Below are 288,358 nucleotides of genomic sequence, written 5' to 3' on the forward strand. Positions count from 1 at the left end.
GTCCTTGACCTATCTGTTCAAAAGTTTTGTTTCAGAGGGTTTGTGTTGTTCAGTTTGTGGTCTTTTATTTTAGTCTAGTTATGGAGACTGCAGGCTATTTCCATGGGTGTACCTGCCACCCTACCTGGTAATAGGTCATGGGGAAAGCTAGGAGCCAGGTTCTTTTCTGTTTCAGTCTGATGAGCCTGAAGGATAAGCAGGAGAAGAACCCCGGATACCACAGAGCCAACTTTGAAATGTCTACCAGGAAATTCCCACCTTTAAACACTATATATATATTTCTCCACATAGTCTTCCCTCTTTCAGAGGTAGACATTTCTTTCTGGCCACTCTCCAGCTGTGGCTCCATCTATCTCTCTTGTCTCCACCTGGCATAGTTTCCAAAAACCCTAAAAGACTCCTTTGCATTCCTTAAGACTATGCTAGTGGAGATGCCCACTATATGTAAATATATATGTTATATATTAAATATATCATATCATATTTATGTATATTTGTATTATTTATATATATATAAATATCATATATATGTATATATATATATATCATATTACTTAGAAAAACACTGTTCCCAGAAGGATATAATGAAAAGAATGTGACTCTGGAGGATTTAAACGTCTATGAGCCTTAATTGAAAAGAGACTTCAGACAAGATTGTAAGGATTAAAGAAAATGTGTCTAGGCTAGCACAATCTGGGCAGAGTACGTACTAATAAAGAGTTTCCTTCTACAAACTACCTCATAGTATTCTTACTTTTGACCTTCAGAATGGCTTTTAGACATCAAGATAAAAATTACTAAAGAATCAGTCCGATAGTAAAAGAAAGGGTGGGAACTCTGTCATTAGCAGTTCTACATTACAGAAAATTAGATGAAGAAAATCATACATCTCACATGTGATGTCTATCATTTTCATAGATGCATAATTCATAAGTTTACAATTAAAAAGTGATGGAAGTAGACTGAATCTCTCTATGGAGGTGCCATTCAAAGCTCTAGCTTTAAGAGTGCCAATTGGCTCTCAGGGGCCAAGGCCAAAAATGTGGTCAAATGCTTTCTACCAAAAGCAATTATAATTTGGGGGGCGGAGCAAGATGGCGGAGGAGTAGGAGACCTAGATTTCGTCTGGTCTCAGGAATTCAGCTGAATAGGGATCAAACCATTCTGAACACCTACGAACTCAACAGGAGATCAAAGAGGAGAGTAGCAACAACTCTCTGAACAGAGAAGCGACCACTTTCTGGAAGGTAGGACGTGCGGAGAAGTGAATCCGAGGCGATATTCGGGAGGACAGACGGCGGGGGAGGGGCCTCCGCCGGCCGCTTCTGGCAAGTGATAGAGCCGCGGAGCACAAAATCGGACCTTTTAGAAGTCGGCTCCACTGAGGGACGTCACTCCAGTGGCTAAGCGGGGGTGGAACCCTCGCGGGACAGTGTGGTCTCAGGACCCTCGGGGTCACAGAAGGACCGGGGGTGCCTGAGTGCGCCAGAGCTCCCAGGTATCAGAGCGGGAAAGCCGGCTGCAGAGACGGAGCTGAGGCGCGGGCTCTCAGCTTGGGGTTGCCATAAACTGTGATCCGCGGCCCAGTCGGGCCACTGCTCCTGCAGCAGGGACCCAACAGGTGGCAGATCCGGGGAGACTCCCCTTCCTTCCCGGGGAGGAGTGGCACGGGAACGCACCGCAGGGATCTGCTGGGTTTGGAGACTCCACACGGGGTCGGGTGCCAGAGATAGAAATGCTCGGTCACAGGCCGGGTGAGCACGGAGTGCGGCCGGAGACCAGGGACAAGGGAGTGACTGCTTTTCTCTGGGGGCGCACTGAGGAGCGGGGCCCCGAGTTCTCAGCTCCTCCAGGTGGAGATTGGGAGGCCACCATTTTTGCCCTGGTCCTCCAAGGCTGTACGGAGAGCTTGCAGGGAACAAAAGCTCCTGAGATCAAACCCGAGCAGCTTGCTTAGCCCGGACCGACAAGGGCGGGGCAATTCAGCCTCCAGCAAAGACATTTGGAAACCACGGCAACAGGCCCCTCCCCCAGAAGATCAGCACGAACAGCCAGCAAGCCAAGACCAAGTTTACCGATCAAGGAGAACGGGAGAACTCCAGCGCTAGGGGAATACTGCACATAGAATTCATGGCTTTTTTTTTACCATGATTCATTAGTTCATCAAAGTTAATTTTTGTTAACTGTTTTTTTTTCTCTTTTTCTTTTTCCTTTTTTCAACCAATATCTTATCAATCTCTTTTTTAAAAAAAAAAACATTTTTTCTTTTTCATTTTTAGAGTCATATTTTATCCCTTCATAGTAGTTACCCTTATTTTTGGCATATATATATAAGTTGTTCTCTCTTTAAAATTTTGAGATACAGTTTCTTCTAACAGATAAAAATGTACCCTAAATCACTAGTGTATGGTTCTGTTCTAGTCTCCTGCCTGATCACATTCTCTCCCTTTTTTCTTTTTTTTTTTTTAAATCTTCTTTCTTTTTTCAAACAACTTCTTATCAAGTCCTTTTATAAAATCTTTTATAATTTTCATCTTTACAGTCATCTTCTATCCCTTCATTGTATCAACCCTTATTTTGTACATATATGTCTTTCTTCCTTTAAAATTTTAGGAGGCACTTTTTTCTAACAGACCAAAATACGCCCAAAATCTAGTGTGTGTCACTGATCTATGCACTAGCCTGATCATATTTGATCACATTCTGCTTTTTTTGTATTGTTCTGTTTTTGTTTTTATCTTTTTTTTTCTTTTTTTTCTCTTTCTTTTTTCTTTCTTTCCCTTTCTTTTCCCCTGGTTTCAGGTCTTTTCTGATTTGTATACAGTATATTTGCTGGGGACGTTGTAAACCTGTTAGCATTTTGTTCTCTCATTCATCTATTCTCCTCTGGACAAAATGACAAAACGAAAAAAATCACCTCAGCAAAAAGAACAAGAGGTAGTACCGTCAGCCAGGTACCTACTCAATACGGACATTAGTACGATGTCGGACCTAGAGTTCAGAATCATGACTTTAAAGATACTAGCTGAGCTTGAAAAAAGCGTGGAAGTTATTAGAGAAACCCTTTCTGGAGAAATAAAAGAACTAAAGTCTAACCAAATCGAAATCAAAAAGGCTATTGATGAGGTGCAATCAAAAATGTGGGCACTAACTGCTAGGATAAATGAGGCAGAAGAGAGAATCAGTGATATAGAAGACCAAATGATGGAAAGTAAAGAGGCTGAGAAAAAGAGGGAGAAACAACTACAGGATCACGAGGGCAGAATTCGAGAGATAAGTGATTCGATAAGATGAAACAACATTAGAATAATTGGGATCCCAGAAGAAGAAGAAAGAGAGAGAGGGGCAGAAGGTATATTGGAGCAAATAATAGCAGAGAACTTCCCTAATGTGAGGAAGGAAACAGGCATCAAAATCCAGGAGGCACAGAGAACCCCTCTCAAAATCAATAAAAATAGGTCAACACCCCGACATCTAATAGTAAAACTTACGAGTCTCAGAGACAAAGAGAAAATCCTGAAAGCAGCTCGGGAGAAGAGATATGTAACCTACAATGGTAAAAATATTAGATTGGCAACAGACCTATCCACAGAGACCTGGCAGGCCAGAAAGAACTGGCAAGATATCTTCAGAGCACTAAACGAGAAAAATATGCAGCCAAGAATACTATATCCAGCTAGGCTGTCACTGAAAATAGAAGGAGAGATAAAAAGCTTCCAGAACAAACAAAAACTAAAGGAATTTGCAAACACGAAACCAGCCCTCCAAGAAATATTGAAAGGAGTCCTCTAAGCAAAGAGAGAGCCTAAAAGCAGCAAAGATCAGAAAGGAACACGGACAACATAAAATAACAGTCACCTTACAGGCAATACAATGGCACTAAATTCATACCTTTCAATAGTTACCCTGAATGTAAATGGGCTCAATGCCCCAATCAAATGACACAGGCTATCAGATTGGATTAAAAAATAAGACCCATCCATATGCTGTCTGCAAGAGACTCATTTTAGACCCAAAGACACCCCCAGATTGAAAGTGAGGGGGTGGAAAACCATTTACCATGCTAATGGACACCAAAAGAAAGCTGGGGCGGCAATCCTTATATAAGACAAACTAGATTTTAAAACAAAGACTGTAATAAGAGATGAGGAAGGACACTATATCCTACTTAAAGGGTCTATCCAACAAGAAGATCTAACAATTGTAAATATCTATGTCCCGAACATGGGAGCAGCCAATTATATAAGACAATTAATAACAAAAGCAAAGAAACACATTGACAACAATACAATAATAGTGGGGGACTTTAACACCCCTGACTGAAATGGACAGATCATCTAAGCAAAAGATCAACAAGGAAATAAAGACTTTAAATTACACACTGGACCAAATGGACTTCGCAGACATATTCAGAACATTCCATCCCAAAGCAACGGAATACACATTCTTCTCTAGTGCCCATGGAACATTCTCCAGAATTGATCACATCCTAGGTCACAAATCAGGTCTCAACCGGTACCAAAAGATTGGGATCATTCCCTGCATATTTTCAGACCACAATGCTTTGAAACTAGAACTCAATCACAAGAGGAAAGTCGGAAAGAACTCAAATACATGGAGGCTAAAGAGCATCCTACGAAAGAATGAATGGGTCAACCAGGAAATTAAAGAAGAATTTAAAAAATTCATGGAAACCAATGAAAATGAAAACACAACTGTCCAAAATCTTTGGGATACAGCAAAGGCAGTCCTGAGAGGAAAGTATATAGCAATACAAGCCTTTCTCAAGAAACAAGAAAGGTCTCAAATACACAATCTAACCCTACACCTAAAGGAGCTGCAGAAAGAACAGCAAATAAAGCCTAAACCCAGCAAGAGAAAAGAAATAATAAAGATCAGAGCAGAAATCAATGAACTAGAAACCAAAAGAACAGTAGAACAGATCAACGAAACTAGGAGCTGGTTCTTTGAAAGAATTAACAAGATTGATAAACCCCTGGCCAGACTGATCAAAAAGAAAAGAGAAATGACCCAAATCAACAAAATCATGAATGAAAGAGGAGAGATCACAACCAACACCAAAGAAATACAAACAATTCTAAGAACATATTATGAGCAACTCTATGCCAGCAAATTAGATAACCTGGAAGAACTGGGTGCATTCCTAGAGATGTATCAACTACCAAAACTGAACCAGGAAGAAATAGAAAACCTGAACAGACCTATAACCACTAAGGAAATTGAAGCAGGCATCAAAAATCTCCCAAGAAACAAAAGCCCAGGGCCAGATGGCTTCCCAGGGGAATTCTATCAGACATTTAAAGAAGAATTAATACCTATTCTCCTGAAACTCTTCCAAAAAATAGAAATGGAAGGAAAACTTCCAAATTCATTTTATGAGGCCACCATTACCTTGATCCCAAAACCAGACAAAGATCCCATCAAAAAGGAGAATTAGAGACCAATATCCTTGATGAACATGGATGCAAAAATTCTCACCAAAATACTAGCCAATAGGATCCAACAGTACATTAAAAGGATTATTCACCACGACCAAGTGGGATTTATCCCTGGGCTGCAAGGCTGGTTCAACATCCGCAAATCAATCAACGTGATACAATACATTAACAAAAGAAAGAACAAGAATCATATGATCCTCTCAATAGATGCAGAAAAAGCATTTGACAAAGTACAGCATCCTTTCTTGATCAAAACTCTTCAGATTATAGGGATAGAGGATACATACCTCAATATCATAAAAGCCATCTATGAAAAACCTACAGCGAATATCATTCTCAAGGGGGAAAAGCTGAGAGCTTTTCCCCTAAGGTCAGGAACGCGGCAGGGATGTCCACTATCACCACTGCTATTCAACATAATATTAGAAGTCCTAGCCACAGCAATCAGACAACAAAAAGAAATCAAAGGCATCCAAATCGGCAAAGAGGAAGTCAAACTCTCACTCTTTGCAGATGATATGATACTGTATGTGGAAAACCCAAAAGACTCCACCCCAAAACTGCTAGAACTCATACAGGAATTCAGTCAAGTAGCAGGCTATAAAATCAATGCACAGAAATCAGTGGCATTGCTATACACCAACAACAAGACAGAAGAGAGACAAATCAAGGAGTCGATCCCATTCACAATTGCACCCAAAACCATAAGATGCCTAGGAATAAATTTAACCAAAAAGGCAAAGGATCTGTACTCAGAAAACTATAAAATACTCAGGAAAGAAATTGAAGAAGACACAAAGAAATGGAAAAACTTTCCATGCTCATGGATTGGAAGAACCAACATTGTGAAGATGTCAATGCTACCTAGAGCAATCTACACATTCAATGCAATCCCCATCAAAATACCATCCACTTTTTTCAAAGAAATGGAACAAATAATCCTAAAATTTGTATGGAACCAGAAGAGACCCCAAATAGCCAGAGGAATATTGAAAAAGAAAAGCAAAGCTGGCGGCATCACAATTCCGGACTTCCAGTTCTATTACAAAGCTGTCATCATCAAGACAGTATGGTACTGGCACAAAAACAGACACATAGATCAATGGAACAGAATCGAGAGCCCAGAAATGGACCCTCAACTCTATGGTCAACTTATCTTTGACAAAGCAGGAAAGAATGTCCAGTGGAAAAAAGACAGTCTCTTCAACAAATGGTGTTGGGAAAATTGGACAGCCACATGCAGAAGAATGAAACTGGACCATTTCCTTACACCACACACAAAAATAGACTCCAAATGGTTGAAAGACCTAAACGTGAGACAGGAGTCCATCCAAATCCTAAAGGAGAACACAGGTAGCAACCTCTTCGACCTCAGCCACAGCAACTTCTTCCTAGAAACATCACCAAAGGCACAGGAAGCCAGGGCAAAAATGAACTATTGGGATTTCATCAAGATAAAAAGCTTTTGCACAGCAAAAGAAACAGTCCACAAAACCAAAAGACAACCAACAGAATGGGAGAAAATATTTGCAAATGACAGATCAGATAAAGGGCTAGTATCCAAAATCTATAAAGAACTTATCAAACTCAACACCCAAAGAACAAATAATCCAATCAAGAAATGGGCAGAAGACATGAACAGACATTTTTCCAAAGAAGACATCCAAATGGCCAACACACACATGAAAAAGTGCTCAACATCGCTCGGCATCAGGGAAATCCAAATCAAAACCTCAATGAGGTACCACCTCACACCCGTCAGAATGGCTAAAATTAACAAGTCAGGGAACGACAGATGTTGGCGGGGATGTGGAGAAAGGGGAACCCTCCTACACTGTTGGTGGGAATGCAAGCTGGTGCAGCCACTCTGGAAAACAGTATGGAGGTTCCTCAAACAGTTGAAATTAGAACTACCATTCGATCCAGCAATTGCACTCCTGGGTATTTACCACAAAGATACAAATGTAGGGACCCGAAGGGGTACGTGCACCCCAATGTTTATAGCAGCAATGTCCACAATAGCCAAACTGTGGAAAGAGCCAAGATGTCCAACAACAGATGAATGGATAAAGAAGAGGTGGTATATATACACAATGGAATATTATGCAGCCATCCAAAGGAATGAGATCTTGTCATTTGCAACGACGTGGATGGAACTGGAGGGTGTTATGCTGAGTGAAATAAGTCAATCAGAGAAAGACATGTATCATATGACCTCACTGATATGAGGAATTCTTAATCTCAGGAACAAACTGAGGGTTGCTGGAGTGGTCGGGGGTGGGAGGGATGGGGTGGCTGGGTGATAGACATTGGGTAAGATATGTACTACGGTGAGCTCTGTGAATTGTGTAAGACTGTTGAATCACAGATCTGTACTTCTGAAACAAATAACACGACATATTTTAAGAGAAAAGAAAAAGAAGAAGATAGCAGGAGAGGAAGAATGAAGGGGAATAAGTCAGAGGGGGAGACGAACCAGGAGAGATGATGGACTCTGAAAAACAAACTGAGGTTTCTAGAGGGGAGGAGGGTAGGGGGATGGGTTAGCCTGGTGATGGGTATTAAGGAGGGCACATTCTGCATGGAGCACTGGGTGTTATGAACAAACAATGAATCATGGAACACTACACCAAAACAAAATATGTAATATATGGTGATTAACATAACAATAAAAAAATTTTAAAAAAAAGCAATTATAATTTACTCCAAATGGAAGGGCAGACCAACTGGGTTCCTCCACTAACATAGTCTTAGGGAATGCAAAGGAGTTTTTTAGGGTTTTTGGAACCTATGCCAGGTGGAGACAAAAGAGATAGATGGAGCCACATCTGGAGAGTGCTTAGAAAGAAATGACTACCTCTGAAAGAGGAGACTATGTGGAGAAATAAACCATCCAGTTGGGCCCCTACCAGCTATATCTGTACAGGAACCATCTGACTGTTAAAGAGCATAAGAGTACACACACTAAGAATTGGAAATAAAAGCTAAAGAGGACTGTTCCCAGAGTCCAGGCTGGCAAACTTCTAAAAGGAAGGTGGGAAGTAGATAAGCTGGAACAGTTCGGTGAACCCACCATAGCTATCTGCCATAGGAAAGTGGATGAGGTGTGATAGACAATGTAGTCAGTATCAGGCCAGACCCCAATACCAATATCCCAATGGCACCCTACCATTAACTAGTTATGGAAAAATCTAATATCTGAGTTTTAATTGTAGAGTTGTAAGGGAAAAGTATTTTGTAATTTTATGAAAGAATAAGAGTGATAGGGTAGACTAGATTATCACTAAGCCCCTTTTAGCTCAACTTCTCAATGTCTCAAGCACTGGAAACTTAGGCATATTTTAGTTTCCTTTCAATCGAGATCACACATGGTCTACATATATTTGCTGTAGAACTCAGATTAGGGTCCTCTCACAAGCATACCTGGGATTTTCTGAAGACTTTCAAACGCCAGAGAACCTGCATTTCATTTTTAAATCAACACTTTGAGTAGCTATTTCACACTAGGCACTGAGTTAACCCAATGTGAGTAATGGGAATGTAGGAACTGTTCCCTACTGTCAGTGTGTTTGACCAGCTGAAAGGGGAGAAGTCGCAGTGAAGGAATTACCATAGCTTAAAAACTAGTAAAAAAAAAATAATTCCCTTTATCAAAAACCAAACTCAGCATTAGAAACTTTTGATCCATATCCCAAGCAGATTAGGGAAAAGCCAAGTTCTTTGGCTGCTTCATTCCACCCACCTTTCCTGGGTTGGGCACAGCCTTACAAGCCAACACAACACTGGGGAAGAAGGACAAGGACATCTCCAGGTTCAAAATTGATGGGCTTCTCTCATTAACTACTTTCTTCAGAGTAGCAGTGGCCTACCATGGAAATGAACGGGGAACAGCCAGTGAGGTCTTGATGTGTAGATGGGGCTATAAGTCCGGACTTAGACTAGACACAGTGCCATTCTAGTTTGGGTGATTTGGCAGGCTGTACTGGTGACCTAGGCTGGGTGGCCAAGGACAGAGGTGTTCCAGGCTAATAAAGGGAACTTAAAGCAAGGGCTAACAAACTAGAGCAAGTGCCCAAGGAAGCACTATTTTTTATTTAGTAATGCTCACATGTGGCAGGATTCAATCCCGGCTTGTCCCCAGATACATTACAGCCATGAAACAGAATCAAGACCCAACACCTGAACTGAGTTGAAAACAGAAGCCCAATAGCATCTATCTGGCCTCTTCATGGCCATGATCAAAATTAAAATAACTGGGTGGTGTTGCCATGGCAATTCAGTTGTTACCATTGCAGACTGGCCTCTCCCTTGGGTAGAGCAACAAAGTCCCTGTGAGCTTCACATGGTCCTGTACTTTACTCCTTTTTCTAATCATTACAATTCAATTTCAAACTTTTGTTTCTAACTAAAGCCTCAAGGTCCCATGAAATATACCAATAACACAACCTCCTCTCAAGTGCCATTGTCCTAGGCAGGCTACATGGCTTAAATAACCCAGGCCCTACATTCTTCTAGGGATGATCCTAATGTTAGAAATGGGATTTCTCTATAGGTAGAACTTAAAAACAAAGCTAAAATTCAACCTTTTAGTAATTTTAGAAAAGCCGTAAGGCCAAAATAAGAAAGAATAGCTTGGAACCAAAAGTTACTCCACTGAGGCAATTGCAAATTACCAGTCCCTAAGGTGGGGTTCCTCAGACACCTCACAAAAAAACCAACAGTTGGCTGAAGACCCCACTCTCCCCACCTCACAACTGCACAGAAAACTGGCTCTTCAGAGCAAAGTTTGAATGGATGGTGTGGTGGCTGGAGGCTGTATTCTCCAGAAGAGCAGATTAAATGCACAGAGTAGTTAATCTCTATGAAGATAAGGAGGCACATAGCTGACCTTGTCTCACCTCCACTCCTGGAAACTCAGCTTTTTCTACAAGCCAATTTGTTCAACCTGGGCTTACCTTTCAGATATCATAAAGCTCTCATCACAGTGACTCAAGCAATAGGTTTCAAAAAGGATATTAGGCCCAGGCTGGATTCCCCCACCACCCATGGATACAGAGGCTGTTGGGCTAGAGAGTTTTTATAGCTTATTCATGCTCTGGGAAACCTGAGAGAGAGGGGAGCCCATAATTCTACTCAGTTGCCTTGAATGAAGGATGCTTCACTTGAGCAACAACATGCAGTTTCTAAGCAGCAATCAATACTTCTTATGATTACAAAGAATATGTCAGGTGGGTTCTTAGGGAAACTTGGAGTGGCTATATTTTTGAGGGAAGTCCAAAGTCATTCCCCAGAGTCTAATGTGCCATTGGGAAAAACTACTGTCCAAACAGCACTTGGAAGCATGGGTTAAGTAGGTGGTTCTCAGACCTCGTTGAACGTGGGTGATATCTGGGGAGCTTATTAAGGTACAAGTTCCTGAGTCCCACCACAAGACTGTGGTCTGTGACTTTTCATTTGTATCAAACACCCAGATAATAACAATGTAATTGTTCCATGATTTACACACCTGAAGGAACAAACCTTCAGTGGGGCCAAAGTCTTACACAGCTCAGCTGGACCTTCCACTTTCAGGAGCACTTCCATATCATGGGTGGTCTGCTCCAAGATTTATTTAGGATACCACCGTATACTCCACAGCTGTGTCTGTGCTATGAATAGAAGTGGCTCCAGGACCTCTCCATAGGTCAGGGATTAGGGTTATTGGAGAGAGGGACTGGGAAATAATGCTTGAGCTTAGATAATGAGCTTATTTGGGGTAGCTTGGGAAGGGGTTGATGCTGATTGTTGGGCAAGGGATGCTGACTTTATTGTTGGAATGACAGTAGCCTACAAAGATGGCTAATTCAGACAGTGGTTGTAGGTGTCGAATTGTCCATCTTACACTGGACATCCTCATTGAGGATGAGGATTGTGTGGGACTCATTTTAGTGCCCCAGAAGAGCATTCCAAATAGTAGGTGCTCAATAACTAGTTGTTAAAGTCAATTGCCATAACTGCATATCCCCTAAACCTTGCCCTAATGCCTATAGACAAGTGTGTCACCTTGCACATTAAAAGGCACACCACAAGTATTTATAGATCTGATTTAATACTAGATTCTCCTAAGTCAGAACTGCCACACAGGGTGACACAGGATCTGCAAAAATCTGTCACATGGAAGAAGCCATTATTTACACTGCAGTCATCAAAGACCAAAGTGTAAGAGCTACAACCACGAAACTCAGAAGAAAACACAGGTGTAAATCTTCATGACCTGGGATTACATATGCCATGAAAAGCACAAGGAACAAATGAAAAAACACAGTAATTGGACTTCATAAAAATTAAAACTTTTGTGCTTCAATGGACACCATCAGAAAGTGAAAAGACAACCCATAGAATGGGAGAAAATTTATATAAATCACATATCTGATAAGAGAAATATCTAGAATATGTAAAGAATGCCTACACCTCAGTAGTAACATGACAAATAACTCAATTTTTAAAAAAGATTTTATTTATTTATTTATTTATTTATTTATTTATTTATTTATTTAGAAAGCACAAGTGGAGGGAGAAACAGAGGGAGAGGGATAGAGAGAAAATCTCAAGCAGACTCCACACTAAGCATGGAGCCCAATGTGGGGCTTGATCCCATGACCCTGAGGTCATGACCCGAGCCAAAATTAAAAGTCTGACACTCAACCAACTGAGCCACCCAGGTGCCTCCAAAATAACTCAGTTTTTTAAATGAGCAAAGTATCTGAATAGACATTTCTCCAAAAAAGATATGCAAATGGTCAATATGTACATGAAAAGATGTTCATCATGTTTAGTCATGAGGGAAGTGAAATAAAAATCACAATGAGATATCACTTCGTACCTACTAGTGTGGATAGAATCAGAAGAGAGATAAATGTTGGTGATGATGTAGAAATATTGAAACCTTCATACACTGCTGATGGAAATGCAAATAGCAGTCTGGCAGTTCCTTAAACGGTTTAATATAAAGTTGCCATATGACCCATCAATCTCACTCCTGGGTATATACCCAAGAGAAATAAAAACATATGTCCACACAAAAACATTTACACAAGTATTCAAAGCATTGTTGTTTATAATAGCCAAAAAGTGGACACAACCCAATTGTCCATCAACTAATGAATAGGTAAACAAATGTGTTATAACCACGCAGTGGAATATTATTTGGCAATAAAAAGGAACAAAGTATTAATACACATCACAACATGGATGAGTACAAACATGCAAAACGAAAGAAGCCAGACACAAAAGATCACATATGATTCCATTAATATGAAATTCCCAAAATAGGCAAATCCATACAGATAAAAATTATATTGGTGGTCACCAAGGGCTGGGATGGTTGGAAGGAGATGGGGAGTGACTGCTACTGAGGATGGGTTTCTTTTGGGCACATGAAATGTTCTAAAATTAATTGTAGGGATAGTTGCACAATCCTGAATATATTAAAAACCTTTGAGTTGTATACTTTTTAAAATTATTATTACCTTTTAAGTTTTTAATTCCAGTTAGTTAACATACAGTGTTATATTAGTCTCAGATGTACAATATAATAATTCAACAGATCCCTACATCACCTTGTGCTCATCACAAGTCCACTCCTTATTTTCCATCCCCTATTTAATCTATTCGCCCATCCCCATCCTCATCAGATTGTTCTCTATAATTAAAAATCTGTTTCTTGCTTTGACTTTCTCTCTGTCTCATTTTTTTCCCTTTGCTTTTATTGTTTTTTTTTCTTAAATTCCACATATGAGTGAAATTATATGGTATTTGTCTTTTTCTGTCTGAGTTATTTTGTTTAGCATAATACTCTCTAGCTCCATCTACATCATTGCAATGGATTAAACGTATGGTATATGAATTATATTTTAATAAAGTTATTTCATTTTTTTACAAAACCCATTGCAATAAAACTGACAAGAAAGGGTCTGGAGGAACAACGGTGTTCTATATTTTGAAAATCTTTTTTGGTGAATTTTTTAACATTAGATCTATATAATAAGAAATTCTTCCAAGCGCATTTCATACCAGGGGGACCACTGTCTATTGTTGGGCAAATTATACACTCAACAATGTACTCAGCAGTGTGTAGGAACCTTGTCCAAGTTAAACTCCATCTCAAACTGTAGGCTTTCTAGCCTAGGAGGTAGAGGTGACCCGTGCCCTGACCCTACATTGTGTCAACAATCAATAGCTGTTCTTCATTTTCACTCATTCCTCCCCACTTCAGATGGCTCAAAATCACCTAAGTTCCCTAAACAATTACCTTGAAATGCATAGCACATGAAAAAGGGCCAGAGTTGAGCAGAATGGGTGTGAAACCCCAGCCTTCCTCCTGGTTGGGTTTCAAGAATTTCTATTTACTTCCTGAGTCTGTACTGACCATCTGGGGACTCCATCTGGCTCCTTCCAGGCCCTGAAACCCTGGATTGTGATTCTTGCTAACAATTTATTGCCATGATTTCATTTCAACAAAATGATTTGGAGTTTTATCTTGAGTGCTGAAGAACTCTTAATTATTTCCTAATGGCCTAAAATGGAAAACATATTTTAACTGTTAAAGGAAATTGAACACTGACTAACTGAATAGTTTGGTACACTAATATTTTGGGAATAAAATGAGAGGATACATGTAAAAAAACTTGAATGCTTATAGAGAACAAACGGTTTGTAGCTAGAAATAGGAAGACATTAGTAAAGGACTTCAAGCCATGTGTCCTTAGGTTAATTATTTTGCCTCTCTGGGCCTCAGTTTGTCTATTAGTGAAGTGGGGAAATAGCAGTACCCTTTTCATAAGATTGTTATGAAGATTAAATGAATTAATATATATTAAGAACTTTAGAAAAATATCCATTTCATACTCTTCTATTATTATAGTGTTTGCTAGGCTATTTCATAGCACATTCCAGATTTTACTTTGAATGAATTTTGGAGGGATCTGCTCCAATGTGTTGACCACCAGCTTATGGGCTTCCTCTTATCTTGACTCTAATTTTTCTAAATAAATACTAATTGAACAGCATAGTTTAGTGGTTAAGAACCTGGTTCTGGAGCTGGTCATCTTGATATTAAACCTGGTTCTGTCATTTCCCTATAATCTCTTGGAGCCTCAGTTTCACCATCTGTTAAATACAGGGTTATTGTGTAATAAATGAATTACTATATGTAAACACTTAGAACATAGTAAGCCCTGCATGAGCATTTGCTATTATTATTAAGTTAGATTCAAAATAAGAAAATGTTATTGCTGGTTTTATGATCAGAATTACTTATTCTTCTGGGTTGCTGCTAAAAAAAAATCTCAAGGACATAATCAGGTACAAACTAAGTCTACTCTCGCTAGACCTCACTACTGGAGAAGAATCCTAGGGCAACCATTCTGAGTTTAAAGCCCAAAATTTATATCAGGTTAAACATTTAAACAAGTACAAAGAAAAACAACTAATAGGAACCATTCAAGGTGGTTCTTTCTTCATGCAAATTCAGATTTCAGGAGATATAAAAAAGTACAAGAAAGCAAGATTATTTATAAAAACCTTCACAGTATTATGCCAACAGTTCCTGGAAATAACTTCTGACTATAAAAATGAAAGACAACAAACATAAGACAGCTTATTGAAGCTTAAGCCAGTGTAGGAACCCAATCCTACCTGAATATGGTCATAAATCCTGGACTTCAGACCTTAAAAATATTCTATTGTAAATATTGATTAGTTTGGCTAGATTAGAAGGTGAAGGATCAGAAGGAATTTGACAGAATATGCACACTGAAAGGGTTACCTCTGAAGAGTTTCTTATAGATCTACATATAAATTATTGAACTATCTAAAAAATTCAATCACAAAACCAAATGATGAATGCTAATATCATCCAATGATGAAGAAAATGTACATAAACATAAGCATTAATCTTGATATGCTATTATGTGTCTATAGCATACATATGAGAATTTGGACCCCCAAGTTAAAATGCATGGGAAGATTCACTGCTGTCCTACTTAAGGGTCTCTCATTAGACATAAAACAGCTATCTCTTAGAAAGGAGGCCTTCTTCCTCAAGAGCTCTCTTCTCATAGAAGAAGGGTTTTTCTTTTTTTTTAAACCAGGTGTGGAGAGGAAGTCACTGACAGATTGAACACATGCAAATTCAAATCTTTTATTTAACAAAAGATATCAGAGACAGAATTTAAAGACAAGTTACCAATGGGAGAAAATACCAGTAATATGCATAATCAGGAAGGTATTAATATCTGTGATATAGACAGAGTATATGCAAATCCACAGGAAAAAAACTCACCAAAATTGGCAAAGGATATGAATACAAATTCACAGAAAAAACAATAACTGAAACTTCATGAAAATATGTTGAAACTCAGTAATATTCAAAGAGAGCAAATTAGAAATAGAAGATGCCATTTTTGTCAATCACATGGTAAAACATTAAAATATTAACGATAACACTAAGAATATATTTTATATTGTAATTTCCATCTTCATTAAAATAAAGAGAATTTGAAAATCTCTTCATGACTAACTTCATTTATTAAACCAGTATTTACTGAGTGCTACTAAAGCCAATCACAGTCCTAGACCATGTAGTAGTTACTAAGATGAATAAAAAGACACATGCGTGTAAGCTATAGTTTAGGGAGAAAGAGACAATATGAAGCAACCAACTGGATATAGTACAGAATGAAATAGGTACATAACAGATTTGGAAGATCGGAGGATTCCCAAGGGGAGACATTCTCAAGAATGGCTGGCATTTGAACAGACCCAGTAATATTGACCTGAAATAATACAGGCAGAAGAGAGAGGAAAAACATACAGCTACAGTTTCAAAAAAAAAAAAAGGGGGTGAAATCACAGAATTTAGAAAGGTCATGAAAAGAATTTGAACACTGAAGCTAGTGTGAACATGGTAGCCAGGGGTGAGACCGGCAAATACAAGATGACTTGGTGGTTTCCAGCCTAGAATCTATAAACTCCCAACCAATTACCCTCATGTCTTTGCAGGCATTTGTTTCCAAAACTTTTTACTAAATCATGATATAAATGGGCTTTATCCCCAGGGCAAGAATGACACAGCCATCACCTGGGTATGTGGCCCAGGTTCATATCATCTGGATTAAATGGACAAATTGCTAGAAAAAAAATTACTTCCCCAACAATAACTAGAAAACTTGAATAGTTGTAAGACCACTGAAGAAATTGACTCAATGATAAAAACAAACAAACACCTGCCTCTTTCCCCACAGAAAACTCCAGATTCAGAAATGTCCAGCAAGATATTTGTGGAGGTTATAACTATAATCTAGCCCTAACTATTCCAGAGTATAGAGAAAAGAAGAAAATGCCCAAATCATTTTACGAGACAAGCATAACTTTGACATCAAAACTTGGCAAGAACTATGTCGAAGAACAAGTACCTGGATGGCTTAGTCAGTTAAGCGTCTGCCTTCAGCTTGGGTCATGATCCCAGGGCCCTGGGATTGAGCCCCCTGTTGGGCTCCCTGCTCAGTGGGGAGCCCGCTTCTCCCTCTGCCCCTCCCCCCACTCATGCATGCTCTCTCTCAAATAAATAAAATCTTTCTTATTTTTTATTTTTTGTTTTTATTTTTTAATAAAATCTTCTTTTAAAAAAAGAACTATGTAAGAAAGAAAAAGTATAAGGCAAACTTATTCATGAACATAAATACAAAAATCTCAAAAAAATACAGGCAACAAAAATTAATGAATATATGAAAATGATATTACACCATGACCAAGTTGAGTTTATCCCAGGAATGCAAGTATGCTTTAATATTTGAAAATAAATTAATTTAACTCATCACATTAATAGATTAAAGGAGAAAAATGATGTGATCATTTCAAAAGAGAAAGCCTTTGATAAATGATCTTGCAAAATATATGAAAATGTAAAAGCCGAGAAGATCCAAAACCGTCTTAAACAGAAGCATATGATTGGAGGACTTGCTCCACCAGATACCAATTCTTTTTATAAAATTATAGTAATGAAGAAAGTTATATTGATATAGGACTAGACAAATGAGCCAATGGAAAAAAATAAAGAGCCTAGAAATAGAGTCTCAAATATGAGAACACTATATTTATAATGAAGGTACCTTGCATAATACTGGGGAAAGGATGTTTTTGCAATAAATGGTGTTAAAACAACTGAGTATTCATATGGGGAAAAATGATGTTGAAACCTGTATCTCATGAACCTAAATGTGAGAGGCAAACCCAAGCTTTCAGAAGACAATGTAGAATATTGTCCTGACCTGTGGGCAGGAAAATATTTTTTAAACAAAGAACAGTGACTTTAAAGAAAACTTTAATAAATTCACTACATTAAATTTAACAACTTCTGTTTATCAAAAGATACCATAAAGAAAGTGAAAAGATAAGCCAGATTCAGAATATGTAAAGAACTCCTACAAATAATTAAAATTAATAAGACTACGTGTCATTATAAATTTGTCCAAACCCATAGAATGCACAAAAGTAAACCCTAATGTAAACTATGAATTTGGGGGTAATGCTGATGTCAATGTAGGTTCATCAACTATAACAAATGTACCACTTTAAGGGGAGTGTTGATAATGGAGGAGGCTATGCATGTGTGGGGGCAAGGGGCGTATGGGAAATAGCTACCTTCTGCTCAATATTGCTATGAACCTACAAGTGCTCTATAAAATAAAAATTTGTTTTTAAAGAATAGTTATGAGCCAAGAGAACTTCTTTTAAAAACCAAAAGATTTGAATAAGCACAGCACAAAAGAGGATATCCAGATAGTCAATAATTAGGGGAGAATGGTGCATAAATTTATTAGCAATGAAGGAAACTAAAATCTCAATATGATACCATTGTAGACCCACCAGATTGGCAAAAAGTGGAAAGTCTTAAAAAATAAAAATAAAATATAAAATATAAAGTATGTGGAAAGTCTTATAAATGCTGTTGAACATTTGTTATGTTGGAAATTCTCATATTCTCCAGGTGTGAATGAAAACTGTAACAACCACTTCATATGTTCACAACTATTAGAATCCAGCTTTAATAATGTAGAAGAGAGATATACCCTATAAACCAGCAGTTACACTCTTGGATCCTAAAGAAATTTGTTGACATATGCATCAGGATATACATAAGAGAGTATTCATGGCAACATTTTTATGGTAGTCAAAACCTAGACGCAAACCAAATGCACATCAACAATTAAAATGGTTAAGTTGAGATACATTAATACAATGAAATATTATGCAGCAATGAGCATGACCAAACTGAAGCAATGGATGAATATTGGCAACATAAAATGGGAGGAAAGGAGGAAGACAAAAAAATTCACACAATATGACCCATTTAAATAAAGTTCAAAAAGAGCCAAAACTCTACTAGGTCATTTAAAAATACGTGTATGGGGGGCAAAACTATTAAGGAAACAACAAATGGTTGTCACAAGAGGCAAGAAAGGATAGAGGTGGCAAAACTTCTCATAATCAGGCAATGTTCCCTTTATTGGCCCCTGGTGGTAGTCATACAGGTGTTTGCTTTACAATTGTGGATTAAAATATTCATTCCATCTATCAATGCTACATTTTACAAGTAAAAGCATAATTTCATTATGTTTTTAAATTTTAAATTCATATTTGGTTCTCCTTTGTGTTCTAAAGTATTTGATAAGATTTGTTTTTAGGTGTTTACATGAAATAGTTTATAATTAGTAGAAATTAGTCCTTCTGCCTTTATGAGAATTTCAATATTAAACTATGGAACACAATTCAACTTTATAGATATCAATACTGAAGGAAGTAGAAGAGGGATGATTAACTCAGAATTCATCCAGCACCAAATTATTAACAAGCTCCACACTGCCACATATTCAGCTGACCTGACTCAGCTAATAGTCAGGAAGGTGGTATAAGCAGAAGGATGAGCCAGAACCTGCTAGTCTTGAGGTTGGTTAGTCATGGGGCGGGGGTGGGGGGGGCAGAGATGCCAAGAAAACAGGTTCTTTGAACAGGTTCACATAGAGAGGTCAGGCCTGGGGAGAGGGAACGCAAAGCTTGAATCCAGAAATGGGAAGACTCCTCAGTGACTGCACAGGAAGGGGCTACAGCCTTACAAAGGGCTTTGGGTGTGGTATATGAGGTGAAATATAGTGGCTCTACAGTGATTCTAGCTGACAAGGCTCTTTTTGTGCATGGGTAGGGGAAGATTGAGTACAGAACCCCCATCTCCCTTTTCTTTAGTCACTTCAATCAATGCTGCTTTCTTGAATGGGAAAGTATGGTATGGTCTTTTTTTCTTTGATGGACTTTGCTCTTTGGGAGGTATTTTGAGGCTTCTTTTATTCCTCAAAGAGTGGTCAGTGACCAAGAGGATATCTATCAAAAAGCCTGGAAAATGGTCAAAAATTTGGACCAAAACCAAAACACAGTTTTGATCTGGGAATTGGCAATATATCATGCTTAAGAACCTGTTATCTCTATGCTGAATTGTCTTGAATGTAGAGCTAACACTAGTGTGAAAACTTGCCTTTCAAACATCTCTAGTGTTCTATGCACTAAGGCAAATCACTTCTCTAGTCTACCTTCCGCCCAAATCTTCCCCTATTGATGGTGTGCTCTTGCTCTACATGCAGTGATTCTTCCTTTTGACTTAGGGATCTCCAGCTTTTTCGCCAAGGGGCACCTGGACAGTGATGGGTGTAGATGAGTAACATCTAAGTTACCCATTTATTTTTTTTGAAGCTAAGGAAGTTAATTTGCAATTTTAATTATTAAAAATTCTTTTTACGCTATGTTAATCACCATACATTACATCATTAGTTTTTGATGTACTGTTCCATGATTCATTATTTGCATATAACACACAGTGATCCATGCAGAACGTGCCCTCTTTAATACCCATCACCAGGCTAACCCATCCTCCCACCCCCTCCCCTCTAGAACCCTCAGTTTGTTTTTCAGAGTCCATCGTCTATCATGGTTCATCTCCCCCTCTGATTTCCCCCCCTTCATTCTTCCCCTCCTGCTATCTTCTTCTTCTTCTTCTTCTTTTAACATATAATGTATTATTTGTTTCCGAGGTACAGATCTGTGATTCAACAGTCTTACACAATTCAAAGTGCTCACCATAGCACATACCCTCCCCAGTGTCTATCACCCAGTCACCCCATCCCTCTGAACCCCCACCACAGCAGCAAACCTGTTTGATTCCTGAGATTAAGAATTCCTCATATCACTGAGGTCATATGTTACATGTCTTTCTCTGATTGACTTATTTCGCTCAGCATAATACTCTTCAGTCTATTTTTGTGTGTGGTGTAAGGAAATGAAATGAAACCATAAAATTAAACTAAAAAAAAATAAAAAAACAGAAACCAATGGAGAGTTGGAAGCAGAAGAATGACATGATCTAACTTATGCTGTATTGAGAATAAACTACAAAAGGGCAAAATTAGAAGTAGATCTGTTAGAAGGTGACTGTAATAATTCAGGCAAAAGATTCTATTAGCCTGGGCCTGTGTGGTGGTGGTGGGGGTGATGAAAAGTGGACAGTTTCTAGACATTATCTGAGGTAAAATGTGCAGGCTTTCCTTATAGTCTGGATGGACCAAGAGAAAAAGTAAGGAAATCCAAGGTTTTCAGTCTGAGTAATTATAAAAGGATGGAGTTTCCGTTAACAGAAAAAGAGAAGATTATTGGAAAAACTGGTTTTTAGTAGAACTGAACTCCTGTTCAGTTTTTTAAAAATGTTTTTAAAAAATTTTTACCAATTATTTAATTTTTTACTGAGGTATAACTGACATACAAGTATTACCTTAGTTTCAGGTATACATCATAGTGCTTTGACATTTGTATACATTACAAAATGATCACAATAGGTCTAATTACCATCTGTCACAAAGTGAATACAGTATTATTAACTATATTCCTTATGCTGTATATTTATTTTATAACTGGAAGTTTGTATTTTTTGACCCCCTTCACCCATTTTGCCCCGTCACAACCCCCCTCTCCGGCATCCACCAATCGGTTCTCTATATTTTTGAGTCCAGGTTTTGTTTTGATTCCAATTAAAAGTGAGATCAGGGGGCGGAGCAAGATGGCGGAGGAGTAGGAGACCTGGATTTTGTCTGGTCTCAGGAATTCAGCTGAATAGGGATCAAACCATTCTGAACACCTATGAACTCAACAGGAGATCGAAGAGGAGAGTAGCAACAACTCTGAACAGAGAAGCAACCACTTAATGGAAGGTAGGACGTGAGGAGAAGTGAATCCAAGGCAATATTCGGGAGGATAGACGGCGGGGGAGGGGGCCTCCGCTGGCCGCTTCTGGCAAGTGCTAGAGCCGCGGAGCACAAAATCAGAAATTTTAGAAGTCGGCTCCGCTGAGGGACGTTGCTCCAGTGGCTAAGCGGGGGGTGGAACCCTCACGGGACAGTGTGATCTCAGGACCCTCGGGGTCACAGAAAGACCGGGGGTGCCTGAGTGCGGCAGAGCTCCCAGGTATCGGAGCAGGGAAGCGGCTGCAGAGACGGAGCCGAGGCACGGGCTCTCAGCTCAGGGCTGCCATAAACTGTGATCCGCCGCCCAGTCGGGCCACTGCTCCTCCAGCAGGGACCCAACAAGCGGCAGAGCTGGGGAGACTCCCCTTCCTCCCCCCGGGAGGAGCGGCGCGGGAGCGCACTGCAGGGATCAGCTGGGTTTGGAGACTCCACACCGGGTCGGGTGCCAGAGATAGAAACGCTCGGTCACAGGCCGGGTGAGCACGGAGTGCAGCCGGAGACCGGGGAGACGGGAGTGAATGCTTTTCTCTGGGGGCGCACTGAGGAGCGGGGCCCCGAGTTCTCACCTTCTCCCAGCAGAGATTGGGAGGCCACCATTTTCACCCTGGTCCGCCAAAGCTGTGACGAGAGCTTGCAGGGAACAAAACTCCTGAGAGCAAACGCGAGCAGATTGCTTACCCTGGACTAACAAGGGTGGGGCAATTCTGCCTTCGGCAAAGACCTTTGGGAACATGGCAACAGGCCCCTCCCCCAGAAGATCAGCATGAATGGCCAGCAAGCCAAGACCAACTTTACCGAGCAAGTAGAACCGGAGAACTCCAGCGCTAGGGGAATACTGCACATAGAATTCATGGCTTTTTTACCATGATTCATTAGTTTTTCAAAGTTAATTTTTTTAATTTTTTTTTAAATTTTTCTTTTTCCCTTTTTCAAACAACATCTTATCAATCCCTTTTTAAAAAAAATTTTTTTTATTTTTCATTTTTAGAGTCATATTTTATCCCTTCATAGTAGTTACCCTCATTTTTGGCATATATATATATAAGTTGTACTCTCTTTAAAATTTTGAGATACAGTTTCTTCTAACAGATCAAAATATACCCTAAATCACTAGTGTATGGCTTTCTTCTAGTCTCCAGCCTGATCACATTCTCTCCCTTTTTTTTTCTTTTCTTTTCTTTCTTTTTTTAAATCTTCTTTTTTTTCAAACAACTTCTTAACAATTCCTTTTATAAAATCTTTTATAATTTTCATCTTTACAGTCATATTCCATCCCTTCATTGTATCAACCCTTATTTTGTATATGTATAAGTCTTTCTTCCTTTAAAATTTTAAGAGGCACTTTCTTCTAACAGACCAAAATACGCCCAAAATCTAGTGTGTGGCACTGATCTATGCACTAGCCTGATCATATTTGATCATATTCTGTTTTTTTTGTTTTGTTCTGTTTTTGTATGTTTTTATCTTTTTCTTTTTTTTCTCTCTCTTTCTTTTTTCTTTCTTTCCCTTTCTTGCCCCCTGGTTTCAGTTCTTTTCTAATTTGTATAGAGTATATTTGCTAGGGGCGTTGTTAACCTGTTAGCATTCTGTTCTCTCATTCATCTATTCTCCTCTGGACAAAATGACAAGACGAAAAAAATCACCTCAGCAAAAAGAACAAGAGGAAGTACTGTCTGCCAGGGACCTACTCAATACGGACATTAGTACTATGTCGGACCTAGAGTTCAGAATCATGACTTTAAAGATACTAGCTAGGCTTAAAAAAAGCATGGAAGTTATTAGAGAAACGTTTTCTGGAGAAATAAAAGAACTAAAATCTAACCAGGTCAAAATCAAAAAGGCTAATAATGAGGTGCAATCAAAAATGGGGGCACTAACTGCTAGGATAAATGAGGCAGAAGAGAGAATCAGCGATATAGAAGACCAAATGATGGAAAATAAAGAGGCTGAGAAAAAGAGAGATAAACGACAGGATCACGAGGGCAGAATTCGAGAGATAAGCGATACAATAAGACAAAACAACATTAGAATAATTGGGAACCCAGAAGAAGAAACAGAGAGGGCGGCAGAAGGTATATTGCAGCAAATAATACCAGAAAACTTCCTAATGTGGGGAAGGAAACAGGCATCAAAATCCGGGAGGCACAGAGAACCCCTCTCAAAATCAATAAAAATAGGTCAACACCCCGACATCCAATAGTAAAACTTACGAGTCTCAGAGACAAAGAGAAAATCTTGAAAGCAGCTCGGGAGAAGAGATCTGTAACCTACACTGGTGGAAACATTAGATTGGCAACAGATCTATCCACAGAGACCTGGCAGGCCAGAAAGGACTGGCATGATATCTCAGAACACAAACGAGAAAAATATGCAGCCAAGAATACTATATCCAGCTAGGCTGTCATTGAAAATAGAAGGAGAGATAAAAAGCTTCCAGGACAAACAAAAACTAAAGGAATTTGCAAACACGAAACCAGCCCTACAAGAAATATTGAAAGGGGTCCTCTAAGCAAAGAGGAGCCTAAAAGCAGCATAGATCAGAAAGGAACACAGACAATATACAGTAACAGTCCCTTACAGGCAATATGATGGCACTAAATTCATACCTTTCAATTGTTATCCTGAATGTAAATGGGCTAAATAGCCCAATAAAAAGACACAGGCTATCAGATTGGATTAAAAAACAAGACCCATCGATATGCTGTCTGCAAGAGACTCATTTTAGACCCAAGGCACCCCCAGATTGAAAGTGAGGGGGTGGAAAACCATTTACCATGCTAATGGACACCAAAAGAAAGCTGGAGTGGCAATCCTCATATCAGAGAAATTAGATTTTAAAACAAAAACTGTAATAAGAGATGAGGAAGGACACTATATCCTACTTAAAGGGTCTATCCAACAAGAAGATCTAAAAATTGTACATATCTATGCCCCGAACATGGGAGCAGCCAATTATATAAGGCAATTAATAACAAAAGCAAAGAAACACATTGACAACAATAAAATAATAGCGGGAAACTTTAACAGCCCCTGACTGAAACAGACAGATCATCGAAGCAAAAGATTAACAAGGAAATAAAGACTTAAAAGAAACACTGGACCAAATGGACTTCACAGACATATTCGACACATTCCATCTCAAAGCAATGCAATACACATTCTTCTCTAGTGCCCATGGAACATTCTCCAGAATAGATCACATCCTAGGTCGCAAATCAGGTCTCAGCCGGTACCAAAAGACTAGGATCATTCCCTGCATATTTTCAGACCACAATGCTTTGAAACCAGAACTCAATCACAAGAGGAAAGTCGGAAAGAACTCAAATACATGGAGACTAAAGAGCATCCTACTAAAGAATGAATGGGTCAACCAGGAAATTAAAGAAGAATTAAAAAAATTCATGGACACCAATGAAAATGAAAAAAAAACTGTTCAAAATCTTTGGGATACAGCAAAGGCAGTCCTAAGAGGAAAGTATACAGCAATACAAGCCTTTCTCAAGAAACAAGAAAGGTCTCAAATATACAACCTAATGCTATGCCAAAAGGAGCTAGAGAAAAAACAGCAAATAAAGCCTAAACCCAGCAGGAGAAGAGAAATAATAAAGATCAGAGCAGAAATCAATGAACTAGAAACCAAAAGAACAGTAGAACACATCAATGAAAGAAGGAGCTGGTTCTTTGTAAGAATTAACAAAATTGATAAACCCCTGTCCAGACTTATGAAAAAGAAAAGAGAAATGACCCAAATCAACAAAATCATGAATGAAAGAGGAGAGATCACAACCAACACCAAAGAAATACAAACAATTATAAGAATATATTATGAGCAACTCTATGCCAGCAAATTAGATAACCTGGAAGAAATGGGTGCATTCCTAGAGATGTATCAACTACCAAAATTGAACCAGGAAGAAATAGAAAACCTGAACAGACCTATAACCACTAAGGAAATTGAAGCAGTCATCAAAAATCTCCCAAGAAACAAAAGCCCAGGGCCAGATGGCTTCCCAGCGGAATTCTACCAAACATTTCAAGAAGAATTAATACCTATTCTCCTGTAACTGCTCCAAAAAATAGAAATGGAAGGAAAACTTCCAAACGCATTTTATGAGGCCACAATTACCTTGATCCCCAAACGAGACAAAGACCCATTCAAAAAGGAGAATTACAGACCAATATGCTTGTTGAACATGGATGCAAAAATTCTCACCAATATACTAGCCAACAGAATCCAACAGTACATTAAAAGGATTATTCACCATGACCAAGTAGGATTTATCCCTGGGCTGCAAGGTTGGTTCAACATGTGCAAATCAATCAAAGTGAAACAATACATTAACAAAGGAAAGAACAAGAAACATATGATTCTTTCAATAGATGCAGAAAAAGCATTTGACCAAGTACAGCATCCTTTCTTGATCAAAACTCTTCAGAGTATAGGGATAGAGGGTATATACCTCAATATCATAAAAGCCATCTATGAAAAACCTACAGCGAATATCATTCTCAATGGGGAAAAGCTGAGAGCTTTTCCCCTAAGGTCAGGAACGCGGCAGAGATGTCCACTATCACCACTGCTATTCAACATAGTATTAGAAGTCCTAGCCACAGCAATCAGACAACAAGGAGAAATCAAAGGCATCCAAATCGGCAAAGAGGAAGTCAAACTCTCAGTCTTTGCAGATGATATGATACTGTATGTGGAAAATCCAAAAGACTCCACTCTAAAAGTGCTAGAACTCATACAGGAATTCAGTCAAGTAGCAGGATATAAAATCAATGCACAGAAATCAGTGGCATACCTATACACCAATAACAAGACAGAAGAGAGACAAATCAAGGAGTTGATCCCATTTACAATTGCATCCAAAACCATAAGATGCCTAGGAATCAATTTAACTAAAGAGGCAAAGGATCTGTACTCAGAAAACTATAAAATACTCATGAAAGAAATTGAAGAAGACACAAAGAAATGGAAAAACGTTCCATGCTCATGGATTGGAAGAACAAACATTGTGAAGATGTCAGTGCTACCTAGAGCAATCCACACATTCAATGCAATCCCCATCAAAATACCATCCACCTTTTTCAAAGAAATGGAACAAATAATCCTAAAATTTGTATGGAACCAGAAGAGACCCCAAATAGCCAGAGGAATGTTGAAAAAGAAAAGCAAAGCTGGCGGCATCACAATTCCGGACTTCCAGCTCCATTACAAAGCTGTCATCATCAAGACAGTATGGTACTGGCACAAAAACAGACACATAGATTAATGGAACAGAATAGAGAGCACAGAAATGCACCCTCAACTCTATGGTCAACTCATCTTTGACAAAGCAGGAAAGAATGTCCAATGGAAAAAAGACAGTCTCTTCAACAAATGGTGTTGGGAAAATTGGACAGCCACATGCAGAAGAATGAAACTGGACCATTTCCTTACACCACACACAAAAATAGACTCCAAATGGTTGAGAGACCTAAACGTGGGACAGGAGTCCATCAAAATCCTAAAGGAGAACACAGGCAGCAACCTCTTCGACCTCAGCCGCAGCAACTTCTTCCTAGAAACATCGCCAAAGGCAAGGGAAGCAAGGGCAAAAATGAACTATTAGGATTTCATCGAGATAAAAAGCTTTTGCACAGCAAAAGAAACAGTCCACAAAACCAAAGACAACCGATAGAATGGGAGAAAATATTTGCAAATGACAGATCAGATAAAGGGCTAGTATCCAAAATCTATAAAGAACTTATCAAACTCAACACCCAAAGAACAATCAAGAAATGGGCAGAAGACATGAACAGACATTTTTCCAAAGAAGACATCCAAATGGCCAACAGACACATGAAAAAGTGCTCAACATCGCTCGGCATCAGGGAAATCCAAATCAAAACCTCAATGAGATACCACCTCACACCCATCAGAATGGCTAACATTAACAAGTCAGGAAACGACAGATGTTGGCGGGGATGTGGAGAAAGGGGAACCCTCCTACACTGTTGGTGGGAATGCAAGCTGGTGCAGCCACTCTGGAAAACAGTATGGAGGTTCCTCAAACAGTTGAAAATCGAGCTACCATACGATCCAGCAATTGCACTCCTGGGTATTTACCACAAAGATACAAATGTAGGGATCTGAAGGGGTACGTGCACCCCAATGTTTATAACAGCAATGTCCACAATAGCCAAACTGTGGAAAGAGCGAAGATGTCCATCGACAATGAATGGATAAAGAATATGTGGTATATATACATAATTGCTTTTCTTTTCAACATTCCTCTGGCTATTTGGGGTCTTTACTGGTTCCATAAAAATTGTAGGATTATTTGTTCCATTTTTTTGAAAAAAGTGGATGGTATTTTGATGGGGATTGCATTGAATGTGTACATTGCTCTAGGTAGCATTGACATCTTCACAATATTTTTTCTTCCAATCCATGAGCATGGAACTTTTTTCCATTTCTTTGTGTTTTCCTCAATTTCTTTCATGAGTATTTTGTAGCTTTCTGAGTACAGAGTCTTTGCCTCTTTGGTTAGATTTATTCCTAGCTATCTTATGGTTTTGGGTGCAATTGTAAATGGGATTGACTCCTTAATTTCTCTTTCTTCTGTCTTATTGTCGGTGTATAGGAATGCCACTGATTTCTGTGCATTGATTTTATATCCTGCTACTTTACTGAATTCCTGTATGAGCTCTAGCACTTTTAGAGTGGAGTCTTTTGGGTTTTCCCCATACAGTGTCATATCATCTGCCAAGAGTTAGAGTTTGACTTCTTCTTTGCCAATTCAGATGCCTTTTTGTTCTTTTTGTTGTCTGATTGCTGAGGCTAGGACTTCTAGTACTATGTTGAATAGCAGTGGTGATAGTGGACATCCCTGCCGTGTTCCTGACCTTAGGGGGAAAACTCTCAGTTTTTCCCCATTGAGAATGATATTTGCTGTGGGTTTTTCATAGAGGGCTTTTATGATATTGAGGTATGTACCGTCTATCCTTATACTCTGAAGAGTTTTGACCAAGAAAGGATGCTGTACTTTGTCAAATGCTTTTTCTGCATCTATTGAGAGGATCATATGGTTCTTGTTCTTTCTTTTATTAATGTATTGTATCACATTGTTTGATTTGTGGATGTTGAACCAACCTTGCAGCCCAGGGATAAATCCCACTAGGTCATGGTGAATAATCCTTTTAATCTACTGTTGGATCCTATTGGCTACTATTTTGGAGAGAATTTTTGCATTCATATTCATCAAGGATATTGGTCTGTAGTTCTTTTTATTGATGGGGTCTTTGTCTGGTTTGGGTATCAAGGTAATGGCGGCCACATAAAACGAGTTTGGAAGTTGTCCTTCCATTTCTATTTTTTGGAACAGTTTCAGAAGAAGAGGAATTAATTCTCTTTGAAATGTTTGGTAGAATTCCCCTGGGAAGCCATCTGGCCCTGGGCTTTTGTTTGTTGGGAGATTTTTGTTGACTGCTTCAATTTCCTTAGTGGTTATAGGTCAGTTCAGGTTTTCTATTTCTTCCTGGTTCAGTTTTTGTAGTTGATACATCTCTAGGAATGCGTCCATTTCTTCCAGATGATCTAATTTGTGGGCATATACTTGCTCATAATATGTTCTTATAATTGTTTGTATTTCTTTGGTGTTGGTTGTGATCTCTCCTCTTTCATTCATGATTTTGTTGATTTGGGTCATTTTTCTTTTTGATAAGTCTGGCCAGGGGTTTATCAATCTTGTTAATTCTTTCAAAGAACCAGCTCCTACTTTCGTTGATGTGTTCTATTGTTCTTTTGGTTTCTATTTCATTGATTTCTGCTCTGATCTTTATTATTTCTCTTCTCCTGCTGGGTTTAGGCTTTATTTGCTGTTTTTTGTCTAGCTTTTTCAGGTGTAGGGTTAGGTTGTGTATTTGAGACCTTTCTTGTTCCTTGAGAAGGCTTGTATTGCTGTATACTTTCCTCTTAGGACTGCCTTTGCTGTATTCCAAAGATTTTGCACAGTTGTGTTTTCATTTTCATTGGTGTCCATGAATTTTTTTAATTCTTCTTTAATTTCCTGGGTGACCCATTCATTCTTTAGTAGGATGCTCTTTAGCCTCCAAGTATTTGAGTTCTTTCTGACTTTCCTCTTGTGATTGAGTTCTGGTTTCAAAGCATTGTGGTCTGAAAATATGCAGGGAATGATCCTAGTCTTTTGGTACTGGCTGAGACCTGATTTGTGACCTAGGATGTGATGTATTCTGGAGAATGTTCCATGGGCACTAGAGAAGAGTGTGTATTCTGTTGCCTTGGGATGGAATGTTCTGAATATATCTATGGAGTAGTTGGTCCAGTGTTTCATTTAAAGTCTTTATTTCCTTGTTGATCTTTTGCTTAGATGATCTGTCCATTTCAGTCAGGGGGGTGTTAAAGTCCCCCACTATTATTGTATTGTTGTAAATGTGTTTCTTCTCTTTTGTTATTAATTGCCTTATATAATTGGCTGCTCCCATCTTAGGGGCATAGATATTTACAATTGTTAGATCTTCTTGTTGGATAGACCCTTTAAGTAGGATATAGTTTCCCTCCTCATCTCTTATTATTGTCTTTGGTCTAATATCTAATTTGTCTGATATAAGGATTGCCACCCTAGCTTTCTTTTTGTGTCCATTAGCATGTTAAATGGTTTTCCACCCCCTCACTTTCAATCTGGGTGTGTCTCTCTTGCAGACAGCATATCTATGGGTCTTTTTTTTTTTTTTAATCCAATCTGATAGCCTGTGTCTTTTGATTGGGGCTTTTAGCCCATTTATATTCAGGGTAACTATTGAAAGATATGAATTTAGTGCCATTGTATTGCCTATAAGGTGACTGTTACTGTATATTGTCTGTGTTCCTTTCTGATCTATGTTGCTTTTAGGCTCTCTCTTTGCTTAGAGGACCCCTTTCAATATTTCTTGTAGGGCTGGTTCCGTGTTTGCAAATTCCTTTAGTTTTTGTTTGTCCTGGAAGCTTTTTATCTCTTTCTATTTTCAGTGACAGCCTAGCTGTATATAGTATTCTTGGCTGCATATTTTTCTCATTTAGTGCTCCGAATATATCACGCCAGTCCTTTCTGGCCTTCCAGGTCTCTGTGGATAGGTCTGTTGCCAATCTAATGTTTCTACCATTGTAGGTTACAGATCTCTTCTCCCAAGCTGCTTTCAGGATTTTCTCTTTGTCTTTGAGAATTGTAAGTTTTACTATTGGATGTCGGGGTGTTGACTTATTTTTATTGATTTTGAGAGGGGTTCTCTGTGCCTCCCGGATTTTGATGCCTGTTTCCTTCCCCACATTAGGGAAGTTCTCTGCTATAATTTCCTCCAATAAACCTTTTGCCCCTCTCTCTCTTTCTTCTTCTTCTGGGATCCCAATTATTCTAATGATGTTTCATCTTATCGTATCGCTTATCTCTCGAATTCTGCCCTCGTGTTCCTGTAGTTGTTTATCTCTCTTTTTCTCGGCTTCTTTATTTTCCATCATTTGGTCTTCTATATCACTAATTCTCTCTTCTGCCTCATTTATCCTAGCAGTTAAAGCCTCCATTTTTGATTGCACCTCATTAATAGCCTTTTTGATTTCGACTTGGTTAGATTTTAGTTCTTTTATTTCTCCAGAAAGGGTTTCTCTAATAACTTCCATGCTTTTGTCAAGCCCAGCTAGTATCTTTAAAATCATCATTCTGAACTCTAGTTCCGACGTCGTACTAATGTCCGTATTGAATAGGTCCCTGGCAGTTTGTACTGCCTCTTGTTCTTTTTTGTGAGGTGATTTTTTCCATCTTGTCATTTTGTCCAAAGGAGACTAGATGAGTGAGAGAACAAAATGCTTACAGGGTAACAACGTCCCCAGAAAATAAACACTAAACAAATCAGAAATGACCTGAAACCAGGGGAAAAGAAAGGGAAAGAAAAAAAAAAAGAAAAAAAGATGAAAACAAACTAAAACAAAACAAAACAAAAAACAGAATATGATCAAATATGATCAGGCTGGTGCATAGATCAGTGCCACATACTAGATTTTGGCCATATTTTGTTCTGTTAGAAGAAAGTCCTCCAAAATTTTAAAGAAGGAAAAACTTATATATGTAGAAAAATAAGGTTTAATACAATGAAGGGATGGAATATGACTGTAAAGATGAAAATTATAAAAGATTTTATAAAAGGAATTGATAAGAAGTTGTTTGAAAAAAGAAAGATGAGTATTTTAAGAAAAAGGAAAAAAAGGGAGAGAATGTGATCAGGCAAGAGACTAGAACAAAGCCATACGTTAAAGATTTAGGGTATATTTTAATCCATTAGAAGAAACTGTATCTCAAACTTTAAAGAGAGAACAACTTATATATATATGCCAAAAATAAGGGTAACTACTATGAAGGGATAGAATATGACTTTAAAAATGAAAAGTAAAAATGTTTTTTAAAAAAGGGATTGATAAAATGTTGGTTGAAAAAGGGAAAAAGAAAAATTAAAAAAAAAAGACGGTTAAAAAATTAACTTTGAAAGACTAAAGAATCATGGTAAAAAAAGAAGACATGAATCCTATGTGCGGTATTCCCCTAGCGCTGGAGTTCTGCCATTCTCTTGATTGGTAAACTTGGTCTTGGCCAGCTGTTCTTGCTGATCTTCTGGGGGAGCGGCCTGTTGATGTGGTTCCCAAATGTCTTTGCCAGGGGCGAAATTGCCCCGCCCTTGCCGTCCAGGCTAAGTAATCTGTTCGGGTTTCCTCTTGGGAGCTTTGTTCCCTGCAAGCTTTCCGTACAGCTCTGGAGGACGAGACTTAAAATGGCAACCTCCTAACCTCCGCCCCAGAGGAGCTGAGAACTTGGGCCCCGCTCCTCAGTGAGCCCCCAGAGAAAAGCAGTCAATGACTTCCATCTCCCCGGTGTCTGGCTGCACTCTGTGCTCACCCGGCCTGTGACCGAGCGTTTCTATCTCTGAAACATGACCCTGTGTGGAGTCTCCAAACCCAGCAGATCCCTGTGGTGCACTCCCGTGCCACTCTTCCCGGGGGAGGAAGAGGAGTGTCCCCGGATCTGCTGCTTGTTAGGTCTCTGTTGGAAGAGTCTATGGCAACCCCGGGCTGAGAGCTCGCTCCTCTGCTCCATCTCTGCAGCCAGCTTCCCTGCTCCAATACCTGGGAGCTCTGCCGCACTCAGGCACCCCCAGGCTTTCTGTGTCCCTGAGGGTCCTGAGACCACACTGTCCCGTGAATGTTCCACCCTTCGCTTAGCCACTGGAGCGACATCCCTCAGGGGAGCAGACTTGCAAAAGTTCTGATTTTGAGCTCCGCTGCTCTATCATTTGCCAGAAGTGGCTGACGGAGGCCCCCTCCTCCACCGTCTAAGAAGATCTAGAAAACACTTTAAATTTTTTTTAAAGATTTTATTTATTTTATTTGAGAGAGGGAATGAGATAGAGAGAACATGGGGGGGGGTCAGAGGGAGAAGCAGACTCCCCACTGAGCAGGGAGCCCAATGCGGGACTTGATCCCAGAACTCCAGGATCATGACCCGAGCCGAAGGCAGTCGCCCAACCAACTGAGCCACCCAGGCGCCCTAGAAAACACTTGAAAAAGATAGTCAACATAATAGAAAAATGAGCAGAAGACTTGAAGAAGCACTTCACTGAGAAAGAAAATCTAAATACTCAATAGCAAGACAAGTGCTGAAGGAAATATAAATTAAAACTTCAATTAGATACGCTATATGCCCACCAGAATATGATTTACGTGTTGTCAAGGATGTGCAGGAACTCTGAAGTTGCTGGTGGGATATAAATTGGTACAACTACTTTGGAAGATAGTTTGGGATTATCAGAGAAACTTAAAGACACACATCCAGTGAGGGCTGCTGAATGTTTAACAACTGGCTCTCTAGGAGGAATGCCCTGATTTGCAGTATTTGCTGATTTCCATGGTGTAAAAACTAGCAAGTAATGATTCATTAAAAATATATATATAACTAACTGCAAGTTTATATAATTTAATTTTTAATAAGAGCTGTTTTAATTTATAAAATTCCTGAAGTTTTAAAAACTTTTTATTTATTTATTCATGAGAGACAGAGAGAGAGAGAGAGGCAGAGGGAGAAGCAGGCTCCCAAGGAGCAGGGAGCCTGATGCAGGACTCGATCCCAGGACCCTGGGATCATGACCTGAGCCGAAGGCAGACGCTTAACCATCTGAGCCACCCAGGCGCCCGAAAATTCCTGAAGTTTTTAATGTTTGGTTCTGAGGGACCAGCATAACCCAGGTCTAGCACATATATTTCCATGGCTACACCCAGAAATTCCATACACCCCTAGAGAAATGTGTTCATATGTGTACCTACAGAAGCATTCACAGTCTTGTCTGTAATAGTTCAAAACTGGAAATAAGGTATTATCCAATAATAAATAGATTAGATAACTTTGATATGTTCATAAAATGAAATTTATTATACAGCAATGAAAACAAACTGGAGCTGCATGTAGCAATATGGATGCACCTTTAAAACAATGTTGAGGGAAAAATAGACAAAAGAACACATCAATACAATTCAATTAATATAAAGTTTAAAAACAGACAATGCAATAGTGTTTAGAGACATGCACACAGGCAATGAAACTGTAAAGCGAACCAAGAAAATGTCATAAAATGCAGGATGTTGGCTATCTTTGGGTAGAAAAGCAGAGTTGTATTCAAGGGCACATGTGGTTTCAGGGGTGCCAAAATGTTGCTTCTTGAAGTTGTGGTAGTTTCCTAGACCTTCACTTTACCTAAACCTGTATTCTATTGCTTCTCAGCCTTTTGGCTAAGATCAAGTGTAGTACCCAAACCTGTATTCTAAATATTTTTCTGCATGTGTGTTGCATTTAATGATTTTTTAGAAGTTAAAGTTAATAGACATGTTTCTCTAAGCATAACTTTTAGGTGCAGTGAAGTTAGTATCTGAAAGGTATGGATGTTATGGTCAAACTCTGACTTTGTTTTTCAGTTGGCATGGCATTAAGTTATCTCCCCTCCCAGTTCATTCCTGCTCCCAGATGGAAGTCTTCAGTAGGAAAAAGGGGTCATCTTTCTCCTTGTCCCTCTTCCCCAGCTCACTGTTTTTCCTGGCCCCCTTTTCCTACTATGTTTCCACCTTCTTAATAGTCTCAGAAGTTAAGCCTGAGATAGGCTGGGCATGGTAAAGCCATCTCTCATGAGCTCTGCAGAGCCTCCTCTTGTCCCTCAACTTGAGCAGGTACATCTATATTCCAGGTGGTCCTGAAATTCTTTCCTTAGACCCTGGTCACCCAGCCTCCTCCTCTTAAGGTCATCCCATACTACCAGCTGGTCCCACTGGACAGGATCAAGACAACTTCATGTTAGCTCTCCCCTCCATGGTCCACATCTGGTGTGTGTGGTGGATGCTGTCAGGTCTCTTGCCCTGACTAGTTCAAGAAGTGCAGACCCTCTCAACCTGGCTAGCCTGCTGGCTCCACTACCAAGACAGAAAGTCAGCTCTTTCCCACTCTGGATTTCCTTTGGTAGAAAGGAGACAGGCCCCATCCATGGTTCATTTTAGCTTTGTGAAGAATGGGTCAGATCCCAGTTCTGGGTCTCCCAACTGAATGGTGTACTGATCAAATCTCCAACTGATTTCTTGGGAGCCACCCTTGTTGGACTTATGTCAGAAAATAGTGCCTTCTAACAGAGGGAAAGGGACAGGATTCAGCAGAAACAAGCTCTCACCAAAGGCATCCTCCTGCCAAGATTCACACTAATGTAATCACAAGAGTCCCTAAATCTGGATGAGAGAGTGTCAGAATGATTGATGTGAAAAGACTTGAGCAAACATTGCTGCTTTGAAGATTGGAGAGGCCACATGCAAGGAATGAAGGCAGCTTCTAAAATTTGGAAAAGGCAATAAAATGGATTCTCTTCTAGAGCCTTCAGATAGGAACACAGTCCTGTCGACACCTTGATTTTAGCCCAGTGAGACCCATTTCAGACTTCTGACCTCCAGAACAGCAAGACAAATTTATGTTGTTCTAAGCCACTAAGTTTGTGATAATTTGTTACAGCAGCAATAGAAAACTAGTACAAAGGAAGAATGGAGACAAAACCAGAAGATTCCAGCAGAACATCAGTGCCAAGGGCAAATAAGTATGTGGATTTTGGAAGTATGTTGCTTACTTACTTGCCTATGGGACTTGAGAAAAGTTACTAAAGTGCTATGTGCCTGAGTTTCCTCCCCCGTGAAATAAGATAAACAATACTGTTTAGAAGAATGCTTTTTATATAATAAGTTCTTAATATCTTTAACTATTAACATTATTAGTACAGGATGATATGGGAGCAGGTAGAATGATCCATTTACCTGGACTGTATCTGGACTTGAAAATCACCAAAGGAAGATTAAGACTCCCTAGTTATCCTCCAGACTCTGCATGTCACAACTCTGATCTCGTTCTCAATCCCCGATGCTTTTTGGTAGAGCACATGGTCCATTAAGAAGATCCTCCATATCATTATGAACATTCCCATCACCTTCTTGCTCTAACAGAAATCTGACCGAGCGTTTCTATCTCGTCCCCACTGCTGGACACCATTTTCCCTGGTGCCTCCTTAACTATGGGTAAGGAGAATTTGAGTTGGGGCTATATCTAGTTTGGGATTCATAGGATACAATGATGATGATCCCTGTACCCCAATGCATAGTTAAGTTCCTGCTTGCTCTGCTGAACTAGGAATGATTTCTTCTGCTGTACACTTTTACTCACCTAGCGTGGGGGCCTATGGATCAGATATCATATCATGATATGAAATTAGTCTGCAACTCCTGCCACAGAAGTAAATGGGCAGTGGAAGAAAAATAAGATTTAGAATAAACAGGACCCAAAGTTTTATGGAAAACTCTTTCAATTATTAGACATGTATCATGTCTAATATATCTTGTATATCAAACAGAGGATTGGGTTCTCATCAAAGCTCAGTTAAAATGAAAGATACCTCTTGCTTAATATTGCAGCATATGTAATTATAAATTCATTAGGCATTTATTTCTTTTTTTGATATGTAGAAATAAATGAAGACACAACCAAATGAAAATAGGCAAAGTCTATTTATTCAGAGCTTGCTATAACAATGAAGTCAGCCACCATCACTTGCATTTTAGCAGAGGCTCCAAGGCAAGCAGAGGCATGGAAAAGCTTTCTAGTGGAAAAAAAGGAAAGCTTCAAGTGTGCCCTGATTGGAGGTTGTTGGCATAAAAAAAAGCTGGAGGTGGGCTAACTAGGAGTGCTGTGTCCTATATGATTGGTTAGGGGTGATATTTGGGTTTTTCTCTGGTTGGTCCTACATTGGAAGCAAAAATTAAGGAAGCTGTCAGGTTTTACTCAAATTCTGGTCATTTGGGACCAATCAGTATAGGGAGTTATTGTTTGGCTTCCTGGACTAGTTGTTAGAGATAATGGTCTGACTTCCTACAAGTCTGACTGACAGATAGTGAGCTAGCTTCCTGGGCTACTTACTATAGATAATGTTTTGGTTTCCTGGTCTGGTTGCTGCAGATTGTAGATCAGAGTTCTGTTTTTATATATCATCTGATCATTATTTATTTGTATATTCATCCTCTCCGATGCTAATCATATGAAGTAAAATCTATCAGGATCCCTATGTGTGCTGGGCACAAACCTGTAGCCACACTACAAACAGCACATATGTCAATGTAAAGACAAATGTTTATAATTCCAAACTACCACTTATTAACAAATTTCAGTTGGCCACTTATGAACAATTTCAAAGACCAGATTATTTATCTCTGTAGAAAAATATTACAAAACTATTGTCAGATGAAGAAGTAATCAAGGATATGTACCCAAAAAAGTTAAGAGAAGAGTTATAATAATATAGACATATATAATATGTAACAATATATATAACATAGAAATTATAAGCATAATAATGATGTTATGTTACTTTTATGGATTTTGTGATGTTTGTGTTGTAAGTTTTTTTAAACTTGTAATCTCTTTTGAAAGTTCATTTGAGTATCTGAGAAGGAAAGTTTCCAAAGAGCTAAGGAGCAAGGGTGTAAAAGATTGGACCTAGAGGCATCTGGCAGGTAAAAAGAAGAATGGTATGGGAGGGCTTGGTAAGCAGGGCCATAAAATGTTGAGATCATCAGTGAAAGGGTTAGCCCTGACAAACAGAGGAAGGCTCTTTCTGTGTAGCAAGAGAAAAAAAATGAGAGACTAAATATACAAGGAGACAATGACCAGATGATATATAGAAATGGAACTTTGACCTCCCCTCCCCAATCTGCAGCAATCTGCCCAAGAAATTAATTCCCTTATCTGCAATAAATGGCCCAGGAAGCCAGTCTGCTGTTAAGTCAGACTTGTAAGAAGTCAGATTGCTACCACTAGTAACAATCCAGGAAGTTAAACAATAACTTCTGGAACAATCAGCTAAAAGTGGCCAGAACCTGATTAATAACTGACAACTTCCCTAATTTTTGTCCTTGTTTCCGACTTAGGACCACAAGAGAAAGCCAAATATGCATCCCTAACCAATCACATTGATAACCCACCTGTAGATTCCCCAGGCCAATAGCCTCCAAATAGGGCATGCCTGAAACCTTTCCTTTTTTTTTAACTAACAAGCTTTCCCACTGCTCTGCTTACCTTTGAGTTTCTGCCAAAATACAAGTGATGGTAGCTGACACCCTTGCTATCACAAACTCTGAACAAGTAGCCTTTGCTTTTCTCATTTGGCTATTCTTTGTTTATTTCCTTCAGGAGAGGGAACAGATAAAGACAGAGACTTAGTGATACAGAGGAAATGAGAATCTCAAGACGACCAAGAACACCCCAGAAAAGGAGATAGTTTCACCCATGGAGCCAAGAGTGTGGAGCTGGAGGCTTGAGAAGATAGAGAAGGTTCAGAGGGGATGATGTGGAGAACAGGGTAGGGAATCAACAATATGAAAGGGATATGGTAGGGTGATTTTTGAGCAGCCAGATGGTGGGGCTATATATATCCTGTCAACTGAAATGTATAAATTTAGAATCAAACTTGGAAGGTGACAGGGGTCAAGCAGGAAGCATAAGCAAGCAAACTTGGCTGAGGACAGCAGGGAATAGTGGAGACTGTGGCCAGCTGCAGAGCATGAAAGGGGGAGCAGCTACTCAACTCCCACTGATTGGGCCTGTGCTTCTTAAGGCAGTGATGTTGCCAGATGCTCAATTTTAAAGAGAAACTAGTAATCCAGAATTTCATAGAATTTTTTCACTTGTTTAAATTTTGGCAAATAATGTAATTTAGAAAATAAGATATAAAACATTCTATCAGTGTTGTTGTACATTTGTTTGCTTGAGGCTTCAGAGAAGCAACTGAAGGATACACTGATGTCTGATGATGTTAACTAATCCTCTAATATTCTGAACTTTTTTCTTATTGCTCTCCTCATTCCTCCAGTCACACTGGCCTTCTGATGCCCCTATGAATATGGCAAGAATACTCTGACCTCAAGTACTTGCTGTACATGCTATCCCTTCTGTCCAGAATATTCTTTCCCCAGGTATTTGCATGACTTGCTTCATCTTCTTTCAAGTTACTTTTGCAGTGAGGTTCTCTGACTACCCTATTTTAAATTGCAACATCTCCAATAGCATTCCCTGGCACATTTCCCTTACTCCCTATCCATCACTTTGTCACCTATCCCCACACCTTTTTATTACCATTTTAGGTACTATTTTGCTTACTGTCCTTGCCCACAGGAATGCAATACTTGAAAGCAGGTAATTTTTTCTGCTCAATTCCCAGGGCCTAAAACAGTGCCTGGAATATAGTTTGCACTTAAATATTTCAATTGTTGTTTAACTGTCTTTACACTTAGGCATTTTAGCTACAAATGCAGAATTATTTTTCCTTTTAAATGGTTTACATTTTCTCTTGCTCTGGGTGTTTCCACTCATAGAAAAGATTGCTTCTTGAGAATAAGTATCCAACAGTAATATAATCAAATTATTCTATTAATGTGAGAAATTGACTTTGATGTTTATCATATTTGCCTTAGCAGTGGATATTAGAAGTTGTGGAATGAGGGTGGACAGGAAGGGAAAAGACTGGAGATGGTGACTTACACAACCATTAATAGTGGACCAGATGGCTCAACATAACTCTCCCATGGAAGATAACTAGAAAAACCATGTTAAATATAAAAATTAACTTCCTAGAAGCATCATAGGTCTACCAACCTAGTGCAGAATTACAGAAGCCAAGGTCTACAAAAAAATGCTACTCTAAAAAGGTGAGCCCAGTAATTGGGGGACTCCAGCTGCTAATGCATTAGAGGTAGCATTATCAGATAAAACACAACCAAATTTGAATTTTAGATAAACAGCAAATGTTTTTGGGATAAGTATATCCATAATATTGCATGGGACATACTTTTACTAGAAAAAAGGATTAGTTATCTAAAAGTTAAATTTACTAGATGTTCTTCAACATAAGAATAGACAAAAACTCTTCCCAAATCCCCCTTGAATATCCATGGAGCCACCATAAATGTTAAATGACTGTTCTTTCTAAGGACTGACCAGCGCCAGGCATCACACTCAGTGCTGGGAGAAGAGAGATCAGTAAAACACTCTCTTGGCTCTCAAAGAGGAATTTTCCTTCTTTGGGGTCTCTTGAATCTGTCACTTGCTTTCCTACTGTTTTCCTATACTCTAGGGACTATGGAGAGGGCTCTCTAGTTGGCCTCCTCCTTCCTGCAGTCCTACACAGCCCTTCCAGATCAGCCTTCCTGAACCTCAACCCATCATCTGCTTTTCTACAACCCCTCAGAAAAAAAGAATCTCAGGCTCCCTGTATCCAACAAATGTGTACTCAGCACTTGCTCTGTGCCAGACACTCTTTTCAGTGGTAGAGCTCCAGCAAGGCCCTGCTGTAGCTGGAGGTTGGGAAAGATATAATGAACGAGTATACCATGTGGCACACGATGAAAGTGCCATGAGGAGGAATCTTCTATCTTTAAGTGGTGACAACTTTTGATTTTACCTGAGTCCTGTGATCCCAAAAAACAGGGAAGGTTAAGAAATCCCTCCACCCTTTGTATTCCAGAAAACCACTTACTGCAAAGGACCACCTTTTACCATATAACTGAGGTAAGACCCATAGATTCCTCTCTTATTTACCTATGAGAAGGCCAGAGCAGTATCCTCAAAATTCCCTTTCTTGCTTCATCAATGATTAACCAAACTGCTGTCTCCACTGATCAATTGGAACAGCATGCTTGTTAACCAAACTTTGGTTAAGCTTCTCTCCTTCCTCCATGTTCCTGAACTTTGGCCCATCCTCACTCTGAATCAGCATGGCACTTCCTTCCCCCCAACCCCAAGAATAGGCTGGCCTCAGGGTCAAACATTCTCTGTTCTACTATCCAATTACAATATCCTATCATCACACTATCCCATACCTGGTTCATTCTAGCTTTATTTTTAACTCCCTATGAAATAATTTTTTTCCCTTCCTCTGGAGATGGTTGTAGATCCCACAGTCACGGTGCTCTCCCTACTGCAATTGTCTCCTCCCCGCTCCCACCCTTGCCATAACCCTTTTGAACAGAATTCCCTCCTTACTAAGTCCAGATTTGCTTTTTGATATTGGTCAGTGAAGGTCTCTCTTTATAGCAACATTTGAGCAGAAGCCTGAAGGAAGTTAGGGAATGGAGCATATTGATTCTGGTGGGAAGAAACATTCCAGGTAGGGAAACAACAAATACAAAAGACACAAGGAGAGATCATGCTTCTCATGTTCAAGTGTCAAGTTAGAAGGCCAGTGGGCTGGAGCACCATAAGGAGGAAAATGATAGAATATTAGGACCAAGGGATCCTGGGGATATGATTATACTGTGCCTATGAACCATCAGTACCTGGATTTTATTTTATTTTTTTATATTTTATTTTATTTTAAAGATTTTATTTATTTATTTGACACAGAGAGAGAGATAGTGAGAGCAGGAACACAAGCAGGGGAAGTGGGAGAGGGAGAAGCAGGCTTCCAGCTGAGCAGGGAGCCCGATGTGGGACTCGATCCCAGGACCCTGGGATCATGACCTGAGCCGAAAGCAGACGCTTAATGACTGAGCCACCCAGGCACCCCCTGGATTTTATTTTAAATGGGATGGGTAGCCATTGGAGGGTTTCTGGACAGAAGCAACTTGATTTTAATGAAGTAACTTGACTATTGTCTGGTAAAGTTAGAAATAGGGAAATCTGGTTTCTACAATAGTCCAGGCAAAAAAGGATGGTGGCCTGACTAGGGGACAGAAGTGATGCATATGATGAGAAATGCTGAGATTTTGTATTAATTTTTGATGCAGAGCAGAGTTTGCTGATGGATTAGATGGGAGTTGGAGAGCAGGCCAGTGAGAAAGAGGATTCCAGAATGAATCTAAGGTTTTTGAGTTAAGTAACTGGAATTATGGAGTTACAGCAACTGACCTGAGAAAACTATGGGAGAAAAAACTATGGAAGGATCAAGAGTTATCTTTTGGGCATGTAAATTTAAAGTGTCAATTAGATATTGTCTTAGCTTGGGCAGAGCCCAAGGTCTATGTGTAAGTAGTTTATTTAGGAGGTACAGGGGTCAGCAATAAGAAAAGGGACCAGGAAGGAAGAAAGGTCAATAAAAAGGTGTGTTATTGATGTTGCTGCCATGTGCAATCAAAACTCAAATCCTCAAAAGTACCTGAGAGGATATACAAAATGCCTCCAGGATTGTCTATCTAAAGGGCAGTGGGCAGGAGCATTTATTCACTAGCTCCCCACCTCTGCTGGTTTACAGTTTCTCCAGGCTTGCTAACATCATTGAACCTTCTAGTTGTTCATGTCCCAAACAAACCCATCTGTCTGCTCTGGGGCACTGGGGGAAATCCTGGGGGCAGAAAAGGAAAATTCTTGATGAATGCTCTCTGCTAAGTGAGTCAAAGCCTGAAAGAAACTGCTTATCCCAGTCACTTGGATCAGAGCATGGGCAAGGGACTACAAAGCAGGATGTGGTACTGGAGATATAAATTTGGAAGTCATCAATGTATATATAATGTCCCTCTGAGTGGGAAATTGACTAAATAGAAGAAAATTTTCCCTGTCACAATTCAAATCAAACCATTTAAGCAGCCATCCACTCTACCTACTGGTAAGCTTGATTTTGACATAGTAGCCACTGGCATATACCCTTCCTGTCTCAGGTTATCCCATATTGGATAGTGAAGTGGGGATTTCCTCCTCCACAAACAAGATAATAGACTGCAATGATGACCCTAATTCAAATGGAAAATTTGAGAGGCATAAATATAAGATTGTTACAGAGATGCTAGAGTGTGTGCACCTGTAACTTAGTCATTCTTGCAACAGGTATGTGCTTGCTTCAGTCTCTCACTCAGACCAGAGGTTGTTGTCTCCTGAAGAATCATCACTTGGGAGTACAGGTGACTAAGCAGCAACCAGAAGAAACACTTAGGAAATGATTGATTCACAGCACTTTTAAATTACTTAGCTTCCTGTGCCTCTCAGTGGTAAAATGAAGAGCTTAGACTAGACAGTTTCTAAGGTCCTGTTCTCCCCAGAGATTTCTGTTGTTTTCCATTTTGGACTTATTACATTGAGTGAGTTCTTCTGACTCAGTGACACAATCAAAGGCTCTTATTATCAAACAGCATGGAGCAGGAGGAAAGAGTGATGACTCATCCTTGGTTGCTCTGGATCTGAAGCCCTCTAGTGGGTAGAGAGTTAGTTAATTGAGATTCCCAAGTCTGGACTTTAATATTTGAAATAAAATATTTGGCCTTTGATTTTTTTTTCTAGAGGTAAAATAGGATTATTGATTTAAGAAACATTTAAAACTTTCCAATATGTTATTCTTTGCTGAACACCAGATTGATTGTGTGATCTTCCTGGACAGAAGACTTACAATCTAAAACTGAATAAGAAGCTAACCCTGGAGAAAGTATTGGAAATACTTAGGAGAAAGAAAAATGACCATTTCTTGGGAGTGTACACCACAATGTTATTTAGACATTCATTTTAAGATGGTGAAAGACCATTTCTTGACACTGTGTCAGAACAATGTTTCCTTTCATCCCCTTTGCTCCTTCCACCCTAATCCTTAGTTACTGGGGAATTTGGGGGGGGGGTGGTTCTTACCAGAAAAAAGAAATTAAGTATTTTAAACAGAGGAATGTAATGCTGGAGATGGGCTGAATGAGCAAAGAAAATTAACAGGGTTTCATGGCTCCCAGAGGTTCATAACAATAAAAAAACTACTGCCACCCTTGAAGCAAAGAGATCTCCAGGTACCTGGTGGAAGCTGCACCACAGTGAGCCTGACCAGCAAGAGATGGAGTCTCAAAGGAGATGCAGCCCAATAGGTATGGGTAAATTTTTGGCTACATCTTCTGAACTCCCAAGTGTGTGAGCTCTGCCACTAGGAAGACTGAGTCTTTTTTGGTAAACAGCTGTGCCTGCCCTTTCCAGAAATTACCAAGCCCAATAGAAGGATTATGATAATCATGTCACAGAAGAGAACAGAAGATCCATGAAAACTTATATAAGTTTTCTGTGGAAGCAGTTTGGAAAGAAGAATTTGAAATCTGTAATAAAGATTAGAATTTTCTTATTCAGAACACTCAGTGTGCTTGATTTTGCAATTTCCTATGCTACTAAGCTCTTCTCATTCCTCTTTTTTGCGTTGCTCAACAGTTATGGGTCATAAAAGTTTTTAAATTCCTGGGTCTGTAGCTGTATTTAAGATCATCTGTTTTTATTCAGACCAAAGAGGCTGGACTCTCGAATTTTTATCTTTTATTTTACTAAGATCTTAGTACCAATGTTTATTTTGTAGGTAGTAAATTATATAGAGTCTCTCTTTTGATATGTTGAGGTTTTTATTTAACAAATCTACTTAATGTTTACAATCTGCTAGGCATTGTTCTACGGGCTACGTGCCTTACAAATATTTGCACACAAAACTCTACCCACCTTAAGTTCTCCATTTGTTAAAGCCCTTTGTTAAAGGGCTCTTTAACAAAAAGACAGATTAACAAGAGAAAAACAGTTTAATGTATACAGTGTACATCATGCAGGAGAAACCTCAACAAAGAGTAGCTCAAAGTGGTGGCTTAGAACTGTGGCCTATAAGGTGCTGTCATCTTCAACAACGAACAATAAATTTGTTTACAAGTGGCAGGACAAAGAAAAGCCATTTTAGGCTTCCTAGGGTGGCAAACTGCAAGAAGATCAATATATGGGTAGAAACTAATGGAGTAAGGTATATTTGCAAATTGCTGTAGTGCCGTCTCTATGCTGATAAAAGTCTAGAGTCATCTCCAGTAAAGCAGAATTCATATCCTGCCTTTAGGCAGGAAGGTGGAGAGTTTTTCCTGTATTTGCTGATTCCCAACTGTTGTCAGCTCAAAATAAGGTTTATGTCAAGAAGTCATATTTTGGGGTGATATATTTGGTTTCCTTCAGAGACACTATTATTATTTCATTTTGAGAAGAGAAAACTGAGGTACAAAGTGAATGAACATGTAGCCTGAAATCCCTAAAATAGCCTTTTCTATTCTGTAATTCTTTTTTTTTTTTAAGATTATTTATTTATTTATTTGACAGAAAGAGACACAGTGAGAGAGGGAACACAAGGAGGGGGAGTGGGAGAGGGCGAAGCAGGCTTCCCGCTGAGCAGGGAGCCCGATGAGGGGCTCGATCCCAGGACTCTGGGATCATGACCTGAGCTGAAGGCAGACGCTAACAACTAAGCCACTCAGGTGCCCCTATTCTATAATTCTTAAACTGATTTCCCTTTACTGAGGGTTTTTCACAAGCAGAAAGAAACAAGAGAAGTTTCTAGATCCTCTATACCTCCCTTACCTAAGTTCTATTTTATAGAATCATTTAAGAATACTTCTCTTAAACTGCTCATCCAAACTGCCACAGTACTCTGTGCATCATACCTACCATCCTTTAATGTCCACAAAAATTGTGTTAAAAAATCACCAAGTTTTTCTTAAAGCATACAAAATGCAAAGACTAACAAAAGGTATCTGCCCTGAAAGAGATACACAAGTAAAGAGCTGAAGGCAGTGTGTTAGCAGGCAGGCAGGAATACCTGACACTCCTTGCTCCCAACACACACACACACACACACACACACACACACACACACGTGTAAGGAGAAAGGTAGCAGGGAAGTTTCCTTGAGAGGTGATTCTCACACTGAATCTTGAAGGGGAATATGTAGTTCAATGGCAGAAAAGCAAAAAAGAATTTCCAGGACTAGCATGTAGAGGGGCACAGGCATGACACAGCATACAAAGTGCAGGAGATGTGTGGTGTTAGAAGTTTTCCCCCAAAAGATAAACTCATGACTTTCATAGAGATGTTAAAATGAACATGTGTTAATGACTTTCTCTCATCAGGCAGATTTTATAAATACCAGTTCAAAAGAGAAGTCCAAAGAACAGACACATTTATAGATCAGGAATATTGAAGAGAATGTGCAAATTGGGGCAAAACTGGCTTCTTCCACAAGTGAGAACAGAAGTCAACTGAACATCTATAAGACAGAATTTCCCTGTATAGAGACCATTCTTTTGTATTGCTACCACTTATTTAAATAAGTTAGAGTTGTAAGATAGCTCCCATAGAATCAGAAGAGTTTAAATAAACAACTTAGAGTTGTAAGATAGCTCCCATAGAATCAGAATCAGATAATGCAGAAGGGTGACTCCTTCACATAGTTTTCCACTGAAGCTCAACTTTTCCCCTATAGTGACAGTAAGAGACAAAATTTGTTAAATATTCAGTGGCCACATCAAAGAGAACCACAAATACCACATTGAAGAGTTTGGAGTTCTTTCTGGTAGTTTTAGTGTCTGGGTAAAGGAGATTCATGAAGGGCCATGCTGGGAAATGCCAGAATCTCCTTTCATGGGAGGGGCAGGGCAAGCCTGGGCAGGAGGTGGAAGCTTCACTGATACACTACAAATATCGCCAGCTAGACCCCAAGACCTGACATTTACTATCCACCTGCTTGTACTCACTGACCTTTGTCCCACATTTTTCCTTAACTCTTTTTTCCAGCTTATCTCTTAATTTAGGCAAATGAAAGTGAAAGCTCTCTGGAGCCATAGCGACTGCTCCAACCAGCCCAGACCACCCAGACCACTTTGAACTTAACCCCTGACTCACGCTTGCTCAGATGGACCATAGAGTGACCTGTAGAATGATCGATGACGACTTTTACCTCATAATACTAAAATCTCCACCCAAGGAAGAGCTTGAGCCTCTTTTACATAACATACCTTATGTATAGGCATGTTTTCTTAAGGCACATGCACGATCCTATGCTCTCCTCTACATACGATGACAAGGCTTCTCTAGCTAAATATTCATCCTAGCCCTAAATAAAAGGAATCCATCCACCCCTGCGAGGGAGTCATGGCTTTGGAAGCTATGCCCCCATGATCTCTTTTTTTTGCTGCAAATGAAGTTTTCTTTGTGCCACAACTCAGTCTGGTGCAATTTCTGACTCACCAAGGAGCCATCTCAAGGTTGGTGCGATTACACAAGGACAGAGGCATGAATATAATTTAAGAGGTTTATGCAGCAGATCAATCAAATTCTGAGAGCCAGAGTCAAAGTCATAGCAAAGGGGAGAGTGGCTGACAAACAGGGAGTAGAATCAAGCAGATGTAATGAATGTGGCTGAGGGGGATGACGTGGAAAGAAGTTGTCTCTGATGGTTTCTGGATTCCTGGCTTAGACAACTGAGTGGATGGTGGCACATCCACCAACACAGGAGGAGCGAGCTTGTCAGGAAAGATAAGCTCAGTTTTGCACCTCTAGAGCTTGAGGTGCCTATAGGATGTGGGTAAATACATCGAGAAGGCTGATGGAAACGGAGGCTTGGGATGGCAGTTGTCTCTGCGAGCGGTCAAGCGGGAAGGGTAGCAGGTAAGAGAAAGAGCCCTGAAAGGTTCCAGGAGGCTTTGGCCTAGAAAGGCGCCAAGGGCCACAGTCGCAAGCAGTGAAGCCTGCAACCTCAGGCTGCACCGGCTCGGGACCCTGCCGCCCGTTGGGCCCCGCCCAGCCTGCCCAGGCCGGCAGCGAACAGACCCCACTTCCGCTTCCGGCCCCGAGCCAGACGCCCGGCGGCGCGGAGGCGGGCGGAGGCCGGAGGGCGCTTGGCGGCGGCGGGAGCAGGTTTCGCGTGGTGGGTGGGCTCCCGTGAGCGGGGGCGGCGGGCCTCGGAGGGCCTCGGCTGGCAGGGCGGGCCGCCCGGGGCGGATGCAGCGGCCGCTGCCCTTGGGCCCAGCAGCGGCCCCCGGGCGTGAAGGCGACGCGCGAGGCCCGAGGAAGCGAGGCCGGCGGCCAGGGCCAAGCGAAGCGGTAGGCTGCGGCCCTGAGGCCGGGGGACGAGAGGAGAGCAGGCAAAAGAGGAAAATGGTGGCCCGGGCGTCTGGGAGAGAAGAGGTGGAAAGTGACAAGTCGGGTGAGGCGTCCGGGGCTGGGAAGGCTGCTGTGAGGCGGCGAGAGGAGGGCTTGGGGGGCCAGGCTGCCTTGGGACCCATCAGAGCCCTAGGGCTTAGAAGAAGAGAAGGAGGCGGAGCTCCCTTTGCAGTTGGGAAGACAGTAAGAAAGCACTCAGGGGTCGCTCCCATTTTAGCATTTGCACCTCAGCCTGTCTCATCGTTGTTTCACACTACTGTTTAACTTGAATTTGCGTGGGCTTCACTGATGCACGTGGTTGAACAGGAGAGGGGGAAGAACAGGAATTCTCTTAGAAGGTGTTTGCCCTATTAGGAGCCCTTGGTCAGAATTAGTTTAAGAGGAATTCCTACTAGTGATCCGTTTTGGCTAGTGTGAAGTGATATTGGTGCTAGAGGTTATTCAACTGCCTTGGAATTTATGCAGGTTTGTATGTAGTTCCTTAACAGAAATTAGGTCTTTCATTTAAAAGCAGTTGCATATTCCCATACAGCTATTCAGGGAAATAAAAGTGGATGGCTTCACAATTTTTAAATTTTAAGTTGTATTGCTTTTTCCTCCTCAATATAAAACCTTTTCTGGTATGTTTTGTTGTTTTGATCAGCCAAGGAAAAAAGAAAAGTTACTGAAGCCTCAAGTGATGATCCACAGCCAGGGATTGACCTGGTAAGAAAGGAATTATTAACCAGTTCGGAATCTTTCCAAACAGTGGAGTGCAGTGAATTTCAAAGTATGGCTTTCTTGCAGTCTTTGGGTAAGGAAGGTTTGGTAGAAGGTATTAAAAGAAGAATTCGAATTAAGAAACTTAAAAGCTTAGAAAGCCCACCTTTAAAAATAACTGAAAATAAGGCTACACAAAATATTAAGGTTGAATTCCAAGATGAACTGTACAAGAATACTCCAAAATATTCTTGTAACAGCTTGTCACCTGGAGTAGAAAGTAATTCCATTTTAAAATTACATGATTGCAATTGTTTCCCCCATTCCAAGGGTTGTAATGATGAGAATAACCTTTCATATAAGCCTGATGGTGAATGTATGCAGGTACCAGAAAATTCCTCAAAGTTAAAGAAAGAAAACTTTAGGAGTCTTGCAGATAAGAGTGACACAAATAATACTCCTCAGCTTTTACAAACTGGAGAAAACTTAATGGGAGTAAATAAGTTATTGCTTGAAGAAACTGATTTATACCAAAGTAAAAGTAATGGCTTGTTTTCCTGCCTTCAGAATGAAAAAAATAAATACTCAATAGTGGAGAGCAATGTTGGGAGAAAACCCAGGAAAAGGATGAAGGTGTCTGAAAAAGGAGATGAAATGATTATTGAGATGAACTTCTCTAATGTGTATAGCAAGTCTGAATTGGTGTTACAGGAAAACCAAACAGGTGCTGAGGGTAAAGGAGCAGAGACTTTAGAGGCTAAAAAAAGTCCTTTAAAAGTTTTGAGAAAAATAAACCACAATACATTCTCCCCAATGGATCATTTATTAAGTCTTCCAGAAACAGCAGGAAAAAAAACAAGTCCTGGACATCATGTAAATGCAATGTTTCAGAAAACCCTTGAGCCACTTTCAGAAGAAGAAACAAAAAATGCTTCAGAGTCCTTAGAATTTAAAAACACAGAGCCAGAAGAGTATCTTAAATTGATGCAAAGCTCAGTAGTGAAATTACCTAGTGATTGCCATCTTATTGAAAAGAGAGCTTCTTGGGAAGACTTGAGAAATGAAGCTGAAGAATTGAAGTTAGGCTGTCACAGAACAATACCGATGACTGGTAAAAGAATTTGGCCTTGTTATTCCTGTGCTAGAATATCTGCCCAGTGTTGGAAAAAGTCTTCCTTGCCAAATTCAAATAACTTTCTGCCTGGGTCTCAGGAAAGTTTTAGGCAAGGTGATTTTCTTAAACACCAAACAAATCAAACTCATGTAACTGATTCTAAATTATCATTACAAAGCACCATAACAGAAACAAACCATGAATCTTCAAGTAAAGAAAAACTGGATTCTAATTTAAATTGTTTGTCTTCAGTCTCTACAGTAGAACCTACTTTAATGATTATAAAGGAACCCATAATTGATGATAAAAAGATGAAGTCAGAGGAACCAAGCAGAAGTGGGTCAGAGGTAGTTTCTAATACTACTGAAGATACTCAGCTAACTAATGTGCCTCAAAACTTAACAGGAAGTAAAAAAAAAGATAGAGGGAATTTAACAAAATTTAATCTGACAGTGGCTTCCCAGGATGGCCAAGAAGCAAGTAACTCTATAGGCAAAACTATTCATCGAAAAGCGTGCATTGCTAAGCAAACCCTTGTGGTTCCAGACTTGGTTAAAATACTGAACACAGGACGGCTGACTAATTTTAAAATTCCGTTACTTAAGAATAAAACAGAAAAAAGAAAAGAAAGAAATGCCAGGTCATCAGAGAGAGAAGCATGTAGTCCCCTAGAACTTCTTGACAATTTATCTGGAGCAGAGGTAAGACAAAATAGGAATAAAGAAAATTTCTCTACAGTAACTTTAGGACCTCAATCTTTGAGAATACAAAATAGTGTAACTCCAGTGCGAGCTATTTCTGACTCACGCAGCTGCAAGAATTATTCCTGTATTATTTCTTCAAGCTTTTTAAAGCAAGGTAATGTTAATAAACCATCCAACCACATCTCTGAACCAGGCAATATTATTTCAAATAAGGAAGCTGTTTCTCTGACAGTTGAAAGAAATACTTTTTCTTGTGATCTTGCGTGTATAGAGCAAAGTCCTGCTTTCTCCTCTAATGAACAGGAAACATTCAAACCAGTTTCCTCTGAAGTTAGTGGTAGAGAAATGACTAAGAACTTTTCAGAAATTAAAATGGCATTTCCAGATATTCTTAAAGCATATGAAGATGATGTCCTCTTAATTGATGTCATTCAAGATGACCCAGACCTCTTTGGGGTCTCCAATGAAGGGGAGCTCTCATTTACTTCAGAGTTCCCTATGATAAACCAGGAACCCAATGTTGCTGAAGAGCACCAATCAACAGACTCTAAGCACATGGAACTTCCAGAAAAAAAAGAACCAAGCGATGACTTGAGGTATGCATGTTCAAGTATGCCTTTTGGTGCAGATTATTGTTGGGGGTTTCAAAAGCACTTTCTGCTCTTAAGTATCACTAATTTATTCAGTGATCATTGAAGCTCCATTATTTTTTAAAAACCCATTTATTTACTTAATGTAATACAGCATATTACTGCTGAGACCTGGACATGTCATTATTCTTAGTCAAAATAAAACAATTACATATATCTTGGAAATTATAATGGGGCAGATTAGCTGTTCAGAATTTAAAAAGATGGTTTGTAAAGTGGCTTTTAAAGTTACTAACATTGCTTCTTTCAAAAGTAAATTTGTTTTCCTATTTTCTTTATTACAAAAATGCAGATATACTTTTATTTCAGCCAAGTTATTTATTAAGAACTATATATTTTAACCCATCTTCTGTGGCTTCCTTCTTAGATAAAAAATTAGTTTTTTAAGGAACATAGAAGCCTTAGAAAAGTTTGACATATTTAGGACTTGAGAGTAGAATCAAAAGTTAAACCAGTTTTCACAGGAAAATAGCATTTTCTCATGGTTCTGCTTTTTAAGGTGATTGTTATAACTGATGATTTAGCCCCCAAAGAGGGCAAGTTTGCCTGAGGCAACTTTAAAATGGAACCAAGTAGTAACCTTCGTGCTCAGGAATTTGATCCATTCTGGTTGGTCCAAATTTTATATTATGTCATATTTTACTAAACTTTTATGATTCTTTAAGCTCTAATTTATATGTTACAATACTTGAATAAAGGAATGTTTTGTGAACAGACTCAAAAGGGAACATGAAAACATTTTCTGCTAACATTCACTGCTACATGACTTAAGTCTCTCTGGTATTTATAAATTTTATTTAGTTACTTTTGTGATACCATATATTGTTACTTACCACCAAACAGAATACTTTCTATCTGCTAAATGGAGGATTAAGAGCCTTATTATTTATTTTTAGTGATGTAATGAGATAGGACTGATAATCTGCCCATTTTGAAGATGGAAAAAATAAAGATGACAAGTTGTCACTTGTCCAGGGTCACACTGCTAATAACATAATCTGGATTTAATTTAGGCCTGTTTTACTTTAGAATTAGTGCTTAAGAAAAAAAAATTAGTGGTTAGGAACTTGACCTTTATAATCTTTATAGTTTTTTAATCTTCTCCTTGCCACCTATCAGCTATGAGACCTTTTACGCAAATTATTTTACCTTATCTGTAAAAAGGGAAGATACTTGCCTCCGGCTCATGTGGGTTAATTAATCAAAGAAAGGATTTTGGTTTTAGCATGGCACTGGGTGAAGAGTAAGGGGGTTCAATAGAAGGTAGTTATTGAACATGATTTTAACTCTTGTTATACCATGCTTCCTTTGAGGAATACAAAGGGAAATTAGAGCAAATTTTGTATTTAAGAGCGAACATCTCTGTTAGCTAATAAGATGTTGATAAAGAGCTACCACCAAAGGTAGAAAGAGAAAACTGTGAATTGGGCAGAAAGTTTGTTTTCTGTTCTTTTTTTTTTTTTAGTATAATGGCTGATTTTGAAAAAGTGATACATGTTCATTACATTAAAAGTATAAAAGGGGGAATCCTACCACCCCAAATAACAAATTAATTGCTGGGGTGCCTGGGTGGCTCAGTCGGTTAAGCGGCTGCCTTCAGCTCAGGTCATGATCCCAAGGTCCTGGGATCAAGCCCTGCGTCGGGCTCCCTGCTCAGCGGGGAGCATGCTTCTCCCTGTCCCTCTGCATGCCGCTCTGCCTATCTGTTCTCGCTCTCTGTGTCTCTGTCAAATAAATAAAATCTTTAAAAAAAACAAATTAATTGCTAACAATTTGTAATCATTTAGGCATATAGGTAAATATAATTTTATAAAAATTGTATCATGCCAGTTTTTAGTAAAAACACTTTTATTAACTCTTAATAGAGGGGAGGGGGACTAAAGCAAACCTAAAGGGATTGCTGAAACAATATACTTCTCTATCACAAGAAATTTAGTTTCTAAATGTCTCTCTTAATAAGAAAGATTATTTAAAAGTTTGAGTTTATCGTGACTTTTAAAAAAATTGTGTTCTAAGTTCAGACAGCAGCTTTGCTTTCCTGACATGAAAGATGAACATAACAGTACACTTTGGCTTTTTTGCCCAGTCTTGCCTCTCAACTTTTTTGTTTTAGAAAAAAAAAAAAGTTTTATATTGTTAAGCCTTGTGTCATTAATATTCTCATCAGTAGTCTGAATTCCCAAAGACTCTTACTCTTAGTTATGTATTTAAATTGATTCAGTCCCTACCACCAATCCTTTTACTTTCCTCTAATATTGACTAGTTGGCTAGATTTCAGAGCAGTTTATTTTTTCAAGAAGAGTTCATGATGGCTCTGTTCTTTAAGATCTTGGATACATAAGAATGTTTTCTAAGAGCAAATTGGGTATAAACTTTTCAATTTACGTTTTTCCTCTTTACAACTATATAATCATTCCTACCTGCTTTCTGGCTTTGAGTGTTGTATAAAAGTCTGAAGCCAAACTAATTGTCTGTCACCCCTCTAAACTGCTGCCACCACTTCCATCATTGTCATCTTCTTTTCCTTCTCCCTCTTCCTCCTCTGTTGTCAGTTGGTTCTCCTGAACAAGGTGAACCATTTTGATTTGCACTATCAAATTTATTTCAGATGATTTTTCTGATTGTCTTTGAACTTCATTTCTCTTTATTTCAAAAGCACCAATTATACTTTTATTGGCTCTTTTTTCTTTCATATCTGCTTCTGAAATTTTGGTTTTCAAGTAAACTTGAAAATTTTCTCAATAGTTATTTTAAGTTTTTTCTGCAATAGAAATACCAGTTTTATAATCATCCACAGTGCTAGGATATACTTAACAGGGAAAAATTGAGATATGACAACCAGAGGGTCTGCTAATAGTTGTGCAGAAAGTTGTTAATGGTTCTAGAACTAAATGAAGCTTAAAATATAATTTCAAATTTGAAATCTCTCCCTTTTGTCAACCAGTTGCTAGTTCATTTACTACTATTTCCTCATGCTAAGACAGTAAGGTTGAAGCCTTTTAGACTTGAATTTGCATTTTACAGGAACAGAAATTAAAGATGGGAGGGTTAGGCCCAGATACTGTCAGAAGCTCTGGACTGCCTCTTTTGTTAAAACAGGTAGACAAACCTAAGTTAATTCAATTATTGGGGGAAGTGTTCTCAGACCTGGTTAGGGAGAATTTGTAAGATGTTAAAGTTATGTTAGAATGCTTATTCATTGTTGATCTCTACAGTGGTTAAAACCCATATTAAAATCCAAATTATTAAAATCATATCAGAACTGACTAACACTTGAACTGATGAGCTTGGCAATGTATAATATGTGAAATTGGTAAAAGTTTTTGAAGTAGCCTGTAAATACAGTTGGAGATCTGAGAATGTCTGTAATAGTGCTGGACTTAGAACATAAGATTATCTTCAATCACAATTTTATTATATCCTAAAATTTCAGTTGGCTGATATTATACAGTGGATCATTGAGATTTTAAGAATCTGCCAGGTGTTCAAGGGACTTATTATGTAGCCTTGGAGGAAAAAATGTGTCTGAAACAAAAATATATAAACTGAAGTACTAAGAATACTAGTAGTTTAGAAAAAAGGGATGAAAAGCATCGTGGGAAAGTCAAAATTTCTGATTCTTGAAGTTTGGATTGATTTAGATTTAACAAAGGGGGAGAAACATAATGAAAAGGTGGGCAGAAGATAAAGGTAGATATGAATATGGTTGTGTAGGGCAGATTATGAAGCATTTCCTGACTCTTTCAGAGTTAGGAGCCCTTTCTGTTCCCATAGCACCTTTTCTACCTTGCCTACGGCACTGATTTTATGGTAGTATAATTTACATCTTTCTCATCTGTTAAATTCTTGGACTTCTTGAGGGTAGGAAATGTCCATGTTTCATTTACCTTTGCAAGCCCAATCCGTCATACTTTGAGGGAAGGGAGAGAATTAAACTTTTAATTTCTACTATAGTAGACTGTTCCTCAGGCATCTAGATTTGAACATATATAAGTGGAGACAGTGAATCCTTTCTTTCTAAAGCAAATAGATGTTGATGAATAGTGGGAAATAAGACTGGATAAGTAGGGTGTTGCCAGATTAAGAAGGTTGGAAAGTTGGGCATCAGAATTTGAACTCATCAGTACAGAACTGATGCTGGTGATCAGTGAGAGTTATACCACCTTTGTGAATTGGTTTTAAATCCATAAGGAACATTGTACATTCTGGATCTGGTAATAATAAACACAAACTTAGGGGAAAATGCCTGGCACCAAGGTCATTCAAATGACACAAAGGTCCTTCTTTCTCTCCCTTGTATATATGGACTCTAGCCTGTCTTTCAGGACCCTTACCTTGCTCCATTCTCCCTTTCCACTGAATATCTGAGACATTCTATAGTGCAAAATTTTACACTCAATTGTCAAAACTGATATTTAGTGTCTACCCTATGCTAGATACATCACATATTTTATTTAGTAAAATAATTCTGAGGTTGAAACTGACCCTATCTTTTTATTTTAACTGTTTTGAGTATAGTTGACATACAATGTTCCATTAGTTTCAGGTATACAGCAGAGTGACTCAACATCTCTATACCCTATGCTGTGCTCCCACAGGTGTAGCTCCCATCTCTCACCACACAACACTATTATAATATTATTGACTATTCCTATGCTGTGCCCTTTATTCCCATGACTTACTCATTCCATAACTAGAAGCCTCTATCTCTTCTCCTTCACCCACTTGTCCCATTCCCCTACCCACCTTCCTTCTGGCAACTATCAGTTTATTCTCTATAGGTTTGATTCTGCTTTTTGTTTATTCATTTGTTTTTTAGATTCCACATATGAATGAAATCATATAGTATTTGTTTTTCTCAGTCTGACTGACTTCACTTAGCATAATACCCTGTAGGTGCATCCGTGTTGTTGCAATAGCATGATCATCTTTTTTAGTGCTGTATAATTTGTGTGTGTGTGTGTGTGTGTGTATATACCATATCTTCCTTATTCATTCATCTGTCAGTGGATACTTAGGTTGCGTCCATATCTTGGCTAATGTAAACAATGCTGCAGTAAACAGAAGTGCATATATTAGTGTTTTCATTTTCTTTCAGTAGTAGCATTATTGGATCATATGGTAGTTCTATTTTTAATTTTTTGAGGAACCTCCATACTATTTTCCACAGAGGCTGTACCAATTTGTATTCTCACCAACAGTGAGTCTCAACAGTGAGTCTCACTGTTGGTGAGAATGCAGATTGGTACACATCCTCACCAACACTTGTTATTTCTTGTGTTTTTTTATTTTAACCATTCTAACAGGTGTAAAGTGATCTCTCATTGTGGTTTTGATTTGCATTTTTCTGATGATTAGTGATATTGAGCATCTTTTCATGTGTCCATTGGCCATCTGTGTGTCTTCTTTGGAAAAATGTCTGTTCATTTCCTCCAAAACTAGCTGTCTTTAAAATTGAATCAAAGTGTTTAACTTTCCAAAGGACACACAGCTAGTAAGTTAGTAAGGGCTGAGATCTGAACCCAGGGTAACCTGCTCTGAAGTTTGTCTCCCCAGCCCAAAACAATGCTGGGAGAGTGGCATTTTGGTTATATCTATGGCTTTAATTCGATTATTCTACATTTTGCCACAGGATGTTAATTTACTTTTGATCTCTTTTCTGTCTCATCTCTTTAAAGTGGCAGGTGGAATAGTATGCAGTGTCATTCTGATTTTTACTTTTGTCTCTTTTGGACCACATAAACCATTGTTTTTTGTCTTTGCCAGAATACATGGTATTGTACTTGATAGAGTAATCATTTGTACTATAAGGAGACCTAGCACCTCACACCATGGTATCAGGTTAGGCAACCTCTGGCCAATGAATTGGATAATATTTCTCTGTTTTTGGCGACTAGTATTTGCAGAATAATTGCCCTAGTAAATTTGTTCAGATTTCAAATCCTGTTCAGAAACAGAGTACGTGAATGTGTAAATAAATGAACACCGACCACAAGGCAGCTAGTTAACTCTAAAGAAAGCAGTACCATACTGAATTTTTCTTGGGCAATAGTTTTCAGACTTGTTCTGCTAGTAATTATTATAGAGCAGTTCTGTTCCATCTTTTTGTCAATTATCCTTAGTAAAGATACATAATTGCATTATAGTCCAGTACATACTTAGGAATATGTGAAACAATAGATGTATAAAAACAATATTTTCTTTACTACAAGGGATGTTGTATCATATTTTGTATTTTATTTTGTTTTATAAAAAATAGTCCTGGGTGGAACACATTAAACTTCATCGTCCCCTTGTAAAATGCTCTGGTTGGAGGATAAACTTGATGTAATCCATGTAGTTCTTCAGAAGCCTCTTTTACTCAACCCTCTCCTTTTTGCTCAGATCTTCTCTTTTGCTTCCCTGTACTTCTGTAGCCTCACCCAAGTCTGTTTCTTTCCTTTCTTCCTCCTACCCTTCATTTTAAAAAAAATTATTCTATTTAAATTCAGTTAACATATAGTGTATTATTAATTTCAGAGGTAGAGTTCAGTGATTCATCAGTTGTTTGTAACACCCAGTGCCATTACATCAAGTGCCCTCCTTCATGCCCGTGACCGTTACCCCCTCCCTCCACCCACTTCCCCTCCAGCAACCCTCAGTCTATTTCCTATGATTAAGAGTCTCTTATGGTTTGTCTCTCTCTCTGATTATATCTTATTTTTTTTCTTTCCTTCATTTTTGAACCTTCCCACTCCATCAAGGCAGAGCTGTATCTTTCTACTCCACCAGTGCAAAACTATAAAATAATTTGTGTGGATTATAATGTTGCTTTATTTTTTTTTAATTCAGATTAATTTAACCTCTTATGGCTCTCAAATTCAAAACTAAATTACTTGTGCTATTTTACCTTCTTTGTTAGTTATTCATAGTAAAAAGTTTCTCACGCTTATAAACTATGCTAGCAATATTAAAAAATACTGTTTTAATATAGTACTTTCAAGTTAAAGCAATACACTTGCTATACCTTCTTATTTTTTAATTTTATTTATTTTTTGCAGGAATAACCTATGTGTCTGGAGCTATACCTATTTGAGAATGTAACTTTCAGGATAATTAGCAACTGCAAAAACATCCCTCAATTCTTCTCTATTTGGGTCACTTAATTGTATTCATGTTATTACTTTAATATCTCTCTCAGTTTTTCCTTCCTCTCAATTGTCACTGCTATTGTTTCATTCGTCGTTCTCCTAGATTATTGTAATGAGCCCCTGGTTAATCTTCCTGAATTCTTTTAGTTTATCCTCCTTCATAGTGATATTCTGAAATAGAAATTGATCTGCCAGTGACTGCTACATTGCTTCAGTGGCTTTCAGCCACCTGAGGATAGAGTCTAAATTGCTTGGCATGTCTTTTTAAGGTTCTTTAGTGGATTGCATCCATTCTCTCTTCAACAACTATGATTTTAGTGGGGAGGATAGGGGAGTGAAAGGCTAATGAAAGATAAGCACAACAATCAGCTCACTGTTTTCACAGTATGTCATGTTGAATCCTTTTGCATAGGTTTCTTTTTTTTTTTAAGATTTTTATTTATTTGAGAGAGAGCATGAGTGGGTGGGGGGGGCGGGACAGAGGCAGAGGGAGAAGCAGACTCCTCACTGAGCAGGGAGCCAGATACAGGGCTCGATCCCAGGCCCCTGGGATCATGACCTGAGCCAAAGGCAGACGCTTAACCCACTGAGCCACCCAGGCGCCCCTGCATGACAGGCACCCCTGCATGTTTCTTTACCTGGAAGTCCCTTTCTTTTTATTCTGTTACCCTTCAAATCTCATCTGAGCTGTTATTCTAGGAATTTGTTCCAATAATTCTCTTGGTACATGTCTCAGTATATTATGTCTGTTTGTATGTGAGTTCCTAGACAGGAGAGGCATCTTCATTTGAGTCTCCCTAGTGTCGGGCCAGGAAGATGTTAGGTGCTGAGTATGCGGAGACAACTAGATACACATGGGCCTTGTGCTCACTGAGCTTTTGATCCACCAAGAGAGGCAGATAATTAAGCCAGTACAATCAAATGGGATAGGAGAAGTGCAAGATGTTACAGGCTTCCTGGTCAAAATGACATTTAAGATGAACACTAAAGGATTAGCAGGAATTAGCCAATTGGTGAAGAAAAATAAATAGAATTTTGTTATAGAAGAACTAGCCAATGTAAAGGCCCACAGGGAAAGGCATGTCATAACTGAGAAACAGAAATAACGTCCCAAGGCTTAGGGTTCATATGGCAAGAAATAAAGCTACAAAATGTGCAGAAAGCTCAGTCATTAAGGACCCTTCAAATAGGATGACCATAGAATTTATTTTCTGAACTGTAAAACTTTTGAAAGTGAAATGAGCTTTTAATAAGATATGCCTGGAAAACAGGCATAAACAGACCATCCTAGATAAACTAGAAGTCATGGTGAGTTTGAACTTATCCTAAGAGAATTATAGGGATTCACCAAAGGACTTTTAAATAGACCAGATTTCCATTTTAAAAATCATTATAGCTCTGGTGTGGAGAATAAATTGGTAGGGAGCTATTGTAATAATTAGGCCATAATTAGGACATGATGACTTCAAACAGAAATGGGAGTGTATTTGAGAGAGATTTAGGACATGAAGATTGATTAATCTGCCTGATTAATCAGAGGTAGGAGTTAAGAATGATACCTGGTTTCTCTCTTATTTCAAAGAAAGGCATTATAATTCTCTGATATGAAGGGGCGAGATTGGGAATGTGTTCTGGTCATGATGTCAAATTTAGACATGTTGAGTTGGAGAGACCTGAGAAATACTAAAATGTAGATATTTAGTAGAGGGAATCTAAAAGAGGGAAAGAATTAGGGAGGAGATTTGCATATTACAAGTCTTGTGTTTGTATTATTGTTTTCTCATTCTTTAAACTGTATATTTCTGATTGTTTCTAGGTTTTATGTCAGGGAGCAAATACTTCATGTTTTCCAAAGACTTTAGAAAGAATGATGTATATGAAATGTTTTATTTGGTTTTTCTCTTTCTTTTTTTTTTTTAAGATTTTATTTATTCATCTGAGAGAGAGAGAATGAGAGATAGAGAGCACGAGAGGGAAGAGGGTCAGAAGGAGAAGCAGACTCCCTGCTGAGCAGGGAGCCCGATGTGGGACTCGATCCCGGGACTCCAGGATCATGACCTGAGCCGAAGGCAGTCGCTTAACCAACTGAGCCACCCAGGCGCCCTGGTTTTTCTCTTTCATGGGTAGGAAGTAATCCTGAACCAATGAGCAGTTGTAGAGCTGTAGGATAGGTTTAATAAAACTAATTTATTAAATGAAAAACATGGTGGGATTATGGGTGTTTTTTGTATTCTGTGTACTTTTATTATTTCTGATTTTTAAAAAATGGAATAATGTTTGGCCATTTATTTTTAAGTGGCTCCTGGAGATGTAGTTTTCATTTGTTGAGCCTATGCTATTGTTTTTTTTTTTTTTTTGGCTTTCGTTTTGTTTTGTATTTAGATTTTATTTATTGTCAGAAGGAGAGAGAGAGAACAAGCAGGCTGGCAGAGGGAGAAGCAGGCTCCCTGCTGAGCAAGGAGCCCAATGTGGGACTTGATCCCAGGATCCTGGGATCATGACTCGAACTGAAGGCAGATGCTTAACCGACTGAACCACCCAGGTGTCCCTATACTATTGGCTTTAAAAACGTTTTATCTCATTTAATCCTCATAATAATTTCATGGATAGATGGTAATTCCCATTTTACAGATATGGTTAGATTCAAAGAAATTACATAATGTTGCTATAGTTGACATAGTTAAGTGGCAGAACAATATTTGAAGCCACCTTGGTTAAACTCTGATTTCTGTACCCTTGACCTTTAGACCGTATGTTGTCTTTAGAGACTACAAAAAAAAGATTCAAACTGTTCTCAAACTATCTTCCTTTTACATTGGCAGTAAAATATATATACACATACTTCAGAATAGAAGTTAAGTGTCAGCTTATATTGGTGTAATATTTTAAAATTGTTTTGAATGCTTGATACACATCATCAGGTTCTCTCTGAGTAACTGTTTGAATGGCAGCACTCCCTAACAATTGTGGCATATGTGTGTGATTAAAGAACCAGATGAGGAATCTACTTGGGTATGCTGGGTTCTGAGCTCCAGTGTAGTACTCCGTCCTTGGAGGACTTGAGCTGATATTCACCAGCTACTAGTGCTGGTAGTATATAATGTTTAGAGAAGTAGATAGTTCTGTGTAGAATCCTTTATAATGTTCAAGCTCTGTTTGCTTTATAATAGAAAACTTCCTATACTGGATCCTGGAATGATGAAGTCAGAGATCTGTGCTTCCTTATCAGCAGGTAAAATTTGACATTTTCAAAATATGCAGTATTGAAGTATCTTTTTATATCTCTATTTGGGCCTACTCAAAATTAATTCATTAAATAGGAAGCTCTTCATTTTAGAGTCTGTTAACTATATGTTTTACAGTTTGTCAGTTTTCCTCAGTTTTAATTGCTTGGTTGGCAGATAAGATTTTGAGAAATTTTCCATTTGATTAGTTAGTAAATAACTTTGTGAGCTTTATCTATGAAGGATGATAGATCATTGACCTTAGAAACTTTTGTGGCCTTATTTTGAAATGGAAATATATGTTTAAGCTTTATCACATTTTAAATCTGAATCCTTATTAGAATTTTTTATAATTAACAGTTAATCATAAGTTTAAATACTTGGATCCTTACTTCACAGGAAATATTTTGAAAGTTAATTGTATTTTGATTTTCAAGTTTTAAAAATATATTGAATGCAGCTGGACATAAACATTTTTACATTTATCTTGATATATCTCAATTATGTCTTAGTGCCAATTCTTTTTATATTGTATAGTGGAGTTATTTTAAAAGAGAGGGAGGAATAATTGTATAGTTTGCTGAAAACTACTTCACGTTGATCACATTGGACTTTAAAAGAGTCTCTGAATTCTAACTCATTTTTAGAACAATCTTTGAATGATTTAGTTATTTTGCTGTATGAAGCTTCTACAGTTGAATATTATTTCTTTTCAGCAAATGAGTTAAAATATGATTCCAAAGGTGAAAACATTTCCTTAGGGGAAGTTACTAATGAGACCTGTGAAAGTGAAAAGCTGGGAGACTTCAGTGAACATATAAAAAGTTCAGACTCGGATGAAGAGGTACTAGGGAATCTTGTATTATGTTATTTCCTGGTCTAAATCGTGGTAATGCAGAAATTCATCTTTAACAGTGCTGTCAGTAGTTCAGACCTGGATGAAAAGGTGCTGTGGAGAATCTTTTTTTTTTTTCCTTTAAATTCAGTTAGCCAACATACAGTACGTCATTAGTTTCAGATGTAGTGTTCAATAATTCATCAGTTGCATATAACACCCAGTGCTCATCACATCATGTGCCCTCCTTAATGCCCATCACCAATTACCCCATTCCACCACCCACCTCCCCTCCAGCTACCCTCAATTTGTTCCCTATATTTAAGAGTCTCTCATGGTTTTTCTCCCTCTTTGATGACTTCCCATTCTGTTTTTCCTCCCTTCCCCTATGGTCTTCTGCACTGTTTCTTATATTTTACCTATGAGTGAAACCATATGATAATTGTCTTTCTCTGATTGACTTATTTCACTTAGCATAATATCCTCCAATTCCATCCATGTCAGACTGAATGGTAAGTATTCATCCTTTCTGATGGCTCAGTAATAGTCCATTGTATATATACACCACATCTTCTTTATCCATTCATCTGTTGATAGACATCTAGGCTCTTTCCACAGTTTGGCTATTGTGAACATTGCTGCTATAACCATTGGGGTGCAGGTGCCCCTTCGGATCACTACATTTGTATCTTTGGAGTAAATACCCGGTAGTGTAATTGCTGGGTCGTAGGTTAGCTCTATTTTTAACTTCTCGAGGAACCTCCATACTGTTTTCCAGAGTGGCTGTACCAGCTTACATTACCACCAACACTGTAAGAGGGTTCCCCTTTCTCCACATCATCACCATGGCTGTTGTTTCCTGAGTTGTTAATTTTAGCATTCTGACTGGTGTGAGGTGGTATCTCTTTGGGGTTTTGATTTGTATTTCCCTGATGCCAAGTGATGTGGAGCATTTGTTCATGTGTCTTTTGGCCATTTGTATGTCTTATTTGGAGAAATGCCTGTTCGTGTTTTCTGCCCATTCCTCAATTGGATTGTTTTTTGGGTGTTGAGTTTGATAAGTTTTTTAGAGATCTTGGATACTAGCCCTTTATTTGATACGTCATTTGTAAATATCTTCTCCCATTTTGTAGGTTGCCTTTTAGGTTTGTTGACTGTTTCCTTTGCTGTGCAGAAGCTTTTGATCTTGATGAAGTCCCAGTTGTTCATGTTTGCTTTTGTTTCCCTTGCCATTGGAGACATGACTAGACAGATGTTGCTGTGGTCAGGTCAAAGAGGTTGCTGCCTGTGTTCTTCTCTAGGATTTTGATGGATTTCTGTCTTTTGTTGAGGTCTTTCATCCATTTTGAGTTTATCTTTGTGTATGGTGTAAGAGAATGGTCCAGTTTTGTTCTTCTGCACATGGCTGTTCAGTTTTCCCAGTGCCATTTATTGAAGAGAGATTATCTTTTTTCCATTGGATATTCTTTCCTGCTTTGTCAAAGATTAGTTGACCACAGAGTTGAGGGTCCATTTCTGGGTTCTCTCTTCTGTTCCATTGGTCTATGTGTCCGTTTTTATGTCAGTTCAATACTATCTTGATGACTATAACTTTGTAATAGAGCTTGAAATCAGGCATTGTGATGCCACTAGCTTTGCTTTTTTTTTTTTTTTTCTTTTCAACATTCCCCTGGCTATTCAGGGTCTTTTTTGGTTCCATACAAATTTTAGGATTATTTGTTCTAGCTCTGTGAAAAATGTTGATGGTATTTTGATAGGGATTTCATTGAATGTGTAGATTGCTCTGGGTAGCATAGACATTTTAATGATATTTGTTCTTCCAATCCATGAGCATGGAATGGTTTTCCATTTGTTTGTGTCTTCCTCAATTTCTTTCATAAGCGTTCTGTAGTTTCCAGAGTACAGATCCTTTACCTCTTTGGTTAGGTTTATTCCTAGGTATCTAATGGTTTTTGGTGCAATTATAAGTGGGATCTATTCCTTAATTTCTCTTTCTTACTGTCTCATTGTTAGTGTACGGAAATGCCACTGATTTCTGTGCATTGATTTTGTATCCTGCCATGTTGCTGAATTGCTGTATGAGTTCTAGCACTTTTGGGGTAGAGTCTTTTGGGTTTTCCACATAAAGTATCATGTCATCTGCGAAGAGTGAGAACTTGACTTCTTCTTTGCCAATTTGAATTCCTTTTATTTCTTTTTGTTGTCTGATTGCTGAGGAACCTCCATACTGTTTTCCAGAGTGGCTGTAACAGCTTGCATTAACAGTGGTCAGAATGGGCATCTAGTCATGTTCCTGATCTTAGGGGAAAACCTGTCAGTTTTTCCCCATTGAGAATGATATTCTCTGGGGGCTTTTTGTAAGTAGCTTTTATGATATTGAGGTATGTTCCCTCTATCCCTACACTGTGGAGAGTTTTAATCAAGAAAGGTTGCTGTATTTTGTCAACTGCTTTTTCTGGATCAGTTGAGAGGATCACGGTTCTTGTCCTTTCACATTGATGGATTTGTGAGTGTTGAACCATCCTTGCAGCCCAGGAATAAGTCTCACTTGGTCAGTGAATAATCCTTTTAATGTACTATTGGATCCTGTTGGGTAGTATCTTGGTGGGAATTTTGGCATCCATGTTCATCAGGGATATTGGTCGTTGTCTGGTTTTGGGATCAAGGTAATGCTGGCCTCATAGAACAAGTTTGGAAGTTTTCCTTCCATTTCTATATTTTGAAACTGTGGAGATTCTTTTGCATTTCCTTATTTCTTGGTCTGAATAGTTGTAATATAGATTCATCATAACAGTATGGTCAGGTGATAAGTGTAACTTACTTACTGAGTAAAAGAATCACATCATTCTACCCAGAGGATATATTGTTTGAATCTTTGTATAAGCACACTATCAACAGGTTTCCTTTGTCTGGGAAAGTGGGGTGTTTAATTATATATTTAGCCTTTTTTTTAGTATCCTGAAGTTGATCTCAAACTGACATAAATCTAAATTGTTACATATTTTCTTGCCTCATTAAACACAGAGTACTGAATATCATTTGATCTTTGAAATTTAAGAATATCATAGTACCTGAGGGCTATGAATGCACACATCAGCTATTTAACCACAGTTATAGAAGGCATAGGAATTGGAGCTAAACCTAACTTGATGGTGGAACATACCATTGGCATATGATAGGGGGAAAAATTTAGATACCAAGTGTATTCTTGTTTTCTGTCAGAAAAAGTGTGTGATTGTCTTAATCTTTTGCATAGTTTAATTGACTCTTAGGCAACTATTTCATATTTTCTTTTTTCTCATTATTCCTTCTTATTCATCCTCACAGCTGATAGTCTAGTTTTCTACTTCACCAAAAAATTTGAAGTAACTGGAAAAGAACTTCCTAATTCCCTACCGATAAGCCCCCTTAACCTGCATCTGCTCCCAAAACTCCATCTTCTCCTCAATTACAGTAGATGATCTAGCCAAGGTTATTCCTTCCACCTGTGTGTTAAAGTCCATCTCTTCTCTCTCTTAAAATACTACTCCAATAATTCTTTTATTATTGGATTATTCTCATCAATATATAAACATGCTGTTCTCTCATCTTCAAACAAAACAAAATAAAATGATTCTGTAGTCCCATTTTTCTTTTCAGCTGTTATCTTATTTCTCAAAGGCTTATCTTTACCCACCATTTCTAGTTTCTCTCCTCTGGTTCTCTTGAACCCATTGCAAAGTTATTTGCCTTCACTGCAACTAAAACTGCCCTTAAACTCTCCAGTGACCTCCTCGTTGCTGGATCTAATGGACATTATCTGTCTTAATCTTACTTGACCTATCATCTTTATTTGTCACAGTTGATGACACTTTCCTTAAAACCCTGACTTTCAGGGTAGACATACATGCCTGGTTTATTTTCTGCCTTTTTGTCTGCAGTTGATTTTGCTGGTCTCTTCTGATCTCCCTGATCTCTACATATTGGAGTTACTCAGAGCCTAGACCGTGATGTGTTCTTTCTTATCTAGATTTGCTCATTAGACGGTCGCATCCAGCCTCATTGCATTAAATGCCATCTTTGTGCTCCGACTCTCAAATTTATAACTGCATCCTGAACTACTCTGAACTGCAGACCTTTATGTCTAGTTGCCTACTGAATTTGTCCATTTACATGTCCAGTTAGACATCTCAAACTTAACATGTTCAAACTGAATTCCTGAAACATCTATATACAGCCTGTTAGAGACTCATTTCAGATGTGAGGACACACACAGACTGAAAGCAAAGGAATGGAAAAAGATGTTCCTTGAAAATGGAAACAAAGCTGGTGTAGCTATACAAATATCAAACAAAATAGACTTTAAAACAGAGAGTGTAATTAAAGACAAAGGCAGTATATAATGATATAGTCAATCCAGTAAGAAAATATAACATTTATAAATATATATGTGCCTAACATAGGAGCACCAGAATATATAAAGTAGATAATAACAGACCTAAAGGATAAATAGACAGCAATAAAATAATAGTAGAGGACTTTAACATCTCACTTACATCAGTCATCAAGATTGAAAATAAGGAAACATAAGCCTTAAGTGACATATTTAAGATGAGATGGACTTAATAGATATATATGGAACATTCCATCTAAAAACAGCAGAATATACATTCTTCTTAAGTGCACACAGAACATTCTCTAGGATAGATAATGTGTTAGGCCACAAAGCAAGTCTCAATAAATGCAGGAAAATTTAAATCATGCCAAGCATCCCTTCCTACCACAATTGTATGAAACTAGAATTCAGTTACAAGAAGAAAATTGGAAAAATCACAATCTGGAGATTTAACAACATGCTATTGAACAATTAACGGGTAGTAGAAGAAATCAAGAGAGAACTCAAACAGTAACTAGACACAATGAAAACAGAAATAGGGCATACAAAAATCTATGCAAAAGCAGTTCTAAGAGGGAATTTCATAGCATTCAGGTCTACCTCCAGAAACAAGAGAAATCTCAAACAATTTAACTGTACACCTAAAGGAACTAGAGAAAGAATAAACAAAGCCAAAAGTTAATAGAAGGAAGGAAATAATAAAAGTCAGAATGGAAATAAATGAAATAGAGAATAAAAAGGTAATAGAAAATATTAATGAATCATAAGAGATTGTTCTTTGAAAAGAGAAAATTGACAAACTTTTGGCTGGACTAACCAAAAAAAAAGTGGGGGGGGGCTCAAATAAGTAAAATCAGAAATGAAAGGGGAGGACTTATAACTGATACCAAAGAAATACTATGAACAATTAATTATGGGCCAACAAATTGGACAGTCTTGAAAAAAATAAATTCATAGGAACATGATCTTCCAAGAGTGAATTATGAAGAAATAGAAATTCTGATTACCACAATTACTAGTAAGGAGATTGAATCAGCAATCAAAAACCTCCCAACAAATAAAAGCAGGACCAGACAGCTTCATCAGTGAATTCTGTCAAACATTTAAAGAAAATTTAATACCTACTCTTCTCAAATTTTTCCCAAAAATTGAAGAGACGGGAACATTTCCAGACTCATTTTACAAGGTCAGCATTATTGTGATACAAAAATCAGACATGGATACCAAAGAAAATTACAGGCTAAAATCCCTAATGATCACAGATGCAGAAATCTTCAACAAAACATTAGCAAACTGAATTCAATAATATATTTAAAGGATCATACACTATGATTTAGTGGGATATATTCCACAAATGCAAGGATGATTCCACATCCACATATCAATCAGTGTGATATGCCACATTAACAAAATGAAAGATAAAAACATATCATCTCAATAGATGCAGAAAAGCATTTGACAAAATTCAACATCCATTTATGATAAGAATTGTCAACAAAGTGAGTCTAGAGATAACGTACCTCCACATATTCAAGACCATATATGACAAACCCACAGCTAAGTCATATGCAACAGTGAAAGGTCAAAAGCTTTCCTCTGAGATCAGGAACAAAACAAGGAATCCTACTGTCCCTTCTTTTATTCAACATAGTATTGGAATCCTAACAAGGACAGTTAGGCAAAAAAAAGAAATAAAAGATATCCAAATTGGAAAGGAAGAAGTAAAACTGTCACTATTTGCCAGTGTCATGATATTATTTATAGAAAACCCTCAAGACTCCACCAAAAAAAAAGAAAGAAAGAAAGAAAGAAAACCTGTTAGAACTAATGAATGGGATTCAGTAAAGTTTCAGGGTATAAAATTAATATACAAAAAATCTATTGTGTCTTTATATAGTAATGAGCTGTCAGAGAAATGCAAAAAAATCCTACTTATAATCACATCAAAAAGAGTAAAATGCCTATGAATAAATTTAACCAAGGAGGTGAAAGACCTGTACACTGAAAACTATAAGACACTGATGAAAGAATTTGAAGACACAAACAAATGGAAATATATTCCATTCCCGTGAATTAGAAGCATTAATATTGTTTAAATGACCGTACTACCCAAAGCAATGTACAGATTCAATGCAATCCCTATCAAAATTCAAATGGCATTTTTCACAGAACTAGAGCAAATAATTCTAAAATGTATATGGAACCACAAAAGACCTTGAATAACCAAAGCAGTTACTCAAAGAACAAGATCTGAGGTTTCACACTTCCTTGTTTCAAACTATACTGTAAAGCTATAGTAATCAAAACAGTATGGTTATTGGCATAAAAACAGACACATGGATCAATGGAACAGAACAGAGAGCTCAGAAGTAAACCACATGTATATGGTCAATTAATTTATGATAAAGGAGGCAAGGGGGGGAAAGGACAGTCTCTTCAATAAATGATGTTGGAAAAACTGGACAGCTACATGCAAAAGAATGAAAATGGATTACTATTTTATACCATATAAAAAAATTAACTCGAAATGGATTAGTGACTTGAATGTAAAACCTGAAACCGTAAAGCCTAGAAGAAAACATAGGCAGTAATCTCCTTGACATAAGTCTTAGCAGAGTTTTTTTGCATCTGACTCCAAAGGCAAGGGAAACAAAGCAAAACTAAACAAATGGGACCACATGAAACAAAAAAGCTTCTGCATAGAGAAGGACACTATCAACAAAATGCAAAGGCAACTTAATGGGAGAAGACATTTGCATGTCATATATCTGATAAGGGGTTAATGTCCAAAATATATGAAATCCTACAACTTAATAACGAAGAAAACCACAATCTAATTAAAAAATGGGCAGAGGACCTAAATTCCATTTTCCCAAAGAGGACATACATTTGGCCAACAGACACATTAAAAGTTGTTGAAAGTCACTCATTATCAGGGAAATGTAAATCAAAACCACAGTGAGATACCACCTTACACCTGTCTAAATGACTGTTATCCAAAAGACAAGGAATAACAAATGTTGGTAAGGATGTGGAGAAAAAGGAACTTTTGTTACTCTTGGTATGAGTGTAAATTGGTACAACTACTATAGAAAAAGTATGGAAGTTCCTCAAAATACTAAAAATAGAACTACCATACAATCTAGTAATTCCACTGCTGGGTATCCAAAGAAAACAAAAATATTAATTCAAAAAGATAAATGCACCCCTGTGTTCACTGCAGTATTATTTACAGTATTACACTAAGTATGTTGGACAAAGGAAAACAAATACTGCATGATCTCACTTTTAATTGGAATCAAAACAAAACCCGGACTCAAAGATATAGAGAACAGATTGGTGGTTGCCAGAGGGGGGGTTGTGATGGGGCAAAATGGGTGAAGGGGGTCAAAAAATACAAACTTCCAGTTATAAAATAAATATACAGCATAAGGAATATAGTTAATAATACTGTATTCACTTTGTGACAGATGGTAATTAGACCTATTGTGATCATTTTGTAATGTATACAAATGTCAAAGCACTATGATGTATACCTGAAACTAAGGTAATACTTGTATGTCAGTTATACCTCAGTAAAAAATTAAATAATTGGTAAAAATTAAAAAAAATTTTTTTAAAAAACTGAACAGGAGTTCAGTTCTACTAAAAACCAGTTTTTCCAATAATCTTCTCTTTTTCTGTTAACGGAAACTCCATCCTTTTATAATTACTCAGACTGAAAACCTTGGATTTCCTTACTTTTTCTCTTGGTCCATCCAGACTATAAGGAAAGCCTGCACATTTTACCTCAGATAATGTCTAGAAACTGTCCACTTTTCATCACCCCCACCACCACCACACAGGCCCAGGCTAATAGAATCTTTTGCCTGAATTATTACAGTCACCTTCTAACAGATCTACTTCTAATTTTGCCCTTTTGTAGTTTATTCTCAATACAGCATAAGTTAGATCATGTCATTCTTCTGCTTCCAACTCCCCATTGGTTTCTGGGTTTTTTTTATTTTTTTAATTTAATTTTATTTTATTATGTTAGTCACCATACAGTACATCATTAATTTTTTATGTAGTGTACCATGACTCATTGTTTTCATATAACACCCAGGGCTCCATGCAGTACGTGCCCTGCTTAATACCCATCACCGGGCTAACCCATCCCCCCACCCCCTCTCCTCTAAAACCCTCAGATTGTTTCTGAGTCCATAGTCTTTCATGGTTCGTCTCTCCCTCCTATTTCCCCTCACCCCCTTCATTTTTCCCTTCCTTCTCCTAATGTCCTCCGTGCTATTCCTTATGTTCCACAAATAAGTGAAACCATATGATAATTGACTTTCTCTGCTTGACTTATTTCCCTTAGCATAATCTCCTCCAGTCCCATCCATGTTGATGTAAAAGTTGGGTACTCATCCTTTCTGATGGCTGAGTAATATTCCATTGTATATATGGACCACATCTTCTTTATCCATTCATCTGTTGAAGGGCATCTCGGCTCCTTCCACAGTTTGGCTATTGCGGACATTGCTGCTATGAACATTGGGGTGCACATGGCCCTTCTTTTCACTACATCTGTGTCTTTGGGGTAAATGCCCCGTAGTGCAATTGCTGGGTCATAGGGTAGCTCTATTTTTAACTTTTTGAGGCACCTCCACACTGTTTCCCAAAGTGGCTGTACCAACTTGCATTCCCACCAACAGTGTAAGAGAGTTCCCCTTTCTCCACAACCTCTCCAACATTTGTTGTTTCTTGCCTTGTCAATTTTTGCCATTTTAACTGGTGTAAGGTGGTATCTCAGTGTGGTTTTGATTTGAATTTTCCCGATGGCTAATGCCGTTGAACATTTTTTCATGTGTCTATTAGCCATTTGTATGTCTTCTTTGGAGAAGTGTCTGTTCATGTCTTCTGCCCATTTTTCGACTTACTTGTTTTTTGGGTGTTGAGTTTGAGAGGTTCTTTATAGATCTTGGAAATCAGCACTTTGTCTGTAGTGTCATTTGCAAATATCTTCTCCCATTCTGTGGGTTGCTTCTTTGTTTTGTTGACTGTTTCCTTATTATGATGATAAGAGCCAGTATGTACTAAGCCTTTGTTATATGCCAGCCAGCCACTGTTAAACACCTAGCAATGGTTATCACATTTTATCCACATAATATAATGAGGTGCTATTCAGGATTTCCCAAGACCACCCTCAGATTTAGTGATTTGCTAGAATTTACAGAGAGGTCAGCAAAGCTGTTAGAATCAAGATTGCATTTTATTACAGTGAAGGGATGCACATTAAAATCCACAAAGAGTCACATAGGGCAGAATCCACGAGAAATCAGGTACAAGTTTCCAGTTGTCTTCTCCCTGTAGAGCCATATGGACACTGCTTGCTTCTCCCAGCAATGATGCAGTACTCTCTCTACACAGAGAGTATTGCTAGCTAAGGGAACTTACTTGAGCCCTGGTCAGTGTTCTTATTGGGGTCGGTCACATTGGTATGGCTGGCTGGCTGCCTGCGTGGCTGACCTTAGTCACTCAGTCTCTCCAAGACCCTCCAAAGGTCAAGCTGATGTTACATGACCCAAGGCCCCCACCATAAATTGTTAGTTTAGACTATCTGGAGTGGCCCGAAGCCCCTACCATTGTTGTATAGGCCCCGTACATTGTGAGTATAGACTGTCTGGTCCCAGACCCCCAGTTAAGCAAAGACACATTTATCAGGCAGTATATTCCAGAGGCTTAAAAGTTACCTCCAGGGAGTAGATCAAAGACCAAACCTTCAGTGTACAGTATAGACAACTCTGACTTGCTGAGGTAGTTCTTTACTGGACATGGGGCATGTACTGTTATTTTCTTTTATAGATGAAGAAACTGAGATAAAGAGTCAGTACCTTGTCGATGGTTGCACAGCAGAGTTCCTTGACTTTATAGCAAGGGTCAGCAGAGTTTTCTTTAAAGGGTTAAATGGTAAATACCTGTGTGACTTTGTGGGCCATATAGTTGCCGTTGCAACTGTTCAACTCTGCCATTGTAGCATGAATGAAGCCATAGACAATATATAAACAAATAGTGGTTGCTATGTTCAAGTAAATCTTTATTTACAAAAACAGGCAGCCTGCAGGCTGTAGCTTGCCAACCCTTGCTCTGAAGTATTAAAAAAAAAAAAAAAACCAACAAAGAACAGTTTGTACTCTATTCTACTTAAAGCTGAGGAAAAGACTTAATCCATTCACTCCTGCAAGGATAGATTTTAGGAGATGTTTGCCAGAATTCACTGAATTTTTAGCACTGTAAATATTTTAAAGATGTAGAGTATTTTTGGCATAACTTTTAAAAATAATCTACAAAATCGTTTAGTTGCTTCCTAGTATAGTAAGATTTCTTGGTTTTGTTTAGGAGAAGGGGATGATACATTTATTCTTGTAATACCATGGTAAGCCTCAAAGTACCAGCTCTTTAGAAAATACATGACCAGACAATAATATTTGTCTTTAAGATGTCTGGCCCCCAAATTTGGGAATTAAATTTTATCCATCTCTCTCACCTTACATTTTAGGAGTTTAAGGGGATAAATAGGTTAACTTTAGGACATATGTGTGACCTATCACTTTTCTGCATTTATATACAGTTTTCTGTGAATTTTTAGAAATGCTTCCTTATTTATCTTTTATATATATGTTAATTTATGTAATAATTATATATATATGTTCTGTTTTTCCATAGACCTTGTTTTTGTCTTGTCTTGTATATCAGTTATACCCAGAATCCATATGTAACAATTGTTAGGTTTACCATGGTTGTAGTAATTGCTTAATGAATCTAGTTTTGAACTCTAGATAGTTAAAATGCAAGTATACTTTTTTTAAAAGTTTTTATTTTGAAATAATTGTAGATTCACAGGAAATTGCAAAAGTAGTATAGAGAGGACCTAGGTACCCTTCAGCTAGCTTTCCCCAGTAATTACATCTTTAAGTATAATATCAGAAACAGGAATCAGATATTAAATGTGAGTATATGTACATCTCTGTATTTTATTAAGTGGGTGGATTTTTGTAGCCACCACTCAATCAAGATAAAGAATTATTCCATCACTACAAAGATCTCCGTTATCTTATTCCTTGGTTACACCTTTCTCCCTACCTCTAACATTCCTAACTTTAGCAAACATTAATCTGTTTTCCGTCTCTGTGATTTTGGTATTTTGAAATAGATGTAGATTTGCTGAATGTTGGCTAGAAGATTATTAATTTTGTTACTATTTTAAAAGAACCAGCTTTGGTTTTATTGATTGATTTTTTTCTCTATAGCTCTGTTTTCTATTTCACTGACTTCTGCTGATCATTATTTTCTCCTTTTTTCTGCTTACTCTGGATTTAATTTTCCCTTCTTTTTGTAGTTTCTTAAGGTTGCAGCTAAGGTCATTGATTTAAAACATTTTCTGAGACAATTTAGTGCTATAAATTTATCCATGAATACTGCCTTAGCAGCATCTCACATTCTTTTAACTTTGAAATGGTTATATATTCACGTGCAGTGGTAAGAAAGAGAGAGATCTCATGTACTCTTTACCCAGTTTCCCCCAATGGTAACATTGCAAAACTGTAGTACAATATCATAACCAGGATATTGACGTTAATACAGTCAGAGATACAGAACATTTCCATCACAGCAAGGATCCCTCTTGTTGCCCTTATAGCCATGCCTACTTTCTTCCTGGCTACCCCTAACTGCTCCTTAACCCTTGACAACCACTGGTCTGTTCTACATTTCTATAATTTTGTCATTTCAAGAATGTTACACAAATGGAATCATTCAGAATGTAATGTCTTCAGATTTTTTTTTTTTACCCAGTGTAATCCTCTAGATATTCATCAAGTTTGTTGCATATATCAATAGTTCATTCATTTTTATTGCTTAGCAATACTTCATGGGATGGGTTACCACAGTTTATTTGAAAGCTCTTCACTCATTGAAGGACATCTGCATTGTTTACAGTTTTTGGCTATTACAAATAAAGCTGCTATAAACATTTGTGTACCGGTTTTTGGTGAACCTAATTTTTAACTTATCTGGGATAAATGCCCATGTATGCAGTTGCTGGCTGTATGGTAATTGCATGCTAAGGTTTTAACGTAGCTGAACTCAGCCTCCAGATTACTCTTTTGCAGGAACAGACAGTTTAAATCTTTGTTTGGTTCTTTTAGCCTTAGCTGGGCTGTTTGGAGTCTACCTTACAAAATTGTCGTTCAATGGTCAGCAAGAAATTTGGGTGGAGTTTATAAGCAGATTTCAGGGTTTCCTCTCTTAGGCTCTCTCCTTTCCTGGATTCCCAGCCTTACTTCCAGTTTCTGACTTTGTCTTAAACTTGGGCTTCTGGTTCGTTGTTTCAGTAAGGGAAATTTTTGGCCTTCTCAAGTAGTTCCAACTAGGACCTGCCTTCAAGAATAAAGCTATGAAGGGGGTGCCTGGGTGGCTCAGTCATTAAGCGTCTGCCTTCAGCTCAGGTCAGGATCCCAGGGTCCTGGGATCGAGCCCCGCATCGGGCTCTCCGCTCCGCGGGAAGCCTGCTTCTCCCTCTCCCATTCTCCCTGCTTGTATTCCCTCTCTCGCTGTGTCTCTGTCTGTCAAATAAATAAATAAAAATCTTTAAAAAAAAAAAAAAAGAATAAAGCTATGAAAGCAGAAGAGTTAGCCAGTGCTATTCCTTCTTTCCAAGTGTAGACTTCCCTCCAGATTCTGCCAGCTTTTCATATATTTCTAGTGTTTTCAGGCAGATTTTTTTATATTTTATCTAGGGTTTATAGTTTTTACCTGCAGGAGGATTATAGCCCAATAAGACATACTCTGCTATTTCTCAAAGTGGACCTATTGTATATTCTTTTTAATTTTATACAAATGGTAGCATTTTATACAAATGGTAACATACCATTTTTTATCTTGCTTTTTAAACTTAATAAATAATGGAGTGTTTCTTTTCAATGTATGTAATTTTGCCTTGTTTTTATAATTGTATAATTATCCACTATGTGAATATACTCTATTCAACAAGTTCCACTGTTGGTGGACACTTGGTTTGTTCCCATTTTTTGCTATTTAAATATTGCTGCATTATGTATCTTTGAACATAAGGCATTTTGTATATGTGCAAGCATTTTTGGATTCTTAGAAGTAGAATTGTCAGATTGGCCTACATAAAGATGGCTGTGATTTATACTTTCAACAACATTGGGTAAGAATGCCAGTTTTCTCCCTACACACTAACCAACTCAGTATTAAAATTTTTGTCCCATCTGTCTATTTTTACAAATGACTTTTAGTTTTAATTTGCTTTTCTCTTATGAGACTCAGCATCTTTTAGGGTATGTTGAAAGGCCATTTATGTTTTTTTTATGAACATTCTTTTTACATTTTTTGCCCATTTTTCTTCTGAGATTTTGATCTTTTTTTACTGGTAGGAACTTTTCATATATTAAACATATTCTTACCTCATTGTCAGGGAAATACAAATCAAAACTACAATGAGATATCACCTCACACCTATCAGAATGACTAAAATTAACAACACAAGACCAACACATGTTGGCAAGGATGCAGAGAAAAGGGAACCCTCTTACACTGTTGGTGGGAATGCAGGCTGGTGCAGTCACTCTGGAAAACAGTGTGGAGGTTCCTCAAAAAGTTAAAAATAGAACTGCCCTTGATTTAGCAATTGCACTACTAGGTATTTACCAAAAGGATACAAAAATACTGGTTCGAAGGGATATGTCCACCCCAGTGTTTATAGTAACATTCTCAACAATAGCCAAATTATGGAAAGAGCCCAAATGTCCATCAACTAATGAATGGATAAAAAAGATGTGTTATATATATATATATATATACACACATATATATATAATGGAATAATACTTAGCCAAAAAAATTAATGAATTCTTGCTTTTTGCAATGACATGAATGGAGCCAGAGAATATTATGCTAAGTGAAGTAAGAGAAAGACAAATACCATATAATTTCACTCTTATGTAGGATTTAAGAAACAAAACAGATGAACATGAGGGGAAAAAGGCAAACCATAAAACAGGCTCTTAACTATAGAGAACAAACAGGGTTGATGGAGGGGAGATGGGCAGAGGTATGGATTAAATGGTGATGGGTATTAAGGAAGGCACTTGTGATGAGCTCTGGGTATTTATGTAAATGATGAATCACAAAATTCTACACCTGAAATTAATATTACACTGAATGTTAACTAATTGGAATTTAAATGAAAACTTGAAAGTACAAAAGCACACAAAGATACATTCTTTGTCATACATTCCTGCATTTTTTCTTATTTTTTTTGTCTGTGTTCTGACTTGATTTAGGAGTTTTATTTTACCTTGAAGGAGGGTTGTTTTTATGTTTTTTATAATTTTTTTATTACGTCACCATACAGTACATCATTAGTTTTCGATGTAACCCATTGCCCCACCCTCTCCCCTCTAAAACTCTCAATTTCTTGGAGTCCGTAGTCTCTCATGGTTCGTCTCCCATTCTGATCCCCCCCCTTCATTTTTCCCTTCTTTCTCCTAATGTCCTCCATACTATTCCTTATGTACCACAAATAAGTGAAACCATATGATAATTGTCTTTCTCTGTTTCACTTATTTCACTTAGAATAATCTCCTCCAGTTCCATCCATGTTGATGCAAATGTTGGGTATTCATCCTTTCTGATGGCTGAGTTACATTCGATTGTATATATGGACCACATCTTTATCCATTCATCTGTTGAAGGGCATCTCGGCTCCTTCCACAGTTTGGCCATTGCGGACATTGGTGCTATGAACATTGGGGTGCACATGGCCCTTCTTTTCACTACATCTGTATCTTTGGGGTAAATACCCAGTAGTGCAATTGTTGGGTCATAGGGTAGCTCTATTTTTAATTTTTTGAGGCACCTCCACACTGTTTTCCAAAGTGGCTGTACCAACTTGCATTCCCACCAACAGTGTAAGAGAGTTCCCCTTTCTCCACAACCTCTCCAACATTTGTTATTTCTTGCCTTGTCAATTTTTGCCATTCTAACTGGTGTAAGGTGGTATCTCAATGTGGTTTTGATTTGAATTTTCCCGATGGCTAATGCTGTTGAACATTTTTTCATGTGTCTATTAGCCATTTGTATGTCTTCTTTGGAGAAGTGTCTGTTCATGTCTTCTGCCCATTTTTTGACTTGATTATTTGTTTTTTGGGTGTTGAGTTTGAGAAGTTCTTTATAGATCTTGGATATCAGCCCTTTATCCATAGTGTCATTTGCAAATACCTTCTCCCATTCTGTGGGTTGCCTCTTTGTTTTGTTGACTATTTCCTTTGCTGTGCAGAAGCTTTATATCTTGATGAAGTCCCAGAAGTTCATTTTTGCTTTTGTTTCCTTTGCCTTTGGAGACGTGTTTTGAAAGAAGTTGCTGTGGCTGATGTCAAAGAGGTTACTACCTATGTTCTCCTCTAGGATTTTGATGGATTCCTGTCTCACATTGAGGTTTTTCATCCATTTAGAGTTTATTTTTGTGTATGGTGTTAGAGAATGGTCCAGTTTCATTCTTCTATATAGCTATCCAATTTTCCCAGCACCATTTATTGAAGAGACTTTTTTCCATTGCATATTTTTTCCTGCTTTGTTGAAGATTAGTTGACCATAGAGTGGAGGGTCCATATCTGGGCTCTCTATTCTATTCCATTGATCTATGTGTCTGTTTTGTGCCAGTACCATGCTATCTTGGTGATCATAGCTTTGTAACATAGCTTGAAATCAGGCATAGTGATGCCCCCAGATTTGTTTTTCTTTTTCAACATTTCCTTGGTAATTCGGGGTCTTTCCTGGTTCCATAAAAATTTTGTTTGTTCAAGCACTTTGAAAAATGCCATTGGTATTTTGATCGGGATGGCGTTCAAAGTATAGATTGCTCTGGGCAGCATTAGACATTTTAACAATATTTATTATTCTGATCCATGAGCATGGAATGTTTTTCCATCTTTCTGTGTCTTCCTCAATTTCTTTCATAAATGTTCTGTAGTTTCTAAAGTATAGATCCTTTACCTCTTTTGTTAAGTTTATTCCAAGGTATCTTAAGGTTTTTGGTGCTATTATAAATGGAATTGATTCCCTAATTTCTCTTTCTACAGTTACATTGTTAGTGTATAGGAAGGCAACTGATTTCTGTGCATTGATTTGGTATCCTGCCACATTACTGAATTGCTGTATGATTTCTAGTAATTTGGGGGTGGAGTCTTTTGGGTTTTCCACCTAAAGTATGTCATCAGTGAAGAGAGTTTGACTTCTTTGCTAATTTGAATACCTTTTATTTCTTTTTGTTGTCTGATTGCTGTTGCTAGGACTTCTAGTACTATGTTGAACAATAGTGGCAAGAGTGGGCATCCTTGTTGTGTTCCTGATCTTAAGGGAAAGGCTCTCAGCTTTTCCCCATTGAGAGTGATATTCGCTGTGGGATTTTCATAGATGGTTTTTATGAAATTAAGGAATGTTTCCTCTATCCCTACACTCTGAAGAGTTTTAATCAGGAAGGGATGCTGTATTTTGTCAAATGCTTTTTCTGGATCAATGGAGAGGACCATGTGGTTCTTTCTCTTATTTATGTGTTCTATTACATTGATTGATTTGTGATTGTTGAACCACCCTTTCATCCCAGGGATAAATCCGGCCTGGTTGTTTTGTATAATCCTTTTAATGTACTGTTGGATCCTATTTGCTAGGGTCTTGTTAAGAATTTTGGCATCCATATTCATCAGGGATATTGGTCTGTAATTCTCCTTTTTGATGGGGTCTTTGCCTGGTTTGGGGATCAAGATAATGCTGGCCTCACAGAATGAGTTTGGAAGTTTTCCTTCTGTTTCTATTTTTTGAAACAGCTTCAGGAGAATAGGTATTATTTCTTCTGTGAATGTTTGGTAGAGTTCTGCAGGGAATCCATCAGGCTCTGGACTCTTGTTTTTTGGGAGGTTTTTGATCACTGCTTCAATCTCATTACTGGTTATTGGTCTGTTCAGGTTGTCAGTTTCTTCTGTTTCAGTCTTCGTAGTTCATAGGTTTCCACGAATATATCCATTTATTCCAAGTTGCTTAATTTATTGGCATATAATTGTTGATAATAATTTCTGATAATTGTTTCTCTTTCCTTGGTGTTCGTTGTGATCTCTCCCCTTTCATTCATAATTTTATTAATTTGGGCCCTTTCTCTTTTCTTTCAGATAAGTCTGGCCAGTGGTTTATTGATCTTATTAATTCTTTCAAAGAACCAGCTTCTAGTTTATTTGATTTGCTTTACTGTACTTCTGGTTACAAATTCATTGATCTCTGCTCTAAACTTAATTATTTCTCTTCTGATGCATGGCTTAGGCTTTATTTGTTGTTCTTTCTCCAGTTCTTTAAATGGGAAACTTAATTTGGGTATTTGGGATTTTTCTGTTTTCTTGAGTGAGGCATGGATGGCTATGTATTGCCCCCTTGGGACTGACTTTGCAGTATCCCATAGGTTTTGGAACAATGTGTTTTCATTCTCATTGATTTCCATGAATTGTTTAAGTTCTTCTTTGATTTCCTGGTTGACCCAAACATTCTTTTTTTTTTAAATTTTTTTTTAATTTTATTATGTTATGTTAGACACCATACAATACATCATTAGTTTTTTGTGTTTTTTTAAAAATTTTTATTGTTATGTTAATCACCATACATTACATCATTAGTTTTTGATGTAGTGTTCCATGATTCATTGTTTGTGCATAACACCCAGTGCTCCACGCAGAATGTGCCCTCTTTAAAACCCATCACCAGGCTAGCCCATCCCCCCACCCCCTCCCCTCTAGAACCCTCAGTTTGTTTTTCAGAGTCCATCGTCTCTCATGGTTCGTCTCCCCCTCCGACTTACTCCCCTTCATTCTTCCCCTCCTGCTATCTTCTTCTTTTTCTTTTTTCTTAACATATGTTCCATTATTTGTTTCAGAAGTACAGATCTGTGATTCAACAGTCTTGCACAATTCACAGCGCTCACCATAGCACATACCCTACCCAATGTCTATCACCCAGCCACCCCATCCCTCCCACCCCCCACCACTCCAGCAACACTCAGTTTCCTGAGATGAAGAATTCCTCATATCAGTGAGGTCATATGATACATGTCTTTCTCTGATTGACTTACTTCACTCAGCATAACACCCTCCAGTTCCATCCACATGATTGCAAATGGCAAGATCTCATTCCTTTTGATGGCTGCATAATATTCCATTGTGTATATATACCACCTCTTCTTTATGCATTCATCTGTCGATGGACATCTTGGCTCTTTCCACAGTTTGGCTATTGTGGACATTGCTGCTATAAACATTGGGGTGCACGTACCCCTTCGGGTCCCTACATTTGTATCTTTGTGGTAAATACCCAGGAGTGCAATTGCTGTATCGTATGGTAGCTTGATTTTCAACTGTTTGAGGAACCTCCATACTGTTTTCCAGAGGGGTTGCACCAGCTTGCATTCCCACCAACAGTGTAGGAGGGTTCCCCTTTCTCCGCATCCCCACCAACATCTGTTGTTTCCTGACTTGTTAATTTTAGCCATTCTGACGGGTGTGAGGTGGTATCTCATTGAGGTTTTGATTTGGATTTCCCTGATGCCGAGCGATGCTGAGCACTTTTTCATGTGTCTGTTGGCCATTTGGATGTCTTCTTTGGAAAAATGTCTGTTCATGTCTTCTGCCCATTTCTTGATTGGATTATTTGTTCTTTGGGTGTTGGGTTTGAGAAGTTCTTTATGGATTTTGGATACTAGCCCTTTATCTGATATGTCATTTGCAAATATTTTCTCCCATTCTGTCGGTTGTCTTTTGGTTTTGTGGACTGTTTCTTTTGCTGTGCCAAAGCTTTTTATTTGGATGAAATCCCAATAGTTCATTTTTGCCCTGGCTTCCCTTGCCTTTGGCGATGTTTCTAGGAAGAAGTTGCTGCGGCTGAGGTCGAAGAGGTTGCTGCCTGTGTTCTCCTTTAGGATTTTGATGGACTCCTGTCTCACGTTTAGGTCTTTCAACCATTTGGAGTCTTTTTGTGTGTGTGGTGTAAGGAAATGGTCCAGTTTCATTCTTCTGCATGTGGCTGTCCAATTTTCCCAACACCATTTCTTGAAGAGACTGTCTTTTTTCCATTGGACATTTTTTCCTGCTTTGTCAAAGATTAGTTGACCGTAGAGTTGAGAGTCCATTTCTGGGGTCTCTATTCTGTTCCATTGATCTGTGTGTCTGTTTTTGTGCCAGTACCATACTGTCTTGATGATGACAGCTTTGTAATGGAGCTGGAAGTCCGGAATTGTGATGCCGCCAGCTTTGCTTTTCTTTTTCAACATTCCTCTGGTTATTCGGGGTCTCTTCTGGTTCCATACAAACTTTAGGATTATTTGTTCCATTTCTTTGAAAAAAGTGGATGGTATTTTGATGGGGATTGCATTGAATGTGTACATTGCTCTAGGTAGCATTGACATCTTCACAATGTTTGTTCTTCCAATCCATGAGCATGGAACGTTTTTCCATTTCTTTGTGTCTTCTTCCGTTTCTTTCATGAGTATTGTATAGTTTTCTGAGTACAGATCCTTTGCCTCTTTGGTTAGATTTATTCCTAGGTATCTTATGGTTTTGGGTGCAATTGTAAATGGGATCGACTCCTTGATTTGTCTCTCTTCTGTCTTGTTGTTGGTGTATAGGAATGCCACTGATTTCGGTGCATTGATTTTATATCCTGCTACTTGACTGAATTCCTGTATGAGTTCTAGCAGTTTTGGGGTGGAGTCTTTTGGGTTTTCCACGTACAGTATCATATCATCTGCAAAGACTGAGAGTTTGACTTCCTCTTTGCCGATTTGGATGCCTTTAATTTCTTTTTGTTGTCTGATTGCTGTGGCTAGGACTTCTAATACTATGTTGAATAGCAGAATATGGTGATAGTGGACATCCCTGCTGCGTTCCTGACCTGAGGGGAAAAGCTCTCAGCTTTTCCCCATTGAGAATGATATTCGCTGTAGGTTTTTCATAGATAGCTTTTATGATATTGAGGTATGTACCCTCCATCCCTATACTCTGAAAAGTTTTGATCAAGAAAGGATGCTGTACTTTGTCAGATGCTTTTTCTGCATCTATTGAGAGGATCATATGATTCTTGTTCTTTCTTTTGTTAATGTATTGTATCACGTTGATTGATTTATGGATGTTGAACCAACCTTGCAGCCCAGGGATAAATCCCACTTTGTCATGGTGAATAATCCTTTTAATATACTTTTGAATCCTATTGGCTAGTATTTTGGTGAGAATTTTTGCATCCATGTACATCAAGGATATTGGTCTGTAATTCTCCTTTTTAATGGGGTCTTTGTCTGGTTTGGGGATCGAGGTAATGGTGGCCTCATAAAATGAGTTTGGAAGTTTTCCTTCCAATCTATTTTTTGGAACAGTTTCAGGAGAATAGGTATTAAAATTCTTCTTTAAATGTTCGTTAGAATTCCCCTGGGAAGCCATCTGGCCCTGGGCTTTTGTTTGTTGGGAGATTTTTGTTGACTGCTTCAATTTCCTTAGTGGTTATAGGTCTGTTCAGATTTTCTATTTCTTCCTGGTTCAATTTTGGTAGTTGATACATCTCTAGGAATGCACCCATTTCTTCCAAGTTATCTAATTTGCTGGCATAGAGTTTCTCATAATATGTTCTTCTAATTGTTTGTATTTCTTTGGTGTTGGTTGTGATCTCTCCTCTTTCATTCATGATTTTGTTGATTTGGATCATTTCTCTTTCTTTTTGATAAGTCTGGCCAGGGGTTTATCAATCTTGTTAATTCTTTCCAAGAACCAGCTTCTAGTTTCGTTGATCTGTTCTACTGTTCTTTTGGTTTCCATTTCATTGATTTCTGCTCTCATCTTTATTATTTCTCTTCTTGTGCTGGGTTTAGGATTTATTTGCTGTTTTTTCTCTGGCTTTTTCAGGTGTAGGGTTAGGTTGCGTATTTGAGACCTTTCTTGTTCCTTGAGAAAGGCTTGTATTGCTGTATACTTTCCCCCTATAACTGCCTTTGCTGTATCCCAAAGATTTTGAACAGTTGTGTTTTCATTTTCATTGATTTCCATGAATTTTTTTTAATTCTTCTTTAATTTCCTGGTTGATCCATTCATTCTTTAGTAGGATGCTCTTTAGCCTCTATGTATTTGAGTTCTTTCTGACTCTCCTCTTGTGATTGAGTTCTAGTTTCAAAGCATTGTGGTGTGGAAATATGCAGGGAATAATCCCAGTCTTTTGGTACCGGTTGAGACCTGATTTTTCACCGAGAATGTGATCTATTCTGGAGAATGTTCCATGAGTACTAGAGAAGAATGTGTATTCTTTTGCTTTGGGATGGAACGTTCTGAATATATCTGTGAAGTCCATTTGGTCCCATGTGTAATTTAAAGTCTTTATTTTCTTGTTGATCTTTTGTGTAGATGATTGGTCCATTTCAGTGAGGGGGGTGTTAAAGTCCTCCACTATTACTGTATTGTTGTCAATGTGTTTCTTTGCTTTTGTTTATTAATTGCCTTATATAATTGGCTGCTCCCATGTTAGGGGCATAGATATGTACAATTGTTAGATCTTCTTGTTGGATAGACACTTTAAGTAGGATATAGTGTCCTTCCTCATCTCTTATTACAGTCTTTGTTTTAAAATCTAATTTGTCTGATATAAGGATTGCCACCCCAGCTTTCTTTTGGTGTCCATTAGCATGGTAAATGGTTTTCCACCCCCTCACTTTCAATCTGGGGGTGTCTTTGGCTCTAAAATGAATCTCTTGCAGACAGCATATGGATGGGTCTTGTTTTTTAATCCAATCTGATAGCCTGTGTCTTTTGATTGGGGCATTTAGCCCATTTACATTCAGGGTAACTATTGAAAGCTATGAATTTAGTGCCTGTAAGGTGACTGTTACTGTATATTGTCTGTGTTCCTTTCTGTTCTATGCTTTTAGGTTCTCTCTTTGCTTAGAGGACCCTTTCAATAGTTCTTGGAGGGCTGGTTTCGTGTTTGCAAATTCCTTTAGTTTTTGTTTGTCCTGGAAGCTTTTATCTCTCCTTCAATTTTCAATGAGAGCCTAGCTGGATATAGTATTCTTGGCTGCATATTTTTCTTGTTTAGTGCTCTGAAGATATCATGTCAGTCCTTTCTGGCCTGCCAGGTCTCTGTGGATAGGTCTGTTGCCAATCTAATGTTTCTACCAGTGTAGGTTACAGATCTCTTCTCCCTAGTGGCTTTCAGGATTTTCTCTTTGTCTCTGAGACTTGTAAGTTTTACTATTAGATGTCGGGGTGTTGACCTATATTTATTGATTTTGAGGGGGGTTCTCTGTGCCTCCTGGATTTTGATGCCTGTTTCCTTCCTCACATTAGGGAAGTTCTCTGCTATAATTTGCTCCAATATACCTTCTGCCCCTCTCTCTCTTTCTTCTTCTTCTGGGATCCCAATTATTCTAATGTTGTTTCATCTTATCGTATCACTTATCTCTCGAATTCTGCCCTCATGATCCTGTAGTTGTTTATCTCTCTTTTTCTCAGCCTCTTTATTTTCCATCATTTGGTGTTCTATATCGCTGATTCTCTCTTCTGCCTCATTTATCCTAGCAGTTAGTGCCCCCATTTTTGATTGCACCTCATCAATAGCCTTTTTGATTTCCACTTGGTTAGATTTTAGTTCTTTTATTTCTCCAGAAAACGTTTCTCTAATAACTTCCACGCTTTTTTCAAGCCCAGCTAGTATCTTTAAAGTCATGATTCTGAACTCTAGGTCCGACATAGTACTAATGTCCGTATTGAGTAGGTTCCTGGCAGATGGTACTACCTCTTGTTCTTTTTGCTGAGGTGATTTTTTTGTCTTGTCATTTTGTCCAGAGGAGAATAGATGAATGAGAGAACAGAATGCTAACAGGTTAACAATGTCCCCAACAAATATACTCTATACAAATCAGAAAAGACCTGAAACCAGGGGGCAAGAAAGGGAAAGAAGGAAAAAAGAAAGAAAGAAAAAGATAAAAACATACAAAAACAGAACAAAACAAAAAAAACAGAATATGATCAAATATGATCAGGCTAGTGCATAGATCAGTGCCACACAGTAGTTTTTGGGCGATTTTGGTCTGTTAGAAGAAAGTGCCTGCTAAAATTTTAAAGTAAGAAAGACTTATATATGTGCAAAATAAGGGTTGATACAATGAAGGATGGAATATGACTGTAAAGATTAAAATTATAAAAGATTTTATAAAAGGAATTGATAAGAAGTGTTTGAGAAAAGGAAGAGGAAGATTTAAAAAAAAAAACAGAGAATGTGATCAGGCAGGAGACTAGAACAAAGCCATACACTAGTGATTTAGGGTATATTTTTATCTGTTAGAAGAAACTGTATCTCAAAATTTTAAAGAGAGAACAACTTATATATGTATATGCCAAAAATAAGGGGTAACTACTATGAAGGGATAAAATATGACTCTAAGAATGAAAAATAAAAAATGTTTTTTTAAAAAAGGGATTGATACGATGTTGGTTAAAAAAGGGAAAAAGAAAAATTAAAAAAAAAAACAGTTAAAAAAATTAACTTTGAAAAACTAATGAATCATGATAAAAAAGCCAGGAATTCTATGTGCAGTATTCCCCTAGCGCTGGAGTTCTCCCGTTCTCCTTGATCGGTAAACTTGGTCTTGGCTTGCTGGTTGTTGTGCTGATCTTCTGGGGGAGGGGCTTGTTGCTGCGGTTCCCAAATGTCTTTGCCGGAGGCAGAATTGCCCTGCCCTTGTGAGTCCGGGCTAAGCAAGCTGCTCGGGTTTGCTCTCAGGAGCTTTTGTTCCCTGCAAGCTCTCGGTACAGCTTTGGGGGACCAGTGTGAAAATGGTGGCCTCCCAATCTCCGCCCAGAGGAGGTGAGAACTCGGGGCCTCAGTCCTCAGTGTGCCCCCAGAGAAAAGCAGTCACTCCCATCTCCCCGGTCTCCGGCCGCACTCCATGCTCACCTCGCCTGTGACCCAGCGTTTGTATCTCTGGCACCCGACCCCATGTGGCGTCTTCAAATCCAGCAGATCTCTGTGGTGCGCTCCCGCTCCGCTCCTCCCAGGGGATGAAGGGGAGTCTCCCCAGCTTTGCCGCTTGTTGGGTCCCTGCTGGAGGAGCTGTGGCCCGACTGGGCTGCAGATCACAGTTTATGGCAAACCCGAGCTGAGAGCCCGCGCCTTGGCTCCGTCTCTGCAGCCAGCTTCCCTGCTCCAATACCTGGGAGCTTTGCCGCACTCAGGCACCCCCGGTCTTTCTGTGACCCCGAGGGTCCTGAGACCACACTGTCCCGCAAGGGTTCCACCCCCTGCTTAGCCACTGGAGCAACGTCCCTCCACGGAGCTGACTTCTAAAAGTTCCGATTTTGTGCTCCACTGCTCTATCACTTTCCAGAAGCGGCCAATGGAGGCCCCCTCCCCCGCTGTCTATCCTCCCAAATATCGCCTCGGATTCACTTCTCCACAGGTCCTACCTTCCAGTAAGTGGTCGCTTCTCTGTTCAGAGAGTTGTTGCTACTCTCTTCTTTTATCTCCTGTTGAGTTCGTAGGTGTTCAGAATGGTTTGATCCCTATTCAGCTGAATTCCTGAGACCAGACGAAATCCAGGTCTCCTACTCCTCTGCCATCTTGCTCCGCCCCCTCCTGACCCAAACATTCTGAAGCAGGATGGCCTTTAGCTTCCAAGTGTTTGAATTTCTTCCAAATTTTTTCTTGTGATTGAGTTCCAGTTTCAAAGCATTATGCCCTGAGAATATGCAGGGAATAATCTCAGTCTTTTGGTATCGGTTGAGACCTGATTTGTGACCCAGTATGTGATCTTTTCTGGAGAAAGTTCCATGCGTGTTTGAGAAGAATGAGTATTCTGTTGTTTTGGGGTGGAATGTTCTGTATATATCTATGAGGTCCATCTGGTCCAGTGTATCATTCAAAGCTCTTGTTTCTTTGTTGATTTTCTGCTTGGATGATCTGTCTATTGCCAAGAGTGGAGTGTTGAAGTCTCCTACTACTAGCGTATTATTATCAATATGTCTCTTTATTTTGGCTAACAGTTGGCATATGTAGTTGGCTGCTCCTCTGTTGGGGGCACAGATATTTACAGTTGTTAGATCCTCTTGTTGGATAGACTCTTTTAGCATGATATAGTGTCCTTCTGTATCTCTAACTACAGTCTTTAGCTTACAATCTAATTTTCCTGGTATGAGAATTGCTACTCCAGCTTTCTTTTGAGGTCCGTTGGCATGAAAAATGGTTTTTCATCCTTCACTTTCAGTCTGGATGTATCTTTAGGTTCAAAACAAGTCTCTTGTAGACAGCATATGGATGGGTCCTGCCTTTTTATCCAATCTGCAACCCTGTTCCATTTCATAGGAGCATTTAGGCCATTCACGTTAAGAGTGATTATTGAAAGATGTGATTTTATTGTCATCATGTTGCCTGAGAAGTCCTTGTTTCTATAGATCGTCTTTGTAAATTTCTGATCTATATCACTCTTAGGGTCTTTCTCCTTTTATAGAACCCCCCTTAATATTTCTTGCAGGGCCATCTTGGTGGTCACATATTCTTTTAATTTCTTTTGGTCTTGGAAGCTCCTTGTCTCTCCATCCACTCTGAATGACAGCCTTGCTGGATAAAGTATTTTTGGCTGCATGTTCTTCTCATTTAGTACCCTGAATATGTCTTGCCAGCCCTTTCTGGCTTGCCAGGTCTCTGTGAACAGGTCTGACGTTATTCTGATGTTCCTCCCTCTGTACGTAAGAAATCTCTTCCTCCTCACTGTTTTCAAGATTGTTTCCTTGGATCTAAGATTTGCAGATTGTACCATTCTATGTCGTGGCGTCAGTCTGTTTTCATTGATCTTGGGAGGGGTCTTCTCTGTCTCTTGGTCACAAATGCTTGTTTCCTTCCCCAGATTAGGGAAGTTCTCAGCTACGATTTGCTCAAATATATCTTCTACACCTTTCTCTCTCTCCACCCACTCCGGGATCCCAATAATTCTGATATTGGAATGTTTCATTGAGTCACTCATTTCTCTCATTTTGATTCCTTGGATTTTAATTTGTTTTTCCCATGCCACCTCAATTTCCTTCTTTTCTATCATTTTATCCTCTATCTCACTAATTCTTTCTTTTGCCTTATTTACCCTGGCAGTCAGAGTATCCAGTTTGTACTGTATTTCATTCATAGCATTTTTAAGTTTGGACTGATTAGATCTCATTTTCATTGTTGTTAATATTTTTCTCAAGCCTAGATACCGCCTTGGTAACTGTTACTCTGAAGTCAATTTCTAACATCTTGGTTATATCCATATCCATTAGTTCTGTGGCAGAGGCCACAGTCTCTGAGTCTTTCCTTTGTTGTGGGTTCCTCCTATTAGTCATTCTGTTGAGGGATGGTTGGGGGAATGTATAGAGTCCAAATTATTGACCACAACCCAAGCAAGATGCACCTGTTTTATGGGGACCTTAGGGTTGTCAGCCTCTTGTTCTTCCAGGCTGTCTTCTAGGGAAAGGGCCTACAGTGCTGTTACTCAGGCAACCCTGTTTGGGCAGAGTTGCCCTGCCCCCTGTGAGGTGGGGGCTGGGTGGGCTCAGTAAAAACCGATTTTTGGAGGCTTTTGTTCTCTGGCGGCTTTCCCTGGTGGCTTTAAGTGTTTCTTCCAAGAGTCAGATCAGAAGTGACTGTATCCAAATCTCTGTCTCAGAACAGAGAGATTGCAGTCTGCTCTTCAGTTAGCTCTCCAGGTCACGCTGTCTCCATTTCTGTCTGTGCTGCTAAAAACCACAGTGTCCTGGGTTGTGTGTCCCATAGCAGTACTCTCAGCCCTAGCTTCCAGGTCTGGGCACATCTCTGCCCTTTGTGCTTCTAAAACCGCCAGCCACCCCCAGTTTTGCACCCGCACCCCCCAGATCCAGGCTTCAGTCTGGTGGGCTTCCCTAAATTCCTTTCCCCTCCACGACCAGTCTGCGAGTCTGTGCCTGGTCCCCAGCGCTGGAGGCTTTTGTGCTCCAGGGGTGCAGGATCCTGGAGGCTCCCCCTTCTGTTTATCTTCTGATATCTGCCCGCAGAATCACAGCTCCTCACTTCATACCTGGAGACCAACCACCAGAGATACTCTGTTTGTAGAGATCCAGATCTATCTTCTTACATCTCAGGCTGTTTTCCTGGGTGTTCAGAATGGCCTGGTAGATATCCAGCTCAATTCTGGGGACCGGTTGGAATAGGGTCCCCTACTCCTCCGCCATCTTTTCTCCTCCAAGGAGGTTTTTATTTTTGGTCAAATCTGTTAGTTTTCTGTTAGGATATTTGAGTTATGAGTCATATTTAGAGAAGCCCTTCCCCATTTCAGGATTTAAAATTTTCTCCTGTATTTTCTCCTGGTGTTTTTTAATGTTTTTTTTTATCATGTTTGAATTTTTATCTGTCTGAATCTAAAATTTATCTTGGGAGAAAGAATGTAGAGACAGTGTACCCTTAAAAATTTTTTTTGATAGATGGTTTTTGCATACTTTGTATTCTCCTTGTATAAAAATATCTAGGGCGCCTGGGTGGCTCAGTTGGTTAAGTGACTGCCTTCGGCTCAGGTCATGATCCTGGAGTCCCGGGATCGAGTCCCACATCGGGCTGGGCTCCCTGCTCAGCAGGGAGTCTGCTTCTCCCTCTGACTCTTCTCCCTCTCATGCTGTCTCTCATTCTCTCTCTCTCAAATAAATAAATAAAATCTTTAAAAAAAATAAAAATAAAATAAACAATAAATAAAAATATCTAAAATATTTATATTCAGACCTGTTGGATATCATAATTAATGGTTTCTGCTTTTGGTGTCATGCTTAGGCTTTCTCCACTCTCCAAATTATACAAATACCCACCTTTATTTTATTTTTGCTACTTTTGATATTTATTTTTTATATTTAAATCTTTAATGAACCTAAAAAGTATTTTGGTGTTTTTTTTAATTTTATTTTCTAAAAAGTATTTTGACATGGTGAGTTGGTACCAAACTTATTTTCTATCCTTTTAACCTGTATTCCTACTGCCATTTATTGAATCATTTCCTCACAAATTTCAAATGCTATTTTAATATTTTCAAATTTTTATGTATGGAACTATTCCTTCACTTTTCTTTTGTTTCATTAATTGCTCAGGTCCTTGTACTAATAACATACTGCCAATTATTTGAAAAATAAAAATAGCGAGCAAAATAAAAATAAAACAAGGAAGGCTTTCTTTAAAAGACATGAAGGCATATTATAAATTTAAAATATTTTTTGGCTGTTCTCCTAAGAGTGCTTTAAACTCAAAAGATAAAGTAGTTTTTAAAATGTATAAATTAATTTGGGGAGAATTAACATCTTTACTTTTAATAGTCTTATTCAGGAACATGGTATATTTTTATATTTGTGTATGTTTTATGTTTCTCAGTTGATTTTTATAATTTTCTTTGTAAAGGTTAATAGTATATGCAGTGTGTATCATTGTAATATGTGATTATGTACTTTATTTTTTTAAAAGATTTCATTTATTTATCTAACAGAGAGAGAGCACAAGCAGGGGGAGCTGCAGGCAGAGGGAGGAGCAGACTCCCCATTGAGCAGGGAGCCCGATGTAGGACTCGATCCCAGGACCCCAAGATCATGACCTGAGCTGAAGACAGACTCTTAACAGATGAGCCACCTAGGCACACTGTGATTATATACTTTAAAAAAGAACAGTTGTTGGGGTGCCTGGGTTGGTTAAGCATCCGACTCTTGATTTTAACTTAGGTCATGATCTCGGGGGGTTGTGAGATTGAGCCCAGAGTTGAGCTCCATGCCTGCTTAAAATTCTCTCTCTCCTTCTCCATCTGCCCATCCCTCCATGTCTGCTTTTGTTGTATCTCTGTTAGAAGATGGGTGTTAGCTGAATCTACTGTAATAATTTTACAATATATGTAAATCCAACCATCATGCTGAATGCCTTAAACTTATATATATCAATTTTCAATGAGACTGGAAAAATTTTTAATAATGAAAAAGTTTAATTTTTCAAAGTTAAAAAAACTAGAAAGATATAAAGTAAGATATTGAATGGTTATCTCTGCTCAAGTGATTTGGGGTTTAATTTTCTTGGTACCTGCCTGTTTTTTCAAAAGTTTAATATTTAAGCATGTATAACTTCCTTATATTTAGAAAGTCACAATTCCAGAACACTAATGTGAAATGTTTTAAGTATAGTGATATACGAAATACATATAAATACTTATAATGACAAAAATAAATTTTTGTTCATAAATGCCATATGAAAATAAAAATCACTTAAAGCTTTTTATCTGAATGAAAACAAATACAACTTTCACTGTTCATAATAATTTTAAATGTTGGCTTATATAACTAAAAGTGATGTCAAAAGCTGAGAAAATTTATGATTTCTACTAGCTTTTCTCTTAAGAGTGGAATTTTTAAGTCAATATTCAGTATTTCAAATATAGAGTTGTCAGTTGGCCATAAGCTAGTGGTTTAATTAACGTCCAATACATTCTAAATAATCTGGTAAGCCTCATAGCTTAATATGGAATACAGAAATATTCACTTGTACTTTTTAACCATAATCTCTTCACAGTGTAGATTTTCAGAAAAGGTGACTATTAAAGAAGAAAAAGAAAATATTTTTGAAGTTTGCAAAAGGTCTGTACCATTTTTAATTATGTAATTTTAAAATAGTCATATAATTTGTGTTTTTCATTCTCTGCCCTATGGACTTGGGCTACTATGCCTTCAGCCATACATGGATATTATTAATTGGTGTATCAGATATACCCAGATGTCAGGGATACTTTCAGGTACCTTAAAGCTGTGATAAAGTTTTTTGAGCCATTAAAATATTTTTCTGAGGAAGAAATAAGGAATAGTGATAAAAGAAAAAAGAATGTGTACATGACTTTTATGAAGGTAAAATGACATAAATCTGATGAATATTGCAGTTTGCAGGTATCTGATGTGGTTGTGGTAATTAGTACTAAGAGTTACAGTACACTCACTAGAACATATGCAAATAACAAACTTAGTGTTGGGGGACACATTGGAGATCACCTGATCCATCCTGCACCCCCATTTTGCTGTTGAGGCAAGGTATACTCAGATCAGGTGACAAATGTGTTCAAGTCCTTTTATATTAAGGCAGTAGTTTTCAAAGTGTGATTCTTGTAGCAACAGCATCAAGTGGGAACATGTCAGAAATACAAATTATTTGGTCGTGTCCCTGACCTGCTGAATCAAAAACTCTGGAGATGGGGCCCATCAGTCTGTGTTTCAGCAAGGCTACCATCTGATCCTAATACTTGCTCAAGTTTGAGAACCATTGTATGAAGGAAGAGCCTAGGTGAGAATTAGATTGGCACAGAAACCCAGTTTGATCCATGACCATCTGAAATTTTAAAAGGGAAAAAATGACAAAAGTTAACTTCTTTTTCTATTGAAAGCATTTTGCTTACAAACCAAATAGTGTCATTGCAGCCTGAAGAGTTTTATCATCAATTTGGCTCTACCACAATGACCAGGAGTGTGACATTGGACAAGTCACTACATTACCCCAAACTTCAGTCATCCAATCAGAAACAAAAGAATTTTACTAGATAATCTCTTCCATCTGTAAAATTCCATAATTCTTATTTGTTTGTTCTACATCATTGCTCTTGTTTTGAGAAAGGTTATGTTGATTGCACATATTAATGATATCCCAAGTTGGAAGGGGAAGTGAATATCTTTATTTTCTGTGTAATTTTTTTTAAGATTTTATTTATTTGAGAGAGAGAGAGAGAGAGAGAGAGAGTGAGCACACGCATGCGCATGAGTAGGGGGAGGGGCAGAAGGAGAAGCAGACTCCCCGCTGAGCAGGGAAGCCTGATGCAGGGCTTGATCCCAGGGTGCGATCAAGACCTGAGCCAAAGGGAGACACCTCACTGTTTAACCGACTGGACACCCAGGTGCCCCCTGTGTAATTTTTAAGCTCTGTCAATGCTACTAAGTTTGAACTGTTATAAGTGTGGGACCTCTTCTTTCTTACTATTTTTATTTTCCTCTGGCCCAGGAAACCCCAGCTGAAAAAGCTTATTAGAATTGTTTTTAAGGTAAAATATTATAGTATCTGAGTGATTTTTCTCCTAAAAACTAAATTCATTTATATCTGTCAGTCAGCTTTGAGATACTTCCCATTATCCCCCTTGCTTATTTTTTTTTCTGGGTAAGTGAAATTCCAGAAAACTCTTGTTTTTCCAAAATTGGTTATATAGAATCTCACATATTAAAATATAGTCGAAGCTGTTTAAATCTAAGCAACCAAGAACAGTACATTTTTTATACCTTCTTCCCAAAGGAAGTTCTTAAGTACATGTATAAATTTATTAAATATACTTGTCCTGAAGAATAATTTATAATTCATTCATTTCACTGCACTGTCAATAGAATAACTGGGTGATCTTTTCTGGATTAGAATGGCTAGCTCAGTTCCTCCTTAGAATTTTTGTCTTGCATGATCAAAAATATTCTGCTCTAGTTTTTAACCCAACCACCTTATTCCTACCTCTACCCCGGCCATTTAACAAGCATTGGTTTTCTATTTAAGAAGGCAAGAACACTTATTGAAAATACTGAAGAATAATAGGATGGTAATAGTACACAACATGGTCTATAGCGTATACATAGTGTGTTAGGTTGTGTTTCCACTTACTTGATTCTCATTACTTTAATGTTCTTAGAATAAATTTAAATTCTGCTTTTGGCTTTTCTGCTCACACAGTGAAGGTTCTAAAAATGCAGAGATTATGGTTGGTGAAAGTCAGTTGGCAGTACTGGCCCCAAAACCTCTGTGCTTATCAGTGCCACCTTTGAATCTAAGTGGTCATCAAGAAGATATATTACTGAAGCCCTGGATGAATGGTACTGTTTTCTTAATAAAATTCTGTTGGCTTTTGAAAATACAGAAAGTGTATAGGAGATTTTTTTCACCAAAAACCAAAAAGGTTAGAAAAATCAAGACAAGCCTAGAATATGTTAAAATTGGAAAGTTTGTATACCTTTACTTAGAACTTTTGATGGAACAATTTCTTAAATATCTGTATTTATGTGATAGTGGTAGTATAGATAAAATTACAGGTTATACCTAAAATATTCATATTTTAGTTGAATATCTTAGAATTTTATAATGTATTTTAGAATTTGTGTCAGTTTTTTTTGATAATCCATAATGCTTTGAACAAATAAGCTAGACTGAAGAATGAATTTAGAAACAATAAAATTTCTTTGTGTAGCCCAAACCTAATTCTTCTGTACTTTCCTGTTAACTGACTTTGTGCTGCCTGGTGTTGTGTACTACAGCAGCATGCCCAGATGATTGTGTGTTTTATCTTCAAAAACCTTAACAGTTTTTGTAATGAAAATTACAGCAAAGCTATGCAGCAGAAACTTAAGCTTGTTCCAAATTCATCTGAATGCTGCCAAGTGAAAACTGAAATTATTTAAAATATTTTTATTTTTTTATCTTTAGAGAAAAACATTTCTAAATGTCCTAATTCTCATTTTAAAATTTAGGCCAGCATTAAGGGATAGAATGCCTGGTGTATTAGTAGCTCAGGCAGCCATAACAAAGTACCACAGACTGGGTGGCCTAAATGACAGAAATTTATTTCACACAGTTATGGAGGCTAGAAGTCTAAGATCAGGGTTCTGGCAGGATTCAGTTTCTGGCTCTCTTCCTGGCGTACAGATGGCTGCCTTCTTGCTAAGTCCTCACGTGGCCTTTCCTTGATGCATGTGCATGGAAACAGCAATTCTCTGATGTCTCTTCTTATAAAGACACTAATTCCATCAAATCAGTGTCTCACCCTTATGACCCCATTTAACCTTAATTAGTTCTGTAAAAGGACCTATTTTCAAGATTTTATTTATTTATTTGACAGAGAGAGCGAGAGAGCGTGCACACACAAGCAGACAGCAGCAGGGAGAGGGAGAAGCAGGCTCCCCACTGAGCAGGGAACCTGATGCAGGGCTAAATCCCAGGACCATGGTATCATGACTTAAGCCAAAAGCAGATGCTCAACTGACTGAGCCACCCAGGCACCCCGAAAAGGCCGTATCTTCAAATAAAGTCACATTGGGGGTTAGGGCTTAAACACAGGAATTTGTTGGGGGTATCTAGTTCATTGCATAATACCTGGGTTTGTCAGTTTTCCTTTCCGAAGTGGTCACCAAATTACAATTTTAATTGTGTATCATATATGTATGTTTAATATGGAGACTGTCATTTGAATACAGTATTCAGTGCTGCTGTATAAGCTTTTTAAGAAAGTATCTTCAGCTTAAAATGAGTTTAAAATTTTACACTTAGGCCTAGAAATACCTAAGGAGCAGCTAAGATGTAAATCATTTTTTATTTCACAGGCACACGCTGTAGCATCATAGTCTGTGAACTGAGTATGAGTAGTCCAAAGTGAAACTTTAAAGCAGATAGTAGTGGTACTCTGTTCCATTGTTATGAAGGGAAGAAGCTGTAACATGTTGGTGTGTGATGTCATTCTTTTTTTTTGTTTGTTTTAATTTTTTATTGTTATGTTAATCACCATATATTACATAATTTGTTTTGGTGTACTGTTCCATGATTCATTGTTTGTTCATAACACCCAGTGCTCCATGCAGAATGTGCCCTCCTCAGTACCCAGGTGTGTGATGTCATTCTTAATCATTTCTAGATTTCAGATTTCCAGGAAAACATTCTCTCCTAAAGCTTCAGAATCCTGAAACTTGTGAAATATTTAAGAGGGAAAAAAATGTAGGGGTAAGTCTTCCATATAAAACAAATAATCTTATAAAGCACATATTTTGGTTGTATTTCCCTATCATTTTTTAAGCACTTCTGGCCATTTACAGATTTTGAATGGCAGTTGATGGTAAGAAGGAGAAAATGAGTAGTGATTCAGGAGATAGTCACAAATAATATAAGAGGTTGAAAGCAGAAGGCTGGGTGGGTAGGGTGGAGAGGGGATATCCAAAACAGAAAATATAGGATGAAAAGTTCCCTGTGATATAAGACAAAGCTAGTGATAGCAGTTTATAGGGAAAGTTTGTTGTAAATACTTTGATTCTGTCATTTCTTTCTGTTAATCAGAAAAGCTACGGAAAGTTTGGGTTCTAAATAAATGCATCTGAAATATGCATGTTATAATAGAATAATTTTTATAAAAGCAGAGGGGGCAGGTGTATGAGAAAGTGGAGGGAATGTATAAACTTATAAAAACATGTAAAGTAAAGCAGTAGTAACTTTGGAATATTTTATACTGAAGGAAATTGCAAAAATTTAGACAAATCATTTTAAATTTTTTTTTCATTATTTTTGAAAATATAAATTGGAGGTTTTTTTTTATCAAGTCAACAGACTATTTGTCTTGATAGATACTGTTTTGGGTATATAATATTTCTGGTTCCTTCAAATACTTTCTCACTTGATTATGGTGTTTTACAATTAACATAGAAAGAGAATTTATCTAATTTTCTAGGTGTTCCAGAAGCCCTTAGGGTTGATGCTACCCCATAGATATTGCAAATTTCATTTTAACACGTTACGTGGCTGTGAGCGATCACAATGCAAGTTTGCTCATGTGCCTGAGCAAGGGGATGAAAAGGTAAAATATGTAAAGTCTTTGAAGTAGAGATTGTTTTAATGATCGTCTCAATCATATGTTTTAATTCAGATTTTCTTTGACTCCTAGTAGCATAGATGAGCTTTGCCTGGTTTTGTGCTTTATATAAATGAAATCATACAGTCTGTATTCTTTAGTTTCTGGCTATTTTTTGCTCAATATTTTTGAGATTCATCTATATTTTTTACTTAATTATAAACATTTCTTTCTCATTGCTGTATAATATTGAATATTCCATTGTGTGAGTATATCAAAATTTATTGATAAATACTACTTTTGATTCATTTGGGTGGTTTCTAAATTTGGTAATTACAATAGTGATGCTATCAGTGTTCTTCTGCATGTCTTTTGGTGAATATATGTACACTTTCTGATGGGTTATACTTAAAACTGGAATTGCTGGGTCATAGGATCTGCATATGTTCAACTTTAGTCAACACTGCTAAACAGATTTCTGAAGTGATCTGCCAAATTATGCTCTCACCAGCAATGTCTGAGAGTTCTGGTTGCTTCACAGCCTTACCAGCTTTTGGTATTTATCAGCCTTTTAACTTTAGCCATTCTGGTGGGTGGGGAGTGATGCCTTCCCTGATGATGATTGATGAAGCTGAGCATCTTTCAAAATCATTGGACATTTGGATACCCTCTTTTGGGAAATACCTAAATATTTTGCCTATATTCTATGGAATTGTCTTTTTCTTATGTATCTTAAGAATTCTTTATATAGTCTAAGTTCTTTGTTGGATATATGGATAGCAGGTAACTTTTACTAGTGTACAGGTTACCTTTTCACCCTCTAAAAAGTGTCTTTTGGTAAACAGAATTTCTTAATTTTTATGTAGTCCAATTTTGTCAATTTTTTATGTTAACTTTTTGCATCCTGTTGAAATCTTTGCCAAGATCTTATGTTTTTTTCTTTAAAAGGTCTATTTTTTATCTTTGCATTTAGAACACTAAATCACCTGGTATTGATTTTTGTTTATGATGTGAGAAAAAGCTCAAGATAAATGTTTTTTCCCATGTGGATCCCTAAGTGACCCAACACAATTTACTAAAAAAAGACCATTCTTTCCCCCACTGTACTGCAGGGTCACCATGTCATATAAATCAGCTGATTATATATGAGTGGGTCTATTTGTAGGCTCTCTGTTCTAATCCATTGGTAAATGTATTTATCCTTGCACCAGTAAATGGTTATTTTTTAAATGACCTAAATAAGGTTTTTTTAAATTTCGAATGTTCAAGAATTTCCTCCCTTCCCCAATTGCTTGCTAATCTTGTCTATTTCCTTGACTATTTCTTTGTCAGCACATCTCTAAAATAAGGTTTCTGTAGTGAATTCAATATGCATTTCAAATCTGTGAGTTAACCTAACTTCAACTTTTTATGCCATTGCTTTAAGTTCACTTAAAAAAAATAGAATAAGCAGAAAGATAGGATGGAAATTTGTGCCTTTTTTATGAAATATAAAAGGGTAATGTTATGTTTTTCATTACTTGTAGGTTTGTATGGATGTGTTTAAGAAATATATAAGTATCAACGAGCTGTGTTTGCTACAACGTGCAGGTATGAGACAATGTGATTACTATAAATTCATGAATATGAGTGTTTCAAACAATATGCTATTGTGTCTTACAGTTTGAAAGTAAATTCAGTAGTTTTAGGAATGAAAACTGAATACCTTAGAGTGGCTCTGATGGTCTTAGAAAGGATTAAAAATAAGTGTGGCATTTTGGTTACTAAAAAAATTAGAATCCACCTAACAGTATAATTCTCTTATGTACTAATATTTGCATGATGTAGAAATTTTATGTATAGGTGTAAGATAGAAAAAATAATATTGTTAATTGGCTTAAAATCTTTCTGAACGGATATTTCAGAAACTGGATCTTCCCTACTTCTTTATCTTCCCTTTTAACACTTATCCCTTTGAGGCCAATGCAGCATCCATACTGAGTTCTGTGCAGTTCCCTAACCAGGCCAGGCTCTGTTATAATATCAGAGCCACTGTTCCTGTTCTCTGTCTATCTCTATCTCGCCTTTCTTCCATCCCCCTACCCTATAGCAGAGACCTATTCATATCTCAAGTCTTAGTCATAGGAAATAGCAGATTGTTGATTGTTACTTCTGATTACAGAGGTGCAAAGAGATGGGCAGCTATTACTGTTGAACTTTTCTCCATTGTTTTAAGCCCCTCTCCTTCCTGCTAAAGTGACTTCCAGAGGACTTAAAGGGCTAACACCCCCCCCTTTTTTTTTACCCTCTCTTTCATTTTTCTCTTTTTCTCCTTTTGGGAACCAGACCTTAGAGACTAGAATATTCAAAAACATCTGCATGCATATATGGGGAAAACTAAAAAGTGACTGTATGGGAAAGGCTCACAAAAGACCTGAGAAGACAGTTCAGGCTGGTCCTCCCCACAGAACATACTGCAATCAAAAAACAAAAACAGTAACAAAAACAATAAAAAACAGCAAAGCCTGGGGAAGGGAGAGAATCTGAGCTCTGTAATTACCACATTATTAGAGTCAAATGCCCACTTTTTGACAAAAAGTCACAAGGTATACAAAGAAATAGGAAAAAGAATAGCCCACTCGAAGGAAAAAATAAATCAATAGAAACTATCCCTGTAAAAGATCTAATGGCAGATAGTTGAGACAGTGACCTCAAAACAACTGTCTTAAAGATGCTTAATGTACTGACAAAGATAGAGAGAAGGTAAAGAAAATGATGTATGAACAAAATATAAGTATCAATAAAGACAGAAAGCCTAAAAAAACTCAAAAAAATCTGGAGCTGAAAAAGTACAATAACTGAAGTGAAAAATTCACTATGAGGAATCAAAGCAGGCAAAAAATTTAAGATTTAAGCAGGCAAAAATCAGCAAACTTGAAGATAGGACAATAGAAATTATCAAGTCTAAGGAACAGGAAGAAGAAAGATTGAAGAAAAGTGAACACAGCCTAGGGGACCTATAGGACTCTGTTAAATGGATCAATATACACATTGTGGGAGTTCCAGAAGAAGGAGAGAAAGAGAAAGTGGCAGAAAGAGTATGTGAATAAATAATGGCTGAAAACTTCCCAAATTTGATGAAAATCATGAATTTAAATGTCCAAAAATCTCAGCAAACTTCAAGTAAGATGAACTCAAAGAGACTACACCAAGACACATTATAATCAAAGTTTCAAAAAACAAAGACAAAGAATCTTGAACGCAGCTGGAGAGAAGCAAACCATCACATCCAGGGGCTCTTCAATAAAATTATAAGCAGATTTCTCATTAGAAACTGGAGGCTAGAAGGCAGAGGGCCAATATATTCAACATGCTTAAAGAAAATTTCTGTCAACCAGGAACCCTATATTCAGCAAAACTGCCCTTCAGAAATGAGAGGAAAATAAGACATTTTCAGATAAAAGCTAAGAGGGTTCATTTCCCCTGGACCTGCCCTGCCTGAAATGATCAGGGGAGTCCTGCATGGTGAAATGAAAAAACACAAGACAGTAACTCAAGGTCACATGGAAAAATAAAGATCTCAATAAAGGGAAATTCATGGGCAGTTGTAAAAGCTAGTATTATTGTAACAATAGTTTGTAACTGCTATTTTGTTTTCTACATGATTAAGGAGACATACATTTAAAGAAAAACGTAATTATTAGTGTAAAAACTAGTAGTATTGCAAATTTGGTAACTCCAAATACTCTTTTCTATATAATTTAAGAGACTTATGCATTTAAAAAAAAAACAGTTACTATTTTGGGACACACAGTATATAAAAAGTAATTTTGTGACATCAATAACTGAAAAGGGTAGGGATGGAGTGTAAAAATAGCAGAGTTTTTGTATGTTACTGAAGTTAAGTTGGTATAAGTTTATATTAGAATGTTATGACTTTAGGATATTAAATGTAATCCCCATGGTAATCATAAAATAGCTATAGAATATATACAAAAAGAAATGAAAAAGGAATTTAAGTGTTTAATTAAAAAGATCAACTAAATACAAAAAGACAACGGTAATGCAAGAAATAAAGAACAAAAAATCTACAAGTATGCAAATAGAAAACAAATAGCAAAATGACAGAAGTAAGTCCTTCCTTATCAGTAATTACTTTTAAAGTAAATCAGTTAAACTTTCTAATTAAAGGACAGATTAGCAGAGCAAATAAAAACACAACTATATGCTGTTTACAGGATATTCACCTTAGATCCAAAGACACAAATAGATTGAAAGTAAAAGAATGGGAAAAGATGTTCTATACAAATACTAACCAAAAGAGAGCAGGGGAGTGACTATACTAATATCAGACAAAATAGACTTTCGATCAAAAGAGGTTAAAAGAGACAAAGGACATTATATAGTAATAAAAGTTTCAACATAGTAAGAAGATACAGTAGTTATAAACATTTACACGTCTAATGACAGACCACCAAAATACATAAAGCAAAAACTGACAATTGAAGAGAGAAATAGTTTTCTAGTAATAGTTGGAGACTTCAGTATCCAATTCACAATAATGTATAGAACGAGATAAAAGAGAGAGTACTTTGTATGGTGACTAACATAATAAAAAAAAAAATGTCCCAGAAAATAAAAAAAAAACAGAGAGTACTTAACACAATATACCAACTAAATCTAACGGACATATACACAATATTCTACCCAATAACAGTAGCTTACATATTCTTTTCATGAACAAATGCGACATTTTCCAGGATAGACAATATGTTAGGCCACAAATTAAGTCTCAGCAGGTTTTAAAAGATAGATATTGCAGAGGCACCTAGGTGGCTCAGTTGCCTAAGCCTCCAACTGTTGATTTCAGCTCAGGTTTTGATTTAGGGTTGTGAGTTCAAGCCCTGAATTGGGCTCCATGCTGGACATGGAGCCTACTTTAAAAAAAAAAGATATTGCACAAAGTATCTTCTCTGACCACAACAGGATAAAATTAGATATCAATAACAGAAAGAAAACTGGAAAATTCACAAAACTGTGTAAGTTGAATGGGTGAATCAAAGAAGAAATCACAAGAGAAATTAGAAAAAAACAGACAAATGAAAATGAAACACAACATATCAAAACTTATGGGATTCAGTGAACGTGGTGCTAAGAGGGAAGCTTGTAGGTCTAAAGGCTTATATTAAAAAACAAGAAAGATCTCAAATCAACAACTTAACTTTACAACTTTAGAGAAAGAAAAACAAACTAAACTCAAAGCTAGCAGAAGGAAGGAAATGATAAAAATTAGAGCAGAGATAAATGGAATAGAGATCAGTGAAACAAAAAGCTGGTTCTTAAAAAAGACCAACAAGATGAACAAACCTTTAGCTAGATGGACTAAGAAAAAAGGAGTGTTACAATTACTAAAATAAAAAATGAAAGTCAGACATTAATACAGTTCTACAGGGGGAGACGAAGCATGAGAGACTATGGACTCTGAGAAAGAAACTGAGGGTTTTAGAGCGGAGGGGGGTAGGGGGATGGGTTAGCCTGGTGATGGGTATTAAGGAGGGCACGTACCGCATGGAGGACTGGGTGTTATACGAAAGCAATGAATCATGGATCACTACATCAAAAACTAATGATGTAATGTATGGTGATTAACATAACAATAAACAATTTAAAGAAAGAAAAAAAACTAATGATGTATGGTGACTAACATAATAAAATAAAATTTAAAAAGAATACTATGAATACAATGAATAATTGTACACAAAAGTAAATGAAATGGACAAATTCCTAAAAACACAAAACCTGCCAAGACTAAATGATGAATAGAGAATCTGAATAGAACTATAACTAGTAAGGAGAATAGGATATTTAGGATATCTGATAAAAGCCTCCTGACAAAAGCCCTGCACCCAATGGCTTCATTGTGAATTCTGCCAAACATTTAAAAAAGAATACCAGTTATTCTCAATCTTTCCCAAAAAGTTGAAGAGGAGGGAACACTTGATTACTCATTCTATGAGGCTGAGTTAGTCATTACTTTGATATCAAAGCCAGGCAAAGACGCTATGAGAAAAGAAAACTACAGATCAGTATCCCTTATGAATATTGATACAGAAATCCTCAACAAAATACTAGCAAACCAAAGTCAGCAGTGCACTGAGAGGATTATACATCATAACCAAGTGAGATATATTCTTGGACTTGCAAGGATAATTCAACATATAAAAATCAATCGGATTAATGCACCACATTAACAGAACGAAAGAGAAAAACCACGTGATCATCTCAATTGATGTAGAAAAAACATATGATAAAATTCAACATTCTTTCATGATAAGAACACTCAAAAAAACTAGGAATAAGAGGAAACTAAAAGCCATACAAGTTTCTCCCACTATTTGAAAGTAGAGTGCTCCTATGAAAACTTCCATAAGCCAAAATGGCATAAAGTGGAGAAACAGTTACCATTTTGTAAAAGTGAAAATCCCCTTCAGATTTTATTTCAGTAAGTGAAGATAGGTACAGTTCTACCTCAGAGATATTGTGAGTTCCGGTCCAGACCATTGCAGTAAAATATAGCACAAGAGTGAGTCGAGTGAATTTTTTGTTTCCTGGTGCATATACAAGTTATATTTATCATTCATCATCAGGGAGATACAAATCAAAACTATGATGAGATACCACTTCACACCTGTCAGAATGGCTAAAATTAACAACACAAGAAACAACAGGTGTTGGTGAGGATGCAGAGAAAGGGGAACCCTCTTGAACTGTTGGTGGGAATGCAAACTGGTGCAGCCACTCTGGAGAACAGTCTGGATGTTCCTCAAAAGGTTAAAAGTAGAACTACCCTATAACCCAGCAATTGCAGTACTCGATATTTACCCAAAGGATACAAAAATACAGATTCGAAGGGGTGCATGCACCTCGATGTTTGTAGCAGCATTATCAACAATAGCCAAACTATGGAGAGAGCCCAAATGTCCATTGGTTGATGAATGGATAAAGAAGATGTGGTATATGTAGGTGTGTGTGTGTGTGTGTTTGTGTGTGTACACAATGGAATATTATTCAGCCATCAAAAGGAATGAAATCTTGCCATTTGCAATGAGAAGAGGTGAACATATGGGAATTTAAGAAAGGGAACAGGTGAACATATGGGGAAGGGGAAAAGAAAAAAAGGAGAGAGGGAAACAAGTGACTCTTAATGATAGAAAACAGGAGGGAGGTGGGTGGGCGATGGGCTGGATGGGTGATGGGTGTTAAAGAGGGTACTTGTGATGAGCACTGGGTGTTGCATGTAAGTGATGAATCACTGAATTCTACTCCAGAAACCAATATTGCACTGTATGTTAACTAACAAAATTTAAATAAAAAAGTTATATTTATTTACACTATACTGTAGTCTGTTAAGTGTGTAATAATAAAAAAATGTATATACCTTCATTAAACTTAATTGCTAAAAATTCTAGCCATCATCCAAGCCCTCAGCAAGTCCCAATCACTGATCACAGATCACTACAACAGATGTAATAATGAAAAAGTTTGAAATATTTCAAGAATTACCAAAATGTGACACAGAGACATGAAGTGAACAAATCTGTTGGAAAAAATGGTGCCACTAGGCTTACTTGATGTAGGGTTCCTGCAAACCTTTAATTTCTAAAAAATGAAGTATCTGCAAAGTGCAATAAAGTGAAGTGCAATAAAACAAGGTAGGCCTGTACTAAGGTAGGTCTTTCATAAAAGTGAAGTGGCATAAAGCAAACTTCCAGAGAGTGAGGAAAACCTGTATATGAAAGACCTACTGTAGACCTCATACTTCATGGTGAAAGACTGAAGACTCTTCCCCTTAAGATCAGGAACAAAGGCAAGGATACCCATTTTCATCACTTCTCTTCAACAGAGAACTGGAAGTTCTAGCCAGAGTGATTAGGTAAGGCAAGGAAATAAAATACATCCATTTTGGAAAAGAAGAAGTAAAACTATCTCTGCACATTATCAACAATAGCCAAGTTATGGAAAGATCCCAAATATCCATTGACTGATGGATGGATAAAGAGGATGTGGGGTGTGTGTGTATATGCACATACATATATATAACGGAATATTATGCAGCCATAAAAAGAATGAAATCTTGCCATTTGCAATAACATGGATGGAGCTAGAATGTACATGCTAAGTGAAATAAGTCAGAGAAAGACAGATACCATATGGTTTCACTCATACGTGGAATTTAAGAAAGCAGATGAACACAGGGGAAGGGAGGAAAAAAGAGAGGGAAGCAAACCATAAGAGACTCAACTATAGAGAACAAACAGGGTTGATGAAGAGGATGGGGAATGGGCTCATGAGTGATGGATATCAAGGAGGGCAGTTGTTGGGATGAGCACTGGCTGTTCTGTGTAAGTGATGAATCACTAAATTCTATACCTGAAACCAATTTTACCATATATGTTAACTAAGTAGAATTTAAATAAAAACTTCAAAAAGAATTATCTGTTTGGAAGTCATATGATCTTATATGTAGAAACTCTAAAGATTCCACCAAAAAACCTGTTAGAACTAAAATATGAATTCAGCAAACTAGTGGTATACAGAGTCAACATGCAAAAATCACTTGCATTTCTATACACTCAGAGTGAACAATCCGAAAAAGAAAAAAAACATTTCAATTTACAATAGCATCAAAAATAATAAAATATTTAGGAATTAACTTAACCAAGGAAGTGAAAGGCATGTATAATGAAATCTACAAAGCATTGCTGAAGGAAATTAAGACATAAAGTAGTAGAAACACATCCCATGTTCATGGATTGGAAGACTTAATATTGTTAAAATGTCTGTACCACCCAAAGCGATCTACTGAAGATTCAATGCAATCCCTATCAAAATCCCAATGACATTTTTTTGCAGAAATAGAAAAACCTATCCTAAAATTCATATGGTATTTCAGGAATCCCAAAACAATTTTGAAAAGCAATCTTGAAAAAGAACAACCTGGAGGAATCATTCCTGACTTGAAAACTTCCTACAAAGCTAGTAATAAAAAACTGCAGTACTGGCATACAGACAGACATATAAACCAATGGATTAGAATAGAGAGCCATACAAAAACCCTCATATATATGATCAAATGATTTTAGACAGTGGTGCCAAGACCATCCAATGGGGGAAAGGATAGTTTCTTCAAAAAATGGTGCTGGGAATACTGGATTATCCACATGCTAAAGAATAAAACTAAACCCTTACCTAACACTACATACAAAAATTAATTCAAAATGGATCAAAGACCTTAATGTAAGACCTACAACAATAAAAGCCTTAGAAGAAGTCATGAGAACAAAAGATTCACAACACTGGTTTGGCAGTGATTTCTCGGATGTGACACTAAAAACACAGCAAAAGAAAAAGACAAATTGGACTTCATGAAAATTTAAAAATGTCCATTAAAAGACAGTATCAAAAGAATAAAACTTCAGCCCACAGAATGGGAGAAAATATTTGCAAATCATATATCTAATAATGGATTAATATCCAAAAGATATAGAGAACTCCTAAAACTCAACAGCAAAAAACCAACCTGATTCAAAAATAGCAAAGTACTTGAATAGGCTTTTTTTTGCAAGATGTACAAATGGCCAACAAGCACATAAAAAAAGATCCTCAACATCAGTAATCATTAGGGAAAGGCACATAAAACTACAATATGATACCACCTCACACCCATTAGGATGGTTAGTATCCAAAAAAAAAAGCATTAGCGTATGGAGAAATTGGAACCTTTGTGCACTGTTGGTGGGAATGTAAAATGTTACATTGTGGAAAACAGTATGGCAGTTCTTCAAAAAATTAAAAATAGAGTTACTGTATGATCTAGCAAATCTTCTAGGTATATACACAAAAGAATTGATAGCAGGGTCTTGAAAGATATGTGTACACCCATGTTCATAGCAGGATTATTTATAATAGCTAAAATCTGAAGAAACCCAAGTGTTCAGTGACATGAATGGGTTAGGAAAATTTGGTATATACATACAGTAGAATATTATTCAGCCTAAAAAAGAAAAGAAACTCTAACATATGTTACAACATGGATGAACCTTGAGGTCATTATGGTAAGTGAAGTCAGTCACAAGAAGACAAATACTGCATAATTCTACTTATGTGAGGTGTTTAGCGTAGTCAAAACAATAGAGACAGAAGGTAGAATGGTGGTTACTGGGAGCTGGGAGGAGGGGGGAAGGGAGAATTATTATTTAATGGGTATAGAATTTCAGTTTTATAAGATAAAAGGAATTATGGAGATGGATGAACATTATGAATATATTTAATACCACTGAACTGTACACCTAAAAATAATGAAGATGATAAATTTTACATTATGTGTACTTTAACACAATGAAAAATTTGCGGGGGAAAAAAGCAATCTAGCAGTTCATGTCAAAAACTGAAAATAGTCAAACCTTCTTCTCCCAACAGTTTAACCAAAGGAGATCATTTTAAAAGAAGCTATATTAATATTTTAAATTTTCAAAGTACTTCATTACAAAAGAAGCAGGGCTTCATGTCAACTAGTGTGGACTACTTAAACACTAACAATTTTTTTCCAACTGTGCTTTCTTTTTTTAAACATCTGCAATTCCAGTTTTATTAATAAGTTATAGTAGCAGACACTGAATTTCCCATGTTACCTGCTAAGATGGCAACTATGTAGATACTACAAAGTGAATAGCAGGAAGAATTCATCTGTATATGCCCAGGAAAAACAATTATAGTATATAAAGGAGCTTTAAAATAAAGCTGAATGTTACTATATTGTATGATTAAAGTTGTATAAGGTAATTATAACTTCAACATTAATTTTTCTTATTATACTATTGAACTTTATCAGTAGCTCTTGATTTTCCCAAGAAGCACTAAGTAATCCAGATACTAATAAGTATTTTGGGCAGGAATAATTACACAAAAATAAAACCCTAAGTAATTTTTATTAAGGCAGTTTCAGCTAAGGCAGTAGATATTTTGACCTGCAAAATTTTGGAATGGGGAAAAAATAATTGATCCTTTAAAGCTAAAATAATTTTACTAAAATTAATGGGGAAAATTAGAAGTGGTTTAAGTGTTGTATAGAAAATAGATTAAGGAATTGAATTGACATTAAGAAATTACTTTCTCAAAGGAAATTAGTCAGTGTACTTTGTAGTTGAATGTTCACAATCGTAAACTGGCATAAAAAAAAAAATCCCTAGGATCAACATGTTGGTGGGGTTAAAACAAGAAGGGGTGTGTGTCAGAATAGTCTACATCCATCCCCAAATTATACAGTTTCTCATACCTGACCAAGCCGGGCCTGAAGAATCCCTGAGAGCATGGCTCCCTCAGAGTTCCTATTGAGACCATGTTGTATGAGGCAACTTGGACCTATTTCTTGTGGTTAGCACATGAGTTAGCTCTCTGTCTAGTGCCTGTGCTTGGTTGACTTCAAATGTTATTGTTAACTTTTGCTTTAATTTACTTTCATCAAATATTGCTGATATGGAAATGTACTTTTCAAGAAGATGAATTTATATTACTTAATTTTTAAATATAGAAAATTTGTCTAATTTAGGAAAGATAAATATCTTAAACTCAGCAAATGACTTTTATATGTTTTTATTTTTAGTAAACACATTTATGGATTACTACCGAAAGTTTCCACCGGGTATACACTTTGATTTACAAGTGCTAAATGACCTTCTAAATTCTTTACTCAAACATTGTTTATTGAAAGAAGTATTTCAGGTAGTGAACCTCAGCATAATGGTTAAAATGCTGGTAAGTAACCTGAAAATACATGCTTTTTAATACTGTAAGTGAATTTCTCTGTTGTATTTCTTGTTTGTTTTTTAGCAGTTAAATTTCTGTGTTTATTGAATACTTCCTAGAGAACACTTGTGTTTTTCAGCATAAATTTGAGAAACTTAAGGTAGAATTAAATTTCTGTGTTTATTGAATACTTCCTATAGAGAACACTTGTGTTTTTCAGCATAAATAAATTTGAGAAACTTAAGGTAGAAAACATGAAAGTGAGTGTAATTTTTTTGTTTTATCCAGCCTGCTCTGAAAATCCTACTAAAAATATTTGAACATGTGGCAACTATGAAATTAAGGAATGCTGTGCCTGCTTTAATTGATATATTTTGCAAGGTATGCTTTACTTTATCTTTTATTCTCTGATTGCGAATAACCAAGAAAATAATTCTTTCCACTTATAGTCTTAAACTGCCTTTTACTCATATTCTTGATGCCAAAGAATTCTATTTTCAGAAATTTTTTTTTCTCTTGAAATAGGATTTATAAACATATTCCAGTGACTGTTGGGCCTTATCCTTAAATAAATCATTCCAAGCACTCCAGGTGACTTCTTTCTGATTTGTGAAGTCATATCTACACCTTAAAGATGGTCAAAGAAAACTGTCTTTATCAAAAAGATATGAGTTCATTTATTAACAAAAATAAATACACAGATAAATATATAAATAGAAAATCATGACCAAAACAAAGAAAGTAGGTAGGCAGAAACATGGAGGCTAGGAATTGATTTTATATTTGACACTAAACAAAAAGAAAAAAGAATTTTTATGGCTTTTTAAAAATATATTGAGATTTGTACTTTTGGGTACTTACTGGTATTTAACACTGCCCAGCCATCCATTTCAGAACAGGCTAATATCAAGAAAACCTCCCATTTTCTTTAAGGAGCAGCATTGGAACCACTCTAGCAGAATGTACAAATATTTCGGTGAATACCTCTAGGTCCACATTACAAAACTTGACAGAATTACCTGCCTGGAAATTTTTTTAACCAGAAATTACTGATCACCACTAGTAGTTTTAGAAAACCTCAGTTTGATACTTCTCAGGAAGTTTACAATCTGGAATGAGATATAAACACAAGTGTAGTAGGCTAAAGACGAAATGAGTACCAAACAGGAGGTATGGGTGATAAATCCGTTGAGATAACTTGGAAAACAGAATATTCAAGTTTTAAATTCAAACATTATTTTTATTTTCACTTTAAATTCTTGAGGTAGGGTGTCTTACTGTGGTTCTCAAATATTGGAAGAAAATATGCTTCAGGTTTTTTAAGTGAATTATAATTCTACTTGTCTCTTTGTTTCATTTTTTTCCACCATTCTCGTAGTTGTCACATACTGGTTTTCAACTCTTTCATATATGTGTAAGAATGACTCTTTTTTTTTTTTTCCCTCTACAGTTTGTTGAAGCTGGGATGGTATTTGACCCAGAACACTTTACTTATATCGTCCAGCTCTTATACCAACTACAGGCTTCCCAACAAGAAGTATCTGCAGTTCTGGAAATGAAATCCAGGTAAGAAGTCATTATAATTAAGGTTAAATTTTACATATATATATGTATATATATATGTAATATGTATTTTTTAGGGACTTACATAGGATGAAAGCAAAGCACTTATTTATCACTATTCATATTCCAAACATCTAGATAGTAGCCCACCATAAGCCTTTCTCCCATCTCTTGGCTCTGTCCTAGTCACAGTGTCATTAGTCAAGCTGCCTCTAGACAGCCTTCCTGGCCAGGCTCACCAAATCTTTCTCAGTACCTGATTCATCTCAGTGCCTGGCACATCAAGTATAAAAGGAATCTCTTATCCTGTGTTTCAGAACTTAATTAATTATACTTAATGCACTCTCTTTTATGTGTATAAATTACCTTAATGCTTTTCTTTGTTTCACTTCTTTTCACGTAAGCTAAATAAAATATTTTAATGCCTCTTCTTCATTCTTTCTCTCACTTGTTCACTTTCTCTTTGTGGCTTATGGGCCTCCCAAGGCCTTTTTATTTGAAAACCTATGATAATTATGAGTAGTACCATAATATACCTATATTGAGGAAAAGGAAAGCCATGACTTTTTTTTTTTTTAAAGATTTTATTTATTTATTTGACAGAGAGAGACATAGTGAGAGAGGGAACACAAGCGGGGAGTGGGAGAGGGAGAAGCAGGCTTCCCGCTGAGCAGGGAGCCCGATGCGGGCTCATGACTGGAGCCGAAGGCAGATGCTTAACGACTAAGCCACCCAGGCACCCCGAAAGCCATGACTTTTACAGAAATTTTAAAGTATTCATACATAGTTTTACTAATTCTAAGTATTTAAAGGAACCATAACTTTTTAATGAAATCATATTTGATAAAGTACAAATGATATTAACCGAGAAAGTCCTTGAGAATACCTAGAAAGCTCCTTCGTACAGCATCTACAGCTGTTGTCATCACATTTCTGATTATCTTCTAATAGAAAGGTTTTCAGACTTCCTTGGTTATAGTGCCCATAGGCCAAAAGAAGTAAATTAATGGTCTTATTTATGGTAGTTAGATCCAAACAAGTTGATAGTAGCAATTTGAGGGTATCTGACAGAAGGTGCTTTGAAAATTTAAAATAACCTGTGGTGCTCCTGTGAATTTGGTCTAGTGCCCTGGATGTCATGGTACACAGTTAAGGAGTTTCAGTGATTCTACTAAATGACACTGCTTCCCTTGAAGCACCAGCATTGAAGATATACTTGACTTTTTCAAGTTCTATGAGATTTTTCATTTCTTTAACTAATGATAATATTTAGGTTGTCTATAAAAACTATAATACTATTTAAGTTAAATAGATTTTTGGGACTACCTAGGAAATAAGTTTTTGTGAGAAAAATGCAGTTTGTCTAGCACAGAATTCTAGGGTATAATCCACTTATAACTAGAGTACATCGATATTTTCTTCCAAACATTGTCATTCTTCTCCTGATCCATATGCTAATAAGTTGGCGTTTTGGACAGTGGCAGCTATGACAGAGAGCTTAAATGGCTAGCCGATGTTTGTGTCCTCTCAGATTGATTAGTATCTGGCACAAGGGAAGTGTGTACCTCTAGGTGCAAGAGGAGCAGCACTACCCTTGTATCCAGGACAGCTGCACAACTCTACCCTTAAGGCAACGATTGGGAAAAGGATCTCTTGGTATAGGAAGACTCCAGAACAAACCAGCTTTAGTTTTCAAATTTTCAAATTGACACAATCACACAAATATTTTTGTAGCTTATTTTACAACCCCTGATTTTGAAAATAGTATCCTTATACACCTGCTCCTTCCTGTGCTCCCACTTCAAAAGAATTATCTAGTATTTTTAAGAGGAATTAACATTGGTGGCTATTTGATGGAGAAGGATGGACTAGGTTAATAACTGTGAGTAGTTAAGGGGTATGGATTGTGGTTAGGGATGTGGACCTGGCCTCAATGCAAAAGGAAAAAATTAGTATTTATCATTTTATGTTTGAATTTTCCTGACACCCTTTGAAATAATTACCTGGGCTAGGGAAATGAGTTTTAATGAACACTCATACTTTGATTTTGATTATAGTTTTTAATTAGGTAGTTTATAGTTCATTAGAAAGGCTTTCACATTCACAAAGAATTCCAACATATTCAGGATATCAGTGAGAATTTAGGTGTGTCTATAATCTAGGACATTTAACATACATTTAATGACTTCAAAATTTTTTTTATTTTGAAATAATTTTAGATTTACAGAATGTTACAAAATTTAGTATAGAGACTTTCCATGCATCCTTCATCTAACTTCCTTTCATGTTAACATCCTACATAGTAATAGTACAATTATCAAAACCAAGAAATCAGTAGTTGTAAAATCCAATTAACTGCACATCTCAGTGCATCCTAGGAAGAGGTACGTGGTGCCAACATATCTTATTACTGATTACGTTAACCTTGATAACTTAGTTAAAAATGTTATCTGCCTGTTTTCTACACTGTAAAGTTACTGTTTGTCCCTTTGTAATTAATATTTTGGGCAAGAGACTTTAACATTATACATTATCCTATTTCTCATCAAACCTTTATATATTAATTTTAGTATTCATCAGGGGATCTTTCCTGCAAGTTAAACTACTGTGGTATTTGCCCAATGGTGATTCTGTATTTTCTCTCTTTCTTCTACATTTATTAGTTGGCATTTTGAGTAAAGACAAGCTTTCCTTTCTCTATTTACTCATTTATATCAGTATGAACTCCTGGGTATTTATTTTATCTTATGGGTTATATATAATCTAATACTATTATTATTTATCTTGTTGCTCAAATTTTTCTAGATTTGACCTTTGGAAGTCCTTCAGGGTGGTTCCTATATCCTTTCATCATGTACTGTTGATTTTTCTACCATTTTCTTATTTTTTGGAGCCACAGGGTGAAGTTTCATCTTCTGTTTACCCTACCCCAACACTGGCAACAACCAAGGAGACTTAGCAATCCTAAATGTGTATGCAGCATACAGCAACAGAGCTTCAAAATATATGAAGCAAAACTGATAGAACTGAATGGATAAAATAGACAAATCTATAACTTTAGTTGGAGACTCTATAAAATCAAATTACCAAAGAAGATAGCAAGAAAGGAGCAAAGGAACTACAAAATAGAAAACAATTTAACAGAATACCAGTACTGAGTCCTTGCCTATCAATATTACTTTAATGTAACTAGATTAAATTCTCTAATTAGAAGAGTGTCTGAATGGATTAAAAAACAAGACCCAGCTATATGCTGTCTTCAAAAGACTTCAGCTATAAAGACACACTTATGCTGAAAGTGAAGGGATGAAAAAAGCTATTCCATGCAAATGGAAGCCAAAAGAGGGCAAGCTATACTTTTATCAGAAAAACTAAAAAAGAGACATGGCCAATATATAATGATAAAGGAATCAGTTCATCAAGAGGATATAACAGTTGTAAATATATATGTGTACCCGTTATCAGAGCAGCCTAATATATAAAGCAAATCTTAACAGATCTGATGGGAGAAATAGAAACCAGTGTCATAAAAGTAGGGGACATCAATACCCATTTTCAACAATGTGTATGTCATCCAGCAGAAAATCAGTAAAGAAACATGTGACTTGAACTACACTTTAGACTAAATGGACCTAACACACATATACAGAACTATTCCATCCAACAGCAGCATAATACATTTCTTCTCAAGCACACTCAGACCATTTCTAGGATAGATCATATGTTAGTTCACAAAACAAGTCAAAAAAATTTAAGAATATGGAATCAAGTATCTTTCCTGGTCAGTATGAAACTAGAAATCAATAATAGGAGGAAAACTGGAAAATCCACAAATATGTGGAAATTAAACAACATACTCCTGAACAACCAATGAGTCAAAAAAGAAGTCAAAAGAGAAGTAAAAAAAAATCTTGGACAAATGAAAATGGAAACGCAACATACCAAAATCTATGGGATACAGCAAAAGCAGTTCTAAGAGGGACATTTATAGTGATAAATACCTACATTAAGAAAAAAGGGGTATCTCAAACCTAACTGTATGTACACTTCAAGGAACTAGAAAAGAAGAACAAACTGAGGGTTAATGGAAGGAAGGAATACAGATCAGAGTAGAAATAATTAGAGACTAGAAAAACAATAGAAAAGAAAACAAAACTGGTTGGTTGGTTTTTGAAAAGTTAAACAAAATTGACAAACCTTTAACTACACTAAGGAAAAAAGAGGGCTCACATAAATCAGAAATGAAAGAGGAAACATTACAACTGATAGCACAGAAATAGAAAGGCTCTTAAAAGACTAATATGAACAATTACACACCAAATAATTGGACAATCTAAAAGAATTGAATAAATTCCTAGAAGTATACAACCTACCAAGTTTGAATCATGAAGAAATGGAAAAATTGAACAGATCAATTTTGAGTAAGGAGATTGAATCAGTAAAACAAAACAAAACAAAAAAGGAACTCCCCATGAAGAAAAGCCCAGGAATAGGTGCCTTCACTGATGAATTTTACCAAATAGTTAAGGAAGAATTAATACAAATCCTTCTCAAACCCTTCCAAAAAATTGAAGATGAGGGGACACCTCCAGACTCCTTTACAAATCCAGCATTACTCTGATACCAAAGTCAGGCAAGGATATTACAAAAATTGAAAATCATAAGATGGTATTCCTGATGAACATAGATACAAAAGTTCTCAACAAAATATTAGTAAACCAAATTCAACTACACAAGATAAAGTGGGATTTATCCCTGGGATATAGTAATGGTTCAACATGTGCAAATCAATAAATATGATATAGCACATTAACAGAATGAAGGATAGATCATATAGATTCAGTAGATGCAGATAAAGCATTTGACAAAATTTAACATCCTTTTGTGATTAAAAAACTTTCAACACATTAGGTATAGAAAGAATGTACCTCACTATAATAATGACCATATATGCCAAGTCCATAGCTCTCATCATACTAAACAGTAAAAAAGCTGAAATATTTTCCTCTGAGGTCAGGAACAAGGAAATGGTGCCTACTGTCACCACTTCTATTCAGCATGATGCTAAAAGTCCTAGCCAGAGCAATTAGGCAAGAAAAAGAAATAAGAGACATTCAAATTAGAAAGAAAGAATTAAAATAGTCTCTGCAAATAACATGATCCTACATACAGAAAACCTTAAAGACTCCACCAAAACCTGTTAGAACTAATAAGTGAAGTATTTTTAATAAAGTTGCAGGATACAATATTGACATATAAAAATCAGTTGCATCTTGAAAAAGCATTTGACGACATCCATTTGTGATAAAAACCCTCCACAGAGCAGGGTTACAAGAAATGTACCTCAGCATAATAAAGGCTGTATACAAAAACCCCACACCTAATATCCTCAATGGGGAAAAACAGAGCTATTCCTCTACTGTCAGGAAAAAGACAGGGATGTCCACTCTCACCACTATTATTTAACATAGTATTGGAAGCCCTAGCCAGAGTAATCAGAAAACAAAAAGAAATAAAAGACATCCAAATTGTCAAGGAAGAAGTCAAACTTTCACCATTAGCAGATGACATGATGCCTTCAGGAGACGTATCTGGTAAGTTGCTATGACTGATGTCAAAGAGGTTACTGCCTGTGTTCTCCTCTAAGATTTTAATGATTTCCTATCTCACTTTTATTTTATTTTAATTTTAGTTGAGAGAGAGCACAAGCAGAGGGAGAAGGCACAGAGGGAGAGGGAGAAAACCCAAAAGACTCTACCAAAAAGTTGCTAGAACTGATGCCCAAATTCAGTAAAGTCGCAGGATACAAAATCAATGTACAATAATCTGTCATATTTCTATACACCAATAATGAAGCAGCAGAAAGAGAAATCAAGGAATCGATCCCATTTACAGTTGCACCAAAAACCATTTATTTGCTTAGAAATAAACCTAAGCAAAGAGGTGAAAGACTTGTACTATAAAACTATAAAACACTGATGAAAGAAATTGAAGAGGACACAAGAAATGAAAAGACATTCCATGCTCAGGGATTGGAAGAACAAATACTGTTAAAATGTCTGTACTACACAAAGCAATCTACACATTTAATGCAATCCATATCAAAATACTAACAGCCTTTTTCACAGAGCTAGAACAATCCTAAAATTTGTATGGAACCACAAAATATCCCAAATAGGAAAAAGCAAAGCAAAGCAGGAGGCATCGTAATTCTAGCCTTCAAGTAATATTATAAAGCTGTAGTGATCAAAACAGTATGGTACTGGCACAAAAATAGACACATAGATCAATGGAACAGAACAGAAACCCCAGAAATGGACCCACAACTGTATGGTCAACTAATCTTTGACAAAGCAGGAAAGAATATCTAATGGAAAAAAGAGACTCTTCAACAAGCGGTGTTGGGAAGACAACAACAACATCCAAAAGAATGAAATTGTACCACTTTCTTAACACCATCATCAAAAATAAACTGAACATAATAAAAAAAATAAAAGGCAGAGTTGGGATCTCAGTTAAAAAAAAAAAAAGATGAAAGACCTGAATGTGAGACAGGAGGGACGCCTGGGTGGCTCAGTCTAAGTGCTTGCCTTCGGCTCAGGTCATGATTTCAGGATTCTGGGATTGAGCCCTGTGTTGAGCTCCCTGCACAGCAGGGAGTTTGCTGCTCCCTCTCCATCTGCGCCTTCACCCTCTGCTTGTGCTCTCTCTCTCAACTAAAATTAAAATGAAATAAAATAAAAGTGAGATAGGAAATCATTAAAATCTTAGAGGAGAACACAGGCAGTAACCTCTTTGACATCGGTCATAGCAACTTCTTACTAGATATGTCTCCTGAAGGAAGGGAAACAAAAGCAAACATGAACTATTGGGACTTCATTAAGATAAAAAACTTCTGTACAGTGAAAGAAACAGTCAACAAAACTGAAAGGCAACCTATGGAATGGGAGAAGATATTTGCAAATGACATCTTATAAAGAGTTACTATCCAAAAATCTATAAAGAACTTATCAAACTTAAGACCCCAAAACCAAATAATCCAGTTAAGAAATGGGCAGAAGGCACGAATAGACATTTTTCCAAAAGACATACAAAAGGACACCAGGCACATGAAAAAATGCTCAACATCACTTACCATCTGGGAAATGCAAATCAAAATTACAATGAGATACTACCTTACACCTGTTAGAATGGCTAAAATTAACAACACAGGAAACAATAAGTGTTGCCGAGGATGCAGAGAAAGGGGAACCCTCTTGCATTATTTGTGGGAAGGCCAACTGGTGCAGCCACTCTGAAAAACAGTTTGGAGTTTCCTCAAAAAGTTAAAAATAGAACTGCCCTAGGATCCAGCAATTCCCTCCTAGGTATTAACACAAAGGATACAAAAATATTATTTTCAAAAGGATACATGCACCCTGATGTGTATAGCAGCATTATCAACAATTGCCAAGTTATGGAAAGAACACAAATGTCCATTGACTGATGAATGAATAAAGAAGATGTGGTGTATGTGTGTACACACACACACACACACACACACACACACACACACAATGGAGTATTACTCAGCCATCAAAAAGAATGAAATCTCACCATTTATAACAATGTGGATGGAGCTAGAGTGTATTTTGCTAAGCGAAATAAGTCAATCAGAGAAAGACAAATACCATATGATTTCACTCATATAAAATTTAAGAAACAAAACAAATGAGCATAGGAAAAAAAGAGAGAGAGAAAACAAGAAACAGACTCTTAACTATAGAGAACAAACTGATGGCTACTAGAGGGGAGGTAGATGGGGGGATGGGTTAAATAGGTGATGGGGATTAAGGATCATTTGTTGTGATGAGCATCAGGTGTTTGTGGAAGTGTTGAATCACTAAATTGTACACCTGAAACTAATATTACAGTGTATGTTAACTGGAATTTAAATAAAAGCTTAAAATAAAATTAAAAAATAAAAAATAGATCCTGTTGCATCTCTATATTACTAACAATGAAGTATTAAAAAAAATCAAGAAAACAATCTCATTTACAATAACATCAAAAATCAAATACTTAATCGGAAAGAACTCAAATACATGGAGGCCAAAGAGAATCCTCCTAAAGAATGAATGGGTCAACCAGGAAATTAAAGAAGAATTTAAAAAATTCTGGAAACCAATGAAAATGAAAACACAACTGTTCAAAATCTTTGGGGTACAGCAAAGGGAGTCCTGAGAGGAAAGTATATAGCAATACAAGCCTTTCTCAAGAAACAAGAAAAGTCTCAAATACACAATCTAACCCTACACCTAAAGGAGCTGGAGAAAGAATAAATAAATAAAGCCTAAACCCAGCAGGAGAAGAGAAAGATCAGAGCAGAAATCAATGAAAGAGAAACCAAAAGAACAGTAGAACAGATCAACGAAAGTAGGAGCTGGTTCTTTGAAAGAATTAACAAGATTGATAAACCCCTGCCCAGACTTATCAAAAAGAAAAGAGAAACGACCCAAATCAACAAAATCATGAATGAAAAAGGAGAGATCACAACCAACACCAAAGAAATACAAACAATTAGAAGAACATATTATGAGCAACTCTATGCCAGCAAATTAGGTAACCTGGAAGAAATGGAAGCATTCCTAGAGATGTATCAACTATCAAAACTGAACCAGGAAGAAATAGAAAACCTGAACAGACCTATAACCACTAAGGAAATTGAAGCAGTCATCAAAAATCTCCCAAAAAACAAAAGCCCAGTGCCAGATGGCTTCCCAGGGGAATTCTATCAGACATTTAAAGAAGAATTAATACCTATTCTCCTGAAACTGTTCCAAAAAATAGAAATGGAAGGAAAACTTCCAAACTCATTTTATGAGGCCACCATTACCTTGACCCCAAAACCAAAGACCCCATCAAAAAGGAGAATTACAGACCAATATCCTTGATGAACATGGATGCAAAAATTCTCACCAAAATACTAGCCAATAGGATCCAACAGTACATTAAAAGGATTATTCACCATGACCAAGTGGGATTTATCCCTGGGCTGCAAGGCTGGTTCAACATCTGCAAATCAATCAAAGTGAAACAATACATTAACAAAAGAAAGAACAAGAATCATATGATCCTCTCCATAGATGCAGAAAAAGCATTTGACCAAGTACAGCATCCTTTCTTGATCAAAACTCTTCAGAGTATAGAGATAGAGGGTACATACCTCAATATCATAAAAGCCATCTATGAAAAACCTACAGCGAATATCATTCTCAATGGGGAAAAGCTGAGAGCTTTTCCCCTAAGGTCAGGAACACAGTAGGAATGTACACTATCACCACTGCTATTCAACATAGTATTAGAAGTCCTAGCCACAGCAATCAGACAACAAAAAGAAATTAAAGGCATCCAAATCGGCAAAGAGAAAGTCAAACTCTCAGTCCTTGCAGATGATATGATACTGTATGTGGAAAACCCAAAAGACTCCACCCCAAAACTGCTAGAACTCATACAGGAATTCAGTAAAGTAGCAGGGTATAAAATCAATGCACAGAAATCAGTGGCATTCCTACACACCAACAACAAGACAGAAGAGAGACAAATCAAGGAGTCGATCCCATTTACAATTGCACCCAAAACCATAAGATACCTAGGAATCAATTTAACCAAAGAGGCAAAGGATCTGTACTCAGAGAACTGTAAAATACTCATGAAAGAAATTGAGGAAGACACAAAGAAATGGAAAAACGTTCCATGCTCATGGATTGGAAGAACAAATATTGTGAAGATGTCAATGCTACCTAGAGCAATCCACACATTCAATGCAATCCCCATCAAAATACCATCCACTTTTTTCAAAGAAGTAGAACAAATAATCCTAAAATTTGTATGGTACCAGAAGAGACCCCGAATAGCCAGAGGAATGTTGAAAAAGTAAAGCAAAGGCTGGTGGCATCACAATTCTGGACTTCCAGCTCCATTACAAAGCTGTCATCATCAAGACAGTATGGTACTGGCACAAAAGCAGACACACAGATCAATGGAACAGAATCGAGAGCCCAGAAATGGACCCTCAACTCTATGGTCAACTCATCTTTGACAAAGCAGGAAAGAATGTCCAATGGAAAAAAGACAGTCTCTTCAACAAATGGTGTTGGGAAAATTGGACAGCCACATGCAGAAGAATGAAACTGGACCATTTCCTTACACCACACACAAAAAAAGACTCCAAATGGTTGAAAGACCTAACCGTGAGACAGGAGTCCATTAAAATCCTAAAGGAGAACACAGGTAGCAACCTCTTCGACCTCAGCCGCAGCAACTTCTTCCTAGAAACATCGCCAAAGGCAAGGGAAGCAAGGGCAAAAATGAACTATTGGGATTTCATCCACATAAAAAGCTTTGGCACAGCAAAAGAAACAGTCCACAAAACCAAAAGACAACCGATAGAATGGGAGAAAATATTTGCAAATGACGTATCAGATAAAGGGCTAGTATCCAAAATCTATAAAGAACTTATCAAACTCAACACCCAAAGAACAAATAATCCAATCAAGAAATGGGCAGAAGACATGAACAGACATTTTTCCAAGGAAGACATCCAAATGGCCAACAGACACATGAAAAAGTGCTCAACATCGCTCGGCATCAGGGAAATCCAAATCAAAACCTCAATGAGATACCACCTCACACCAGTCAGAATGGCTAAAATTAATAAGTCAGGAAATGACAGATGTTGGCGGGGATGTGGAGAAAGGGGAACCCTCCTACACTGTTGGTGGGAATGCAAGCTGGTGCAGCCACTCTGGAAAACAGTATGGAGGTTCCTCAAACAGTTGAAAATTGAGCTACCATACGATCCAGCAATTGCATTCCTGGGTATTTACCACAAAGATACAAATGTAGGGATCTGAAGGGGTACTTGCACCCCAATGTTTATAGCAGCAATGTCCACAATAGCCAAACTGTGGAAAAAGCCAAGATGTCCATCGACAGATGAATGGATAAAGAAGAGGTGGTATGGAAGGTTATCCTGCCATCTATGACAATGGAATATTATGCAGCCATCAAAAGGAATGAAATCTTGCCATTTGCAACGATGTGGATGGAACTGGAGGGTGTTATGCTGAGTGAAATAAGTCAATCAGAGAAAGACATGTATCATATGACCTCACTGATATGAGGAATTCTTAATCTCAGGAAACTGAGTGTTGCTGGAGTGGTGGGGGGTGGGAGGGACGGGGTGGCTGGGTGATAGACATTGGGTAGGGTATGTGCTCTGGTGAGCGCTGTGAATTGTGCAAGACTGTTGAATCACAGATCTGTACTTCTGAAACAATGGAACATATGTTAAGAAAAAAGAAAAAGAAGAAGATAGCAGGAGGGGAAGAATGAAGGGGAGTAAGTCGGAGGGGGAGATGAACCATGAGAGACGATGGACTCTGAAAAACAAACAGGGTTCTAGAGGGGAGGAGGGTCGGGGGATGGGTTAGCCTGGTGATGGGTTTTAAAGAGGGCACATTCTGCGTGGAGCACTGGGTGTTATGCACAAACAATGAATCATGGAACACTACATCAAGAACTAATGATGTAATGTATGGTGATTAACATAACAATAAAAAATTTTTAAAAAACCAAATACTTCAGAAATAAATTTACTGAGGAGCTAAAAGATCTGTACTTTGAAAACCATGGAACATTGGAAACCAAAAGAAATAAATGGAAGGCTATTCTGTGTCATGGATTGGAAGAATTAATATTGTGAAAATGTCCATGCTACCCAAAACCAAAGATTCAACTTAATTCCTATCAAAATTCTATTAACATTTTTACAGAAATAGAAAAAACAATTTTAAAATGCATATGAAACTACAACATAACCTGAGTGGCTAAAGCAATCTTGAATAAAAAGAACAAAGTAGGATGTGGTGTATTTATACAATGGAATATATATTATTCAGTCTTTAAAAAAAAGGTTATCCTGCCATCTATGACAACATGGATTAGCCTGGAGTATATTATGCTAAATGAAATAAGGCAGAGAGAGAAAGACAAGTCTGCATGATCTCACTTACATGTGGAACCTAAAAAAGTCTAACTCAGCAACAAATTAGAATAGTGGTTGTTACCAGGAGATGGGGAGTGGGGCAAAGGAGGAGATGTTAGCTAAACGGTACAAACTTGTAGTTATAAGATTATTAAGTTCTGGAGACCTATTTTACAGCATGATGACTGTAGTTGATAATAAGATATTGTGTACTTGAAATTTGCTGAGAGTAGATCTTGTGTTCTCTATACATACACACACAAACTAGGTGACATGATAGATACATTAATTATCTCAATAGTGACAATTATTTCACAATGTATACATCTAGTTAAATATGTATATCTTAAATATATACAATTTTTATTTGTCAACATGACTCAGTGTAACTGGAGAAAAAAAAAGTATCAATACCAATGCTAGCAAGGATGTGGAAAAAGTGTCATTAATTATCTCAGTAGTGACAATTATTTCACAGTATATACATCTAGTTAAATATGTATATCTTAAATATATACAATTTTTATTTGTCAGCATGCCTCAGTGTAACTGGAGAAAAAAAGTATCAATACCAATGCTAGCAAGGATGTGGAAAAAGTGTCTCATATGTTATTGGTGGGAATGTAAAATTGCATAGTCATTCTGGAAAATAACAGTTTCTTTAAAAACCAAACATGTAAAAATCAAGTACAGCAATTGAACTACTGGGCATTTATCCGAATTAAATGAAAACTTGTACTCACTTAAAAACTTGTGTACAAATGTTCATAGCAGCTTTAATTGTAATATCCAAAAACTGGGGGGAAATACAGATGTTCTTCAACAGGTGAATGAACAGTTCAATTGTATATCCATACCAAGGAAACTACTTAGCAGTAAAAATCAACAAACTATTGAAACGTGAAATGAATTGATCTCATTGTGTTGAATTTAAAAAGCCGATCTCAAAGGCCACATGCTACATGGTTTCATTTATATAACATTCTCAAAATGACAGAGCTATAGATATGGAGAACCAGTTATTCGTTGACAAGGGACACCAAGGGACAGGGCTTGGGGGATGAGTATAAATGGATAGTATGAGGAAGTTCCTTTGTGTGGTAATGGAACAGTTCTATATCTGTATTGTGGTGATGGTTACATAAATCTATACATAAGATAAAATTGCACAGAACTACGCACACACAGATGAATGCATGTAAAAAGTGGTGAAAACTGAATAATTAACAGTATTGTAACAATGTCAGTTTCCTAGTTTTTATGTTGCTCCACAATTATATAAGAAACCATCATTGGAAGAAGCTGGATGAAAGGTACCAGGACTGTGTACTATTTTGAAAATTCCTGTGAGTCTATAATTTATTTCAAAATAAATTTTTAAAGGTAAGTACATAGATATTGTCAAATTTCCCTCCAAGAAGGCTGTACCAATTTGTATATATGGTATGTATATATATGTTATGTTTGTATATATGGTATATGCGTATGTGTGTTAGTATATGCATTTTGGTATATGTACATGTATGTATGCACATAGGTATATGCACATCTATGTGGTATATATGCATATATAAATACACACATGTATATATATATATACAAGAATATATATATATATAACCAGAAACATAAGAGACTATTTAGCACAGCTTTGCTAATATAGTGTGTTGTCATACTTTTTAGTCTTCTTTAATCTGTTAGGTAACAAATGGTGTTTCAGTGTTCTAATTTGCTTTTCTTTTATTATAAATGAGTTTGAACATTTTCTTTTCACATATTTGAGGGTCATTTTTATACTTTTTGTTGTGAATTGTCTGCTCGTGTCTTTTCCCATTTTTCTATTGGATTCTGGTTCTTTGTTCCTTAAGTGTCAAGAGTTCTTAATATATTGTATTAGACCTTTATCTGTACTATATATTACAAATTTTTTTTCCACTTTGTCAGTTGTCTTTTGAATTTGTTTATGGTGGTTTTTGCATGGCAAAAAGTTTTATTTTTATTCAACCTAAATTAGCAATCTTTTTTTATTGCCTCAGTTTTGAGTCATAGTTTTTTATTGCATCTGAATTTTGAGTCATAATTTCCCAGCACCAAGATTTTTGGAGGAATTCACCCATGTTTTCTTCTATTACTTGTATGGTTTCATTTTTATAGTTAGGTTCATAATCTATTTGAAGTTTATTCTCATGTGTAGTGTAAGATAGAGATGTAATTTTTTCCCAATGCTTTTCCAGTTTTCCCAGAACCATTTATTTAGTTAGAGTGATTTGAGATGCTACCTTTATCATACTATAAATTTCATATGTGCTTGGGTCTGTGTCTGGACTTTGTATTCCCCTGCACCCGTTCCACATTATTTTAATTATAGAGTCTATAGTAGTATGCTTTAATGTTTTCGTGGGATAATCCCCTGCAAAATTTTTCTTTTCAGTGTCTTTCTTGCTCTTCTTGCATATGTGTTTTTACCACATGAACTTCAGTATCAACTTCCTAACCTCATATAGTAGCTTGTTAGTATTTTTATTGGAATTACATTAAATCTATGAATTAACTCAGTAAGAACTAACATCTTTATAATATTGAATTCTATTAAAAAACATGAAATGTTTTTCTGTTCAAATTTATCTGTCTTTCAGGAGTGTTTTAGAATTTTCCTCCTATAAGTATTTAATCTGTTGCTATTATAAATGAGTTTTTTATATGCTGTATTTCTTTATTTTTGTATATATAAAGGGCATTTTTGTTTGTAAATTTTATATTCTGTTAATTTACTCTAAAGTCTTTATTGTTTGACTTAGTTTCATCTTTGAATCTGTGGGCGTTTCCAGTTATACTATCATATCATTTGTGAGTAGAGATTGCTTTACTTCTTCTTTACCATTGTTATGCCTGTAAGTAATTTGTCTTATCTAATTGCCTTGGCTCATACCTCTAGTACAGTATTGAATAACAGTGGACATAGTGGACATCCTTTCATGTTCCTGATCTTAGTGGAAATATCTCCTAGAATTTTCTTATTAAATACAGTCATGGCTTTAGGACTACAGTATATATATTTAAACACTTTAAGGAAGTATCTCTCAGTTCCTATATTTGTAAGTGAATTGATGTTGAATTTTATCAAAGCCTTTTTAATATCTATGGAAATAATCATGATTTTTTTCTGTTAGATTTATTAATATGGTATATAATACTGATGGATTTTTTAATATTGAAGTTACCTTATATTTGTGAAGTGAATACCACTTTGTCATGGTGTGTCATTTCTTAAGGTGGTCTTGGATTCTGTTTGTCAATATTTTTTCAATTTTGTGGTATAGTACACTTAATATAAAACTTACCATCTTAACCATTTTTAAATGTACAGTTCAGTGGTATTAAATACATTCACATTGTTGTGCTACCATCACAACCATCATCCCCATAACTCTTCAATTTGAAAAACTGATTTGCTTGTTAATATTTTACCTTGCTTTTTGCATCACCATTATAAGTAATATTGTTTTACACTTTTCTTTCTCTGTTCTGCCTTTATCCAGTTTAAGTATCAATGTTATTTATACTTACTTCATGAAAGGAATTAGGAAGTTGTGCTTCCTTTTTAAGCTCTGGAATCATTTATAGAGCATTGGGACTAATTACCAAAATTGACGCCACAGTTGGCTGCTATATAGTACTCTTAGTTTGGTGGCATCCTCTTCTTTCTCCTTTTTTTCTTTTTCTCTTTCCAGTTGCCACAGGGTGCATCTTCTTTCATTTTTGTCTTTTTTTTTTCTTTCCCAGAAGCTATGCATTTTATAGATTGTGTTCTTTAAATCACACAAACTTTTAAGTTCCTTCTGTGTGCTTTGTGTTCTAATCTATTCAGATTCTTTTAAGCATTTTCAAGCTTAGTCTTTATGGTAGTACTTTTTTTATTCTTTTTTTTAATTTAGTTTAATTTTATTATGTTAGTCATCATACAATACATCATTACTTTTTGATGTAGGGACCCACGATTCAGTTTTCGTATGACACCCAGTGCTCCATGCAGTACATGCCCTCCTTAATACCCATCACTGGGCTAATCCATCCCCCACCCCCTCCCCTCTAAAACCCTCAGTTTGTTTCTCAGAGTCCATAGTCTCTCATGGTTCGTCTCTCCCTCCGATTCCCCCCACCTTCATTTTTCCCTTCCTTCTCCTAATGTCCTCCATGCTCTTCCTTATGTTCCACAAATAAGTGAAACCATATGATAATTGACTTTCTCTGCTTATTTCACTTAGCATAATCTCCTCCAGTCCCATCCATGTTGATGTAAAAGTTGGGTATTCATCCTTTCTGATGACTGAGACACATTCCATTGAATATATGAACCACATCTTTATCCATTCATCTGTTGAAGGGCATCTCAGCTCTTTCCACCGTTTGACTATTGCGGACATTGCTGCTATGAACATTGGCATGCATATGACCCTTCTTTTCACTACATCTGTGTCTTTGGGGTAGATACCTAGTAGTGCAATTCCTGGGTCATAGGGTAGCTCTGTTTTTAATTTTTTGAGGCACCTCCACACTGTTTTCCAAAGTGGCTGTACCAACTTGCATTCCCACAAACAGTGTAAGAGGGTTCCCCTTTCTCCACAACCTCTCCAACATTTGTTGTTTCTTGCCTTCTCAATTTTTGCCATTCTGACTGGTGTAAGGTGGTATCTCAATGTGGTTTTGATTTGGATTTGCCTGATGGCTAATGATGGTGAACATTTTTTCATGTATCTGTAGCCATTTGTATGTCTTCTTTGGAGAAGTGTCTGTTCATGTCTTGTGCCCATTTTTTGAAATGATTATTTGTTTTTTGGGTGTTGAGTTTGAGAAGCTCATTATTACATCTTGGTTACTAGCCCTTTATCTGTAGTGTCATTTGCAAATATATTCTCCCATTCTGTGGGTTGCCTCTTTGTTTTCTTGACAGTTTCCTTTGCTGTTCAGAAGGTTTTTATCTTGATGAAGTCCCAAAAGTTCATTTTTGCTTTTATTTCATTAGCCTCTGGAGATGTATCTTGAAAGAAGTTGCTGTGGCCAATGTCAAAGAGGTTACTGCCTATGCTCTCCTCTAGGATTTGGGTGGATTCCTGTCTCACATTGAGGTCTTTCATCCATTTTGAGTTTATCTTTGTGTATGGTGTTAGAGAATGGTCAAGTTTTATTCTTCTGTATATAGCTGTCCTGTTTTTCCAGCACAATTTATTGAAGAGACTGTCTTTTTTCCATTGCATATTTTTTTCTGCTTTGTCGAAGATTATTTGATCATAGAGTTGAGGGTGATATCTAGGCTCTCTATTCTGTTCCACTGGTCTGTATGTCTGTTTTGTGCCAGTACCATGCTGTCTTGATGCTCACTGCTTTGTAATATAGCTTGAAATCAGGCAGTGTGATGCTCCCAGCTTTGTTTTTCTTTTTCAACATTTCCTTGGCGATTTGGGGTCTTTTCTGAATCCATACAAAATTTAGGATTGTTTGTTCCAGCACTTTGAAAAATGTCATTGGAATTTTGATCGGGATGGTGTTGAAGGAATAGATTGCTCTGGGTAGCATAGACATTTTAACAATGTTTATTCTTCCAATCCATAAGCATGGAATATTTTTCCATCTTTTTGTGTCTTCTTCAATTTCTTTCATGAGTGTTTTGTAGTTCCTAGAGTATAGACTCAACCTTTTTGATTAGGTTTATTCCAGGGTTTCTTATGGTTTTTGGTGCTATTGTAAATGGAATCGTTTCTCTAATTTCTCTTTCTACAGTTGCATTGTTAGTGTATAAGGAAGCAACTGATTTCTGTGTTGATTTTGTATCCTGCCACATTACTGAATTGCTGTATGGGGTCTGGTAATTTGAGGGTGGAGTCTTTTGGATTTTCCCCATAAAGTATTATGTCATCTGCAAAGAGAGAGAGTTGGCTTCTTCTTTGCCAATTTGAATACCTCTTATTTCCTTTTGTCTTCTGATTGTTGTTGCTAGGACTTCTAGTACTATGTTGAACAATAGTAGTGGTGAGAGTGGGCGTGCTTGATGTGTTCCTGATGAGAATAAAAACACATCGGTCCAAAACCTATGGGATACTGCAAAGGTGGTCCTAAGGGGGAAATACATAGCCATCCAAGCCTCACTCAAAAAAATAGAAAAATCCCGAATTCACCAACTAACTTTACACCTTAAAGAACTAGAGAAAAAGCAACAAACAATGCCTAAGCCACGCATTAGAAGAGAAATAATTAAGATCAGAGCACAGATCAATGAATTAGAAACCAGAAACAGAGATCAGATCAACAAAACTAGAAGCTGGTTCTTTGAAAGAATTGATAAGGTCAATAAACCACTGACCAGACTTATCCAAAAGAAAAGAGAAAGGACCCAAATTAATAAAATTATGAATGAAAGGGGAGAGATCACGACTAACATCAAGGAAATGGAAACAATTAGAAATTATTATCAAGAACTATATGCCAATAAATTGAGCAACCTGGAAGAAATGGATGCCTTCCTGGAAACCTGTAAACTCCCAAGACTGAAACAGGAAGAAATTGACAACCTGAATAGGCCAATAACCAGCAGTGAGATTGAAGCAGTGATCAAAAACCTCCCAAAAAACAAGAGTCCAGGGCCTGATGGATTCCCTGGGGAATTCTACCACACATTCAAAGAAGAAATAATATCTGTCCTCCTGAAGCTGTTTCAAAAAACAAACAGAAGGAAAGCTTCCAGACTCATTCTATGAGGCCAGCATTACTTTGATCCCCAAACCAGGCAAAGACCCCATCAAAAAGGAGAATTTCAGACCGATATCCCTGATGAATATGGATTCTAAAATTCTCAACAAAATCCTAGCTAATAGACTCCAACAATACGTTAAAAGGATCACCCACCACGACCAAGTGGGTTTTATCCCCGGGATGCGAGAGTCTTTCAACATTCGCAAATCAACTAATGTGATAGAACACATTAATAAGAGGAGGGAGAAGAACCATATGGTCTCTCAATTGATGCAGAAAAAGCATTTAACAAATACAGCATCCTTTCCTGATTAAAACTCTTCAGAGTATAGGGATAGAGGGAACATTCCTCAAGTTCATAAAATCCATCTATCAAAAAGCCACAGTGAATCTCATCCTCAATGGGGAAAATCTGAAAGTCTTTCCCTTAGGATCAGGAACATGTGGTAGTATATTTTTAATCAATGTTAGGTCCTGCCTGTTCAGTTTTCCATGGGTTTTTTTTTTTTGCATTGTTTTTGTTTTGGTCTGTTTCTGCTTATCACAAATACTTGTTGGATCAGCAAGGGTAGAGTGGGAGCAGGAAAGATCAAGTGCTGGCTTTAATATTTTTTTCTCTTTTTATTCACAATCATTTTGAAGCTTTGGCACTCTCTGTCTTAAAGTTACCTTAAAGGCTTAAGGTACGGTTTCATGTGGAATTTGCTTTTTCCTTCTTGTTGCCTCTGGTTTGGGAAGGAAGTAGTGTGAAGTAGATATCTATGCATTTTCTATTTTCTTTAGCTCTTAGGAATTTTTTTTTTTTTTGCTCTTAGGAATTTTTATAGTATATTACTACATTCCTTTTTTTTTATAGTCTCTTAGGTATAAACTATAGAACAAATGAATTAGGGGCAATAGTGACTTTTGGAGGGTAAACATAATTAACCCTTTTTTATTGTTAAAGGTTACAGATGAGGCAATTTAAAAAGAACTGGAAATATGATTTAGATTCAGCCTTGAATGAAATAGAGGTATGACACTTATTTTTTTAAATGAATTGCTGGGATCTCTGAAAACCAGTAATAACAAACTTTGAATAGTGGGAAAAGTTTTTTAAATGCTGTTGTTATACAGAGAAAATGCTCAAGGAAAAGAAGTCTAGTATTTTTTAATACTTTGAAATGCAAACAATTTCTAGAGTTATGGACTCTTCTAGGAATAATTGTTCAGTTTCAAAATTAACATATTAAGGTATAATAATCTAAGGCTTATTAGCCTTTAATTTTTGTCGCTGGACAGACTCCGTGCACAAGAAGGTTGGCTTTCTTGTCATAATGCACAGATGGCTGCAGTATGTGAAATGATAGTGGAAAGCCACGGTCAGGGTGCCCTCTCCAGGCATTTGGAATATAAAAAATAGAGAACTTTCAGGATGATTTTGCTGTTTAGTTTAAGATCATTTTTGTACTCATCTAGTAATTGCTGGTCTAAATTAGCATTTATATCCTGAAATAATCTTTTTTTGGTGTGGAAAACTATTTCTTTGTTTACAGTAGAAAATAATAAGATGGTAAGTTTACTGAAATTATAGTCCCTTTCATATAAGAAATGTAATGTCCAAAATGATATTTGGGCCCCAAATTATAAACGGGGCCAAATAATAGCAAAATGCAATCTCTAAAAGTAGTAAAATAATGCATTTCTGTAGAGACGGCTCAAATCATATAGCTAATCATCTGTTTTCCATAAAATCTGTCTCCGCTGTCTAGTTCAGATTCGGGGGTGACATCATTAAGTACATTAGGAAAAGATTATTAAAACAAACGTACATTGCCATCCAGAAATTACAGAGACTATGCTATAGTCAGAAACACAAATTGTACAATAGTAAGTTATTGATGGTGTAACAATGTTAGTAAGTTTATAAGATCTACAGAGATTGTGTTATTAATTTCTATATATCTAATGCCTACATGTGCCTATTCCATAATGTTTTTATAAATGACATCTTTCTTTCTTTTTTCTTGTTTTGTCTCTAATAATTCTGATAGCATTGTAAAGAAAAAGGTGACTGGACCAAACTGGGAAATTTATACATTAACATAAAAATGGGCTGTGAAAACTTTGCAGATTTCCAGAGATTTTGTGCATGTATTGCTGAAACACTAACAAAAGACTGTAAAGAAGAGAGACCAGGTGTTCCATTTTGTCAGTTTGCTGAAACAGGTAAAATGTCACTGTTTAGGTCTATGTATTGTGTGTATTAGGGTGGTGCAGTGTTTTACCTGGAATGTAAAGCTCTTAGTATTTTCCATGTTGGGGATAAGTTAATATCGCAGATTTCAGATACTTCTCCTTCTCTTTATAAGTCTTTCATCTTTTTATTATCAAGTTAGATTATAATGATATAAGGTCAAGAATTGTTTTAATACCTCATGTTTCATGTTATTTGTATTTTCATTTAGATTGGTAAAACTATTGCTAGCAAATTATACTGGAGCTCTTGAATTATTGAATCATTAAAGTTGTTACTACCTTCACTACTACAAGTCAACAAAATTCATATGTTTTTGAGACTTTTTTTTTTTTTTTTGCATGAGCTCTTCACTGCTATATTTTTTATCAGAGGTCAGCAAACCTTTTCTGCAAAGGGCCAGGAGTAAATATTTTCGGCTTCACATAATCACATATGATCACACAATCATATAGTTTTCTTTTCCTTTCAAACAACCCTTTAAAAATAGGGGAACCATTCTTAGCTCACAAGCTATACAAAAACAGGCCACAGGCCAGGTTTGTCCTGTAGGCTGTGGTTTGTTTGCCAACACCTGGTCTATGTTCTAGTATCAATAATTTCATATTAATTTGCCTTTGCTGCCATTTTAAATGACTTTTTCACTTTTTTCCATATTCCTACTTTGTGTTTCAGTTAGCAAAGATCCACAAAATAGTGAAGTAGATAAAACTTTGCTGGGAAGAATCGGAATCAGTGCTATGTACTTCTATCACAAGCTGTTGCAGTGGTCCAAGGTATGTCATTAAATTTTTGTTTGGGCTTGGTACAGAGAGTGTTAATTTAAAAATTTTTTTAACAGAATATAGTTAACCCTGCAAATTAGAAATTTGCTAATAATTGTTATAAGTGGCAAAATGAGTCCCAGACTAGGAAGGTAGTGTATTCGGCAAGTGTGGAAAGGCAGTAGCATGAGACTGGCTATCCTGAAGAAGTATCGGAAGTATGCTAAGTATCATATTTATTTGAAGCAACTTTCAATACAGACTTTTGCTACCTCTTAAGTATTGATAACATCATAATTTTGCAGAAGTTCCAGACACTTTTTTAAGATTAACCCAGGGAACTCACAATTAACAGAACTCCTTAAAAATCACCTCCTAGAATGCTCTGGAACACTATATACCATATATCTTGATATCTGCCTTTGAGGTTTAGCTCACCATAGAAGTGGTCTAGTTCTTCTGGACCATACTGAACTACCATTCTTTAGATTTCCCTGCAGTATAGATTCAATAAAGTGAAATAAAATAGAGGACAGGAAAATCTAAAATAGGAAGGACATGCTGAGGGATGAATGGAGCAGTTGAGAGTGTGGTCAGTACTGAATCAGCTATTACAATGTATCTTTTGTTATTTCCTTCTTATAAAAAGGTTATTTCATAACTGAATATGTTCAATAACATTTAAGTACATGGTCACTCATACATATATAAATTCATGGATTTTTTTTTTTACTAAAAAAAAAAAAAAACAACAGCAATGGAATCCTTGTACATAAGGTCTCCAGTCTCCAAGGTCTTCAAGAGGTTAGCATTCACTGTGCAGTAGGCCTGGGATGGGCAGAATATGCCTTGTCCCTGATCTCACAGTCTAGCTTAAGGTTCATCATAGCATTAATTTCTTGGATATTTAATGCTTGAGAAATTGAGGACTACATAAACTATTTTTGACAAAGATTGATTTTGCTGAAATTTTAGGGTATATTTTAATTTTATTTGTTGTGATTATTTCTTAAGAGGCTGGTGAGTTTGTGCCTATATTGTAATTTAAAATTTTTGCTATCTTATTTGGAATGAATATTTTATTTTACTTAGTATGATTTTTTTTAGTGAAACCTATTCCTTTTGAACACAAAAGTAAAACCACTGAAATTAAGCTAGAGCTATCTCCTTAAAAATGCATTCATTTCTGTAATCAACTTAAAAGTACCTTGACATCACAATATGCATCTGACTCAAATAGTATAGAATATAATATAAAACCACAAACTAAGGGCCCAGTCTGACCCACAGCCTGTTTTTGTACATCTCAAGAGCTGAGAATGTTTTTTACATTTTTAAAGAGCTAGAAAATAAAAACAGCAACAACCAAAAAGAATGTGCAGCTGACCAAATGTGGCCTGTAGAGCCTAAGTGTTTACTATCTGGCTAATCTTAGAAAAGGTTTGCTGACCCCTTATATAAAATAATACTATATATGTCTAATTTCTGATGTCCAAACTGGAGAGAATCTTTATGTAGACTATGTGAAATAATTAGTCTGTTGAATCAAAAAAACAATTTTCAGCCAGCAGTTTATTCTTTTCTTTTCCCCACTATCATTATGGAAATTTGACAAAACATTATCTTGATTTTCACTGTCTCTCCCTCTTGGCTCCTAGGGTAATCAACAGAAGTACCAAAATGTATAGTTAGTAGTTTTCCACATTAGGGCAAGAAATCCTTTTTCCAAATGAAATCTTTAGGGGAAGCACAAGTATAAAAACACTTGAAAAGGTGGGTCAGCAGGGTGAGGGTTAATATGAGGCAAAGCCCTGCTTCCTCCCCTTCCCTGTCTGTCTCTGTGGCTAAGCAGGAGGGAGCCTAAGGAAAGAGTCTTTTGAGAACCATCTGTCTAGAAGGATGATTCAAATTGGATAATTGACTTCTGTATAATTACTGATGTTATTTATATCTCTGTGATACTCTGAATGATAATTAGTGTTCTTTATTTTTACTCTAGGGAAGGAAAGTCTTAGATAAACTATATGAATTAAAAATACATTTTACAAGTTTAAAGGGACTTACAGGGCCCGAGAAGCTAGCACCAAGATGTCAAATTGTGAATATTGCAGCAGAAATTTTTCTAAAAAGTGGAAGCCTAGATGGTGCCATTTGGGTATTGAGGGGTAAGTTATGATATATGCAAGCATAACATAATTTGTTGTTATAAATTCTTGTGCAATTACCTTACATTGATGTTGAATTGTGGGTGGTAATTTGGCCTAGTAAACCTTAGTGATCATGTAGGTAGGTAGGTGGTTATTGTGTAAAATGGAAGGAGAAAGTTAACCTCATTTTTTTTTTTAAGATTTTATTTATTTATTTAAGAGACAGCGAGAGAAAGCACGATCTGGGGGCAGGGGCAGTGGGGACAGGAAGAAGCAGAGCAGGGAGCCAGATGCGGGACTTGATCCCAGGACCCTGGGATCACTACCTGAGCCAAAGGCAGACGCTTAACCAACTGAGCCACCCAGGCACCCAAAAGTTAACCTTACTTTAAAGAAAAAATTGTATGACCTTTTATTGAAAAGCTAGTTCTTACTTTGGCCTAGGGACCATACAAAAATGCTTTACCTGGATTATCTCAGTTCATCTTCATAGAAACCCTCTGAGTTTAGAATTAGTACAACCCCCCCTTTTTTTTTGATAAAAAATGTCACAGACATCAAGCAACTCGCCAAAAATGACATAACAAGTAAGATGTAGAGGCTAGATTCAAACCCAGACAGTCCAGCTTCAGAGCCCAGGCATCAGTTGCTATCTGAGATAGGGAAATCCCTATTGTAATCTGCATAAACTCTTATCTTTGTATATACAGTCAAACATGACTTCAAACCAAGACAAGTAAAGCTTCCTTCCCTAGTAAGTCAATCCATCTAGCAGAAATTACAATGAAATTAAGTCAGCAGAAGCACCTAAGATTAGTTTGCTATGAGGTAAATAAAAATTTAGAGAGCACACTGGTAACACAGCATGCTATCTACTGGTAGCTCTGGCTACTTGAACCATCAGGCAGACTTTATTTGATAAAATGGGATAACAACAGAGAAACCTCAAGAATCTCTGGGTTTCTACATCAAAAACTAATGATGTAATGTATGGTGATTAACATAACAATAAAAAATAAAAAGAATCTCTGGGTTTAGGTGGGAAGACGGAATATACACACAAGTAAAGCAAATAGATAACCTTTACACTGACACACAAACACACATACCAGCACACATACATATTCATATACATATGAATATATAATTAACATATATTATTTATATGGAATCATTACATATATATAATACTTTGTTCAGGGCTGAGAGTATAGGGAATACAGAGGTTGTGAATGGACTTCAGGATCAAAAACTTCGAAAAGTTTTTCTTCAACTTAACAAACATAGCCAGTGAAGTTTACTAGGTGGAGAAGAGTAACCAAAATACAAAAATAGAAATTAGCTAAATGTAAGCCAGGCTTTCTTTGTTAGAAAGAAGAGATGTGGCAAGAAATGGAAAGGTTAAAATAGTTGATAAAAATGAGCTTGAGGCACCTTGTGACAGGAAACTTCAGCCTAAAATTTCTGGCAAAACTAGTCTTTCTCAAACTAGAGCCTAAAGGAGAGTTTATGGGAGGGTATGGGATGGTCTATGGAGATTTTAAATTTTTACAATTTCAGTGTTATCTTTAAAAATTGTATAAGTTAAAAACACAGGATTCTCTTTTGCAGGGACCATTTCAATTGAAAGTCACTTTCATAAATAAAAATTTACTTCTTCAAAAGAAGGGCCCACAGAAGTATGCTTACTTCTTCCCAGAATTTTTTTTTCTTTTTTGGTGTTTCAAAATCAGGGTTTTTGTTTGTTTGTTTTGCTTTTTTTAAATTTTTTTATTATATTCAATTAGCCAACATATAATACATCACTAGTTTTTGATGTAGTGTTCAATGATCCATTAGTTGCATATAACACCCAGTGTTCATCACCACACGTGCCCTCTTTAATAATAGCCATCACCCAGTTACCCCATCCTCCCACCCCCCTCCCTTCTGTAACCCTCAGTTTGGCTCCCGGATTCCAGAGTCTCTCCTGCTTTGTCTCCCTCTCTGATTTCTTTCCAGTTTTCCCTCCCTTCCCCTGTGGTCCTCCACATGATTCCTTACGTTCCACATATGAGTGAAACCATATCCTAATTTTCCTTCTCTGATTAACTTAATTTCACTTAACATAATCCTGTCCAGTTCCATCCATGTCAGTGCAAATGGTAGGTATTCATCCTTTCTGATGGCTGAGTAATATTCCATTGTATGTATATACCACCTCTATTCATCTGTTGAAGGACATCTCGGCTCCTTCCACAGTTTGGCTATTGTGGACATTGCTGCTATAAACACTGGGGTGAATATGCCCCTTCTTTTAACTACATCTGTATCTTTGGGGTAAATACCTAATAGTGCAATTGCTGGATCTTAGGGTAGCTCTGTTTTTAATGTTTTGAGGAAGCTCCTGTTTCCCAGAATGGCTATACCAACTTGCATTCCCACCAACAGTGTAAGAGGGTTACCCTTTCTCCACATCCTCACCAACATTTGGGTTTCCTGTTTTGTTATTTTTTGTCATTCTAACTGGTATAAGGTGGTATCTCATTGTGGTTTTGATATGTATTTCCCAGATAGCTAGTGAGGTTGAACATTTTTTCATGTGCCTGTTAACTATTTGTATGTCTTCTTTGGAGAAGTGTCCATTCATGTCTTCTGCCCATTTCTTGACTGGATTATTTGTTTTTTGGGTGTTGAGTTTGAGAAGTTCTTTATAGATCTGGGATACCAGCCCTTTATCCATAATTTCAATTGCAAATATCTTCTCCCATTCCATGGGTTGCCTCTTTGTTTTGTTGACTGTTTCCTTTGCTGTGCAGAAACTTTTTATCTTGATGAAGTCCCAAAAGTTCATGTTCACTTTTGTTTCCCTTGCCTTTAGAGGCATGTCTTGAAAGAAGTCGCTGTGGCTGATGTCAAAGAGGTTACTGCCTATGTTCTCCTCTAGGATTTGGATGGATTCCTCTCTCACATTGAGGTTTTTCATCCATTCTGAGTTTATCTTTGTGTGTGGTGTAAGAGAATGGTCCAGTTTCATTCTTCTGCATGTAGCTCTCCAATTTTCCCAGCACCATTTGTTGAAGAAACGGTCTTTTTTCCATTGGATATTTTTTCCTGCTTTGTTGAAGATTAGTTGACGATAGAGTTGAGGGTCCATTTCTGGGGTCTCTGTTCTGTTCCATTGATCTATGTGTCTGTTTTTGTACCAATACCATGCTGTCTTGATGATCGCAGCTTTGTAATATAGCTTGAAGTCAGGCATTGTGATGCCCCAGCTTTGGCTTTCTTTTTCAAGGATCCCCTGGCGATTTCAGGTCTTTTCTGGTTCCATACAAATTTTAGGATTGTTTGTTCCAGCTCTGTGAAAAATGTCGATGGTATTTTGATAGGGATCGCATTGAAAGTGAAGATTGCTTTGGGCAGCATAGATATTTTCACAATGTTTATTCTTCCAATCCATGAGCATGGAATGTTTTTCCATCTCTTTGTGTCTTCCTCAGTTTCTTTCATAAGTGTTCTGTAGTTTCTAGAGTATAGATCCTTTACCTCTTTGGTTAGGTTTATTCTTAGGTATCTTATGGGCTTTGGTGCTATTGTAAGTGGAATCGATTCCTTAATTCCTCTTTCTTTAGTCACATTGTGTGTATAGAAAAGCCACTGATTTCTGTGCGTTGATTTTGTATCCTGCTATGTTGCTGAATTGCTGCATGAGTTCTAGTAATTTGGCAGTGGAGTCTTTTGGGTTTTCCACATAAAGTATCATGTCATCTGCAAAGAGAGAGAGTTTGACTTCTTCTTTGCCCATTTGAATGCCTTTTACTTCTTTTTGTTGTCTGACTGTTGAGGCTAGGACTTCTAGTACTATGTTGAACAAAGTGGTGAGAGTGGGCATCCCTGTTGTGTTCCTGACCTTAAGGGAAAAGCTCTGTTTTCCCCATTGAGAATGGTATTTGCTGTGGGCTTTTTGTAAATGGCTTTTATGATATTGAGGTACATTCCCTCTGTCCCTATACTTTGAAGAGTTTTAATCAGGAGAGGACGCTGTATTTTGTCAAATGCTTTTTCTGCATCAATTCAGTGGGTCATATGGGTCTTTGTTTGGTTTGGGGATCAGGGTAGTTCTGGCCTTATAGAATGAGTTTGGAAGTTTTCCTTCCATTTCAATTTTTTGGAACAGCTTCAGTAGAATAGGTATGATTTCTTCTTTCAGTGTTTGGGAGAATTCCCCTGGGAAGCCATCTGGCCCTGGACTCTTGTTTTCTGGGAGGTTTTTGATTACTGCTTCAATTTCCTTGCTGGTATGTTCAGATTGTCTATTTCTTCCTGTTTCAGTCTTGGTAGTTTATAAATGTCCAGAAATGCATCCATTTCTTCCAGATTACCTAGTTTGTTGGCATATAGCTGCTGGTAATAAGTTCTAATAATTGTCTCTATTTCTTTGGTATTGGTCGCGATTTCTCCCCTTTCGTTCATGGTTTTATTAATTTGGGTCCTTTCTCTTTTCTTTTGCAAAAGTCTAGCCAGACTTTTATTGATCTTATTAATTCTTTCAAAGAACTAGCTTCTAGTTCTGTTGATCTGTTTTGTTCTTCTAGTTTCTGTTTCATTGAATTCTGCTCTAATCTTTATTATTTCTCTTCTCCTGCTTGGTTTAGGCTTTATTTGCTGTTCTTTCTCCAGATCCTTTAGGTGTAAGGTTAGCTTGTGCATTTGGAATTTTTCTAATTTTTAGAGAGGGGCTTGGATGACTATGTACTTCCCTCTAAGGACTGCTTTTGCAGTATCCCACAGGTTCTGAACCAATGTCTTTTCATTTTCTTGGTTTGCATGAATTGTTTAAGTTCCTCTTTAATTTCCTGATTGACCCATTCATTCTTTAGCAGGATGCTTTTTTTTTTTTTAAGATTTGATTTATTTACTTGACAGAGAGAGGCACAGCGAGAGAGGGAACACAGGCAGGGGGAGTGGGAGAGGGAGAAGCAGGCCTCCTGCTGAGCAGGGAGCCCAATTTGGGGCTCCATCCCAGGACCCTGGGATCATGACCTAAACTGAAGGCAGACGCTTAAGGACTGAGCCATCCAGGCACCCCGGCAGGATGCTTTTTAACCTCCAAGTGTTTGCGTTCCTTCCTAATTTTTCTTTGTGGTTGAGTTCCGATTTCAATGCATTGTGGTCTGAAAATATTCAGGAAATAATCTCAGTCTTTTGGTGTCAGTTGAGACCTGATTTGTGACCCAGTTTGTGATCTCTTCTGGAGAAAGTTCCATGTGCACTGGAGAAGAATGAGTATTCTGTTGTTTTAGGATGGAATGTTCTGTATATATCTATGAAGCCTGTCTGGTCCAAGGTGTCCTTCAAAGCTCTTGTTTCTTTTTTGATCTTCTGCTGAAATGATCTGTCTGTTGCTGTGAGTGGAGTGTTGAAGTCTCCTACTATTAATGTATTATTATCAATATGATTCTTTATTTGGTTTAATAGTTGGTTTATGTAGTTGGCTGCTTACATGTTGGGGGCATGGGTATTTACAATTGTTAGATTTTCTTGTTGGATAGACCCTTTAAGTATGATATAGTGTCCCTCTACATCTCTTTGGTTTAAAATCTAATTTGTTAGGGGGTGCCTGAGTGGCTCAGCCATTAAGCGTCTGCCTTTGGCTTGGGTCCTGATCCTGGGGTCCTGGGATCGAGTCCCTCATCAGGCTCCCTGCTTAGTGGGAAGCCTGCTTCTCCCTCTCCCACTCCCCCTGCTCATGTTCCCTCTCTCGCTGTGTCTCTCTCTGTCAGATAAATAAATAAAATCTTTAAAAAAATAAATAAGAAATAAAATCTAATTTGTTTGGTATGAGAATTGCTACCCCAACTTCTTTTTGAGGTCTGTTGGCATGATAAATGGTTCTCCACCCCTTCACTGTCAATCTGGCGGTATCTTTAGGTTCAAAATGAGTCTCATAGAGACAGCATATGGATGGGTCCTGCTTTTTTATCCAATCTGAAACCCTGTGCCATTTTATGGGAGCATTCAGCCCATTCATTGAGAGTAACTATTGAAAGATATGAATTTAGTGCCATCATATTGCCTGTTTCTATAGAGTCCCTGTTTCTATAGATTGTCCCTGTAAATTCCTGATCTATATTACTCTTAGGTTCTTTCCTCTTTTATTTTTTTTTAAAGATTTTATTTATTTATTCATGAGAGAGAGAGGCAGAGGGAGAAGCAGGCTCCCAAGGAGCAGGGAGCCCCACACGGGACTCGATCCCAGGACCCTGGGATCACGACCTGAGCCGAAGGCAGACTCTTAACCATCTGAGCCACCCAGGCACCCTCTTTCTTCTTTTATAGAATCCCCTTTAATATTTCTTGCAGGGCTGGCTTGGTGGTCACATATTCTTTCAGTTTTTGCCAGTCCTGTCAGCTCTTCCTTTCTTCTTCCTTTCTGAATGACAGCCTTTCAGGATAAAGTATTCTGGGCTGCATGTTCTTCTCATTTAGTACCCTGCATATGTCTTGCCAGCGCTTTCTGGCTTTCCAGGTCTCTGTGGACAGGTCTGACGTTATTCTGATGTTCCTTCCTCCGTACTAAGGAATCTCTTCCCCCTAGCTACTCTCAGGGTAGCTTCCTTGGCTCTAAGATTTGCAAGCTTCACTATTATATGTCGGGGTGTTGATCTATTTTTATTGATTTGGGGAGGGGTCCTCACTGTGTCTTGGACACGAATGCTTGTTTCCTTCCCCAGATTAGGGAAGTTCTTAGCTATGATTTGCTCAAATATACCTTCTTGTACACTCTCTCCATTCCCTCAGGAATCCCAATAATTCTGACATTGGAGCATTTCATGGCATCATGGATCTAAGTCTGTTCTCATGGGTTACCAGCTGCCTATCCCTATGTTCTTCAGCTTCCTTGCTTTATATCAGCTTATCTTCTAGATCACTAATTCGTTCTTCTGCCTCATTTACCCTGGCTGTTAAGAGTATCCAGTTTAGACTGTATCTCATTCATAGCATTTTTTAATTTCAGCCTGATTAGATTCATTTCTGCCCTTAGAGAGTCTATATTGTCACTAATGCTTTTCTCAAGCCTAACTATTGACTTCATGATTGCTACCCTGAAGTTTATCTCTGACGTCTTGCTTATATCCATAGCCATTAGATCTGTGGCAGAGGACATTATCTCTGGTTCTTTTCTTTATTGGGAGTTCCTCCTCCTAGTCATTCTGTTGAGGGATGGTTGAGGGAATGTACAGAGTCCAAAATACCAACCACTACGTAAGCAAAATGCACCTTAGAAGAAATCTGAAGTGGTCGAAAACTACCACAGAGACGCCACCAAAGCCAAGATGATCCAAAACAATAAAGAAAGAAAGAAAAGAGAAAAAAAAATGAGTGGGTGGGGAGTGAGGAGGATGATTATAATCTCTCAGGGTGGACACAGCAGGGTGATCTGCCCGTTCCTGCTTGATTTTCAGTCTGTGTGTTAGAAGACACTATATCCCAAAATTGCAAAGAAATCAGAAATTATGTATATATCAAGATAAAATTGAATAGAATGAAAAACAGTTTAGTATGGGGCATAAATCTATAAAAACGTGAAAAAAAAGTGTCTTAAAAACATAGGTTGTGAAATAAGAATCTATTTGAAATAAGAGCAGGGTTAAAAAAAAAAGAAGAAGAAGAAAGAAGGAGAAGGGGGAGGGGGAGAGGAGGAGAGGAGAAGAGGAGAGAAGAAAGAAGAAGAAGAAGAAAGTAACACCCAATGCTCCATTCAGTATGTGCCCTCTACCCATCACCAGGCTAACCCATCCCCCCACCCCCTCCCCTCTAGAACCCTCAGTTTGTTTCTCAGAGTCCATAGTTTCTCAGGTTCATCTCCCCCTCCAATTCCCCCCTTCATTTATCCCTTCCTGCTATCTTTTTTATTTTTTAACTAATAATGTATTATTTGTTTCAAAGGTACAGGTCTGTGATTTAACAGTCTTACACAATTCACTGCGCTCACCATAGCGCATTCCCTCCCCAATGTCTATCACCCAGCCACGCCATCCCTCCCACCCCCACCACTCCAGCAACCCTCAGTTTGTTTCCTGAGATTAGGGAATTCCTTATATCAGTGAGATCCTATGATACATGTCTTTCTCTGATTGACTTATTTCGCTCAGCATAATACCCTCCATTTCCATCCACCTCATCACAAATGGCAAGATTTCATTTTTTTGATGGCTGCATGATATTCCATTGTGTGTGTGTGTGTGTGTGTGTGTGTGTGTGTGTGTATACACCCCATTTTCATTATCCATTCGTCTGTCGTTGGACATCATAGCTCTTTCCATTGTTTGGCTATTGTGGACATTGCTGCTATAAACATTGGGGTGCATGTACCCCTTTCGAACACTACATTTGTACCTTTAGAGTAAATACTAGGAGTGCAATTGCTGGGTCTTGTGGTAGCTCTATTTTCCACTTTTTGAGGAACCTCCATACTGTTTTCCAGAGTGGCTGCACCAGCTTGCATTCCCACCAACAGTGTAGGAGGGTTCCCCTTGCTCCACATCCCCGCCAACATCTGTCGTTTCCCGACTTGTTGATTTTAGCCATTCTGACTGGTGTGAGGTGGTATCTCATTGAGGTTTCGATTTGGATTTCCCTGATGTCGAGCGATATTGAGCACTTTTTCATCTGTTTGTTGGCCATTTGGATGTCTTCTTTGGAAAAATGTCTGTTCATGTCTTCTGCCCATTTCTTGATTGGATCATTTGTTCTTTGGGTGTTCAGTCTGATAAGTTCTTTATACATTTTGGATACTAGCCCTTTATCTGATATGTCATTTCCAAATATCTTCTCCCATTCTGTCAGTTGTCGTTTGGTTTTGTTGACTATTTCTTTTGTTGTGCAAAAGCTTTTTATCTTGATGAAGTCCCAATAGTTCATTTTTGCCCTTGCTTCCCTTGCCTTTGGCAATGTTTCTAGGAAGAAGTTGCTGCAGCTGAGGTCAAAGAGGTTGCTGCCTGTGTTCTCCTTTAGGATTTTGATGGACTCCTGTCTCACACTTAGGTCTTTCAACCATTTGGAGTCTATTTTTGTGTGTGGTGTAAGGAAATGGTCCAGTTTCATTCTTCTGCATGTGGTTGTCCAATTTTCCTAACACCATTTATTGAAGAGACTGTCTTTTTTCCATTGGACACTCTTTCCTGCTTTTTTGAAGATTAGTTGACCATAAAGTTGAGGGACCATTTCTGGGGTCTCTGTTCTGTTCCATTGATCTAGGAGTCTGTTTTTGTGCCAGTACCGTACTGTCTTGATGATGACAGCTTTGTAATAGAGCTTGAAGTCCGGAATTGTGATGCCTCCAGCTTTGCTTTTCTTTTTCAACATTCTTCTGGCTATTCGGAGTCTTTTCTGGTTCCATACAAATCTTAGGATTATTTGTTCCATTTCTTTGAAAAAACTTGACGGTATTTTGATAGGGATTGCATTAAATGTGTAGATTGCTCGAGGTAGCATTGATATCTTCACAATATTTGTTCTCCCAGTCCATGAGCATGCAACATTTTTCCATTTCTTTGTGTCTTCCTCAATTTCTTTCATGAGTATTTTATAGTTTTCTGAGTACAGATTCTTTGCCTCTTTGGTTAGATTTATTCCTAGGTATCTTATGGTTTTGGGTGCAGTTGTAAACGGGATCAACTCCTTAATTTCTCTTTCTTCTGTCTTGTTGTTGTTGTATAGGAATGCCACTGATTTCTGTGCATTGATTTTATATCCTGCCACTTGACTGAATTCCTGTATGAGTTCTAGCAGTTTTGGGGTGGAGTCTTTTGGGTTTTCCACATAAAGTATGATATCATCTGCAAAGAGTGAGAGTTTGACTTCTTCTTTGCCCATTCAGTTGCCTTTTCTTTTCTTTTGTTGTGTGATTACTGAGGCTAGGACTTCTAATACTATGTTGAATAGCAGTGGTGATAGTGGACATTCCTACTGTGTTCCTGACCTTAGGGAAAAAGTTCTCAGTTTTTCCCCATTTAGAATGATACTCACTGTGGGCTTTTCATAAATGGCTTTTATGATATTGAGATATGTACCCTTTATCCCTATACTCTGAAGAGTTTTGATCAAGAAAGGATGCTGTACTTGGTCAAATGCTTTTTCTGCATCTATTAAGAGGATCATAGGGTTCTTGTTCTTTCTTTTATTAACATATTGTATCACATTGATTGATTTGCAGATGTTGAACCAACCTTGCAGCTCAGGGATAAATCCCACTTGGTCGTGGTGAATAATCCTTTTAATGTACTGGTGGATCCTATTGGCTAGTATTTTGGTGAGAATTTTTGCATCCATGTTCATCAAGGATATTGTTCCATAGTTCTCCTTTTTGATGGGGTCTTTGTCTGGTTTGGGGATCAAGGTAATGGTGGCCTCACAAAATGAGTTTGGAAGTTTTCCTTCCATTTCTATTTTTTGGAACAGTTTCAGTAGAATAGGTATTAATTCTTCTTGAAATGTGTGGTAGAATTGCCCTGGGAAGCCATCTGGCCCTGGGCTTTTTTTTGTTGGGAGATTTTTGATGACTGCTTCAATTTCCTTAGTGGTTATAGATCTGTTCAGGTTTTCTGTTTCTTCCTGGTTCAGTTTTGGTAGTTGATAGATCTCTAGGAATGCATCTGTTTCTTCCAGATGATCTAATTTGCGGGCATATACTTGCTCATAATATGTTCTTATAATTGTTTGTATTTCTTTGGTGTTGGTTGTGATCTCTCCTCTTTCATTCATGATTTTATTTGTTTGGGTCATTTCTCTTTCTTTTTGATAAGTCTGGCCAGGGGTTTATCAGTCTTATTAATTCTTTCAAAGAACCAGCTAACACAAATTTGATTTGTTTCATTGATCTGCTCTACTGTTCTTTCGGTTTCTATTTCATTGATTTCTGCTCTGAACTTTATTATTTCTCTTCTCCTGCTGGGTTTAGGCTTTATTTGCTGTTCTTTCTCCAGCTCCTTTAGGTGTAGGGTTAGGTTGTGTATTTGAGACCTTGTTTCTTGAGAAAGGCTTGTTTTGCTATATACTTTCCTCTTAGGACTGCCTTTGCTGTATCCCAAAGATTTTGAACAGTTGTGTTTTCATTTTCATTGGTTTCCATGAATTTTTTTAATTCTTCTTTAATTTCCTGGTTGACCCATTCATTCTTCAGTAGGATGCTCTTTAGCCTCCCTCTATTTGAGTTCTTACCGACTTTCCTCTTGTGATTGAGTTCTAGTTTCAAAGCATTGTGGTCTGAAAATATGCAGGGAATGACCCCAATCTTTGGGTACCAGTTGAGACCTGATTTGTGACCTAGGATGTGATCAATTCTGGAGAATGTTCCATGGCTCTAGAGAAGAATGTGTATTCTCTTGCTTGGGAATGGAATGTTCTGAATATATCTGTGAAGTCCATTTGATCCAGTGTGTCATTTAAAGTCTTTATTTCCTTGTTATCTTTTGCTTAGATGATCTGTGCAATTTAGTGAGGGGGGTGTTAGGGTCCCCTAGTATTATTGTATTGTTGTCAATGTGTTTCTTTGCTTTTGTTATTAATTGGCTTATGGTTTTCCACCTCCTCACTTTCAATCTGGGGGTGTCTTTGGGTCTAAAGTGAGTCTCTTGCAAACAGAATATCAATGGGTCTTATTTTTTTATGCAGTCAGATACCCTGTGTCTTTTGATTTGGGGTATTTGGTCCATTTACATTCAGAGTAACTATCGAAAGATATGAATTTAGTGCCATTGTATTGCCTGTAAGGTTACTGTTACTGTGTATTGTCTGTGTTTCTTTCTGGTCTATGTTACTTTTAGGCTCTCTCTTTGCTTAGAGGACCCCTTTCAGTGTTTCTTGTAGGGCTAGTTTTGTGTTTGCAAATTCCTTTAGTTTTTGTTTGTCCTGGAAGCTTTTTATCTCTCCTTCTATTTTCAATGACAGCCTAGCTGGATATAGTATTCTTGGCTGCATATTTTTCTCATTTAGTGCTCCGAATATATCACGCCAGTCCTTTCTGGCCTTCCAGGTCTCTGTGCTAGGTCTTTGCCAATCCTATGTTTCTACCATCATAGGTTACAGATCTCTTGGGAGACCAAGCTGCTTTCAGGATTTTCTCTTTGTCTCTGAGACTCGTAAGTTGTACTATTAGATGTCGGGTGTTGACCTATTTTTATTGATTTTGATGGCTGTTCTCTGTGCCTGCTGGATTTTGATGCCTGTCTCCTTCCCCAAATTAGGGAAGTCCTCTGCCATAATTTGCTTCAATATACCCTCTGCCCCTGTCTCTTTTTCTTCTTCTTCTGGGATCCCAAGTATTCTAATATTGTTTCGTCTTATGGTATCACTTAACTCTCGAATTCTGCCCTCATGATCCAGTAGTTGTTTATCTCTCTTTCTCAGCTTCTTTATTTTCCATCATTTGGTCTTCTGTATCACTAATTCTCTCTTCTGCCTCATTTATCCTAGCAGTTAGAGCCTCCATTTTTTATTGCACCTCATTAATAGCCTTTTTGACTTCGACTTGGTTAGATTTTAGTTCTTCTGTTTCTCCAGAAAGGGTTTCTGTAATATTTTCCATGCTTTTCTCAAGCCCAGCTAGTATCTTTAAAATCGTCATTCTGAACTCTAGTTCTGAGATCTTACTAATGTCCATATTGATTAGGTCCCTGGCAGTCGGTACTGCCTCTTGTTCTTTTTTTTGAGGTGATTTTTTCCATCTTGTCATTTTATCCAGGGGACAATTGATGAATGAGAGAACAAAATGCTAACAGGGTAACAGTGTCCCCAGAGAAATATGCACTAAACAAATCAGAAGAGACCTGAAACTGGGGGAAGACAAAGAGAAAGAAATAAAAAATTAAAAAAAAGGAAAAAGAGAAAGATAAAAACAAACAAACAAAAAACAGAATATGAGCAGATATGATCAGGGTGGTGCATAGATCAGTGCCACACACTAGATTTTGGGCGTTTTGGTCTGTTAGAAGATAGTGCCTCCCAAAATTTTAAAGAAAGGAAAACTTATATATGCGCAAAAATAGGGGTCAATGCGATGAAGGGATGGGATATGACTGTAAAGATGAAAATTATAAAAGATTTTATAAAAGGAATTGATAAGAAGTTGGTTGAAAAAAGAAGAGGATTTAAAAAAATAAAAGGGAGAGAATGTGATCAGGCAGGAGACAAGAACAAAGCCATACACTAGAGATTTAGGGTATATCTTGGTCTGTTAGAAGAAACTGTATCCCAATATTTTAAAGAGAGAACAACTTTTATATATACCAAAAATAAGGTTAACCATTATGAAGGAATAAAATATGACTCTAAAAATGAAAAATCAAAAAGATTTTTTTAAAAAGGGATTGATAAGTTGTTGGTTCAAAAAGGAAAATAGAAAAATTAAAAAGCAAAAGAAAATTAAATTAACTTCAAAAGACTAAAGAATTATGGGAAAAAAGCCATGAATTCTGTGTGCAGTATTCCCCTAGTGCTGGAGTTCTGCTGTTCTCATTGATTGGTAAACTTGGTCTTGGCTGGATGTTCTTGCTGATCTTCTGGGGGAGGGCCCTGTTGCCATGGTTCTCAAATGTCTTTGCCGGAGGTGGAACTGCCCTGCCCTTGCCAGGGTCAGCTAAGTAATGTGCTCAGGTGCCCTCTCATAGCTTTTTCACCCTGCAAGGTTTCCCTACAGCTTTGGAGGACGAGAGTGAAAATGGCAGCCTCCCAATCTCCTACCCGGAGGAGCTGAGAACTCAGGGCCCCACTCCTCAGTGAGCCCCCAGAGAAAAGCAATCACTCTGTCTCCCTGGTCTCTGGCCTCACTCCATGCTCACCCAGCCTGTTACCAAGGCTTTCTGTCTCTGGCACCCGACCCTGTGTGGAGTCTCCAAACCCAGCAGATTCCTGCGGTGCGCCCCCGCACTGCTCCCCCCGGGGGGAGGACAGAGAGTCTCCCCGATCCGCCGCTTGTTGGGTCCCTGCTCAAAGTGTAGTGTCCCGACTGTGCCTGTGGATCCCGGTTTATGGCAACCCCAAGCTGAGAGGCCACTCCTTGGTTCCGTCTCTGCAGCCGGCTTCCCCGCTCTGATACCTGGGAGCTCTGCCGCACTCAGCACCCCCGGTCTTTCTGTGACCCCAAGGGCCCTGAGACCACACTGTCCCAGTGAGGGTTCCACCCCCCGCTTAGCCACTGGAGCGAGTCCCTCAGCAGAGCAGACTTCTAAAATTTCCGATTTTGTGCTCTGCTGCTCTATCACTTACCAGAAGCAGCCGATGGAGGCCCCTCCCCCGCCATCTATCTGCCCAAATATCACTTCGGATTCACTTCTCTGCACGTCCTACCTTTCAGCAAGTGGTCACTTTTCTGTTCAGAGAGTTGTTGCTATTCTTTTCTTCGATTTCCTGTTGAGTTCGTAGGTGTTCAGAATGGTTTGATCCCTGTCTAGCTGAATTCCTGGGACCAGACGAAATTTAGATCTCCTACTCCTCCACCATCTTGCTCCTCCCCCCTACAGCTTTAGTTTTTGATGTAGTGTTCCATGATTCATTGTTTGTGTATAACACCCAGTGCTCCATTCAATATGTGCTCTACCCATCACCAGGCTAACCCATCCTCTCACCCCCCTCCCCTCTAGAATCCTCATTTTGTTTCTCAGAGTCCATAGTCTCTCATGGTTCATCTCCCACTCTGATCCTCCCCTTCATTTATCCCTTCCTACTATCTTTTTTTTTTTAACATATAATGTATTTTTTGTTTCAGAGGTACAGGTCTGTGATTCATCAGTCTTACACAATTCACAGCACTCACCATAGCACGTACCCTCCCCAATGTCTATCATCCAGCCACCCCATCCCTCCTACCCCCCGCCACTCCAGCAACCCTCAGTTCCCTGAGATTTAGAATTCCTCATATTAGTGAGATCATATGATAATGTCTTTGATTGACTTATTTCACTTAGCCTAATACCTAGTTCTATCCATGTCATTGCAAATGGCAAGATTTCGTTTTTTTGATGGCTGCATAATATTCCATTTTATATATACACTACATCTTCTTTATCCGTTCATCTGTTGATGGACAGCTTGGCTCTTTCCATAATTTGGCTATTGTGGACATTACTGCTATAAACATTGGGGTGCACATACCCCTTCAGATCTCTACATTTATATCTTTGGGTTAAATACCCAGTAATGCAATTGCTGGGTCGTACGGTAGCTCTCTTTTCAACTTTTTGAGAAACTTCCATTCTGTTTTCCAGAGTAGCTGGTGCAAGCTGTTCTATATCTCCCCTAGGATGTTAGCCCGCATTTTCTAGTCCTTTTCAGGCTGGTCATGCAGAGGTCAGTCTCCCTACCCCCTCGGCTCTCAGTTTATGGTGCCCAGAGCTGAAATTCCCCTCTAGGCTCACTGACCATAACCAATGTCCCTGCTCCACTGCTTGGCACTCTATCAGTTCAGGCTCCCCCGTTCTTTCTGAGTCTCCTGTAATCCTGAGTCCACAATGATCTACTTAAAATTCTGCCCTTATTTGCCCCCTGTGCCCTCTTCAGAATGGGGTGACTCTCACCAGAGTAGATTGCTTGTGGAGGCTCCCTCCCCCCTCCACTTATCTTCGGATATTTCCCCTGAAGATTCAAGGTTCTGCACCTCCTACCTTGCAAAAAGTTGTTGTTTTTCTGCTTGTGGAGATCCAGATGAATCTTACATCTCAGGTTGAATTCATGTGTGTTCAGAATGGTCTTATTGATATCCAGCTAAATTTGAAGGAGCAGATGAAATGAGGTCCCCTTCTCTGCTACTATCTTGCCCCCTCCCCCAGAATGGTTTTGTTCTTAAAAGCATTCTGCAGTAAACAGACCTTTCTTAAGAAAGGAAATACAAAGATCTCTATCTCATTTGTAGTACGTGTGAGTAATACTCATAATAAGAGAAATACATATTAAAATTACAAAACACCTATCAGACTAGCAAAATAAGAGTTTAATGATATGCTTTTCCTGAGAGTATAGGGAAACAGCCATTCATATACATTGTCTTTAGGGGTTTTGGGCTAAATATCTGTCACAATTTAAGAGTGAATATTTCCTTTTATATATCATCTTTATTCCTAGGAATTTCTCCTACAAACACAAGGGTATGTACTGTAAGTTATCCAGAATCTTTTTTTTTTTTTTTACCATCAACAGTGATAACAAAGGATTCATATAATTTAAATGTCCATTAAGAGAGTACCAGTTGATTAACTGTGTGATAGCCATATGATGGAGTAGAATGAGGCAGACCTACAGATACTCATTTGGAATGATCTCCAGGATCTATTGCCAGGTGAAAAAAGGAATGTGCAGACCAGTGTGTACAGTAACAAAAATAAATAATATGGATAAATACATATTTGCTTTTATACCCTTAAAATATTTGTAGAAGGATGCATAAGAAATAAATGATTGTGGTTGCTTCTGGGAAGAGGAATTGAGTACTTGGAGGACAGGGATAAGTGGCAGATTAACTTTTTACATATGTTTTTTCTGTATTTTTTCCTTTTGGAAAAATATGCACTTATTACCTACTAAACTTTTTATAGAAGAATACATTAGTTATGTTTGAGAAATGCAGAATATTTTACACATTTTAGTGAGTGGCAGACTTTATGATGAGAAGAAATCTATTGTTTTGGAGTTTTAGTTTGACATTTAAAACTCTTTCTCAGGACTAGTAGCTTCTGTCTTGGCAATTGAACAATAAATTCCTGCCTTCTCCCCTACCAGCATAAAAAAGAGCCTTAAAACCATAATATATGTAATGATTGTTTGGAGGCTGAAGAATAAGTGTCTTAACCCTTTGAATATACATTTTGTAAAAAGTTATGCCATTTCTTGAGAAGCTGCCCTTGAACTTTAAATTTTATTGCCTTAATGTAAGTAACACATATTATCAAGAAATAAAATGTAGATAAGAAAAACTGATGATAGAAATTCCTTATGCAGCCCACCCAGAAAGACTGTTAACTGCTTTAATGTTACTATACATACTCTTTTTGTACCTTGCATTTTTTTTTTTCAGGGAACAGTCTTTCTATGGATATCTTTCTGTGAAAAAGAATAGTCTTCTACAACATCACTTACTGGGATGCATGGTTTTCTCTCTTATGAAGTAATATATATATTTATATAAATATAGATATATAAATAATGAAGTGATATATATATTTATATAAATATTTCTATGGATCCACTTTTCTTGGTCTAGTTTGTTTTCAGATGTCTCTGAAAAACAATAATCCCTGCTAAACATCCCTGCTAATATTACATTCTTAGGATAAATTCTGATGGTATTGCTAGGTAGATTTGCCCTTACTCCCATTCAGATTTGCGTCAAGTTATTTTAAGTTTATTAAAAAGCCTCCCTTTGTAAGAAAATCCTAGAGAACTATTGCATAGGTATTTCTTCTATACAGACATTGTCCTTTTAAGGAGTCATAGGTGTATATAAACAGTCCAAGTGTTAGTGCCCAATATTATGGTTTTTAGTTATCAGACAGACTGGTGCATTCCAGTTATACAAACCCTAATTTGGCTATCAGTACTTTCCATTCCAGGTCTTATCTCTTGGAATGGAATACAAAAGTACCCTACACCTTTAGAAAGGTTATAATAATTTTAGTCTTACCCGTGTATGAAGATGCATGTTATGAAACACCCTCCCCAGTATTATTTTTTGAATATTACTTTTCTTATCTCTTTGCTAGTTTGATAGGGGAAAAGTGATATTTACTGCTTTACTTTGCATTTAATTGCTTATTAGAAAATTTAACTCTTTCTCCTTTTTTTCCATTTGTACTTACTTTTTGTGAATTACTAGTTCGTGTTCTTGGTCTGTTTTCAGATTTTAGTCTTTCTCTTCATTATTGATTGAATGTATTTGCTATATACCAAAGCATTGTGCTAAGTGTGTTACTTGTGTCATCTCATTTAATCAATACTAGCCCCATGAGGTAGGTGAAAGTATCCCAAGATGAAGACACTGAGGTTCAGAGAGGATCACACAGCAAATAAGTATAGAGCAAGAATTCTAATCCAGGTCTGTCTGATTGCAAATCCATATTTTTAAGCCTTATACCAGTACTGTTATTTTCCTAGTCTTTCCTCTAAATGGGCTTTATAAAATTGCAACTAGGACCAAAGCACAAACCACATAAACAGACCTGGATCTAACTTAGCCAGCCACCTGAGGAAGATGGTGATTCCGATCTTGTTTTTATAAATCCAAGACAGTGATTTTCAAAGCTGACCATCAGAACACCCTGAAAGATTGTTAAAACACAAATTGCTTGGCCCATTCCCAGATTTTCTGATTCATTAAGTCTGGGATGGGTCCTGAGAATTTGCATTACTTAGAAGTTCTCAGATGTTGCTGATGCTGATGCTGGTCTGGGAACCTCACTTTGAATACCACTACCCTACAGCTCTCTCACATGGGGACTTCTCACACCTCCCCTTGTGTCCCTAAACCACACTTCGTCAAGTCATTCCCCTATAGGTATTACCATTTTTATTATGCATTACTTGTGGATTTTTTTCCTTTAACTATCTTTGCACCTTCCTAGGGAGGAAATGTATGGAGGAGTTTTTCATTTAGACTTTCTCCTAATTTTATTGAGATATAATTGACATACACTACTGTGTAAGTTTAAGGAGTATAGTATAATGGCATATATATTGTGAATTGATTAGTATAGTAAGTTTAGCTAATATCTATCATCTCATATAGATAAAAGAAAAAGAAAAAAATGTTTTTTTCCCTTGTGATGAGAACTCTTAGGATCTACTCTCAACAACTTTCCTGTATGTCATACAGCAGTGTTAACTATAGTCACCATGTTGTATATTACCTCCACAGTATTATAATTGGGAGTTTGTGCCTTTTGACCACCTTCATCCATTTCCCTACCCCCCACCTCTGGTAACCACAGATCTGATCTCTTTTTCTAGGAGTGTGTGTGTGTGTTTAAAGATTTTATTTATTTATGTGAGAGAGTGCACAAGAGGGGGGAGGGGCAGAGGGAGAGAGAAAGGGAGAACCAGACTCCCCATTGAGGAGGGAGCCTGACGCAGGGCTTGATCCCAGGACCCCAGGATCATGACCTGAGCCGAAGACAGATGCTTAACCAACTGAGCCACCCAGGCAGCCCTAGGAGTTTGTTTTTTTTAAAGTGAGATCATACAGTATTTGTCTTTCTCTTTTTCACTTATTTCACTTAGCATAATGCTCTCAAGGTCCATCTCTATTGTTGTAGGCTGGAATTGTTTAAAGTATGTGTGTACGTGTGTGTGTGTGTGTGTGTGTGTGTGTGTTTTGGTTTGTTTAGAAAAGTGTTAATATTTTTATAGTAGGAAATTTAGCGTACAGGTTAACCTGAATACCTAGACCAGTGACTGTTACTGCAGTACTAATATAAGCATATAAACAGTGTTAATATTTGGGAAAAACTCTGTCGTCTTCATTTTCAATCAGTGGATGGTTCTGTTCAGCACAATGTTGTGTTAGGCCAGGCCATCTTTTCAGTCTCTGTTTTCATATAACAGTTTCACTTATATCTACCTATGTAGGCATAGCCATTATTTAGGTCATTGACACCTCTTTCCCAAATAATTTTCTTTGTTTTTTTTTTTAAGATTTTATTTTATTTATTAGAGAGCACAAGAGGGGGTAGGGTCAGAGGGAGAAGCAGACTCCCCGCTGAGCAGGGAGCCCGATGCGGGACTCGATCCTGGGACTACGGGATCGTGACCTGAGCCAAAGGCAGTCTACCCAACCAACTGAGCCACCCAGGTGCCCCCAAATAATTTTCATCAAATATGAGCACTGGTCATTTTCAGTGATTTAGATTTTTGTTAATTTCTTCTTTGTACTTTTCTGTTGCTTTAATTTTTTATAGTGATCATTTATATTTTTAAAATAAACATTTTTTTAAAGATTTATTTATTTTAGAGAGAGAGAGTGCACATGAGCAGGGAGAGGGGGAGAAGGAGAAGGAGAGAGAGAAATCTCAAGCAGACTCCCTGCTGAGCATGGAGCCCAATGTGGGGTTTGATCCCAGGACCCTGAGATCATGATCTGAGCCGAAATCAAGAGTTGGATGCTTAAGTGACTGAGCCACCCAGGCGCCCCAAAATATAAACATAATTTTAAAAGTAAATCAACTAGCTTGGTCTCATCCTGAACAATAATATCTATAAAATAACCAGTTTAATCTGGTTTTTATACTTAACATGCTCTTTTATTTTTATAAATTTTGTAATACACAAATAAATTACTAAAATTATAATGTAACTGAAAAACCAGTCAGGTACTTACCATCAGTGATGCATATATTCACACTCAGGAAAAACCATACTGTAAATTATGCCCCTTAATATTCTGGGGCGCCTGGGTGGCTCAGTCATTAAGCGTCTGCCTTCGGCTCAGGTCATGATCCCAGGGTCCTGGAATTGAGCCCCACATCGGGCTCCCTGCTCAGTGGGAAGCCTGCTTCTCTCCGCTTCTCTCTCTCCCACTCCCCCTGCTTGTGTTCCCTCTCTTGCTCTCTCTCTCTGTCAAATAAATAAAATCTTTAAAAAAATATTATGATAGTTCTATCTTAATAATATTATTAATCAATAATAAAGTTATTTGGCAATCTCACTGACTAGTCTTAATTAATATTAAAGATGTTAGCCCAGTGATGGGTATTAAGGAGGGCACATATCGCATGGAGCACTGGGTGTTATACACAAACAATGAATCATGGAACACTACATCAAAAACTAATGATGTGCTGTATGGTGGCTAACATAACATAATAAAATTAAAAAAAGATATTAGTCCTTGATCTGTTGGATATTTGCAAATATTTTTTTTAGCTTTTCATTTTCCTTTAACTTTATGATATTTTTGCATTTTTGTTTTTCTTCTTTTGCCCACCTGACTTTTTTTCTACTTAAACTGCTTTTTATCCTTTTAGTATTCTTTTTTGTATAACTTTTTATTTTTTTAATATTCCTTTTTTAGTATAGCTGGCACACTATATTACATTAGTTTTAAGTGTACAACATAGTGACTCAACATCTCTATATATTATGTTAATTTTCACTACAAGCGTAGCTAGCATCTGTCACCATACAACACTATTAGAATACCATTTACTATATTCCCTGTGCTATACCTTTTATTCCCATGACTTATTCATTCCATAACTAGAAGCCTGTATCTCCCACTCTCCTTGACCTATTTTGTCCATCCCCTCCCCATCACAGTTTATTCTCAGTATTAATGGGTCTGTTTCTGCTTTTTAAATTATTACTAATTTTTGTTTTGTATCATGCTTTAAGGCAGTCCTTGGCTATCTCAAAATTATATATTTACCCTTTGTTTTTCAAAATTTTTGGTTCATTACCAGTTTTAAATTTTGATATGAGGTAGGAATGTGATTTTATTTCCCCAAAACGTCATAGCTCACCCTTTACTCACTTCTTTGAAATGCCACTTTTATTATATATTAGAATCTTGTGACTGCTTCTAGCTTTCTCTCCCAGGGATCTCTGTTTCTGTGGTAGCACCAAACTCTTTTTAGTTAATGTAGCTTTAGAATATGCGATAATATCTATTTAGGCAAGACCACTTTCACTTCTCTTCCAAAACTATTATTTACATTCTCAAGTGCTTATTCTTTTGGATGAATTTCAGAGTTATTGAATCAGTTTTCCATACAGTTCTATAGGAAATTTGATTGGGATTATATTAAATGTATATATTAAAGGGAGAAAGGTATCTTTAGATATTCCTTATGGTATATACAGTATTCACTATGGTAAAGGATAGTAATTTGGTAATCTCACTGACTAACCTGGAAATTCATTCACTGCAGACCATCTTAATAGTCTTTATATTCTTAGTGCCCTATATTCAAAATCTTGCATGAATAATGACTGAATATGCATAGATAAAGAATTGATATTATAGAAAATTTGCCTGCACTTTGAGATTTTTTAGACAAATGGAAAATATTCCCAACCGTGGAATAGAGAAAAACATGAGGATTAATGCAATGAGAACTTTTGTCACCATAAAACTAGTATTTACACGAGTAAACTGGTTTTTGTTTTTGAAAATTTAATTCTCCTAAGAGTTCTTATAAAATTTTCATAAAAGTGATAGAGTTGTGAATGGGGTGGATTAGTTAAAAGCTATTAATTTCACAAATGACTTCCCATTACCAGTCTCAGTTAACTTTGGTACATAAAATGGCCAACTTACTCAGATTTTTTAAGATAGCTACACAATTTGTTAAGATTTCAAAATGAATCTCCTAAAATACCATCTATTCTTTCAAAAAATGGGACCATTATGCCACCTTAATAATTAAAAAATGAGTACTAAATAAAGAAGAACAATACAATTGTTATAAAAAAAAAAGGCCACATAGTCTACTTTTTATAAATATGACATATCTACCAGATATACGTTTAACAAAAAATAATTGAACTTATTTGATAAAAATACAATTCAGTTTATAAGGAATGGTGATTTAGTGGTTTTACTTTTGGGAATTATGGGGAAAATGGAAATACTGTTTTTTGTTTTTTGTTTTATAAAGATTTTATTTATTTATTTGACAGAGAGAGACACAGTGAGAGAGGGAACACAAGCAGGGGGAGTGGGAGAGGGAGAAGCAGGCTTCCCGCTGAGCAGGGAGCCCGATGCGGGGCTCGATCCCAGGACACTGGGATCATGACCTGAGCCAAAGGCAGACGCTTAATGACTGAGCCACCCAGGCACCCCGGGAATTATGTTTTAACAGCTGATTTATGTAGTCTTTCAGAAGATAATAAGTTCACTTAAATTTCTCTATATATTAAAATTTAAGCAAATTTGGGAGTAAATTAATGAAAGTATCTGTTTAAATGAGCAACAATATTTATAAAACATTGCCTAGCACATACTATAAGGCAAGTCAAGCAATCAGTCAATCAAGTGGGCTCTAGTAATTTAAAGACAAAGCTCATTTTAAAGTTATACTGGAGGGCACCTGGGTGGCTCAGTCATTAAGCGTCTGCCTTCGGCTCGGGTCATGATCCCAGGGTCCTGGGATCGAGTCCCACATTGGGCTCCCTGCTCAGCGGGGAGCCTGCTTCTCTCTCTCCCTCTGCCTGCCGCTCCCCCTGCTTGTGTGCGCACTCTCTCTCTCTGTCAAATAAATAAATAAAATATAAAGTTATACTGGATAATTAAGGCTTTATTTTGGCACTGTGTACGTGAATTGCCAAATCTTTCTTTAATACTGTTTGTATTCACTGTGCTGGGAAGGCCAAAAAAGAAAAAGAATACATGACTCCTGCACTTAGTCAAGTTAAAAAAGAACACGGAAATGTGACTTGGGTGTTATATAACAATGTTTCATTTATGTATCTTGTGTATGATGATGGAGGGAATTAGATAAATGATGAAATATTGACATATCTAATATTTTAGCACCTCAGTGTTCTCTATTACAGTTTCCTATTGCTTTTAATGTGCAAATCAGGCAGAAATTAAGGAACTTCAGCATTATAGGTAATATTCTTTTTTTTAAAGCTGAATGAAGGGTACATAAAACTTTATTATGTTTTTTTAACTTATGTATGTTGGATATTCTTGTGTACATATAAAATATAATAAAAATTGTTTAAGAAATTGGGGGGGAACTGTTCTTCAAAATAACTAAACTAATTAAATTATGTATTTTTTTAAAGATTTTATTTATGTATTCTATTTTTTAAAGATTTATTTATTTCAGAGAGAGAGAGAGAGAGAGAGGGCACGAATGTGGGAAGGGACAGAGAGAGAGAGAAACTTTAGCATACTCCACACTGATTGTGGAGCCCAACACAGAGCTCAATCTCCTGACCCTGAGATCACAACCCAAGCAGCTGAAACCAAGAGTCTGACCCTTAACTGACTGCGTCACCCAGGCTCCCCTTTATTTGAGAGAGAGAGAGAGAGAGAGTGCGTGAGCAGGGGGAGGGGCAGAGGGGAAGGAGAGAATCTCAAGCCAATTCTTCACTGAGCAGGGCTCTATCTCAACCCTGAGATCATGACCTGAGTCGAAATCAAGAGTCATATGCTTAACTGACTGAGCCACCCAGCGGCCCCTAAATTATGTATTCTTTATTGTAAAATTGTTAAACTTGTCCACACAAATAATATTTTACATTATAACAAATATTCACTATAATCAAAACATTATTGTCATGCAAAAATAAACATTAACTTCAGAATCAATAACTGATTAGTACACTTAGAAAAATGATTAATTAAAAAATACATATAACAAAGCGCTTATTAGTTTGCATCTCCTTAGGATGGTGATCATCACTATATAAGTTGTTTCTAATAAATTTGAGTCATTGTTATCTTTTCTGAACACATACTTAAGTTTTGATACTTACCATATTTGAAAACAGTTGTGATTATATTCTTAAGTGTAATTTCCATAGTATAAAGTATTAGTACCTTTTTCTTTTTGGAAGAGTCAGAATGGATCATCAATACACCACTGTGGCCTTGTGATAGACTGGATGTACTCAATCGACATAATCTGCTCTGTACAATTGCACATGAAATCTTAGCCAAGAGCCTTTACAGACAGACATTTGAAGTTTTGCAAAATCTACCAGGTTTTCAAAATTCTCAAGGTATGTTTTTTAAAAGTTTCAATTAATCTCTTGTCCATCTGGTATTTTTTAAGATTTCATTTTGTCAGAGAGTGCGTGCACACACACACAAGCGGGGGCAGGGGTGGGCAGGCAAAGGGAGAAGCAGACTCTCCACCAAGCAAGGAGCCCAATGCAGGACTTGATCCCAGAACCCTGGGATCATGACCTGAGCTGAAGGCGGACGCTTAACGGACTGAGCTACCCAGGTGTCCCCATCTGGTGTTTAAATAAGAAACAGTTCTGCACCTGTTTTGGTTGAGCATATATTTTTAATGAAATTGTTTTCTGCAAAATGTGTTCACTGAAAATTGAATATGCTTTTCTTTGTTTGGTTTTGTTTTTTTAAAGCAGAGGTGCTCACCTTTGGGTTGTCAGAAGTTCCCAACTGTTTTTGTCAGTCCCCTTTCTCTACCTGTCAGGTCAGCAGCAAACAAACAGTAATGCCCCAGCAAGCTTCATGTGGTAAAAATTCATTGCATTAGAATAATGAAGAATACTTCTTTTATTAATTACTATGTATATAAATATAGAGCTTAGTTTCCATTACCTTGGAACATAGGGAAACATGAAATAAATGGAGGAAACTAGCAAATGCCAAGTTCAAAGAAAGGGAACGTTAATGTGGGCCATAGGAGGTAGTGCTCTCGGATCCTAACGCTCAAGTCTGAGTATGTCAAGTATGAATAGGAAGAGAGTCCATGTTAAGGGAAGCATGAGCAAAAGCTTTGGGTCAAAATGAGCTGAGCAGTGAGTTCAGAGTGGCAGGTTACCACTTCATCAGAATGTTAACCTGAGGGCCTCCCACAGTGCTTTGTCAGTCAGTGTTACAGGAAAGTTCCACTGGTGGAGATGTTTAGGAAGAGACTAAAAGGTAAGGAGATTAATTTCCTGCTAAGGCCTAGATCACTAAAGGATGCTGCAGATAAAGTGATAAAGACCAGAGTCTAGGTTATAGATTGAACTGACTGAATATAGTGAATAAAAGACTTGGCAGTCTCCAAGTGACTTCACTTTCTTCTAAGTGAGGAATTGAACTAGAAATGCCCAATAAAAGATTTGTTTTTAATTTGAGAGAAAATACTATGAGGGGGTGATTTATTTTTAGTCATAGGAAATTAAGTCTGAGGTCTGAACTGTATGTAGACAATGCAAGCAGAACTGTGCAAGTCATTCATTTTGAGACACTGAAGATGCAGACACATGGGGATCACGAATGGGTATTTAATGCAGCCTCTGCAATAGTTGTCAAGCTTCCTTTCTTATTCTTTGTTACAAAGTAAATGAATGAGTTTGCTTTTGTTGAATGCTTATTTGTTTCTTAGAGAATATATAAGATGATTGCATTTTAATGACTGTGACTCCCATAGTGGGTAGCAAAGTGCCAATGGGAGCACAGAGAAAAGAAAAGTAGTGAGAGAGAAGATGGAGAGACTAAGCTAGATCGATTTCATATCTTTTTTTTTTTTTCCAGAAACTGTGGAGGTCTCACAGTATAGCCTTCTTTTTAATAAACTTCTAGATGCCTGTATAGAAAGCAACAGTCTTGGTATGTCATCCTCTGTGGCAGAATTCATGATTTCAAAGAACATCCCTATTGATTTCTCCTTTCTTAGAAGATTAATTACTTCTTTAGGAAGGAGTTGTTTATGGCTCAAAGCCAGAGCCCACTACAAAAGTAAGTTACATTTAAAAAATTTATATTTGATATATTAGTTTTGACTTTGATTTTTCTAACCCTGAAGGCTTGCATAATTTTTATGACTAGGCATTTAAATATGTAAAAAGAGCATTTGATACACATTCAAATATAGTGGTCTACACAGATTTGTGCTCTCTTTTGAAACCTGTTCTTTCCCTGGTTTCTAATTACTATATCTTCATTTCTTTGCACATTAGTATGCCCACTGGAGGGTGCACAAAGGAAATAAATGACAGCATTTGAACTAGTTTGGCATAGCTTATAAATATATAGGAGTAAAATAAATGGGTAGAATGAAGTTTAAGGAGTGTTTATATATTTTATTCATCCCTGCCATATCCCTGATCTTTATAAGTTAGAATATTTTATAGCAGGCCACATAGGAAGTGCAAAGGCTGCCATTACTGAACATGATACATAGTTTTTTGCACGGTTCCTAGTAATAGAACTTTGTTAATCTGTTTACAGTTGTTTCTCCTTAACCAGTAAGCCTCGAAAACTAATGCTTTCTCTAGTCCCAGCCATCTCACAGGTATTTGAATTGGGAAGTAATTTCGTATAGAATCTAGATCCAGAAAACAATTCTTTTCTGCCTTCCTGCAGGAATTTGTCTTAAATTTCCGTTTCTTTTCTTTTTTTTCTTAGAGCGTGCAAGTGTGAGCGAGAGGGGGAGGGGCAAAGGGAGAGGGAAAGAAAGAATCCTAAGCTTGATCTCACAACCCTGAGATCATGACCTGAGCCACACAGGCGCCCTTGAATTTCTATTTCTTTGACTGCCATGTATATAACAAACATTTGAGTGCCTACTGTGTGTCACTACTGTGCCAGATTTGCCAAACATCCCAGCCATCCCAACAGCACTTGGAAGTGTTTTTCACACTGCCAGCTGTGATCAGTTAAGCCGGTGGTGACTTTTTTCCCCAATGAAACAAGAAAGAAAACCTTAGCATACATTACAGGTAGTAAGGTTAAGTATTATTTGGTAAAATTTCATTTCAGTTACATGTATACAGATTATGTACTGGGTTAATCAAAAGTTTTGAAAGCAGAGTTTTTTTTTTTAAGGATGATCAGAAATTTAGTTTGTTCATAAACACCTCATTTCAATTTTGTGGTTATGTTTCAACTCCTTATACTATTTCCCTGCAGATTACTAGAAATCACACACAAAGTATATATGTACTGCTTGCTATAACTCCTTGATTTTAGTTTTTAGAATCAATGTTAATGGGGTTTATTTTCCAAATAATTGTTAATAATGGCATGTTCCCCAAATTGAACAATTAGAGGTGTTTATATGCGACAGGAACAAAACCTAAACTTGGAAACATTTCAATGAGATTTCTATGAATATCTGTTTTTTAGTTGGAAATAAGATTTTGTATTAAAGCAGCTAAACTTAAACTTGTAGAATTTTTTATTAACAGCTTTATTGAGATACAACTCAAATACCATTACAGTTCACCCATTTATAGTGGTGGTAAGTTATTCACAGTTGTGCAGCCATCACCACAGTTCATTTAGAACATTTTCATCATGCCAAAAAGAAACCCCATATCCATTAGCAGTCATTCCCCATTTCCCCCCCAAATTCTTCCAGTCCTAATCATAATTTATTTTTAGAGTTTTTCTTTTTAAGTAGTGTTAAAACAATTCATGGCTAGTACAATTCAGTACCTTTTTTACTAGCACTTTTCCTCTTATCTAAACACATCTATGCCTAGTTTCATATGCAGTGAACTTCTGGGACTTATGTAGGTGAGGTATAGGACAGAGTATTTTTTTTTTTAAGATTTTATTTATTTATAAAAAGAGAGAGAGTGGGCAAGCAGGGGGAGGGGCAGAGGCAGAGGCAGAGGGAGAGGGAGAAGCAGACTCCCTGCTCCCGAGCAGGGAGCCAGATGTCGGGCTCGATCCCAGGACCCCAGGATCATGACCTGAACCAAAGGCAGATGCTTAACCGACTGAGCCACCCAGGTGTCTGTTTTTTTCTTTAAAATGTACCTGAGTTATAGAATGATATGAGTAATTTACAATCATTGATCAGTCTTCAAAACATCTTATTTCCTGACAATGTTGACATTTAAAATATCACTGGATCTTTCTTTAGATTTATCTTCACACATAGTTACCACTCTAAAAAGCCTTTCAGTGCCTTATAATCAATCTAGTAGTACTTGATTCTGGGCAGATGGCTTTTTCATCAAAACACTGTTAAGACTGTGGTGCCAATGCCTTTGTTTTGCTTCTTTTTTTTATTATTTTATACAGCTTTATTGAAATAACTTCACATACCATAAAACTCACCCATTTAAAGTGGACAGTGCATTAGTTTTTTTTTTTAAAGGTTTAAAGGAGTTTATTTTATTTTATTTTATTTAAGATTTTATTTATTTATTCATGAGAGACAGAGGGAGAGAGAGAGAAGCAGAGGGAGAAGCAGGCTCCCAAGCAGCAGGGAGCCCGATGCGGGACTCGATCCCACGACCCCGGGATCATGACCTGAGCCGAAGGCAGACGCTCAACCATCTGAGCCACCCAGGCGCCCACATTAGTTTTTATTATACTCACAGAATTGTGCAGCCATCATCACAGTCTAATTTTAGAACATCTTCAGCACCACCAGAAAAAGAAACCCTAAACACATTAGCATTCCCTAGATGCCTCCTGCTGACCCAGCCCTAGACGAGTAATCTACTCTATTTCTGTGGATTTGCACATTCTGGGCATTTCACGTAAGTGAAATAATTCAGTATGTAGTTTTTTATGACTAGCTTCTTACACTTAGCATAATATTTTCAAGGTTCATCCATGTTGTAGCATGTATCAATACTTTATTCCTTTTTATTGCTGAATAATATTCCATTGTATGGAATTTATTTATCCATCCATCCTTTGATGGACAGTTGAGTGGTTTCCACTTTTTGGTTATTATTAATAACACTGTGCAAACATTCACATACAAGTTTTTGTGTGGAGATATATTTTTATTTCTCTTGAGAGCAGAATTGCTGGCTCATATGGTAAATCTATGGTTTTACTATTTTGAGAAACTGCCAATCTATTTTCCCAAAGAATCTGCATCATTTTATGTTTATATACCCACCACTCAAGTTTGAGATTTCCATTTTCTTCATCTCTTCACCAACACTTATTACACTGTGGTTTTTATTTTAGGTTTCTTGGTGGATATAAAGTGATATTTCATTGTGGTTTTGATTTTGCATAATCCTAATGACTAATGATGTTGAACACCTTTTCATGTGCTTATTGGCCATTTATGTATCTTCTGTGGAGAAATCCTTTACCCATTTTTTTTCTTTGTACATTTTTATTTTTTTATTTTTTTATTATTTTTTTAAAGATTTATTTATTTATTTTGAGAGAGAATGAGAGAGAGAGTACATGAGAGGGGGGAGGGTTAGAGGGAAAAGCAGGCTCCTCGCTGAGCAGGGAGCCTGATGCGGGACTTGATCCCGGGACTCTAGGATCATGACCTGAGCCGAAGGCAGTCGCTTAACCAACTGAGCCACCCAGGCGCCCTCTTTGTACATTTTTAAATTGGTTTTATTGTTGTAAGAGTACACACATAATACACATACAGATACATACACGCCCTGAGTGCAAGTCCCATGTCGAATACATGAATTTCGATTTTTTTTTCCTCCACTCTGTGAATTGTCTTTCACTTTCTTTATGGCTTGGCTTTGCTTTTTGTTTTCAAACTAATCAAAAGGAAACTGTCCAGGGACAGTAAATTTGCCTTCCTGATGCTGCTGATTTGCTCTCACTAGTCCTAAAAATACTGATTTTCTCTCAGAGCCGGAAAGTCAGGAAGGGAGATGTTATTAGTGTGTCTTTCCATTATGTTTTCCCCCTAAAACCAAATGGGAATATTTTTCTTTTCATATTTGCTTTTAGGGGAAAAAAGTTAATGATAGTAAATTTCTATTCAATTTGTTATTTTTTGTTTTCCTCATCTGGTCAGCAAAGTAAAACAAGAATATATGTAAATTATACTTATCAGTAGCTAGGAAGGTTAATGAGTTATAGTGTTAGTCCTAGAAGTGACCTAGGGAGGTGGGACTACCTAGTATTTAGGAATCCAAAATCTGTGGGGTCAGAAGGCTGGGGTGATTCCCAAAGCCCCTTCACCTATAATGTGGGAGTCACTGTACCTGATTTCAAAAGTAGTAAACTGTCAGTTAAAATTAGGTAAAACCTATGTGTTTAACACAGGTTCCTGGCACATAGTAAGTCCTCAAAGATTAACCATCATCATCCACATTAGATTTCTTAAAGAATTTATCTTAACAAAACATTTTAAACAAATTTTACATACAGATTTAAATTGGTTTCAGTAAAACATGACAGTATAATATTGTCTATATACAGGTTGGATGTCTTAGGACTTAAGGGGATTTCCCTACATATCATTTGTAATAAGCACCTAAATAGTTTAAAAATTAAATCTCTTCTTTTGAAAAGTAAAATTTTTAGAACATGAATTGGTGAACACCTACAACACACTGAGCACCTACAGGAAAGATACGTATTTTATTTATTTTTATATCTAAATAATGCTTAGCTCAATGTCAGACATAGAGTCGAACAGTAAATGTTTATTATGCAAACTATAACAGCACATAAATAAATGCTCAAAAATAGTATATCTGGGTGACAGAAAAATCTTCAAATTATAGTTTCTACTTTTTTTCTACATTTTGGATTCATAATTCAGGATAGGCAATAATTACAATATATGTAGTTGCTATTAGACCAGATCCCATTTAAACAAAACCCAAGGCACTATTCTGGTTTTTTCAGTTAAATTCTGAAATTATGTTGTGTTGACTATGGCTTGAAATAAATGGGCAGTTGCCACAATGAGGCTCAAAAGTAGTTTTTAGGAGAGTTTTTAAGATCTATTTCTTCATATTTAATGTTTCAGAAGTATTTTACAAAGAATAATATCAAATGTACTAGGATAAGCTCACCACCATATAATTTGTATAATAAACCTACTGATGTGAAGAATCATTCTGTAATGTAATTATCACCTGTGGAAGTCTAACTTTTCACCTGTTGGGGTTTTGTAAAGTTTGATCTATTATTTGATTTCCAGGTGCCCTTTCATTGGGTTGCTACCCACCGTTGGAGGGAAATTTATACCGAAAACTTCTACTGATTCCTTCTTATTTATCTGAGATTGAAATGCTTTTAGCTATTGAAATCTTCCTAGTATCTAATGCTAGTAGTATTCAGAGTCCTGGAACTTCTACACAGATACTGCAGATAGTTTTGAAAAGGTTGGTAATTTCTAACTGCATGCTAAAAGTAGATCATGGCTCCATACACCTGACCTAGGATGTAAATGTTTTTATGTATTACATTTTATAATAAATATTATGTATATTTTTATGCATACTTTATATATACACACATATATACATATATATGTACATATACATACATACTAGTATATGTATGTATTTACACTAGTGTATGTATGTATTTACACACTAGTATATGTATATATTTACAAACTTTGATAATATACACACTAGTATATGTATGTATTTACGAACATTGGTAACATTTAAATTGAAAAAGGATTTGACCTGTTTGAGACTTAAAACCAAACAAGCTGGTAGCATTTAATAAACACATTAGCAACTTCAAAAATGCTGTCAGATGTTCAAAGAAATGGACCCTCTTTAAGTATCAGTCTTTCTTGTGTACAGATAGTTTTTAGATAGGTATCTAAAAGTTACTTATCTTTCTGGTCAACACAAAAGATCTAAAAACCAGGTCTAAAAGGGAAATATGTAATAGTTTATTTGGCTCAGTAAAGAATTCTGTTGAAAATAAAGCTATCAGCCTAATTTCTAGATCTTAAAATGTTGTTATAAATGCGTAATATTATAATGTAGCTGTTGGACCAGACTGGTATCTCTTCAAATAATTTTGTTCAAAGTCCCAGAATGTAGGCTTATACCACTCAGATTTCTTATCAGCCTATACAGAAAACTAATAAAGATCTCATGGGTTTCCTGTTTTAGAGTTTCTTGACAAGAATTTTGCTTCAGTTTATTGGTATTATAAACCATATCATCAGATTGGATATCCTATCAGGTATCTATTACTGCATATAAATTATCTCCAAACAGCTTAAAACAGCAAATATTATTTTAGTTTCTGTGGGTCAGGAATTTTGGAGTAGCTTAGCAGTATGGTTCTGGCTCAGGATCTCTGAGTTGGTCAGGAGTTGAGGTCACCTACCTGATGGTTTGACTGAGGCTGGAGGATCCATTTTCTAGATGGCTCACTAACATACCTGTTGCCAAGAATCCTCAGGTCCTTGAGTGTTTTCATGACAGACAGCTAACTTCTCTGAGTGAGTGATCCAAGAGAGAAAAGGCAAGGAGGAAGCTACAGTGCCTTTTATGACCTATATCAAGAACTGTGAAGGCTCTCAATTTCACCCTGTTTGCAGGCTACCAGTCAATCTGACACGGCTTCCTAGATCCTAGCATAAGACGCAAGATTCTTTTTTTTAAGATTTTATTTATTTGACACAGAGAGAGCACAAGCAGGGGGAGTGGCAGGCAGAGGGAGAGGGAGAAATAGGCTCTCCGCTGAGCGGGGAGCCCGATGTGGGGCTCGATCCCAGGACCCTGGGATCATGACCCAAGCGGAAGGCAGTCGCTTAATCAACTGAGCCACCCAGGTGCCCCTAAGACACAAGATTCTTGCATTGGAGACAGATGTTATTATTTATGGTACAGCAAGCAGTATAATTATCTGCATATTTGTATCTCTTGTTCTGCTCCCCAAGTCCCACAGATGGGCCCAGCTGGATACCTGCACATACACTGGGGTTCTGTTATAGAAGAGTAATCTTGAACTTTAGGGGACCTAAATCTGTTACAGTGAATGATAAGCATGCCTTGCCCTGTTGCTTTGAAGGGAAATACCATCTCCATCTTATAAGGCTATAAGCAAACCTACCCTTTGCTCTAGAAGACCCTATCTTTGTCTTTCAAGGTGGTCCACTATATAAACATCCTTGAAATGCAGAACAAGAGGTAGTCAGTGTCTCTGCTCTCAAAACTTCTAGAAATGCAGAGACCCAGGAAGAATTGTCATCTAATAACCAGTGTCCAAAGGTACATGCTGTCATTTCTGCCTAATTCCATGTGTGATAGTGAGTCATCTAACCTAGCCCATACTTAAAGGGAAGAAAATCAGAAAATAATTTTTTTTAAGTAGGTTCCACACTGGGCTTGAATTCACAACCCTGAGATCAAGACCTGAGCTGAGGTCAAGGGTCAGACATTTAACCAACTGAGCCACCCAGGCACCCCAGGAAATAATTTATTTTAGGTCCACAATTTTTTAAAAACCCACTACAATTAGCTTTTTCTTTTTTTTTTTTTTTTAGTAGCTCTGTTCTTTTCTGAGGGCCTCCTTGTTTACTTCTGTGCACTGTAAGTGGCATGAGGCATTTGGGCTCCCCAACTTCCTGAGGAGGGTCTAATTTTCTCATAGCTTTCCATGCCCCATATATATGCAGCCTTTTTATTCATTGTTGAATTTTGGGGGTATTTGTGACCTCAGTGCATAACTAGTGACATGCCTAAATCTTTAACTTTGTCCCAAACAATATTATTTTCTCTATTATTATCATACTAAGACCTGCCTTGTTACACTAACCTCTCTCAGAGAGAATTTTATTCATCTTTAGACTTTCAAAAACTGCACCTAGTTGGCATATGCCCAGTCTACCAGATTTTAGGCACCACTAAGCTAGAATGTAGTAGAAGGCACCTGCCAGTCCTCCTTCTCTGTGACCTCTCTGTGACAACTCTGTGACCCCTTGGTGACCAAGCTGAAGTTCTCACTCGCACCACTCTGTGCATCACACTAAGGTATTAATGCAAGTAGACTCATTCTCGCACCCTGCTGTTGGGCCCTACAGGTGCCAGGAGCAGGATACAGTGAACACAAACAACTGATGCCTAATATAACAGCCACATCTCTATTTTAAATACTTCCCACTCCCTATCCCTTAGGATAAACAGTCATAAGAATTTTATGAATTTTATGAAATTTGGAGAGTAGTAGAAAAGTTATTAGAAAAGTAACTAGCACTTTGTGAAGAATCTTAAGACTAAAAAAAAAAACCTGGAAATTTAGTAAAAGTATATAGCTACAATTCTGTTACCAAACGTTAGCTACCTGTTAAGTATATGCTTATAATTAAAAATAGCTAATATCAAGGTAAGACATGTGACTGTTAGTAACTCCAAATTTGATTAAATTCAGTATTCTTGTATACATTACAGTGAATAGTTATGCAGTTATCAACTTTCAGAATACAAAGAGAGAGGTTATTAGCTGTGTTCCAGATCAGTGGTTTTCAAACTGTGGGTTGTAGTGCATTTGTGTGATGAAATCAATTTAGGGAATTGCAACCACATTGTTTTTTTAAAGATTTGTTTATTTATTTGAGAAAGAGAGAGGAAGCACATATAGGGGAGGGGCAAAAGGAAGAGAGAAAGTCTTAAGCAGACTCTGCTGAGTGCAGAGTGAAACGTGGGAATGGGCTTGATCTCACAACCCTGAGATCAGGGCCTGAAACCAAGAGTAAGAAGATTAACCAACTGTGCCACTCAGGCACCCCTACAACCACATTATTAAAAAAATAAAAGGGAGCCTAGGTGGCTCAGTTAAGCGACTGCGGAGTCCCACATGGGGCTCCCTGCTCAACAGGGAGCCTGCCTCTCCCTCTGCCTGATCCACCCCCTGTTTGTGCTTGCTCTCTGTCAAATAATAAGTAAATAAAATCTTTAAAAAAAAATAAAAGACAGTAGAAAATAGGGTACATTGTCTTAAGGGTAAGTTCTTGTTTTGTGAAACTTCCATCTTTATGTATGAGGGTATATACTGGGTCACAGTATAAAATGTTCAAAAAAATTTGAAAGCCACTGTCAGAAAAATACAGTAGAAAGACTCATAGCTTAGTACCAGTAAATGTAAATGACTTTTTTGAAGAAACTAGTTTCTGACTTTGTGAGTTGTTCAATTTGTAGATGTGAAGAAAGCAAATCTCGGAGCAAGGATGATTATCAAGCCGCAGTGGAAAGATTAATTATGGCTGCTCGTATATCGGATCCAAAGCTCTTCATTAAGCACATGACCATCAATGTTAATAAGGAACAGGTTTATAGTTTGGAACATTGTTCTGCCCTGAAATGGTTGAAAGAGAATATGAAGTGGGCTGGAAAGGTTTGGCTTTTCAGTAACCATTAGTTAATAAAGGCTTTTTTTTTTTTTAAGTTCAAGTAATCATTGTTGAAAAAAAAGGCAATAAAAATAGTTTTCACTATATTCACCTTTTACCTTTTATTGGTTTATAATAAGTTAACAGTTTCCAAACACTAAAAATTTAGATTGAAGTATGCAAATGGTTTTATCCACACTGAAAAGTGATTTTTTCAAATTACTTTTTGACTTCTCTTTACCTTAGGTAAGCCCTAAGTATGGTTAATTCCTATTTATTCTGAAATCTAAACAGTGGAAAATCACAAACTGAATATTGTACAGCATTTAATAAGAGTAAAGCCTAAAAGGGAAAGTAGGTGAGCAGGTAACTGGGGTTTTCAGATAAACCTTTAGGGGAATGAAATAAGTTTATACACGGTACAGAGTCTAAATCCAGTTTTACATCTGCAATCTAGAATAATAAATACTATTGAAAAATGATTCAAATACTAAAATTCTAGAGCACCTTCTGAGTTATACCAAACAATTTTAAATTACTGTCGAATAATTTTCCTTTAGTGTACCTTAGAATATATGTATTTTGGAAATTTGTAATTTGTTACATTAGGTATTACTAAAGAAAACTATTTTAAACAAATATACCACAACCTAAATACCCTAACAAGGACTGTTCCCAACCACCTTAGGAAGTTAAAACTCCTTTTCTCAAGTCCTTCTCCGGATCTGTAGCACTATTCAAGGTGATCATTCTCAATTCTTGATTTGATACTTTAAAACATAATTTAAAATCATTTAGAGAAAAAGTCTGAATAAGGTGAGTAATAAAAGAGTAAGTCGTGACTAAGGGGACTGAAAGTATTTCTTAAAGTTCTCAAAATGTGGTAATAGCATCACTGGAATAAGTATACCCTCCCAAGACTAAAAAAAAGTTAAATCCTAGCACTTAGCAAAATGCCTATTATCATATGATGAAATGTGAAATGAATACTATCAGAACAAGATATGGAAAGTGAAGCAGAGAAAAGGTAAAAAAAAAAAAATGCTCACTTCTCTAGTATGAAGAAACCCAGTGACAATAACTGCCATTACTTAAATGCGGCACCTAGAAAATAGGTTTGGAGATTACTAGCATCAGTTTGAGGCGCCTTTGAGGACACTTATAAATTAGCCCTTCCTATAGATGGAAACTGAAAACCAAAGAAAGGGGTTAAAGAAATATGAGACCATTTAGACGCTGGTGGCCAAGAGGCATTTGGAAAGACTAAAATGCGAATGATGGTAAATTAAGCTTCTGGGGGGGAAAATGGGATTGGATGGAATGGATCACAAGTGACCAAATTGTCAGGAGCAAGAGCCTTTAGGGAGGGGGAACAAATGGAGGCGGCTTTCCTTTCTTCCTTCCTTTTCTTTTTCCTCTCTCAACAGTGCCAAAAGGTAGGGAAAAGATTGGTTGGTGCATATGCCTAATTTCATTTGTGGCCGTTCCTTGGGATAATCAAAGCCACAAGAGCAAAGTAAAGCTAAAACCCAAAAAAAGGGGGCGGAGGGAATGTTTACGGTTTGAAAATAGCAAGATCTCGAAGGGACCAAAGTCAAAAAATGTGAACTGGAGAAAAATGTTTAGGAATTAGCTATATTTCTGTAAGGAATGCTAAAGGGCATACTTCAATAAGACCTTTAAAATCTGGTGCTCTCAACTGAGAGCCGACCTAAGGCTTCAGCTCCGAAAGCACCGCGGGCGATTCGCAAGGCCAGCCGCAAGGCCAGCCTCACCCCCTCCCTGGACGCCAGGGCTGGGAGACGCGGGGCGGCCCGGCGCATGCGCGCGTCCCCCCTACTCCAGGCTCTGGCGCGTGCTCGGTCACCCTCTGCTCCCCGTCCTGTCCACCCCGTTCCGGTCAGGCCCCGCCACCTGCCCCCTAGTCATTTTCCGACGCCCGCCGGCCTAGCCCGTTACGTCTCGGAGTGATCATTCGCGTCTCCCAAAGCTTTCCGCGGAGCCCCCTCCCGGCCGGTCGGTAAGAAGGCTTAGGAGCAAGGGCTTCAGGGGAGCGGGGACAACAGCCGGGTTACCGGGGGCCCGCTAGGGGTTTCCCCCGCGTCCGGCTGCGCGCAGGCGCTCAGGGAGGAAGGCCGGGTACGCGTCGGCCAATGAGAGCGCAAGCTCGGCGCCAGCAGCGCTCCGGACTCACCCCGAGCGACCCGCCGCGGCCGGTGCCGGTGGGACGCGCGAGCGGTGCGCGCCCGACTGGGATTTCAGGGGCGGGGGCTCAGCGATCACTGCCTGTAGGAACCCGTCAGCTGGTCCAGTGGAGTGGGTCGAATGCAGGTGGGAACGCCGGGCCCTGCGGCTCGCTCCAGTTGGCAGGGCTGGCGCCCCGGTGCGCATGCGTCCCCGCACAGCCCGGCGGGAGTGACGATCCTTCCTCCTGACGGGGTGGGAGGTGGAGCAGGTCCGAGGCATACCACGCGGCAGACGCTGGCCGGAACTGTAAGGAGCGGGAGGGGAGGGCGTCCAGTGGTGCTGTCGGGCTGCTCATCGCGGAAGGAGGGGTCCGGGCGGGCAGCTTGCAGAGTCACCTTAGGTCGACATGATAACTTCTGAACTGAAGCGATTCCAGGGCCCGGAGTATACGCGCCGCATCTGTTTTAACTTGTTTTGAAATGAGACACCAAAGACGGTTTAAGTTTGTTTCCGACTATAATGTTTACCCGAAGTCCTTACTTTTATCATAGAAGTGTTGTGATTCAAACCTCATAGCTAAAGATTTAGGACGGAAGCTTAAAGAACCTACAGGTACTTTGCTGTTGCCATAATTTATTAATTTATTTAATAGAACTTCCTGCTTTGCTTTTTCTTTGTCTTTTTCGCTTCCCTGAGTAGTCAACTGAAAAGCAATGAAAAATTGCCTGCTTTTATTTCTCCTTGACGGAACAAACTGCTTTTTTAAAAACCTTGCAGTATAGTTACTAAGATAAGTCACAGTTTAAATGAGAGTAGCCTGAGGATATTAAACTTTGTTAAAATAAGTTACTTTCAAATAAAAATTACGCCAAATGGCTGAAGACCAATCCTAGAACCTTTATTTAACAATCACTGTTACTGGGCGCCTGGGTGGCTCAGTTGGTTAAGCAACTGCCTTCGGCTCAGGTCATGATCCTGGAGCCCTGGGATCGAGTCCAACATTGGGCTCCCTGCTGGCTCCCTGCTCGGCGGGGAGTCTGCTTCTCCCTCTGACCCTCTTCCCTCTCGTGCTCTCTGGCTCTCATTCTCTCTCTCTCAAATAAATAGAATCTTTAAAAAAAAATAAAATAAAAAAAACACTTACTATTTCTGTATCTATCAGAGGTAAGCAAAATCGTTTTTCTTTAAACAGCCCATAATTTGGCTTTTCCACAAATTAGATACCTCTTTCTCCTAGATTTGATCTGAAACTGCATAGATTTAATGCCTCAGCACAGAGTTTAGGTTAAAATCAGATATTTTCACTTTATGAAGTAAAAGCTAATATCCCTATTAAGTGGATGACAGTGGCCATTTAAGATGGTTTGTAAATGAATTGTGACCTTCCTCATCTTCCAGCCTCAATCCAGAGTTCTCTATCTCCTTGGAAAAGACCTTCCAAATCCCCCTCCCCCCCCATAATGCTCAGTGCATGGCTGTATTATTAACTATATTTTATAATTACCCTTATTTTTCCATTCACTCCATCTTTCCTAAACTAAATTTTTGGACAAGTGGGATTGGCTTAGTGTTTTTTTATTCCCGGTACTTTGCACAGAGCCTGGCACATAAGAACTTGGCAAATGCCTGTTGATAAATTAGGTGAATTAAGGACCCAGAGTGCCTCCCTGAAGAGTTAGTTATTTTATAGCATGCCTGAGGCCTTTTCCAAATGGAATAGTAGGCTACATGGAATTTGTTTAAGAACCACCCATGTAAAAATTTGTCTGAAGACAAGAACCCTGCAGTTGACCTGGGTGCCCCAGGCTTTCAGACTGTTTCTCACTAGCAAGTGGGAGCACCCAACTCTGAAGCAGTGGATTTTCAGTCTGCTAAAAGTCATTTTGACTTTCAGGGTAGCTAAGTCCTATAAGGGAAAGAAACAGATCTAAGTCGTCTTGTTGGCAATCACATTTCACATGGTAAATTTAACATTGGGCAGTTATTAGTCAGGCCCCTTATAATTTTGTTTTCCCTGAGGCCTGTGTATTTCTGGCTAGAGTGATGAAGTTGGGTTCTTGGTCTTGCAGAGACAAGGACTGACCCAAGCAGCCACATGAAAAGGCAAGCAGCCATGCCTACCAGAGGGCTGAGGTTTAACCTTGTTTCCACTTAGAATTTTTTTAAGCTCAAGAAGTGGGTAAACCATACAGAAAACAAAAGAACTAGTTCAAATGAAACTTAAAATTATTTGATTTTTCACATACAATTGAGTATCCAGAGATATTTCCCTAAGTTTGTTAAAGAAGCATGTTTAATGAATTAAAATTTAAAAGTTTTCTGACACCTTAATCCTGTAAAATGATGAAATAAGGGTTCCCTAAACTTAAGTGTGCATCAGAATCCCAAAGGCATGTTAAAACAGATTGCTGGGCCCCACCCAGTTAGATTCTGCAGGACTGGGGCAGGCCTGGTCATTTGCATTTCTAAGTTCCCAGAGATTCTGTTCCCCTTTGACAACTACTGCCCTAAAGGATGTTTCCTGTTTCTTTTTATTTTGTTTCTTCCCTAATCCCTACCTGTCCAAAAGGATCCTGATCCCATCATACTTTCCCTGTCACTTAGTTGTCTGAGCCCACTCTTCAAGGAAAACTTAAAGGAAATGCTTAAAAAAACTCATAGGACTCCAAGGGGAAACCACATATTTCTTACCTGGTACTTCAGCAGAACCAGAAAAAATATTTTTGATTTAAATAGGAAACGATCATCTTAGAATAATAATTTTGTTGAGTGTATATCAGAATTAAATGAATTTTTTTATGTACATAGGCTTTTTCCTATAGAAATATGAGTTAGCCACCATTGGTGGGGAGAAGGGGGGATTGTTGGCAAAAGGAAAAGAAGTTCCATTTCCTCTCATGTTGTCTCCTCCTCCCAGTTGAGAAAACCACTTTATTAATTCATTAAAAAGGCAATTCCCACTGCACAATATAATTTTATTATTTCCAGTTCTCTTTTTTTTAAGATTTTATTTATTTTTTTGACAGACACAGCGAGAGAGAGAACACTAGCAGGGGGGAGTGGGAGTGGGAGAGAGAAGCAGGCTTCCTGCTGAGCAGGGAGCCCAACGTGGAGCTCTATCCCAAGACCCTGGGATCATGACCTGAGCCAAAGGCAGAAGCTTAACAACTGAGCCACCCAGGTGCCCCAAGTTAAGTTCTCTTTTTTTGAAGAGAAGTACTACTGTGAAAACTTGTTTTTTTTATTACTTAGCAAGTGCTAACTTTCTTTTTGTCTTTGAATCTTGTTTTTTTTTAATTACTTAGCAAGTGCTAACTTTCTTTTTGTCTTTGAATAACAAAAATAAACAGCCATATTTATTTGTTCTGATAGATTTAGTTTTTTCCCTAAAGTTTATGAAATTAAATCATTCATTTGTAATTTTTTACTTGTATATAGTCTTGCATTGTCTTTTTTAAGACTTTCACACACCCTTATTGTGATAATTCTGAGTTTTCCAATTATGAAATTTGTTTTTGAATAAAATATTGTGTTTATTTTTTTAATTTTTTTTAAAGATTTTATTTATTTATTTGAGAGAGAGAGAATGAGAGCCAGAGAGCACGAGAGGGAAGAGGGTCAGAGGGAGAAGCAGACTCCCCGCCGAGCAGGGAGCCTGATGGGGGACTCGATCCCAGGGCTCCAGGATCATGACCTGAGCCGAAGGCAGTCGCCCAACCAACTGAGCCACCCAGGTGCCCAAAATATTGTGTTTAAATACATGTTCTGGGGCGCCTGGGTGGCTCAGTCGGTTACGCTGCTGTCTTTGGCTCAGGTCATGATCCTGGGGTCCTGGGATCGAGCCCCATGTTGGACTCCCTGCTCAGCGGAGAGCCTACCTCTGCCTGCCTATCTGCCTACTTGTGCTCACTCTCTCTCTGTCAAATAAAATCTTTAAAAAAACAAATAAATAAATAATGTTCTACCTATATGTAAGCCCTTATTAGGAGGGGTTAAAAGGAATTCTGCAGAATTTTATACACCCTGAATTGTATAATAATAATAGTTGCACTTATATGAATTTTCTGTTTGCCAGATGTTGCTAATTCCCTTATGTACATTATTGTATTTAAGTTTCACAAAAATCCTAGACAGCCCCTACTTTTTACACATAACATACTCCTTAAAACATGTAGAAAAGTCTAATGCAGGGGGGTAGCAGGGGGCGGCGCCTGGGTGGTTCAGTTGGTTAAGTGTCTGCCTTTGGCTCAGGTCATGGTCCTGGGGTCCTGGGGTCCTGGGATTGAGTCCTGTGTGGGGCTAACTGCTCAGTGGGGAGTCTGCTTCTCCCTCTGCCCCTCCCACTGCTCTTGCTCTCTCTCAAATAAATAAATAAAATCTTTTTAAAAAAAAAGTCTGATGTGGGATTCCATATCCAGAGAGCTAAAAAATAATTATAATATTCTAGATTACATTTCAGCTTTTAGAAATAGACTGTAATGAATATTTCCAGCATTTTATATGTGTCTTTCAGCATTTTCTCTTAAACACACAGTGCAGATAACTTCAGTCTAGTCCGGTGACTAGACAAACGATGATACCTGTATTTATTGTTGTTGCATTTGTATTAAATTTGTTAGTCTTTGTTGCTAGTATTAGAATTGTAATTCTTCCCTTTTGATAAAGACAAAGGTCAATAAAATACTTACTGAATTGACATTTTCTACAATAAAGTTTATGACTAAACTACTTTTTTTTTTTTTTAAAGATTTTACTTATTTATTTGACAGAGACACAGCGAGAGAAGGAACACAAGCAGGGGGAGTGGGAGAGGGAGAAGCAGGCTTCCCGCTGAGCAGAGAGCCCAACATGGGGCTCAATCCCAGGACCCCAGGATCATGACCTGAGCCAAAGGCAGCCGCTTAACGACTGAGCCACCCAGGCGTCCATGACTAAACTACTTCTGTCTAGCAGACTATAGCATAGTGTTAGCTCCAAGTATTCTCTCAGCTAATGAAAATTTTTTAATTTTGAATTAAAGGGCAGTTTGGGGTGACAGTACATATTATACAGGTGTTTCTGCTGTAATGACATATACACGTTATTGGAAATCCTGACATTCTGCAGGATAATACACTAAAATAACAGGGTTTGTGAAGAAAAAGTACACACCACTCAAAACAAGACATGTGGAAGTCTCCAGCTTTTTTATCTGCACTGACAGCTTTCCAGATTGCTTGATGTCGTGAAAAATGCAGGGATACTTGAAGCCACTAACCCTCAGCTTCTTAAACCAAAGGAACTACTGGGGAATTTTCAGGTTTTGTCATTAAGGTCTTTACATATGGCTGAGGCCTTTGTAATTGTAGAAAGACCACTTCTGATCTCGCTAAACCTTTAACATGCTGGGAAAAAACTGCATAGGATATAACATCTTTCCCCTATTCACCAATTGCACATAAGCTAATTCACATTAAACATTCTTCATAGAAGAGACAGCTCTTGACCCATCTGTATTATTTACGAGATGAGGAAACAGACTCAGGAAGGTGAAATAACTTGCCCAAGGTCACACAGGTAGTCAGTGCCAGAATCAACATTTGAATACAGATTTCAGACAGGGCAACCTCCCTTTCCTAACCATTGTACAGACTGCCTTCTCTGACAGAGTCATGTTAACTTAAAAGCATTTTTGCCTTGCACTGGCTTAGATCAGCACAATCCAATAGAAGTATAATATGAACCACAGATATAATTTTACCTTTTCTAGTAAGATGCAAAAGACAAAATCAGGTTTTTTACTTTTTAAAAAGCATAAAAAACTAATATTAATTTTAATAAATTATTTCAACTTTATTAATGAGATTCTTTGCCATTCTCTTTGTACCAAATCTTTAAAATCCAGTGCATACTTACCTTTAAAATACGTCTCAATTCGGAGTAGTCATGTGTGGCATAGTGGCTACCATACATGCTAATTCTTTTTACTCTAGTACCATGTGGACCTTTTTTTTTTAAGATTTTATTTATTTGAGAGGGAGCCGGGGGAGGAGTAGAAAGAGAGGGACAAGCAGACTCAGTGCTGAGCACAGAGCCTGATGCTGAGCTTGATCCCAGGACCCTGAGATCATGCCTTGAGCCTAAACCAAGAGTCAGACACTTTACCCACTGAGCCACCCAGGTACCCCCCATGTGAACCTTTTTAGGAAGTCACCTACTCACCACAAAAGCAGACAGAAAACACCTAACTCTTAACCTGTAATACCCTTTTTCTTTTTTTAGGTTCTCTCTAAATCTAGAAATCATGATTTAATGTTCAGACTTGTATTTAGGAACATTTTATTTTCATTGGGAGAATCCGTTGTCCCATTTCTAAGTATTAATGTCCTTTATTAGTCATTGCTCAGTAGTAATTTTACCCTATGGTTACAAAGTGGACAGTGAATGTATAATTTTTCTGTACAAATGAAAACCAGTACTTTAAGTACAGAAACTTGCTTATTTAAATTCAAGTTACTTAAATTCAAGAAACTTTTTTTTGCTTTATTTTTGACGGAAACGCTTCTAAACATGCTACATAAAGTCTCTGCACAAAAAAAAATTCTCTGCACAACATACCTTGTGCTCCATGTTTGAAAATCATTAAGGATTTTTTATAATTTTTGCAATTTTGCTGTTGGTGATTCTTTGGAGACTAATTCTGAGCTAACTCTGAAGTTATAAAGTTACTTTCTATGGTAAATGAGCTGCTTTTCCTAGCAAATCTTATTCATGAATGTTTAGATATATATTTAGTGTAACTTGGCTGTCTGCCTCGAAAACTCTTTATGAATCAAATTTGAAGCAGCTAGTCTTTCCTAAATTCATTTCAAAATTTTTGTCTTTATAGTGTTTTAATTTTCAAACTTCAAAACATTTTTTTCAAATCAGTTATCATAACAGTTTCTTTTCAGTGTTGTGTGGTTTTGATGTCTTGCTTTTGAAAATGTGTAGTAGAGCATGTCGTTTGGATCACTTACCTTGTTCATTGGATGGAGACATTTTGATTTTATGACTTTCTAAGATATTGCTGCAGAAGACAAAACAGGTTGCACTGTTGTACGCCAAGGTGCTTTGCATTTTTCAGTAATTCTGGCTTTTCAAGGATGCTTTTAGGATCATTTTATGCTGAATAATGGATGTTGGTTAGAGCATGGCTGTGTATTTCATCTGTTTCCTATCTGTATTCTTGGATGTTCATATGCCTCTCAAGTATTATTCCTCACTTCATATCCACAGTTTTAGCTCATTTATTAGTATCTTTGCAGTTAAATGGCATAAATTTTCTCAATAATACAAAAAATGAGGGGCACTTGGCTGGCTCAGTCAAAAGTGTGACTCTTGATCTTGGGGTTGTAAATGCGAGCCCCCACACTGGATGTAGAGAGTACTAAAAAAAAATAAACTTTAAAAAAAATAACATAAAAAATGAAATTTCATTATGTGTGAGCATGGCAAGCTGTTTCTTCTTGAGCTAAATTGGGACTATAGGACTGTCTTTGGACAGATATCCCAGGGAGATAGGGTCCTGTCTTAAATATCAAGTGAACAACACCCCTTCCTACTATATACATTTTCTTCATTTAATTTGAATGCTAAAAGCATTGATTTAAAAAAATATATAAGAAGGTATGTCACATGTTCATTGTAAATAAACTAGGAAATTAAAAAAATTAAAGCATTTAATATCCTACTACCTAGAGATAGCCAGTTAGAGATTGCATCTGTATATCCTTCTAGTCTTTTCTTTGCAAGCTTTGAGCCTTATATCTGTGCTATCTTAACTAAGATTAAGATTATTCTGGTTATTTCTTGAAGAAATTTGGTGAGAATTCAGTCCATCACAGATTACACTGAACCTTTATTTAGATAGTCCAAATGGTTTTCTTTCCTCATTGCATCTCCATTTGATCTCCACTCTTCAAAATGATAGCAGTATTTCCTGAATCTGTGTATTTGTCTCAAATTATAAAGGTAAATGGTTAAATAAAATCACCTTTTTAAACATTTAAATAAATACCTCTTAAGACATTATGCATCCCAGTATACATATGACTTGCCACACCAGTCAGCCAGAAAATAAAGTACCCATTGTTGTTTGAATATCTTGATTTGTCTTTAAAATACGTATTTCTGTCATTCTGTTAATGGCAGTTATGCTTCATTACATTATCTTGGCTTGGGTATATTAACTATATCATGAAAATATTTTTTTTTTGAAGGTGGACGGGGGGAATGGACAGAGGGAGAGGGAAAGAGAGAAGCAGGCTCCATGCCCAGTAGGGAGCCCGACACGGGGCTGGATCATGACCTGAGATCATGACCTGAGCTGAAATCGAGTCGGACACTTAACCAACTGAGTCACCCAGGCACCTCTCATGAGAATATTTTCTTAAGCATACTTAATGCCCAAGCTTTGACGGAATATGATTTTAGACATCTAGTGGTTTGTTTTGAGAGTATGCTGCTGAACAGATCTCTAGAAGAGTGGAATAATGGAGAGTGAGAAAGCTTAAGAGCTTGATAATAAAGGGAAAATAATTTTTTACCTGGTGATCATTGTGTGAATTATTTGGCATTTCAAGATTTATTTAGGGACTACTTTTAGGATTTTTTTCTCATAGGATTTTTTTTAAAATCACTTTATCAGTTGACATGGATACCATACTGTAGTTGAAGATCTTCCTAAAATCTAAATTATTGGAAAAGTTCATGTAATTAAAATCTCTTCCCCCATTTATCTGCTTAACTTTTTTTAAAAAATAAAACTTTTTTAGAGCAGTTTTAGGTTCACAGCAAAGTAAAGTATAGAGTTCCCATATACACCCTGTTCCTGATACACAGTCTTCCACACCCTGCATGGGACATTTGTTTATAATTCATGAACCTACAGTGACACATCATTATCACCCAAAATCCACAGCTTACATCAGGGTTCACTCTTGGTATTGTATATTCCATGGACTTTGACAAAAGTATAATGATATGTATCCACCATGGTAGTATAGAGAGTAGTTTCACTGCTCTAAAAATCCTCTGTGCTCCAGCTGTTCATCCCTCTCTCCATGCAAGCCCTGACAACCACTGAACTTTTTACTGTCTCCATAGTTTGCCTTTTCCAGAATATTGTGTAGTTGGAATCATATAGTATATAATCTTTGCAGATTGGCTTCTGTCACTTAGTAATTTGCATTTAAGTTTTCTCCATGTCTTTTTGTGGCTTAAAAGCTCATTTCTTTATCTTTTTTAAACTTTTTAAAAATTTATATTGCTTTATTTAAACTAAAAAAGGACAGTTCACTCATTTCTTCCCTTCAACCCCCACCCCTCCTTTTGCATCCACCAGTCTGTTCTCTGTATCTGTGAGCTTGGTGGGTTTTTTAATTTTGTTTTTGTTTGTTTGTTTTTTAGATCACACATAAAAGAGAGATCATGTAGTATTTGTCTTCCTTTGTCTGACTTATTTCACTTAGCATATTGTCCCTGAGATCCATCTATGTTGTTGCAAATGGCAAGATGTCATTCTTTTATATGGCTGAATAATATTCAATTGTGTGTGTGTGTGTGATATATATACACATAGCACGTCTTCTTTATCCGTTCATTCATCAATGGACACTTAGGTTGTGTCTGTATCTGGGCTATTGTGAACAATGCTGCAAGAACATGGGGGTGCATGTATCTTTTCAAATTAGTGGTTTTGTTTTCTTTGGATAAATACCCAGAAGGAATTGTTGGTAGTTCACTCTTTAATTTTTTTGAGGAACCTCCATACTGTTTTCCATAGTGGTCACACCACCTTACATTCCCACAACACTGTACAAGGGTTTCCTTTTCTCCACATCCTCACCAACCCTTGTTATTTCTTTTGTCTTTTTGATAATAACCATTCTAAAGAGTGTGAAGTGATATCTCATTGTAGTTTTCATTTGCATTTCCCTGATAATTAGGCTGAACATCTTTTCATATGTCTGTTGGCCATTCTGTGTGTTTTCTTTAGAAAAATGTCCATTCAGATCTTCTGCCCATTTTTTAATCAGATTGTTTGCTATTGAGTTGAGTTCTTTATATATTTTGGATATTGGCTCCTTATCAGATATATGATTTGCAATTATTCTCTCCCATTCAGTAGGTTGCCTTTTCATTTTGTTGATGGTTTCCTTTGCTGTGCAAAACCTTTTGAGTTTGATATAGTCCTAATTGTTTATTTTTGCTTTAGTTACTTTTGCTTTTGGTATCAGATTCAAAAAAAAAAATCATTGCCAAGACCTATTTTAAAGAGCTGGCCACTTTTTGTTTTCTTCTAGGAGTTTTATGCTTTTAGGTCTTATGTTGAAGTCTTTAATCCATTTTGAATTAATTTTTGTGTCTGGTGTAAGACAAGAGGTCCAGTTTCCTTCTTTTGTATATGGCGGTCCAATTTTCCCAGCATTATTTCTTGAAGAGACTGTCTTTTCCCCATGGTGTATTCTTGACTCCTTTGTCATAAATTAATTAACCATAATATGCATAGATTTATTTTGGGGCTCTATATTCTGTCCCATTAATCTAAATGTCTGTTTTTATGCCAGTATCATACTGTTTTAATTACTGCAGCTTTTGAAGCTTCTTCCATGTCTTTTTGTGGCTTGATGGCACTTTTGTTTTTAGCACTGAATAATAATCCATTGTTTAGATATACCACAGTTTATTTATCCATTCACCTACTGAAGAACATCTTCGTTGCTCCCAAGTTTTGGCAGTTATTAATAAAACTTCTGTAAACATCTGTGTGGGGACATCTGTGTGGCTCAGTTGGTTAAGCCTTTGGCTCAGGTCATGATCCCCAGGACCCTGGGATCGAGTCCCACATCGGGCTCCTTGCTCAGCAGGGAGCTTGCTTCTTGCTCTGCCTGCCACTCCCCCTGCTTGTGCACCCCCTCCCAGACAAATAAATAAATAAAATCTTTTTTAAAAATTAAAAAAAAATAAACATCTGTATGCAGGTTTCTATATAAACAGAGTTTTCAGTTCCTTTGGGTAAGTACCAAGGAGTGTGATTACTGGATCATATGGTAAAAGTATGTTTAGTTTTGTAAGGAACTGTCATACTGTCCTTCAAAGTGGCTGTGCCATTTTGCATTCCCACCAGCAGTGAGTAAGAGTTCCTGTTGCTCTCATCAGCATTTGGCGGTGTCAGTGTTCTGAATTTTGGCCATTCTAATGGATGTGTAGTAGTATTTCATTGTTGTTTTAATTTGCAATTCGCTAATGATATGTCATGTTGAACATCTTTTCATATGAGTATTTACCATCTGTATATCTTATTTTATGAGGTATCTATTCAGGTCTTTGGTCCATTTTTTTTTCTTTGTTCAAGAACTTTATTTACTATAAAGACAAAACACCAAAATAGATACAAATACTATAAAATTTGTTCAGTTGGGTAAAATTTTTAATTAAATATCTTGATATATTTAACAAAGGACACATTTAATTTGCCCTTTCTTTAATCAGGTTGTTCATTTTCTTCTTGTTCAGTTTATTAAAGATTTTTTTGTGTATATTTTGGATAACAGCCCTTTTTCAGATATGTGTATCTTTTGCAAATATTTCTTCCCAGTGTGTGGTTTGTCTTCTCATTGTCTTTTGCAGAGCACAAGTTTTTAATTTTAATGAAGTTCACTTTATCAATTATTTTTTTCATGGATCATGCCTTTGGTGTTGTATCTAAAAAGTCATCAACATACCCAAAGTCATCTAGGTTTTTCCCCAATGTTATCTTCTAGGAGTTTTATAGTTTTGTGATTTACATTTAAGTCTGTGATCCATTTTGAGTTAATTTTTGTGAAGGGTGTAAGGTCTTTGACTAGATTAATTTATTTGCATGTCGATGTCCAGTTGTTCTAGCACCATTTGTTGAAAAGACTATCTTTGCTCTAAAGATCAGTTGACTATACTTATGTGGATCTATTTCTGGACTCTCTGTTCTGTTCCATTGATCTATTTGTCTGTTCTTTTACCAATACCACACTGTCTTGATTGCTATAGCTTTATAGTAAGTCTTGAAGTCAGGTAGTGTCATTCTTCCAACTTTGTTCTTCAACTCAATATTGATTGAGTTGGCTATTCTGAGTCTTTTACCTGAGTTAGTATCTATAAAATAACTTACTGGAGTTTTGATTGGGATTGCTCAGAATCTATAGATTCAATCTGTTGTCCTATAGATTAAATTGGAAAGTACCGACATCTTGACACTATTGAGTCTTCAGATATCTCTCTATTTATTTAATTCTTCTTTGATTTCATTCATCATTTTTGTAGTTTTACTCATTTAGATCTTGTACATATTTTGTTAGATTTATAGGTAAGCATTTCATTTTGGGGGGTGCTAATATAAATGGAAATGTTTTAATTTCAAATTCCACTTGTTCATCACTTGTATCTGCTTAACTTTTTAAGTGATTAATGGATGCCTGGGAGTTGATGTACATATATATTCAGAAATGTTTTGCCACCTGAGACCTGTGAGAAGGTAAGCTTTGTGGTCCATTATGTAATTAGTATGGGGGGGGATTCTGTTATGGATTAGGCTAATTTTAATTGTTATTTTTCAAATTCTAAAATTATATTATGGTAGTGGAAGGCAGGAACAAAAAGAGAAAAAGAAAATTCATATGAACATCCAGGTCCTCCAAGAGTTCATTCAGGGCAAAAGATGAAAAAAATACCATCTTTCAGAATAGTTCACTGCTAAAGGTTTAAGAGGAAAAAAGATAGTTTGTCCTTAGCACAGTTTTTGTTGTGTTGCCCTCAAGGCTATTGCTGTCATGTGGAAAACCACTTTACATTTAAATTGTATAGTAAGGTCATTTGACTACTATATTTGCTATTTATGATATATAATTTAAATCCTACTTCAAGAAAGGATTTAAGGAGTTCAACTATACAAATTTAATTGACATTTTATAATGGGCATATATAGGATAATTGAAAGAGATCAGAAGCCCTGTAGAGAAAAAGATTATTGTGTTAAAAAGCAGAACTGATTAAACAATTACTCAAATGTCAAATTTAGTCCTGGCTTCTTGGTAACCAAGCTAAAAAAGGGAAAAATCGTGTGCTTTTGGCTCCAAATAAAATACAAGTTGACCTGTTACATAAAAATGATATGTGGAGAATTAGGTTTCTAAAATATTTGCCAAATATAAAATATTTGGCAATAATTAGTACTTTTAAATAACTGTCCTGTTCCAGTAAATAGTCACTGTCAAAAGGGAGTTAATTAGGGGAAACAGACTTTTTCCACCAACTTGTTTATGACAAGGGTTCTCAAAGAAAGGGAAACTTACTCTGATTGAATTTATGACACAGTTCTTAGGACATGGAGGGAGGAGGAGGAGAGGCAGGGAAACAAAGAAACTGAGATACAGTGTGCCCTGAAAGATTGTTCTTCTGCACATGCGTAGACCTTCTTCATGTTGTGGTATCTTAATAATGTTCAACCACAGAAAACCAGGCTGACATGTTTTCATACTCTAATACAAGGAGAGATCATAGGAGCCTGGAGGAATACTTGCCTCCTCATGCGTGCCATTGACACGCAGTGAATAGTAGTGGTTGCATAATAGAGCCACGCTTTTCCAGCTTGTTTTATTCCAGCCTTCAGAAAACTGTATTTTAATCATAATGCATAAAATACAAGTTTTATAACCATAGTTAACCCTTGCCACACACAGTATCCAGTGATATTTTCTGTTGCGTGTCTTCTCTTTTTTGATGTTGGTCATGGCACTATGGGTCATGAAAAGCACTGCTCTAGAGTAATTGCAGTGCAAATTCTTAGTTGTTAATTAGAAATCAAGTCATATGCTTTAAGTACGAAATAGATACCAGTAGTGACATTCTGTTACTTCAGTCTGTAAATTCCCTAATCTCCTAAAGTGTTAATGGCTCTCCATTTGATTTAACTCAAGGCAATGTTGCTCTTTTCAGTAGGATAACTTTCTTTTTTGGAAAAATCCAGGTGATTTGACAGATTTCTTGCTTTACATAGTCTGTGTTCTACAAAAATTAGAAGTAAATTGTACGTGTATTTTTAAATGTACTTATATTTAAATCCTCTAGTGCAGAGGTCAGCAAAGTATAGTCCATGGGTCAGAAGGGCCCACTGCCTATTTATGTAAGTACAGTTCTATTTGACCACAGCCACACTCGTTCATGTGCTTTATTGTGGCTGCTTTCCCCCCATAGCCGCAAAGTAGAGTAGTTGTAACACAGATCATGGGGCCCACAAAGCCTAAAATGTTTACTATATGACCCTTTTTCGAAAAAGTTTACTGACCCCTCTTCTAGTGATTTGTCTTTCAAAAATCTAATCTTTTCCTAATGTCTTACAAATCCAGATTTTCTTGTGCTGAATTTGCTCAGTTTCAAGCAACATAATATTGCTTTTGATTTAATTTTCCTTGATTCTGTTAACTTTCCTTTCATTAAATACCTACTAGACATTCATTTAACATACATTAACAATAATACTTGTGCCAGACCCTATGCGGTGCCAGCCATCAGATATCGGCTGAGCTCTCCTATCTCCCGGGGTACATGGATTTCCCTTGAAGCCACACTTTCCTGGCTGTTAGTGCCCAAGCAGAGCAGGAATACAAAGTCAGGTTTATTCCAGCTCCTCATTGGCCTGGCTGAGCCCTTCTTGGAACTTGTGCTACAGTCCAAGACTTCCTACCCAGTCCTCCTGCCTCTCCTCTGTCCTGCAGGTGTCAGACCTACATCAGGATCTGAAAGCTCTCCCCACCTTCTCCTCCCTTTCCCAGTTCTCTTGCACATCTAATTGTGTCTTGACCTCTGCTTTTCAGCAGATGCCAACTAACATAGCCAACCACAGCAAGTATATGTAAAACATGTTTACTGCCTTCAAGGGTGCATGGTAGCTGAGGAGGATGGGGTGGGTGGAGGAAGAGATGAACAAATGGAAACATCATTTACACATTATGGTATTGTGCTGCAAATATGCTGAGTAAACAGTTTCTGTTTTTAGAGTTTAGAAGAGGGAAAGACTGTACTGAGGATACAAAAGAGAAGATTCTGGGGGAAATGGGCACCTTGTCTCCTGGCACGTATTACTTGGTAATTGTTCAGTGAATGAGCACAGTTCGGATAGGCAGACTGGGACACAGGGAGCATGTTTAGGGCTTGGAAATCATGCAGAAATAAGAGAGGAATGAGAAAGGTTACTGAGGGTTGGCCCAAGGGCATCTAAAAGAGTGGTAGGAAGTCATTTTAGACATATTGGAAATGATTACAGAGGTTTTGAAATACCAGACTAAGAAGTAGATTTTATTCACAAGAGTTGAAACACCAGCAAAGTGTTAGAGTAGGGAATACAGTCGTGGTGGGATTTTAAGGAAAATTAACCTGTATATAAAATGGTAGGGAAAAGACACTAGGGGGTAGACAGATGGTGAGGCTATGCAGTTCTATTTTTTGGTGATAATGGGTGGCAGAGAAAATGGAAAGAAGGAACGGTTTCCGGGACATTGTAAAGTGAGAAAAACAACCGACTTCCAGACCGCCCAAAATTGCGCAGGGTACTCTGTGCAGATTTGTACTCTGGCAACACTGAGAAAAGTGGTCCACGGTGACAGGAATAAGGAAGATAATCCTGGGTTGAACTGCTTCCTTGCTTTCTGTATCCATGCTGAGACTAGAAAGAAAACAGTGACCTCTACTCCTTTTTTTAGACACAGAAAATTTGAGAGGCTGGCAGGATAGCTGAAGTGTCTGTCAGACACCTGGAAATGAGAAATGAAGCTCAAGTGGGGGGAATCAGTGGACCTGCCACTATTTGCTTACACGGCCTCATATTGAGGACATCAGGACCTGGCTTACTGCTTACTCTATTGTTCAGAGTCCTTGTTGTAGTCCTTCATGCACAACCTTGTATATTGGCTTTGTAAAAGGTTCAAGCACGTGCAGAAAAAAAGGTAATCTAATCTGAAAATATATTGGTGGTGGTCTCCAGATTGTTAAAAAATCTCTGTAAATTTTCCTGTAATCTCTGTCATTTTAAAAATATAAAACCCTTCCATAGACTCAATAATGTATGAGAGACACTTGTACTCAATATTGTATGAGCTAATGTATGAGACAAAAAGGTGCCTAATAGTTAGACTTCTTTATAGACTATTATAGAATGGAGGTAAAATTATAACGTTCCAAAAATTGATGTCATGAAAGTGCTTCCCCAAAATTGCAAATGATTCCATTTGGATTTAAAACTGTATGGTAAAAAAACACTCCTAGGTGAGTTATGCCAAAATTTAAGAATAAGAATGTCAAGTTACCCAACGAGGATAATTTTAGCATGCCAGCCATGAGGAAGTAAACTAAGAGGCATCTTGTATCTTCTTTTAAGCATTGTACTCAAAATATTTTTCACTATAAAGAAAAGATTACACTATGGGTATTGAGGGTTTTTTATCTGAAGAAAAAAATGACACAGGAAATTGTCACCATCTGCAGTAAAGCCAGTTAACATTTCAAAGTAGGCTTTGAGGGGAAATTTTATTATTATTAATTAATATTATTTTCTCATATTGCATCAGAGGAATTTATAACCACTGTTTTTAGAAACAACATGGCACTCTCTGTTAAAACTCTAATATATTTCTTATTTATTTGTTAAATTCTTTTTAATTGAAGTATAATCGACATACAACATCCTGTTAGTTTCAGGTGTACATCATAATGATCCAATATTTTTATACATTATTAAATGATCCCCATGATAAGTTTAGTTATCATCTGTCACCATACAAAGTTATTACAATATTATGGACTGTATTCCCTATGCTATACATTACATCCCCACAACTTATTTATTTCATAATTGGACATTGCTTGTTAAAACTTCTATAGATTTCAGAAAACCACAGTTTTGATTTCTGTCTTGTTTCTATGGTATTTTCCATACATAATAATTTTAATGTTATTATATTGTCACTTTATGCATTGGGGATCTGTGTGTGTGTGTCAGTGCCTTGGTGAATAATAAATCCCCATCTTTTTAAAAGGTCATGTCTAGAGAAGATATTTCCACACTGGTTTCTCTCCTCAAGAGCTTTATCAGGAGCTGAAGCAGTCAATGCCTTGAGGCCATTCTATTTTGCAGTACATCCAGATTTCTTTGGACAGCACCCCAGAGAAAGGGTAAACTTTTGTTTATTTAACCTTTAGTCCCCATTTCATAAACTGAAGTTTTACTAATTTTCGACACAATATAATACAAAGTTCTATAAATTTGGATTGTTCTGTCATAGTGATAAAGTCAGTGTTCTGAATTACTTTGGAATATACATACTGAAAATTGAAAATCTAATTATTGTTGTCTTATGAAATCTGAGGGAGTGGAAAACGCATACATTGGGCTCTGCCCCCAGTTCCTGGCATAGACCTCCTGACACCCTTGTAACTTCCTAAGTGAGAAGAGCACTAGAAGCATCTCTTGTTCTGTTCTTTGGTCTTTGACCCCATCCCTGACACCTGACTCCTAAAACCCTTGTAAATCCCTAAATGGTAGCAGCACCAGGAGCATCTTTTGTTCCAATGTGGTGACTCTGGGTGGCTCCAACCCTCAACCTCCAGAGAGGAGGAAGGGGCTGGAAATAGAGTTCATAATTGATCATGCCTACATGAGGAAACCTCCATAAAATTCTAGGAGTATGGGGTTCAGACACCTTCCAGTTGGGCAGACACATCTACACTGGACGGTAGTGCTCCCAAACTCTATGGGGACAAAAGCTCCTGCACTTGGGACCCTGTGTCTCTCTTCAGCTGGCTGTTTATCTGCATCCTTTATTATATCCTTTAACATGGTAAACGTAAGTAAATTTTTCCCTGAGTTCTGTGAGCTGCTCTAGCAAATTAATAGAATCTAAGGAGGGGGTTGCTGCAAATCGCTGGTTGGTCAAAAGCACAGGTGATGACAGGTGTGACTGGCATCTGAAGTATGTATATGGGGGTGGCGTGGCAGAGGGAGAGGACAGTCTTGGGGAACTGAGCCCTTAACCTGTGGGATCTGATGCTGTCTCTGGATACATAATATCAGAATTGAGTTAAATAGTAGGACACCCAGCTGGTGTCACAAAGAATCGCTTATTGTGGGGGAAAACCTCCGCTCATTTGGTGACCACAAGTGTCAGAAGTCAAGTGTTTTGTGTGAATATACAGGAGGCACACAGGAGATGACTGGGCTTTTCCTCTGTATGAAATCTGTCATTTTTTATGAAGGCAATAAAGCTGTCATGGAGACTCTTTAAAGTATTAGTAGTAATGTTTTCTGAACCAGTTTTTAGAGTAAAATTGAGTGTTTGAAAGAAAATTTCAGGCTTCGTCACCATGGTCAATCTTTCTTTTTTAAGGATAGTTACAAGGAAAGTTTTTCAGTGCCCTGAATGGTTTTCCCTTCTGTTGCATGCTGCTGCTGGTTCACTTCCCTACAACCTCAGTTACTGTGTGCTCAAGGAATGCAGACAGAGATGAAGAGTAACTTACAGTAAACTTAGGGCACTCAGTATTATTTCATTGGTTCTGTTTATCTTCTTTAACATTAATACCTGGTTTAACATGAAAAGGAATTTAGAACTCTGGAAAATTCAGAACGTTATTACATAATTTTTTTCTACTTGCAGTGGAAAAAAATTAATTTTGCTTCTTTGCTCTAGGAAAATATTCTGATTGTGATTTTTGATATATATGTTGGCTATTAAAAGTCAGATCTTTTCTAAGTAATTAGTAAAATGAATTAGCAGAAAAATATCCATTACTCTGAGGATGTTAATTATTTAAAATTTTTAAACCCAACTGGAAAAATTATGCCTAGTATGGAAAAATTATGCCTAGTAGTAGATGAATGTTTTTCCTCCTCTACCAATGTATCTTTTTTTTTTTTTTTTTAATTAAAACTTCTGTGTGCTCTAAAAAGTAAACTCAGCAGGCATGGGTTACTTAAACTCTACATTCCAGAGAAATGCCTGGCTTTGGTATTGGCCCTTGACTGCCTCCTGGGAGATAAGCTCTGAGCCCTTAGAATATCCTGCCTGATGGGAATCTTTTATATGTGTGAGGTCTCAGGCCATGCCAGATATTTTATGCTATGTGATTTTTGGTGAATGCCTGTTTTCATATGTCTGAGGCCCTCTGGGTGTGCTGGAGACTATTTGAAGAGCTAAGGTCAGTCACTTGGGTGCTACATATGTGCGTGAGCGAGCCCAGTAAAATGCTGGACACCAGGGCTTGGATGAGCTTCTGCAGTTGGCAACACTTCTCATGCATTGTCACACATTGTTGCTGGGGTTAAGTGCTAGCCCTGCAAATCCACTGGGAGAGGACAACTGGAACCTTGCACCTGGCCTCTCCTGGACTCTTATCCTACATGCCTTTTCCCTTTGCTGATTTTAATCTGTATCCTTTTGCTGTTATAAACCATAACCGTGAGTATAAGTTTTTCTGAGTTCTGTAAATCCCTCTATCAAATTGAACCCGAGAGTGGTCATGGAGAGCTCCAATGCAATATGCCTGAAATGTAATTGTTCTAGTAAATTAATATAGCTGACCCTTGAACAGTGCCAGGGTTGGGGCACTGACCCCCTGCACATTCGAAAATCTGTGTATAACCTTTGACTTCCCCAAAACTTAATTACTAATAGCCTACTGTTGACCAGAAGCCTTACTTATCAATAATGTAAATAGTTAACACATATTCTGCATGTTATATATATTATATTCTGTGTTTTTACAATAAAATAAGCTAGAGAATAGAAAATGTTATTAAGAAATCATAACGAAGAAAAAAGACATTTACAGTGCTATATTTATAAAAAAAAAAACAACCCATGTATAAGTGGGCCCATGAAATTCAAACCCATGTTGTTCAGAAGTCAGCTGTATTTTCATTTACTCTTTCAACTTGTGTTTGAGTGCCTACTCTGTGCCAAGCCATGGTTTCCGGGTTTTATTGGGCGTCGGTCACATAGATATGGCTTGTCCTTTCCTTTCTTGTTTAAGTGTCACCTTTCATGAGGCTCTCCCAGATTGCCCTATTTGAAACTGTCACCCTACCTTCCTTCCCAGCACTCTCTGTCCCCCACATCCTGCAGTACTGTTTCTCTTTCCCTCCCATATTAGACATATTGTTGCCAAAGTGCAGGCTCTGCGAAGGCAGTTCACCCTTCCTGGCACCTCATGTTCAGTCCAGTCTTCTCTGCATTTGTATGGGACACCCTTGTCCCTTTTCTAAAGAAACAGACGGAAAGTGTTATCTAGTCCCCAACAGGCCAGGGTCTCAAAGTGAAGCACAGCTATTGTTGTTAATCCTCTTCATTTTAACTCAGTTTTAAAATACAGAAAACATTTCTAGGTTTCAAAAATCAAAACTAAATACAAAGTTTACTCAGAAGTCTCACTCCTGTCTCCATTTCTTTTACCCCATTGGTATAACTTCCTGTATATAACCATTTTTATTAGTTTCTGGGTGCTGTTTCTTTTTGGCAAAAATAGAAACCTGTGGCAAAACAGAATTACGAAGATTTAGTCTTACACTAGCAGGAAATGTACCTCAGCTGCCCACTGAACTATGGTAGCGAAGAACAGAAGAACGACATATTACAATCAGTTAAACAGACAAAAATAAACTGATTGTTCCTAATCTCAGATCACAGTGATAGGAAACATGGTTACTATTTATCCCATTCTGTAGAGCTATTCCTTCACTAAAGGATGTTTCCTTTTTTCACTTAACAACCTTGGAAATAACTCCATGTCAATTCCTAGATATCTGCACCACATTCTTTCTCTCTTTTCTTTTTGGTTATATAGTACTCCATTGAATGAATGTACTATAATTCAACCAGTCTCAGGATGGTCATTTTAAGAGCCCTTTATAGAGAGAAATATCTTGCAAACATTTTCTCCCAGTAGCTTATTTATCTGTAAACTGCTTATTGTGTGTGTATGTGTGGTTTCTTGTGTGCTTTTTTTTTTTAGTTTTTAATTTTTTTATGTAAGTGGACTTACCAATCATGTATTGTCAATCATGTATTAGAGATATTTAGTTATAGTTAGCTTTTTCCACACCAAAGTTATAAAGGAGTTCAACATGTTCTCTTCTAGTACTTACATAGTTACATTTTTTCACATCTTAGCCATAAGGAGTTTGTTCTGATACATGTTTTAAGAATGTGGATCCAATTTTATTCTTCATCAAAGAGCTATGGAATCCCGTTTTTAATACTAAATTATTTAGTATGCTCAATAATATGTTTAAAGGTCAGGATAAAATTTCTGTTGTTTTCTTGTTCTATTTTGTGTGTAAATGCCTCTTGATGTTTTTTTTCCAGGAAGTCAATGAAAATTCTCTTAAGAGATTAAGTGTCTACTTAGAAAACCTCCAGAAACCAGGCTTCAAGTCTTTGAAACCAACTCAGCTTACATTTTATGTAAGAGAAACAGAGCAGAATTCCTCTGAAGGCCAGGAACCCTTTAGCACTTCCGGTGTGTTTTCTTATTTCTAGCGTTTCCCTTGCAAGCTACGTGATAAATATGTTCATTAAGTTTGCCACTGCCAGAATACCTTTGGATTGAAGCCTTGGTCGTAAAAAAATATCACTTAATTGATTGTTTTCCTAGAATTATGTCTTTAACCTCTTTATCTGATTATAAAATTAAGATCATTGATAAGATGGTTGTAAGGTAAAATGTTGACTACTGATTTTCATTACTAAAATTAAAGGCTAATTGCTTCTTCAGCTCTACATTTTTGGTGGTCTATGAGGAAATAAACTTCCTTAAAACAAGTGGAAGATTCACTAGGAGCTTTCTATGAGTTAATGCTAAAACGAGTAGCTGTAGGCAGCTGTGACTGAGTAATGGTTAATGGTAAACTTTGAGCCATTCATTAAACAAAAATGGATTTAGAAAAAAAATAAATTCAAAATGGGAAATAACATACAACATATATGATAAAAAGATAATGTTAATGTATAAAGACCTCTTGGAAACCAAAAGGAAAACACAAAGTAGCTCCGTTACAAAAATGGGCAAAGACTGGCTAGACAGTTCAGGAAACAATATATACCAATAGCCAACAAACATTAAAATGTTTAGTTTCAGTAGTCAAATCCAAACTAAACTAATTAGATACTGTTTTCCAATAAAGCATATATGCATTCCTTAGCCCTTACATTTGATTAAATAATTAATGGGATAAGATAGAAACAGATTTATTCTTGACTGAGCTCTTCCTAACCTCAAACACAGGAATTAGGATTTTCCTTTCTTTCACTAACTAGAATAACTTTCTTGCCAGTATTTCTCACTTTATCATCAAATGATTCAAAGAATTCAACAAGAAAACTTTCTTAGTTTGCATGTTCTAGATTCCTTAACTCTGTGTGGCAAGCAGAGTATGTATCTCTTGAGAATTATTTAAATTGTGGTATCTGTCATCAGTGGCAAAGACAAGAAAATACATTTCAGCCTTATATGAAAATTGAAAAATTAAAAACTTTTATGTCCGTCAGTTTCAGAAATGTCAAATAAATTATGCTTCATTACCTTCATTATACGGACTGATATATATATATATGATATATATATATATCATATATATACATAACCGCTATAAAGAGTGGGTTGATCCATACATACAGACATGGAAGAGTCCCCAAGTTTAAGTAACAAAATCAAGTTCAAAGTAATATGTCTAGAATGATACTATTTATATATTAAAAGGAAACAATTTAAACTGTAGGTGTGTATTTGTGTAAATAAATAGGGGTATATATCGTATGTAATGTACATACATAAGCCCATAGAAAAGGTCTAGAGCAGTCTTGTACAAGAGAACTTTCTGTGATGATATAAATGTTCTGCATTTGCACTAATATAGCAGGCACAAGCCCCATGTGACTGTTGAGCACTTGAAATGTTGTTAGCCTGACCAGAAACTGAATTTTAATTTTGTTTAATTTTAATTAATTTAATTCTAAACCACCACATAGGGCTAATATCTACCATAGGAGATAGGGCAGGTCTAAAAGCATAGGTACCTAACTGTTAATAGTGGTTATGTCTAGTAAAGATGTGAGGTTGTATGCCTGTTAACAGGAGACTTCTATTTTTACTGTATGTATCTCTAATTTCATAGTGAGAATGTACTTATATAATAATGTTATAATTTTCAAAATCAATTAAAAATACTTTTTTAAAAATGAAGAAAGAATCAGCATGCTGTAATGGAGAAAGTACTGGGCTTGGAGTCAACTCATTTAAGCCCTTGCTCTGCATTCTTCCTAACCTCCTTGAGCCAGATTTCTTCACATTTGCAGTGAGATAATAATCACATGGTTGGTGGGGTGTTGAGAAGTTACATAAATTCAGCTAGAACCATGCCTAACACCCAGCAATGAAGAGAAAAAAAAGGAGAAAACAGTAGCTTTCCTGTTGAGGATTTAACAAGTTAGATTACTAATGTTAGCCCACAGACTACCCCAAATCAGAATCAGATGGTAAAGCACTAACTTAAACAATTAGGGAATTTGACATCCCTTCCAAAAATATTGAGTTACTAGGTAGTTGGGCGGACAAGTGTGAAGACAATCTCCTGTAATCACAGAGAACATTCGAGATGGGTTTGTGTCACCCCTGAGACTAGACTATCTGGCTGCTCCTGTCTGAACCACTGTCACAGTACAACCTCCCTGTCCCTCCTCTGCCCCTTCGTCTGAGTGCCAGAAACTGTCTTTCATGGACACTTGCTCAGAGGAGAGCTTTTCCATCTCTCAGACTGTCAAGAACAAATTTATGGGCAGCACTGGGAATATTCTGAATCCCCTCCTTGGGCTGGAATGGGTTTGGTCTCTGGTGCCAAACTAGACAGGGAACTGACTGAGGAAATACGAAGGTAAAGATACTGTGGTATAGTTTTGGAGAAGGGAAGTAGTTTTCTGTTTACAGATTATTTGCCAGTAGGATAGATTTTAATCAGTAATGAAATGTTTTTAAAAGATTTTTATTTTATGTTGCATGAAAAAGTGTTTTTAAATAAAGTGAATAATCATCTCTATTAATTGTTTGGGGGAATTATATTCTCTAGGATTTCGAGCAGTCAAATTTACTTTGCACACCAGAGATCTGCTAAGCACAGTATTGTATATTCTCAACTCCTGCAGTTTATCTATTGAACATATCCAAAGCTTGAATACTAATGTGCGTTCCCAGCCTCTCAAGGAGGCTACAAGGATGTCTGACAGGCCCATCAAGTGGGACAAATCTTATTACTACTTTACTGGATTTAAGGACCCTCATGAAGACCTCGAACAAGTCTCGAGAATGGAAACAACCCTAACGTATGTAAAAGTTCTTATTTAAACTTATTTGTAGTTCGTATTTAAAATGAAAGTCTAATCTTCCAGAAGTAATTCTATTAATATAGTTAATCCAGTAACCATTAAGAAAAAGATATTTCATGTTTCTTAAAGTTGCCAGAATACTTCCAACTGTATTTAACATGTAGTCTTTTGATGCCAAAATACATGCAGGACATGGTTTTAAGTTTTAAAAATTCTCAAGTTACCCCTAGTAAATGGAGAAAGGATATACCTAAGATTATTTAAAAACAAAAAACAAAAAAACGTTAGGCTTCTTCATGTGTTAAGCATTTCCAGTTTCTTCAGATAGCTCAGCAGTAATGATGTCGTTTAGTGTAATAGTCCATACATGATAAAAATGCATGGAGACAACATTTGAAAATATCATCTGGGGTGTTATAAAGTACAAGCTCTCAGCTATAAAATAAATTGGTCCTAGCAATATAATAATAACAGCCTGGGCACTGTGGTTAATAATTATTATATATTTGAAAATTGCTGGGAGAAAAGATCTTCTCAGTTTTCATCACAAGAGAAAGAATTTATATGTATGGTGATGGCTATTAACTAGGTTTACTATGGTGATCATTTTGTAATATATACCAATAATAAATTATGTTGTATACGTGAAACTAATGTTATATGTCAATTATATCTAAATTTAAAAAATGTATCATCTGGAACATATTGAGAAAGAATAATTTTTAATTATAAAAACCATGTATGAAATCTTTCTCTTTTATTTGTCCTGCTTGTAAAATCACCACTAAGATTTTTTCTGAGTAAGTCCTTTTTGGACTCCATGAAGACCAGCCATATTCTGTTTCTGTGGTTGTACCTAAAGAGTCTTACCAGAGCCTTCTCACTTAATTATAACATTGTAAATTATCCTTAATTATCTACTGGCAGAGCATCTGCTTTGTAGATTACCTATACTAACCCAGGAATCCCTGCCCTTGTTATCTACTAGATTCCAAATAAAGCTGCAGAGACGAGAAAGTAGCAGTCTAGTACAGAAAGGGAGACAAATGCCTGTCTGAAGGCATGTGTGTACATGTCTGTGTGTGTAACTAGTGCGTAAATCACCTCCCTAAATATATGCATTTTAATTGTTCAAATTCTCTTTGTAAACAAAACCAAAATGAAAATGTGACTTTGGGAATGATAATTTAATGACAGAGGAGGAGTAATGAAGATAGAAATAGATACCAAAACAAAACAAAAAAAAAGGAATAGTCATGGTAAGATAGAAATTGATGATTTTTAAAAATGGTTTAGAAAAACAGAAGGTAATTACATGCAGAGGCTGTAGTGGAAGTTAAGTAGATTGCTGTGAGCATGAGAATCTCCAAGCCCATTTGAGCCAGTGTCAACCTTCTCCCAAACACAGATATTGCCCACTTTGAAGGCACTCTACTGAGGGCTTATTCACAGTTTGTTTTATGTGTGTTCTTCCCAGTAAGAATTTCAGGAGCTTTTATCATAAAAGCCAGAATGGCATCTGTGTCAATTTCTCGTTTCAGTTATTAATTTTTTAATTTTGTCATTATTTTATAAATAATTATAAAATTGTTGAACCATTGGAGAGCTTTCAACTCATAAATTGAGTGATGCTGCCTCGTAAGATTTAGGGTACCTGTAACGCAGCCAAATCTTGTTAGCCACCATGGTCATTTTGGCCATATGCAGTTCAGGTTTTTATTTTGATCCTTTATTCTTTAATTTCATCTTCTATATATAGGTTGCAGAAGAGGAATCAGAAGGAGCATATGCTGAATTACAGTGGTCACAAAGAGCATAAAAATTATAATTCTTCAAAATTTACATCAAAACTGATCTTCACTTGATTTATAAATTGTATTCACATGATCAAAATTTATTCTTGAAAGCATGTTAAGCTACTTCTAATATTTCAAGATATAATATTTTAAAACGATGATATAATAGCAATGTGATAAACTGAAGTCATCTCTTACTGTTGTGACATAAAACACAGAAATTGTGAAAATAAATCAGTCAGGATTTTTTTTTAAATAGAAGAATTGCCAGGTTATAAAAGCTCCATTCAGTCTGTTTTCATATTACATCTGGTAATTACATTTCTTTTTTAAAGTGGTAATTACATTTCAAGCCACGCTTTAGGACATGCTATGTAACTCTGAATTTCTTAGCAAATCGTGTTTTATCTTACTTCAAAATCACTTTACTGTATAACCATATAAAATGGATAAAATGAAATTTTTAATACCTCAGGAGTTTTTTTCTATACTGTAATAGAAGTTTGCCAGTCTCAAAAGAAATTAGGAAATGCCACTCCATGGACATGTTGCAGATTTTAATTTGTCCATATTTTGGTTATATACTCTATCAAATAATATAACAAAATGGATTTTAATACATAATTTGTGTTTGGAAGGAGCCAGTAGAATCCCTTTCTGTCTAAACAAATAATCCCATATGTAATATCTTTCCCGGTGAAAAAACATGTCATTGAACTATAGAAAGACCATTGAAATGCTCTTCTATCAGGCACTGAGATCCAGTAAATGTCAGACTTCCGTGTTTTGCATTCAAATTTTGTTCAAGGAGTTATATTTCACTTTCAGTGTTGAAGTTCTAAATCAATCTCTCCACAAAATGTCACATTGGACATTGGAACTATTTCTGTAGAACATTTGGAAATTTTAGTCATGATTTAACTCGTTATCATGCATTTATTTATTCTTCCCCTTTCTATAGGCTAAGTCAGTGTTTTTCACATTGCAAGTATAACACAACTTAGTGATTTGGAACCAGCAAAGTTGTTTTGCTTTTGCTTTCTTCTTTTTTTTAATTTTTTTAAATATATGTTTTCAGTAAGTTTAAGTAGTGTTTCTCAAAATACTTGTTTTTATGTGCATGTGTATATTTACTGAGTACTATTTAAAATTTCTTACTGTGAAAAAAAAATTTCTTCCTATGTATAGGTTGCCATCCAAGTTTGAAAAGCTATTGCTATAAATGCCATACTTTGTTCCATGCAGTTTAAGGCCTAGGAGTTTGAAATTTATGCCATTTTAATTTTATTGTGATTTGGATCGTGGCTCTCCTTTTCATCCTCTTAAATCCATGAAAAAGTGAACTTCTCAGGAGTTACTGAAATTTTTTTTAAAGATTTTATTTATTTATTAGTGAGTGAGCAAGTGAGAGAGAGAGAGGGAACACAAGCAGGGGGAACAGCAAGCAGAGGGAGAGGGAGAAGCAGACTCTCTGCTGAGCAGGGAGCCTGACATGGGGCTTGATCCCAGGACCCTGAGATCATGACCTGAGCCGAAGGCAGAAGCTTAACCACTGAGCCATGCAGGCGCCCCAGAGTTACTGAAATATTTTTATCTCAAAAGAATCATGACCTGGGGTGCATGGGTGCCTCAGTCAAGCATCTACCTTCGGCTCAGGTCATGATCCCAGGTTCCTGGGATTGAGTCCTGCATCGGGCTCCCTGCTCATCAGGGAGTCTGCTGCTCCCTCTGCCCTGCAGCTCCTCGCCCCACTCATGTTCTCTCTCAAATAAATAAATAAATCTTTTAAAAAATACTTAAAAAAAAACAATACATGTACTATATTTATCACTGTAAGTATAATGAAATCATTTTTGAAACCAAGGCAAGGTCTAACAAATTAACCACCATGAAATAACCACTTCATACTCTAATATAGTTATAATCAAAAAGAAAATCGCAAGTATTGGGAAGGACGTGGGAAAAAACAGATGTCTACATAAAAACTTGCTCATAGCAGCATTATTCATAATAGCCAAAAATGCCCCATCAACTAATGAATGGATAAACAAAATGTGGTATATTCATACAATGAAATAGTATTTGGCCATAAAAACAAATGAAGCACTTATACATGTTACAGTATGGGTGAACTTTGAGAACATTACGCTAAGAGAAAGAAGCAGTCACAGTGGACTACATATTGCATGAGTCCATCTATGTGAAATGTACAGAACTGGCAAATCTGTGAGACAGGAAGTAGATTAGTGGTTGCTAAGAGCTGGAGGGGAGTATTGAAGTAACTGCTAATGGGTACATGATTTCTTATTAGAGTGATGCAAGTGTCCTAAAGTTGATTGTGCTGGTGATTGCACAACACTGAGAACATACAAACCATAGATGACTTGTATATGTATTACATTTCAATAAAGCTTTTATTTTTATTTATTTAATTATTTTATTTATTTTTAATTTAAATTCCAGTTAACATACTGTGTAATATTTCAGGTGTAGAATTTAGTGATTCAGCACTTCCTTACAACACCCGGGGCTCATCACAAGTGCCCTCCTTAATCCCCATCACCTATTTCACCCATCTCCCCCATTCCCCTCCCCTCTGGTAACCATCAGTTTGTTCTCTATGGTTAAGAGTCAGCTGCTTGGTTTTCATCTCTCTCTTTTTCCCCCTATAATTTGTCTTGTTTCTTAAATTCCACATATGAATATCATGTGGTATTTGTCTTTCTCTGACTTATTTCACTTAGCATAATACTCTCTAGCTCCATTCATGTTATTGCAGATGGCAAGATTTCATTCTTTTTTTTGTGGCTGAATAATACTCTGTTGTGTGTATAATATATATACCACATCTTTATCCATTCATCAGTTGATGGGCATCTGGACTCTTCCCATAATTTGGCTATCCTTGGTAATTCTGCTATAAACATTGGGGTACATGTATCCCTTATCAGTATTTTTGTATTCTTTGGGTAAATATCTAGTAGTGCAATTGCTGGTTCATAGGATAGTTCTATTTTTAACTTTTTGAGGAACCTCCATACTGTTTTCCAGAGTGGCTGCATCAATTTGCATTCCCACAAACAGTATAAGAGGGTTCCCCTTTCTCTGTATCCTCGCCAACACATGTTCTTTCTTGTGTTGTTAGTTTTAGCCACTCTGACAGGTGTGAGATGATAGCTCGTTGTGGTTTTGATTGCAGCGATGAGTGACATGGAGCATTTATTCATGTGTCTGTTGGCCATTTGGATGTCTTATTTGGAAAAATGTCTATTCATGTCTTCTGTCCATGTTTTAACTGCACTATTTGTTTTTTAGGTGTTGAGTTTGATAAGCTCTTTATATATTTGGATACTAACCCTTTATCAGATAATGTCATTTGCACATATCTTCCATTCTGTAGGTTGCCTTTTAATTTTGTTGATTGTTTCCTTCACTGTGCAGAAGCTTTTTATCTTGATGAAGTCCCAATAGTTTTATTTTTGCTTTTGTTTCCCTTGCCTCAGGAGACTTATCTAGTTAAGAAGTTGCTACAGCTGTTGTCAAAGAAATTGCTGTCTGTGTTCTCCTCTAGGACTTTAATGGTTTCCTGTCTCACATTTAGGTCTTTCATCCATTTTGAACTTATGTTGTTTAGGATGTAAGAAAGTGGTCCAATTTCATTCTTGTGCATGTTGCTGTCCAGTTTTCCCAACACCATTTGTTGAAGAGACTCTTTCCCATTGCATAGTCTTTCCTGCTTTACCAAAGATTAATTGACCATATGTTGTGGGCCCATTTCTAGGATTTCCATTCTGTTCCATTGAGCAATGTCTATTTTTGTGCCAGTACCATACTGTTTTGATCACAACAGCTTTATAATATAACTTGAAGTCTGGAATTTTAATGTCTCCCACTTTGCTTTTATTTTTCCAGGTTGCTTTGGATATTTTGGTTCTTTTGTGGTTCCATACAAATTGTAGGATTGTTTGTTGTAGGTCTGTGGTGAAAAATGCTGTTGGTATTTTGATAGAGATTGCATTAAATGTGTAGATTGCTTTGGGTTGTATAGACAACTTAACAATATTTGTTCTTCTAATCCATGGGCATGGAATGTTTTTCCATTTCTTCATGCCTTCAGTTTCTTTCATCAGTGTTTTTTTTTTTTAATTTTATTTTATTATGTTGTTAGTCACCATACACAATACATCATTAGTTTTTTTTTTTTTTTGGATTTTTACTTATTTATTTGTTAGAGAGAGAGATAGCGAGAGAAGGAACACAAGCAGGGGGAGTGGGAGAGGGGGAAGCAGGCCTCCCGCTGAGCAGGAAGCCCGATGCGGGACTTGATCCCAGGACCCCGGGACCATGACCCAAGCCAAAGGCAGACGCTTAACGACTCAGCCACCCAGGCGCCCCATCATTAGTTTTTGATGTAGGGATCCACAATTCCTTTTTTCGTATAGCACCCAGTGCTCCATGCAGTACGTGCCCACCTTAATACCCATCACTGGGCTAACCCATCCTCCCATCCCCCTCCCCTCTAAAACCCTCAATTTGTTTCTCAGAGTCCGTAGTCTCTCATGGTTCGTCTCTCCCTCCAATTCTCCCCCACCTTTATTTTTCCCTTCCTTCTCCTAATGTCCTCCATGCTCTTCCTTATGTTCCACAAATAAGTGAAACCATAATAATCGACTTTCTCTGCTTGACTTATTTCACTTAGCATAATCTCCTCCAGTCCCATCCATGTTGATGTAATTCATCCTTTCTGATGGCTGAGTAACATTCCATTGGATATATGAACCACATCTTCTTTATCCATTCATCTGTTGAAGGGCATCTTGGCTCTTTCCACAGTTTGGCTATTGCAGACATTGCTGCTATGAACATTGGCGTGCATATGGCTCTTCTTTTCACTACATCTGTGTCTTTGGGATAAGTACCCAGTAGTGCAATTGCTGGGTCATAGGGTAGCTCTATTTTTAATTTTTTGAGGCACCTCCCCTCTGTTTTCCAAAGTGGCTGTACCAACTTGCATTCCCACCAACAGTGTAAGAGGGTTCCCCTTTCTCCACAACCTCTGCGACATTGTTTCTTGCCTTGTCAATTTTTGCCATTCTGACTGGCGTAAGTTGGTATCTCAATGTGGTTTTGATTTGGATTTCCCTGATGGCTAATGATGATGAACATTTTTTCATGTATCTGTAGCCATTTGTGTGTCTTCTTTGGAGAAGTGTCCTTTCACGTCTTCTGCCCACTTTTTGACTTGATTATTTGTTTTTTGGTTGTTGAGTTTGAGAAATTCGTTATAGATCTTGGATACTAGCCCTTTATCTGTAGTGTTATTTGCAAATATCTTCTCCCATTCTGTGGGTTGCCTCTTTGTTTTGTTGACAGTTTCCTTTGCTGTGCAGAAACTTTTTATCTTGATGAAGTCCCAAAAGTTCATTTTTGCTTTTGTTTCACTAGCCTTTGGAGATGTATCTTGAAGAGTTGCTGTGGCCGATGCCAAAGAGGTTACTGCCTGTGTTCTCCTCTAGGATTTTGATAGATTCCTGTCTCACATTGAGGTCTTTCATCCATTTTGAGTTTATTTTTGTGTATGGTGTTAAGAATGGTCCAGTTTCATTCTTGTATATGTAGCTGTCCAATTTTCCCAGCACCATTTATTGAAGAGACTGTCTTTTTTCCATTGCATATTTTTTCCTGCTTTGTTTAAGATTATTTGACTGTAGAGTGGAGGGTCCGTATCTGGGCTCTCTGTTCTGTTCCATTGGTCTATATGTCTGTTTTTGTGTCAGTACCATGCTGTCTTGGTGATCACAGCTTTGTAATATAGCTTGAAATCAGGCAACGTGATGCCCCCAGCTTTGTTTTTCTTTTTCAAAATTTCCTTGGCGATTCGGAGTCATTTCTGATTCCATACAAATTTTAGGATTGTTTGTTCCAGCACTTTGAAAAATGTCATTGGAATTTTGATTGGAATGGCGTTGAAGGTATAGATTGCTCTGGGTAGCATAGCCATTTTAACAATGTTTATTCTTCCGATCCATGAACATGGAATGTTTTTCCATCTTTTTGTGTCTTCTTCAAATTCTTTCATGAGTGTTCTGTAGTTCCTAGAGTATAGATCCTTAACCTCTTTTGTTAGGTTTATTATGAGGTAGCTTATGGTTTTTGGTGCTATTGTAAATGGAATTGTTTCTCTAATTTCTCTTTTACAGTTGCATTGTTAGTGTATAAGAAAGCAACTGATTTCTGTGCATTGATTTTGTATCCTGCCACATTACTGAATTGCTGTACGAGGTCTAGTAATTTGGGGTTGGAGTCTTTTGGGTTTTCCACATAAAGTATCATGTCATCTGCAAAGAGAGAGAGTTTGGCTTCTTCTTTGCCAATTTGAATAGCTTTTATTCTTTTTGTTGTCTCATTGCTGTTGCTAGGACTTCTAATACTATGTTGAATAGTAGTGGCAAGAGTGGGCATCCTTGTCGTGTTCCTGATCTTAAGGGAAAGGTCTCACCTTTTCCCCATTGAGGATGATATTTGCTGTGGGTTTTTCATAGATGGATTTTATGAGTTTGAGGAATGTTCCCTCTATCCCTATACTCTGAAGAGTTTTAATCAGGAAAGGATGCTGTATTTTGTCAAATGCCTTTTCTACATCAATTGAGAACCATATGGTTCTTCTCTCTCCTCTTATTAATGTGTTCTGTCACATTGATTGATTTGCAAATGTTGAATCACCCTTGCATCCCAGGGATAAATCCCACTTGGTCATGGTGGATGATCCTTTTAATGTACTGTTGGATCCTGTTAGCTAGGATTTTGTTGAGAATTTTGGAATCCATATTCACCAGGGATATCAGTCTGAAATTCTCCTTTTTGATGGGGTCTTTGCCTGGTTTGGGGACTAAGGTAATGCTGGCCTCATAGAATGAGTCTGGAAGCTTTCCCTCTTGTTTCTGTTTTTTGAAACAGCTTCAGTAGACTAGGTATTATTTATTGTTTGAATGTTTGGTAGAATTCCCCAGGGAATCCATCAGGCTCTGGACTCTTGTTTTTTGGGAGGTTTCTGATCACTGCTTCAATCTCATTACTGCTTTTGGCCTATTCGGGTTGTCAGTTTCTTCCTGTTTCAGTCTTGAGAGTTTAGAGGTTTCCAGGAAGGCATCCATTCCTTCCAGGTTGCTCAATTTATTGGCATATAGTTATTGATAATAATTTCTAATAATCGTTTCTATTTCCCTGGTGTTAGTTGTGATCTCTCCCCTTTCATTCATAATTTTATTTATTTGGGTCTTTTCTTTTGGATAAGTCTGGCCAGAGGTTTATCGATCTTATTAATTCTTTAAAAAAAACAGCTTCTGGTTTCGTTGATCTGATCTGCTGTGTTTCTGGTTTCTAATTCATTGATCTCTGCTCTAATCAGAATTATTTGTCTTATAATCTGTGGCTTAGGCATCATTTCTTGCTTTTTCTCTAGTTCTTTAAGGTGTAAAGTTAGTTGGTGAATTCGGGATAGAAATTTCTATTTTTTTTGAGTGAGGCTTGGGTGGTTATATATTTCCCCCTTAGGACCACCTTTGCATTATCCGATAGGTTTTGGATCGATGTGTTTTCATTCTCACTGGTTTCCATGAATTGTTTAAGTTCTTTGATATCCTGGTTGACCCAAACATTCTTGAGCAGAATGGTCTTTAGCTTCCAAGTGTTTGAATTTCTTCCAAATTTTTTCTTGTGATTGAGTTCCAGTTTTAAAGCATTATGGTCTGAGAATATGCAGGGAATAATCTCAATCTTTTGGTATCGGTTGAGACCTGATATGTGACCCAGTATGTGGTCTGTTCTGGAGAAAGTTCCATGTGCGCTCGAGAATGAGTATTCTGTTGTTTTAGGGTGGAATGTTCTGTATATATCTATGAGGTCCATCTCATCCAGTGTGTCATTCAAAGCTCTTGTGTCTTTGTTGATTTTCTGCTTAGATGAATAGCTGAGAGTGGAGTATTGAGGTCTCCTACAAATAATGTATTGTTACCAATATGACTATTTTGGTTACAGTTGGCTTATGTAGATGGCTGCTCCCATTTTGGGGGCAAAGATATTTACAATTGTTAAATCTTCTTGTTGGTTAGACCCTTTAAGAATGATACAGTGTCCTTCTGTGTCTCTAACTGCAGTCTTTAGTTTAAAATCTAATTTGTCTGATATAAGAATTGCTACCCCAGCTTTCTTTTGAGGTCCGTTGGCATGGAAGATGGATCTCCATCCCTTCACTTTCAGTCTGGATGTATCTTTAGGTTCAAAATGAGTCTCTTGTAGACTGCATATGGATGGGTCCTGTCTTTTTATCCAGTCTGCAACCCTGTGCCGTTTTATGGGAGCATTTAGGCCATTCACGTTGAGAGTGATTATTGAAAGACATGAATTAATTGTCATCATGTTGCCCGTGAAGACGTTGTTTTTATAGATTGTCCCTGTAAATTTCTGTTCTATATCACTCTTGAGGTTTTTCTCCTTTTATAGAACCCCCCTTAATATTTCTTGCAGGGCTGCCTTAGTGGTCACATATTCTTTGTTTCTGCCGGTCTTGGAAGGTCTGCATCTCTCCATCCATTCTAAATGACAGTCTTGCGGGATAAAGTATTCTAGGCTGCATGTTCTTCTCATTTAGTACCCTGAATATGTCTTGCCAGGCTTTCTGGCTTGCCAGGTCTCTGTGGATAGGTCTGACGTTATTCTGATGTTCCTCCCTCTGTACGTAGGGAATCTCTTCCCCCTAACTGCCCTTAAGAGGGTTTCCCTGCTTCTAAGATTTGTGAGTTTTACTATTACATGCCAGGGTGTTGGCCTGTTTTCCTTGATCTTGGGAGGGGTCCTCTCTGCCTCTAGGACACGAATGTTTGTTTCATTTCCTAGATTAGGGAAGTTCTCAGATACGATTTGCTTAAATATATCTTCTAGTCCTCCTTCTCCACCCTCTCAGGGATCCCAATAATTTTACATTGGAACGTTTCATGGTGTCACTTATTTCTCTGATTCTATTTTCATGGATTTTGAGTTGTTTTTCTCTGGCCTCCTCTTTTCCATTCTTGTCTATTAATTGGTCTTCTAGATCACTCATTCGTTCTTCTGCTTCAGTTACCCTAACTGTTAGATTATCTAGATTAGATTGGATCTCATTGATGGCATTTTTAAGTTCTGCCAATTCAGCTTTCATTTCTGCCCTTAGAGACTCTATGTTGCCATTAATTGATTTCTCCATTCCAGCTATTGTCTTCACAATTGCTAGCCTGAATTCCATCTCCGACATCTTGGTTATATCTGCATCCATTTGTAAATCTGCAGCATAAGTCATAATCTCTGAGTCTTTCCTATTTTGGGGGTTCCTCCTAGTCATTCTGTTGAGGGGTGGTTGAGGGAATGTAGAGAGTCCAAATTATTGGTCACAACCCAAGCAAGATGCAGCTGTTTTCCAGGGACCTTCGGGTTGCTGGCCTCTTGTTTTCCCAGCCTGTCTTCTGGAGAGGGGCCTGCCGCGCTGTTACTCAGGCAACCCTTGTTGGGCAGAGTTGCCCTGCCCCCTGTGGCGGGGGATGGGCTCAGTGAAAAACGGTTTTGGGGGGCTTTTGTTCTGTGGTGGCTTTCCTTGGCGGCTTTCCGCGTCTCTTCAGAGAGAGCAGAAGAGACCGTTTCCAACCATCTGCCTCAGAGCAGAGAGGTCGCAGTCTGTTTTTTAGTGAGCTCTCCAGGCCACACTATCCCCATTTCTGTCTATGCTGCTATAAACTGCACCGTCCTGGGTTGTGCACCCCTCAGCAGCACTCCCAGTCCTCGCCTCCAGGTTGGGGCATGTCTCTTGCCCTTTGTGCTTCTAAAACCGCCAGCCGCCCTCAGTTCCCATTATCCTCCGATATCTACCCATAGAATCACGGCTCCCCTCTTCATACCTTGAAACCAACCCCCTGTGATATTCTGTGTGTAGAGATCCAGATCTATCTTCTTACATCTCAGGCCGATTTCATGGGTGCTCAGAGTGGTCTGGTAGATATTCAGCTCAATTCCGGGGACTGGTTGGAATAGGGTCCCCTACTCCTCCGCCATCTTTCTCTTTCATCAGTATTTTATAGGTTTCAGAGTATAGGTCTTTTCACCTCTTTGGCTAGGTTTATTTCTAGGTATCTTATGGCATCAATAAACCTTAAAAAAAAAAACTGTTACTACTCTTTTTAAAAATATATCAGTGTGGGACACCTTGCTGGCTTACTTGGTTAAGCGTCTGCCTTCGGCTCGGGTCATGATCCCAGTATCCTGGGATCAAGTCCCGCATTGGGCTCCTTGCTCAGCAGGGAACCTGCTTCTCCCTCTCCTGCTGCTCCCCCTGCTTGTGCTCTCTCTCTCCCTGAGAAATAAATAGATAAAATCTTAAATAGACACACACATACAGACACACACACACACACATATGTGTGTATATATGTATATATATCAGTGATTACTAAGTACTGTTTGGATGATTTTATTTTTGATAAATTTTTATAAATAAATTTCAACATTTCTTAAAGTTCTTGAAAGTGTGGTTTAACTGTATTTTATTATAAAAGGAATATAAAATGACTCTTTAATCTCAATAGTAATTTGAATGGATTTTCCCCATTAAAAATAAAGGGTTCACATTTTACAAATGACTATGATTATAAAATTAAGAATTTAAATGATTTTTATAGCAAATTCAGGCATTAATTGTTCTTTCAAAATCCAATAGAGGATTCTCATTTAGAGAGTAATGTAGATCTCTGTCTCTTAGTTCCAGAGTACGAGCTGTCAGGATAACCATATGTTTCCATATTGGACAAGAAGGTATACTTTTCTCTTTGCCTTTTAGTTTAATTTGCATAGTCAAAATGTAGGTTGTCTGGTGATCTCCTGAGGTCAGATTAAAAATACCAAGTTTGGATTTAAACCAACATTAGGTATGTTTTCATAGTTTTTACTCAGGTGAGAAAAAGATCATTCAAAAATGCTTAATGGGAATCTGCATTACTACTTATTCCTAGATTATAACTTCCTAAAGGATCTGTTACTACTGGTTTCTTTTCCCTTTACAAAAAGATTTTATCATGTCATTCCCCTTAATAACTCGTGCATTATCCAGAGGAGCATTTCCCAGTTGGTAGCCTGCAGATCCCTAGAAATTTATGAAAGTTCATGGCGGTTGCTGAGGGAAACAAAGGAATGTCAGTAAGAGACATGCTTTTTGGAATTTTTGAAAGGTAGAACGCAGATGGGAGGAGAAACAAGCCGGCCAGAAACAAGCCTGCTCTTCCCTCTACGACTTAATTTGTCTTGGAGGGTCCAGCCAGTGTAATAAGGAAAAGAAACGATTAAGGTGATGACCCCTATTTTTCCACAGTAAATACATTACCAGTTTTCCTCTCAATTAGTTTCTTTTGAAGAGATACTCACAGCTATGTAAATATCCTTTTATTCACCGCACTTACTCTCTAGCCCTAATCTTCATTGATGATTCTTGCCTGAATCACATATTACTATGATAGTTTCCAGATAGTAATTTTCTAATTTTATCATCCCTTGGAGCTGGCTCCTATGTTCCTGTCATTCCTTGGGAAGTCTCACCTTCTGATTCATTAAGTCGTTCCAAGCTCATCTGGACTGTTTGTGCCCCAGTGTTTGATTCAGTCGTTTTGCCAGAAAGGTCTGAATCTTTTTAGTAAGGAATGGTTTTTAAGAAACCAAGACCTGAGGGCTACATGTGCTCAGTAGCTCCTGAACCTCTCATGGCTTAAGCCAGGGAATATGTATCTTTATCTCTATATATGTATTAAATGCTGTGTTTAGAATCTTCATTTTTATCTCACTGTTAAGAAACAAAACACAATTGTTAAATTAGACCAGTTGATTTTTATACACTAAATGTAAGAATTCCAAAAATCAAGTCATGAGTGTATAATCTTAAGATTATATTTCAGTCTCCATTTAAGACTGTTTGATAATTCATTTGTCTGCAAATCATGCTTTCTGTTATATGATTTAAAGTAAATTGAATAACATATATTAATAAATGAGGAAAATGTTGAAAAATTATAATAGCTAATAATAGTGATGTAAGATATTTTTATTTATTTTCTTATTTATCCCATTATGCAGAGATGACAGAATTTTTCCAATACCCTTAAAAAGGGAGTAGGAAGAATTATTAATTACTGTACAAAGTTAGTGAATTAAAAATGTTGAATACCTTTACTTAGAGAATAAGGTCCCGATTCCTTCTCTCGATATGCAAAACCCTCATGGGCTGACTCACCACCTCCCCCGACCCTGCCTTCCTACTCTCATCTCATACTTCCCTCCCTCTAGGCATATTGGTTCGCCTTATGGTTCCTTGTGTACTAGCATGAGTGGCATGCCCTTCCCCCTCACTAATCTGCCTGGAAAACATCTGATATATCTGTCAGGTTCCAGGTCACATATCACCTGTTCTGTAGAATCTTACAGACAGAATTGATTCTTCCTTTGTTCTCATAGAAGCTCAAATATACTATTCTTTAAAAAAATAAAAATAAAAAGATTTTAGGGCGCCTGAGTGGCTCACTTGGTCAAGCATCTGCCTTCGGCTCAGGTCATAATCCCAGAGTCCTGGGATCAAGTCCTGCATCCGGGCTCCTTGCTTGGCCTGCTGCTCCCCCTGCTTATTCTCTCTCTGTCAAATAAATAAATCTTTTTAGGGAGCTCGAGGCGGGACTCGATCCTAGGACCCTGGGATCATGACCTGAGCTGAAGGCAGACGCTTAACTGACTGAGCCACCCAGGCGCCCCTCATAATCCTAATTTCTTATCTCTGTATTCCTTAGATGTGTCTCCTTTTGTGCAGCCATTTTATCCTCCTTACATCCCAACACAACACAGTATCAGGTATTTCAGATAAATACTTGATAGATGCATAAAGATTTTGTTGGTTTCAAGATTATCAACTTGATAATTTTTAAAATGTCTATTCTGCCAGCACTTGTTAAGTCGTATTCTAGTTATGGTGACTTCCTTTGCATATATATAAAAAAATTTAATATGCTAAACCTTTTGCTAGATTTCTAGAGATGAGATAAAGGTTTAAAAATTCAAGATACTTCAAGACCTATCCCTTATGTGTATTACAATTTTCAGTGGGCTGTGCTAGATCTTCACTCACACACATCCTTCACGTACCCGTGGAGTGTAGAACTGCCACTTTACCAGAACAAATGCATAAATAATGTATGGTACAACGAATAAGGTGAAAAAGTCAAACTCAGAAGACACATCTAATGGTGCTGGTGACATTTAAAGGGCAGTGAATATGTCCTAATGAAGGCACTTGCCAAGATTACTTCGTGGGTTCTAGCTGGGTAGATTCCAACTTCTTCCTTTAGTTTAATCTTGGTAGTTAGTGCCCTGAGCTCTCGGTGCTTACTCCCCCATATCTCTATCCAAGTCCTCCAGTGGCCAAATCTCACCAGCCCAGTCTTTTTTACCACAGAGTCTCCCAAAACATCCGCCCTTTCGGGTCGGTCTGTTTACTCCCCTGATGCTCACTGCCACCCTACTGCATGCCCAGCTGAAGTCAACTCTGCTACGTCACTCTCTACTCAACTCTCCCCACCTGTGTTTTGCTTATAATTTGGTAAAGGTTTGGTTGGAAACTCAGTTTAACACGGGGTCTGCTTTACTGCGGTGTCTATGTCTTTTAGTACTAGAAATGTCTGCATTAGAGTCAGTATTAAAAGTGTGTATCTCTGCTTTTTTCTTTCTAGATCCTGGCTAGATAACAATGGGAAAAGTGCAATTAAAAAACTGAGGAACAGTTTACCACTTAGAAGAGAACTAGATCGTTTAAAAGATGATCTGTCTCAGCAGCTGCAGCTCTCAGACATCAGGTAACAAAGACCTTAATTTAGAGACTAAAATAAGCATGTATTATCTACTGGTCAAGCTTCCCAGCAGTTAAATATTTGCATCTTTAATTATTCTGATAACTATAAGTAGCCTTCAATTATCTTTTTCTGAAAGTAGTCAAATATTCATCTTTATAAGAAAACTTTTATCAATTTCTTGTTTAAAATTATGAAGTAAGGTTTAGATACTGACATTTTTAGCATAAGAGTTTAATTTTTTAAAGTAATGTTTATTAAAGAAAATCCTTTAACATATGCACATAATATATAAAAAGTAATTATCCCTCCATCCTGTGAGATCAGTATTTAAATTTAAAATGAGGAAGGGAGACAAAAAATGGGTGTTGTATTCTTGGTTCTGTGTTTTATAGCATGACTTTTTAAAGTTTTCATTAACCTGGAAATCACAGTTCCGTAAAGATAACGGGCATTTATTATAAAAACGCATTTAACAGCTGTTAAAACACTAAGGAAGGGATAAGGGGGCCCTGGTGTGATTCCGGGGGTGGGGGGGAACCCCCCGTTACAAGAACTGAGAAACTGTTGCTCAGTCTTGTGCTTGAACATTTCTATTACAGTTCGTTGTAACCTGTTTTGTTGTTTCCAACCTTTATTATCAGGATTTTTTTTTTCTTCTTTTGAACTAAATGACTATTTGGGTATCATAATAGCACCTTTTTCCTGTGCCTGTGGAGTACTGATAATACTTAAATGTTTTGTTCTTGTATATTCAAATCATAGTGGGGTTTTTTTGTTTTTTTTTGTTTTCAGATCATAGTTTTATAAGATAAGATTTCAAGGAAAGCGTGTAGACTTGGTGTGTGTGGGATGTTTGGATTTGTGCTGATGGCTGCTCTTTTGTCATCACATCAGTTATTTTTAGGCCCTGCTTTGATTAGAAGGGTTCTTTTAATTCACAGTGTAGTAGTATGGACTTCTCTAGCTAACACCCAAATAACAAGATCCTTTTTAAGTTTGTAAAATAAATTTATGTACATAAAAGTACTTTTTTCTAGTATAAATTCTAAATGAACTATCAAAGAGATTAGAATTAGGAAAACAAAAGGATTTTTTTTAAGGATTTCTTAATCATAAAAAGAAACAAGCATTATATTACAGTATGGTGTAGAAACTTCTCCGCTTTGATTTTTGCCATGGTAAATATCAATAAATATTAAAACACATAAACAAAAGGTCTTTGGGTTCTCCATTTTTAAGAGTGCAAAAGCTTTCTGAGACCAAAGCATTTGAGGATCATGGGTATGATGGCTTTCCACTATCAGAAAATCAGCCAAGCCTACAAAAGAGAAACACTGTGACCAATGACATTGTTTCTAACTCTGAGCCACCTGTGTGAAAGACCATTTATTAGTAAGAACTGTATTTAGCAGGTTTATCACAGTGTTAATTCTTTGAAATTATATCTGTTTCACCTGTGGGTTAAAGAAAAAGTTTTGAAAATCCATTTTATCAGAAATGACATTCATCAGAATTGGTAATAGGATGAAGAAGGAACCTAAGTTTTTTGAGAGCTTGTTTTGAGTGCCTTACTCCTTCACATATGTTATCCCCTTTGATTTATGCTACCTGTCCTGGAGGAAGTGATCCCACTTTGTATGTATGAAATGGAAACATTAGGAAGGCTAGAAGCAACTTGTTCAAGGTCACAGAGCCAGTAAGTAACAGAATTAGAATTCAAAGGGGGATGTTCTGATGCTTCTAAAGATCAGTGCTCATACCAGTGCCTCTGTGACACCACACAGATATCAGGTTCCATTGTGTCACTAAGATTGAGTGTTCATTTATAAAATATGTAGATTACATGTCATAAAGTCACTTTCTCTAGAATAAGATAAAAAGAATCTGATCTAGTCTGGAGTTCCTAATTAGAACTTAAATCTAAAACAAAATCATCATCATTGAATGATGTGGAGATGAAAAAGGTTTTTTTTAAGTGTTCCGCATTTCATTTCCTTATTTTAAAATAGAAACAGCATAGTGTATTTGCTTGTTTGAAATGTTTGGATATCTGAACATAGTAGTAATATTTTTACCCTCTGGCAAACCATTCATTTTCCATTTGGTTGCTTCATAAAAAAATGAGCTAGTTGGAAAACATATGCCTACTTGAGAAAGAAACTCACTGGCTTTCCCAGGCATCAAGTAGCAAGGGGTGAATGCAGGCGTCCTCCCTCGGGGGCGCCTGGTGTTAACGCGCCTGTGTGCTCTGTTGTACTAGGTGGCAGAGGAGCTGGGGCATCGCCCATCGCTGTAGCCAGCTTCATAGTTTAGGCCGCTTAGCACAGCACAACTTGGAAACACTTAAAAATGCAAAAGGTAAACAATTTCCATTTTCTTTTAAAATATCACTCAGCTGCTATACACATCTGTAAATTGTGGAGGAAAACTAAGTGTTAAAAGACCGTACAGATGTGACTTTATCACAGCTGAACTTTTAAATCTGTTCCTTTGAGTAAAACAGAGACAAAAAATTAGCCTTTAAGGGGCACCTGGGTGCCTCAGTCCGTTAAGCTTCTGACTTGATTTCAGCTCAGGTCATGATCTCATGGTCCTGAGATGGAGCCAGGTGGCAGGCTCAGCACAGAATCTGCTTGAGATTCTCTTCCACCCCCTCTGCGCACACTCCCTGACGTGGACACGCTTGTGCGTTCTCTTTCTCTCCCCATCTCTAAAATAAATCTTTAAAAAAAAATTTTTTTTTTTTAAATTAGCCTTGGGCACCTGGGTGGCTCAGTTGGTTGAGTGACTACCTTCGGCTCAGGTCATGATCCTGGGGTCCTGGGATCAAGCCCTGCATTGGGCTCCCTGCTCTGCGGGAACCTGCTTCCCCCTCTTCCTCTGCCTGCCACTCCCCCTGCTTGTGCTCACTCTCTGTCAAATAAATAAATAAAATCTTTAAAAAATAAAATAAAATAAAAAATTAGCCTTTAAGCTTCTACTGAATTTGTTTACTAAATTTAAGTAATTATTTGCACAATACTAAAAAAATGAAGCATCTATGGACAGTGACCAAAGGGTTTGTGTTTTATCACCAGGATGTACAATAATATTTACAGACCGATCCGGAATGAGTGCAGTGGGCCATGTGATGCTAGGAACAATGGATGTCCATCATCACTGGACAAAAGTAAGGAAAAGTTTCAAAGCAAAAAATCCTGACTTACTTTTGTTTCAAACTATGCTGTTATGTCAGTGAACTAAAAAAACTCAGATCATAGTTTCAGCTATTTTCAGAATAGATGTTTATCATGTAGTTAAAATACTCAAGAGGCCTGATTTTTAAGTCAGTTTTTATTTGGAAATTTTATAGTCTTTTCTGAAGCATAGCCTAAAAGGCCTGCATTCTGTTGTTTTGGTTTTAACAGATTTACTGTGTTATAATTGACATACAATAAACGTATTTAGTGTGTATAATTCGATGAGATTTAACATGTGTAAAAACCCATGAAGCCATTAACACAATCAAGATAGTGAACATATCCATCACCCACAAAAGTATGCTCATGTCCCTTTGTAAACTCTCTCCTCCATCCCGCCACCCTCTCCCCAAGCAACCAGTGGTCTGCTGTCACTATAAATCAGTTTATAACTGGAATTTCATATAAGTGGAATCACAAAGTATATACTTCTTTTTGGGGGGCGGTTCTGTTTTCTTTCATTCGACATAATTATTTTCAGATTCATCCATACTGTTGCATGTGTCAAGAATTTCTTTTTATTTCCATGTAGTGTTCCATCATATAAATATACCAGTTTGTTTATCCATTTACCTATTGATGGACATTGAGTTATGTCAGTTTTGGCGATGGGAAATAAAGCTGTTAGAAACATTGTGTCCATATGCACATATATTCCCTTTTCTTCTAAAAGTGGAATAGTCGGATCATATGTTAGGGTATTTTTACCTTTTGAGAAACTGCTAATGCTTGCGCTGGTGGTCTTTTTAATTTTAGCCATCCTAATTTTAATTTTAACACATCCTAACACACCTAATGTGTGGTGCTATCTCATGTGGACTTAATTTGCATTTCCATAATGACAGATGATGGAGAGTATCTTTTCATGGGCTTATACTTTCTTCTGTGAAATGTCTGTTCCAATCAAATATTTGGTTGAAGATATTTGCAAACCATATCTGACAAAAGTCTGTGTACCCAGTGTATAAAGAACTCTTAAAACTCAGTAGTCAAAAAACCAAACAATCCAAAATGAACAGCTATGTCACGGAAGACCTACAGATGACAAATATTTTTGAATGGCTAAAATGAAAAATAATGACACCACCAAATTCTGGCAAGGGTGTGGAAACACCAGATCACTCATCCGTCACTGGGGGGAGTATGTAGAATGGTACAGGGGCTCTGGAACAGAGCGTGACAGCACAGAACTAAACGTGTTTACCATGTGACCCAGAAATTGCACCCTTGGGCATTTAAACTAAAGAAGTGAAAAATTATGTTCACACAAAAACCTGTACACGAATGTGCATAATAGCCAACAACTAGAACAACTCTAATGTCCTTCACGGTGTGAATGGTTAAACTGTGGCACATCCATACAACAGAACATTACCCAACAGGAAGAGGGGATGAAGTATTCATACCAGCAACAACCTGGGTGGATCTTAAGGGCATTGTGCTGAGTGAAAAAAGTCAGTATCAAAAGATTACATACTGTTTGATTCCACTTATGTAACATTCTTAAAATAACAAAATTGTGGAAAGAACAGATTAGTGGTCGCCAGGGGTTGGGGAGTAGGGAGCTCTCCCCCACGGTCCGTGGGGCATCACTGGGCGTGCAGGATCCCTACGGTGGAACTGTTCTATGTCATGTGGTCATGGCGTGTGAATCTACACATGGGACAAACCTGCATACAGTTAAATACACACACATACACACAACTAAGTGTAAGTAGAACTGATGAAGTCTGAATCAGTTCTGTCAGATCAATGTCAGTTTCCCGGTGGTGATGTTATACTGTAGTTTTGCAAGACATTACCACTGGGGAAAGGGGGGAAGATGTTCAAATCTAGAGTTATCTGAAAATAAGGTTTTTTAAAGGTAATTACCATTTATATATAGATAAATCATCAAGAGAAAAATGGAGAAAGTGGGTAGGGAAATGATTTTCAGACTGTTAGAAGTCCATTATAGATAACTTGTAGAATTCGTACGCTGCAGTTACTTTTATTAGAGCATAGGTTTTTGATGCCTTCCCATTCCACTGTTAAGTTGCCCGTCCCCAGCTCTCCAGGTAAAGTCTGAGTCCTCAGCACAGCACACCAGGGCCTTCCCATTGGAGTGTGCTTGGAGTGTGCTGCCCCTCTTCATGCTTCCGTCTCTCTTCCCCTGACATACCTCCATGTGCATCTAACGCCTGCGAAATCCTGTCTGTATTTTCAGACAGGCACATTAGACTTCCTTAGAAACCTTTCACTTGAACGTCTTCTCTGTATCCACTCACGTGGACATGGCACGTAGTACAAAGAATCCTGATTCTTGTTTTGTTTACTTGTACCCCGACTGAAAAGCAGGGCCCAGCTCTTCAAATCTGTACACACAGGTGCCCAATTTGTGCTTAAGTACATGGTAGGTGCTCAGTGATGTTTATTGCATGGAATTGAGTTTTGCTGAATTAAAGTAAATTCTGAAGAAGTAGACTTGGTGCTAAAATCCATGTACTTTATTTCTCAAACCATTCTTTATTAGACCATGTAATCATTCTTAAACTAATTTTAGATTTAAATGTTAGTACTTAGGACTTATTTTCATTTGGAACCTATTTCTTTTTTTCTGCAATCTCTTTAGTCTTATCTAAAAATCCCTAAGATTTGTAGTGTTTTGTTTTGAATATTAATATTTCCAGCATTACATTAAGTCTTTTTCTTTGACTTCTTAGACCTTTCTGTCTAGGAAAACAATTTTCTTGTTAAAATTTCTCAATCCCATTTATTGGAATCCTAAAATTGAGCTATTACAATAACATAAAACTAAATATTTGTTTCATTTTTTTTTTTAAATACTGTAGCTTTTTGAAAGGTTACCAAGTTATTTTGACCTTCAGAGGAGGCTGATGCTTTTAGAAGACCAAATAAGCTACCTCCTCGGAGGTATACAAGTGGTTTATATTGAGGAATTGCAACCAGTATTGACGCTTGAAGAATATTACTCTCTTCTTGATGTGTTCTATAATAGACTGGTGAAAAACAGAATACCCTTTCACCCTCGCAGTCTGCGTGGTTTACAGATGATCCTTAACAGGTAAATATCTAAAACAAGAACGACTTTTATTCTTTCACTTAGATGCATTGTGTAAGTGGATTAAATTGTTTTGTGTTTTTTCTTAGGAACTAAAGAAAAGTGACACTCATTTACACATTAAAAAAGCCAACTTAAAGGAATTGAAGGATTGACTCTAGAATAGTCTTGAAGTACATTGCCACTTACAGGGCAAAGTCAATCCTACGGAAAACTTTCTAGAATTAAACTAATGTTGAATCAATAGCCCACATTTTTTGTGCACATACTGTTTTCACAGTCTGTGCTTGGTGCTAAATGCACACCTCACCTCACACCTCACCGGGCTCATCTTACAGATGAGGGTGGCCACGAGGTAAGGAAGTATGTGGTCATCCTGAACGTGTGTCTGTTTGGGTAACAGCAAAACTTAAAGCATAATTTTACTATACTTTCAAAGTGGATTTTCTTGATGAATTCCTTCATCACTCATCAGACTACTAAAATATTTTCTTTGGGGGTGGAGTGGGGAATGGAGGGATGAGTGATTTTTCCTTTCACATGTGTTTTGTTACAGTGACAGATATGCTCCAAGCTTGCATGAACTCGGGCACTTTAACATCCCAAGCCTCTGTGACCCAGCAAACCTCCAGTGGTTTATCCTTACCAAAGCCCAGCAGGCAAGAGACAACATGAAAAGAAAAGAAGAGTAAGTGCCATGAGCCCTTTGTAATGTCCTGTCAGTCAGTCTGTCAAAATTCAGGTTTTCGGAATTCATAAAGATGGGACATAAAAACTGCATGAAACTTAGGAAGTGGACTGATTTGTGCATAATCCACATTTATTTATCCCCCACCTCCTTGATCTGCCAGGAATTGCATGTGGTGTTTCTGATTGTAACAGCCTCATTGACATTACCACCATGTGCCTCCGTTTGAGAAGCAAGGCTTGTTAGTATAAAAGTCAACTCAGGAGCAGAACAAAAGATAAGAATGTCAGAAAGAAATTCTCCAGATGGGAAAAATTCAGTTACTGCTTGAATAACAGGAATCTTGATGGTCTAAAACATTGAGAACTACTGATTTTAAGTAAATGAGAAGAAGTTTTAAAGTAAAAAATTGATGTCATTCATAAGCGGTCCTGTCTCTATGTTCTGTCTTTGAAGGACTTGGTAGCCAACAGTTTCCTGATTTGTGGGCATTGGATACTGCTTGATAATGTTTTATGTATCTCCTATGAAGAAAGGAGGATATTACATTCAAAAGAGGTTTTTCTAAGGATGTTGGCAAAGGAGGTTTGGAGACTGAGAATTTATTCACTTGTTCATTCATTTAGCGGTCATTTGGCGTGATGGTTGTGTCCCTGAGGCTATGACAGGTGCCGTGGAGAGAACGCTGGGGCCAGCTCTGTTACCCCCCTGGACTGCGTTTCTGGTGGGGGGTGTGGGTTATGCACAGGGTCAGTGGGAGCTGGGCCAGAGAGGGGCTGGGTGAGAAGCACAAGGAAAGCCACAGCAGCGCTAAAGGGAACACAGTGGCCCAGAGAAGGAGGGAGAGGAGTACAGAGACCAGAACCTGGAAGGTAGAGGGTCTGAGGTGACCGTTCAGCAGTGTGCTGGGGAGCCGCTGGTTCCACATGTCTCCTGTCTTGCCCCCCATTCACCCCTCCATCCCCACCAGTTGCTCATCTGAAAGCAAGGGTGGCGGTGGAGGAGAGCCGTAGAAGACAAGAGATAATGGGATCATTCTGTGTAGAGAATAAGTGAAGGAGCTACATCTCTTAGTTTTGCTTGTGGACTTGGTGACAGCTCTGTTGGCCCAATCCAGTGGCACGAATGTCCCATTTCTTGACTGGTTGGTAAGGCTTCATGTTTGTGATGTGATTTCTCTTCGTTGTAAGTCAGCTTTAACTCTTGGGAGCAGCTCTGGCCCACCTGTCCCTGTGAGGGCTGTTGGCTACACTGTAGCTGCTGCTTCTGTCTTTCCAGTGGCCATTTTGTAGCCGTGGTGCATTGCTACTAGATTTTGAGGAAGTAAAATAAAAAGAAATGCAATTCACATAGGTTAGTTTTTGAAAGTTCCATCCTGCGAGTCAGTCAGGTCAATACAGTGACTCATCAGAGCGGCCAGAGTGAGTCGCCCTGTGAGAAGTCACTCCTGCTGAGCCGGCCTGCAGGCCGGGGCGCCCTTGACTTTGCCCTCACTCATTTTGCTACAGCCGGATGGCCCTTTTATCTTCATCCAGCATCTTGGAGCGTCTCTTCCTGGTGTCCTCCTGGTTTGCCCTTCACCTCCCTCACGTCTCAGCCCACATCCACCTTCTCAGGTGTTCCCTGAGCATCAGCGGGAACCAGCACCCTCCCGTGTGCGCCACTCCACCGCCCCTCGTCTGCCTTGCTCCCTCATACTCAACACCATTGGTCTCTGACAGGCTGTTTTCCTCATTCATTTGCCTGCCTTCCCCACCCCGCCGACAGAATGTAAGCATCATGAGGGCAGAGACTTTTTTGTTGCTTTTGTTCACTCCCATCCTAAGATCAGTGCCTGGCACACAGGTGGCTTTCAGGAAGCACCCATTGGCTGAATCCATTAACTTGCATGTTCCCTGAGCCCCTTTCTGGCTCTGGCGTTGGAGCCCTCGTCCCTGTTTTATCCCCCATGGAGAGGAAGCCACTTTGTTGCTGGTCCCAGTGTACCTTCCCTCTTACTCATCACCTTCATCCCTCTGCAGACCTCTGCAGTTTTCCCTCCCCTTTGCCTTCTGCTTCCCTTCACTCTGTTCTCCCCGCCCTATTAAGGTTGCCTTCATTATAAGGCTTTCCGCAGATGAAGTGTGTTCTTGGACTATGGTTTTCACTTTTTAGCTGCATATCTCTATAAAGCGGATTCTCAAGTGGACACCCAATTGATAAAAGAGATAAAAGCTTGCAGGTGTTCTGTTCAAAGAGGAAGGGAGCTAGAAGCCGCTCATATCCATCGGGGTCCTCTGAGTACCTCTGCAGGACCCTCAGCTTGTGGACGGTTTAAAACCAGTATTCTAAGCTAATATCTGGGTCTCAAGTCGACCTCACATGGCCTTTTCAAGACTGCATGACTTTTAAAAAAAAGACTGCATGACTTGTAGCCCCTGCCTCTTAACATGGCCTGGCTACCAGGGGGAATGTGTGTACTGTGGAACCCCCTCCTTTGGAGGCTGGTAATGACCCATGCACAGCTTTTACGTGGGGCAGGCATAACCTAGGGTAACCTGGGCCTAGAGGTAAAGCAGCTCTCCCTACACGGGCTGTCCTCACTCACTGCTTTTGTGGTAACTCACTCATGTTTCCTCCTACCCTATATCATATACTATAAATTTTAATATCACTTAGGCAAACTGGAAACAGTAGAAATGTACAGTAATAGAAGACTGTTTAAATAATTTTGATACTGACATAGAATAGGAAAAAACGATTTAAAACAATGTTCATTTATTCCACTAATATTGAGTACTTTGGTACCTAGCCGGCCCTCAGAACAGATACCCTTGTGGAACTCACAGTTGATGTCAGAGGCAGAAGGAGCTTTATTTAAAAAAAAAAAATAGATATCGTTTTTGTCAGGGGAAAGAAAGGTCATTTCCCCCTAGGAAATGTCTGGCCCATTTCTTAGCATTAGAAGGAAAGGAAGAAAACTCGCCACCAGCCGTACTCACCGTGTCATGGCGCTTCTCTCGTTTGTGCTGTGCTTCCCTTTTTCCTCTATTTCATTGTTGTTGAAGTATGAATATAATAAAGCAAAGAAATCATAAGGAAAGGCAAAAAATCATCTAAATTCGTCTGCTTTGGACTCCAGAGGCACCCAGGGAGGGATAGGCTGTTCCCCGCCACCTCCTTATTGGAAGGGCCAGCCCTGGAGAGAGCCCCAGTGAAGGCCGCCCTCTCTGGAATCGATTCTCATGCAGAACTGTACTCCAGAAGGACTGATGGGCCCTCCTGGTTGTAGAGGTTGTGGCCTAGGGGTCGGGGCAACCCTGGGATGAGGCCAGAGGCTTCTCTGAGAAGGGATGGGAATGCATGGCCCTGGCCAGAGATGCGTGTAAAGATGCATCATTGGAGAACTACACATTAACTTGGCCAGATGCCAGGCTCTCCATTTCTGAGCCAGATTGTTAAATACCTCCCCCCCCCTTTTTTTTGAGCCAGTGAGAAAAGCCCTTTACAAAAAAGTTTGTCGGTCCCTGCTGTTGATGGTACCTATGGTTCTTCCCGTCTAATCCTGGAAAGAATAGGTACAGGTCCAGCTGGAACATTCTGAGAACCCCGTCAACTCTGCTGTCCAACTTCTTCAGTCTCTAAGCAGCAGTGTCTAGAAGGAGTAATCTTACAGAAAAAAACTAGCAGCACCTGAGAAAGTGTTCCGGGTGTTGTTGAAGGGAGTAAGTCAGTAACTACAGACCCGTGCTACTAAGTCCCAGCTGACTACAACGACCATTTCTGTTTTCAAATATTTTTCTAGCTTATGGATAGTTCATGGTACTTTTTTCCTTTATGCAGAGATTAAGAGTGGATAAATAGAGGTTATTTGGGTATTTTTTAACCAGTGCAATACTTAAACTTCTTTGGGAACCTTCTTTGACCATGGCAGTTTTGCTTTACTCCCCTTCCTGCGTGGGCTTCCCAAGAGATGTCCGTTCTGGTCTGCGTACCACTCAAGGACGTGACAAGGCCTCTTTCACACATCTCAAGATTTGGAGGATTGAAGCTTTTTACCAAAATATACCCATAAACTGGCCATCTGTGTATCTAAGACACTGAGTTCTGCCCTGAGTTGTCTGCTTTCTAGGCCTTCACTCAAGCCCTTGATGGAACAAGAGGAAGAGAGGGAGCTGATGGGCATAGAACAGAGTGGAGGGGAGGAGCGTCCTCCCCAGGGGCCTGTCTTCTGAGCCTGCTGGGTGTTTGGGAGTCTCCAGAAGTCATTACTGCCCAAGGGTCAGACTGTAGGTGGTTCCTAAAACTAGGAACTTTTACACTCAGCGGTCTGCTTTCTTTGGTCACTAACAGCTGCTCAGTGACGCAGGGTAAGAACGTTTTAAATTATGTCTTTATTTTTATCCATTGCTGCTAAAAGATTTAACAAATACTTTCAGAGATACATGCACAAGAACTATTGGCATGTCTTCTAAGCATGTCATTTACCCTTTGTGGACACCATTTTCAGTGTTGAGAGTAGAAAGTTAGACTCCAGTGTTTGGAAAGAGCCCAGATGTCCATCAACAGATCAATGGATAAAGAAGAAAATTACTCAGCCATAGAAAAGAATGAAATTTTGCCATTTGCAGTGACGTGGATGGAACTAGAGGGTATTATGCTAAGTGAAATAAGTGAGTCAGAGAAAGACAAATACCATATGATTTCACTCATAGGTGGAATTTAAGAAACAAAACAGATAGATGAACATAGGGAAAGGGAAGGAAAACAAAATAAAGACAGAGAGGGAGGCAAACCATAAGAGATGCTGAACTCTAGGAAACAAACTGAGGGTTGCTGGAGGGAAGGTTGGGGGGGATGGGGTAACTGGGGGATGGGCATCGAGGAGGGCACGTGATGTCATGAGCACTGGGTGTTGTATGTAACTGATGAATCACTGAATTCTACCTCTGAAACTTAATATTACACTATATGTGAACTAACTTGGATTTAAATAAAATCTCGAAAGAAAGAGCCCCAATATATAAAATTATATGTACATTTTATGTTCTTGTATTTGGTGATAGCTTGTGGCAATATTATGTTTATTTTCAATATAACAGGTTAAAGGTTATTGAAAATGAATTGATACAGGCTTCAACGAAAAAATTTTCCCTGGAAAAGTTTTATAAGGAGCCCAGCGTTTCTAGTATACAAATGGTGGATTGTTGTAAGAGACTTCTAGAACAGTCACTGCCTTACCTACAAGGGATGCACCTCTGCATTTCACATTTTTATTCTGTTCTTCAAGATGGAGACCTTTGTATTCCTTGGAATTGGAAGGATGGAGAAGCCATTAAGTAACACAGAAATCTGTGTTATTTTTGAAGAGCTAAGAAACTGTTAAACTAATTTAAATCCACAATTTGATATAACAGTATTATTTACATATTACAAGAACGAAGTTTCTAACTGCTGCTCTAAAAGTAGAACTTTTTTTAAAATTAATCTCTGCTACAAAACTTGTTTTAAAAGGTTTTATCTCCCAGTCTTACGGTGTTTCTTATCTGATTGGCAAGATTGGGTAAAAAGATGTCAGAATGAAAGAACATATTTTTAGTGGTGTGTAAATGAGGGATTCTACAGAGTCAAGGATATCTATTTTTATATGAGTGAATGTGGGTACGTGTAAACAGGTCTCAGCATAGTTCTGAAGTAATGGGACTCATTCAACATGCAACTTGGTAAACATCTCATGTGTCAGCACGAACATGTATTTTGCAGCCAGTAGGGGACAGTTGCTGTCCAAAACAGGAGACTGATGGGTAGCAAAAATTAGATAACCAGATTCTTCCTGAAAGAAAGAGTAGAAGGAAAAAAAAGCAATTGGATGTATGTGTAGTATTGACGTTGTCATAAGTAGTCTGATACCAGTTTGTTAAAACATCTTAGTGACAGAAAATTTAGGTTTAAATCCATAAGTTTTCCTACCCATTAAAATATTATAACTGTTGGTAGCATGACACTAACAGACAGTAAGTGTCTTTGAATCAGTGAGGTGACTCGTTTGTTTTTGTGGACAGACTATCTGGAAAAACCCTTGCTTTTTTCCCCAAGAGTTCCAGCAAGTAGGGAGTATAAAATGGTTCAGGCCATTCAGGATTTCTGTCACCCCCTCAACCCCGGTCTTCCTGTTCCTACCGTGTTTCGCACGTGGAGTGAGGCCCCTCTGAGCCGTCCCTTGTGCATAGTTGTGTGGGCTCCCTGAGGCCACAGCACAGCTTATCCCCAGAGACATGGGGGACCCGCTCTGGAGACACAGGGCTTCTCTCTCCACAGGTGTTTCCCTTCGGATAATATATTCCACCAGATCCAAAACCTCTTTGGCTTATTTCTCAAGAGGATAAGGTGAATCCTAATTTGGGACACCATTTTTGTAGCCCCTACTGCTGAAGAAATGGGAAAGGAATTTTTTTCCCACAGTGCATCAGAAAGAAAAGAAGCTGTTAACAAACCATTCTTGAAGTTCATTTCAAATTCATCTAAAACACTATTATTTAAACTGTTTAAATTCAAATATGTGTTAAGAAAGAATGATTTGTAATTTTTATAGTTTGTGCATACCACATCTTTTTGAACCTTCATAACAACTATACTGAATTTTTTTTTCTAATGTAAAAATGTTGCCTGTAAAGATTTTCCAGAGCCAAATGATGGAGGTGAAAAATTCCTTCCTTAAAGATTACATAAGAAAATTTATTGAAATATAGGTTTGGATTATGCCATTTCTAAAATCAACTAATAATAGAATCCTTAGTAATGTTTTGAATTGGACTTTGTCTCAGAACTGATTGTTAATAATATAATAAATAATACATTAATCAGATTGTTTTTCTTGTTATTCACTTATTAATAGTTTTACAACTATTGTGACATAATAGGAAGTTACAAGAAATTGATGGCCTATTTGACCTCCTCTCCCAATCTAACATAAAAGGGAAAACTCTGTCTCACCACTGAAAACTGGCACAGGTTGAGGCCCCACCAACTACAAAGCCATGGGTCAGAAGCGGTCTCCAAAGGGACCTGAGCTCCAGACCCAGGCCAGACGTCTCCCAAGGAAGAAGCAGGCCCTGAGCCCAGGCTGTCCAGTTAGGAAGGCATAGGTCCAAAGCCACATCTGTCTGCAGGACAGGTTCCCCCCAGGCCCTACTTCCTCTTTTGTTTCTTAAAGACCTCCAGGTCCAGGCAGCCCACCTGAGTTAATGAGAGGGGGGATGGTGGGCATTGAGAAATGGAGAGGTGAAGCAAGAGGGGTCAGGGCTGAGTCAGGAGTCAGCTCACCTTTAGAACCTCTAAGGACTGTGTGTACATCCCTAAGTGAACCCATCCAGCTTGGGCCCTGTCCCAGCACCCTGGTGTTCCTACTTCCCTTATACCAGTCCGGCTTCCCCACCCCACCCCCACTGCTCTGGGGGGACCCTCGAACAAGCCAGTAAGACCACATCAGTCCTGTGGAGACTGGTGGCTCCAAGGCTCTGGGCTCTTCTGCAGGGGGCCGTGGTCCTGGCAGCCTTCTCCTGCAGGCCCCAGAGCTGGGAGCCCAAACTCCCAGGAGGCTGGCACTCACACTCAGGGTGCAGGAGCCACTGATGCATTGGGTGAAGCCTGGCAGCTGGCTGATCACAAAGCACCTCCCTGTTTCGGGGGTGCCTCTGACCTGTGCCGCCTAACCACAGACCCCAACCGCAAGCCCTCTGACCTGGCAGGGCCACCCAGGTACCTGTCTCATGAGTAAGAATTGACGCAACCCCCAGGGCACCTTGGTAGAACTCCTACTGGGCTCCCTGCACTGAATGACCCTGGACAAGGCCTCACTTGGCCTCAGTCTCCCCATCTGTAAAAGGAGACACTGGGTCATGTTCTTGGAAGTTCTTCCCACCCGCAGTGAGTCTGCCCCAGGAATGCAGAGCCCTCCCTTGGATGGTCCTGGGCTGCCGGCCCAGGCACCCCTCACTCCTTAGCGGTTGGGACAAGGAGGAGGAGGGGGAGGTGGGACAGCCAGTGGCCACACAAATCAGACCAGAGTTGGCACCATGGGCCCCTCTTCTAATCCCCAGCCCCCTGCTACTGCAGCCTCAGTCTACTGGTCAAAGCCCTGCCCTCGTGGGGACATACCTATTATGGAGCACTATAGGAATTCTCCCCCTAAGGTGACAGATCTTGCACATGGGGAAACTGATACCCGAAAGTGAGAAGAGACGGAGACTTGGCCAAGGCCGTTCTGTCTCCTGTAGATAAGAGAGGTGGGATTAGAACCTAGGTGTCCCAAGGGCTGTGAGGGGTCTGAGCAGGCAGCAGCACCCCCAGCCCTGCACGGGCCCACCACGGGATTAGTGCTGGGGACAGGCAGCCCACAAGTCAAGACCAGATGCGCCCTTGGAGCAGTCCTTGCCCTAGCAGGCGTGGGGGGCATAGCAGAGACAGAGACCTGGCCACTGTGGCGTGGTTGGTCAGCGGGCAGCAGGGCCACCTTGGCACCTAGGGGACTTGTGTAGAACGGGGGGAGCAGCCCTGCTCCCCCTGAGGCCTGGTAGCAGCCTGGGCTCTCTGGGACCCCACAGGTGCCTATGGGCATCATTCCTGGAGCAACATTTGCACACTTCTGCCCCAAAGTCCATCACAGCAGCTAATGTGGAGGAAATCGGTTCAGCACAGTGTGTGGCTCACAAGGGAGGGGGCCATCAGATTTCACCCTCGGCATCTTTTGGAGGCTGTCCGTTTTTCATTTTCTCTGTCAATACCATGCGCACTGGCCTAGACCATGGCACGCATGAGCCAGAGACTTCCAAGTCAGCAGGATGGGCAGTGTGATCGGGTGGAGGAACAATATGATCTATACAGACGACAGCCTGTACCTCACTTCCCGCCCCCCCCCCACCAAAATGCAGGATTTTTAAACTTTGGAGTAAAATCTTTGCTGAGGGATTTCCTAAGACCTTTTACCATTAGTCATTGAGCAAACAGGAGGCACCGGCAGTACACAGGCCTTGTCCTAGGCACTGGGAACACAGCAGGGACGGAGCAGACAAGAGCCTGCGTTTGGTGTATGTTTCTTGGGGCTGACACAAATTACAAACCAGGGGGCTTCACACAAATGCATTACCTCACAATCTTGAAACCAGAAATCCAAAATCAAGGTGTCGTGGGACCATGCTCCCTCCAGAAGCCCAAGGGGACATTCTTTTCTTTGCCTCTTCCAGACTCCGCTGGCTGCCAGTGTTCCTGGCTTGGGGCCACATCACTCCAATCTCTGCCCCTGTGGTCACATCGCTGCCTCTTATTCTCTGTGTCCTCTGTGTGTCTGTCTCAAAACTCACCCTGTTTGAAGAATGCGTGTGAATGCGCGTAGGGCCTACTGGATAATTTAGGATGAGCCCCTCCTCTCAAGACCCATAACTTAATCACATTCATTGCTCTAGAAGGTCATCTTCACAGGTCCTGGTGCTTAGGACGTGAACATATATCCTTTAGGGACACGATTCAATCCACTGTACTGGTGACTTGGGGTCACCACTGCAAACCCCATTTGTTGTAGGCTGCCCTTGAATGATGCTGTAGAGGGAAGAACCCACCATCTGTGGGCAACATGCCAAGTCCACCTGAGACCCTGGTAAGGTACACACTCTCTCTTCCTCCCTGAGCATTATTTCATATCCACTAACCTTCCCAAAGTTAGAGCTTCCTGGGATTCCAGCCTCTACTTAGCCTGCCCTATTCACCGGTTGTTTGAATTGGTTCCAGCCTCTCACTTTTCTAGTTCGCTGGCCGGGAGCTTTTCTGTGCACATGCTTCTCTTTTCTCCCTGGGCTGCTGGGTTGCAGGTTAGAGCTGTGGTTCAGGCCCTCTGTGCCGGTTTCCCACTTGCTGCTCAGCATCAACCCACCCTTCCTACGTGCTCTGCAGTACCGCACAGAATCCTTGAAGTTTCTCACCTTCAGCATGAGCACCACAGTAAACTTATTCAGGAGAGTGCACTAGAAGGGCACTGCAGGAGGCTGGACAGTTGGTCAGAAGTATGAGTGTGATGGCTTCGGTGGAGACCTGCTCCAGCCATAGGCCCAGAACCCATGGCCCCTGCTGGGCCTGGTGGCCCTCTCCACACTGTGAGCGCCTGGCTTCCTGCCCCCTGCTGTACCCAGGGCCTCTGGGAACCACTCATCCCTGGTTCCTGGTAACATAGTTACAGACAGTGAAGTTGAGCAGGCCTGGCAGACAGGCTTGCTCACCCCTATATTGTATGGGGGCGGGGGGAAGCTGAGGCCAAGAGAGGCAGGGTTCTGACTGGACACATTGGCTACAGAATCAAGGCTGGGCCACAGGCCTTTGCTCCCCAGGCCGGAGGAGGGTTTCCTGGGGTCCTCAGGCTGAGACAATGTTTCCAAACCCCTACTTACTGCCTCCTACCCCTGCATGACTGGACCAGTCACTCCATTCCTGGAGGGTCGAGCGGCTGCCCATTGTCTCACCAAAGCATCATCCGGAGCCTGTCCACCAGTGAAGGCAGAGCTAGAAGGGGTGCTCTGCCCAAAGGCTCTCTCAGCCTCAGGTTGCCTCAAAGAGAGCTCCGGCAGGGCTCTAGCCCCTTTGTGCTCAGGACCCAGGACAGCCCTGAGTGCCGCCCCCTGGGCTATATGCAGACACACAGGGCCTGCAGGTCCCACTCATCCTGGCTTGTTCCTACCTCAACCAAAGAGGTATCCTTCTGGCTCTGGCTGGGAATCAAACATACTGCTCTGCTACCAACATCAGAAACAAATTCTTGAACTCCAAAAACTTAGGAGCAAAATAGACTTGGGAGGTAAAAGAAGATCTAGAAAACATTATGTGTCAAAATCTAGGTTAAATTTATATGGGGTTTGAAAGCACTTGGTGTGTTCTTCTAAGACCTCTGCACAGAGTTCTCTACGCTTCCAGGGGAGGCAAAAGTATCATGGACATGAGCATGGAGGCGTTCAGCTGGTGGGCTGCTCAGGAAGCTGTGACCATGCAAATACTTTCAAGTTCAAAAGGAAAATCGGTTATTCCCAGTAAGGACATTTTTCAGCTTGCAGGTGAAGGCCCAGGGGGTAGAAGGACTGGGAGGAAAGGAAGAAACTGGGGGCAGAGGGACTTGTCCAAGGGGGCCACATGTTGACAGAGCACTTCCTCGTGGTGAGACAGTCACAGGAACTGCTGAGAGAAGCCAGGTGCTCATTGCTCCAGCCTTAGCCAGGCCATGGGTTGGTGTAGATGGGAGGCAGTACCTTGAGCCAGTGTCTTTCAGTGAAGCCTTAGGAGGAGGTGGAAGGGCAGCCTTCTGTACAGGTATGCTGGATGGGCCCTGGGCACTGAGAGGAGCCCCCTGCATGCTCCCATACTGAGATCCGGGCCTCTCTTGGGGATTCTCCAGAGAAGCTGGAGAAGCTTCAGGTACATCTGCCTTCATTGAAGGGTAGGTGATTTCTCCAGTTATCTCGTTTACCCAGAAAAATGTATCTAGAGATTTCTTCCCCTGTCCAAACAGACTCTTAGACATAGCTACAAAGGAAAATTGAGAAAAATAGATGCATCTTCAGTTGTCCACAGTGGGGGCAGAGGGCTCCCTCAACACAACCAGGGTCAAAGGGAGCCCCCGACCTCTGGGCTAGGACTAGATAGCCTGTGTCAGCATTCTGTTAGGGAGACAGACGCCTTCCCAGATGCTTCAGAAATCCTCCCAGGACCAGGAGCAGGCCTTGCTGGGAGGCTCTAGATGAATTCTAGCATCTTTTTAAAAAATGTCTTTTCAAATTTTTAAGTCTTAACCAAATATACTGAGAAGTATACTTGAAATCCTGACCTAATTCAGAAGTGTGTGTGTGTGTGTGTGTGTGTATGGATACTAACAATTTCATAGAACTTAGATGGTTATGTGCAGTCTTGGTATTTTCTATGCAATTCTATATTCCTTACAAAAATGCTAATTGCTACTCAAACTCACTTTTTGAGGAAGCAACAATGATTAATGAACTATAGTTTGAAAAACACTGTGTTAGGTTAAGAGGAGATTGGAGAACACTGGGTCTTCTACAGAACAGGACAAAAAAAAAAATCACTATTGAATTTTACAAAAATGACCATGTATGGTCAGCAGAATGGTCCCCCAAAGATGGCCATGCCCTAGTCCTTGGAACTTGTGACTGTTTCATTACATGGCAAAAAGGAAATTTGCAGATGGAATTAAAATTACAAACCTTAAACTAGGGATTATCCTGTATTATCCAGGAGCCCCAGTCTAATCACTTGATCCCTAAAAAGCAGAGAGTTTTACCTGACTAGGGTCAAGAGATGCAGCAGCAGGAGGAAAAGTAAGAGAGATTCTAAGTGTGAGAAAGACTCACCCACCATTGGTGGCCTGATGATGGCAGGCCAAGTGGAAACCATGAGAAGGAAATAAATTCTGTCAACAAAATGAATGAGACTGGAAGTGGACTTTCCCCAGGAGCCTCCGGATAGGGCCAGGGTAGACAGAACCTTGATGTGGATCATGTGAGAGAATACCAAGCCACACTTACCAGACTCGGGACCTACTGCTGTGGGAGATAATAAATGGCTCTTGTTCCAAGTCGCTAGATCTGTGGTCATTTGTTACAGCAGCAACAGAACTCATACACCATGTGAACACTTTTCTAGGACCAGTGGGAGAGATGGGCTGCGAAGCTGAGGTGTTCTGAGCTCAGAGTAAGCCTACCTTTGGCGTAGGCTTATTGACCAGTCTGGGGGACTCTTCCTACTTTCTTTCTGTCAAGCTTGGTAATTGCTTCTCCTTCTTTAGAAATGGACAATGACTGCCATACCTGAGAAATGTCAAGGTACACTACCTAGCATATCAACCAGGTCAACCAGCTTTCAAGGTCCTGACACCTGCATCCTGTGAAGCTGTGATTTGCCAACAGGCAGAAAGGATTTCCCCACCCTCCCTTGGTGTCCACAAGGCCATGGACAAGTCAGCACATCCCACACTGACTCCCACAATAGTGGATTGAACAACTAGGGCCTGACCAGGAGCTGCAGGACTAGAAAGGTGTGAAGGGTTTGAAGCTCACCTATGGAAAGGTGCTGGGGTGGAAGTGTCTATAGAGGGATCCTCAGAAAGGAGAAGGGGCATTAGAAGACTGGGGGGCTCCTAGCAACCTGGTCTTTGTTGTGTGAAGTGTTTCTCACCCTATCCCAGCCTAGATTCCGCCTGGTGACCCCAGGCCTCACCAATGCGGTCATACACATACATTTCACCCTCCTGCACTCTGCTTTGTCATAGTGTTCCATCTCCCCAACCAGAGGGCTCTCTAACAGCCCCCCTTTCCCTATCCACTGCTCTTGACTTCTGCCAGGCCTATCGCATGGCTCCACAGCATCATCCATTTTTTTCTAGAACATAAACTTATAGACAAAGGGGATGTCCTCCTCTGGTTGAATTAGTTCATATTCAGCATAGTGGACACCAGGGGTTCTTTGGTTAGGAATTTCTCATAGATCACTCCCTCTTCAGCTGGGTTTGACTCACCTTAGACCTCACATCCTCTCCATGGCCTCCTCTCCCTAAGAGATTAGATCTGTTCCCTGTGTTGCCATCTGCTGAGATTCTGCTTCAGCCCAGGTCCACTTGAATTCTCTCCAAGCTGCCCCTGACTTGGGGCTACCGTAACCTGGGTCCACTCCAACCTGGAGCCAACCCAACCTGGGGACACAAGACCTGGGGCCACCCCCGACCTGGGGACATACCGACCTAGGGCCACCCCACTTGGTGGGTTGAACAGCTGCTGGGTGTCTTAGGGTGCTGGCCCATCATGCTGATAGGAGATGGAGTGGCTGTCCTCTTAGATGGGGCAAGGGCATCTAATAGGCTTTTCTCCTCTCCCCCTCTGCCTGGGGCTGCTCACCAATGTAGGGCAATCCATAAGCACTGCTGAATCTGATCTCTCTTGCCTTTGAAGATGTAGACAAAAACAGATTTGGGAAATAACCATAAGAGACTGTTAACTATAGGAAACAAACAGGATTGCTGAAGGGGAGGTGGGCAGGGGGATAGGGAACTGGATAGTGGGCAGTAAAGAGGGTACTTGATGGGATGAGCACTGGGTGTTATATGCAACTGCTGAATCACTAAATTCCACCTCTGAAACTAATAATATACTATATGCTAATTAAATTGAATTCAATTTTTAAAAAAGTTGAAGAAAACAAATAACAAAAAAGCAAAACAAAATTCTGACTGTCCAATAATCTGCTTTAATTGTTATGAGGAGTCCAAACACAATTTAAACTCAAAAATTGCCTCCCTAAAATATTTTTTAGCTAAAACTAATGTAAAATATGAGAATCTTCTCCCTCATCAGCACCTTTAGACAATATCGGGATAAGTTTCTGCTATTGACATATCCAATGCTCTTTCCACAGTTTGTTAAAGGCTTTCAGTCAGAAATCATAGATATGTTAGATAAATAAAAATGGCTGGCAAATCACTTGATCATATAAATATATAGTCAACATTTGGCTACATATTTTAAGGAGACTTTAGATACCAAAGAACAGAAGTCTCATGAGGAAATTATTTGTTTCACATAGGAGGCATCACTTCCTTCCTTTCCAAAAATTGTGAATTAATAAGCACTGATATTAAAAATCTTGACTTGATAGAACTGTCAAGGACCCGAGTTATGTCAAAATCTAATGTATGACACTCTGTCTGGTATGTGTGCACATCTTAACTATTTGCTCTCCTTACAGAGAAAAATGATATGATGTCTAAAGCCAGTTTCCTCTTATTTTTTGTATATCACTTCACCCTCTCTTTTTCCCTTCCTTGGAAACTTGAAAGATTTCCTTTATTCATACAAAAATGCACTCATTTGCTACACAAATACTTTAGGACTATTTACTTCAGATAAAGCCAAAATTGTTTACATAAGAGAAAGAGAGAAACATTATTAAACTATGTTTCTTTTTATGGACTTTAGAAAGTATATTTAGGAGCTTCCAGGGAGGAGGAGTTAAGATGGCACAGAAGTAGGGGGACCCTAAACTTGCCTCATCCCTCAAACACAGCTAGGTTAATATCAAATCATTCTGAACACCCAAGAAATTGATCTGAGGACTGACAGAGCACATTGCACATCTAGAGACAGAAAAACTGACACATCATGGAAGGTAGTTGCTGCAGAGAGTTGGTTCGGGGGAGAAAAGAACTGCAGGTGCTGTGGAGTGGAGGGAGCCCTGATCAGGGAGAGAGGAGCAAAAGAGAGTGTGTGCGAAAGCATGAGCAGGGGATTGCACAAGAAACTCTTCCCCAAAACCATTGACGGGGTAAAGGAGAGGGGCTGAATACCACAAGTTTTTATAAGCAGCAGAGCTCAAAGTCTGAAGTTATAGAAGTCCAGGCCATCACCAGGGTCATGCCTGGCAGGCTTAGTGGTGCTCCTATGGGGAAGGAGGGCAGAGGCCAGGGAGTAGGCAGCATGGTCTGAGGATCCCCTGGGTCTTACTGGGAGAAACAGTTCCCCTTCTTGGAGTGCATTTGGGAGTGGTAGCATGGCCTTGCCAGGAACAATAGAGCTGGCGGGCACCAATATGCTGCCCTGTTCACTAGTATAGGAACAGAGACACCTGTGGAGGGCAGCAAACTTGGCTTTTTGCTCTGCTTTACCATAGACTCCAAATCACCACGTAGTCATGCAACTGCTTTTCTGAGACAAACCAGCACCTTCCACAGCGTGGCAAAACTCTCCCCAAGGGGATCGGCATAGGTCTGCACCTTGTAGGTCCCTAAAATTTGTAGTTTTGAAACCCAACCACATGCCTGAGATAAAACACAGGAGTACTGTGCCACCTGACAGGCAGACAGCTCAGACACAGACAGGATGAAGGCAGGGATCTGATGGAAGCCAGAGTCATGAGAGGGGAGATTGTTCACTCTTCTGTGAAGGCTTCCTAAAAAGTGGTAGGTGCAGATTCCCATATCTGGAGATGAAAGAGCAGGGTGATGCCATTTCCACCCCACCCATCAGCACTTACTGACCTCAGTGAGCATCACAGCACCCCCTACTGGAGGCCGGACCTACTTACCCCAAGCCCCACCCTCCTGCACCCTGCAGATGCATATCCACTAGGGCAAGTCCACCTGAAAATCAGCACAGCAGGCCACTCCCCCAGAAGAACAGCACAGATTCCTTGCATGCACCAAGTCACAGAGTGCTGCAAAGCTTCAGCTCTAGGGGACATAGTATCTAGCTTCTTTTAACAAACAGACCAAAACACACCTAGAAAAACTTGCCACACAGTGGACAAGGTCCAAACATCCCCCACTGCAGGCAAGGAGAAACTCTGCAGAGGAATGACCTGAGGGAAGGAGCAGCCAAACACAACAGCAGAGTGCACACTCTGAAATACCTCCTGAAGCACCAGGCCCAAGACAGTATAGGACCTATTCTTAATACGACCATTACAATCATAAGCAGGAATATAACAGGCTTTCCCAAAAACCACACAAAAAACAGTGACCTAGACAAAATGACAAGACAGAGGATTTCACCCCAAAAGAAAAAAACAGGAAGAGGTGACGGCCAGGAATCTAATAAAAACAGATATAAGTAAGATGCCTGAACCAGAATTTAAAACAATAATCATAACGTTACTAGCTAGGCTTGAGAAAGCATAGCAGACACTAGAGAATCCCTTACTGCAGAGATAAAAGAACTAAAAACTAGTGAAGTGAAAAAAATGCTAAAACTGAGATGCAAAACTGACTGGAGGCAATGACAATGAGGACGGATTAAGCAGAGAAACAAATCAGTGGTATAAAAGATAAAGTTATGGAAAATAGAGAAATCGAAAAGAAGAGGGAAAGAAAAATATTGGATCGTGAAAGTACACTTAGGAAACTCAGCAACTCCTTAAAGCATAATAACATTGGTATCATACGAGCCCCAGAAGAAGAAAAGGAAAAGGGGGCAGGAGTCTTTGAGCAAATTTTAGCTGAAAGCTTCCCCAATCTGGGGAAGGAAAGAGACATCAAAATCCAAGAGGCATAGAGAACTCCCATCAAATTCAACAAAAGCTGGCCCACACCATATTGTTGTCAAATTCACAAAATACACAGACAAGAAAAGAAACCTGAAAGCAGCTGGGGAAAAAAGTCCTTAACCTATAAGGGAAGACAAATCAAATTCACAGCAGATCTGTCCACAGAAATTTGGCAGGCCAGAAGACAGTGGCAGGTGCTAAATGGGGAAAATACGCAGCCAAGAATACATTATCCATCAAGGCTGTCAGTCAGAATAGAACGAGAGATAAAGAGTTTCCCAGACAAACAAAAACTGAAAGAGTTGGTGATCACTAAACCAACCCTGCAAACAATATTGAAGCAGATTCTGAGTGCGAAAGAAAGACCAAAAGCAACAAAGACTACAAAAGAACAGAGAACATCAACGGAAACACCAACTTTACAGGTAACACAAAGGCACTAAATTCATATATTTCAATAATCACTCTGAATGTAAATGGACTAACTAATCCAATCAAAAGACACAGGGTACCAGAATGTATTTAAAAACAAAACAAAACAAGACCCATCTATGTGCTGCCTACATGAGACTCATTTTAGACCTAAAGACATTTGCAGAATAAAAATGAAGAGATGGAGAGCCATCTATCATGCTAATGGAGGTCAAAAGAAAGCCAGAGTAGCCATACTAATACCAGACAACTATATTTTAAACCAAAGACTGTAATAAGAAATGAAGAAAGACCTATATCATAATTAAGGGATCAAGAAGATCATCAAGCTCAAGATCATCAATATCATCAAGAAGATCTAACAATTGTAAATATTTATGCTCCCAACTTGGGAGCACCCAATATGTAAATCGATTAATAACAAACATAAAGGAAGTCACTGATGATAATACAAAAATAGCAGGAGATTTCAACACCTCACTTACAGCAATGGACAAATCACCTAAACATAAAATCACGGAAATGTAGGGGAAGGAGCAAGATGGCAGAGGAATAGGAGACCTGGATTTCGTGTGGTCCCAGGAATTCAGCTGGATAGGGATCAAACCATTCTGAACACCTACAAACTCAACAGGAGATCAAAGAAAAGAATAGCAACAACTCTCTGAACAGAAAAGTGACAACTTTCCGGGAGGAAGGACGTGCGCAGAAGTGAATCCAAGGCGATATTCCGGAAGATAGACAGCAGGGGAGGGAGCCTCTGTCCTCCTCTTCTGGCAAATGATAGAGCAGCAGAGCACAAAATCGGAACTTTTAGAAGTCGGCTCCGCTGAGGGACGTCGCTCCAGTGGCTAAGCGGGGGGGGGGGGGAGGGGGGGTGGAACCCTCACGTGACAGTGTGGTCTCAGGACCCTCGGGGTCACAGGAAGACCGGGGTGCCTGAGTGCGGCAGAGCTCGCAGGTCTCGGAGCAGGGAAGCCGGCAGCAGAGATGGAACTGAGGAGTGGGCTCTCAGCTCGGGGTTGCCATAAACTGTGATCCGTGGCAAAGTTGTGCCACTGCTCCTCCAGCAGTGACCCAACAAGCGGCAGATCGGGGAGACTCTCCTTCCTCCCCCAGGAGGCGTGGCGTGGGAGCGCACCACAGGGATCTGCTGGGTTTGGACACTCCACATGGGGTCGTGTGCCAGAGATAGAAATGCTCGGTCACAGGCCGGGTGAGCACGGAGTGCACCGGAGACCTGGGAGAGGGGAGTGACTGACTGGGGGCTCACTGAGGACTGGGGCCCTGAGTTCTCGGCTCCTCCGGGGCAGAGATTGGGAGGCCGCCATTTTCACTCTCATCCTCCAAAGCTGGACGGAAAGCTCACAGGGAACAAAAGCTCCCGTGAGCAAACCTGAGCAGATTACGTAGCCTGGACCTGGCATGGGCAGGGCAATTCCACCTCCGGCAAACACATTTGGGAACCACGGTAACAGGCCCCTCCCCCAGAGGATCAGCAAGAACAGCCAGCCAAGACCAAGTTTACCCATCAAGGAGAACACAGAACTCCAGCACTAGGGGAATACTGCAAATAGAATTCATGGCTTTTTTTCCAAGATTCTTTAGTCTTTCAAAGTTAATTTTTTTTACTTTTTTTTTTTGAAAAATTTTCCCTTTTTCAACCAACATATTATCAATCCCTTTTTTAAAAAATCTTTTTTATTTTCAATTTCTAGAGTCATATTCTATCCCTTCATAGTAGTTACCCTTATTTTTGGTATATATATATATATACCTATATATATATATATACCTATATATATAGGTATATATATTTGGTATACGTGTATATATATATACATGTATATATATATACATATATATGATGATATACATATATATATACATATTCTCTCTTTAAAATTTTGGGATACAGTTTCTTCGAACAGATCAAAATATACCCTAAATCTCTAGTGTATGGCTTTGTTCTAGTCTCCTGCGTGATACCATTCTCTCCCTTTTTTTTATCCTCTCCTTTCTTTTTTCAACCAACTTCTATCTTCTCAATTCCTTTATAAACTTTTATAATTTTCATCTTTACAGTCATATTCCATCCCTTCATCGTATTAACCCTTACTTTTGTACATATGTAAGTTTTTCTTTCTTTAAAATTTTGGGAGTCACTTTCTTCTAACAGACCAAAATGCGCCCAAAATCTAGTGTGTGGCACTGATCTATGCACCAGCCTGATCATATTTGATCATAGTCTATTTTTTTGTTTTGTTTTGTTTTCCTTTATCTTTTTCTTTTTTTTTTCTTTGTTTCCCTTTCTTTGCCCCAGCTTCAGGTGTTTTCTGATTTGTTTAGTGTACATATTCTGGGGACACTGTTACCCTGTTACTATTTTGTTCTCTTATTCATCTGTTCTCCTCTGGACAAAATGATAAGACAGAAAATATCACCTTAAAAAAAAAAAAAAACAAGACACAGTACCGACTGCCAGGGACCTAATCAATACGGACATTAGTAAGATGTCGGAACGAGAGTTCAGAATGATGATTTTAAAGATACTAGCTGGGCTTGACAAAAGCATGGATATTATTAGAGAAACCTTTTCTGGAGAAATAAAAGAACTAAAATCTAACAAAGTCGAAATCAAAAAGGCTATTAATGAGGTGCAAAAAAATTGGAGGCTCTAACTGCTAAAATAATTGAGGCAGAAGAGAGAATTAGTGATATAGAATATTAAATGATGGAAAATAAGCTGAGAAAAAGAGAGATAAACAACTACTGGATCACAAGGGCAGAATTCGAGAGAGTAGTGATACATTAAGACAAAACAACATTGGAATAATTGGGATCCCAGAAGAAGAAGAAAGAGAGAGAGGGGCAGAAGGGATATTGGAGCAAATTATAGCAGAGAACTTCCCTAATGTGGGGAAGGAAACAGGCATCAAAATCCAGGAGGCAGAGAGAACCCGTCTCAAAATCAGTAAAAATGGGTCATCACCCTGACATCTAATACTAAAGCTTACGAATCTCAGAGACAAAGAGAAAATCCTGAAAGCAGCTTGGGAGAAGAGATCTGTAACCTACAATGGTAGAAACATTAGATTGGCAACAGACCTATCCACAGAGACCTGGAAGGCCAGAAAGGACTGGCATAATATATTCAGAGCACTAAACGAGAAAAAGAACCAGGCAAGAATACTATATGCAGCTAGGTTGTCACTGAAAATAGGAGGAGAGATAAAAAGCTTTCAGGAAAAAAAAAATTAAAGGAATTTGCAAACAAGAAACCAGTCCTACAAGAAATATTGAAAGGGGTCCTCTGAGCAAAGAGAAAGCCTAAAAGTAACATAGACCAGAAAGGAACACAGATAACATACAGTAACAGTCAGCTTACAGGCAATACAATGGCACTAAATTCATATTTTTCAATAGTTACCCTGAATGTAAATGGGCTAAATGCCCCAATCAAAAGACGCAGGGTATTGATTGGATAAAAAAAGAAGACCCATCGATATGCTGTCTGCAAGAGACTCATTTTAGACCCAAAGACACCCCCAGAGTGAAAGTGAGGGGGTGGAAAACGATTTACCATGCTAATGGACACCAAAAGAAAGCTGGGTGGCAATTCTTATATCAGACAAATTAGATTTTAAAACAAAGACTGTAATAAGAGATGAGGAAGGACACTATATCCTACTTAAAGGGTCTATCCAACAAGAAGATCTAACAATTGTAAATATCTATGCCTCTAACATGGGAGAAGCCAATTATATACACCAATTACTAACAAAAGCAAAGAAACACATCAATAACAATACTATAATAGTGGGAGATTTTAACAACCCCCCTCACTGAAATGGACAGATCATCTAAGCAAAACCTCAACAAGGAAATGAAGACTTTAAATGACACACTGGACCAAATGGACTTCACAGATATATTCAGAACATTGCATCCCAGAGCAACAGAATACACATTCTTCTCTAGTGCCCATGGAACATCCTCCAGAATAGATCACATCCTATGTCACAAATCAGGTCTCAACTGGTACCAAAATATTGGGATCATTCCCTGCATATTTTCAGACCACAGTGCTTTGAAACTAGAATGCAATCACAAGAGGAAAGTCAGAAAGAACTCAAATACATGGAGGCTAAAGAGAATCCTACTAAAGAATGAATGTGTCAACCAGGAAATTAAAGAAGAATTAAAAAAATTCATGGAAATCAATGAAAATGAAAACACAACTGTTCGAAATCTTTGGGAGGCAGCAAAGGCAGTCCTAAGAGGAAAGTATATAGCAATACAAACCTTTCTCAAGAAAGAAGAAAGGTCTCAAATACACAAACTACCCTACACCTAAAGGACCTGAGAAAGAACAGCAAATAAAGCCTAAACCCAGCAGGAGAAGAGAAATAATAAAGATCAGAACAGAAATCAATGAAATAGAAACCAAAAGAACAGCAGGACAAATCAACGAAATTAGGAGCTGGTTCTTTGAAAAAATTAACAAGATTGATAAACCCTTGGCCAGACTTATCAAAAAGAAAAGAGAAATGACCCAAATCAACAAAATCATGAATGAAAGAGGAGAGATCACAACCAACACCAAGGAAATACAAACAATTATAAGAACATATTATGAGCAAGTATATGCCCGCAAATTAGATGATCTGGAAGAAATGGATGCATTCCTAGAGGTGTATCAACTAACAAAACTGAACCAGGAAGAAATAGAAAACCTGAACAGACCTATAACCACTAAGGAAATTGAAGCAGTCATCAAAAATCTCCCAACAAACAAAAGCCCAGGGCCAGATGGCTTCCGAGGGGAATTCTACCAAACATTTCAAAAAGAATTAATACCTATTCTTCTGAAACTGTTTCAAAAAATAGAAATGGAAGGAAAACATCCAAACTAGATTTATAAGGCCAGCATTAACTTGATCCCCAAACCAAAGACCCCATCAAAAAAGAGAATTACAGACCAATATCCTTGATGAACATGGATGCAAAAATTCTCACCAAAATACTAGCCAATAGGATCCAACAGTACATTAAAAGGATTATTCACAACGACCAATTGGGATTTATCGCTGGGCTGCAAGGTTAATTCAACATCGGCAAATCACTGAATGTGATACAATACATTAATAAAAGAAAGAACAAGAACCATATGATCCTCTCCATAGATGCAGAAAAAGCATTTGACAAAGTACAGCATCCTTTCTTGATCAAAACTCTTCAGAGTATAGGGATAGAGGGTACATACCTCAATATCATAAAAGCCATCTATGAAAAACCCACAGCAAATATCATTCTCCATGGGAAAAACCTGAGAGCTTCCCCCAAAGATCAGGAACATGGCAGGGATGTCCACTATCACCACTGCTATTCAACATAGTATTAGAAGTCCTAGCCACAGCAATCAGACAACAAAAAGAAATCAAAGGCATCTGAATCAGCAAAGAAGTCAAACTCTCACTCTGTGCAGATGATATGATACTTTATGTGGAAAACCCAAAAGACTCCACCCTAAAACCGCTAGAACTCATACAGGAATTCAGTATGGCAAGATATAAAATCAATGCACAGAAATCAGTGGCATTCCTATATAACAACAACAAGACAGAAGAAAGAGAGATTAAGGAGTCGATCCCATTTACAATTGCACCCAAAACCATAAGATACCTAGGAATAAATCTAACCAAAGAGGCAAAGAATCTGTACTCAGAAAACTATAAAGTACTCATGAAAGAAATTGACGAAGACACAAAGAAATGGAAAAATGTTCCATGTTCATCAATAAGAAGAACAAATATTGTAATGATGTCAATGGTACCTAGAGCAATCTACACATTCAATGCAATCTCCATAAAAATGCCATCCACTTTTTTCAAAGAAATGGAATAATACTAAAATTTTTATGGAACCAGAAAAGACCCCGAATAGCCACAGCAATGTTGAAAAATAAAAAGCAAAGCTGGTAGCATCACAATTCCGGACTTCAAACTCTATTACAAAGCTGTCATCATCAAGACAGTATGGTACTGGCACAAAAATAGACACATAGATCAATGGAATAGAATCGAGAGCCCAGAAATGGACCCTCAACTCTACGGTCAACTAATCTTTGACAAAGCAGGAAAGAATGTCCAATGGAAAAAAGACAGTCTCTTCAAAAAATGGTGTTGGGAAAATTGGACAGCTACATGCAGAAGAATGAAACTGGACCATTTCCTTACACCACACACAAAAATAGACTCAAAATTGTTGAAAGACCTAAATGTGAAACAGGAGTCCATCAAAATCCTCAAGGAGAACACAGACAGCAACCTCTTCGACCTCAGCCGCAGCATCTTCTTCCTAGAAACATCGCCAAAGGCAAGGGAAGCAAAGGCAAAAATGAACTATTGGGATATCATCAAGATAAAAAGCTTTTGCACAGCGAAAGAAACAGTCCACAAAACCAAAACACAACCGACAGAATGGGAGAAGATATTTGCAAATGACATATCAGATAAAAGTCTAGTATCCAAAATCTATAAAGAATTTCTTAAACTCAACACCCAAAGAACAAATAATCCAGTCAAGAAATGGGCAGAAGACATGAACAGACATTTTTCCAAAGAAGACATCCAAGTGACCAACAGACACATAAAAAAGTCCTCAACATCGCTCGGCATCAGGGAAATCCAAATCAAAACCTCAATGAGATATGACCTCACACCAATCAGAATGACTAAAATTAACAAATCAGGAAATGACAGATGTTGGCAGGGATGCGGAGAAAGGGGAACCCTCCTACACTGTTGGTGGGAATGCAAGCTGGTGCAACCACTCTGGAAAAAAGTATGGAGGTTCTTCAAAGAGTTGAAAATAGGGGCGCCTAGGTGGCCAGTTGTTAAGTGTCTGCCTTTGGCTCAGGTTATAATCCCAGGGTCCTAGGATCGAGCCCCAGTCAGGCTCCCTGCTCCACGGGAAGCCTGCTTCTCCCTCTCCCACTCCCCATGCTTGTGTTCCCTCTCTCGTTGTGTCTCTCTCTGTCAAATAAATAAAATCTTAAAAAAAAAAATAGTTGAAAATAGAGCTACCATACGATCCAGCAATTGTACTACTGGGTTTTTACCCCAAAGATACAAATGCAGGGATCCGAAGGAGTACATGCATCCCAATGTTTATAGCAGCAATGTCCACAATAGCCAAACTCTGGAAAGAGCCAAGATGTCCATCGACAGATGAATGGATAAAGAAGATGTGGTATATATCTACAATGGAATTTTATGCAACCATCAAAATGAATGAAATCTTGCCATTTGCAACGACATGGATGGAACTGGAGGGTATTATGCTGAGCGAAATAAGTCAATCAGAGAAAGACATGTATCATATGACCTCAGTGATATGAGGAATTCTTAATCTCAGGAAACAAACTGAGGGTTGCTGGAGTGGTGGAGGGTGGGAAGGATGGGGTGTCTGGGTGATAGACATTGGGGAGGGTATGTGCTACGGAGAGTGCTGTGAATTGTGTAAGACTGTTGAATCACAGACCTGTACCTCTGAAACAAATAATACATTATATGTTTAAAAAAGAAGATGATGATGATAGCTGCAGGGGAAGAATGAAAGGGGGGAAATAGAAGGGGGAGATGAACCGTGAGAGACTATGGACTCTGAAAAACAAAGTGAGGGTTCTAGAGGGGAGGGGCTGGGGGGATGGGTTAGCCTGGTGATGGGTATTAAAGAGGGCACGTTCTGCATGGAAAGACTGGATGGTATACGCAAACAATGAATCATGGAACACTACATCAAAAACTAATGATGTAATGTATGGTGATTAACAAAACATAATAAAAAATTAAATAAAATTTTAAAAAAAGAAAATCATGGAAATGATGGCTTTGAATGACACACTGGACTGGATGGACTTAATAGTATAATCAGAACATTTCATCCTATGCAGAAGAATACATATTCTTTTCAATTGCACAAGGAATATTCTCCAGAATAAATGACACCCTGGGTCACAAATCAGCCCTCAGCAAGTACAAAGTTTCTTATTTTGTCAACTCTTGGTTTGTAAGTCTTTAAATTTCATTTTTATAGTTAAATTTTATACATATAGTCTTCATTTTTGGTTTCCTTTCACTGTATTCAGTTTTATTTTTGTATATATAATTTTTGCTTTCTTTACAATTTTGGGATTTAATGTCTTCTAACAAACAGACTAAAATACACCCAGGACCAAATGGATCACCCTGTTTTGTGATTGTATTCTGTCCCCCACCCCCTTTTTTCCTTTTTCTTCTCTTTTTTGGCTTCTGACCTCTTCAGATTTGTCTAGTGTGTATTTCACTTGGGTCATGGTTGGTATTTTTTATTTTGTTCTCTTGTTCATCCATTCTCCTCTGGGCAAAATGAATAGAAGGAGGAATCCACAACAAAAGAAAGAACCAGAGGTATACTCTGCCACAGATCTAATCGATATGGATATAAGTAAAATGTCAGAGCTGAAATTCAGGGTAATGATTATAAAGTTACTAGCTGGGGTTGAAGAAAGCATAAAAGACACTAAAGAATCTCTTGGTGCACAAATAAAATCTAAGAAATTAGATTTACTTTAACCGAGATGCAGTCTAAAATGAATGTTCTAACAGCTAGGGTAAATGAGGCAGAAGAGTCAGTGACATACAAGACAAGATGAGGGAAAGGAAGGAAGCTGAAGAAAAGAGAGAAAAACAACTAATGGACCATGAGGGGAGGCTTTGAGAAATGAGTGATACCATAAAGCAAAACAATACTAGAATTATTGGGGTCCCAGAGGAAGAAGAGAGAGGAATAGAAGGTATATTTGAGCAAATTATACCTGAGAAATTCCCTAATCTTGGGAAGGAAAAGGCATCAAGTCCATGAGGCACAGAGAACCCCCTCAAAATCAATAAAAATAGATCAACACCCTGACATATAATAGTGAAGCTTACAAATTTCAGAGATAAAGAGAAAATCATGAAAGCAGCTCAAGACAAGAGCTCCTTAACCTAATGGGGTAGGAACATTAGACTGACCGCAGACTTATCCACAGAGACCTGGCAGGCAGAAAGGAGTAGCATGATATACTCAGGGTGCTAAATGAGAAAAACATGCAGCCAAGAATATTTTATCCACGAGGACTGTCATTCAGAATGGAAGGAGACAAAAAGAGCTTCCAGGACAAATAGAAACTAAAGGAATCTGTGATCATTAAACCAGCCCTACAAGAAATATTAAAGGGGAATCCTGTAAGTGAAGAGACAGCCCAAAAGGAACGATGACAAGAAAGGAACAGAGACAATCTACAGAAACAGTGACTTTACAAGTAATACAATGGCTCTAAAATCATATTCAATACTTACTCTGAATGTAAATGGGCTAAATGCTGCAAACAAAAGACATACCTTACACCAGTTAGAATGGCAAAAATTGACAAGGCAAGGAACAACAAATGTTGGAGAGGTTGTGGAGAAAGGGGAACCCTCTTACACTGTTGGTGGGAATGCAAGTTGGTACAGCCACTTTGGAAAACAGTGTGGAGGTACCTCAAAAAATTAAAAATAGAGCTACCCTATGACCCAGCAATTGCACTACTAGGTATTTACCCAAAAGACACAGATGTAGGGAAAGGAAGAGCCATATGCACCCTAATGATCATAGCAGCAATGTCTGCAATAGCCAAACTGTGGGAAGAGCTGAGATGCCCTTCAAGAGATGAATGGATAAAGAAAATGTGGTCCATATATACAATGGACTATTACTCAGCCATCAGAAAGGATGAATACCCAACTTTTACATCAACATGGATGGGACTGGAGGAGATTACGCTAGGTGAAATAAGTCAAGCAGAGAAAGTCAATTATCATATGGTTTCACTTATTTGTGGAACATAAGGAAGAGCATGGAGGACATTAGGAGAAGGAAGGGAAAAATGAAGGGGGGAATCAGAGGGAGAGATGAACCATGAGAGACTATGGACTCTGAGAAACAAACTGAGGGTTTTGGGGGAGGTGGGGGGATGGATTAGCCCAGTGATGGGTATTAAGGAGGGCATGTATTGCATGGAGCACTGGGTGCTATACAAAAACAATGAATTGTGGATCCCTATATCAAAAACAAATGATGTATTGTATGGTGACTAACATAATAAAATAAAATAAAATAGAACACAGAGTATCAGACTGGATAAAGAAGCAAGACCCATCGATATGCTGTCTGCAAGAGACTCATTTTATTTTTCACTTTTACTTTAAATTTTTTATTGTTATGTTAATCACCATACATTACATCATTAGTTTTTGATGTAGCGTTCCACGATTCATTGTGCATAACATGCAGTGCTCCATGCAGAATGTGCCTTCTTTAATACCCATCACCAGGCTAACCCATCCCCCCACCCCCCTCCGCTCTAGAACCCTCAGTTTGTTTTTCAGAATCCATTGTCTCTCATGGTTCGTCTACCCCTCTGATTTACTCCCCTTCATTCTTCCCCTCCTGCTATCTTCTTTTTTTTTCTTAACATATATTACATTATTTGTTTCAGAGGTACAGATCTGTGATTCAACAGTCTTGCACAATTCACAGCGCTCACCATAGCACATACCCTCCCCAATGTCTATCACCCAGCCACCCTGTCCCTCCCACCCCCCACCACTCCAGCAACCCTCAGTTTGTTTCCTGAGATTAAGAATTCCTCATATCACTGAGGTCATATGATACATGTCTTTCTCTGATTGACTTATTTCACTCAGCATAACACCCTCCAGTCCCATCCACATCGTTGCAAATGACAATATCTCATTCCTTTTGATGGCTGCATAATATTCTATGGTGTATATATACCACCTCTTCTTTATCCATTCATCTGTCGATGGACATCTTGGCTCTTTCCAGAGTTTGCTTATTGTGCACACTGCTGCTATAAATATCGGGGTGCACGTACCCCTTCGGATCCCTACATTTCTATCTTTGGGGTAAATACCCAGTAGTGCAATTGCTGGATCGAATGTTAGCTCTATTTTCAACTGTTTGAGGAACCTCCATACTGTTTTCCAGAGGGGTTGCACCAGCTTGCATTCCCACCAACAGTGTAGGAGGGTTCCCCTTTCTCCGCATCCCTGCCAACATCTGTCGTTTCCTGACTTGTTAATGTTAGCCATTCTGACTGGTGTGAGGTGGTATCTCATTGAGGTTTTGATTTGTATTTCCCTGATGCCGAGCGATGTTGAGCACTTTTTCATGTGTCTGTTGGCCATTTGGATGTCTTCTTGGAAAAATGTCTGTTCATGTCTTCTGCCCATTTCTTGACTGGATTATTTGTTCTTTGGGTGTAGAGTTTGATAAGTTCTTTATACATATTGGATACTAGCTCTTTATCTGATATGTCATTTGCAAATATCTTCTCCCATTTTGTCGGTTGTCTTTTGGTTTTGTGGACTGTTTCTTTTGCTGTGCAAAAGCTTTTTATCTTGATGAAGTCCCAATAGTTCATTTTTGCCCTTGCTTCCCTTGCCTTTGGCGACATTTCTAGGAAGAAGTTGCTGTGGCTGAAGTCAAGATGTTGCTGCCTTGAGGATTTTGATGGACTCCTGTCTCACATCTAGGTCTTTCAACCATTTGGAGACTATTTTTGTGTGTGGTGTAAGGAAATGGTCCAGTTTCATTCTTCTGCATGTGGCTGTCCAATTTTCCCAACACCATTTGTTGAGGAGACTGTCTTTTTTCCATTGGACATTCTTTCCTGCTTTGTCAAAAATGAGTTGACCATAGAGTTTAGGGCCCATTTCTGGGCTCTTTATTCTGTTCCAATGATCTATGTGTCTGTTTTTGTGCCAGTATCATACTGTCCTGATGAGGACAGCTTTGTAATGGAGCTGGAAGTCCGGAATTGTGATGCCGCCAGCTTTGCTTTGCTTTTTCAACATTGCTCTGGCTATTCGGGGTCTCTTCTGGTTCCATACAATTTTAGGATTATTTGTTCCATTTCTTTGAAAAAAGTGGATGGTATTTTGATGGGGATTGCATTGAATGTGTAGATTGCTCTAGGTACCATTGACATCTTCACAATGTTTGTTCTTCCAATCCATGAGCATGGAACGTTTTTCCATTTCTTTGTGTCTTCTTCAATTTCTTTCATGAGTATTTTATAGTTTTCTGAGTACAGATCCTTTGCCTCTTTGGTTAGATTTATTCCTAGGTATCTTATGGTTTTGGGTGCAATTGTAAATGGGATCGACTCCTTGATTTGTCTCTTTTCTGTCTTGTTGTTGGTGTATAGAAATGCCACTGATTTCTGTGCATTGATTTTATATCCTGCTACTTGACTGAATTCCTGTATGATTTCTAGCAGTTTTGGGGTGGAGTCTTTTGGGTTTTCCACATACAATATCATATCATCTGCAAAGAGTGAGAGTTTGACTTCTTCTTTGCCGATTTGGATGCCTTTGATTTCTTTTTGTCTGATTGTTGTGGCTAGGACTTCTAATACTATGTTGAATAGCAGTGGTGATAGTCGACATCCCTGCCGCATTGCTGACCTTAGGGGGAAAGCGCTCAGCTTTTCCCCATTGAGAATGATATTCACTGTAGGTTTTTCATAGATGGCTTTTATGATATTGAGGTATGTATCCTCTATCCCTATACTCTGAGGAGTTTTGATCAAGAAAGGATCCTGGGTCAAATGCTTTTTCTGCATCTATGGAGAGGATCATATGATTCTTGTTCTTTCTTTTCTTAATATATTGTATCACGTTGATTGATTTGCGGATGTTGAACCAACCTTGCAGCCCAGGGATAAATCCCACTTAGTCGTGGTGAATAATCCTTTTAATGTACTGTTGGATCCTATTGGCTACTATTTGGTGAGAATTTTTGCATCCATGTTCATCAAGGATATTGGTCTGTAATTCTCCTTTTTGATGGGGTCTTTGTCTGGTTTGGGGATCAAGGAAATGGTGGCCTCACAAAATGAGTTTGGAAGTTTTCCTTCCATTTCTATTTTTTGGAACAGTTTCAGGAGAATAGGTATTAATTCTTTTTGAAATGTTTGGTAGAATTCCCCTCGGAAGCCATCTGGCCCTGGGCTTTTGTTTGTTGGGAGATTTTTGATGACTGCTTCAATTTCCTTAGTGGTTATAGGTCTGTTTAGGTTTTCTATTTCTTCCTGGTTCAATTTTGGTAGTTGATACATCTCTAGGAATGCATCCATTTCTTCCAGGTTATCTAATTTGCTGGCATAGAGTTAATCATACTATGTTCTTATAATTGTTTGTATTTCTTTGGTGTTGGTTGTGATCTCTCCTCTTTCATTCATGATTTTGTTGATTTGGGTCATTTCTCTTTTCTTTTTGAAAAGTCTGGCCAGGGGTTTATCAATCTTGTTAATTCTTTCAAAGAACCAGCTCCTAGTTTTGTTGATCTGTTCTACTGTTCTTTTGGTTTCTATTTCGTTGATTTCTGCTCTGATCTTTATTATTTCTCTTCTCCTGCTGGGTTTAGGCTTTATTTGCTGTTTTTTCTCTAGCTTCTTAGGTGTAGTGTTAGTTTGTGTATTTGAGACCTTTCTTGTTTTTTGAGAAAGGCTTGTATTGCTATATACTTTCCTCTCAGGACTGCCTTTGCTGCATCCCAAAGATTTTGAACAGTTGTGTTTTAATTTTCATTGGTTTCCATGAATTTTTTAAATTCTTCTTTAATTTCTTGGTTGACCCATTCATTCTCTAGTAGGATTCTCTTTGGCCTCCATATATTTGAGTTCTTTCAGACTTTCCTGTTGTGATTGAGTTCTAGTTTCAAAGCACTGTGGTCTGAAAATATGCAGGGAATAATCCCAATCTTTTGGTACCGGTTGAGACCTGATTTGTGACCTAGGATGTGATAAATTCTGGAGAATATTCCATGGGCACTAGAGAAGAATGTGTTTTCCGTTGCTTTGGGATGGAATATTCCGAATAAGTCTGTGAAGTCCATTTCGTCCAGTGTGTCATTTAAAGTCTTTATTTCCTTGTTGACCTTTTGCTTAGATGATCTGTCCATTTCAGTGAGGGGGGTGTTAACGTCCCCTACTATTATTGTATTGTCAATGTGTTTCTTTGCTTTAGTTATTAATTGGCTTATATAATTGGCTGCTCCCATGTTAGAGGCATAGATATTTACAATTGTTAGATATTCTTGTTGGATAGACCCTTTAAGTAGGATATAGTGTCCTTCCTCATCTCTTATTACAGTCTTTGTTTTAAAATCTAATTTGTCTGATATAAGGATTGCCACCCCAGCTTTCTTTTGGTGTCCATTAGCATGGTAAATGGTTTTCCACCCCCTCACTTTCACTCTGGGGGTGTCTTTGGGTCTAAAATGAGTCTCTTGCAGACAGCATATTGATGGGTCTTGTTTTTTAATCCAATCTTATAGCCTGTGTCTTTGCAAGAGACTCATTTTAGACCTAAAGCCACCTCCAGACTGAAGGTGAGGGGGATAAAGAGGGACAGTGTATCATATTTAAAGGGTTGATCCAAAAAGAAGATCTAGCAATTGTAAATATCCATGCCCCCAACATGGGAGCAGCCAATTATATAACCAATTAATAACCAAAGTAAAGAAACACACTGATAATAATAGAATAATAGTTGGAGACTTTACACCCGACTCACAGCAATGAACACATCATCTAAGCAGATGATCAACAAGGAAACAAGGGCCTTTGAATGCCACAGTGGACCAGATGGATTTCACAAATAAAATCCTAAAGCAACAGAATACATTCTTCTCGAGTGCACATGGAACATTCTCCAGAATAGATCACATACTGGGTCACAAATCAGGTCTCAACTGGTACCAAAAGATTGGGATTATTCCCTGCATATTTCCAGACCACAATGCTTTGAAACTTGAACTCAATCACAAGAGGAAATTTGGAAGGAACTCAAACACTTGGAGGTTAAAGAGCATCCTACTAAACAATGAATGGTTCAACCATGAAATTAAAAAAAAAATTTAAATTCATGGAAATTAATGAAAATGAAAACACAACTGTTCAAAAATTTTGAGATGCAGCAAAGGCAGTCCTAGAGGGAAGGACATAGCAGTACAAGCCTCTTTCAAAAAAATTAGAAAAGTCTCAAACACACAAGCTAACCTTACGTCTAAAGGAGCTGGAGAAAGAACAGCAAATAAAGCCTAAACCAAGCAGGAGAAGAGAAATAATAAAGATTAGAGCAGAAATCAATGATATGAAAATCAATAGAACAGTAGAACAGATCAATGAATTTAGAAGCTTGTTCTTTGAAAGAATTGATAAGATCGATAAACCCGTACCCACACTTACCCAAAAGAAAAGAGAAAGGACCCAAATTAATAAAATCATGAATGAAAGAAGAGAGATCACGACCAACACCAAGGAAATACAAACAATTTTAAGAACATTATGAGCAACTATATGCCAACAAATTAGGCAGTCTGTAAGAAATGCATCTGGAAACTTATAAACTACCAAAACTGAAACAGCAAGAAGTAGAAAACCTGAACAGACCCATAACCAACAAGGAAATTGAAGCAGTAATCAAAAATCTCCCAACAAACAAGAGTCCAAGGCCGGATGGCTTCCCAGGGGAGTTCTTACAGAAGAACTAATACCTATTCTTCTGAAGCTGTTTCAAATAATAGAAATGGAAGGAAAACTTCCAAACTCATTCTATGAGGCCAGCCAGCATTACCTTCATCCCAAAATCAAAGACCCTATCAAACAGGAAAATTATAGACCAATATTCCTGATGAAACATGGATGCCAAAATTCTCTCCAGGATCCTAGCCAATAGGATCCAACAGTACATTAAAAGGATTATTCACCACGACCAAATGGGATTTATTCCTGGGCTGCAAGAGTGGTTCAACATTTGCAAATCAATCAATGTGATACATCACATTAATAAAAGAAAGGACAAGAAAAATATGATCCTCTCAAATGATGCAGAAAAAGCATTTGCCCAAATACAGCATTCTTTCTTGATTAAAACTCTCCATAGTGTACAGATAGAGGGAACATACCTCAATATCATAAAAGCCATCTACGAAAAGCCCACAGTGAATATCATTCTCAATGGGGGAAAACTGAGAGCTTTTCCACATAGCACTAGAAGTTCTAGCCTCAGCAATCAGACAATGAAAAGAAATAAAAGGCATTCAAGTTGGCAAAGAAGGAGTCAAACTCTCCCTCTTTGCAGATGATATGTATGGACTTGTCATGAGGGAAGGACATAGCAATACAAGCCTCTCGCATGACTTTATGTGGAAAACCCAAAAGACTTCACCCCACAATCACTAGAACTCATATAACAATTCAGCAACATGGGAAGATATAAAGTCAGTGCACAGAAATCAGTTGCATTTCTATACACTAACAATGAGACAGAAGAAAGAAATTAAGGAATCGATCCCATTTACAATTGCACCAAAAACCATAAGATACCTAGGAATAAACCTAACCAAAGGGGTAAAGGGTCTATACTCTAAAAACTACAGAACACTTATGAAAGAAATTGAAGACGACACAAAGAGATGGAAAAACATTCCATGTTCGTTGATCGGAAGAATAAATATTGTGAAAATGTCTATGCTACCCAGAGCAGTCTACACATTCAATGCAATCCCTATCAAAATACCACCGACATTTTTCACAGAGCTGGAGCAAATAATCCTAAAATTTGTATGGAACCAGAAAAGACCCTGAATAGCCAGAGGAATGTTTAAAAAGAAAACCAGAGCTGAAGCATCAGAATTCTGGATTTCAAGTGGTATTACAAAGCTGCAAAGCAAACCAAAGCTGGAGGCATCACAATGCCAGACCTCAAGCTCTATTACAAAGCTGTATTCATCAAGATGGTATGGTACTGGCACAAAAACAGACACATTGATCAATGGAATAGAATGGAGAGCCCACAGATGGACCCTCAACTCTATGGTCAACTAATCCTTGACAAAACAGGAAGGCATATCCAATGGAAAAAGGACAGTCTCTTCAACAAATGGTGCTGGGACAATTGGACAGCCACGTGCAGAAGAATGAAACTAGACCATTTTTTACACCATTCACAAAGATAAACTCAAAATGGATGAAAGACCTAAATGTGAGACAGGAATCTATCAAAATCCTAGAGGAGAACACAGGCAGGAACCGACATTGGCTGTAGCAACATCTTACAAGACATGTCTCTAAAGGCAAGGGAAACAAAAGCAAAAATGAACTATTGGGACTTCATCAAGAAAACTGACCTGATTAGATTTTAGTTCTTTTGTCTCTCCATAAAAGGATTCTCTCATGTGTTCTATGCTGTTTTTAAGCCCAGCTTTATAATTGTTATTCTAAATTCTAGCTCTGACATTTTACCAATATCCATATTAATTAAGTCTCTGACAGTGAGTACTACCTCCTGTTCTTTTTTCTGGGAATTTTTCCTTCTGGTCACTTTGTCCAGAATGAGACAGCAAAAAATAAATAAAAAATAAAAAAATAAAAATAGCAACCATGACCCCAGTGAAATATACACTAGACAAATCAGAAGAGATCAGAAACCAAAAAAGAAAAAAAAAAGAAAGGGAAGAAAGAGAGGATACAATTAAACAGGTGGGCAGAACAGTGTGATACACTTGGTCCTGGGTGTCTTTTGGTTTGTTTGTTAGAAGACACTAGATCCCAAATTTGTAAAGGATGAAAAAGTTATATATATACAAAAATAAAATTAAATACAGTGAAAGGAAGCCAAAAGTGAATAAATCTATAAAATGTAACAATGACAATTTTAAAAAGACTTTTAAAAATTTTATAAAATAAGAAACTAGTTGAAAAGGAAAAAAAGAAAAATTTAAACTGAAAGACTAAAGAATCATGAGAAAAAACTCAAATTCTATATACTATTTTCCCTTAGCACAGGAGTTTTTCAGTTCTGTGTGATCCGTAAACTTGGTATTAGCCTGATGTTCCTGCTGGTCTTTTTTGGGAGGGGTCTTTTGTGCTGATTCTCAAGTGTCTTTATCTAGGCAGAGTTGCACCACCCCTTGCCAGGGGTCGGACTCAGTGTAAGCTGATTTGGGTTGCTCTGTGTGGCTTTTGTTCCCTGAAGACTTTTCTTTGCCACTTTTGAGGATGAAAAAAATTAAAAATGGCAGCATCCCAATCTCCAGCCCTGGAGCTTAATGATCTCAGTCCCCATTCTTCAGTGCACCCTCAGTTAAATGTAGTCAATCCCTTTCGCATGTGCCAAACTCCAAAGACTCCTGCGGTGCACACCTGCCCCAATCCTCCCAGGGGAGGGAGGGGAGTCTCACTGTGGCCTTCTTTCTGGGCCCCTACTCTGGGAGTGGATGCCTTATGGTGCTCACACCTGCACCGCTCCCCTGGGGAAGGAGCAGGGTCTCACAGGGGTTTTGCTGCTTCCTGGACCCCTGCTTGGAAAGTGGTCACCAGATCCCACTGCCATTCGAAGTTCATGGCAACACCTATCTGAGAGGCCACTCCAGGGCTAATTGTAGCCAGCTTCCCTGCTCCAAAGCTTGGGAACTCTGCTGCACTCAGGCACCCCTGTTCTTTCTGTGACCCTGGGGATCCTGAGACCACACAGTCTCCCACCAAAGATTCTGCCCCACTTCGCCATCTGAGCAATTTTCAGGCAGGAATGTCCCTCACAGGAGCAGACTTCTAAAAATTCTGATTTTGAACTCCGCTGCTGTATCACTTTCCGGTAGCTGGCTTATGGAGGCTCCCTCCTCCCATGGTGGTTTATCTTCTGATTTATCCCCTCAGATTCACTTCTCCACACCTCCTACCTTGCAGAAAGTGGTCAATTTTCTATTTGTTGAATTGCAGCAATTCTTTTCTTAGATCCCAGATTGAATTCACAGGTGTTCAGAATGATTTGATACCTAGCTGAATTCAAGGGACCAGACGAAACTAAGGTCCCCTAACTCTTCTGATATCTTCCCTCCTTCCTCACTGATAGTTTTCATGATCTTCCCAACTCTGCTAAGAAACAGAAAGGATAGATAAGTAATCTATTCTCAACTTGACTCAGACCACCACCTGAGAAAGCAGTTTCAATTACTGAGTTTTTTCAATGCCTGAGAATGTGGATCAAGTTATGTCTCCTGCCAGGTTCAGCCAATCTGAGTTCAGAACATATGGGTTACTTTTATATTTAAAATAAGCTTTAAGTTAAGGGGCGCCTGGGTGGCTCAGTTGGTTGAGCGACTGCCTTCGGCTCAGGTCATGATCCTGGAGTCCTGGGATCGAGTCCTGCATCGGGCTCCCTGCTTGGCGGGGAGTCTGCTTCTCCCTCTGACCCTCTTCCCTCTCGTGCTATCTCTCATTCTCTCTCTCTCAAATAAATAAATAAAAATCTTTAAAATAAAATAAAATAAGCTTTAAGTTAAAAATAGAACTACCCTCCTGCCCAGCAATTGCACTACTAGGTATTTATCCAAAAGATACAAACATAGTGATTCGAAGGGGCTCCTGCACCTCAATGTTTAATAACAGCAATGTCCACAATAGCCAAAATATGGAGAGCCCAGATGACCATGGACAGATGAATGGATAAAGAAGATGTGATGTGATGTGTGTGTGTGTGTGTGTGTGTGTGCGCACACAATGGAATTATTACTCAGCCATCAAAAAGAATGGACTCTTGCCACTTGCAACAATGTGGATGGAACTAGAGAGTATTATGCTAAGTGAAATAAGTCAATCAGAGAAAGACAAATATCATATGATTTCACCTATATGTGGAATTTAAGAAACAAAACACATGAACATAGGGGAAGGGAAGGAAAAATAAAATAAGACGAAAACAGAGAGGCAAACCATAAGACTCTTAACTATAAGAAACAAACTGAGGGTTGCTGGAGGGGAGGTGGGTAGGGGGATGGGATAATTGGGTGATGGGCATTAAGGAGGGCACTGAAGTAATGAGCAATGAGTGTTGTACACAACTGATAAGTCACTAAATTCTACCCCTGAAACTAATAATACAGTATATGTTAAATTGAATTAAAATAAAAAATTTTTAAAAATTATAAAATAAGTTTTAAAAGATTATCAGCCCAACTAATGCAACCAATGACAGGTGGAAAGTCATCCTAGGGTTAAAGCCTCATGTTGTGTGATTGAGACACTTGAGGACAGGAAAACACCAATTCTTATTAGACATTGGATTACTCCAGTACCAGTGACCACAGTTTATCCATTGGTACATTCTTCTACAAGTCACCTCATACAATTAGAATTACAGTAGTCCTACCTAACATAGCTCCTACATAGCTCCTACCAGTGACAATGCAGTCACCATGCTTGCTCCCAGGACTCCAACCAGACTTCCTTCTTATGTGCAAATTTCTTTTTAACATGTATCTTTTTTAACATGTAAAAAACATGTTTCTTTTTTTTAACATGTAAAAGTTTCTGCTTATGTTCACATTAGAATGTACCTTGGTAGAATGAACTTCTCAGCTGAGTATCTGATGATAAAAACTTGTATGTCTATAGAGTAATTGTTTTAATTGTAAATAGACCAAAAGGAAGAAAAATTTGTGGATTTTTCCAAAAACTTTATATTGTTTCCATATGATTAAGATTCATGAATATAACTAATATGTGAAATGTTTGCATGAATCTAAAAGTACACTTCTCCTGGGTTGCTGACTTCAATATTTAGTACTGGTTTAAGTATATAAGGACTCTTTAGACTTCTCACCAAGGAAGAATCTTCCATGACCATTAAAATGGTCATGTCCGAGGGCAGTGTCTTCTGTTCTCATTCAAACCTGAAGTCACAAAGGGAAAACATACATACTTAGATCAATTTTCTCTACTTCTATCCAATATTATTTTTCAGATTCTTAGATCCACACTGGTAGTAACCATCTGTTGAAACTACTTTAACATCCTATGAAACTTAATCAGCAGATGTATACATTCTCCTTGCCTTACCTACCTTAGATTTCATAGCAAGAGACTTGAACTAATGTGCCCACGTATCAGTTGGGCAACAAAGACAAATGGCCCAACTATGGGATATAAATGAAGGCAACCTTGCCTTTTTAATTCATTCATTTAGAATTCAGAGCTATAGGAGTCTACTATCTGCTCTTGCCTATGCTCTGTTGGGGTTTTATCACCTAAGTCACTGTTCCACTGGAGGCAAATCAGATGTCTGTGCTGTTTTAATCTGTTAAAATCATAAATTTACTTTGTTAAATTTATTAAACATACTTATTAAATGTATTCATTTTTGTTGTAAAATAATGTTTTTAAGCAGAAATATCTTAAACACATTCTTGGGCTTTCAACTTTCAGTTCAATATAAGATGACTAAGGCCAAACACCTAATTATTACAAGGTCCACAGGTAAAATGAACTGGTTATGACATAATTTATATCTTTAAGTGAGCAGCTGTCCATAACATAGCATACGTATCTTTTTAAAGTAATCTCTACACCCATTGTGGGGCTCGAACTTACGACCTTGAGGTCAAGGGTGGCATGCTCTTCCAACTGAGCCAGCCAGGCGCTCCTACACATAATTTCTTTAACAAACATTCTTGGTCTCAAATCTCTAAGTCAAACATCCTAGGAATTTCTAAGATAATTTAGGAAAGCTGTGCCAGTTATTAGTTTATTGTCTCTGCTTCAAACCCACTCTTCTATAGATGCTTTTAGATGATGGGGTTGCAACTCTGCGAACCACATCTCTATTTTGCCAGCTATTTCCCTATTAGGTTCTGGCATCAAGAAATGTTGAGAGGGAAGCTGCAGTGTTGAAGAATCGTGATTAGTGTGCATCAACTTGGCTGGGTGACAGGGTGCCCAGATACTTGGTCAAATATTCTGAGTGTTTCTGTGAGGGTGTTTTTGGATAAAATTAACATGTAAATTAATGGGCTTTGAGTAAAGAAAATACTCTCCATTATGTGAGTGGGCCTCATCAAATCAGTTGAAGGCCTACATAGAACAAAAAGACTGGCCTCCCCTTGGCAAGAAAGAATTCTCCAGCTGCCTTTGGACTTCATCTGCAACACTGGCTCTTCTGGGTTCTACAACAATCAGCCTTCAGCCCAGAACAGGCATATAAGCTCTCCTGGGTCTCCAGTCTGTGGTCCGTTCTGCAGATTTTTGACTTGCCAGCCTCTGGAATCATAAAACACAATTCCATATATCTTTCTATATGTATACACACAACCTATTGGTTCTGTTCCTCTGGAGAACCCTAATACAAGGAGGAAGAGGGTTTTTCTGGTATGTGGGCACTGCTTCCTGTTCCCAATGCTTCTTCACTCCAGCAGCGGCTGTTCCCTTTGGTAGCAGCAATTGGGTCCAACTTGCAGTTCTGTCACCATAGGGCCCTCCTTCCAATTCAGACCAACAGTGCTCTCAGCAGTGCTCTCCTCCATGTAGGTCTGAGTTAGCTCTACAGGTGCTCTCTTCCAACGTCCTACCTTTTAACAATTCTTTTGTTCCTGCTTTGTAGCTTGCTCTGTGGAGGTGGGATCAGTACTGTACCACCACCCCAAACTAATTCAGATGTCAAGACAGATGATAGCACACACATCAAGAGGTCATGAAAAAGTTTATTATTCACATAATGTGGCTCTCTAGGAAGAGCAAGACAGGGACCCAAGCTAGTCAGTTTGCCCTGATTGCAAGGAGGGGCAAATAGCTCTGATTTTTATTGTAGTTACAGGTGTGGGTTTCCAGGGTAATGGAAAAAGCCAGGGTTTGCATAAATTTCACCTCAAGTGCTGAGGGAGTATCTGGGCTTTCTTATCAGCTTGCCCAGATGTGAGGCAAAAGGGGGGAGGGGGAGGGCTTAAAAGCTGTCAGTGGTCAAACATCAAAAATGGGGTCAGACTCCATTACAGTTCCCCCAGTCTTGGGATGGCACCAGGTCTCAAGTCACTGCCTCCATGATAAATTAGCACTTTCTTTTGCCTTTTTAGTTACTTAGATATATCTATTAAACAATTCTAAGTTCTTTTTCTTAAAATAATTGGTATGGTTTCTGGCTCCTGACTATAACCTGGGTAATACAAGTCTTCTTTGCTATTCTACAGGGTTAGCATTAGCTTAATAGGTATGCCAGTTGTGCATAAAAACATTTACTCATCTTCCTTCACTTACCTAGTAAAATGGAATGGCTGACTAAACATCATCCACAGGATCCCATTTCTTAAACTTTTTTTTTCCCATTTCTTAAACTTTTGAGTCTAGAGCTTCTGGCTTCACTTGCTATTTTTAGGCAAAAAGGTTAAAGAAAATAGAGCTCATAATTTCCTATAAATTCTATGTCTTGGACATCAATACAATACACAGAGAATATCCTCAATCTTTTTAAGAGGATGTATGGTATTCCATCAAAGATGCACCAGAACTGTTCAACCATTCCTTTACTAATAGCCATTTGTGTTGTTACTCATTTTTGTAGGTGAGGAAACTAAAGCCTTGAGAGATTAAATGGCTCACTCTAAGTAACAGTATATAAATGGCAGAACCAGGATTTCTATAAAATTGTAAGATGCCACAGCCCATGCTTAAAAACATTTTATTTTTAAGTATTTTAAGCAAACAGAAAAAAAAAACAAAAACACACTATCCCATTAAGCAACATGTGACCCATCTACATCAATTTTTAAAATGAAGTAAAACACAACTACAGCTTCCATCTACCCCCCCATTCCATCAGCAGGCTCTGCCATGAAAAGGTAGAACACAACTTTCACACAACATTCCAATACATGATTTTGTACTCTTCATCATATAATTTGAATCCACAGGAATATATTATTGTGCAAAACAGTAACAACATTGTTTACTATATGCCAACAATGCTTGCATGCCAGCCACTAATCAAAACACTTTATTACATGCATTATTTCATTTACCATTCCCCCACCCCCAATTATCTTGTGAGGTCAGCAACTACTATTCCATTTCATTAAAAAAGTGAAACACAAATTTAAGTTTAAATAATGTGCCTACAGATACACAGTATATTTAATTTTACATAAATGGCATATTGTACATAACTTCTGCAACTTTCTCAGCATTTCTGATTTATCTATGTTGAAAGATGAAACTCTAGCTCTTTCGTATTCACTTCCGAAAGTACCAAAACAACCCTCCCCCCTTTTTTTTTCTGTTGATGGACATTTGGGCTTTTCCCAGTCTTGCTACCTACACAATACTGCAATGAACAGTTTTATACAAATGTTCCTCCCTACATGAAGTTCTTCTAGGGTTTATCCAGGAGCAGAATGGCTGGTGGTATGCACAGTACAAGATTTTGCAGACTGCATGGCATAGGACCCATTACAAAATTTCCACTCCCACCACATTGAATTCCCACTGTTCTACACATGTACCCATGCTAGGGCTTGTAAAACTTGTCATCTTGAGGAGTGTGAGAAGTCCCTATTAACCTGTATTTCCTGTGCTTTCTTCTCCATACATGTCTCTGTGTGGGCTGATGCTCTATCAGCAAGGCAGGGGTCAACCATCTGAACTGATTCAAAGACTTTCCAATACCTACTCCTCTCTGGGAGTCCCAGCCCTCTGGCTCTCCTCAGCTCCAACTTCGGTTCTTCCTAGGCAGCAAAAGAAAGCAAGGCAGGGTTCAAAGAAGCCTACATATTCTCCAGGCCAGAATGGGGTATGACAGGAGAACTGGTGGCTGAGGCAGTCAGAAATTTTCAACTGGAGCCACATGGCTTGGAACCACCTAAGCTGGTGCTAACTAGTGCGCTTGTGGGTAACCTCCAGTCAACACTGTACTCAGGACCCCTTCAAAACACTCCAATCCTGACTTAGCTGAACTAAATTCAATTCCATATTCCTTAATAGAGGTAATCTTGTACAAAATCTCTGTATGGCAAACAGATAAATAAGCACCCAACCCAGCCTCCAGAGTGCCCTATCTGCTGCAGTAGCAGGCCTAATTCTTGGAAACCTGGACAACACCCAGCAGAGTAAGACACAGGCTCCAAGAGAGGTGGGGCCAGGGGAGAGGTCTTAAAGACAGACAAGGGTTAGGGATGGCAAGGGTTAATCTTGATGGATGAGGACCTGAGCCAGCAAAGATATGGTCTACACTCCTGGTGAAGGGAGACAGCACAAGTCAGGCCAGTCCAGGGGTGTTCAGGGGCAGACAGTGAAAGTTAAATCCAACAATGACTGGTACGATGATTGCACCAAAATGTTTAGTAGTAGTTAGCTGCAAGTAGTGAGACTTCTCCTTTTAGCTAAGCTGTATTTACTAATATTTCTATAATAATATATTACTCATATAATTAAAATTATTTAAAAATTCAGGTTACTGAACAGACCCCATCAGTACAATCCCAAAATATTAAAGGCTTACCTCAGTATAGAGGGATTTCTGTTGATTTTTACTTCTTTGTACACTTGAAAATTTGGTTTGAATGTTTAAAAATAAGTACATCTCACTTTATAAAAATGGCAGTACAAAACCCCTATTGGGGCAGGAACTCTGTGAGGTGACAGTGGCACAAGGAGTTGGGGGGGATGTGAAAATATTAACAGAAAAGAGGTATTTCCTTGGTTGTAGCACCAGATTTGAAGCCAAAGCTGACTTGGAGCTGCAGCTCTGTGAGGGCTCTGGTCTTAGAGATCAGCTACCTAACCCAGAGCCTTTGCAAACCAAGCCCTCTTTCTCCAATCCTAGGAATCAGGGAGCTTAATTACTCTAACTTTACATGCCAGAAAATAGATGCAGATGTTCAGCGACTTGTCCAAGATCATCCTGCCAAGAAAAGGCACACTGAGCCTGGAACCCAGATCTGGTAACTCCAAGGCCCTCCCCATGACCCTGTGGCCTCAGCACATGGGACTGTGATCCCTGCCCAGCCACTTCTAGAACTAGTTTTTGGTACTATACCACTGATGGGACACCTGATTCCATGCCATGGGCAGCTGCTGCTGTAGGAAAAGGATGCAAAGCCAGGATTACCAAACCCTCCTGAGTACAAAGCTGAATAGGGGCCAGAACACGAACATATGTCTGCCCCTTCTCCCCAACCTCTGACTACTCCATGTGACATCACCACAAAGTATCAAAGTCTTCATTTTCACTTGCCCACATCAATCCAGAAAGGATAAGATTACTTGTACTCTATTGAGAGGACATTTTCCAGGTCGGTTTCTTCTCTTGTATTACAAGAAATGGTCTGCCCCACTGGTGTGCCCCAACTCAGAGCAGTAAAATGTAGTCTGAGATGGTCCTCTACTATCAAGTGAGATATTTTATTCTTATATTCATAATGTGAGCTCTTCAATCATCAGAAGCAATGACTACTTACACAAATTTTAGAAAAGTCACTCCTTTATCCTTATGCCACTGAGCTAATTCTTTTTGTTTCAAGTCAAGCTAGCAAGCGAGATGGAGGTGCCTCCCCCACCAGGCCACCTTTTCTCCAGAGGGCATCAGTCATGGGAACTGGTACCTTTGGGTTGAACCCAATGCCAGCACCGGATCCAACATGCGAAGAAAGCTACACGAAAGGTTAGAGGGGCCCCATAGTGTGCACAAGTTAAGAGATGCAAGCAAGCACAATAATTAAATGTTTACAACTGTGGAGAGCTAGAGGTCTTATAAAAAATTCAGGCCCTTTGAGTGGAGAGGAGAGAGTTCCATTACTGGAAACTGAGAGCAGAGATAACTGCATAAAAATCTTTCAGCTATATAATTTCAGAGTCCCTGGGTCTGTGGTTAACCTTGTAAATGTAACTCAGATTCAGTAACATCACTCCTCAACTCAAAACTGTCCAAAAGCTCCCTACCTCCCTTTGAGGAAGCTCTAGCCCCAGTGGGGACCCATGATGATACATGGCGTGGCCCGCTACCTCTGGGGCCCTCTCTTCTGCTGGCTCACTCCACTCTAGCCCAGGGACTTCACTGACATTCTCCAAGGACAGGAGACAAGATTCCACCTCCTGTGCCTGGATCTAGAGACCCACAGGGTTCATGCCCTAACCTCCTTCAGGTCTTTGCTCAAGTTTCACCTTCTCAGTTGAAGTCCTCCCTAACCAGCCTACTTAAAATCATGACCCACCTCCTAATCCAGCACTGCTTCTCACTTTTCTCTGATTCATTCTGTCCACAACACATATCACCATCTGAAGTACTATATAACTCATTTGTTTATTGTCTGTAAAGATCCAAGATGGCAGATCTTTTGTCTATTCTGGTCACTGCTGGGTCTCTAGCATACACAACAGTGTCTGGCATATGGGAGGTGCTCAGCACATTTCTGTTGAACAGACGGCCTGCTGTTGCCATGCAGACTGTGGGGTGGAGACAGCGACAGGGCACTGGAAGAGCCCCATTCTCCAGGTGATTGAGTCCAAACCTGCTCTCCTCCATGTGCTGCTGAGACAACTCTATGCCCACAGCAGATGTCCAAGCGAGATATGAAGGCCAAAGCTGCAGCCAGAACTCCCAGGAGGCATCTGGGGAAGACTAGGAGTTCTTGCTGCTACTGCTGCTGCTTATAAGGTCAAACAGAATATGCACTACCACAGGATTCAACTGGTCCCTTCCCAGCAGCCACAGCCCATTACATCACAGACATTTTGTCAAACTACAAAGGGCAATAGTATCTGCTTTTTGACTTATTATCTGGGTGGAGGCTCCAGACCATTGTGCAAAGGCCACTTCAGGGGCCCAAGCCTCCAGAAGGGCCCCAAAGAACAGGTTGCTGTTCTTCCCCAGCATCACACTCCCCAGCAGGTAAGAAAGGGGATGCCCTGAGGTTTTGAATCCTCAGGATTCTCTGCCACCAGATTCGAAAATAGAAAGGGCTAGACCCTTTGTGAAGCTTTTCCCCATATTGCCTATAATTAAGGGTTCTCTAGCAGGGCTGCTAGGAACCCCTCTCCCCCCACTCTCAGACCCCAAGCTAATCTCTAGTATGGTTTTTCATATGCCGAGCCAAATTTGAAGACCACCTGAAGGTCTTCCCACACTCTCTGCATTTGAAGGGCCTCTCTCGAGTATGAAATCTCTTGTGGCTAATGAGCTGTGAGCTTTTGTTAAAAGTTTTCCCACAGGTGCTACACTTGTGGCACTTTTTCCCAATGGGTATGTTCTGGAGTCCAGTGATCCTGGAGCTCTGATCACAAGCTTCCTCAGAATCTTCAAGGGGCTTCTCCCCACTTGGTTTTAATTCCTGTAAACTCACCGCTGTGTCCTGGCAGGAAGACAACCCAGCCAGGCTGCATTCAGACTGTGCCACTCTGGTGTGTTTTCTCTGATGAATGCAGAGGGTATGTCTTCCAATGAAATCTTTCCCACACCACTGACATTTAAAAGGTCTCTCTTTAGTGTGGATTCTCTGATGATTAACAAGGCGATGTTTTCTATCATAAGATTTCCCACACAGATTACACTTATAGCGCTTCTCTCCACTGTGTATTCCCTTATGATCTAAAAGACTTCTTTTACGTGTAAAAGTTTTCCCACATTCTTGGCACCAAAACGGTTTCTCACCAGTGAGGATTTGTGGCTGCAGATTTGGCGTGTTTCCACTTTCACGGTACTCGTACTGTTTTTCTAAAGAGTGAATCCTCTGATGACGGGAGAGGTTAGAACTCCATCTGAAAGCTTTCCCACATTCTCTACACTTATAAGGCTTCTCTCTGGTATGAATTCTCTGATGGATGAGGAGGAATGAGTGATTACGGAAGGCTTTGCCACACTGGCTACATTTGTAGGCTTCCTCTGTGGTGTGACTGCTCTGAGGAACTTGTAGAACTCTGTCCTGACTAAACGATGGCCCATCCTCAGGTTTTCTCTGAATGGCATGCTGCTTCTTATGAGCAATAAAGGCTGACCGATGGGTAAACTCTTTTTTGCATTCACTACATCTGTATGGTTTCTCACCTGTGTGAATTCTCTGATGATCAATGAGGGATTTCTTTCGAGTAAAAGTTTTCCCACACTGCTGACAAGGAAAAGCTTTCTCTGTAGCCAGGGCATTCTGGGACTGACTGCAGCTGGAGGTCTGTCTGAAGTCTTCTCTACATGTGTCTTGATCATAGAACTTTTCTTCCTGGTGCATTCTCATATGACGAGTAAAGTTTGATCTCCACCTAAAGGTTTTCCTACATTTGGTACATTTATAAGGTTTCTCCTGAGTGTGGACCCTTTGATGTTCAACAACATATGATTTACAGTGGAAGGATTTCCTACACTGGCTGCAGTCAAAGGGTTTCTCCCCACTTTGGTCTCTCAAATGATGATCAAATCCTGAGCCATAGGTGAGAGCTTCCTCATACTGATTAGACTCAAGAAATTTCTGCTTAGCATGGGTTTCTTGGTGTAAACGGTAGGCAGACATACGTCGGAAAGCCTTGTCACATAAACTACACTTATAAGGTTTCACTCCAGTGTGAATCTTTTCGTGTCGTACACAGTTTGAGCTCCACCTGAAGGCTTTCCCACACACCCTGCATTTAAATGGTTTCTCTTGAGTGTGAAGTCTCTGATGACATACAAGATGAGAGCTATGACTGAAGGTCCTCCCACAGTCACTGCACTTATATGATGTCCCCACCATGTGAAGATCCTGCCCATGTTGGTGATGTGAGCTAAGGCTGAAGTCTTTCCCACGTGCATCCTTTGCATTTGCTTTTAGTCCAGCATGAATTCTCTGGTGTAAGCTAAATCCGCCAACTATGCGCCTGAGCCCTTTCCCATATTCCTTGTAGTCATAGTGGTATGCACTCCCTCGGAAGTGTCGGCTACAGCCATGTTTAAGGGATCGCTTTCTTCTGGGAACTCTCAAATATGTGGCATGTTTTAAATTACGACTAGTACTTCTTCCTGATTCTTCAGATTCTTTTTCTGTCCTATGACTGAAATTGGTCTCTTCTTTCTTAACTCTTACTTGTATGGGACTTCCACATTGTTCCTTTAGCCTGCTCTTCTGCTCAAAAGATTCTCTGAGCCCCATTCCCTCAGAAACAATCATCCAACATTCTGATGGCACAGCTAAGGTTTCTGCTTCTTCCAAAGGTTCATGTTTTAAGGCGAACTTGTTTGTTTTAATCTGGAGCTCACCTCCTGACACAAAATAAAACACAAGACAATGTACTCTATTCCATACTTGGAACTGCAGAAAGCACCAAAGGACAGGAAAAAAAAAAAAAAGCCAAGCTCTTGGGTGGTGAAGCTTTTGCTTGACTGCCAATACCTTTACCAAATAGTCTGGGAGGGCAAAACATGGAACAGTGTCCCAGATGACAGGGAAGGGAGGAGGGGAAGTAAGGTGGGCACAGCAGCTAAACATATGCAGAAATCACATCCAGTTAAAAAGTGAATGTTAAACAGTAAGACAGGGGACAGAAATCATGGTAAGAGGATAAGAAGGCTTCCAAGAGCCCACAGGAGGGGCTCCATGGAGGACTAGCTGAAGGAACTGGAAGTCAAACCTATCATAGGGGCAAAGAAGAGGAGCAGGAGTGGGATTAGGGTTCTTCAAAGAGCATGAAGGGTGGGCATGGGCCAGGGGCCAATAAGAGTGCAGCAGAAGGATGAGGAAGAGCATCACTGAATGGAAAAGAGTGCAACAGGGAAGCCCTCCAGTGGGCAAGAACAGTTACTGAAAAGGTTTCTGGGGAAGGGGTAGGGCCAGAAACAAATGTCTAATAGGCCAGTCTAGAGAGGAGAAACAGGGGAGGCCCAGCACTCCTTAGCAACACTGTTAAGGATCTTCCTTCTAGCAAACAACAAAGTATGTTCCCTGTGACTTACTTGGTGTAAAAGACCTTAAGAAAGAGAAGAGGAGATGTGAGAGGAGTAAGATCCAGAGGTTCTCTGAAACTCACCTGCAGGGGCAACACCTGGCTTCCCCTTAGGCTGAGCTCCCTGGACATTCAGGCCCCATGGCTCCCTTGCTTCCAACCAGGAAATCAGAACAGGTTTGGTGAATGGTCCCACTGCAGAAGAGAAGGGGATGGGATGAGATGGAAAGGTGGATAATCATATAGAACTATTCTCCAGGACCCTCTCAGGCCTGAGGTCCTGGCAAGGACAAGGGAAAGGCGAGGGAGGCTGGTGGAGGAAGCGAGGACAGGAGGCCCAGACAGCCATTTCCAACAGCTCTGAGCAGAGAGAAAAGAGGTTGAAAAAAGTCACAGCCAAAAGGATCACTAGGATTCTCTGGAGGTGGGAGCCACATGACAACTCAATCAGTTAAATCAACCAACACCATTTGGACGTCTAACTAGGAACCTGACACATATGACTTTCTTTTTTTGTTTTTAAAGATTTTATTTACTTATTTGACAGAGAGAGACACAGCGAGAGAGGGAACACAAGCAGGCTTCCCGCCGAGCAGGGAGCCCACATATGACTTTTAATCATTGTAATAATCCAGCAAATAGGCATCATTATCACCACATTTCAAAAAAGAAAACTAGGTGATAGAGCCAGGGTCAAAGCCCAGGTCAGGTCCCTGTCTAGACATCATAATAAAGAGTAAGAAGGCAGAAGTAAGAGTGGGTAGAAGCACGGGGGTATCAATGCCTTACCTAGAGAAACCACGTTCCCGTAATTCTCCAGCATCACATCTCTGTACAAGTTCCTCTGAGCAGGGTCCAGCCATCCCCACTCATCCTGAGAGAATGTCACTTCCACATCCTTGAAAGTCACAGCCTCCTGAAAAACACAGTCCTATGTCTGAGAGTCAGTCTACAGCTCCTAGCTTTTCGGAGAGGGCAGGGGAAGGGGACAGGCCAGTCTGAGTGAGCATAGGATTGATCTGGTAAGGGTGAAAGAGAGAGCATCACCCAGCAGAAGAACTCTGAGCTCAAGGGGTCTCCAGGACCTGGGTCTCTGGATATGAGGTCACTGGACACAGAGACTCAAGATGAGGGGGAGCCTCAGTGACTCCATTAGGCAGCAATGCTGGGATGTCATGAAGGACCAAAGGTCTTATGGCTCACCCGAGGCTGGGATGTCAATGGGTCTCCTGGACACACCTCTCTCTGGGAAAGGGCAGGCACCTGGGCAACAGGAGGCTCTGAAGGAGAAGAAAGAGCCATGAGAGAAGGTAGCCCAGCTCTTGGCACCCCACTGAGGAGGCCCACTCTTCCCCCACATAGAGGACTCCTGGGCCTACAAGCAGGTATGGACTATCGTTAAACACCCATTTCACATTTCCCCAGTGTCCGCTGAGGGCTGGGGAGTGAGGAGTGCAATGTGAAGAGGAGCTAGGTAGACATGGGTTACAGAAGGGTAGAAAGGACACAGGGCTAAGCACCAAGACTGAAAAGGATTCTCGTAAGAGGACAGATGGTGAAATAACAACACTACTTTGGGATGTGTGGCATACAGCTTAGAGCTAGATGGCGAGTACCGGATTGCCCAGCCAGGAGGTCACACACTCCTCTTTCATAGGGAGGCTCCAGGGGGTCCCCAAGAGTAGAGTCGCTCCTGAGAGGTGAAGCAGGGGGCCATATCTGTGAGGCTCGCAGGGCTCCTGTACCCATCCAACGTACATCTGGGCTCTGAGCAAGGGCTGGGTCCTGGCGAGAAGAAAATGTTGTGAGAGGATCCCCATAGGAATCAGAAAGCAAACTCAGAGAAGAGGCCACATGGCCAATCTTTAAGGGCAGGTTATCCAGGGAAGGGCAAGCCAGGCCCTTCATTACCTACAGGCAGAGGGGAGAGGAGGAGGAGAAAGCCCAGGGAGGACCCACTCATCCCTCAGCCTCCCTGGGCTCTAGTGTGGGCCATGAGGGAGAGAGGTGGAGCCAGATTCCAGCTACAACATAGGAAAGCACCCAGCAAGGCACTGCTGTCAGGTTTCAGGTACCACAGTGACACCTCCCCACTAGCCCCTCAGGCCTCACCCTGGTCTGGAACTTAGAAATCAGAGAGAAATTTGTCCCTGAGTTAAAATGATAATGGCTCACCGCAGAGATGCAGACAGATAACATCTACCAAGTACCAGGCACCACTCTAGGCACTACCAAGCATAGTGACCTCAAAGAAGCAGGACAGCTTCCATATGTAAATCTGACTGAGATGGTAACACTGCCAGAGAGGCAATGCTACTTGTGAGGGTCAGTCATGGAACCAAAAAGAAAGTCTCAGGTACAAAAAAATGGCAGTGCCCATCCAAGCAGAGACTAGAAAGAGCCAGTCTTTGCCCTGGGACTTCAAATGGTTCCAGTCTCTGAGGCAAGGCTATCCCTGACATGGAAATGAATACCAATGAACTTTTAAGTTTTTTCTGGTCCTGTGGCCAAGACATTGACCACACTGATTTGGATGAACCTTAGCCTGAGGCCATGAAACGTGATACCAAGCTAAAAGACTAAAAGATGATGAACCTGTTCCTCCCAAACCCTACCAAAAAGAGAATAAAGAAACAATACAAAGATGGAAGCAGACAGTCCAATAAGTTTAAGAACAAAATTTCTCAGGGCCTAGATGCTCAATGCTGATGAACCACAGGGTGATTATGTAATTTTATGTACATCTTGAGCCATTCTGTTCATTTTTCAGAATTTGGGAGGTGTTCTCCCAGTCCATTTTCTTTTCTAATTTTTTTAAAAGAATTTATTATTTGTCAGAGAGAGAGAGAGCACAAGCAGAGGGGAGTGGAAGGCAGAGGCAGAGGGAAAAGTAGGCTCCCTGTTGAGCAAGGAGCCCGATATGGGACTTGATCCCACCACTCTGGGATCGTGGCCTGAGCCAGGCAGACGCTTAACCTACTGAGCCACCCAGGCATCCCTGTTTTCTAATTTCTAACTAGCTTTCAACCAGGTAGGCGCTGTATGCCCAGTTGGCAATGTTTTCAGGGATTTTCAAACCTTACATCTAGCTCTAAATGCGTTAAATGTAAGCAAGCCACAATTTTGTACCTACTATGTACCTTATTTGCTTTAATCAATGATTTTTCGATCCTTTTAAATATCTTGGTGTTTTAGTAAAAATGATAAATGCTCTTAGATTTTTTAAAATAGCAACCAATGTTAAGCAAAAAGGTTTTCTTTTTTAATAGCCATATCTTGCATTGATATATTACCATTTACTGCTGGTAGATGTTCAGTCAGATGTGTTACTTGATTGACTTAATTTGATATTATATTTGGGAGAAAAGTATGTCAGATATGTTCCAGAAATCTTAAAGGTAACTTTCATTTATGCATGAATCATATATGTAGAATTACATATATTTTTATTGAAAAAAATTTTAAAGAAGCCTACAAAAATGATAAACGCTCTTAAAAACAAAACAAAAAAAAAAACGAACCTCCAAAGCTATAAGAAGCATTGAGAAACTCACCTGTGTGGGGCAGAAGGGGCAGGCAGAGCTCACTTTGACTGACTGGCTGCTCTACCATCAGCACTGGGGCAGTCAGCTGTTTCCTGGTGCTAAGGCTGGGGCTGGGCACATGGTGAGCATTCAAATATACACTGAATAAATTCTCATTGTTAGATCAGTTCTGCATATTCTTTTCAATAAACTGAGTTTCTGAAAGAACGTGAACAATGCTCGAACAATGAGGCTGTGAAATAAAGTCTTCCAATTTCTTGGCCCTGGGCTGACCCTCAATGCTCTTCTTACCCCTGACCCCTGCACAGAACAAATCCTCAAAAGAAAGAAGGAACATGCTGCGAGTGCATTTATAGGTCTTACCATGTATTCAGAAGTCAGGAGTCCTGACTCCAACAGCAAGAGAGATATCACTCCCACTTAACAGGTATCAAGTCAAATTAGATATGTGGAGATGGACTCGCATAATGTAAGTCACTGTGTCCAAAAGCTCATTACTGTTATCTACAGATACTTGCTGACCCTCTTTCTGGAGCCGACTGTCCTCTGGCAAGGTGGGAAGGGCTGCCAGCTCAAAGGTCCTTGGCTCAGGGTCTAGTTCTCAGCTGCTTAGGTGCTGTGGGAATGAGAAGGAAAGACATTCCCTGCCTTCCTCAATGCTGAGGGTTCAGAGGCCCAACCCACACACTCTAGATGAGCTGGCTGACTGATAGGCAGAGTTCACTGGGAACTGCACACTTGCTCACACTCACCCTGCATGGTGTCCCATTGAGGTCCCTCTGCAGCTCTTCCAGCAGGGCCACAGCCTCCCCACCACTCTCAGGGTGATGCAGTTGTACCCAGGTCCGGAGCTCCCCGGGCAGGATGCTCAGGAACTGCTCCAGCACCAGCAGCTCCAGGATCTGGGCCTTGGAGAGAATGTCAGGCCTCAGCCACCAGCGGCAGAGCTCCCGGAGCCTGCTGAAAGTCTCTAGAGGCCCAGAAGATTCATGGTAACGAAGCTGCCTGAAGAGCTGGCGAAACAGTTCCTGGCCAGAACGGTTGAGTGTCTGTGGCCTGGCAGCCTGCACTGAAGTGTAGCCTTCATCCTCTTCTTCCTTCTTTACCATCTGAAGACGCCCTCGTTCCCTTGAAGCCTGGGCCTGAGCTGGATGGACAGCATACCACCTACCTGGAGGCATCACTCCTGCTCAGGGTCTACCCAGCAGAGTGTGAACCAAATCTATGTTAGCCGTGTCGCTGCTGGGACCTCAGGAGTAGTTTTTCAGCATCGTAGTGGGCAATGCCATTTGCTGGGACATCAGATGTCACTGGCAAGAGACTAAAATAACCAATATTATTGTTCAGGAGGGATGTGAGAATGATGGTGCAGTTAGATCCTGGTAGCCAGGATCATCTTTGGATGTATGAAAAGAGGACACAGGAAGATTTGCATGATCATGCCTGCCAGTATTAAGCAGACCAGGGCTAGATTGTCACATATTGTGGTAAACTAAGAAATATCCCAGAATACAGGAAAACATTTACAGGGCTTGTATGTTAAAAATTACAAATGGCTGATAAAAGAAACCAAAGATCTAAATAAATGGACAGACATACCGTATCATCTACTGGAAGACTTGACATAGTAAAGATGTCACTTCTCCATTAAAAGATCTACACATTTAATGCTACTCCTGTCAATATCTCAGCAAAGTTTTTTGTATATATAGACAAGATTATCCTAAAATTTATGTGGAAAAACAAAGGAATTACAATAGCTAAAACAACTTTTAAAAATTAGAATAAAGTATGAGGACATCATCTATTTAACTTCAAGACTTAGAGCTATAATAATCAAGACTGTGGATCCAGCAATTGCACTACTAGGTATTTACCCAAATACAAGAATACTAATTCGAAGGGATACATGCACCCCAAAGTTTATAGCAGCATTGTCCACAGTAGCCAAATTATGGAAACAACCCGAGCGTCCATCGACTGATGAACAGATATGGAAGATATGGTATACATATACACTGAAGTATTTCTCAGCCATCAAAAAAGAATGAAATCTTGCCATTTGCAACAACATAGCTGGAGCTAGAGAATATTACGTTAAGTGAAATAAGTCAGCCAGAGAAAGACAAATACCATATGATTTCACTCATATATGGAATTTAAGAAAAAACAAATGAGCAAAAAGGGGGGGGGAGAAAGAGAGAGAGAGGCCAAACCAAGAAACAGACCCTTAACTATAGAGAACAAACTGCTGGTTACCAGAAGGGAGGTGGGTGGGGGATGGGTCAAAAAAGGTGATGGGCATGAAGGAGTGCACTTGTGATGAGCACAGGGTGATGTATGGAAGTGTTGAATCACTATGTTGTACACCTGAAACTAATATAACACTGTATGTTAACAAACTAGAATTTAAATAAAAATTTAAAAAAAGAGAGAAACTGTGGTACTAGTGGAGGAAGAGATACATAAATCAGTGGAAAAGAAAAACCTGAAATAGACCAACACAAATATGTCCAACTAATTTGTAATATCGAATGTGACTTTACTAATACTGTAATATAATATTCTAAAATATCTCAAATAAGCAATTCAAAAACATAACAAATGCTGATTAGGAATCCTTTAAATGACTGTGACCCCCACCAATGCATTAAGAACTATACTTTGGACACTACAAATCCAGCTCTCTACTAAACTCCTTATTTCCCTTTGTAATTCATCATAATGGAGGCTGTCCAAAGGTTTAAGCCACTTTCAGGAGACATCAGAGCTTAGTGTACAGAGAAGAGAACATGAACTAAGACTGACCTGGGTTCAAATCCACCTCCCCACTTATTAACTGTATGACTACGGAGGCATCACTTTACCTCTTAAAACCTCTGTGGCCTCACTGTATAAAATGGGGGTGGTTGTGGGGTTTTAGGAAAAAACTACCTGGGCACATTTTGGGCTCTCAGTGAATGTTATTCACGCGGGCCCGCCCACTCCACCCTTCCTTCCTAGGATGCATAACTTTTTTTTTTTTTAATTCCTCCCCCGCCCCCCGATAGAGTAGATCTTTGTACATAAGAAATACTTGAAAACCGAACTGGATGATGTATGAGAGGACAGAGTCCCCTAGTTTTGTATCTCGTGTATGACTGCCATGAATTCCACCAGAAAGCCGCTCTATTTTGGTCTCTGTGACATTTTAAATGCGTGACAGAAGTGAGCAAATAAAGTGAGAAGTATATATATATGAGATAATATAGATTGTATTGAAATCTCTTCAAAAAAAAAAAATACCTAGGGAAAGAGTTTATGCTGCAGGCCACACCATAGTGTAGGAGTCTACCCTGCAGATGTGCCCACCTGATTTTTCATAAAGGTACAAAAAGCAATTCAAAGGAGGAAAGATAGTCTTTTCAACAAATACTGATGGAGGAATTGGACATTCATAGGCAAAGTAATGAAAGTCAACTTCAACCTCACATCTTATACAAAAATCAATTCAAAATGAATCCCAGACTTAAATATAAAACATAAAACTATACAACTTTTAGAGAAAAGCATAGGAGAAAATCTTTATGATCTAAGGCTAGGCAAAGTTATTAGAATTGATACCAAAGGCATGATCCATAAAAGGGAAAATTGATAAACTGGACCTCATCAAAATGTAAAACTCTGCTCTAGGAAGACCCTTGTTGACAGCATGAGAGACAAACTACAGACTAGAAGATTATATTTACAACGCACATACCTGACAAAGGACTAGTATCTGACTATATAAAGAATTCTCAAAACTCAACAGTAAAAAAGGCAAATAGTTCCATAAGAAAATGGGCAAAAGACATGAAAATAAATACAAATAAGGACAAGAAAAAATGTTTAACATGATTAGCCATCGGAGAAATTCAAATTAAAATCCCTATATAAGATAATCACTATATATCTAACAGAATGGCTAAAATAAAAAAAGTGACAACACCAAATGCTATTGAGGATACAAAGAAACCAGATCACTCATCCATTACTAGTGGGAATGTAAATTGTATAGCCACTGTGGGAAACAGTCTGGCAGTTTCTTAAAAACTTAACATACAACCTAGCAGTTGTACACCCAGACATATATCCCCCAAAAATGAAAACTTATGTCCACAGAAAAACTTGTACACAATTGTTCACTGCAGCTTATTCATAATAGCCCCAAACTGGAAACCACCCAGATGTCCTGCAATGGAAGAATAAACAAACTGAGGTACTACTATACTATGGAACACTACCTGCAATAAAAAGAAGGAGTATATGCAACAACTTGCATGCATGTCTAGAGAATGATGATGAATGAAAAGAGCCAACCTGAAAAGGTAACACAGTGTATTACTCTATTTATACACTCTTCAAATAGCAAAAGCATAGACATGGACAACAGATTAGTGGTTGCCAGGGTAGTTAAGGACTGGAGGGCAGAGCAGGAGGTATTATGATTTTACGTAATTAAGAGTCTGACTTCATTTTTGATGTTTGACTGCTGACAGCTTTCAAGCCCCACCACTCATACTCCTTCTTGCCAACATCTGGACAAAGAAATAAAGCCCAAGTGCTCCCTTAGCACCGGCAGGAAGTTCAAAGTACACAAGCCCCTGGCCTGTGTACAAAAATCCTCACCCCAACCCCATGCTAACCATATAAAAGCCAAAGCCGGTCACCTCTCCTTGCTCTCTCAAGCCATTCTTTTTTTACATTTTAAACCATTTTAATATAAAGGATAGCAATTCAAATGTTTTACATTTCTACTTAAGTTTATATTGCACTAATATTATTTTACATGGAAAAACTAGATGTATTTATTATGACATAATGTCTTAGAAACATTCTTTGACATTCACATTTATATTAATGGATATTTCAAAGTCCACTTGAATAAATTTTCTATTATATACCAAATCACCTAACAAAAATGAATATATAATGCTAATCTGCTTTGATACTGATATATTGAATTCTGCTTTGATACATTAAGAACAGATATTCATATTTATTATTACTTCCCCTGAGAAATACACTGATTTTTAGAACACATTTAAATCAGTCTTGGTACCTAGTAATAACATTTGAGCAATACCTGAAAATTCTTCATTTATTGTTGAGTGTCCACAAGACTAATTTTTTAAATTTAACATTTACTTTACTTAAAAATGAAGAGGAAAAAGTGTTAGTCCTTTTATCCAGTGGAACAGAGGTATGAGAAGAGAGATAGTAAGAATGATCTTCAAAACTGGCTTCTAAGCTATGTTTGTACAACTTAAACATTCAGTTCTCATCGTTTTGTTGCAGTATAACGAGGCCTATTATAATAATAATAACCAATGTTAGAGTCCTTGAAAATCATGATTATAATTAAAGCTTGGACTTAAAGCATAATGGCAACCTCCTGGATCCCGTCAAATTTCTACTGAACTAATTTAAGTAGTTGGAGGTTGCCATTAGCTTCATCATGCTTTAAGTCCAACCGGGTGATGGGTATTAAGGAGGGCACACGCTGTGGTGAGCACTGGGTGTTATACACAACTAATGAATCGCTGAACACTACAGCAAAAACTAATGATGCAATATATGTTGGCTAATTGAACATAATAAAAATAAATAAGTAAGTTCTACTTTCAAATAACACTTTAAAACTGTTTCAAGTACCTAACTGATTAGCCAACATCAACTTAGGAATTTTTTCTCTAAGGTATAACTCTAAGGTGCTCTAAGGTATAACTTTTGGCATCAAAAAAGCATAGTTAAGACTTTTGATTAGTTATGAATAAAAAAAATCAAGAACTAAAATACTAGTGGTTCCTGTGAGAAGGAACCCCTTCAAGTAATTCAGGGAGTGCTTAGAGGGAATTTTATTCTGCAACGCCATAGTGATTAAAAAAAAAAAAAAGATCTCAAATCAACAACCTAACCTTTCACCTTAAAACACTGGAAAAAGAAGAGCCAACTAAACCTAAAGCAAGCAGAAGGAAAAAACCAGTAAAGAATACAGTGGAAATTAATGAAACAAAGATTAGAAAAACAAAAGAGAAAATCAATGAAATAAACTGGTTCACTGAAAAGATCAACAAGATTAATAAACCTCTAAATACACTGATGAAGAAAAAAGATCCAAACTATGTAAATGAGAAATGAAAAAAGAAACATACTAGTGACTTTACAGGAAATTTTTAAAAAATTATTTAAAAATAAAACAATTTTTGCCAACAAGTTACATACTTTTGATGAAAACAAGTTATAGTAGTTTTAAACACAAACTTTACTAAAATTGATTCAAGAAGAAACACAAAATCTGAACAGACCTATAACAAATAAAGAGATTAAATTAGTAGGCAAAACCATCCATAAAGAAAAGCAAAGACCCAGATGGCTTTATTGCTAAGTTCTACCACATACTTGAAGAAAAAATAATAATTGGGACACCTGGGTGGCTCAGTCGGTTAAGTGTCTGCCTTCGACTCAGGTCATGATCCTGCCAGCGTCCTGGGAATGAGACCCACATGGGGCTCCCTGCTCAGCGGGAAGCCTGCTTCTCCCTCTGCCTACTGCTCCCCCTGCTTGTGCTCTCTCTCTCTCTGACAAATAAAGAAATAAAATCTTAAAAAAATAATACTGATTCTTCATAAACTCTTCAAAACAGAAGAGGAAGAACTTACCAGTTCATTCTATGAGGTCAGTATTACCTTAATACCAAAATCAGACAAACCAGTATCTCTTATGCATACAAATGCAAAAATTCTCAACAGTATACTAGCACACTGAAATGCAGTAACATATAAAAAGAATTATACCCCATGACCAATTGAGATTTATCCTAGGAATGCAAGACTATTTTTTAACATATCAATAAACACAAAACAAAAATCACATAATGATGTCAGTAGAAAGAAAAAAAATTGACAAAATCCATACTTTTTTTTTAAAGATTTTATTTATTTATTTGAGAGAGAGAATGAGAGAGAGAGAGAACACATGAGAGGGGGGAGGGTCAGAGGGAGAAGCAGACCCCGCTAAGCAGGGAGCCCGATGTAGGACTCGATCCTGGGACTCCAGGATCATGACCTGAGCCAAAGGCAGTCGCTTAACCAACTGAACCACCCAGGCGCCCCTCCATACTTTTTTTTAAAGATTATTTATTTATTTATTTATTTGAGAGAGCAAAAGCTAGAGAGATCAGAGGGAGAGGGAGAGGCAGACTCCCCACTGAACAGAGTCCAACAAAGGGCTGGATCCCAGGACCCTGAGATCATGACCTGAGCTGAAGGCAGACAAGCTTAACCGACTAAGCCACACAAGCGCCCCCAAATTTTTCAGGACAAATATAATCACTAGGAATAGAAAGGAGCTTCTAATTGTGATAAAAAGCCTCTACAAAAACCCACAGCTAACATACTTAATAAAGACCAAATGCTTTCCCCAAGAATTGAGAACAAACAAGGATATCCACTTTCAATTCTTCTTCTTAACACTGTACAGGAGGTTGTAGCCACAGCACTTAGGCAAAAAACTGGGAAAAAAAAAAAAAAGCTGGGGGTGCTTCCAGGGAAGATGGAGGAGTAGGAGGATCCTAGTCTCATATGGTCCCACAGATACACCTGATAACACCCACATCAGTGTAAATAACCCAGAAAACAACCAGAAGACTAGCAGAATAGACTCCTCTCCACAGCTAATTGTACAGAAGAGGCCACACTGAAGAGGATAAGAGGGGCAGAGACATGGTCAGGAGGGACGATGCAGGTGGAGAGAGGAGTGGAGGAAACCCCACACCAGGCACCCCAGGTACAGGGAACCTGTACTGGGAAGATGAATCTCCATAATACCTGACTGTGACAACCAGAGGGCTTAACATCTCAAGTTTTTACAACCAGCGGTGCTTAACACCAACTTTAAAAATCAGCAGGATCGGCTCTGGGGAGGGCAATGGGAAACTGAGTCCTCGTGCTTAAAAGAAAAGTGCAACAAACAACCCCACTGAGATACAGCACAGAAGAAGCAATTTGAAAAACACCTTGGATATACAAGAAAGAAATTTATTTACTAATCTCAAAAGTGTGTGCTAGAGGGGCAGGTGTCTTTGGGAAACTTCTCCCAAGAACAAGAGTTGGTGGGCACCATTTCCCTCCCAATCTCTGCAGCCTATATGCAGGGACACCTGTCGGAATCAGCACAGTGAGAACATTCTCCACATAGCTTGTTCATAGCACCCCGATCTCCTGTGACCCGCCCCCTCCAACAGGTCCTTGGCGGCATTCCAAAGTGGTGCCACAAGCTGGCAGTGTGCAAGCAGACCCAAAAGGGACCAGCACCAATCCAAAGTAACTCCTGCCCAGCAGAGAGGGGAAGAAAACCACATACACCAGTCTACTGGGGCCCCAGCAGTGGGCTGGGGGCAGAAATCTGGTCTGAGAGCAGGCCCCACCTACTGATTAAAGATTCTCAGGGAACAACATAGGGAGAGTGTCCTGTAGTTTGATGCTACTGCAGCTCTGGAAAACATCTGGTCTCACGCAACTCAAGCCCAAGGTGGCCACAGACTGGCCCACTAACAATAGAGAAACCAAACCATGACCACAACAGGCAAAGAGAGCCATTGCAGATGATGGACAGAATGTAAACATGGTTCAGCCACAACAGTAGGGTGCATGCAACACACCTAAGAAATACCTCTGAAGTGTCAGGTTCTGGTGAACAGAGGACACTGTACTACAGGACCTCTTCTTCAAAGGGCACTACTTTCCAGAGTAGGAGATATAGCTGATTTTCCTAACGCATAGAAACAGACACAGAGACTTAGACAAAATGAGAAAGCAAAGGAATATGTCTGAAATGAAAGTACAGGATAAAATATCAGCAAAAGACCTCAATGAAATGGAGATACATGATATGCCTGATAGAGAATTTCAACTAATCATGAGGCTACTCACTGAACTTGAGAAGACCTCAGTAAGACCCTCAACAAAGAGATACAAAACATTAAAAAGAAACAGAGATGAAGAACTCAATAACTGAAATTAAAAATACACTACAGAAAACAAAGAGTATACTAGAAAAAATAGAAGACAATAGAAAGACGACAAATATATGGAAATTAAAGAACACCCTACTAAAGAATGAATGAGTTTACCAAAAAATTAAAGGAAAAAAATAGGTGGAAGCAAGAAACAAACAAATAAAATCCCAGTAGAACAGATCAATGAAAATAAGAGCTAGTTATTTGAAATAATTAATAAAATCGATAAACCTCTAGCCAGACTTATCAAAAAGAAAAGAGAAAGGACCCAAACAGATAAAATCATGAATGAAAGAGGAGAGATCACAACCAAGACCCCACAGAAATACAATTAGAATATTATAAAAAAATTATATGCCAACAAACTGAGCAATCTAGAAGAAACAGATGCATTCCTAACATATACAAACTACCAAAACTGAAACAGGAAGAAACAGAAAATCTGACCACAACCAGCAAAGAAATTTAATCAGTAATCAAAAATCTCCCAATAAACAAAAGTACAGGGCCAAAAAGAAGGCTTCCCAGGAGAACTGTACCAGACATTTAAAGAAGAGTTAACACCTACTCTTCCCAAACTGTTCCAAAAAAGTAGAATGGAAGGAAAATTTCCAAACTCATTCAGCATTACCTTGATTCCAAAATCACACAAAGACTTCACTAAAAAGAATAATTACAATCCAATATCCCCGATGAACATGGATACAAAAATTCTCAAAAAGATACTAGCTAATCAAACCCAACAGTACATTAAAAGAATCATAAACCACGATCAGGTGGGATTTATCCCTGGGCTGCAGGAGTCATTTCAATATTCACAATTTAATCAACATGATACACCACATGAATAAAAGAAAGAATAAGAACCATATGATCCTCTCAATAGATGCAGAAAAAGCATCTGACAAAATACAGTATCCATTCTTGATAAAAAACTCTCAACAAAGTAGAGATAGATGGAATATGCCTCAACATCATAAAGGCCATATATGAAAGACCCACAGGCTAATATTCTCAATGGGGAAAAACTGAGAACTTTTCCTCTGTGGTAAGCAACAAGATGGGGATGTCCACTCTCACCATTACTATTTAAGACAGTACTGGAAGTCAGCCTCAGCAATCAAAGAAAAAAAAGAAAAGGCATCCAAATCGTCAAGGAAGAAGTAAAACTTTCACTATTGTAGATAACATAATATTTTATGTAGAAAACCCAAAAGACTCCACCAAAAAATTGCTAGAACTAATACATGAACTCAGCAGAGTCACAGGATATAAAATCAAAATATAGAAATCTGTTCCATTTCTATATTCCAAGAATGAGGCAGAAAAAAAAGAAATCACAGAACTGATCCCATTTAAGATTGCATCAAAAACAAGAAGATACTTAGGAATACACCTAACCACTGAGGTAAAAGATCTGTACTCTGAAAACTATAAAAACTTTATGAAATTAATAGAAGCGCACACAAAGAAATTGGAAAACATTCCATGCTCATGGACTGGAAGAACATACATAGTTAAAATGTCTGTACTACCCAAACCAATCTACACATTTAATGCAATCCGTATCAAAATACCACTAGTGGAGGAGAAGTTCAGATGGCAGAGGAGTAGGTGACCCTAAGTTTGTCTGGTCCCTTGAATATAGCTAGATAGTATTCAAATCATTCTGAACACCTGAGAAATCAATCAAATATCAGAGAAAAGAAATGCTGCAATTCTGCAAGTACAAAAGCGACCACTTTTTGAAAGGTAGGAGGTGTGCAGACCTGAATCCAGGGTGATATATGCGAGGATAAGATGGGGGCGAGGGAGCTGGCTTAAGGAGGCTACCACAAAGTATTATAAGAAGTAGAGTGAAAAATCGGAACTTTTAGATGTCTGTTACAGTGGAGTACATCCCTGGCTTAAAGGTGCTCAGGTGGTGAGTCAGGTGGAATCCCAGGTGTGATAGTGTGGTATCAGGATCCCTGGGGTCACAAGAAGAATGGGTGGGGCCTGAGAGAGTGGTAGAGTTCACAGGCATAGGAGTAGGGAAGTACAGTGAGTCTAGGTGTTAGCTTTCTGCTCTATGTTGCCATGAACTGCAAACCAACACATGGTTGTGTGACCTCTTTTCCGAAACAGGTCAAGCAAAAGGCAGAAGCATGGGAAGATCCCCCACCATCCCCCAGAAGGAATGGAGCAGGTCCACACCACAGGAATCTGTAAAATTTAGAGTTTTGAAAGTCATGTGCCTGAAATAAAAAGCACTTGGTCACAGGCCGGGTGAACAGAGTTCTGATGAAAATAAGGGAGACTAAAATGATTGACTGCTTTTCTGTGAGGGCTGAAGAGGGAGGCCTGAAGAGAGGAGGGCCTCTATATGCATCCCACCCACAGTTTTGAAAGCCTGCAGGGAGCAAAACAACACCACATAGTGGAATCCAGAGCCACTGACAGAGCCCTACCTCTGCCCAAGGGAGGCACATCTGCAATAGGACAAGTCCACCTGAGAATCAATGCAACCTGCCCCTCCCCCCAGAAGACTAGCAGGAACAACTGGCTCACACCAAGTTTACTGATCAAAGATGACGGAAAAACTTCATCTTTTGGGGAAAACAATATATAGCATTCTTTTTTTTTTATTCTTTAATTTTTCAGTATTAATTTTTCAGTTATTTTCTTATTCTTTGAATTCTTTATCCTTTTTTAATTTTAGCTTTTATATGTTATGTACATGTATTTTTACTTTGTACTTCCCTATATATATATATATATATATATATATTACACACATATATTTTTTTTTCTTTCTCATTTCCCAACCTAATTTCCTTTAACAAGCAGAACACACCCAGGATCTAGTTTTTAGTTTTGTGTTTTTTCTTTGTTTTTTGGTATTTTTTTGTTTTTTGTTTTGGTGTTTCTTGTTTGTTTTTCCCTCTTTTCGTTGTTGTTCTTGTTCTTTTCTCTCTTTCTTCTATTCTTTTCTAGACAAAATGAAGAGCTAAAGAAATTCACTCCAAAAGAAAGAACAGGAGGTAGTACACACGGCTAGGGATTTATCAATATGGATATAAGTAAGATGACTGAACTAAAATTTAAAACAATTATAAAGATACTAGTTGGGCTTGAAAAAAGCAGAAGACAATAGAGAATCCTGTACTATAGAAATAAAAGAAATAAAAACTGGTCAGGTCAAAATTAAAAATGCTATTACCAAGATGCACGTTCAAGTGGAGGCTATAAAAATGAAAATGAAAGAGGTAGAAGAGTGAATCAGTGATATAGAAGATAAAATGACAGAAAATGAAGAAGCTGAAAAGAAGAGAGAAAGAAAACTATTAGATCATGAAGGAAAACTCAGAGAACTCAGCGATTCCATAAAACAAATAATATCTGGATAATAGGGCTCCCAGAAGATGAGGAGAAGGAGAGAAGGGCAGAAGGCTTATCTGAACAAATTGGAGCTGAGAACTTCCCTAAACTGGGGAAGTTAACAGGCATTCAAGTCCAGGAGACACAGAGAATGCCCCCTGAAATCAATAAAAATAGGTCAACACCTTGACATATAATAATGAAGCTTGCAAATTTCAGAGATAAAGAGAAAATCCTGAAAACAGCTCGGGAGGAAAAAAGGTCCTCAACCTACAAGAGTAGAAACATAAAGCTGGCAGCAAAGCTGTCCATGGAGACCTAGCAGGCCAGAAAGGACTGGCATGATATAGTCAATGTGCTAAATTGGAAAAATATGTAGTCAAGAATACTTTATCCAGCAAGCTGTCATTCAGAATAGTTTCCAGGACAAACAAAAACTAAAGGAATTTATGAACACTAAAACAGCCCTGCAAGAAATATTAAAGGGGGTTCTTTGAGCAGAGAGAGCCCAAAAGTAAAAAAGACCAGAAAGGAACAGAAACAATTTACAGGAACACCAACTTTACAAGGAATACAATAGCACTAAATTCATCTTTTTTTTTTAAAATTTTTAATGGACAGCTCAGTTACTTGTATATAAAGGAAAATACTTCTCAATTGTAGCATGTATATACTAGTGTTCACATCTTTCAATAATTACTCTGAATTAAAAGGACTAAATGCTCCAATCAAAAGATCTGGGGTATCAGAATGGATAAAAAAACAAGACCCATGGATATGCTATTTACAAAAGACTCATTTTAGACCTAAAGACACCTCCAGATTGAAAGTGAGGGGGTGGAGAACCATTAACCATGCCAATGGACATCAAAAGAAAGATGGTGTAGCCATCCTTACATCAGACAAACTAGATTTTACCAAAGACTGTAAAAGAGATGAAGGAGGACACTATACAATAATACAGGGGTATATCAAACAAGAATATTAACAGTTGTAAATATTTATGCACCTAACATGGGAGCAACCAAACATATAAATCAACAAATAACCAAATTAAAGAAACACATTGATAATACAATAATAATAGGGAACATTAACACCCTATTTACAGCAATGTACAGATCATCTAAGCAGAAGATCAACAAGGAAACAAGGGCTTTGAATGACACACTGGACCAGATGGACTTCACAGGTATAATCAGAGCATTTCATCCTAGAGCAGCAGAATAAACAGTCTTCTTAAATGCACATGGAACATTCTCCAGAATAGATCACATACTAGGTCACAAATCAGGTCTCAACTAGTACAAAGCATATTTTCAGACCACAATGCTTTAAAACTTGAAGTCAACTACAAGAAAAAACTTGGAAGAAACACAAATACATGAAGGCTAAAGAGCAACCTACTAAAGAATGAATGAGTCAACCAAGAAATTAAAGAATTTAAAAAAATACATGGAGGCAAATGAGAACAAAAACACGACAGTTCAGAACCTTTGGAATGCAGCATAGAAGGTCCTAGAGAAAACTATATGGCAATACAGGCCTTCCTCAAGAAGCAAGAACCTAAAGGTTAGGGAACTAGAAAAAGAAGAGTCAAGTCTAAATACAGTAGAAGATAAATAATAAAAATTAGAGTAGAAATCAATGATATAGAAATCAAAAGAGCAGTATAGAACAGATCAACGAAAACTAGAAGCTGGTTCTTTTAAAGAATTAATAAAATTGATAAACCCCTAGCCAGACATATCAAAAAGAAAAGAGAAAGTACCCACATAAAGTCATGAAGGAATGAGGAGACAACATTGCCAACAATGAAGAAATACAAAGAATTATAAGAGAATATTACTGGAAAAATTATATGTCAACAAGTTAGACAATCTTAAAAAAAACGGATGCATTCCTAGAAACATAAACTACCAAAACTGAAACAAGAAATAGAAAAGCTGAACAGACACATAGCCAGCAAAGAAATTGAAGCAGTTATCAAAAATCTCCCAATAAACTAGAGTCCATGGCCAGACGGCCTCCCAGTGGAATTCTACCAAACATTTAAAGAAGAATTAATACCTGTTCTCCTGAAAATGTTTCAAAAAAAGAAAAAAAATAGTAATGGAAGGGCACCTGGGTGGCTCAGTGAGTTAAGCATCTGCCTTCAGCTCAGGTCATGATCCCATGGTCCTGGGATCGAGTCCCACATTGTGCTCCCTGCTCAGCGGAGAGTCTGCTTCTCCCTTTGCCCCTCCCCCTGCTTGTGTGCTTGTTCTCTCTCAAACATAAATAAATAAATCTTTAAAAAAAAAAAGAAATGGAAGAAAAACTTCCGAACTCATTGTATGAGGCCAGCATTACCTTGATCCCAAAACCAGAAAATGACCCCACCAACAAGGAGAATTACAGACCAATATCCCTGATGAACAAGGATGCAATAAATCTCACCAAAATACTGGCTAACAGGATCCAACAGGACATTTAAAAGATTATTCACTACAACAAAGTGGGATTAATTCCTGGGCTGCAGGGGTGGTTCAACAAATCAATCAATGTGATACATCACATTAATAAAAGAAAGGACAAGTACCATATGATCCTCTCAACAGATGCAGATGACAAAATTCAGCATCCTTTCTTGATAAAACCTCTCCACTGGGTAGGGATGGAGAGAGCATACCTCATCATCATAAAAGCCATATATGAAAGAGGGAATATCATCCTCAATGGGGAAAAACTGAGAGCATTTCCCCTTAGGTCAGGAAGATAAAGAGATGTCCACTGTCACCACTGTTGTTCAACACAGTACTGGAAGTCCTAGCATCAGCAATCAGACAACAAAAAGAAAAAAAAGGCATCCAAATTGAAGAAGTAGTAAACTCTCAATCTCAGATAACATGATACTCTATGTTGAAAACCCAAAAGACTTCACCCAAAAATTGCTAGAATTCAGCAAAGTCCCAGGATATAAAATCAATGCATAGAAGTCAGTTTCATTTCTGTACACTAACAATGAGGTAGGAAAAAGAGAAACCAAGAATGGATCACATTTACAATTGTACCAAAAAACATAAGATACCTAGGAATAAGCCTAACCAACGAAGTAAAGGATCTATACTCAGAGCTACAGAACACTTATATAAGAAACTGAAGAAGACACAAAGAAATGGAAAACCACTGCACGCTCATCGACTGGAAGAACAAACATTGTTAAAATGTCTAGGCTACTCAGAGCAATCTACATATTCAGTTCATTCCCTATCAAAATACCATCAGCATTTTTCACAGAGCTGGAACAAACAGTCCTAAAATTTGTATGGAACCACAAAAGACCCTGAATAGCCAAAAGAATGTAGAAAAAGAAAACCAAACCTGGAGGCATCACAATTCCAGACTTTAAGCTCTATTACAAAGCTGTAATCATCAAAACAGTATGGTACTGGCAAAGAAAAAGATACACAGGTCAATGGAACAGAGTATAGAATCCAGAAATGGACCCTCAACTCTATGGTCAACTAAACTTCCACAGAGCAGGAAAGAGTATCCAATGGAAAAAAGATAGTCACTTCAACAAATGGTGCTGGGAAAATTGGACAGCCACATGCAGAAGAATGAAACTGGACCATTCTCTTACACCATTCACAAAGATAAACTCAAAATGGATGAAAGACCTCAATGTGACACAGGAATCCATCAAAATCCTAGAGGAGAACATAGGCAGTAACCTCTTCGACCTCAGCTGCAGCCACTTCTTGCAAGACACATCTGTAAAGGCAAGGGAAACAAAAGCAAATATGAACTATTAGGACTTCATCAGCATAAAAAGCTTTTGCACAGCAAAGGAAACAGTCAACAAAACTAAAAGGCAACCTACAGAATGGGAGAAGATATTTGCAAATGACATATCAGATAAAGGGCTGGTATCCAAGATCTATAAAGAACTTATCAAACTCAACACCCAAAAAACAAAGAATCCAGTCAAGAAATGGGCAGAAGACATGAACAGAGACTTCTCCAAAGAAGACATCTTCTTGGCTAATAGGCACATGAAAAGATGCTCAACATCACTTGGCATCAGGGAAATACAAATCAACACCACGATGAGATATCATCTCACACCTATCAGAA

General features: G+C 38.4%; 4 protein-coding genes and 1 pseudogene across 20 annotated transcripts in view; 3 read left to right on the forward strand and 2 right to left on the reverse strand.

The window, feature by feature from the left end:
• The first annotated feature begins 34,569 nt into the window (after positions 1–34,569).
• Positions 34,570–34,724, forward strand: LOC112834823 (U2 spliceosomal RNA; annotated as a pseudogene).
• Positions 34,725–48,033: 13,309 nt separating this feature from the next.
• TOPAZ1 (testis and ovary specific TOPAZ 1) lies at positions 48,034–170,743 on the forward strand. 7 transcript variants are annotated; one of them, XR_012381251.1, is made up of 22 exons: positions 48,034–48,322; positions 48,923–48,984; positions 49,546–51,392; positions 61,747–61,808; positions 62,517–62,644; positions 92,670–92,734; positions 94,845–94,984; positions 96,793–96,878; positions 97,597–97,722; positions 99,243–99,306; positions 109,358–109,509; positions 109,789–109,881; positions 110,951–111,066; positions 130,785–130,851; positions 131,872–132,046; positions 132,750–132,850; positions 134,838–135,003; positions 159,517–159,681; positions 161,174–161,377; positions 166,527–166,710; positions 168,449–168,570; positions 170,497–170,626. XR_012381251.1 is itself a non-coding variant. In XM_025884990.2 (21 exons), exons 1-21 carry the CDS (start codon positions 48,118–48,120, stop codon positions 170,714–170,716), a joined length of 4,428 nt encoding a protein of 1,475 aa, XP_025740775.2. In that variant the 5' UTR covers positions 48,034–48,117; the 3' UTR covers positions 170,717–170,743. The 7 variants fall into 7 exon arrangements, 6 of the variants coding, with proteins under 6 accessions (XP_025740775.2, XP_073758806.1, XP_025740767.1 ...); XM_025884990.2 differs by lacking the exon at positions 168,449–168,570 and having other exon boundaries at positions 170,497–170,743; XM_073902705.1 differs by lacking the exon at positions 168,449–168,570 and having other exon boundaries at positions 161,222–161,377; positions 170,497–170,743.
• Positions 170,744–172,546: 1,803 nt separating this feature from the next.
• Positions 172,547–226,828, forward strand: TCAIM (T cell activation inhibitor, mitochondrial). Of its 7 annotated transcripts, none has more exons than XM_073902749.1 (12): positions 172,547–172,707; positions 179,136–179,590; positions 185,334–185,406; positions 189,962–190,097; positions 194,285–194,438; positions 197,041–197,293; positions 212,877–212,999; positions 215,257–215,354; positions 216,074–216,165; positions 219,067–219,299; positions 219,853–219,984; positions 225,066–226,828. In XM_073902749.1, exons 3-12 carry the CDS (start codon positions 185,378–185,380, stop codon positions 225,304–225,306), a joined length of 1,491 nt encoding a protein of 496 aa, XP_073758850.1. In that variant the 5' UTR covers positions 172,547–172,707; positions 179,136–179,590; positions 185,334–185,377; the 3' UTR covers positions 225,307–226,828. The 7 variants fall into 7 exon arrangements, with proteins under 7 accessions (XP_073758850.1, XP_025740804.1, XP_025740789.1 ...); XM_073902753.1 differs by lacking the exon at positions 172,547–172,707 and adding an exon at positions 173,187–173,486 and having other exon boundaries at positions 179,437–179,590; XM_073902761.1 differs by lacking the exon at positions 172,547–172,707 and adding an exon at positions 173,187–173,486 and having other exon boundaries at positions 179,547–179,590.
• Positions 226,829–231,007: 4,179 nt separating this feature from the next.
• LOC141371628 (uncharacterized protein C3orf86-like) lies at positions 231,008–231,520 on the reverse strand. Its single transcript, XM_073887690.1, has one exon. The coding sequence runs from the start codon at positions 231,518–231,520 to the stop codon at positions 231,008–231,010; it is 513 nt and encodes a 170-aa protein (XP_073743791.1).
• A 29,544-nt stretch (positions 231,521–261,064) lies between these two features.
• ZNF445 (zinc finger protein 445) overlaps positions 261,065–288,358 on the reverse strand; it is a 50,523-nt gene continuing 23,229 nt past the window's right edge. For 2 of the 5 annotated variants that reach the window (XM_073902774.1, XM_073902776.1), the window contains exons 2-8: positions 287,902–287,995; positions 272,595–273,163; positions 269,914–270,082; positions 269,501–269,577; positions 269,087–269,213; positions 268,382–268,492; positions 261,065–267,617 (exon numbers count right to left, since the gene is read on the reverse strand). In XM_073902774.1, coding sequence (XP_073758875.1) covers positions 265,453–267,617; positions 268,382–268,492; positions 269,087–269,213; positions 269,501–269,577; positions 269,914–270,082; positions 272,595–273,023 — 3,078 coding nt within the window. In that variant the 5' untranslated portion in view covers positions 273,024–273,163; positions 287,902–287,995 and the 3' untranslated portion in view covers positions 261,065–265,452. Of the gene's footprint in view, positions 267,618–268,381; positions 268,493–269,086; positions 269,214–269,500; positions 269,578–269,913; positions 270,083–272,594; positions 273,164–287,901; positions 287,996–288,358 lie in introns of those variants that run through there. The other 3 variants (XM_025885037.2, XM_073902780.1, XM_073902783.1) reach the window with 2 other exon arrangements.

Source organism: Callorhinus ursinus, unplaced genomic scaffold (genome assembly GCF_003265705.2).
Source record: "Callorhinus ursinus isolate GAN/ISIS: 27379988/994484 unplaced genomic scaffold, GSC_fseal_2.0 scaffold1, whole genome shotgun sequence".
NCBI classification, from domain to species: Eukaryota; Metazoa; Chordata; class Mammalia; order Carnivora; family Otariidae; genus Callorhinus; species Callorhinus ursinus.

Excerpts from the sequence above, each read along its gene's own strand:
- TCAIM (XM_025885004.2), top strand. The coding sequence starts at position 172,841 with ATGAGAGCGCAAGCTCGGCGCCAGCAGCGCTCCGGACTCACCCCGAGC. Across the intron at positions 190,098-194,284 it reads GACAGCACCCCAGAGAAAGG|GAAGTCAATGAAAATTCTCT; the intron begins GTAAACTTTTGT and ends TTTTTTTTCCAG. Across the intron at positions 215,355-216,073 it reads AACACTTAAAAATGCAAAAG|GATGTACAATAATATTTACA; the intron begins GTAAACAATTTC and ends TTTTATCACCAG.
- TOPAZ1 (XM_025884982.2), top strand. The coding sequence starts at position 48,118 with ATGCAGCGGCCGCTGCCCTTGGGCCCAGCAGCGGCCCCCGGGCGTGAA. Across the intron at positions 61,809-62,516 it reads CTGTGCTTCCTTATCAGCAG|CAAATGAGTTAAAATATGAT; the intron begins GTAAAATTTGAC and ends ATTTCTTTTCAG. Across the intron at positions 159,682-161,173 it reads AGGTTTTCAAAATTCTCAAG|AAACTGTGGAGGTCTCACAG; the intron begins GTATGTTTTTTA and ends TTTTTTTTCCAG.
- LOC141371628 (XM_073887690.1), bottom strand. The coding sequence starts at position 231,520 with ATGTCTAAGAGTCTGTTTGGACAGGGGAAGAAATCTCTAGATACATTT.